This window comes from Passer montanus, unplaced genomic scaffold (genome assembly GCF_014805655.1).
Source record: "Passer montanus isolate IOZ18808 unplaced genomic scaffold, ASM1480565v1 scaffold117, whole genome shotgun sequence".
In the NCBI taxonomy this organism is placed as follows: Eukaryota; Metazoa; Chordata; class Aves; order Passeriformes; family Passeridae; genus Passer; species Passer montanus.
In genome coordinates, this window is record NW_024358389.1 from 627,329 (window position 1) to 850,367 (window position 223,039).

Genomic DNA, 223,039 nt, shown 5'->3' on the forward strand with positions numbered 1-223,039 from the left:
CGGGGACGGCGGCGGCGAGCGGGGGCACGGCCGGGGGAGCGGGGTCCAGCGACCCGGCACGGCCCGGGCTGAGCCAGCAGCAGCGGGCGAGCCAGCGCAAGGCGCAGGTGCGGGGGTTCCCCCGCGGGAAGAAGCTGGAGAAGCTGGGGGTGTTCTCGGCTTGCAAGGTGGGAACGGCGGCACCGGGAGGGCACGGGTGGGGGAGGCAAGGACGGGCATGGCTGGGGGTGCAGGGGATGCAGGAGTGGGGGTTCAGTGCTGTGCATGGGTGGGGATGCAGGGTGAGGATGGTGACCTGGGTGGGGATGAAGGATGGGGATACTCACATGAGAGGGGGATGCAGGATGAGGATGCTGACACGAGGGGGGATGAAGGGTGAGGATGCTGACCTGGGTAGAGGATGCAGGGTGAGGATACTCACATGAGGGGGGATGCAGGATGGGGATGCTGACATGAGGGGGGATGCAGGATGGGGATGCTGACATGAGGGGGGATGCAGGATGAGGATGCTGACCTGGGAAGAGGATGCAGGATGGGGATGCTGACCTGGGTAGAGGATGCAGGAGGGGGCTGCAAGGACGTTTATGGGTGTAGGAGGGGAATTTAGGGATGCAGGAGGGTGAGAGCAAGGAATCCACGGACAAAGGATGCGGGATTGGGATGTGCATGGGGTGCAGGATGGGGGTGCTGGGCTGTGTGCAGGCAGGGGGGCAGGAAGAGGGTGCTGAGTTGCCCAAGGGAGGTGCAGGGAGGTCACTGGGCAGGGGCTGCAGGGTCCTGGGGCTGCACGGGGCAGTGTTGGGGGGTGGGTGATGCTGAGAAAAGCTGGGCTGGGTGAAAAGGGGTGGGTGGGAGCCAGGAAAATCCTTTGGCCACAGAAGGTGGCAGCCACTGCAATGACCACCGCTGTCCCTCTTCCCAGGCCAACGATGCCTGCAAGTGCAATGGCTGGAAGAACCCCAACCCCCCCACAGCCCCTCGGATGGACCTGCAGCAGCCAGTGACCAACCTGAGCGAGCCGTGCCGGAGCTGTGGCCATGCTCTGGGTAACTCCTGTGGCACCCCTGGGCAGGGCGAGGGCTGCCGCTCCCTCGGTGCCACTGTGGTGCTGATCCCTCCCTCGGTGTCACTGTGGCTCTGACCCCTCAGTGTCACTGTGGTTCTGACCCCTCCCTCAGTGTCACTGCAGTGCTGCTCCCTCGGTGTCACTGTGGTTCTGACCCCTCAGTGTCACCGTGCTGCTCCTCCCTTCAGTGTCACTGTGGTGCTGACCCCTCAGTGTCACTGCAGTGCTGCTCCCTCGATGGCACTGTGGCTCTGACCCCTCAGTGTCACTGTGGTTCTGACCCCTCCCTCAGTGTCACTGCAGTGCTGCTCCCTCGGTGTCACTGTGGTTCTGACCCCTCAGTGTCACCGTGCTGCTGCTCCCCTGGTCTCACCGTGGATTTCTCTCTGGCACAGCTGACCACGTGTCCCACCTGGAGAACGTCTCAGAGGAGGAGATCAACCGTCTGCTGGGCATGGTGGTGGATGTGGAGAACCTCTTCATGTCCGTGCACAAGGAGGAGGACACGGACACCAAGCAGGTCTATTTCTACCTGTTCAAGGTATGTCTCACTGCCCCACTCATGGGGGACTTGTGCAGAGTTTCTGCTCATTGTGGGGTTGCTGTCCCACTGTTTGTGCTCTGTTGGAGCTGGGGCTGGAGCTGGGGCTGTGAGTCATCCCACAGCCCAGAGGCCTGGAATGCTGACCCTGTTCTGGAGTGACTTTCTGGCCCTGAATTCCCTAGGGGGCAGTTCTAGGGGATGAATGGCTGTGCTCCAAAGGCAGCACCAGTGCCTTCCTGGTTGTAGAAATTGGAGCAGCCCCATGGCAGCATTCAGCCACGTCCACCATTCCTGGAGCATCCAGTTCCTGGGACTCTCTTGACTGTGTCTGTTGGTGTCTTTGTAGCTGCTGCGGAAGTGCATCCTGCAGATGAGCCAGCCTGTGGTCGAGGGGTCCCTGGGGAGCCCTCCCTTTGAGAAACCAAACATTGAGCAGGTGAGGCTGCTGTCAGGCTGCTCTCAACACTGCCCTGATGGCTTGTCCTGTGTTCTGCTGCTCTTGCATGCTCCCCTCACTCTCTGGGAGGCAGCATGGAAGAGCCCAGAGCAGCCCCTGGCACCCTCCCATCCTCTCCCCAGGGAGTCCTGAATTTTGTGCAGTACAAGTTCAGCCACTTGCCGCCCAAGGAGCGCCAGACCATGTACGAGCTCTCCAAGATGTTCCTGCTGTGCCTCAACTACTGGAAGCTGGAGACGCCGTCCCAGTTCCGCCAGCGCTCCCAGAACGACGATGTGGCCACCTACAAGGTCAACTACACCAGGTGAGGAGGGCAGGGGGCCACTGAGCCAGCCACCCTGGGGTCTCCCACACTGTCAGTCACTAGGAGAGCAGGCACCCAGTGGGGCCAAAGCTTCTGAATGTCAGCTGTGCCTTCATCCAGCCTGCTCCCAGCAGCACTCTCCCAGGAGGGACATGGTTGCTCTGGGGTCTCTGCTTCCAGCCCTGTCTCCAGAGCCCGTTCTGTCCCACAGGTGGCTGTGCTACTGCCACGTGCCACAGAGCTGTGACAGCCTGCCCCGCTATGAGACCACGCACGTCTTTGGGCGCAGCCTCCTCAAGTCCATCTTCACGGTGACCCGCCGGCAGCTGCTGGAGAAGTTCCGGGTGGAGAAGGACAAGCTGGTGCCAGAGAAGAGGACACTGATCCTCACCCACTTCCCCAAGTAGGTGCCCAGTGTGGAGATGGCTGCTGGAGCACTGAGGGCACTCCTCCTTTGGGATGCTGGTGCTGATGGGCCACTCCCTTCCAGGTTCCTCTCCATGCTGGAGGAGGAGATCTACGGTGAGAACTCTCCGATCTGGGAGGCTGATTTCACAGTGCCAGCTGCAGAGGGTGCCCAGCTGGTGTCTCGCCCAGGTATTTCAGGAAGCAGCTCCCCCTGTTTGGGGGCTGAGGGATGAAAGGTGTGGCAGAGCAGTGGCAGTGGCTGGGCTGCTGTGGTGTGATGCATTTTCAGTCGCGGGCACCGTGGGTCTGTTGCAGCTGCAGTCAGCACCGTTGCTGTGCCCACCACTCCTCTCTTCAGCAAGAAGCTCAGCAGCAGCAGCTCGGCCACCAGCCTGGACACCAGCACCCCAGAACCCCTGCCAGGTAAGGTCCCATGAGCCCACCCCAAAAAGCTGGAACTGTCCGTGGTCCCTCCCAGCCCTGGATGTGCCACTCTGCTCCCGTGCCAGGAGAGAAGAGGAAGCTCCCCGAGAGCCTGACGCTGGAGGATGCCAAGCGGATCCGTGTCATGGGAGACATCCCCATGGAGCTGGTGAACGAGGTCATGCTGACCATCACGGACCCTGCAGCCATGCTGGGCCCCGAGGTATGCCCTGCAGCTGCTGGGGTGCCTGTAGCCCTCTCCACATCCCACAGAGCTGCTTCCCCAGCGTGCCAGGGTGGAGTGGGCTCCCCGAAGGAGGGCGTGCAGGGTCAGTGACCCCCCGTGCCCCCAGACCAGCCTGCTGTCGGCCAACGCGGCGCGGGACGAGACGGCGCGGCTGGAGGAGCGCCGCGGCATCATCGAGTTCCACGTCATCGGCAACTCGCTCTCCCAGAAATCCAACAAGAAGATCCTGATGTGGCTGGTGGGGCTGCAGAACGTCTTCTCTCACCAGCTGCCCCGCATGCCCAAGGAGTACATCACTCGCCTCGTCTTTGACCCGTGCGTGGCTGGGGGGTGCATGGGGGCCGGTGTGGGGGGCTCCCCTCACCCTCGGCCCTGCTGCCCGCAGGAAGCACAAGACCCTGGCACTGATCAAGGATGGACGAGTGATTGGGGGCATCTGCTTCCGCATGTTCCCTACCCAAGGCTTCACGGAGATTGTCTTCTGTGCTGTCACCTCCAATGAGCAAGTGAAGGTGAGAGCAGGCAGGTGGGCACACGCATCCTGGCGTGGGCAGGGTGGTCTCTCTGTAGCTGGTGTAGCCCCTTGGGCAGCCAAACCTGCTTGGCACTGGCCAGCCCCAAGCTGTGGTAGTTGCTCATCTTCCAGCTGCCCTTTGCATGGGTGGGAGGGGGTTGTTTATCCCAGATGGGGCTGCCTGGGGGGGTCTTTGTCTCATGGTACTTCCCCAAGGGCTATGGGACGCACCTGATGAACCACCTGAAGGAGTACCACATCAAGCACAACATCCTCTACTTCCTCACCTATGCAGACGAGTACGCCATCGGCTACTTCAAAAAGCAGGTGGGCTCCTTTCCCTGGGAGCTGCTCCCAGCTCTGCTGCACACCTGCCTCCTCCCACCTACCCCCTCCCACCTGCCCTGCTCTCCTAGGGCTTTTCCAAGGACATCAAAGTCCCCAAGAGCCGCTACCTGGGGTACATCAAGGACTACGAGGGGGCGACCCTGATGGAGTGTGAGCTGAACCCCCGCATCCCCTACACCGAGCTTTCACACATCATCAAGAAGCAGAAGGAGGTATGGCCCAGGGGTGGGCACAAGGGTAGGTGACTGCCAGCCACCCCCAAAAGCAGAGGAGAGGCGTGGGGCTGTGCTGGCCCTGAGAGCAGACTTGCAGGGCAGCGAGGGGGCACTGGTGGCGTTGACACAGGCTGGGGTTGTCTCTGGTCCTGCACGGTGGGTTTGTGGGGTCCCACATCACAGTGTGGCTCCCTGGAGCATCCTGCAGCCCCCACTCATCTGCTCTGCTCCCTTCCAACCCCCATTCCCTGCAGATCATCAAGAAGTTGATTGAGAGGAAACAGGCGCAGATCCGCAAAGTCTACCCGGGCCTGACCTGCTTCAAGGAGGGCGTGCGGCAGATCCCCATCGAGAGCGTGCCTGGCATCCGTGAGTCCTGGCAGGGCTCTGGCAGGAGGGCTCTGTCCTCCCTCCCCATGGCTGCAGCGCAGACATGGTGACACTGACACTTGTCTTCCAGGAGAAACAGGATGGAAACCGCTGGGGAAGGAGAAGGGGTGAGTGCTGCATGGGGGTGGGGGTAGATCTGCTGCAGCAGGGCTGGGGGCTCAGCTCGGGCTGTGCCTCAGTCTTGGTGTTTTCCTGGCCCTGGAGTGGAGAGAGGCTGATGGGCACTGGCTTTGTCCTGCAGGAAGGAGCTGAAGGACCCAGACCAGCTCTACAACATGCTGAAGAACCTCCTGGCCCAGATCAAGGTGTGGGCAGGAAAGGAGCCTCACTCTGGGGTGCCTGTCCACCTGACAGCCCTCAGAGCTGCCTCCCTTGGGGTGGGCTGTACAGGACTTTGCCCCTGGGGACTGCTGGGGTGACCCAGGTGTGGGGGGAGCAGCACCCCAGGGTGCTGGAGCAGACAATGGTTGTGTGTTCATTGCTCCAACTGCCCCCCACTTCTCCCCAGACCCACCCCAGTGCGTGGCCCTTCATGGAGCCAGTGAAGAAGTCAGAGGCACCAGACTACTACGAGATCATCCGCTTCCCCATTGGTAGGTTGCTGTGTCCAGCCCCCCAGGACAGGATTGCAGAAGAGGGGGCTGAGAACCCCACATTAATCGTGGGCTCTGTGCTGGGGATCATGTTTGGGGCAGTGGGAGCCCAGAGTGAGGGAGGGGTGAGCTGAGACACATGGCTGGTATCCACCTCAGTGGCTGGGGGCTGCAGAAACCTGGGGAGGGGTCCTGACCTGTGCCACGTGCAGACCTGAAGACCATGACGGAGCGGCTGAAGAACCGCTACTACGTCACCAAGAAGCTGTTCATCGCCGACCTGCAGCGCATCATCACCAACTGCCGCGAGTACAACCCGCCCGACAGCGACTACTGCAAGTGTGCCAACACCCTCGAGAAGTTCTTCTACTTCAAGCTCAAGGAGGGGGGGCTCATCGACAAGTAGAGGGGGCTGGCCTGGATCTGCTGTGGCCACCGGCCCTGCCGTGGGAGGGACAGGGCTCCTGTGGGATCCAGCCCCACTCTTTCTCTGCTGGAGGGATTGGTGCTGCTGAGCAGCCTGGGGAGCTGGGCTTTCCTTCTTGGGGAGCCACAGGGGCTGGGGGGGTGGTGCTTTTATCCTTGAGGTGCTCTGGCTGCCTCTCCTAGGGAATTGGAGCTGCCTCATCAGGATCTGCCCAGGGTAGGGACAGCACTGAGCTCCTGCCTCTGCCTGGGGAGGGGGAGCCCCCTGACCCCTGTGCACCCCCCTTACCTGGGATTGTGCCTTCTGCCCTGACTCCCTGTGGCAGGGCAGGGGCACACAAGTGCTTTGGTTTCTGCTCCGTCCACCTGCAGGCAGCCCCTGCCCCTCACACTGAATGTACGGCGGGGTCAGCCCCGCAGCGGTGCTGCTCCTGGGCCAGGGTCCTGCTGGGCAGGGGGCTCTGCCCTGCACGCCCAGCTCCTGCTGCCTCTGTCAGCCCTTCCCTCCCCCGGGGCAGGCCTGCCTTCCCTGCCTGTACATCCTCCCAGCCTGCCCCTGCTGCCAGCTGGGGCGTGGGGGGCTGCCAGCCCCAGTCCTGCCCCTCTGAGTGCCAGGGAGGGGGGCTGCCCGGTGCTGTGCTGGCCTCTGCTCCCTGCTCTGCTCTGGCTGGCAGCCACCTCTGCTTGTCCCCACCTTGCCACCCCCTCCTTGTGCCCCCCACTCCCCCATTCCACTTGACTGGTGTTTTCATTGGTTTGTTTGTTTGTTTGTTTTTTTAATAAATGTCCTCGTGCAGCCCCAGATCCATCCTTGGGGCTCACCCCGGCGTGGTAGGCGAGGTGGGGACAGCCTGGGATGTTCTGGATGGTGCTGGGGACGGGAACAGGAACAGCTCGGGGTGGGGAGAGTGCGAAGATCCCCGTGGACGGGCTGGGGTGCACTGGGCAGAGTTGGGGTGCAGGGCGTTGACAGGCGGGGGCGCAGCGGTGCGGGGAGGTTCTGTGGGAGCTCCACTCGCTTTTGGTTTCGGTTCCAGCTCGGAGCCGGGGCTCCCGGGGGATCCGCGGGCGGCTCGGCTCGGCTCGGCTCGGTTTGCCCCGGCTCGGCCGGCGTGGCCCCCCCTTGCCGGGCCTCCCCCGTGCCCCGCCCGCCTCTCTCGGCGCCGCCTCCAGTTTCGTTTCCCGGTGCGGCGGCTCCGGGGCGCGGAGCGGCGGGGAATGGAGCTCCGGGGGTACCAGAGGGAGGCGGCGGCCCCGGCCCTGCGCGGCCGCAACAGCATCGTGTGGCTGCCCACGGGAGCCGGCAAGACCCGCGTGGCCGTGCACGTCTGCCGGCGACACCTGGAGAGCCGGCGGGGCGCCAAGGTGGCCGTGCTTGTCAACAAGGTGCTGCCCTGCCCCGGCACCGCGGAGACACCGGTGGTGGTGCCAGGGGGTGCTGAGCGTGGTGCTGTGGGCGCAGGTGCACCTGGTGGACCAGCACACCGAGAAGGAGTTCCACGCGCTGCAGGACACCTTCAAGGTGACGTCCATCAGCGGGGACACCAGCCACAAAACCTTCTTCGCCGACCTGGTGAAGAAGAGCGACGTTGTCATCTGCACGGCGCAGATTCTGCAGAACGCCCTGGTCAGCACGGAGGAGGACATGCACGTGGAGCTGACAGGTGGGCACCAGGCTGCAGCCACTGCTGTAGCTGAGCCCCGAGCTGAGCAACCATCTCACCCCGCTCCCCTCCCTGGCCTGGAGCAGATTTCTCGCTGCTGGTGATAGACGAGTGCCACCACACGCACAAGGACGCCGTCTACAACAAGATCATGCTGAGATACCTCCAGCGCAAGCTCGGTGGGCAGCAGGACCTGCCACAGGTCCTGGGGCTGACGGCATCCCCTGGCACTGGGGGGGCAACATCCTTTGAGGGAGCTGTGGAGCACATCCTGCAGGTGCGTCCTGTGCCCCCTGCCCTGTTTCAGCACAGCTTCCCCTGGGGTTCAGCAGGCTGTTCCTCGGGATGGGGGTTGATGCCCAGGTGTGTGGGTGCTGGGCAGCTTGGAGGAGTCATCCCCAGACTGCACTGTCCTGGGCAGCTGGGCTCAGGGTGGAAGCAGGGTCTTTCCCTCTCAGATCTGTGCCAACCTGGACACTGAGAAGATCACATCGGTGCAGGACGAGTTGCAGCACCTGCAGAGCCACGTCCCCCAACCCAAGAAGCAGTATGACCTGTGCCAGGAGAGAGTGCAGGTGAGGGGTGGCTGCTCAGAGCCATGGGGTGCTCGCTGGGTGGAAGATGAGACCCCCAAGCCCTGCTGGTGAGGGGCCTTCATCTGCTTCACTCAGAGTGAATAACCAGTTGACCCAGAGCTTTGCTGCTGGGGGATCCTGCAACTGTCTTGGTCCCACCATGCAAGCAGCCACAATTCCCGGGTCCTGAGCCCCTCTCTGCTCCCAGGACCCCTTTGGTGATCAGCTGAAGAAGGTGATGGTGCAGATCCAGCAGTTCATGGAGAAGCCGGATTTCCCACGGGACTTTGGCACGCAGATTTACGAGCAGCGCATTGTGGAGCTGGAGAAGACAGGTGAGGGCGTGGCAGGCTGGGCGTGGCAGGGCCGAGCCGCGGGGCCAGGCTGTGACAGCCGTGTCCCCTGCCCTGCCAGCTGCAGAGATGTTTTGTCGCAAGACGCGCGTGTGCGCCCTGCACCTGCGCAAGTACAACGACGCTTTGCTGATCAACGACACCGTGAGGATGCTCGACGCCTTCCAGTGCCTGCAGCAGTTCTACAGCACTGAGAGGGATAAGAAGGATCCCACCGAGCAGTTCCTCACTGCCACCTTTGAGGGTAACAGAGGGGCGTGGAGGGGGGTGATGCTGGCTGCATTTGGGGTGCAGGGAGTGTCCCTGACACCCCAGTCACCTGCGCAGAGAACAGGGCGAGCCTGCAGGCCCTTGCTGGGGATCACCGCTATGAGAACCCCAGGCTGGCCAAGCTGGAGAGGATCCTGCGTGAGCACTTTCAGCCCCTGGGCACTTCTCGTGGCATCGTCTTCACCAAGACAAGGCAGAGTGCCCACAGCCTGCTCAGCTGGCTGCAGACCACGGCCACGCTCCGTGGGCAGCACATCAGGGCCGCCGTCCTCACCGGCGCCGGCTACAGCAACCAGACCAGGCACATGACCCAGGTGAGTGCAGGGTGGGCAGGAACTGCACCCACCCCACTGTGCACGTTTTGGGGGTCTCAGAGCCCTACACAGAGCTGCTGAAACACCACCCCCCTGTCTACCCAGAATGAGCAGCAGGATGTGATCAAGCAGTTCCGTCAGGGAGCCCTCAACCTGCTCTTCTCCACCAGTGTGGCCGAGGAGGGCCTGGACATCCCCGAGTGCAACATCGTGGTCCGCTACGGGCTGATGACCAACGAGATTGCCATGATGCAGGTGCTGCCCAGGCTCCTTCTGGCCCTGCCAGGATCCCCCAAAGCCACGGGGGTGGGACATGGGGGCTCTTGCATTCCCTGCAGGCAGCTCCTCGGGGATGAGCCCAGCCCCTGGCAGAACATCCCCTTGGCAAGGCTCAGGGGAGGGTGGAGGTGGTTTTGTCCTCACAGGGTGGCACAGAAGGGTTGGCTGTGTCCCTCATCTGTTGACTGCAACATCTGGACCTTGCCCTGCAGGCCCGGGGCCGTGCCCGTGCTGAGAACAGTGTCTACTCTGTCCTTGCCAAAGCCAACACCAGGGAGGTGACCCGAGAGCTGCTCAACGAGGACCTGGTGGAGCTCATGAAGAGCGCGATCCAGGCTGTGCAAGCCATGCCTGAGCAGGAGTACTTCCAAAAGGTGGGCACTGGGTGCTGCTGTGGGCACTGGCAGGGCCAGGCAGCTCTTGCTGTGTCTCAGGGAAACACCAGATCCTGGGATGGGGCCATGTGAGGGGCCTGGGCCAGCGTGTGCCCGTCCTGCCCTGCCTGTCCTGCTCTGTGCTTGATGCATCCCTCGGTAGCCATGGGTCTTGCTGTGTGTGCCATCTGTCCTGTGCTGATCCCTGTCCCCTGCTGTTTGGGTTAATTTGGGGGGCTCCCCAAGCTGTGTGTTGGCTGGTAGCAGCAGGCAGGCAAGGAGACTCCACCACGGGGGTGGGACATGGGGGCTCTTGCATTCCCTGCAGGCAGCTCCTCAGGGATGAGCCCAGCCCCTGGCAGAACCTTTCCTTGGCAAGGCTCAGGGGAGGGTGGAGGTGGTTTTGTCCTCACAGGGTGGCACAGAAGGGTTGGCTGTGTCCCTCATCTGTTGACTGCAACATCTGGACCTTGCCCTGCAGGCCCGGGGCCGTGCCCGTGCTGAGAACAGTGTCTACTCTGTCCTTGCCAAAGCCAACACCAGGGAGGTGACCCGAGAGCTGCTCAACGAGGACCTGGTGGAGCTCATGAAGAGCGCGATCCAGGCTGTGCAAGCCATGCCTGAGCAGGAGTACTTCCAAAAGGTGGGCACTGGGTGCTGCTGTGGGCACTGACAGGGCCAGGCAGCTCTTGCTGTGTCTCAGGGAAACACCAGATCCTGGGATGGGGCCATGTGAGGGGCCTGGGCCAGCGTGTGCCCGTCCTGCCCTGCCTGTCCTGCTCTGTGCTTGATGCGTCCCTCGGTAGCCATGGGTCTTGCTGTGTGTGCCATCTGTCCTGTGCTGATCCCTGTCCCCTGCTGTTTGGGTTAATTTGGGGGGCTCCCCAAGCTGTGTGTTGGCTGGTAGCAGCAGGCAGGCAAGGAGACTCCACGTGGCTTCTGAGGGTGTTGATTAGGTGAGGGTTTTTTGGGGGTCCCACCACCAGGAGCAGCATGGTTATTGAGGGAGAAGGGGGGAAGGGGGAGGGAGGGGGAGAGAAGGGCCAAGAGAGAGTCTGGTCCATCTCACACAGCTTAAGAGAGAAATTCAAATTGGGCACAGAACAAGACTTGGGCCAATGGGGTTACAGACACATGAGAGTTCAGGGCAGGAACACAGCTTGGACTAAACCGTACATTTTGGAGGGGTGAGACAGAGCCTAGCACGTAACTAAAATGCACCACCACACCCCCAGATCCAGGAGCTGCAGCGGGTGGCCGTGGCCAGCTGGCTGATGAGGGAGGCCAGGATCAGTGAGCGGCGGCAGCTGCACGACCCCGCTGCTGTTCAGCTGTACTGCATCAACTGCAACAGGGCCGTGTGCCGGGGCAGCGACATCCGCACCGTGGAGGGCATGCACCACGTCAACATCAACCCCAAATTCGGGTAGGAGGCTCATGGGCAGGCAGAGGGGTAAGGGTAGCACCAGCCTGCTGCCAGCTCTTTGTCAGGGATCTCGGCACAGGGAGATTGTGGATTTGTTTGACTGTGGGGCACCTGTTTGTGTCCCCTGCACCATCATCCTTACTGTCTGGTGGCCCCTTCCTTCCAGGTCGTATTACAGAGTTTCCTCTGGGAAAATACAGTTCCAGAGGACTTTCAAGGACTGGGAGCCTGGCTGCCGCATTTCCTGCAAAGACTGCAGCCAGGTGAGCACCACAATTCCCCTGTGCCTGCAGCCAGCCAGAGCTGGAGGGACAGCAAGGGCTGTGCCTTGTGTCCCAGCTCACAGCTGCACATGCCTGTGTCATGTGTGTGCTGTGGGACATGGGCACAGGCTGTCTCCAGAGGAGAGACATGCCTTGGGACATGCCTTGGGTCTCAAATCATCCCTTTCTCACTCTGAGCTGTCCCCTGCCTGTGGCCCTGCAGCCTGGGGACACTCTGTGTGCCTCAGGTAATGTCCCCTCCCTGTCACACAGGACTGGGGGATGGAGATGCTGTACCGGCAGGTGAAGCTGCCTATCCTCTGCATCAAGAACTTCGTGGTGGAGACACCAGCAGAGAAGAGGAGGTACAAGAAGTGGGGTGCTGTGACATTCCCCATCAAGGCGTTTGACTACCTGGAGTACTGCTCTGGCACCTACAGCCTGTCCTTCTAGCACGGCCTCTGTTCAGAAGAGTTTTCACAGGGTGTTTTCAGGGTGCTGCATGAAGAGGGGAAGCTTCCTTGACCCTTGGACAGAGAGCCATGGCTCACTCCTCTCTTCCTTGCCGATCTGAGCCCCAACAGCCCATCCCAAGCTGGAGCTGAAGGAGCTTTGCTGCATCCATGCAGGAAGGATGAGATGCTGGGATTGAAAACCACCCAAACCCTTCCTTGCTCCCCATGCTGCTGCCTTCTCCACAGCCTTCTGCCAGGAGAACCATCCCTTTCTGTGGGTCCAGGACACAGCCCAGTGCTTCTCCACTCTGCTTTATGAACTCCATGGGTCTCCATTAAAACACACAGGCTAGACTGAAGGGGCAGCATGGCTGCATCACTCATGGCAAGAGCTGGTTGGGTACAGGAGGCTTCGAGGGGGGACACGGCCCCAGGGCCAGAACCCAGGGGACAGTGAAGCCTGTGAGGCTGCCCGGCCCCACCCCACCCGCAGACAGTGCCCTGAGTGCCCCGTGTCAGCCACCCGAACCTTCCCGAGGCTCAGAAGGAGCCGAAACCCCTCTGGGGCAGCGCCAGGGGTCCCTGGGGGCTCTGGGTGTCCCCTCGGTCTCACCTGGGAGCGCCCTGGGGAGTTTTGCATCCGAGCTGCGGGGGTGCCGGGGGGCTTGCGGCAGGAGCGGGGACTGGGCTCGGGCCAGGACTGGGCCGGTTTTGGGGCGGGGGATTCGGTACCGGGGGATTCTGTAGTTTTGCATCCGAGCTGCGGGGGAGCCCGGGGGGCTTGCGGCAGGAGCGGGGACCGGGCTCGGGCCAGGACTGGGCCGGTTTTGGGGCGGGGGATTCGGTACCGGGGGATTCTGTTCCGCGGGATTCGGTACCGGGGGATTCTGTTCCGAGGGAGTCGGTACCCGGGATTGGGTACTGGGGGATTCGGTACGGAAGGATTCGGTGCCGAGGCATTGGGTACCGGGGGATTCAGTACCAAGGGATTGGGTACCGAGGGATTCGGTACCTCGGAATTCGGTACCGGGAGATTCGGTACCGGGGGATTCGGTACCGGGTGCGCAGCCCGGACTGCCCGTGCTGCCCCGCCGCCGGCCGCTGGAGGGAGCCCCGGACCGGGATGGGGGATGCCCGGGGAACCGGGAAACGATCCGGGGGGACCGAGGGATGCCTGGGGAACTGGGGAATGTTCGGGGAACCGGGAGATGATCCGGAGAACCGGGAAAGGATGCGAGGGGACCAGGGGATGCCCGTGGAATCGGGGGATGTTCGGGGAACCGGGAAAAGATCCCGGGGGACCGGGGGATGTTCTGGGAAGCGGGAGATGATCCGGCGAGTACCAGGGGATGCCCGTGGAATCGGGGGATGTTCGGGGAACCGGGAAAAGATCCCGGGGGACCGGGGGATGTTCTGGGAAGCGGGAGATGATCCGGCGAGTACCAGGGGATGCCCGTGGAATCGGGGGATGTTCTGAGAACCGGGGAGGTGATCCGAGGGGACCGGGGGATGCCCGTGGAACCGGGGAATGTTCAGAGAACTGGGGGATGGTCCGGGGGGTACTGGGGGATGCCCGTGTCACCGGGGGATGCCCGGGGAAGTGGGGGATGCTCCGGCGAGTCCAGGGGGCTGCAGCGCTCACACCTGCGGCTCCACGCGTGTCCCTTCCCCGCGGGACCCTGGCACACGTGTTGCTGCTGGCCCGGGGACGCCCCGGGGATGCTCGGCAGGTCCCGGGGATGCTGCAGGAGGACAAGGACATGTGCAGGGCACCAGAGGCTCCCGCAGTGTCAGGCACACAGAGCCCGCTCTCAGGTGGGCACGGCCCCGGGGAAACCACACTCCTGTGCATCAGAAACTGGGTAATGAGGCCGTTGGAGTTATTTGCAGCTCCTTGTGGGCTGGGATGGCCTCTCCTCCCGCTCCCCAGGCAGGATCCCTCCCGCAGGGACTCCAGAGCGTTTTGCTCAGCTCCAATTGCCCTGATTTGTGCTTGGAGAATTCAGGTTGTGAGTTAGCCCAGTGGGTGCCCACAGCACTGGGTGGTGCAACCTCTCACCAACCCCGGCAGATCTGTCTGTCCTTTTGGGACAGCCCCAAACCAGAATTTCTCTAAAACTTGCCCCTTTTTGAGGGGGTGCAAGCTGACTTTATGGGATACAGGGCCAGGACAGCACTGTGAGTCTCTGTGGGTTTTGCAAGTGGGTTTGTATCCATCCTCTGGTCATTCTCCCCTCTGCATCCCTGCTTTAACATCAGCTGCATCTGATTTCCCCTTCCCAGGGGCTCGGTCACCTTGGGCCTGGCAGCAGGGAGCAGCTGAGCTGCAGCAATCAGAGCTGTGACCTTGCTCGGTGTCCTTCAGGGCTGGCATCCTCCTGAGCCAGCATCCTTCAGGACTGGCATCCTTCAGAGCTAGGCCAAATCCCCAGGCTGGAAAAAAGTCTGTGGCTCGAAGCACCTTTGCTTATCTCAGCTCCACTTATGTTGCAGCCATCACGACTCGCTGCCTGCAAGCAGAGATGGGCACCATGAGCCCCGCAGCAAACAGCTGCTGCAGCAAGTTCTGCTGGCAGAAACACCCTGAAGGAGCTTGGGAGATGGGGATTGTCTGCCCACGGGCTGCCAGGATGGGCACAGCCCCAGGAGTGCCTGTGCCCTCCTGCCCCAGCACCCCCGGGTGTGCTCGCAGAGCCGGGGCAACGCAGCAATTTATTTTTCACAGCTCATTTCATTTGTCATCAGTGCGTCAGAAAGCTCTGATTCCCCTCTCAAGGCACCAGCTGGAAAACCTCTGGCTCCTCCACCTGGCAGCGCCTCAGGTCAGCCCTTTCCCCAGGGTGGAGTTTGGTGGGACTCAGCTCAGCCTGCTGAGATGTGACTTGATTACAGCCTGCGAGTCTTCCTGGGGAGAAAACTGCTGCGTATTGAAGGGCTCTTTAACTTGGCACAGAGAGGAATAATGAGAACCGGGGCTGAAAGATAAAGTCAGGCAAATGGAAATTTGAAATCCGGGGCAGGTCTGCGGCAAGGAGGGCACAGAGCAGCCGAAGCAGGACCCACCAGGCACCTTTATCAAAGAGATGCCTGGGGCTGGGGGTCCTGCCTGAGGCTGGCTCCGTCCTGCTTCGTGTTCCTGGCTCGGGCAGCAGCAGGAGGAGCAGCAGGAGTCCGGTGGCATCCTGGATGAGGGGGATGGGGACTGAATTTTTCTTCCCAGGCACATCCGAAAATCTGTCTCTTGCGCAATATCTCCTCCAGACCCCGAGATGGCCTTTGCTGGGACAGCTGGAGTTCCCCTCTCTGAACCAGGGGAAATTCCAGCCTTCAGAAAAGTCCTTGTGGAGGAGGAATTCGATCCCAAAAGGCAGAAGCCCTCTCCCCGTGTTGTTTCTCTGTGCGGGGCGTCCCCGTCCCGCGGCAGCCCCGCGCGTCCCCCGGGTCCCGGCGGAGTTAATCCTGCCTGTTCGCATGTCAGGATGCTGCCGGATTAAACAAGGGGATTAGCATCAAACAATCTCCCTCGCGCCCCGACCGGGAGGCAGGAAACATAATCAGTGTGGGTTTATTCTGCTGAGTTCAAACAGCTCCCTGGCGTGTGGTGTGTGATGCCAGCCGAGCCAGTGGCACAGCGGGCACGTCCCCAGGGCACCGGCGTGGCAAAACCAGGGGTTGCCCAGCCCAGGGGAATCAGGGAGGTGCCCCTGCTGCTTGGCACTCAGGTGCCCGCTGTGCCCGGTGCGGATGCCACCAGCCCGTGCAAAGGAGCCATCCCAGCTTGGGAAAGATTGCAGCCCTCCACTGGGTGTCCCCAGGAGGGTACAAAAGCCAGGACTGGGGAGACTCCAGCCCCCCACAGTCACCAAGCCCCTGGCACCATCCTTGTGGCTGCTCCTGCCAGCCTGGGCTCAGCTGTGGATGGCAGAGGATGGAGCAGCCTCGCAGATGTAAAGGAAAATCTGCTTCCCCAACAGCTCCTGGGCTCCCGAGCCAGGGAATGGTGATGCTGCTCTGCTCTGATAGCAGCAGTGCTGCAGGCTGCCAGCTTTCATCCCAACCCTAGTGCCCACCTGTGATCTCAGGGTGCCCTGTCAGCACTGGGGCACAACCCTGCGCTCTCAGCCACTTAGAAAAAGTGGGAAAAAAAAACCCTAATCCCGGGGTTTTGATGGAACAAGCTCGTGCAGCACTGGCTGGAGCACCACAGCCCCATGCCTGGCAAAGAGACTTGACTTCTCTTCAGACCAAAGCGCTGTGGGAGCAGCTGGACTCACATCCCTGTGTCCTCACTGGCCCAGATCCTTTAGTCCCTGGAGGTTTCTTGGCTGCTTTCCTCTGAGGAACATTCCCAGGGCAGCCAAGTCCCTGGTCAGCTGAGAACAAGACCATCACACATGCCCACCTTGTTTTTCTAGGAAAGGGCTAAAAATACCATCCCAGGGCTGTGTGGAAAGGCCTGGGCAGATCCTCAGCTCCTGGAGTCAAGTGATTTACAGCCCATAGCCCGTGTGTGACCCCTGCAGGGGCAGGGACAGTCCCTGGGCCAGGGCACGGCCCTGTGGGGCAGAGGAGCAGGGGGGCTGCACTCCTCCCTTCTCAGTGCTGCTTGGGGTGGCCACTCTCCTTCTTGCCATTTTCAGGTGACCATTTGGGCTGGGAATTGGCAGGACGTGGCAGGCAGGGGATGCAGCACAGTGGGGTAAAACCCAGGCACAGCTGGCAGGTGCTGGCACAGCCTGGGGCCTGCAGGGACCCCCTGGCACAAACCAAATTTCAGCAATAGCTGAAAACTCCCAAACAAAAATTTCATGCACTAAATCTTAGGGCTGCGATTCTGCTGAGACTTGGCTTTATAATTGGATCTGTCAGGAACCCGTCACACTTAATGTGCAGCTGCCAGCGTGCGTGCAGCTCCTCAGCGCCAGCGCTGCCTCTGCTGGGCCACGGGAAACCTGCTCCTGGGATTTTCCAGCTTGAGGAAAGCTCTAGTTTGTACCTAAACCTCTAACCCTGGCAGGAGGGCAGCCCTAGTTTGAACTCGAGGTGCCTCGATTTCCCTCTGTGCCAGGGAAGGCGGTGGGATGGGGATGAGGAGCGTGGTCGTGTGTTCTTCACCTGAGTAATCAAACCCGTTATGCAGCGTTTGATTAAAGGCCACAAAACATGTTATCTTTGATTCTTCCACTTTATTTTTGTTGCCTTCATTTGTCCCTTGGAGATGAGGGTTGCTCTGGTACTTATTAGTCACAAAGCCCCAACCTCGCGCTGCGTTCCTGCTATCTGAGAAATGAATTATTAATGGTGCATTAAACAGAGACTGGAAAGGGGCCCTGGGACACTGATAATCAGGAGCTAATTGAGGAAGAAATGAGATACTGCTCCCATTGCAGAGCAAGGACTGTGCAGTGCTGCGATACCAAAGGTGACCCTGCTGAAATTCCTGGGCCAACTGTGCCCAGCTCTGCCTGCTCAGCCCTCGCTGGTGGGTCATGAGTGCACTGGCAAGGATGTTCTCCTGGCTGGGATATTTTCCTTGGCAAATGGAACATCTCCCTTGGGATGTCCTCCTTGGCTGGGATGCTCTGCCCTGGCCAGGAGGTTCTCCCTTACAGGGATGTTCTTCCTGACAGGGGTGCTCTGTCTCAGGCATCAGAAAGAAATCAGACAAATGCATTCACAGCCCTGGAAAGCTGCTGCATCCCAGATCTTCATGGCATGGAGCAGATCCCAGGGCTGGCCAGGAGTGTGGGCACAGGCAGCTCTCTGTGTGCCCAGGGATGATATCCCACCTCAGGATGCAGGATCCTACCTGGGCCTCATCTGGACTCCTTCACAAGTGACTGGGGCTGAACAATTTCCATCAGTTTTGTTTGTCCTCACTTACTGTTCTTCCACACAGCTTTCAGCTGGGCCTCTCAGATTTCTCCTCCTCCACTCTGGCTGCATTAAAGGCTCACCCCAGCCCTGGCACCACGTGCCTCAGAGGTCCTGTGGGACACTGCCACAAGGTCTGGAGGGTGGAGAAAGATGAGAGCACGGAGGATTGTCACTGTCACCATCCTCCCTGGCCGTGGGCTGCTGCTCTGACAACTGACACGTGCCCAGAGTGCCCCATCACCTCCCCTCTCCAAACCCCAGTGGAGGGGCAGGTTTAGGGCTGTCCTGTTCCCCTCCTGGTGGGCTCAGTGCCACTTCCCAAGACCCAGGCAAGGCTCCCTGCTCCAGCTCTGCTGCCACGTCACGCTGAGGCAGCCGCACTTCGCCCAGACTCCTTGCATAAATATTTATGCACTGATGCAACACTCCTCTAAATATAAAGCTTTATCTGAAATTTCATTTAAACATTAAGTGTAGATAATTTATTTATAATTAATGTAGACATCAAGCCCCATCTCTGGAATGCCTGTGAGCTTTCATTTATAATTGGGAGGTAAGTCAGGAGCTAGAGGCTGGGCTCTTATCAGTTTCATTTTAATTTTCCTCCTACAGCAAATGAAGCTGGTGCAATTCATCTCTCATTAGGAGGAAGCACAAAACTCCCCTAAAATAACAGTTTTATGGGGAACAGGTAATAAACCCATCTTTGTTCCTCTTCTCGCCTTTGCTAATGTTACTGGGGCTCACAGATCCCTCCAAAGTGTTGCTCTTCCTTAAAAATAAGTCCATTAAAAATTAAAAACCACTTTCCTATATAATAAAATTTACTCCCTGCAATTATGCAGAGGGAGCAGTTATCGGCCTTCTGTAGATTTTAATTAAAAGTTACAATAGGAAGGAAATAACGACGGCCATAAAACAACAGCAGCCTCTCCCTAACAGTGAATGATTGCCCAGGTGCCTCTCCAAGCTCTGCTGGGGCAGCAGGCTCCAGGAGCAGGGCTGGGGGTCCCTCCTTCATACCCACAGCTGTGGGGGAGTTCCTGCACCCATGGGTGCCCAAATGGGGGCTCAGCTCAGCTCGGAGCTGTTTGTGCTCTCATTTCTGCACCCCAGTTAGAGAACGGGGGTGTCCTGCCTGCTGTGCCCATGGTGAGGGTGAGGGTGAGGATTAGGATGAGGATTAGGGTTAGGGTTGGGGTTGGGGTGAGTTTTAGAGTTAGATTTAGTGTTAGATTTAGATTTAGCATTAGGGTTAGGATTAGTGTTAGGGTGAGGATTAGGGTTAGGGTGAGGGTAAGCATTAGGGTGAGGTTTAGGGTTAGATTTAGAGTTAGGGTTACATTTAGAGTTAGGTTTAAGGTTTGAGTTAGGGTTAGTGTGAGGGTTAGGTTTAGGGTGTGGTTTAGGATTAGATTTAGTGTTAGATTTAGATTTAGGGTTAGGTTTAGGGTTAGCATTAGGGTTAGGGCTAAGGTTAGGGTGAGGTTTAGGGTTAGATTTAGAGTTAGGTTTAGGGTTAGATTTAGGGTTAGAGTTAGGGTTATGGTTAGGGTGAGGTTTAGAGTTAGATTTAGTGTTAGGGTTAGATTTAGAGTCAGGTTTAGGGTTAGGGTTGGCATTAGGGTGAGGGTTAGGTTTAGTATTAGGTTTAGGGTTAACATTGCCCTGCTGATTTAGCTGTGCACATCCTGGGGTGCAAACCTCAGTCCAGCTCTCTCAGGCTGTGGGCACTCATCTCCTCCCCATGAAATCCCTCAAGGCACGTGGGTCCCTGCTGGCTTCCTTCAGCATCCCCAATTCCTTCCTCGATAATCGTGTTGTGGCAGAGTGGTGCCGTGGAACCTGCATGTGCCTGGCCCAGATATTTTACAGAGCTCACAGAGACCTTCAAAGGCAGCTCACACTAAAAATAGCAGGTGCCCAGGCTGGTGCAGGGCTGCATTGGGAACGCGGCTCCTCCGTCACCTGCAAACACCTGCTCGTGTGGGAAGGGATGCAGCAGTGGAAAACCTTGTTCCATGTTTATAACAGCTTCTCCAGAGTGCAAAGCTTTCCTTTTGAGGCACCTCAGCTCATGTGAATTCAAACACAGGTGTTTGTGGGGTCAGTGCCCTCACCCACACTGCCTGTGGGGTTGGATGTCCCCTCTGGCCAGAGCTGGGTCACTGCTAATTGAGCTGATGAGAAGCAGATGAGAGCCAAGACGCTGGGGCTGGTGCAGCTGCACTCCCCCCACTCACCTTTTTGCTCTCCTGGAGTCTGGAGCTGCTGTGGTGTCACACCCCAGCACCCCACAAGCCATGTCAGCAGCATGTCATGGCAGTCAAGGTGAGCTGAAGCACCCTGAGCCCAGCTGGGCCCCTGCAGCCAGGCTGGGGGCTGGGGACAGCTCCTGCCCTGTGCAGGCTGCAGCAGGGGCAGCGCAGCCTCACTCAGCTCCCCGTGGGCTGCTCTGCCCAGTGCTGCTGTTCCTTTAACCAGTTACAGCTGTCAGGCGTTCCACTGCTGCTCTCCTCATTGCCTTCCCTGGATCCTGGCTGTGAAGGTGCTAAACCCCCCCCGATCTGGCTCTGAAACGTTTATGAAATCTTTATGGGCTTTTGAAAAGATTTTAATTCCCTGACAGTGCTGCTTTCACTGGGAAAAAAAAAATAAATTATGACTCAATGAGCAATTACAGCTCAACAGCTGCTGAACGGCCACGGCAGCTGCGGGAGCAGCTTGGCAGGGCTCAGGAGCCAGAGAGCCTTCCTGGAAAGTGCTGCTGGGCCTGATCACCCCATACCCACCTTCCTCGGCTGGCTTGGCCCCTGAGCACGGCCTTTCCTCTGCCCACCTGTCTCCCATGGCGTGCTGTAGGCAGAAAGCTGAGTTCTGCCAGTGCTGGCCCTGCCAGGGCATAGCTCTGCTCCTGAGAGCTGGGCACTGACCCAGCCATGCTGTGGGACCCCAGTGGGTGCTGCAGGAGGGGTCCCCCTTCCCTGGGCCCCTGTGGGTCCACGTTTGGGATTGGCAATGTCTCAGTAGCATCACGTCTGGGACAGCTTGTCACCCCTGCCCATCACCTGTCCCACTGGAGAGGTGGCACCAGTGTCCCTGGGCAGTGCCAGCACCTCCCTGCGTGTCACGTCAGAGCTGCCAAAGCATGGAGAACATTGTTCTGATTGTAAAACTCCCTGCTTACTGAAAGCAGAGCTGCTGAGCTCCAAAACATGAAGAAAGAGGAAGCGTTGCCCTGACAGTGCCCGTTCCTTCCTGGCAGTGCCCGTTCCCTCACAGCTCCCTCCCTCCTGGCAGCTCCCAATCCTGCTTCCTCAGGGGCTCATTTCTGCTTCTTCAAGTGCACAAAACTGCTGTGCAGGACTGAGAACGGGCTGGGGAGGAATTTTGTGAGCAGCTCCAGCGTGGTGGAGGGGCTGGATGTGCTGTGCCCTCTGCTGCTCTGTCCCAGGGCACTTTGGGGTGCTGCAGCTGGAGACGACCTTCTCTTTGCTCACAGTCTTGCCTTCAGCTTCGGAGATATCTGCAGCAATCCAAAGTGTCTGAGGGTGACCCTGGTCTGGGCACAAACAGTGTCTCAGGGATAAAGGGCTGCCCTTGGAAGAGGGAAGCCAGATTCACATGGAGGGGGAGAAATGCATCCATGCTCCCCAGTGCTGGAATGCTGGGAGCTGTGGGTCAGCCAAGAGGCCTCATCTCTGCATTTCCTGATCCCCCTGCCTGGAAGGGGAGTACAGTCCCTTCCCTGCCTTGTGCTGGAGGCAGGATTAAGATGTTTCTTCTCAAATTCTACATCTTGAATTTCTAATTTGTAGTTCAAATAAAAATGAGACAAAAGATAATTTAGTCACTCCATCAACAGGGGGCACATTCCCACATCAGGATGAGGCTGAAAGGGTTAAAGTAGATGAAAAAGGTGTGGAGAAGTCCCAGTGCTGCCTCAGCTCCTTGGAGAAGAAGGCTGTACCATCATCATCTGGCTCCTGACAGCCAAGGTACAGTAAAGCTTGAGATCCATTAGAGCGCCTGTAATTATTTATAGAGAGGGGGAAAAAAACATCCTACATTGTGAAAATCAGATGGCACAGCAAACAAATGCACTGAGCTTTGGCAAAAGGGCTCTGAAAACCCCAAGTGATTTATGGTGAGCCAGGACAAGGCTCAGTGGTGCCACTGCTGCTCCTGGGGACCTGACTCTGACAGCAGCAGGGAAAGGGACTCCTGGTGTGGACAGGAGGGATCTGCTGCTGCTGCTGGGCCACCTGCTTGTGTTCCAGGGTCTCCAGAGCCAGGAGGAGCTCAGACTCTCTGCTCCTGCCTCCCCCATCCCTGGCAGCTGGAGGCCCTGGAGCCTCCTGCAGGCCTGGGCACCGCTGGGCTTGGAGGGGTTTGGAGCAGCTCTGCCCCCACTTCTGCAGCCTCCAGCCTCTGCCAGGGGCAGCACGGGGCCAGTCCCAGCTCTGCCCCTTGGCACCAATTCCGTGTTTGAGTGAAGGCAGAGCAGGCAACTGCTCTGGGAGGCAGGAGCCGCTGGGTACCAGCTCCAGAGGGGTCTCGGGCAGAGCAGCTCCCTCCCAGCTGCGCTCCAGAGCTCAATTAGCACTTTTGGGAAGTGCTTTGAGAACCTCTGCAAAGCGTCCTGGCGGAGGGCAAAATGTGATTATATAACGTGTCTAGACAGCGAATTCCTCGGGGCGGGCAGCAGGACGCTTTTCTAGCTCCTCTCCTGTGTCAGCACTGTGTGGCCCCGCTGAAAGGCTCTGGGAGCTGCTAAAATATTAACGACGACGACAGCGACAGGCCAGCTCAGACTTTTGCACTTAAAATTGTTGATCTTAGCACAAGGCTCAGCACGGCAGCTCAGCTGAGCACCGAGGAGCGAGCAGCGTCTCCCTGCGGGTCCCCTCCCTCCATCCTTGGCTCCGCTTCCCCCTCCGGGAGCAGCCGGAGGGGGTTCTGTCCCTCCCTGCTGGGCCTGGCTCGTTCCAGGGGCTCTGCCACCGGCAAAGAACTGCAGCCCGGCGATGTCACCTCCCTGGGGAGCCGGGCTGTCTGCTGCCACTCGGGGCGCGGGGCCGGGACCTGCCCCGCCGTTCCCCGGGGCGCTGGTGGCATCTCAATACCCTGAGAAATTCAGGTGTCCTCCCCGCAGCCCCGCGGTGTCACCCTTCTTTGCGCTCCCACCCACACACCTTAGCGACCCCCAAACCCCCGGTAAGAGCCTGGCGAGCCCCTGCGTGCCCACCGCCCCAGCCCGGGGCAGCCGGGACCGAGGGGTGCGCGACGGGAGGATGGCCCCGAGCCTCTGGAGCCGCTGCGGGATGCAGCTGAGGGATGCAGCTGCGGGATGCAGTACTGGGTGCAGCTGCGGGATGCAGCTGCGGGATGCAGCAGCGGGATGCATCCCTTCCTCACGGTACTGAGTGCAGCAGGGGGATGCAGCTGCGGGATGCAGCACTGGGTGCAGCTGCGGGATGCAGCTGCGGGATGCAGCACTGGGTGCAGCTGCGGGATGCAGCTGCGGGATGCAGCACCGGGATGCGCCGCCGCCGTTCTCCCTCCCACTCCGCGCGGGAGCGCGCCGCCGAGGGGGGGGTTGGACCGCGGCGGCGCGCGCGCTGCCTTCATCCCCCCCCTCCCTTCCTCCTCCTCCTCTTCCTCCTCCTCCTCCGAGAGCGCGCTCGCACGGCCGGGAGCGAGGAGCCGGCGGGAGGATGCTGCAGACGGCGGCGGAGCCGGGCGGCTGGGCAGGTAGGGCGGCCGCGCTGCCGGTACCGGGGCCGCGGGGCCGGGCTGCGGGCACGGGGAGTTGCAGGCTCAGGAAAGTTGTGGGAGGTGGAGGAGATGCGCTGGAAAGGCCCCGGGATTCGGGATCGGGGCCGGGTGTGCGCCCGGGGCGCGCAGCGCTGTCCGCGCTCCATCCCGGGGCGGCGGAACCCCGGAGCACCGGAGGGGTCAGGCCAGGAGGGAAACTTCTTGAGCGGAACTTTACCGAGACCACCCTCTCCGGAGCGGGGCTCCCACACCGAGAGGGACCCGCTGGGTGCCGGAAACCCCCGGTACCCCCTGTACCCCCAGTACTCCGGTGTCCTCGGTAACCAAGGTAACCCCGGTAACTCTGGTATCCCGGTACCCCCGGTAACTCCGGCACCCCGGTGTCCTCGGTAACCCAGGTACCCCCGGTAACCTCGGTCCCCGGTAACTCCGGTAACCCCGGTAACTCCGGCACCCCGGTGTCCTCGGTAACCCAGGTACCCCCGGTAACCTCGGTAACCCCCGTAACTCCGGTAAACCCCGGTAACTCCGGTACCCCGGTACCCCGGGGGTGCACGGCGTGCGAACCCCAGGGCTGTGCGCTGGCCCGGGCTCTGCGGCAGCACCTGCCGTGGGCGGTGCTGGCCCCGGCGGTGTCGGGGTGTGCGGAGCAGGGGGCAGGGGTCGCTCCTTGCGCCCCTCCGGGTCGCCGTGCACTGCACGCCCTGCGCGACCCCCGGAGCTGCGGGCTCGGAGAGCTGCGCTGGGAATGGGGCCGAGGCTCCGGCTGCCTCCTGCCTCCAAGGGAAAGGACCTTCAGAGAGCTGCACAAAAGCTTTCTGTTGGTTGTGTCTCGGGGTGGGAGCAGCGGGGTCCCCGCTGCAGGAATGTGGAGGCAGAGGCAGATTTGACCGCTCTGCCCTGGCCATTTCCAGCAGGCTTTCTGTTAACTTAGCAGTGAGTTACGGTGGGAGTTTTAAAGAGTTTGCAGGGCTGGGGCTTGCTCTGCCCCGGAGCAAACCCCACGGATCGCGGCACAGGGACGTGCCCGTGCCTGCCCTTGGCGGCGAGCGCCGGTCCTGCTGGATGGGCGTGTGGGAAAACAACATTTTGGCACGGGAGGCTGCCGTTTGTTTTCGGAGCAACATTTGAAAGTGCTGCTTAAACGGAGGAGATGGTTCCGTGTGAAGGGTGAGGGGTCTGGAGCCCGGCATGGCACTCCTGGGGCTCCCAGGTTGATTCACCAGCCTGCACTGGCACCTTGCTGCTGGAGCTGATGTGTCTTGGGTCCCACGAGGATGGCAGCACCTCTGCCCCACAGGGACGAATTTTGGGTGAAAATGTGAGGCAGGAGCTGGCCCTGCCCTGCTCAGCACATTGGCTTCACCCCCTGGCTACCTGGGATGTCTGAGTGGAGATGTTTGTGAGCTGGTGTGTGTGCCTGCAAACAGCACCAGTGGGCAGCGTGTGTGACAGCCTGTGCATAAATGAGGCTCTGTCCCGGCTGCCAGCCTGGCTGGGACTTTCTTCAGCCACCACCATCCAAATCCACCACCACTGAGGTTTTTTTTTGAGTGACTGCAGGTGTTTTCCAGTGAAGCATCCAGCCCAGTGGCTTTGCTGAATGTTTGTCTCTTGTGTGGAAGGGCTCCGTGGGGATGCAGGAGCCGTGCTGGTCCCTTGGGAGCTGCCAGTGTGACTCTGCCCGACCAGAAACCCCTGCCATGTGCAGAGTTCAGGGCAGGGTGACGATACCCTGTGCTGTGGATTTTGTGCTTGTTCTGTAATCTGCCACGCGCGTTGGGAAGGAGGCTGGTGTGACCTGGCTGAGGCTGTCTGTGCATGCACAGAGCCAGGCTCTGCCTTAGCAGGGCTGTGACGTCACGGCAGGCTGTGACTTCCCTCTGTGAGCCTGGTACACGAGCATCCCTGAGCTGGCATCCCTGAGCTGGCATCCCCAGGATCCCATCCCTGAGCCCCGATCCCTGAGCTGGCATCCCTAAGCCCCCAGCCCTGAGCTGGCATCCCTGAGCTCCCATCCCTGACTTGGCATCCCCAGGATCCCATCTCTGAGCTGGCATCCCTGAGCTCCAATGCCTGAACTGGCATCCCCAAGATCCCATCCCTCAGCTGGCATCCCTGATCCCCCATCCCTGATCCCCCCATTCCCGATCCCCCATTCCCGATCCCCCATCCCTGATCCCCCATCCCTGAGCCCCCCTGGTGTTTGCCTGGGGCTCCAGAGCAGCTGCTCTCAGTGCCCGAGTGCTGCCCAACTCTGACAGAGCAGCAGCCTCTGCATGGAGAAGTTGGGAGGCTGCTTTAACAGTCCCAAAAGTAGGAAATATTTGTGGGAGCTGGTGGCTCACTGGCCTCAGGGCTAGACTGTGGAGGGCTGCATGGCCTGGCCATGCTGGGTGAGGGTTGGGATGCCATGCCATGCCATGCCATGCCATGCCATGCCATGCCATGCCATGCCATCCCTCCCCACCTGCCCGGCTGATGCTCTCTGCGCTGTTTTTTGGGGCTCCTGTTCTGCCTGGCATTCCCAGCTGTCCCAGCACAAGGCTCCTGTCAAAGTGCCACTGGGGACGCGGGGACAGGACAGAGCTGTCCCAGCTCATTCTGCCTGCAGCCACCTGCTGTCCATCCCCACGGGCTGGCAGGGATGTGCAGGGCCTGGAGTGACGCTGGGGCCCACCAGGAGCTCACCTGGCTGTGGCCATCTGCAGCAATTCCAACCCAAAAATACTCCCTGAGCATTGCCCCAGCACCATCAGCTCATAAAGGAACTCCAGTCTTTGGGCTCTTATTTGTTGTATTTCTGGGGATTTGTTGTGTTTCTGGAGATCTTCCTCTTGTTTGGCTTTTATCTAGTGTTTCTGGGGAGATCAGTGTATTTCTGCGAGTGCCCAACACAGGTTTGCTATTGACTGAACAAGGAGCTCTGCACAGATGTCCCCAGTCCAGCCCTGGATGTGTCACTCGCATTGCTTCACACTGGTGAATCTCCAGGGCTAAAAGCAAACCTGCTGTGGGAGCACTGGGCAGTCTCCAAAACGTGCCAGACTTACAATTAAAAGGGCAAAAATTGCCTTTCTGAGCCCTGCAGCCCTTCCAACTGCTTCTCCTCAGCTCAGCCTGGACTGGAGTCTGAGTGTTCCAAAGCCAGAGCCCTCCGTTCTGCAGCTCTTTAATCATTTCTAGGGATGATAAAAATGCAAAAATGTGCTCCCAGAGCAGAATAATGAAGCCCATGAGGGTCTATTTGTCAATTTAGCAACGATATTGTGATGTACAAAGGCTGTTTCTTAGGATGATGTTCTGAGATTGCCTCCAAAACAGCGCCATAATTTCTGTGTCAGAAAGCCCCTGTCAGGAATTCTGTCTGTGCTCTCAAGGAAACCCAGGGCTGCAGCTGCACCGTAACAACTGCTCCGTTTCTCTTAGAAATACAACGATTTACCTGCCAGTCAGCAAAGGGAACCTGCAGGTTCAGGAGCCACGAGCTGCTCTGCGAGCAGGGGATGCCCCAGCGCCCTGGGAGCTGCCCTGGTGCAGGCGTTGGTGTTTCAGAGGCATCAGGATGCCCGTGTGCCCAGCCTGGCTGCACCCTGGCCGTGGCATCAGGGCTGGCACAGGCACACCAGGCTGTGGGCTCAGGGCTGGGCACTTTGCTCTGCATGTCTCTGGGTGCTCCCCAAGCACTCCGGACTGCACAGGGGCTGAAGGCACAGAGGATCCCTCGCTGTCAGAGGGCTCTTTATGGGGTGGTTTTTTATAAACCCCACCACTTTTCCCCCTGCAATGTAAACAGCCTTTTCCCCAGGATGAATTCCCGGCAGGGGGCCAGGGAGAGGGGCTGGGGGTGGGCTGGGGGCTGTGGGGCCCCACAGGGGTGGGCTCAGGAGGAGTCCTGGTCACAGGGGAGGGTTCTGGGGGAACCCGGCTCTGCTGAGGGCTCTGAGCCCTCGATTCCAAACAGATCTGTGCTGCTTTGGAATGGGGACGTTCCTGAGTCGTGATTCTCCCTGGCCTAATTATGGAAATTTTTTAATTAGTTGATAAGGAAGATCACTGGGAAATTGCAAAGGAAACATTTTGAGGTGAAGCCCTTCTCTGTGCCGGGTCTGCCTGGAGTCAGGAGCTGCTGCAGCTGCTGCACCTGGGTCGGGCAGCAGTGCTGGGCTCAGGGTGCTGAGGGAGCTGGGCATCCCTGCTGCCTCCTTTGGTGAGGCTCTGGATTCCTCTGGCCCACAGGTTTGATCCTGGCAGCCCTGTGCCAGCCCTGCTCCCTCAGGGGATGAGCTTTGGGGATCAGGCTGGTGCCACTCTGTCTCCAGTTTGGGTGTTTCTGCTCCTGACATCTGGCCACGGGCTCTTCTCTGCACCAGGGGATGAAGGAGCTGCTGAATGTGGGGTGGGGTTTTGCCTGTGGAAGATCATAGGGGGATCTCATCCTCCCATCACCTCCCAGTTCTCTGAGAGCTCTGCTGCCTTGGAGTGGGAGAATTCTGCAGCCTGGGGACATCTTTGGTCACATCTCTGTAAAACCACGGAAGGGCAAAGGGCTAAGAGCTTTTTGGAGGATATTTTTATGCTTTGTTGGAGCAGGAGAGACGTGGAAACAACGAGCCAGCTGCCACTTGGCTCTTGCAGGTGGTGCTGCCCTGGATGTCCCTGGACCAACGTGGCAGAGATGCCAAAGGCCACCACTGGTGGTGACTGGAAAGCAGCAGAGCAGGACCCCAACCTCCTGGTTTTTGGGGATGTGGGTAACTTCTGGCACATTTTTTGGGGCTTGGGGTTTTTTTCTGAACTTTCTCTGTTGGTGTGTGTGGTTTGCTGCCCTCGGCCTCCTCCTCCAGGTGCCCTGGGGGCGTCACTGCTGTTTGTCTTGGTCGGAAGCGCTGCTGCTCTGCGCTCCTTTGAAGGGCTGAAGGCACAGAGCCGGTCTGTGCTCTTCTGAGGAGCCTGAAACGCTGGTAGGAAAAAAAAATCATCAAATCCCAAACAAGGGAAGCTTGTTAGGGTGCCAGCAGGAGACTGGGAGTGGCACGGAGCGGCTGCTGGCCGGGCTGGGGTGGGGCAGGGGCTCCCCCCGGGCAGGTTCCAGCTCAGAGCCCTCCCTCCCACCCTGAGCTGCCTGTGCTTCCTCTCATGCAAGGCCAGGGCCTATAAATATCCCAACTCCAAATTTTCAAGAAGTATTAGGAACTCTCCAGGCTTATTTTTGAGGGCTGTTACGAAAGGGCTTGAGAGGATTAAAGCTCTCCCAGATTAATCTGTGCTGGGGAAGGGCAGTGCTGGCACCCCAGGCGTGTGGTGCAGGGGGTTCACCGTGACTCCTGGGCTCCCCACTCCCCACCCAGCTGGGAGATGGGGCAGATGGGGAGATGGGGCTCCCACAGAGCCACGTTCACAGCCCTCCACATCTCCCAAGCCCCACTGAGCCCCCCCAGACCCGGCCAGCATCTGTAGGGCTGCAGGTTTGCACAGGTCCATGCCAAATTTGTGTGCCCTCTGGTTTGCAGAGGAGGTAATTAGCCAACGGGTGTAATAACAATTTAGTAAGTGTGTCAAATAAGTCAGCCAGTTGTGGTGTAGAGCTCACTGTGCCTTTGGAGGAGTCTTCCAAGGGCTGGGGATATGCCAGATGGGAAAATAGCAATTCCCTTGTCCAGGCTGGGGTCTGTCCACGCTGGGTCTGTGCAGGGGCTCACTCCTGGCCAGGAGCTGCTGCAGAGCTCGGGGAGGGAGCTGGGACTGGCACTGCAGGGCTCACACCTGGGAGAATCTCACCTGGCCAGATGTGCAGGGAGTGATGACTTGTGTGCCCCATTGCCGCTGGAAGGCACAAAGCAGAGCCAGGATCTCGGGGCAGGATCGGCTCTGACCAATGCAGGGGATGAGTCAAAGGGATTTAGAGACGCCTGGCAGCCACCTGCACCTCCAGCTGCAGTGCCAGTGCTGCTCCCATGGGCACGGCGCTCTGCACTCCCTCCCAGGGAAGTGCCAAGGTGGGTTCTGGTGGCAGAAATTCAGCTCCAGCACCTGCTGGCCCTTGCCATCTGCTGGGAAAGCTTTTCAGTGTGTCCTTGGGAGCATTTCTGCTCCTAAGGACTCGGGCAAACCCTCTGGCATGAGCACGGTGGTGTGTGGCAGAGATGCTGGCAGGTGGCAGGATGCCCTGGGAGCAGCCCCCCACTGCCCACCCGTCCCCAAGGAGCTTTTCCTTCTCCTGCAGTGGTGGGAAGCCAACCCCTGTGCAGCCCCAGCTGAGGGAGCCTGGCTGTGCAGTGACAGAAAATGCAGGATCCCTGGAGGGCCAGGCTGGTGTGGTGCCAGGCAGGTGACACTGGCTGTGTCACCCCGTGGGGAGGGTGATGGGCAGAGGCACTGGTTGGTGGTGAATTCCCTGCTGTAGCAGGGAATATAAAAATACATTTATTTTATAAATAAATAGCTGCCCCTTGGAACAGGCAGCCCTTTTTGGCTGTGGGTGGAACAAAGCGTGCCTGGGCCCGGGGGGCTCAGGCAGAAGGGGGTCATGGGTCTGTGGGAAGGTGGTCTCAGGTCTTGAGGGGCTGCAGAGACAGACACTCTGCCCCCAGCCCAGGGATCCTCACGTGGGCAGGACAGGCAGGGTCACAAAGAGCCTCTGTGGAGGATTTGGCCTCTCCCTGCCTGCCCTGGCTCCAGCAGGGCTTTGGTGGGTGTAAATCAGGAACAGAGAGCAGGGAACCCTGCAGAACCCAGACCAGCAGTGCAGGGGTCTCACCCTCTCACCGCCAAACCCCTCCTGCAGTGGGGTCTGCCCAGCACTGCCCACTGCCAAGCTGAGTGCCAAAAATCCTGCCTTCCTTCACCTGCTGACAAGGCGCTGGAAAAGGGAGAATTCTTTAAAACATAAAACAAATAAAATTAGGTCTTCTGGTAAGGGATTAAATGGGGGCCCTCAGCTGTATTTATAGAAGGTTCAAAAGTAAATCTGTTCCCAGACTGAATAAATATTTTGCTCAGGCAGGCACGATCTTCAGTTCATCTGTCTCGCAAAGACTTGAGTGAGAGGGGAATTGATTTTCTCCAGCCTGAACAAGGCAAGCGCCTCTCAGACCCAGATAGAGAGTGAAGTCCCATTATCGGCTGAAATGGGGAAGCAGCTGGGAAATCATTAAAGAGAAAGCAAAGGCAAAGCTGCTTTAAGGAGGTGACAATTCGCTGTCGATGTGTCTGCGGCTGCCACCCCTGAAACTGCTTTGGGGCGTGTCGCTCTGACCCCGTGAGGGATTTTGGTGGCACTTTGCAGTGACATATTGCAGGTGCGAAATTTTGCACCTGCAGTTGTGCCGCTGTTTTGGTGACATTTTGGAGGTGCCCGTGGGAGATGGGAGTGGCTGGCACTGGTGCTTGTGTGATTGCCCAGATCCCTGCACAAGGGATGGCACGGGGGTCTGTGAGTGGGCTCAGCTCACCCCCCTGGATGGAGAGGGACCCGTCCAGGTGTGGTGGCAGTGCCAAGGACATTGGCCTCATTCTCCACTCTTCCACGGGTCACCTGGAGGTGCAGACACACCCACACGGAGCCACCCAGGGCCGGACCTGCTCTCACAAGTTTCTGCACTCGTTCACCTGCTGTGCTGTGGCTGCTCTGTCTGTAAGGATGAGAGGAAGCTGCTGGCACATCCTTGTCGCTGTCCCCAGCCCGCGGGATGCAGCCCTTGGTCCTCAGGCTGATGCAGGTGGCGCGGGCAGAGCTTCCTCTGGCAGCGTTCAGCGCAGCAAAATTCCAGCTCACGGAGCTTCTTCATCCCAGCCGGCACCTGGTGCTTGCAGACATCAGGCACGGCCGAGACAAGAGCTCAGTGCTCTGCTCTTGGTCAAGGCAGCTTCCAGGCCGGTGCCAGGGCGGTGTGAGCTGCTCAGCGAGGGTTACCGGGGCTCCTGGGGTTACTGGGGCTCATGGGGTTACCAGAGCTGCTGGGGTTACCGAGGCTGCCAAGCCTCCTGGGGCTGCTGGGATTACCGGGGCTGCTGGGGTCTCCCGGGGCTGCCGGGGCTCACGGGGTTACCGGGGCTGCCAGGGCTCCTGGGGCCACCAGGGCCACCGGGGCTACCGGGCTTTCCAAGCTGCCAGTGCTGCCGGGGTTACCGGGGCTCCTGAGGCTAACGATGCTCCCGGGGCTGCCGGGGCCACCGGTGCTCCCGGTGCTCCCGGTGCTGCCGATACTCCCGGTGCTCCCGGTGCTCCCGGGGCTGCCGGTGCTCCCGGGGCTGCCGGGGCCACCGGGGCTCCCGGGGCTGCCCAGCTCCCCGCAGCTGCAGCGCTCCCCCTGCCTTCTCCCAGGTCAGAAAGGGAACAGTAAAAAGAATACAGACCAAGCCAAAGCCCTTGGCCGTGTTTCCCAGCTCTCCTCCCCGCTTTCCGTGGCAGACCCACATCAAACAGCCGCTTGCTGTGAGAAGGTGCCCAGCCCCAGGTGGGTGCCCGGAGCCGGGGCGCTGGGAGGGAGCGCTGGCGGTGCCTGGTGAGAGTTTGCTGTGTGAGCTCTGTCCGCCCCGCGCTAAAAAAAGGCACGAAATGAGCAAAAATTATGCGCTGAGTCACTAATCGTTCACCCGCTGCTTTAGTCACCAGTGCTCCCACACCGGGGGACGTTTGCTGAGGGGGCACAAACCGAGCTGTCACCGCGTCAAATGGATGTGGCCGAAAGCAGCGACCAGCTCCTGCTGCACTCACAGCTTGTGCCACCACCCAGACCATCGGGCTCCACGGCCAGGGGAGCTGCTCAATTAATGACAGCTCCCTGATGAACGTGCTGATGAATCGTGGCCGTGTGCGGCACGCGGGGGTGGTGGCAGCAGCTGCTGCCCTGTCCCGTGACACCACGGGTCACTGTCCTGCCGTCTGTCCTCCCACGGGCACACCGAGGGACACGGGATGCTGCTCCGGGGGTGGCACCCCCTGCTCAGGGGTGGTGGGGGGCTCTGTGCCTCAGTGTCCCCTCTGCCGCTGCTCCCCAGTGTCCCCCACCCACGCCGGGCTGTTTCAGCCGTGGAACCCGCCGTGCCGGAGCCAAGCGTGTGTGAAAGAGCCTGTCTGAGCGCGGGGAAGAGCCATAAAGGGCCTATTTATGGAGCTGGCTCCTCACAATGTTTTCAGACACAGCCCTCGCATGTTTTCATAGCAGCACCGCCTCCGCCTCTCGCCGGCTCCGGTGGCGCTGAGCCTCTCGCCGTGTCCCCCGCACGCCCCGGGGAGCTGGGAGCCCTGCGGGGTTCCCGTCGGGATCCCGGCCCCGCTGCAGCCCCGGGGCAGCCCGCAGGGCCGTGCCTTGGCCGCCTGTCCCGTCCCGCTGCGGGCTGGCACCGTGCCCACGCAGGGACACGCTCGGACCCTTGGCACGGATGGGCTTGTCAGCAGCCCCTCTGCCCGGGCTGCCACCGCCTTTCCCGTCCTCTGGAATTCGCTGGCGGGCAGCACGGAGCAGCATTCCTTCGGGAATGCCCCAGCCGTGGCTCTCTGGTCACCCCAGCCCAGCTCTGTCACCCTTTGGGGACAGCGTGGCAGCCGCTGCGGTGACAGCAGTGCCACTGTGGGAGGCAGGTGAGCACAGAGAGCTCTGGCAGGGAGCAGGAGTGGGGCTGTGTGTCCTGGCAGGGAGATAAAGTAACTTTTCATCAGTCCGTTTTGGAATTCCTCTCAAACAGGAACGCTGACCCACCCGAGCTCGTTAAATAACATTAGTGGTGCTGCACAAATAAATGCTCCAGCTGCCAGCTGCGCTGCCAGCCGGGGCTCGCTGCCCTCTGCCCTCCTGGGAGCAGAGGTTCCCCACTCTGACTGGGCACACGTGCTCCTCTCCTGCCAGGAGCACAGCCCAGGGTTCTCCCACTGCAGCAGCTGCGTTGCTGCAGCTTCATCCCAGGGCTGCAGGAGCAGGGCGGTGAGTGCTGGGGCTGGCAGGAGCCGGGAGAGGATGGAGGAACCAAACCGTGGCGAGAGGAGGGAACGAATCCAGGCCATGCTTGTCACTGAACTGATTAAACCCGAGCTCTGAAGCTCTTCTTCTGTCCTCTAGCCAGTGAGCAGTGTATAACTTCATTACTCCACATCCAGGAGACGCTGAGGGATGTGGGCAATTCATTATCATCTGTCCCATTTCATTTCCCTGCCTGCCAGCTCTGACGTCCTGCCGTTCACAGCCAGGTCGGGGTTTCAAGGTGTGAACTGAGGCTGAAGGCCAGTGCTCCTGCAGCACGGTCTGGACAGGCCCCTTGCACCCCTGTCACTCTTGGGGACTCCCCAGCACCACCTTAGGGGTCTCAGGGGTTTTGTGCCACCCTTGGGTGTGGCATCACCATCACCAACCTCAAGGCTTTAGCGTCCTGACTAAGGTGCAGCATCATTCTGGGGACCCCCAGCCCTCAGCTGAGGGGAATGCAGAAGTCAGGGATGGTTTTAACCTGGTTTCTGATGCTTCTCTTAATGATGGCTCTGGTGCCACTGTCCCCTGTCAGACAGGTCCTGCCTGCTGTCCCCCCTGAGCAGCCCCAGGGCAGCAGCTCTGGGTCCTGCTGGGCGCCTGCCTCAGATCCTGGTGACTAATTGCTCTGCAAAAAGCATTTCTCACAAGTTTCTTTCATAAGGAACGGTAACAAGGCTTTGATTTAGCTCTTCTTTTCCTTTCTTCCTGTCTTTTTCCCTCCCTTCCTACCCCAAATGCAGAAACCCCTTTGATCGTGTGGGTTCAGGCTCCGTAACAAGATCTCTGTTTGTGTCGGGGAGTTGTCAGTGTGGCAACATGACAGCACAGTCTCCTTGTCACCTCACACACAATGAATTATTCCTTTCATTCCTTGCACCATCTCTGGGATAAATTACTGCTCCCAGATGGGCTTGTCACCCAGTGAAGCATCCTTAACCTCTGAGATGATCCCTGCCCAGCGTGGAGTCCTGGCCACTGCAGCTCACCCAGGGCTGCAGCAGAACGTTGGAGTGGGGAACTGTCAGCCTAGCTTGAAAGCAAATTGCTTTGCCAATTTATTTTCTTTCTTGTGTATGAACATATTTTTCTTAAAGGGATGCTGTCACATTAAATATGGAGCTGCCAACTGCAGGCATTAAAAAATCATGGGTCGTCCCATTTTCCTTCCTCCCACTCTAAATTCTGAGAAAACAATAAATTCGGGGTTCTTTTTACTTGTCATCCGCCTTTCAGCTCGAGATGCTTCTGCAAACTTTTCCCAGCAGCTGGGAGGTTTGGGAGCTTCAGCCCCGTGACAAGAGCCGTGGAACTGGGGCAGATGGGGCTGGCACTGGGGTGTCCCCTCAGCCACATCGGGGTGTCCAGCTGTCCCTGGACCCCTGGGGGGTCCCCAAGAGCAGACCCAGAGCAGTCCTGGTGCTCAGGAGCCTCTCCTGCCACCACAGCTGATGGGTCTGAGCCATGTGCTGGTAAGGAAGTCTTCCCCAAACCTGCCTGTGAAGGGCGTTCACTGTCAGCACGTTGCCTGGACACTGTGTCACTTTGTCACATCTCCTGTGGCAGATGCAGAAAGTCCTTTTCAGCCTTTATGTTTCCTGAGAAGGAAACATAAACCTTCCCTAAAAAATAAAGGGAAGTAGAGTTGTTGCACTTGGACAAAGTGTGTTTCCACGCAGCCCTGCTGAGCTGGGGATGGGAATGAGGCATTTGTCACCCTGAACAACTTCATGGCAGTTTCTGGAACGTGTCTGATGGATCTGGGATGGGAGCGTGTCTGACCTGCCGTCAGGTATCAGAAATCTCTCATATATAAGAGATCTGATTGAAAACAGCTTCCAGATTTCCACATGGGGCTGGGTCAATGCTTTCCCTTTTTTCTGCTGCAGCAAATCTCCCTCCCACAGCTGCAGGTAGGGATAAGTCTCACTCCTCTAATTTTAAAGAAAAATCTCTTCCAAAGCTGTGCTGTAGTGCAGCCTCGCAGCTCAGCAGGGCTCAGCTGCCCCCCAGCCCCACCACGTGGGCTCCAGAGCCTCCCCCAGCAGGGTGTTTGATAACATTGATTTTAATAAAGCTCTGGGCTTGTTTTGATGGACACATCCAAAGCACTACATGGATTTAAACAGATCCCGTTGCAAATATCTCTATCTGATACCCCTGGCGTGACCAGACTGCAAATGTCACTTGCTTAGCACTATCAAATATTTAATTTGCGTTGTAATAGAGGAGCCTTTGAGAGCTCCAGCTTAAGCTGGAGGTCTCCTGTTAGCCAGCAGCTCTCCACAAATTCACTTAAAAGCCAGTTTCTGCCCTGAAAAGCTCCTGACCCAGATGTGGGAGTGAGGGGAGCTGGGAGGGAAGACTGCGCCCACCTCTGCTGTGGGACCTGCAGGAGCCCTGCTCATCGCTGTAAGTGCTCTGGTGGGTGTGCTCACCTTTGCCAGGGGAACACGTGGGTGGGGAAGGGGACTGGCACTGCCATCCCGTGGTGTTTGTGCCCATGTTTGTGTCGTTGTGTGTCCAGTGGCACCGCTGCTGACCCTGCTCTCCGAGCCTGCAGTGGGGGTGGAGGTGCCCAGGAGCTGGCCTGGATCCTGCACTTGTGGAAAATCATCTTTTTTGGGAATTGCCCTGTGGCAGCGAGGGGAGCACGAGGTGCTGCCAGGGCTCAGAGTCTCCCTGGGTGTGTTTTATTTCCCAAGAGAGCACAGTGGGGTCTGGATCTCATTCTGGATCCTGCACGTGTGGAAAATCATCTTTTCTGGGGATTTTCCTGTGGCAGTGAGGGGAGCACAAGGTGCTGGCAGGGCTCAGAGTCTCCCTGGGCATCACCTGCTTCTCTGTGTTCTATTTCCCAAGAGAAAATCTCTGTGAGACCTGGCTATGCCCTAACCTTTGTGCTGACCGCAAGAATCCCGAAGGATTCTGTGATCCTCTGGGGTTCTCCTCATCCTGGGGGTGCAGGGACAGTGAGGGGGTGAATCCTCAGTCCTTCCTCTCCCGCTGCTCCCTGCGCTGTGCTCGCTCCTCCAGCCGGGCCCTGGGATGGAATGTCTCACTCCCTGCCTCTGTTTGCTCTGCTGTTTTCCCTGCTGGATCGGGAGCAGGTGGCACTGCCCAGGTTTTGTTTCCCTGCCCCGATGCAGAGGAGCAGCGCTGCTCCCTCCATGGTGTCTCCTTCAGCTGGGTTTCAGCTGTCCTGGCTGCCCGGGAGCAGGATCTGCTGATTCAGGGGACAGGCAGCCCTGAATGCGGTGTTAATGATCCTGATGTGCAAAGGACAGGACAGGCAGCGGCACCGTGGGATGCTCCCTGCCCTCCCTGGAGGCTGCAGGATGTCCCACTGCCCTTCAGCCTGTGGGAACGGGGCCGAGGGGAGCCCCAAGAGCATCTGAGGGTAAGAACTGGGCATTTGGGGGTTCACAACGAGGGTTGTGGGTGGTGTGAGCCCCGTGCCAGGAGCCAGCCTGCACTCCAGAGCCCTGAGGAGAGGCAGCTCACACTAATCCTTGCTCTGACAACGGATGGTTTATGGGCTGATCCTAAAATGTGCCTCGCTCTGGCGTTAGCAGAGCATATGTCAGGGTTTGGGGGCAGCTGGTTTGATGCAGTGTTATGAAATGCTGGAAGTGCTGCAGCCATGGCCAGGCCCTCCAAAACCTGCAATCTGCCTGGCTCTGCTCAGCCCTCTGATGCTAAATCAGACCCCCTGGGCCACCTCCATGCCCAGGGCAGAGCCCCCCGTGCCCTTCCCATCCCTCCCCCAGCATCCAGATCCTCTTCATCAAATCACCCGGGGACTTCTCAGCGCTCAGCCTTGGAGTCAGCGCAGAAAGCTGCCCCGTTCCCCATCTCCCCTGTCACCGAGAGCTGCTCTTGGCCGGAGGTGGCTCCTGCGGTGCCACCCCTGCCAGCTGGCATGCCAGCGCTGCCCCGCGTGACGCCGGGGGCTCTTGGGGAGCCGCAGGCAGCGGCTGGGACGTGCCGGCCGCGTCCGGAGCCCGCTGATGAGCGCTGATTTAGTGGCGATCGACCCGCGATTGAAGCGCTCCGTGAAAGACGAGACGGGCGCCCGCGGCTCTGCAGGCAGGGCTGTGGCACAAGGGCAGGAGGTGCCACCGCCAGCGCCAGGTAGGAGCCGCCTGTGCCAGCCTGTGCCAGCCTGTGCCAGCCTGTGCCAGGCAGTGATGGGTGGGTGGGCTGGAGTTGCCTGTGCCGCTGCTGGGGGCTCTGTGAGGGTGGCAGGGCTCTGCTGCAGGGGGTCTGGGGGTGCCTGGAGGGGGGCACGGCCAGGGGTCCCGGTGCAAACACGCGTGGCAGGGTCACGGAGCCGCTGAGCGGTGCAAACCCTGAGGTGGTGGGTGCAGACTGGAGTTGGGATTGAGGTGTTGTGGCAGCTCTGGCTTTCCTGACGGGCCTTGCAGGTGTGGACCACGAAACTCGTCCTTACTCAGGGGGTTTGAGGGAATTTGGTGGCCACTTTCATGCCAACACTTTATTTTACTTCTGTTGCCTTTTTTTTTTTTTTTTTAATGTTGTGTGTACTCGATGGGAGGCAAGCAAGGTGGATTCAGTAGAATGTAACCAAGTGAACTCAATATTTTTATTCCATTCAGATTTCTTGCTCTCTTACCAAGTTCATGCACTTTCTGCTCGGGTGGTGTTTTCCCTGATCCCAATTGCTGAATGGAGAGATCTCCCAGTTAGCTCTTGTCAGGTCCCCTCAGCTCTGTGACAGTTTGACTTGGGGGGAGGTTCTGGCCATGTGTGCTGGCTCTCCTGAGCTCAGTCCAAATAAAAATCCCACGGGACACCAGCTGGTGCTGGTGGCAGCAGGGTCCCTGCCGGGGTGGGACACTGAGGGAACGTCCCTGCACAGATGTGCAGGCTGTGTGTGCATGGGAACCTCTGTCCAGGCTGGGCTAACAGCACGCCCTGTGCCCAGCCTGGCCTTTAGGGGCCTGCCCAGGTTATTCAGAATACAGGAGATTGTTTATAAATAATGGGAATAATGAGGGGAATAATGGGAAAGGACCTGACCTGCTCCAAACCTGCTCCCTCACCAGGATTGTGGAGCTGGGCCAGAGCCCCACTGCCCTGCTGATGTGTCTCATGGCCAGCCAGAGGCTTTTGTGGGATGCTGTGGGGTGCTTGGGATCATGTGGGATCCTGTGGGGTGCTTGGGATCCTGTGGGATGCTGTAGGATGCTGTGGGATGCTGTGGGATCCTATAGGGTTCTGTGGGATGCTGTGGGATCCTGTGGGATGCTGTGGGATCCTCAGGAATCCTCAGGGATCCTCAGGGGTGCTGTGGGATGCTGTGAGGTGCTGTAGGATGCTGTGGGATGCTGTGGGATCCTATGGGGTGCTGTGGGGTGCTGTGAGGTGCTGTAGGATGCTGTGGGATGCTGTCGGATCCTATGGGGTGCTGTGGGGTGCTGTGACGTGCTGTAGGATGCTGTGGGATGCTGTGGGATCCTATGGGGTGCTGTGGGGTGCTGTGACGTGCTGTAGGATGCTGTGGGATGCTGTGGGATCCTGTGGGGTGCTGTGGGGTGCTGCTTCAGCCCAGTGTGTGGGCATGGAGCCACTTGCAGTTGCTGCAGCCCGTGCAGCAAGCTGTGGATTCTGGAGTTTGCTTTGCATTCAGGAGCTGAGTAAAGGGTGGCCCAGCACCCTCCGGGAAATCGGCAGCCAGAGGAACATCCCTGAGAGGCCTTGGCTCCAGGGAAGGGCAGCAGGAGGGGCAGGGTGTGATCAGGTCCTGGGAGGTGCCCCTGGTGCTGCCCAGCAGGGCAGATCTGGGCAGGGCTGGGTGGTGGCAGCTGATCTGCCCCATCCAGGGCAAGGCACCCTTGGGAAGACTATCCAAAAATTTGCAGCTGCTTGTGATGCTCCTGCACGGAGGAGACAAAACCTCCTGGCTCCTGGGGTGGGGTGGTGGGGCTGGGGTGTGGGGAGCCCCTGTTCTGAGCTGGGTTTGGCTCAGAGCCACCCTGGGGGTGTCCTTTAACCCTCACCTTGCTGTGAAAGGTAACAGCTCCCCATCCCTTAACCAACAATTCCTCAAGGCTCTGCTGAAAAGGTGAAATCTGCCCCAAAGCTGGCATCAGCCAGGGCACTGCCAGCCTGCACACGTGCCACGAGCTGTCCCTGTGACCTGTCCCAGCCACTAGCCTGGCCCTGACACCTGAGAAGCAGAACGGGCACAGAAGAAATTAAGTGAATGAGACAACAAGTGTGTGTGCAATTAGGACAGAGCTTCAAACGCTGCCCCGGGAGCCGGGACAGGAGCTGCTGCCTAATCAGAGCACCAGCAGCGCCCGTTCTAAAGGCGAGGGAGACTTTGGGGATACTTTGTCCACATAATGTTCCAATTTTAGCTCTGCGTCCTGGGATGTAATTGCATTAAAAATACCCGGGGAGGGGGAGGATGCCAAGGGCACCCGGCGACCTGCCCCGGCTGGCGTGTCCCCACCGGCGTGCCGCGTGTCCCTGGGGCCCCGTCTCACATTCCTGCTGCTGATCTCCTCCCAGATCTGCTTTCCGGTTGCTCTGTTAATGGTTATCCTGGGAAAGGCAGCCAGCGGGACACCTCGGCTCCTGCGGGCTGGTGGGGACACTGCGGCCACCCCCGGGCTGCGGGATGGGGCAGAGGGGACGGGAGCTCGCCCGGTGGGTGGGTGAGTGGCAGTGGGACTGCCTTTAGTCCCCGCTGCCCCTGTCCCCGCTGTCCCTGCCATCCCCGGTCCCCGGTCCCCGGTTCCCGCTGTCCCCGGTCCCCGGTCCCCGCTGTCCCCGGTCCCCGGTCCCCGCTGTCCCTGCCATCCCCGGTCCCCGGTCCCCGCTGTCCCTGCCATCCCCGGTCCCCGGTCCCCGCTGTCCCCGGTCCCCCTCGCGGGACGGGCGCGGAGCGGCGGCGCCACCGCGGGGCCGCGGCCGGGGCTGCAGCGAACCGAGCTCCCGGTGGGCCCGGGGACCGAGCCCTCGTAGCCAGGAGGGTGCTGAGAGCGGGGGCGAGGGCACCCCAGCACCCCAGCGGGGTTCGCACATCCCGAGCCCGCGGTGCGGGAGACTGAGTGCTGGCGGTGCAGCCCTGCCGAGGGTGCCAGGGACGGCCCTGCAGGGCACCCTTGGGTGCTGCCCGGCGCCCCGGCCCCTGCCCTGGCCCCTTGCCGGGTGTTTGTACGCGCAGCTGCCCGCTCGGGGCCGTAACTGGATCGCGGGGCTCGGGTGACCTTCGCGCCTCCGGGGCTGCTCTGGATGTCCCAGCGACGCCCGGCTCGGGTCGGGCAGCAGGAACAGTGTCCCTGCAAGGCAAAGGCTGCTGCAGGGCTGTCCCCAGCCGACCCCAGGCCCTCCGTGGGCAGCTCTTCTCTGTGGTGTCGCTGGGTGGGTCTGGGGCTCCAGCTCCTGGTGCGAGCTGGTCCCACAGAGCCCCATGTTCACCCTGCTGGTGACAGTGCCAGCTGTTCTCATCCATGGTGGGGACAGGCTCTGGGACACCTCACGGCACACGAGTCCTGCCAGCTGAATCTCTTGCCTGCAGAGAGCTGGTTCCATCCTAACTCTGCCTTGGGCCGACCCACAGTGCTGCCCACCAATGAACAGAGACTTGACCTGGCACAGGGAGTGTCATCCAGAGCTGGAAACATGGAAGAAGTGGGTTATCCTCTGCTCCAGCACTCCTGGCAATGCTGCTGCTCGGGTCATCTTGCCCAAAGGCTGTTGCACGTGCTCAGGGATCCCCCCAGACTCACACAACCACAGGCGTGGGAGCTGTGTTGGCCTCTCCTGCCTCACCCGGCCCCCGTTCCTGCCCCTCTGTCCTCACAGCGGGTCTGTCCTTCCTCCCGCAGGCATGAAGCGACCCCTGAGCCCATCCCACAGCCCCGAGAGCGCAGTGCAGCTGGTGGAGGAGGCCAGCTGCCCCCCCAGCCAGCCCGAGCAGCGCCTGAAGCGGGAGAAGAAGCAGCAGTCGTTCACACTTTGCGAGGTCTGCAATATCCAGCTGAACTCCGCTGCCCAGGCGCAGATCCACTACAACGGCAAGTCCCACCAGAAGCGCCTCAAGCAGCTAAACAAGGGGAAGATGCCAGCAGCCCAAGGTAGGAGCCCACCCAGCAGGTCGAGGCTGCCCCAAGGCTGCCCTTGCTCTGGCACAGCTGCTCCCTTGGGCTCGTGGAAAGGTTGGAAGTGCTTGGTTTTGTCCTTGGCGTCCATCGCTGGCTGGAGGTGCAGGGATTTCAGCACTGAGGTGGTTTTGGGGCTCAGGAGGCCACGCTGCAGCAGCAGAGGGATGGACACTCGTGGGTCTGTCCACGTGCAAGCGTGGTGGTTGCTGCTCTGTCTTTGTGGGTGTCTCCTTGAGTCCTGTAGCTGGTTTGTGCAGCGTCCCCAAGGCTGTCACTTGCTGGGATACTGGATTGTCCTCTGCAGGTGCCAGCCTGAGCGTGTCCCCAAGCTCCTGCTGTGCATTTCTCCTGTATCTGCTGACTTTGATCCAAAATGCTGCTCAGGTGTTGGTGCTGAGGCCGCTCACCTGTTGGCTGTGGCAGGAATGCTGCCACGTGCAGGTGCCGTGCTGCTGGGCAGGAGCTTGTGCAAGGGCAAGGACTCACTTGCCCTCTGTGCCATCTGCCAGCATTCACCTGGCTGGGCCCAGCTGGCTGCTGCAGATTTTATGCACAAAAGCAGGGAAACGTGCCCAGAAATGTCACCCTGTCACCGTGGCTGACCTGCTCTGCCTGAGCCTTTGGCTGTGAGGGATTGTCATTAGCAGGAAACCAAGGGAATTGCACAGAACCACAGAATGCCTTGGGATGGAAGGGACCTGAAAGTTTGTATGGTTCCCTGCTCCTGCTCTTCCTAGAGACTGGGCAGGCTGGAGCCATAAATTCCTAGCATGGCAATAATCATCTGTGTGCCAAATCCTGCCCTGACTGGTGCTGGTTTTGTTTGGGTAAGGCCTGGGGTATGCAAAGGAGCAGGTCCCTTCATCAGCGTTCCTGACAGATGGAAATATCTCCTGCTATTTTAATGGGGATAGGCCTCATAAATTCCAGCCTGCAGCTCCCAGCTTCTCCCCTCAGTGTGGCCTGTGGGAGGCTGTCCAGGGATGCATTTCCTACTGAGCCAAAGAATCCTGGGGCATGCCAGTCTGCTCTTTGTGCTCTGCACCGTCCCTGACCTCTGCCAGTGTGGCACCGCTGGGGTCAGCCCCACACTCTGCACTCTGCCAGGCTCGGCGTGGTCACTCCCGAGTGTGCAGGGCTCTGCTCTGTTGTGTGGAGCAGCTGCTCCCTGTGCCTCCCTGTCCCTGCTGGTCCCGCTGGAGCTGACCTTTCCCTGCACTTCTGGTTAAAAATGTCACTTCCAGCGTTGTCACTGTGAGCCTTTCCCAGCCTCCTGAGCCTGCTGGGAACTGACTGATGTGACTCCTGTGTCGTGCTGTGTGGAGAAATCACAGGCAGCAGCTGCTCCCTGTGCCTCCCTGTCCCGCTGGAGCTGACCTTTCCCTGCACTTCTGGTTAAAAATGTCACTTCCAGCGTTGTCACTGTGAGCCTTTCCCAGCCTCCTGAGCCTGCTGGGAACTGACTGATGTGACTCCTGTGTCCCCTCTGCACTGCTCGTGCCACTTGATGCCAAATGGGACCCCCAAAATGACCCCCAGGGGACCAGCCCTGTGCTGAGGACAAGCGCAGGACAAGCTCCTGGCTGGGCAGTGGTGCATGGGCAGGGCTGCCAGGGCCATGGGGTGCTGGGGAAGTCCTGCCCTGCCTCATCCCACTCCTCGAGGAGCCCTTCACCAGATCTGCACCTTTGGCTGCTGAGAAAATGCATCTGCCCTCAGTCCTGGGACAGCCACCCCTCCTTGGGCAGCTGGGCACAGCCTGGCACAGCCCACAGACAGGAATGGCCACCACGGCTCTCCAGTGGCGTGTCAGCACTGGGGGAGCCTTGGGAGGGTAAAGACAGTGGATTAAATGAAGCAATTGAGTAATGAGTAATTGAGGGATGTTCCTCTGGGCTGGAATCTCTGTCTCATGCTGACATCTACAGCTACATCAAAGGCAGCTTCCCATTCAGCACTCAGTCTCCTGCTCCCCTCTGGCTCCTGGAATCTGTTCTTCCTGCACAGGCTGTGATCGTGCAGCAAAGCTGCAGAGCAGAGGAGATGGCAAACATGCTAATCAGTGTCATTACAATTCATTAGCTCTGGAGTAGAAAGCCCCCAACTTAAAAAAAACAAATGGTTGCTTATTAGACTTTTCATTTAGCAAGACAGATCCCAGACCCTCGTTGTCCTGTGTGGAATCACGGGGAAGGTGGTGATTAGATGCAGGGTGGTCACAGATGAGAGACGTTTTCGTGCCGCAGATGCCAGTCCTAATCCAACTGGGTCACGAGTGATTTAATTACTGCCTGTGATTTCCCAGGGAGCCCGAGCCATCTCAGTTTGCTCTCAGAGTCCTCGAGAACCAAACCACAGTCTGGTGTTGCTGCTGAGACACCCCAAAATGGGCTGCAGGAGCATGGGCAGGGGGCTGCTGCTTCCCCTCACCCTGGATCATCTCTGGGGCTCCCACCACAGGACAGGCTGAGCTGGAGCATTTCAAAACTTACACCCTGATTCATTGCCCTCCCTAAAAGTCCTTTCCACCAGTGTCTCAAAAAGCCATGGGGTGTAAGAACAGCTCGTGCCGCTGCTGTCAGAGCTCTGTCTCTGGGCTCTGCCAGCCCCACCTCCCTGCGAGGCAGTGGGGAGCGCTCTCCTTTGGAGCACCAGTTCCCTGGCAAATCTGAGCTGACAGCAGCTCATGCCCCTTTGGCCAGGGAAGGACACGCTGCTCAGGCATCTCCTGTGCCCAGGAGGCTTCACACGAGCCCCGAGCCCAACTCAAGCCACTTTTCTTGGCTTTGGAGGCTGCTGAGCTGCTCCCCCAGCCCAAATGCCAGCACCCGGAGGCAGCTGTGCCCTGGGGCTGATTTGTGTCCCAAACCCTTCCTCCTCTCCAGCATCCCGTGGCATTATGTACCCTGCCCCTGTCCCTGCCTGCCCAGAGCTGTCACCCCGCCTCACACTGGGGCTGCCTGGTGCTGTGCCCCCCCTCGGCAGCACAGCCCTGGAACAAGAGCTCCTTGCAAAGGGAAAGGTCCTGGATTCCCAATTATGCACTGAGATGTCTGTCCGTGCGTGTTTGGGAGCAGGGAGCTTTGAGATGAGCAGAGAAATCGCTGTGACAGCTTCAGCATCACTGGGCCTGCAGCAGAGAGCAGGGCCCCTGGCAGGGATGTGGGGACCCCAGGGGAGCCTCTGGGGGTCAGAGGGGGCTGGCAGCTGCTGGGATTATCTTGGGTTTCACAGGGGTCCCAGCTCCCTGATTTTGGCAGCTGGCAGGGAGCCCACTCCCCTGGAATGGATCCTGCAGAGCTGCAGGCAGTGCCTGAGGCACTGGGGCTGGGCTGTTGCACTGACCAAGGAGCCCATGGTTGTGCTCTTGGCTGGTCTGGGCGAGCCCTGATGGGAGACAGCTCCTGAAAACCACCCAGAGCAGCTCCTGAAAACCGCCCAGAGCAGCTCCTGGGGTGGACAGCAGCAGGGGAGGGGACCTGGTGGGTCTGACCATGGCACTGGTGGGTGTGTGATCCCACTCCTTGCTGCTGCTCCGTGATCCTGGGCCGTGTTCCTTCTCCATGGCCCTGCTCTGTGTGCTCTGGCACCCCGTTCTCAGCTGCATTCCCTCCTCCTTCCCCCTCTGCTGTGGCAGCCTTTCAGCTGTTCATGACCCAGCAGATGGGTGCCAGTCCCTTTCAGCCACGTTCAGCTGGGCTTTGTCTGCAATAATCCCAAGGTATTGATTTAAATAGTTTGCAAACATGTGGGATTAGGGTCTAATTGGGACTAATCGGGGTGCAGCAGCCATTTCACTGCCAGGTTGGGGCTGGGACATTCTCACATCTGCCCTTGATGGAGCTGCCAGCCGTGCCCAGCCTTGGTGCCTGCTCCAGCAATGCCAGAGGAAATGTTCTTTCTTGCTTCCTCCTGCAGGAATTTGCTGCTCTCCTGCTTTTGGGACTTTTGGGACAAATTTGGCAGGGACAGGCTGGCATGGGAGCCACTCACAGCATCCATCACCAGGTACACTGGCAGCACATCGGGCTCTCCCAAACGTCCCAATGGCAGATCCATAAAGAGGATTTAACATTTGGCTGGGACAAACCCTGCATCTGCCAGGTGCTGATCAATACCTTGTGCCCAAGAAGCACCAGGGCTCAAATTTTAAGCTTATGTGAATTTATGAAGGACAAACATACGGAGTCCTCCTGCTCCATTGGCCTCGGCTGCTCCCTTCAGCTGTGAGCAAAGATGAGCAAAAATAGCTTTTCAGATCAGATTTGAATAACCTGGAATCTCAGTGGGAGAAATAGAATGGGTGTTTTTTTCATGTCTTAAAGATGCTGGCTGGGATCAGGAATAATTTGAAGAAGCTGAATTGGGTAATTGTACATTTTCCTTCCCTCTGCTCACTCCCAGGCTTCTCCTTTCCCGTTGGGGCACAGGGATGGGGTGCAGGGATCTCCTGGGGCAGAGCTGGGAGGGCTCAGAAGGGGAGGGATTTACCCCTGCCACTGGGAACTGGCAGAAAACCCCTGTTTCACTAAACACTCTTAGGTTTTTTTACAAAAAAGCCCAGTTTCTGTGTGGGAAGGGACCTGTGGGTGCTGCATCTGAGCTCAGACCCTGCACATCAACTTTGTGCTGGCCCATGAATCCAGAGCAAACTGCTCCCTTTCTAAATCCTCAGAAAATACCCCATTAGCTTGCTGTCCCTCTGAAAAGCCCAGCCATTCAGCTTTCTGTGGATTAATAACTGTAGCATAATTAATCTCTGATTTTATTGAGTCGGTAACTTCAAATAGAAAATGAATTGATCAGTGGTCAGCTTTGCCTGGAAGGTTTTTGTGGTGTGGAGCCTTCCCCACCAGGACTCTGACCTCTGGCTCTGCACCCCAGTTCTGGTCAGAGCTTCAGGGATATTTTTCCTTGACTTAATCTGAAAAGATCCTTTAAATTTAAACTCTTAGAGAGAAGCTGCAGGGCTTTTCTTGTGCTGCTGGGGCATCAAGGAGGTGGGAACCTCCTATGGCAGGAGCTTGGTGGATGCTCCAGCTTAAGAAATATAGAGAAATATGGAGACCAAGCCAAAAAATATCAAAGTCGGATAATATAAATCAAATATCATCTTTCTATGGGCTGGTGGGGGCTGTCTGGGCCATGGGAGTGTCAGGCTGCCACTGGTGTGGTGCTGGCAGAGGCTGTGCTGCGCTGCTGGCAGTGAAGATTTTTCCCCCAAAAAAAAATCAGTAGGAAGTTGCCTCGTGTTATTTTTAAGCCCTGCAGTTGTGAGCCATTCCTCTTTAATCGAGGATTTTGCTGTCACTTTCTTCCAGTGGGTTTGCTGTCACGTTGCCTCAGTAAGCGTTTCACGGCCACTCAGCTCAGGGCTGCCACGCACGTGACATTAATTAGAAGTGGATTAAGAACAACGAGGAACATGGAATATTTTCACCATTTCCCACGTAGCATCAGCTCAGCAGATTTGGAAGAGGAAACCTGGCAGGTTTTTGTTTGAAGCAGGGAAAAAAATGGTCAAAGCAGCAGCTCAGCCGTGAGCGTGCCCCGACTTGTCGGCACCTGCTGGTCTGAGGAGCTGCTCTGGGCCTGAAGGAGCCTTTTCCAGAGCTCCATCAGCAGCTCTGAGCAGGGCTGAGGTCCCCAGGATGGGGTGATGTCCCTGAGGAAGGGTGCCCAGTGCTGGGGATGCTCTTGTGGCAAGCATGGGATCCAAACTCATCTGTTGGGAGGGCTTGGCTTTGCCCCCCAGCACCTGGGGGCTGCTGGAAATTTTCACACTGGCATCTTGGCTTTGTGATTAAATTCTTAATTAGCTGATCACAGCTGCAGGGGGGCTATATCCTAATCATCCCCAGGGGGACCTCGGCACCCCCGGGGGGCTCTGCTGTTCTCGGGAGGAGGCAGCCACCGTCCTGCTCTGACACGGGAGCATCCCGCTGCATCCCGCAGCTCATCCCGCTCCCTCCCGGCTGTCTCTGGGCATTGGAGGAGCTGGATGGAGCAGGTCGTGCCCGGCTGTGCGTGCCAGGGCTGTGCCCCGTGCCCAAAAGAGCACGGGACTGAACGGGGGGAGTGGGACTGGGGAGGGGTAAAGTGACTTATCCACGTCTGGAAACGCAGCTCATCCCCCTCCAGCCTTCAACCTCGGGCTCCTCTCTGTGCCTGCTGTGTGTGTGTGTGTGTGTGTGTGTGTGTCTGTGTGTGTGTGTGTGTGTGTGTCTGTGTGTGTGCACACGCGTGTGCTGCCCGCCCGGGGACACGGCAGGAGCTGAGCTTTGGAACCAGGGGAATGGGGAGGGGAGGGTTGTGGGTAGTGCAGAGCTGTCACTGTGATTTAGGGTCGGCTGCTTCAACTGTTTTATGTTGCCAGACAGTAAGTCGTAAGCAATATAAAATTTTCTCTGAAAAGATGATCTCCCCTCGTCATGCTTCTGCCTCTTTGCCAGAGTGAGCTCTCCTTTCCATAACCCCGTGGTGGTGTCAGTGAGGGTGTGCAGAGGGAGAAAACGAGATTCTGGCTTTTGGAGCCTTGTCCACGGCCTGGGATTGGGAATCCAGGGGGATCCAGGGCCCTGCTCTCTGGTGCTGGTGCTGCTGGGAGAGCTGGTGATGCTCTGGATGAGCTCTGCTCTTGGTAGCTGTGTCCTACAGCACAAAGACCACGGCCTTTCCCTGCAGCCTCCCTGGGCTGCCCCCAACTCTGCTTTTGGAGCCTGTGAGTTGGATCTGTTGGAGCTGTCGGAGCTGTCAGAGCTGTTGGGGTTGTCAGAGAGGTTGGAGCAGGGCTGCCTCTGCCTGCAGGCACTGCCTGCTCACCTCAGGTTCACTTCCCTTCCTTTTTCATGCCCCTGAGTTATCTCTGCTTTTGGACAGCTTGCCCACAACACTGCTCACCTTTGGTATTTTCTGCAGCCACAGATTCACAAGGAGCAGTTTCATTTATCTGGCTGTTGCTGTGCCAGCCGGAGTGTCTCGGTGTGGTCTGAGCTGTGGCACCAGAGTGTTTGCCCAGATGAGCTCCCCGGGCACCAGCAGCTCCTGAGGGGCCAAAGCTAAGCAGGAACCTGATGGGCAAGACCAGAGACAGCATCACCCCTGGCTAATGAAGCACCCAGAAGATTTTGGGTAGTTGGTTTCCTTGCCAAACTCCATATGGGCCCCGTGGCCCCCCAGGAAATCTGGGGGAACCAAAGTGTGGAACCCTCTGCCCTGTCCCTTCCAGGAGAGCCCTCCTCAATTAGATGGAAAATCTTACACTCTCTCTCTCTCTGGAACTATTTCCAGGTGTAATTTCCACCCCTTTTCTTGATAATTAAATATTTCTAGGTCATCCAGTTTCTCCACCCTATTCACAGACGTGTCCTGGATGCCTTTGTAATTAGCCATCTCCCTGGGAAAGATGATGAAGGTGGGAGGCACGGCCCACTGCTCCACTGCCAAAGCCCTGCTCACCTTGGCTCATCCTCGGGGGTCAGAGCTGGGGTTTGTGTCCCCCAGGGTCACCAGACACCTCCACTGACACAAAACTCCCAGGTTTGCTCTTCATACAAGCAGAAATCTGCATGAAGGAGTCATTAAAAAACTGGGGATTAATTAAATAATCATCCGGGTGGGCAGTGTGAACTCAGCAGTTTGGCAAGCCTCTGTTTATCAGGGGGGTCGTGGGGGACTGTCAGCCACAAACCCCATTCCCTTTGTGTGGGAAGGCCCTCGGGGAAGGAGGATTCAGCCCTTAAAAAATGTTACTTTAATCCTGAGCAAACTCAGGAGCAGCAAAGGTCAGCGCCCGCCTTCCTGGCCCGGCAGGGATGAACCCCCGGAGCCTCTGCTTCTGACGGGGCTCAGGTTACACAGCAGAGGAAAACTGATACACATCCTCCAGGTGTATCAGTCCTGATCCTATCTGCCGTCTTTCACCCCCAAATTATGCCCTAAATCCTCGGTGAACAAAGCCAGCCAGAAAGGCTCTGGGAGGCTCAGCAGACTGGGGCAGGGGAGCAGTTCTGGCTGGGCTTTTATCCCTGGCTCCCTCCTCCTTCAGTGAGGTGTTCATTGCCCAGTTCTGGTCACTGTTTGCCAGGCTGGAGTCTAAGGCTGGGAAGAGCCTGGACATCCCTCAGCCAGCAGAGAATTTAACTCTGCCCTCACAGGGTTCAGAGTAGTCCCTCTGTTGTGGTTCCTGGAGTCTGCTGTCACAAAGAACCCAGGGAATTGGTGACATTGGTGGCACAGCTGAGCCCGGGCACCCTCCCCTCCTCCCTGCCCTCCCTCTGCTTTAAGCCACAGGCAGGATTTGAGCAGACCTGCCCAAGCAAGCCCGGCTTAATGAGTGCTTGGGATTTGCCTGTCGCGGGGTGGGTGTGATGAGCTGCGGGCTGAGGGCTGGGGCCATTCACAGGGAACCCTCTGGTTCCATCCCCACACTTGTGGGACGCTCAGCCCTCAGTGTCCCACGTGTGGATATCAACCTGTGCTGGAAAGGGGCTGTGCCATCTGACCCCTCTTGGCTCTGGGGTTTTTTTAGGGCCTCCCACAGGACGGTGGAGCTTTTTGTTGTGACCTCTCAGCCACTCTGGAGATGCTTCAGCAGCTTCATCCCACAGAGGAGGCTGTGGGGAGCTGCAGCCACGGGGGCTTTGCTCCCTGGGATGGGGGGCAGCTCCACTGGGAGGGGGGGATCTGGGTCTGGACCTTGTGGGAGGGTTTGTGCTGCTGCCCTGCACCAGCTCTGGGGTACATGGACAAATATAGCAAGGTATGCACCGGAGGGACCCACAGTGCCGAGCTGGGAAATTCCAGCGATGGATGCGCTGGGCTGGGCTGGGAGTGCCGGAGGCGTTAATGGCAGGGGCTGTAATCAGCACCTGCAATTAGCCTCCGCTCCAGCTGGCCTCAAAGGCTCGGCCACAAAGTGCAGCATCCCACAGCCCGTTGCTCCCTCCCTCCCCTCCGTGTCCCTCCAGCCCTTTCAGCCGTGGCAATGCCGGCCAGGACCTGCAGGAACCGCAGCTGGGAGAGCATTTATTGAGGGAATTGCTGGGGAGAACTGAAGGAGCTGGTCAGGGATGGAGGATGGAGTGAGGATCGGGCTGTACATCGGTCCAGAGGGGCTGGAGGTCAGGAGATGCCAGACTTGCTCATGGTTATCCCCGGGGAAAGGAGATCAGCCATCGTTCTGGGATGGAGGAGCCCCCTGCTCCTCCCAGTCTTTGCATTTCCAGCTCCCTCTGCTCCTTGCAGTAACACCAAACTGCTGATGACATTAAACAAATTAATATCGGGTTTAAATAGCCTGCGGGAGGCCGGGCCAGGCTGCGGGGCCAGCTGTCAATCCCGGATTAGCGAGTGCCCCGGCTAAACTTACTGCTGCTGTTAACGACCCTGACAGCAACACCCTGCCCGGGGCTCTGCCAGTGCTGCCAGCCGAGGCAGGCTGAAGTCTGGAGAAAGACCCGTGGTGTGCCCTGGCCCTGCAGCAGCACCCAGAGGAGCCCTGGTGGCTTTAGTGCTTTTCAGTGCAACAAAATTCTGTATTTTACCCCAAAAGTGCCTAATCTAGCTGTGGTGCATGTGAAGGGACTCTGGCATCTCATGGTTTAAAAGGTTTCATTTTCATTCTGCTTCGTTTTCATTCATACGCCCCAGCGGTTTCTGCCCAACTCCTTGTAGTGTTTGACTTGAGAAAAAATATTTCATTCCTTCCTTGTTCTTGTCTCCCATTCAGGGAGGCAGGGGAGGTGATTGTTTCCCCTTTTCACAAGCAGGTTTTTAATTTCCCTGTTTAAAGGGCAGCAATGTAAGCAAGTCATGAGCCTCGCCTCCCGAGAAGAAGCCAAAAATCAGCACAGAGAAGGTGCTGCCATGAGGAGCCAAACTGCCAGAGCCTTTGCTGAGGAACTGATGGGGAGGGCAGCAGGCCCTGAGCTCATGAGAACCCCAGTTATGGGGGGCTGAGATGAAAACCCCAGTCAGGGGGGGCTGAGATGAAAACACCAGTTCTGGGGGGTTGAGATGAAAACCCCAATCACGGGGGACTGAGATGAGCATCTCAATCCTGGGGGGCTGAGAAGAAAACCCCAGTCATGGGGTGTTGAGATGAGCACCCCAATCTTGGGGGGCTAAGATGAAAACCCCAATCTCGGGGGGCTGAAATGAGTGTCCCAATCATGACGAGCTGAGATGAGCACCTCAGTCATGGGGGGCTAAGATGAAAACCCCAGTCACGGGGCACTGAGATGAGTGTCCCAATTGTGAGGGGCTGAGCTGAGCACCCCAGTTGTGGGGGGCTGAGATGAGCACCCCAATGACAGGGGGCTGAGATGAGTGTCCCAATCATGAGGAGCTGAGATGAGCACCTCAGTCATGGGGGGCTGAGATGAAAACCCCAATTGTGGGGTGCTGAGATGAGCACCTCAATCACAGGGGGATGAGATGAGCACCCCAATTGTGGGGGGCTGAGATGAGCACCTCAAGCATGAGAGGCTGAGATGAAAACCCCAATCACGGGGGGCTGCAATGAAAACCCCAATCGTGAGGGACTGAGATGAAAACCCCAATCTCGGGGGGCTGAGATCAGCACCCCAGCCAGGCCAGGCTGCCCGTGTCCCCTCGTGCCACCCCACAAGCTGCTGGCATGGCTGGGGCAGACGCTGTGTGCTTCCAGCGCTCAGGGCTGGGGCTGAACGAGCCCCCGGCCGCGCTCACCAGGCAGGGAGGGACACGGTCCCTGCTGCCGCCGAGCCTCCCCTCCCCGCCCCACAAGGACATTTCGGCAGTGCCACCTGAGAGGACTCGGGGCGAGCCCCGGGGGTGCCCGGAGCCCTTTGGGGTTCCCTCCCGTCTCCCCAAGTTGCGGGGTCCGGGCAGCCCCGGCGCGGGGGCGGCTGTGCGGGGAGGGGGAGCGCTGGGTCCCCCCGCCCATCGGCACGGCGATCCCGGCACCCCCGGCTGCTGCTGCTCCCCCCGCGGCGCTGCGGGGCCGAGGCGGGGCCGGACGCGGGGCGAGGGGCGGCGGGAGCGGGGCTGCGCCCGCCCGGCCCTGCCCGCAGCTCTGCCCGGCGAGCGGGAGGCACCAGCAGCGCGGAGGCGACGCAGCCGCATCCAAAATGCTTCTAGGTGGGTGAAACGCAACTTTCCCGCAGCCTCGTCCCTCCCCGCCGCCCTCCATCTCTCTCTCCTCCTCTCCATCGCTGCTTCATCCCCCGGCTCGGTGCTGGCGGAGCCGGGGCAGCCGCGGAGCTCGGGGCTCGGTGGGGTTGGCGGGGAGGGGGACCGGGGATCGCCGCTGTCCCGGGGCTACAGCTCCCCGCTCCCGTGTTCTGCCGGGTTCGTTCAGCGGGAGGAAAGGGCACTTTTCAGCGTCCGAGCTGCTCTTCATGGGCAGAAACACACGGAACTGGTTTTTATTTTGATGGTAGCTCTGCGCAGACTGTGTGGGTGTCGGGGGGTTTCTTCTCCACTTTGCGATTTTGGCCGCTAACTTAATTCTAATGGTGAAACATTGAGGTGGGTTATTTACTGCCGGGGATAAGCGGTACTCGAGGAGTCCGGGCTCAGAGTGAGGGGCTGGGAATGGGCTCGGCACCAAACTCAACTCCTGATTCACCTGTGGGGTCCCCATCCTGTTCCTAGCACGGCTTGGCACCCCAAATTATCCCCATGAGAATTTCTTGTTTCTAAGCAAATGATGCCGTTCCCATTCCTCATTGCCGTTCTGCCTGAAAACCCCGTTAAGGAGCTGCTCGTGTTATTTGCATCAGCTGAGGCTGTACCCTACACCCACAAAATGGTCCCTCCCCGCCCAGCACATAGGCAGCCTGTTCCCTCGGCTCCCAGCCTGCTAATCCTAATTACTTACGGGCTTCAAGCTGAGTTTGACTCACTGCATCTTATTGATTTTTCCCAGGACTGCAAAAAGAGGAGGGAAAAGGTTGTGTGCTGACGGGGCTGGATTTTGCCCTTGCTCTTTGTCTGGGTGTCAGCTCCAACTCGCGTTTCTGCTGCACCTGCGACACAAACGCTCGATGCTTTTTGTGTGATGTGAGGCTGGGGGACAGTGACCAGCAGTGTCCTTGTGAGGGTGGCCAGTGGTGGAGCTCCGTGGCCGGGCTTGGAGAAGCGGCAGCGAGCGGAACGTGACGCTGTTCTTGGTTCTGTGTGCGTTCAGGGCTGGGGATTTTAGTGGTTTTGTTATTATCAGCGTTAACTTTGCAGCAGGTGCTGGGGAGGCAGCGTGGCCGCTGGCAGTGATGGGGCTGCCACTTCTGTGTGTGTGTGTGTGTGCTGTGCACATCTGTGTAGGCACAGGCACGTCTGCAGGCTGCCACGCACTCTCTTTCCTCTGGTAACGAGTCCTTGTGGGTGCCCGTGGTTGCCCGAGGGCAACCGAGGCAGGAGCATGGATGTTGTTAGCCTGGCACATCAGTCAGTGCCCGTGTTGAGCTGCCTGTGTCCCATGGATCAAGCTGGCCCCAGCTGTCTCCCGTGGATCAATTTAATTTTTCTAATAGTTTGAAACACAATCTTTTCTCTGAAATGTCTTTCCCTGTCTCTCTGGAACGTGTAACACTACTCGGGATATTTATCTGGAGTACTCGTCAGGCTAAGCAGGCTTAAAAGACAAACTAAAGTCCAATCCCAGAGCTTGCTTTTCACTCTGTGGCCGCAGATATGGAGGAAATATTGAATAACCACTAAAGGTTCAATTTTGACCCTGCAGTGTCTTGGGCTTGCTGATGTTCCCCATGCCAGGACCATGTTGCTCCAGGGGGAAGAGCATGGTGCTTTCATGGTGATTCCACCCTCTTGGGACCTGTGGGGGTGACAGTGTGGGGAGCCTGGCCCCACTGAGCTGCTGGGTTCGGCTTTGGGGCTCCTTTGGCAGATGCTGGGACCGAGCTTTCCCTGTGCTTGTTTTGGGTGGATTCCTCTATAAATGCAGCAGTTGTTTTTATTACTGGGGCTTGCTCCAAGCAATGTCCTGGGGGGACACATCTGTCCCCTGGTTTCAACCCTGAGCAATGCTGGGAGGGGGGCACAGGGGGCTCTGACCTCCTCCAACAGCCTCAGCCTCCCCTTCAGAGTATTTTTAGACCAAGCTGTCATCTAATCTTGACCTCCAGGATGATGTGGGCTAAAAAATATCACTGCGTCTCCACCATCAAGCCGAGGATATAATTCACAAATCTCTTTAGTCCGTTTTTAATTATGCCTCACCTTGCTGCAGTAATGAACTGCTAACAAGTATTTTGAGCAAATGTGAACTTTTTTTTTGAAGTTTCTCAGTGCCGATGCTCCTGGCAGGTGCTGGCGGTGCTGAGGCTTTGATGGTTTGTTTCAGCACCCACCTGATGTCCCTGAGCTTGTAATGACTGCAGGGGCTGGGGATTTAGCAGATTGCTTTTTTTTGCCTTTCCTGAGCGGGATGTTGGAAGGAGTGGGCTGGCTGCTCCCACTCTCCTCCAGAGTGATTATATTAGCATGGCCTGGGTAGGAGTGGCGGAAATTACAATGAAATACTAGAGGTAGGAAATAAAAATCTAATTAAAAAATAAGGACAGGCGTGTGGCATCTCCCAAACCCTAGGCAGGACCATCCTGGCTGTGGGGTTGCAGGGGGTTTTGTGCTTCAGCTGCTGGGAGCAGAGGGGAGGCAATGGGCTTTGGTCTCTCTAAAGCTTGGGAGGGGAAATATCTGAATGGATTGGGGTTTGAAAGCCCTCTTGGTGCCCCAGGACTTGCTCTCCTGAAGTCTGAGTTGTGCCCTTGGGGCAATTCCCCTTTTCCCCCTACCCAAGCAAAGCTCACATGGTTTCACTGCTTAGGAGGTTTTGGGGACAGCTGTGACACTGTCACATGCGGTGGTTTGGGTGTCACCACGGTGGTCTGTGTGCTCTGGCACGTCTGGGATGGTCCTGCTGAGAGGGGACAGCCACAGGCTGGAGCCTGGCTCTGCCACTGACCCAGCTGGCCCTGACCATGTCACTCACCCTCTCTGAACCTGGCTGGCTTCTCGTGGGTCTTCTTGGCTCTCTTGGGGGCTCAGTGCCAGCCCAGCCCTGGCTGTGTGAGGGAGGCACCTGCCTTCAGGTGCTTCAATAATAGAAATCATTAATTTTCACTGCTAATGGAAGAAACGCTGCACTATGAAAAATGTGCGTTGGCTTGGAGGCAATTCAAAAGGCTGGTGGAGACGGGAGCCCCTAATTTGTTCCAAATTGGTTATTTCACTGGAATGGTGAGAAAGCATCAATCTGAGGAGCTTTTCTCCCTTTTCATTTCTGTCAGCCGTTCCTCGGCTGTAATGAATTGGACTTGGCTGCAATTTTTACAATTTAAGCAGTGTCCAGAATAAAGGCTGAACTGATGGGGGGCTCTGGTGCACTCCTGAGCTCTCCATCCCTCAGGAGGACCCTGACCTCTCCCCCACCACCCAGGGAGGGGTGGGCAGTGGAGCCCAGACCAGGGCTCAGTGCTTGCCACTTCTTTTCTGCTGCCTCTAGTCAGGATGAGCCCAAATCCTTCCCGAGCCCCTGTGGCAGAGGTTGGTGGGCTCTTGGCTGGGCTGCCATGGCTGGCTGTGACACAGGGGACACTGAGCTGATTGGGGTCTCTGCTGGGGGAGAGACCCTAAATGCTGGTTTTTCAATCATTACCTGTCAAATGGGAAGTAAAATCCAAAGGGAGTTGGGCTCAATGTTTGTGGACAAGGGACGAAAAGATGCTCAACAGAGCAAGGCTGATATCCAGTTTTGCTCCTCAGCAGCTGTTTTTGATATCAGTGCTGTGGGGTGAAGTTCCCTGTGGCTCCTGGGGAGAGAGATGCAGCCAAGCTGCCTCCCAAGGACCAGGTGCATGGACTGGAGGAAGCCCAGGGAGCGAGATCACCCTGTCCCTGCTTCTGCTCCTTGACAAAAGGGCTTTGCCCTTCTCAGCTGCTGCTCCGAGGAGCCTCAGCCCGGAGCTGGGGTCGCCGGCGGGGAGAGATGAGCATGCTGCCCCCCCTCCCCAGCCCAGCTCAGTAATCCTGTTGTGGCCATGTCCAGAGTTTGCAGGAATGTCATCTGAGTTTATTTCAAGGCTCGTTCCCTGCCAGCTGCAGTCACGCAGCTGAAGGTTGTGACAGAGCTGTGCAGGAGAACGAGGCACGAGGCTGCATCCTGCAGGCTGGCATGGCTGTGGGGTGTGTGGGGGACACCATGCCACCAAATTGGGGGGGTTCTTCTCCACTAGCACCCCATGGTTCCCTGCCTACGGCCCACTGCCCACCCAAGCCCCTCCACAAGGACCTGAGCGTGCTGGAGCCAGAGCCTTTGTGCCCACAGTGGTGCTGGAAGGGCAGCCCCACAGAGGAGGAACAGCCCCCTGAGTACCCTGAGCTGTGCAGGGGAGCTGGGACACAGCTGGGGAACACTGGGGACCCCCAGTTGTGTCCCATCCCCTTCTCTGCGTGGGAACACCTTCTCCTCCCCACGTCCCTTCCAGTGCCTGCACATCCTGCATGCCCCGTCCCTGCCAGATCCAGGCACCAGCCCGGGGGCTGCAGGAGTATTTTTAATTTGGCTGAGCTGACACGGTGCCGGGTGCTCTCTCCCACACGAGACAGGCTCCTCACAGCCTTCCCCCTCCGCCACACACGGCAGGGACTGAGCTGAGCTGTCACCACCTTCGGGTGCGAGGGATGCAGCCGGGCAGCTCCCGTGAGTGCTCCCTCCCCGTTCATTCTGGGGCTGGCACAGCTGGGCTTTGGGGTGCAGAGGGTGAGCAGGGAGCTGCAGGGTGCTGGGCCTTTCCTTGCCCATGCCCTGTGGTGGATGGGCAGGGGTGAGAGGGCTGGTGGGGCAGAACTGGGGGCTGAGCAGGGATGGGCTCCCTGGGGTCAGCAGCTCTGGGAACACCAGCACCTCCGCTTCCCTGAGGGAACAGTGTGCGTCATTTCCCAGAGCCTGACAGGCTTAGAGCAGGGATGGAAGCAAAATCTCATAAATATCTTTGGACTCGGGGATTTAAAATTTTTTTGGGTGATAATATGGCTGGGTTTGTTCTCTTCTGTTCAGCTTCTTATGGATGCAGTAAGAAACTCTCAGGGAACCCTCCCATGATGTGGGGCTGGAGTGCAGAAGGGGTGCTCCCAGTGGGGTGGGGGTCTGCTCTGGCTGCCCGAGGTGTGGGATGCCAGTGGAAACTGGGACTCGCATGGAAACTGTGGCTCATGGCTGCTGCCACCCTCGAGCTGGGGGGATGATGGATGTGCTGGTGCTCTGGGCACCTGCCCACCCAGCTCCTCATCCTCAGGCACGGCACAGTGGGGAAAAACAGCAACGCTGGCTCGAGCCAAGGTGGCTGCTGCTGCGGGGAGGCAAACAGGAGTATCTCCACTGCAGTTGCTTTAGGAAGGACACCTGACATCCGGCAGCTATGTGAGGGCAGAGTGCTCGGCAGGGTCAGGGACATCCTGCAAATGCTGCCCAAAATTCGTGTTAAATTGAGGCTTCCAGCAGGAATGGGAGAAGGGGTCGGTGGTTTGAGCCTTGCCCCTTGCATGGGGCAGGCAGAACAAGCGTGTTCTCCTCTGGAGTCCTCTGGTCCCGTGGATTCCACTGCAGGGGCTCCGTGGAGGGGTCCCCATGGGAAGTGGAGTTGGGGTCGCTGACCTTTGCTGTCCGGGGAACTGGGGAATGGGACGCGGGGATGCTGCAGCCTCCTGCCTAAAAACTCATTAAAAAGGCTCAATCCTCTTTTCTCGCGGCATTAGCACAAGAATAAATCGGGTGTGTTTTCACCCCAGGAGCCGGCTCTGGTTTCACCACCTCCTGCTCTCATTAACCCTGGGCTGACACTTTGGCAAGAATGTCCCCAGAGCAGGAAGAGCCTCTTGCCCCGGGATATGTGGAGGAGCCTCAAGAGAGGAATTAACCGGGGGGCCGCCAGACCCCCCTGGTGCAGAGCCAGCCGGAGCCAGGTACAATGCAGCTCCTAATCCAGGCAAATTCCAGTGTCCCTCCTCATGGCCCAATTCCACACCGGGAGAAGGGCGAGTCTGGGTGGGAGCATCCTTCAGCTCCCAGGCACAGGGTATGTGCTGGGAAACCAGGAGCCAGGTTCCATCAGGGGTCCCACGGGACACTGCTGCCCCTTGGGATTTCAGAGTTCTCAGGAGCCTTGTTTGGGGAGAGCAAAGGTGGCACAAAATACTCTTTCTGGAAGTAGTTGAGAGGCTCTAAATTTCACCTGCATTTATTGCTAAAAGAAAGCTTTTGGGATGTGAGTTAGGGAGCCCTGGGGCAGGGGGCTGTGTTTCTGCCCCAGCCCTGCAGCTATGGAGCAGGAGTGCAGGTAGGCAGGAACACCTTGTGGCATTCCCTAAGGGCTTGGACTTGGATCCTGCTGATCCAAGGTGTGCAAAGGTGGCACAAAATCCTCTTTCTGGAAGTAGTCAAGAGGCTCCATTTATTGCTAAAATGAATCTTTTTGGGATGTGAGGAGCCCCTCTGCTTGTTAAGGAGCCCTGGTACAAGGGGCTGTGTTTCAGCCCCAGCCCTGCAGCTACGGAGCAGGAGTGCAGGTAGGCAGGAACGCCTTGTGGCATTCCCTAAAGGGCTTGGACTTGGATCCTGCCAAACCGTGTCCACTGCTGGGGGGCTGCTCTGCCCACACATTCCGTAAAGGCTTGGACTTGGATCCTGCCAAACCTCCGTGTCCACTGCTGGGGGGCTGCTCTGCCCACAGCTGCTTGCAGAACACTTCCAAACCCCCAAACACCCATCCTGGCTGGCTGCAAACACCCCTGCAGCTCTCCCAGCTCTCAGCTGACAGACCCAGGCTAGATGCCCACCTGATGCCCGCTGCTCCCTGCACCTGGGGGGAAGCGCTCCAGCAGGTGAGCGTGGGCAGGCACAGGGCAAGGCTTGGGGCTCCACAACCCGGGGCTGCTGTGGCCACCATGTCCACTGTCCCTGTGGCCAGGCCACCACATGCACCATCCCCATAGCCTGGCCACCACGTCCACTATCCTCGTGGCCTGGCCACCATGTCCACCATCCCTGTAGCCCAGCCACCACGTCCTCTGCCCCCGTGGCCTGGCCACCACTTCCACTGTCCCCATGGCCTGGCCACCATGTCCTCTGTCCCCCTGGTGGGGCCACCATGTCCTCTGTCCCCATAGCCTGGCCACCAGGTCCACTATCCTCATGGCCCGGCCACCATGTCCATCATCCCTGTAGCCCAGCCACCACGTCCTCTGCCCCCATGGCCTGGCCACCATGTCCACTGTCCCCATGGCTGGACTGCCACATCTGCCATCCCCATGGCCCGGCCACCACGTCCTCTGCCCCCGTGGCCTGGCCACCACTTCCACTGTCCCCATGGCCTGGCCACCATGTCCTCTGTCCCCCTGGTGGGGCCACCATGTCCTCTGTCCCCATAGCCTGGCCACCATGTCCACCATCCCCATGGCCTAGCCACTACATCCTTTGTCCCCCTGGTGAGGCCACCATGTCCCCTGTCCCCCTGGCCGGCCACCATGTCAGCTGTCCCCTGGCCAGGCCACCATGTCCACTATCCCCATGGCCCCGCCACCACGTCTGCTGTCCCTGTAGCCTGGCCACCACATCCCCTGTCGCCCTGGCCGGGCCACCACATCCACCGTCCCTGTGGCCCGGCCACGGCCACTGTCCCCATGGCCTGGCCACCATGTCCTCTGTCCCCCTGGTGGGGCCACCATGTCCTCTGTCCCCATAGCCTGGCCACCATGTCCACCATCCCCATGGCCTAGCCACCACATCCTTTGTCCCCCTGGCCGGCCACCATGTCCCCTGTCCCCCTGGCCGGCCACCATGTCAGCTGTCCCCTGGCCAGGCCACCATGTCCACTATCCCCATGGCCCCGCCACCACGTCTGCTGTCCCTGTAGCCTGGCCACCACATCCCCTGTCGCCCTGGCCGGGCCACCACATCCACCGTCCCTGTGGCCCGGCCACGGCCGCGGGGCCTTCCCCATCCCGGCCACCGCTAGTGGCCACTGCCGCCGTGAGCTGCCGGGAGCATCCGTGAGGCAGACGGTCCCCGCTCGCCGCAAGATGGCTGCTCCCGTGCTCCGGTGAGCGCGGGCGGCCGCCGCAGCCTTTGTTCCCGCAGCCGCCGCGCTCGGGGCCGCGGGGGCTGCGGGGCCGCCTCACAAACGCCCCGCTATTTTTTTAAATTTTATTTTTGGCTTTTGCGTTGCTTGTCTGGGTTTTTTTTTTTTTTTTTTTTTTTTTTGTTTGTTGTTTTGTTTTTTGTTTTGATTTTTTTCCCCCAAATTAGATTATTTTAATTTTTTTTTTTTATATTTAAAATCTGGCAAGTTTGCAAGCCCCCCACCCCAAAGCTTATGGCAGCCTTTCCATGGTACGTATGTAGGGGCGGGCGAGCGGGGTGGGCACGCCGGGCTGGGCGCTGGGGCTGCCCCGCTCATCCTCCCGGGCACGGCGATGCTCCGGGCGCAGGGGCTCGTCCTCCCACAGCGAAATCCCCACCGTGCCCAAACTGAGGAGGGGGAGCGGAGCGCGACCCCCGTGCCGAGCCCCCCGGGCTGCGCAGGGCTGTGCCCCGCGGGCAGCGCGCCGAGGGGCGCTGGGCTGCAGCCGGAGCGCGGCGGGGGCTGCGGGAATGGTGCGGTGGGGAGAGGTGCCACGGAGCTCTGCTCCATCCCAGCCCCCGCCCCGGCCTCGCGCATCCCACACACTAATTGCTGCTCTTTTTTTCTTTTCTTCCCAAGGCAGCAGCTTCTGCTGGAGCAAGTGCTGGTGGGGGTGGGCTGTGGGGATGGTTTGGGAGAGAATGGGGTCAGTGACAGGCAAAGAGCACAGGAATGCTCCCCCTGGGGCCATTGCAGCCCGGCACAGGGATGGATGGGGTCGGAATGGATGGGGTCGCTGTGCCAGGCTGCGGTGCAGGTCACTCCAGGGCCACCTGCCAGCCTTGTCCAGGGCACCTCGTGGGAAGCACTGGCTCTGTGGGGATGGGTGTTTGCAGCACTGGGAGTCGTGGTGGTGTCCTAACTCCTGAAATGTGAGGTTTCCTTCCCCTGCTCCCACAGTGCTGTGGGAATGGCTCTGGTTTGGGGGCTTGTTCTTCAGAAAAACCCCAAATTCCTCATCATGTCTCAGCAAGTCATGTGGACTGATGGTATTCCCCAGTTTTCTTGCTGCTCAGTGTCCACGTTCTTTCTTTTTCCCTCTGCATTTTGGTTCTCCCCTTTCCCCATGCAGCGCTGGGTTCTTCCCCCTTCTTTCACCAACACTTTTATCAAGGCTCAGTTTGGATTTTCAGTCTGGTTCATGGAGAAATGTGAGTTCAGACTCAGCGGGCCTGAAGTGTAGGGAGGAGCTCAAGTGTATGCTTAAACCCTTCAGATCCTGGTTTGGTTTAAGTGCTTTGCAGCCTCTAGCTCAGTAGGCATTTGGGAGCTTGGCCTGGAGTGCATCCAGTGTGTCACCCCCAGGGAGGGACACTGGGATGCCACTGAGTGTGGAGAGCATGGCTCTGCTGCCATGGGACCTGCCACGGCTTTGGCAATTCCCTGGAAGAGGGACAAGCCAGAGAGCACACGTGTGCCCACAAGCACGTGTGTCTGAGCTAGCTCCCAGTCACTCTTGTTCTGCTCCAGGGCCCTGGCACTCACTGCCAGCCGCAGGTGCTGCTCCTCTGGGGCTGAACGCTCTGTTTTGGGTGTTTCAGCCAGCGCTGAGCCTTCCTCACCTTCCCGGTGCCAGCACAGTGGGGAAGGCCGCTCCGAGGGGAAGCGTGTGCGTGTTCCTGTGCTGATGGGACCATTTGTGTGTGTGCCAGTCCCACCAGTGACACCGAGAGCTTCTGGTGGTGCTGATGAGGTGCTTGATGGGATCCCCATGTGCGGTGCTGGGGCTGTTGCACAGCCTGACCTGCCCTCAGCACCGCTGTCACCACTGCTGTCACCGTGCCACTGTCGCTTGTGCCACCACAGCCGAGCCCCAGCTGAGCTTTGCAGGGCCCTAATCCCATTTCCCTTGTGTCTCTTTCATCTCCAGTCGGACCAGGAGAGTGGTAATAGACCTTCTTACTAAATTAAATGTGCACGCTGCTCCTCAAGGCACGGTGCGGCTCAACCTTAGTTGATCCCCCAGCCACAGCAGTATGGTGCCTCCGGGGAAAAAGCCAGCTGGGGAAACTTCCAATTCCAATAAAAAGTGCAAGCGCTATTTCAATGAGCACTGGAAGGAGGAATTTACCTGGCTGGAGTTTGACTATGAGAGGAAGCTCATGTTTTGCACAGAGTGCCGGCAGGCGCTGGTGAAGAACAAGCACGGTAAGGCGGAGAACGCCTTCACCGTGGGCACGGACAACTTCCAGCGCCACGCGCTGCTGCGGCACGTCACCTCCGGGGCGCACCGCCAGGCGCTGGCCGTCAACCGCGAGCAGCTGGCCTTCGACACGCGTGTCCACGGCCACCCCGAGCTGCGCCCGCTCATCAAGGTGGAGGTGAACCCCGCCAAGGTGGCCGTCCTCACCACGGTCTACTGGATGGCCAAGGAGGAGATCGCGGATGAGAAGTGCTCCTCCCTGCTCAGCTTCCAGAAGTTCAACCTGTGCCAGGCGCTGCTGGCCTCGGAGCACAGCGAGTTCTACCAGCCTGGCAGCGTCAGGGAGATGCAGGTGTGTACGGGGGGCTGGGGGGTTGCACTTAGGTGGGCACTGCGCCCGGCAGGGCAGGGACGGTGCCCGCGCCCACCCAGCTCCCCCAGCCTGCCCGGCTGCTTTGCAGGATGGAAGCTGATTGTCTCACGAGTTCAATTAGCACTGTGGGTTTTGCGTCTTTTGCCCTAAAGTAAGTGACCAGAAAGATCAAGTAGCCGGAGAGTTTGAGAGGGATTTCTGATTTTTACGAACGCTTCATGCCTGCTAAAATCAAATTAAATTTTTAGTGAGTCTTGGCCGTTTGCCAGGCTTTCCAGCTCTCTGCAGAGCCTTATTTTGCTACTGATAGACTAAACCCACTAATTAGGTTTCCCAGCCTGTGGTGATCCTTGCAGCACTCACACACACAGAGGAAGTTTTCCCTCCGAACTGGGGAGTTTGCCTGAAATGGGGTGAATGTGAGTAAATGAGTAGAGATGGAAAAAATGTTGCCATTTTGCTGCTGCTCTTGCCCCTGCTGGGCCAGTGAAGTGGAGCTGCTGGAGTTGAAAGGGGCAGGTGGGTTCCTGGTGTCCTGCCTCACTGCCAGCATAGGTGGGAGCTTGGGAATGGGATGTTGGGGGCTTGAGGGGTCAGTGCTGCTGGTGGTGCTGTGTCCTGCTGCATCTGTGGGGCTCTGTCCCCAAGCTCAGAACAGGAACCCCCAAGCTTTCAGCAGCTTCCCATGGTGCTTGAGCTGCCAAACAGGAGCAGGAGAAAGCTTATTACGGAAAAAGAAACTGATTTCCAGCCTCTTGTAAGGGCTTTTCCCTGGCTCGGGGCTCCTGCGCTGCAGGAGCCCGTGGGTGGGAGCCCACCCGCTCACTCTGTGCCAAGTGCTGCTCATCTCCCACTGCCTCTGAATCTCATTTGTGTTTCTCTCTCCCTCCCTGCACCCCTCCTTCAACTGGCCCAGGCAGCCATTGCCAAAGTCCTCCACAACGAGGACAGGCACAGGATCAAAGCCTCGCCGTTCATTGGGCTGGTGGTGGACGAGACAGTGGACGTCCTGGAGCACCGCAGCCTCGCCGTGTTCACCACCACTGTCTCCCCCTGCAACGGGCAGACCTCCACCACCTTCCTGGGCAGCTTCGAGCTGCCTGCCGGGGAGGCCTCCACTGTGGCAGGCAAGGTGGGCGAGGTGATGCGCTCCTTTGGCATCCCCACCATGAAGCTCACCTGGCTCAGCGCCGACAGCGCCTCGCTGGTGGCCGAGCGGCTGAGCGGGGTGGGGACGGCGCTGACCTCGCTCTGCCCGCTCCTCACTGAGGTGCACTGCCTGTCCCACGGCACCTCCCTGCTGCTGGCTGAGAGCATCAGCACCATTGAGTACCTCCAGAAGTATGAGACCACTGTGGATGCTGTGTATAGGCTCTACTCCAGCTCCCAGGGGGAAGGGAGTAGCCTGCAGGAGCTGCGGAGAGTCCTGGACCTCTGTGAGATAGACCTCGGGAGCCCCAAAGCCATCCACTGGACTTCAATCTTCCCAGCTGTAGAAGCCATTGACTCCTCATGGCCCACACTGGTGCTGCTGCTGGAGAGCCAGGCGGAGCGCTCACCCGTGGCCCGTGGCCTCTGTGAAGAGCTCAAGAAGTTCCAGTTTGTGGCCTTCACCAAGATCCTCCTGGATGTCCTCCCCATCTTCCAGAAGCTCAGTCGTTTCTTCCAGATCGAGGATTTTGACCTCTCCATCTTGAAGCCCATAGTCTCAGCCACAGCCACCACTCTGCAGGCCCAGCAGAGCACCAGTGGCCAGAACCTCCGGGAGTTCCTCAGTGAGATGAACAAGCACCCCCAGGACGCCCGGGAGGGCGAGAGCCGCCTCTACTACAAGGGTGTTGAGCTGGCCAACTGCTCCCAAGTGCACCTGAAACACTTTGAGCACCTGAAGGACAGCTACCTGGAGAGGGTGCGGGGCAACCTGCTGGACAGGTTCCCCAGCAGCGTCCTGGAGGCCATCAGCTCCTTCTCTGCCATCTTCAACCCCAAGTGCTACCCCCAGTCTCTGGAGGACATCGGCAGCTATGGGGTCAGCGAGCTGAACTTCCTGCTGCGGGTGTACTCACGGGTGGTGGTGAGCGAGAGGGCCCTGAGCGACTTCCCCCTCTTCAAGCGCATCGTCTTCAGCCTCAGCCAGCTCTCCTTCAAGGACCTCTGTGTCAAGCTGGTCTACAGCAGCTCCGAGATGCACGAGCTCTTCCCGGACTTCGCCGTGCTGGCAGCTATTGCGCTGGCCTTGCCGCTGGGCTCGGCCCTTGCCGAGAAGATCAGCCGGGGCCGGGAGCTGCTGAGGCGCGGCCGGTCGCGGCCTGCCAAGGCCGAGGCGCTCTCTGACCTCATGAAGATCGCCCTGGACGGGCCGGCCATCAGCGAGTTCAACTTCGCCTTGGCCATCGAGTACTATGAGAGCATGAGGGAGCCCGGGTTCATCGTGGCGCCGGTGAAGTGAGCGTGGCTGGTGTGGCTCCTGGGGCAGGAGCCGGGGCCTGCGGGCAGCCCCCAGGGCCACAGCGCTGCCTTTCCACATCACCGGTCACTGCTGGGCAGCTGCAGGGCATGGTGACCTCTCTGTGCTGGGAAGAGAAACAGGATCCTTTGCAAAGCCATGCTGGTCCCGTGACCATCCCTCCCTCATGCCCCAAACCTCTCTTTGAATAGCCCAGAATTCAGAGTCCTGGGGCCACCTGAGCTCCCAAATTGCCATGAGTTTTTTCCAAGGGTTTGTCATCATTTTGTTTTAGGGAGATGAAGGCAAAGCTCTTGAGCTCAAATGTCACGTTGCCTTTGCACAAAGATACCCAGCAGCTTTTGCTTAATGCTCTGCAAAAATATGGGATTTCTGCTACTCTGGAGCCTGGAGAGGGAATGCAGAAAAGGCAGCGCATCCTCCGAGCTCTGCGCCGACCCCAACATGCCTGGCGGTGTCGTGTTGGTGTTCCTTGCACACAGCACAGGGTATTTTTAGCAGTGGCATCAAGTCATGATCATTTCAAGAGCAAGAGATTTAGGGAATGATATTGTAATGGCTGAGGAAATGTAACTTTAAATGTATCATTGTGTACATATGTGTATGTGTGTATATATATAAATATACATATATAAATATCTATATTAAAAAGGTCTATCTTAATTTTCCTAAAGTTTAAAGATATCTAAAAGGACTTTTTTTTTTTTTTTTTGCAAGGACAGAATAAATTGTGAGCAGGGGTCCAATAACAATCAATAGCTAATTCTTATTCTTTCCAAAACATCCTCACGTCCCCAAGTTCCCTTTGCACCCTGAGCTCTTGGCAACCTGCAGTCTGGGAGAAAGTCCTTCAACACCAGCTTTTGGGGCCAGCTGGAGGTGTTCAGCTCATATTTCTGCTCTGAAGTGTTGCTCTCTGTCCCGAGGTGAGCAGAGCTGTTGGTGCCTGCAGCAGCCTGGAGCTCGGGCCCCTCTGCCCAGGGGTCTGGGGTGTTCCAGTGTGATGGGGCTTTGCTGGTTGTCACTTGGAGGGCTGTTTCCTTCACTTCAGACTGATTCTCATCAGCAATAAACCCCGTGCAGCAGCATGAAGCATTACCTCAGTTGAATCCTGAGTGCCAGGTCCTCTGCTGGGGCTGCCAAAAGCTGGAAATGGGAGGATGTAGCAGATCTGCTGCCCCACACTCCAGCTCTGGTTGCTCTGGGAGTCCAGTGCAGTGCAATCTGTTTGTTACTAATCCAGATCCCAGAGGTGCTGGGGCTGCACTGGTGCTGCCGTCGTGGTCCAGTGTTGTGACTGGGGGTTGCTGTTCTTCTCTGGCCACCAGCCTTTGGCACTGGGGAGCCTCCTGGAAACATGCTTGGCCAGAGACAAAACCTTTAAAGCCCTGGGTAAGGATTTGGAGACACCATCAAAATTTGCCGAGAACATCTCCCAAGCAGGAGGGAGCCTCTGTGTGAATAAACAGCTCCATCTCCATCTGGCCTGGGCAGACTCTGCACCAGATGCTCACTGAGGCGGCGGCGTCTGCAGGGATGGGTCCTTGGCAGGCTCGTGTTGGTATGAGAACCTGCAGCCTTCAGAAGCGGCTCTGGGAGGTTCACACAGGCAGGTGACAGAGCACAACAGTTGCTCTGCTCTGCCTCACAGGGAGCAGGAGAAAAACCTGCTGCAGGTGTGTGTTCAGTGGCTGTGTAGGGTGAAGGGGTGGGGACAGGCTGGGGGGGACGGCCAGGCACAGTCTGGGTGAGTTTGGTTAAATGTAGGGCTGAAAATTCCTTTAAATTCTGAGGGATCCCTACAAAAGTCACTTGTGTGTGGGACAGGACCTGGGCTGAGCTCCAGAGGGCTGGGAAGGGGCTGAGCCCCAAGCAGGGGACACGCAGCACCACATCAGGGACATGGTGGCTTTGACACCGCTTGGTCAGGCCTGGGCTGTACCTGTGGAACTGGGGGGGCACAGAGACAACCCCCCCAAACTGCAGCAGGTGCTCATGCCAGGAGCACGTGGCTCCTGTGCTCCTCTCCTTGCAGCAGCCCCTTGGAATGCTCTGCAGGAGCACATCCTGTCCCAGGAGGACCCACAGTGCCAGAGCAGCAGCGTTCTCTGTGGAGGTGGGGGATCCTCTGCCAAAACGGGGGGGGACAGAGCAGGGGCTGTGACAAAAAGCTGAACCACTGGGGGCCTGTTCACCCACCTGCTGCTGGCCATGCCTGTCACCTTGCCTAAGGTCGTGTCATTCTATACAGACCTGGGACCCTGCCACTCGCCCAAAAGCAAATCTCCTTAATTGAGTGTCTAATGAATACCTAAAAATACTGCCCTCAGCTGCTGCTGGAATCTGCCCTGCAGCAAAGGTAAGGCAGGACCCACAATGCCATAGCCCTGTAACCTTGGGAAGGTGCCTCAAGAGCATCCTGTGGGCGCCCCAGCAGGGTGTTGTGACATGCTGGGGTGGCCTCAGCCCTCTCCCTGCTCCTTAGGGTCCTGTCTGCTTCAGGAACAAAGCCAAGTGAGAAAAACCTGCCCATCTGCAGGGTCTCACAGGGTTTCTGAGCTCTCTCTAACTGCCTGGTTTATCCCAGTCCAGAAGGTGTTTAATCCACAAATTTGAGCTCAGGGGTGTGCCAAAGAGGCTGACATATCTTCTCACCCCCTTGGTGGGCAGCAGCTGCTGCAGGTAGTGGCTGATCCTGGGAGTCTGTGTCCCCTCAGCACTCGTCCTGTGCCTGCCCAGTGCAGGAGCTGCTCCCCAGGGACTGAATCCTTCAGCCCAAGCATTAGCTGAGCTGCAGCACCCCTTCTTGTAGTCACTGATTTTGGGGGTGAGGTGATCGCCCACCTCTTGTTCCTCCCATATGTGTATATATATATATAAAACCCATATATATATAAAAAATATATATAAAACGTAAATATATAACATACATATATTCCATACCTATATATGTATGTATGTATATGTATGTATATAGGGTGTGCCAAAGAGGCTGACGTATCTTCTCAGTACCCTTGGTGGGCAGCAGCTGCTGCAGGTAGTGGCTGATCCTGGGAGTCTGTGTCCCCTCAGCACTCGTCCTGTGCCTGCCCAGTGCAGGAGCTGCTCCCCAGGGACTGAATCCTTCAGCCCAAGCATTAGCTGAGCTGCAGCACCCCTTCTTGTAGTCACTGATTTTGGGGGTGAGGTGATCGCCCACCTCTTGTTCCTCCCATATGTGTATATATATATATAAAACCCATATATATATAAAAAATATATATAAAACGTAAATATATAACATACATATATTCCATACCTATATATGTATGTATGTATATGTATGTATATTATAGATGAGTATAGGTATATATAGGTACATGTATGTGTATGTGTATGTATATGTATATTATATATATGTATATTTTAAATATATATATGTATATCTATATATTAAAATATATTAAATATATAACTATATTAAATATATAAATACAAAAAAGTGTGTGTAGAGATAGATATATAGACATAGATATAGATATAAATATAGATATAGATATATGTGTGTCTATATATATATATTTTTTGTTTTTAAGGCCAGTGCAAAGCACCCTGGCTGTGATGAGTTGCACCCCTCATCATCCAGCCCCAAATGCCTTTGCTGCTCTCTGTGGGGCCCCGGCTGTGTGTGCTGGGGGGTCCCAGGGCAGCTCCTCTGGCGCCAGCCCGGCCGTCTCAAATGATTTGATGTAGAAACGCTGTTTCACGCCTCAGAAGGTTAATTATGCACCCCTCACCCAGTGCTGCTCGCTGCTGCTGCTGCTGCGATGTTATTTATTTATTTTTGAGCGGTTTCGCAGATTTCCCTTCTGGGCGACTCTGGAATTAACTCGATCAGTGCACGCCTGATGAAGCAAACTGTAATTCCTCCCCGGAGTCAGGCCTGGCTCGGGGATGCTCCGGTGCCGTGGCAGAGCCTCCACGTGCGCTCGCCCAGAAAGAGGTCGTTGGTGCCCGTGGGGCTGGCGACGAGCACTGGCTGCTCAAATCCAGGGAATCTCTCAAACTTTGAATTTCAGATGCGTGTCTCAGGTCCTGCAGCAGCTGGGATTGGCATGGGGTGGGTGCAGAGCAGAGTGAGGAGCAGCACCAGCCTGGTTCTGGGTGTGGGGCTGGAGGGGGGCTCAGGCTCGGTGCTGTCACAGGAGGTGCTGGTGGAGGGTGTTTCTGCTGTGGCAGTGGGTGCTGGCCAGTCAGCCTCCCACAAGGGTTTTCTCGGGTCCAGGGGGGTGGTGGGATGGGGTTGTGGTGTGCTGGGTCAAGGGATCCATGATGCCTTTGAGGGGGAAAAGAACCCAAGCCTCAAAAAAACCCCAAAGGAATGAGGAACGTTGACCTTGTCCTTGCTGCAGGAAACGGGACGGGGCTGTGGGTGGGTTGCAGGGGTGTGAGCCTGTGTGGGATGTGGATGGGCTCTTCTGGATCACAGCACTCTGAAACCATTTCTTATTTATTGTGTCTGATTAGTTCATTTATTTTATTTTATCTTTCTCCCCTCCTTGCTGCCAGAGCTGGGCAGGGACTCCCTCTGCCACTTGGGGGATGCTTCCCTGTGCTCATCATCTGTGATGAGCATGAGCTGGGATGGGGAGCAGGCTGGAGACAGATCTCTGCTTGGCCTCCCTTCCTTCCTTCCCTCTGTCCCACGGGTGTTTTCTGTTGAAACAGAACATTATTAATAACTCCAGGCTATTTTTAAATCTCACGCTGGAGCGCGTGGTTCATTTGCGGGGGACGGGGAGTGGTGGCTGTGCTGCAGGAGTGGGGGCAGCTCTGCCTCTGTCCCCAGCCCTTTGGCAGCCAAAACCTCACCAGCCGTGGTGAAGAGCTGGTGGTGCTGGTTTGGAGGAGCCCTGGGAAGGGGCTGCTTCCCTGGGGGAGGTTGGGACACCTTTTGAGGCTTTGGACTCCTGCGCGTGTCCACGCTGGGATGCGGCTGGAATTGGGGTGCTGGTTTGGAGCCTGGAAGGCAAAGGGGTGCCCACAACCACCCTGGGCTGGGGCCTCTCCCCGTGGGGGTTCTGTATCCATGGCAGATGTCCCTTGTGCGTGTCTGGTGTGCTCTGCCCTCCTGCTGCCAGCAGGGATCAGCAGTGCTGACGCTGCTCTCTCCCTCTGCCTGCCCAGGTCCCTCCGGACACAGCAGCCCCCTCTTAGCGTCGCTGCCCATCCCTGGCCGTCCTCTTCATCCTCCCTTGGACATCAAGCACTTTCTGACCTTCAGGCTCAACGGGACATCACCGCTCAACCTCTTCCCCAACTTCAACACGGTGAGTCCCCAGGAAGGATGGGCATGGGCTGCTGGATCCCTCCTCCCCTACAGCAGTCCTTTCTCTGCATGGCACCACCAGGTAGCTTCTGGTTTAATTCCTGGGGTCTGTGGCTGCTGGATGCCAGTGCAACATGCCCACTTTGCCCTTAGCTCGGAGAGGTTCCTGCCCAGCCAGTGCCTGTCAGTAGTAGAATTAAAAACATGGTTCATTTTAACCAAGATCAATTGGATTTTGCCCCTGGAATCAATAGTAATAAAGTAGCTCTGGAGAGCAGTTCATTAGTTGAAAATTAAATAAGGAAAAGAAAAGAAAGAGAATGTACTACAGATATGAGGGATGTGGCTGGTGCTGTGGATGTTGGGGTGGTCAGAGTGCTGGGGGGCTGCTCCCGCCCCCCACTTGGGCTCCAGGTCCCCAACCTTGGACCACCAACCCAGGTGTGTGGGGTGGGCAATGACACACATCTTTAGAGATGTTCCATTAGACAGTTAAACTGCCATGGATGTGACCAAGGACACAGAGAAGACCAAGGAAATGGTTTTCTCCCCACGCTGCCCTGCTCCCCCAGGCTGGTCCCAGCCCCATGGGGTCTCTGTAACCCCTGGGTGCTGCCTGGAATTGTTGTGGAGCAGGTTCTGCTCTGGGTAAGGCAGAATCTGGGGGCTTCTCCCCATCTCTGCCCCAGAGGCACTGTGTGCTCATGTTTTGGGGTTCATCAATGCCATTGTTTTCTCTTATGAGCCTGGAAATGGGACTGTCCTGAGCCCCCTTCCTGCTCACTGAACTTTTGTGAGAGGCTTTGAACTTAAACGTGCTTGGAAGGTGCAAATTGTCGCTGAGATCCTCAAAGACAGTTCAGAAATTAAGTGCAGGATTCCTGCTGCTGTTGAATGGGATTCAGGCTCTGAGTCCTTTAAGCTCTTTTGAAGCCCCAGCCCAGCCTCTCCCCGGGCTAATGAGCTGGAACACAGGACAGGAGGGGTTTTGATGCCATTAAAGTTCCTGCTTTTTGTCTGGACTCTTTTTTTAGTCGCTGGAGTCAGGAGTGAACTTGACCCAACGCCTGTTGTCCTCTCCTCTTGGCTCCCACCTGCCGCTGCCTCAGAGCCTGTTCACCCACGGCTGTTGCTTTAAAAAAATCAGTAATTTGGAAAATGAATCTGGTACTTGCTGGAGCCACGCAGTGTCACATGGCTGCTGTGCTCCATGTGGGCTCCTGCTGCAGAGGATGGGCCAGGCACAGAGAGAGATGCCAGGGGAGGCTGTCCCAGCCATCTGGGGACCTGGAGCCTGGTGTGTGCTGCTGGCTGATGGTCCAGGGGCAGGAGCTGCCCTTTGGGGTGTGCCTGTGCTGGAGATGTGGCCACAGGAGGCTGGGTGAGATGCAGGGTGTGCCAGGCTGGTGGCTCTGGAGGAGCCAGAGCAGAGCTTCCATCCCTCAGGATGAAGGGCTGGGACATCCCTGCAGCCTGAGCTGCTCTGGCAGCTCTGGAGGAGCCAGAGCAGAGCTTCCATCCCTCAGGATGAAGGGCTGGGACATCCCTGCATCCTGCTGGTCAGGCTCCACTTGAGCCTCAGTGTGGGGAGAGGGATGGAAGCAGCAGTCAGTCTGCCCCTTGCTGAGGTCGCTGCCACATTGGAGCTGCTCTGCAGCAGGATCTCAGGTTCTCCTTTCATGCCCTGCATGGCTGGTGATGCTGTGAGGGCTCAGCCATGCCCTGAAGAGCAGGAGCTGTTTGCACTGCCCAGCAGAACTCTGCACTCCGAGCAGGTCACAGGGCTCCCATGAACCCAGCAGATGTTTTACTCCAGAGCCAACAAAACCTTTCCAAGCTGCCTCCTGCCACTTAGAGCAACAACCAGGGGAAAAAAACCCTGACAGCACTGGAGGCACCTTGCTCCAAGGGCCCTTCCCTTAGCTTGGGATGTTGCAAATCCCCAGGACCCAGCAGCGCCTCGTAAAGCTCAGCAGACACGATCTGGAGGGATGCTGCATCCCTGTGAATTCCTGCCCTGACCTCAGTGGCCGCAGGGAGCTCGGCACAGGGATGGCTATTTATATCAGCAGGAACATCCAGGGATAAATAAAGTAGTGTGAGTCAATAGGAATTGACTATAAAGCCGGGATCTTTATTCCCCAAGACTGAGGTGCCCAAAGCCACCTCTGTTGCTGGCTCCATTCTTTTGGAAACCACCAGGAAGAGCCTCAATCCCTGGCTGCAGGCACTGGTAGGTAACCCCATGGGAGCTGGGGGGGCTTTTCCATGTCTGAGAGAGCTGCGAGGGCGTGCAGCAGGGAGGGATAGGGGGATGTTTGTGTTGGGATTTGGGGAGAAGCACGAGGGCTCTCAGGTGGCAGCAGCCTTCAGATATGCTTAGTGTGGGCTGGAGCTGGGCTGGGCTTCTGGCAAAGCACCTGGGACCATGTGTGCTCCCAGGGGGGTGGGCAGCTTGAGACAGTGCTTGGTTCCCTTTGGGACAGCAGGAGCAGCAGTGGCCAGCACGTGCCTTGGCTGGGCTGCTGGGGCTGGGGTGAGCAGCCAGGGCTGAGTGTGCTGGCCAGCCCAGCCCTGAGCCCTGAGTCCTGTGCCTGCCAGGGCAGTAGCAGGTGCTGTGGTGCACACAACTCTTGGTGTGCCACAGGGTGGAGCAGGGTGGACTTGGCTAAAGCACAGGGGGTGGAAAGGTCCAGGTTGGTGCCATCACCCTGGCATAACCCCAGGAGGATGAGGTGACCCTGTCCTGGGGCTGTTCAGCACCACCACCATGTAGTTGAGGCTCAGGCATGGCCTTGCTGCCACTGGCAGGGTTTGGATGAGACCAAGACAGTCCCTGGTCTCATTTGTGTCCTTGTGCCAGCATCTCCCTTTCCTCTGCATCCTCCTCTGATCCCCACCCTGCTCAGGGTGTGGATGAGCCCAAGGGAGCTGCTTGGTGGGTGCCAGTGTTGTTTGGTGGGAGCAACCAGCTGGAACCTGGTGGCTGACACTGCTGGGAAGGCTGGAGCCATTTTTCTTTTCTGAGTGGAAAGGTGGGTGTTTCTCTAGAAAACAAGTGCTGGCCCAGCAGCCCAGCACATGGCAATGTTTGTTGTCAGGCCTGGAGCAGCATCTTGGCCATCTGTAGCTTCCTCCAGGTCTCTGCCGAACCCCAAATGCCTCTTCATTTATATGCCAGATAAGTGAGTAAAATTTCATAGCAAACAGGCACTTCATTAATCACCTGCTTTTACCATTCTGCTCACTCCTGGAAAGGAATTTGGGGTCTTGATAATGGTGCTGTTGTCCAGGCATGTGCCTCGAAGACTGATGCACCTGTCTCGGCAGTGAAATAGCTCTGCAGAGAAATACGATCGCTGAAAACCCCGGGCTCTCCTGACAGCAGGGCTCAGATAAGATAATCTCCCTGTGCCACAGGCTAGGGAACAATACTTGCATTATAGATTGGAGCCACGCTCAGACAAAGAGGTTATTCTTATGTTTTCTTCCTTAATAAATGCATTTTGTTAAAAACAATTATGGCTTTTGGAAGCAGTTTGGTGCTTGGGCTGTGGAATGAGGCCGAGCCCTGAGGCGAGACAGAAGGGCCAGGGCCTGGCACTGGCCACATGCTTGGCCCCACCACAGCCCTGGGCAGGCTGGAGGACAGACGTGGCTCCTGGCAGGACACTGAGGTGGTTCTGTGTGTGCCCAGCCTGGTGACCGAGCTGTCATTGGTGGGTTTGGAGGGTGAAAGGCACATCTGGGCAGCAGAGGGGCTTTTGTGGGCACTGTATCTTGGGTGAGCTGTGTCTCTGGCAGCCAGCACTGGGGTCCCTCCTGCCCTGGCACCCATGTGGGCTGTCAGTGTCCTGGGGGCTGGCACACATGGCCCTGCCCGTGCCTTTGGCATTGCATGGGGACATCCCAACTCTCTGGTGAGGAGCACATGGAGAATGAATGGCCAGATGCTTGTTTTGGCCACCTCTGTCCCCCATTTTGGTGGTTTTTGCTCTTGCTGAGGTCAAGGGTAGCCAGTGAGGTTCACACAGAAACTGGTAAGTTGCCACCTGTGACACAAATGTCTTTGTGGGGGCAGAGGGGACTTGGGCACACGCTGGTCTCATCCCTTCTGCCAGACCACAGCTGACATTCACACCTGGTGGATTTGATGGATTCAGGCATGGTTTAAGCAGGACAGGAGCCAGTGCTGGCACAGCACGTTGCCCTGTGCAGGGGAGCCTCCATGGCCGCAGGGCTCCTCAGCAGATGCAGCCCCTCGCTCCTTGCAGAGCCCCTGGGAGCTCTGTGGCACTGGCAGTGGCTCCTTGGGAGTGTGACAGGCGTGGGGGTCACCAGATCCCGGTGCCACGCTGGGGCAGCCACCAGCACACGGCACCAGCCCTCCCTGCCCTTGCAGATGGACCCGGTGCAGAAGGCAGTGATCAGCCACACCTTCGGCGTGCCAGCCCCGCTCAAGAAGAAGCAGTTCATCTCCTGCAACATCTGCCACCTGCGCTTCAACTCTGCTGTAAGAGGGGCCACGCGTGGGGCTGGGAGTGAGGAGGGGGCACGGGGCCAGCCCCTGTCAGGGGTGTCCCCAACGATGGGTCAGTCTCATCCACGGGGGCTGTGGGCTGCTGGAGCTGCTCTTGCCTGCAGGGGAGCCATCCCAGCATGGCCATGCTGGATCTGCAGTGTCTGGGGCTGCTGCTGGCTCTGCCAGCAAAAAATCCCTGGTTCTGGGCTTCATGATTCCACTCCATGGCCAAGCAGCTCAGAAAAAGCATTGCTTCCTTCATTGCTCATTGCTTCCCTGTTTCAGGCTGCTTCCCAGCTAGAGGTGCTGTGCCAGGAGGGTCAGTCCCACAAGGTGCCCCTGTGAGCACCCCGTGCCCCCGTTCCTGCTCTGCCCATGTCCCTCCAGGTCCCCCCTGGCTGGCCCAGACCCTCACAGCCCGTGGGTGTTCCAGCGTGGAGGCTGTGACCTACTTTGGCTGCGCCCAGCCCCGTTCCAGCCCTGTTATCCAGGGGGAGTTTATTGTCTTTGCTAATGAGGCACCACGCTTGGACTCGCCCTTTGCTTTCCCACGTACCAGCCCCAGCTCCAGCCCCTGTTCCCAGCCCTTGGAAGGCCACAGGGGGAGGGAAGGGAAGGGATGGGGTAGGATGCTTCCCCCTGCTGAGCCCGGGAATCCTCAGCTGGCCCCCAGGAATGCTGTGCAAATTAATCTGTCCTACTCAGGGGTACAGTGTCTAATTCATGCTGGGGTTCCACTCCATAAATTGCCAAACTGGGGTTGTTTTGGGGGACAATGTAGCATTGTCCCTGCTGGGAGGGCACCAGTGTTCAGGGGAATTATTCTTGTGGCCATTTTTATCAGTTTGGTGCAGACACAAATCCATCAGAGTCACGCTTCATTATCCAGCGTTCACTGAGAGAGAGGAGCTGGGGACATGAACCATGTGTTGAACACCCCTCAGGATACAGTGGGTGACGTGTCATCCCCACCAAAAAACCTCTTTATTTCATTTTTACAGCAACAATTCATTGTACGTTTCTGGAGTCATAAATTTTGCCTGAAAGCTGCTTTTAGGAGTGACTCGATGCATTTAATCAGAGCAGGGTCCTTATCTCGCCAAGCAAGCAATGTGGGGATGTCTTAGAGAGTGATACCTTGGCCTCAATATGTTGGTGTCAGAGCAGGCAGGGGAGAGGAGGAAAATGCCTCTGTGAAACCCCTCTGTGCTACACCCCAGTGCCAAAACCCCTCTGTGCTACACCTCATTCCATCACATCCTCTGTGCTACACCCCACTTCCAAAATCCCTCTGTGCTACACCTCATTTCCAAAATCCCTCTGTGCTACACCCCACTGCCAAAAACCCCTCTGTGCTACACCCCAGTGCTAAAACCCCTCTGTGCTACTTTTGCCTGAAAGCTGCTTTTAGGAGTGACTCGATGCATTTAATCAGAGCAGGGTCCTTATCTCGCCAAGCAAGCAATGTGGGGATGTCTTAGAGAGTGATACCTTGGCCTCAATATGTTGGTGTCAGAGCAGGCAGGGGAGAGGAGGGAAATGCCTCTGTGAAACCCCTCTGTGCTACACCCCAATGCCAAAAACCCCTCAGTGCTGCATCTGCCCCTCTGTGATACACCCCAGTACCAACACCTCTCTGTGCTACACCTCACTGCCAACACCCCCTCTGTGCTACACCCCACTTCCAAAATCCCTCTGTGCTACACCTCATTTCCAAAATCCCTCTGTGCTACACCCCACTGCCAAAAACCCCTCTGTGCTACACCCCAGTGCTAAAACCCCTCTGTGCTACGCCTCATTCCATCACCTCCTCTGTGCTACACCCCACTCCCAACACCTCTCTGTGCTACACCTCACTGCCAAAAACCCCTCTGTGCTACACCCCAGTGCCAAAACCCCTTTGCAGTGGTCCTACCCTGGCGGTGGGTGCCACCAGGTAAGGTGGCTGCACTAGAAACCTGCCTGAGTGGCCACATCCTGGCTGTGAGCCCATCCCCTGCCCATGTCTGTCTGTCTGTCTGCCACAGCAGTGACCTGGTCGTCCCTCTCTCCCCCCAGAACCAGGCTGAAGCCCACTACAAGGGCCACAAGCACGCGCGGAGGCTGAAGGCCATCGAGGCCATGAAGAACAAGCAGAAGGTGGTGGGGGCTGCAGCGGGGACCCCTGGCCAGGACAGCACGGCCGACCTGGCCCCCAGCCCTGTGGGCAGTGGGGAGCTGGGCAGCACAGGTACGAGGAGGGCTGAGGAGGCTGTGGTTGGGGTGGAGAGGTGCCCCCTGAGCTCCTGTGGGGGAAGAGGAGGTGTTGTCCCTGTGATTTGGTGTCTCTGGGAGCGAGCTCTGTCCCACACATCCCCAGGGCTCTGCCACATGCAGGGATGGGGCTGGTGGGAGCTGAGGCAGCAGCAGGGTTTGGTGCTGAGCCCAGCTTCCCTGCACTACAGATAACAGCTGTAGAGAGACCTGGGGATGCATGCAGACACTGTCTGGGATGGTCTTGGGGAAGATGGGGATGCTCCCTGAAATCCAGAAAACCTGTTCAGGCACAGAGAACTTTCTCTTTCTGCCCACTTCTTTTCCTCTTTCCCCTTTTCCTTCTCCTCCCACCAGCTGATGCCAGTAGCCCACAGGAGTCGGAGGGTGAGGGCAGCAGCCTGGGGCTGGTGCCCAGCACTGAGGAGTCACCTGTGGAGCTGCCGGGCACTGTTGCCCCGCTGGGCTCCCCGCCGGCCTCCGAGCTGTCAGAGGGCACCTCAGATGCCAACAGCGTGGCCTCCTCGTCCGCCCAGGCAGCTGAGGCACAGGCAGCTGAGTCAGGCAGCAGCGTCAGCTCGGCCCCTGAGAGTGAGAAAGAGGGGAAAAAGAGCAAACAGCACCTGTACTGTCCCACCTGCAAAGTGACCGTCAACTCCCTGTCCCAGCTGGAGGCTCACAACACCGGTAAGGGCATTACTGAGGTGGGTGGGGGGAAGAGGGATGGGCCCCCTGCCTCTTCATCAGGGCTCTGAGCAAAGCCCAGCCATGCCCCATAACCACGCAGCCTTGCAATGAAGTAGCGAGCATTAATGAGTGTTGCTGTAATTAAAAGACGTTCACTAAAATGACCTGCACAGATAAGTCATGGGGCTTTACCTGGGCTGCAGCTTCTAGGGTGAATTTTCACAAGGTCAAACACTCTTATTGTTCATGTCTCAATTAAGGATATTTAATCAAGTGATTGAGGCTACTTTATTTTCTGTTTAGCTTGAAGCTGATAGCCAGGGCTTCTTCCAAACCTGGAATAATGCTTCCCAAGGCAGCTCAGTGGTTTGGGCTTGTGGCTCTGTGGAGAAAACCCTTGGGAATGCAATGAGCTGTGGAGCCCCATAGCCCAAAATGACTCCTGGGCTGTGTGGGGCAGCTGTGGGAGCTGCTGAGGGTCCCAGGGTGGTAGCAGGGTGGCAGCCATGGTATAGGGGTCCCCAGTAGGGTCTGCAGGCTCTGCAGTTCCAGCTCCTGGCTCGCCCCTTTCTCTAGGGGATGCTGAAGCTGGGCACCCCAACTTTAAATGGAAGGTCCTTTCAAATACTGGGAAGCAGTTCCTCCCACCCCACTGGCTGCTGGGGCAGCAGCAGCTGCCGTGTGCAGGGTTGGCTCAGGACGCTGCTGCGGCTTAGCTGCAGACGTGTCCTTTTGCTTTTGTCAGCTCCAGTTACAAATTCAGGAGCTGATTTGGGGAAAAAGAACAAACAAACAAACAAACAAACAAACGTTTGCAGGCTGGCGCTGCTCTGTGGCTGTCACACAGCTCCTTGCTTCACGCCTTAAAAAATAGAATGAATTAGCAGGGGCTTAAATTACTTGCTCCCCGTGCACCCTCGCCATCCCGGCGCTGGCAGGGACAGGACGGAGCGCCCTGTCCCCAGGTGTGTGGGATCTTGGGTTCCTCCTTCCCCACCTGCTGCGACCCAGCTGAGCTATTCCTGGCTCTGCTGTGACCTTGGGCACGGCTCAGATGCTGCAGCACGGCGGGCGGCGCGCGCCCGACTCCGCAGACTGTGCTAACGCCCGGGGACAGGCGACAGGCTCCAGCTCACGCTGGAAATAGCAGCTTCTCCAAAGCTGCCACATGGAGGGGGGGTCTCTGGGAAGATGAGCAGCTCTGCTCTGCCTGCGACGTGCAGTTTGGCAGGGTTTGGGAATGGCAAAAGTTCGGGCTGCCAGGCAGCTCCCTGGCCTCTCTGCCTGCACGTGCTGCTGGGCACAGGTTGGTGCTGTTGGAGGGCACTGTTCCTGCTGCTGTGGCACTGGCACAGGGCTGGGTTTGCTGAGTGTCCCCTCTCCTCTCGCCAGGAGCCAAGCACAAGTCAATGCTGGAAGGTCACGGCACCCAACTGCGGCGAGGCCGGGGCAAGCTGCTCTCCCGGGCAGGGCACAAGTCCAAGCGGATCGGGAACAAGGGCAGCATCAACATCCAGAACAAGGCGTTTCACTGCCAAGTGTGCGAGATCTACGTCAACTCTGAGACCCAGCTCAAGCAGGTGACAATGCCCTGGGAGTGCCTGGGCACTGGGTGTGGGCGAGCAGGGACTCAGGGTGTGGGTACCTTCAGGGTGATGGGTGTCCCCACAGACCTGAGCCACACAGTACCCGGCTGTCCTGGCTCCCAGTGATCCAGCTGTTTTCCTCCCCAGCACATGAGCAGCCGGAGGCACAAAGACAGGCTGGCAGGGAAGCCACCCAAGCCCAAGTACAGCCCCTACAACAAGCTGCAGAAGAACGCTGCCCTCGCAGTGAGTATTCTCAAGGTACCTGTCTCCCTGCACAGCACTCTCAGTTTGCTCACAGAGCCTCGCTCACCATCAGCCATTCTTTCAGTGAGTTACGGGAGCTGCTTCTCTTAAACCTTGGTTTCCATCACCACAGCTCAGCTTCTCCCCTCAAGGAGGATGAGCTGTGGTGGTGGGTTTTGAGTCAGGGGGATAACTTGGGAGTGCTTTGGCAGCAGCATCCACAATGGCAGCACTTGCGATTCCTCCACCTCTTCGGCAATCTCACGGTGTCTCCTCCTCCCTCCCTGCAGTCCAAGCTGGCTTTGCAGAAGCACCTCACCAAAACCCTGGCCACCCGTTTCCTGCCGAGCCCGCTCACCGCCGCTGCTGTCTGCGCCATGCCTGGACCCCTTGCCTTGCGGCCGGCAGCTGCCACCACCCTGTTCCAAGCCCCGATCCTCGGACCAGCCCTCTTCCGAACGCCGCCGGCCCACGTCCGCCCCACGCCGGGTCCCATCGTCTTCGCCCCCTACTAGAGCTGCCGGCCCAGCGAGGGTCTGTGCACTGCAGCCGGGCTGGGCTGCGGGGGCTGCGCGCTGGGGGCAGCGCTCCCGGCACCTGCTCTCCTGGCTGGTGGGAAAATGTAGTCGTAGACATCAACCCCGGCTTCTCCTTTGCTTGGAGAGGGCTCCCACTGGAGAGAGGTGCCCTGACAGAGCCTGGCCAGCCCCGCCGCGCATCCCCAGCGCTCCCCCAGCCTGTGCTGGCCCCCTGCTCAGCAGATGAGCCCAGGCAGTGCACGCAAGAGGACAGTGTCCAAATCAGCAGGACCATCTCATGGCCACAGCCTGCCTGTCTTCGGCCTGCTGGCTGTTTCTTCATCGCCCTCCCAGTTACCAGACTGGAAGGAGAGGAGCTGGCTGGTCCCTGGGAGAAGGAGCATCCCTGTGGTCCCTGCCAGTGCAGTGGGAAGGGAACTGCGAGGGGAATCTCAGCCCACCTCTTACTGGGAGAAACAACCCCAGCACAAGTGGGAAGCTGGCAGTTTCTCTCTCAGCCTGGGCTGGCTGTGCCCTTGCCAGCCCTGCACCTACCTGTGCTGGCAGGGGGTTTCTGTGCCACCCACCAGCCCCCTGTCCCCACAATTCCCTATATCCCACCAGCCAAAGAGCCCCCGTGGTGGCAGGCACCAGCCACACTGACCGTATCCTCACTCTGAGAGCAATAGCTGACCCCAGGGCTGGTGCCTCCTCCCTCCAAAGCACACGGGCCCTGCCCTGGCCCCAGAAGCACACACGATGGGCACATGGCTAAGCTGGGCCCCACTCATGCCCAGTGAGGCTGGGAGTGCCAGGCTTGTCTGGTGCTGGCTCCCCAAGGAGGTGACCCTGTGCTTGGCACCTGTCCTGTCTCTGTCCCACTGTAGGGACAGCCCTGCCCCTACCTCCCGGGAGATGCTGTGAGGCTGAGTGAATGTCCCTAAAGCACTTTCAGTTCTCCAGTGAAAGGCAACGCTGCTGCTCGCCTGCCGTGCACAGCCCTCCAATCCCATCCCAGTCAGGAGCTTCCAGGAGGTTACTGATGATTCCCGAAATCAAAGGTGTCCTCAGCAGCCTGGACAATCAGCTGGCAGGTGCACCCGTAGCCTGCAGAGTGCCAGGCTCTGGAGGGACCCCAAGGCCATAGCTCTGCATTTCACTGTGCTCAGACAGCCCAACCATGACCTGCCTGGGACTGTCACCGCAGCGCTCTGGGTGCCCAGCACGCTGCTGTACATAGAGAGAGTTGCATCCCAAATGGACCTTTCTCTGGAGGAACACCCCACCCTGATCTATGCAATCCAGGGGGCAGCTCACCCACCCGCCGCATTGGCCGCCTGCGATTCCCTTTGGTGCTGATGCATCCCTGCAGCCGGAGCCGTGGTGGCAGCAGAAGAACCAACGTGACACTGAGCTCTGCCCTGTCCCTGGCCCAGGGTGCTGGTTCAGACCTCTGCTGTGACTCCCATTCCCTCCCAGCCCTTGGGAAGAGGCAGGTTGGTGTGTGCACCTGGGAATCCACACGCACAAGCACACATATCTGACGTCTTGGCCATAAGCAGCGCCTGGATTTCAGAAGGATTTTGCCCAGCGTGCTCCCACCGATGCTCAGCATGGGGCCTGGCATGGGAAGGTGAACAGGAAGCGGCCAATGGGTGACTCAGATGGCTGAAACATATCTGCTTCCCATGGCTGGAGCCTGAAACATATCTGCTTCCCCTGGCTGGAGCCTTGGCAAGGGCAGGAAAGCTGCAGGAAGGAGCACACACCTGCAGGGTCTGTGGGCAGCACCAACTGTGGAGCCACCACTGCACTCCTGTCACGGAGACAGGAGAGTGAGGGAGCCCCTGGGTGGGAGTTCACCTGCTCAGGGCATCCCTTCCCCAGGGAAGGAGGAGAGTGGGGAGAGGGCACCAGGAGAAGAGTGAGCAGGTGTGTGTGGAGACAGTGGAAAGGTCTTGCAGCAGTGGTGGGACATGTGGCATGGAGTGCAGCTGAGGGAAGCAAGGCTCCCAGCAGAAACGGTTTTACCAGGGATAGGGAGATGGTCCCACAGCCCAGGGGACACGCAGGGACCCCACATCCCAGGGGACAGGAGCCTGTGCTGGTGGGGTCCCAGGGGACAGGAGGGACACTGTCCCTGTCCCCCAGTGCCAAGCAGCCCATGGCTGGTGCGTCCCCAGCCACCCCTGCCCGTCTCACTGTGCCCTTCCCAGGCCCTTGGGGTCACCCCCAGTCCAGCCACCGCAGCAGGACAGTGGGTCCCCTCCTGTGCCATGAGCCCCTGGTGCCATGCCCAGCCCCTCAGAAGCTTGGGGAGCCAGGAGCAGCTGGGCTCCAGCCTGCAGAGCCACATGGCACCAGCGGGCCTGTTCCCCTCCATTGTTCCAAAAAGCCTGTGCTGGAGCCATGGCTGCTCCTTGTCCCTCACCAGTGGAGTCCTGACGCACTCCTGTTCTTGGCACTTTAACCCTGTGAAAGCCATTCCTTCTAGACAATAATACTGCAACGAGCTGCGTAAGAAACCCCCGTTATGGCATCCCCCAAATCCCCTCCTGCTCTCCAAAGCATTTACTGCCTTTGACTTAGCACATGCTGTACTAGGAGTAGGGATAGTCCATAGCGCTCGGTAACGTGTGCCCCTCTGTAAATAACCTTGGAGTGATGTGAAATTTGATTCAAAACACCAGAAAAAAGAAACAAACCAAACCCAAAATGGAATATCCAGACTCTAGGGACTTGGCCAGTACCCTCCTGTAATGTTCATTGTATATTTTTTTGATGTACTATAACTGTTGGGAAAAAAAAAAAAAAAGGAAAATATTTTGATAACCGAATCTCATCGCTTTATTGTGTTACTCGGTAAATAAAAGGAACAAGTATAAACACACTGGGGCTTTTCATCAATTCTTTTCCTACATCCAGACTACCTGAAGGGAACAAGTGTTGCTGGGTAAGGCTGGGACACCTGTGCCTTGTGTTAAGGTAGTTCAGAGAAGAGGCAGCATTGTGACAGGTGGGCAGTGAGAGCTGCCATAGCCCAAAGCTCTGAGGTGTGCAGGGCAAGTGCAGTCCCAGCTCCTGCAAGGATCTAGGTATGCAGCTGAAGCACAACCCCATCTCCTCCAAGCTCATGGCTGAGTCTGCACTCAGGAAGAGGAGGGCTGCAGGGGTGGATTTGGGCACTCTGCCCTCAGGAACAGCACCTACCCTGCTCTGGGCATTCCCTGGTGCAGCAGGTCTGGATATTCCAGTGCATAAAGCAGCAGTGGACACTGCCAGGGTAAGGGACAAGCTGCCAGGGAGCAGCACAGAGCAAGCTGGGGCAGGGCAAGGAGAGCTGCTTGGCTTGGAGGCAGGGCCAGCAAACAGGCCCTGCCCAGATGTTATCAGGAAATACAAAAAGAGGGAGTTGTTCTCTCCAGATGTGGAGCTGATGCCCACGCTCCAGCCAGCCTGTGCTGTGCCTCTGTTCCACTCTCCCAGCCTGCACCTAAGAGCAGAGGGGGTCACTGAGTGAATCCTGACCTTCCTGTAGCACCTCTGACAGCTGCAGGGGCTGGGCAGGGAGAGGAGTGGTCCTGTCCCACTGCCTCTCTCGTCCACCAGGACCATCCCTGGCATGATTGTTCCTCCTGGTCACCTGCTTCCCACAGGCTCCGTGACACCAGACAGGACTCAGCAGGAGGTGTGTGCGAGGGAAGCAGGAAGGTGAGGAAGAGGCGGTGGCAATGGAAGGGAAGGGGGAGCAGGCTCATCCATCCATGGATCCACTGCCCTTGTTCTTGCGGCTCAGGGGGAAGGCGGATTTGCTCTGTGGCTGTGTCATCTTGCTGGCCAGGTAGATGAAGGGCTCGATCAGCGTGCGCCGGTCAGCCACGGACACCTCCCACAGCTTCACCTTCTCACCCTTGGCCCAGTGCTGGGCTGCATCATGGTCCACCCGGCGCTGCTCCTGCAGGTCACACTTGTTGCCCAAAACCACAATGGTGACCTGTTCCAAAAGGGTGAGAAGGGCCCCTGACGACCAGCTACAGAGCTGCAGGGCTGGCTGGCTCTGCCATGAGCCCCTCAGTGGTGGGCCTGGCCCTGACAGTGCATGTCAAGGCCTTTTGAGACCCAGTGATCTCAGTGCTCCCTTCCCCTCCTGCTGGGGTCTGTGTGTCCCAAAGCAGCAAGGAGATTTTGAGCACCTGTATGCTCAGAGAGCATGCCAGGAGACGGCCTTTTACTGCTGGGAGTCTCCCAGATCAGGAACCCATCAGTATCCTGTGACAGGCTGCAGAAACCAAAGGTGAGAACCCACCCCAGGGGAGCAGATCCCACTCCACAGCCCCTTCTCCAGGAGGACTCACCTCCTTCTTGTCCTTGGACTTGTCGATCTCCTTCTTGAGCAGCTCGACCCGCTTGAAGGACTCCTTGCTGTCGGTGCTGTAGACCAGCACGTAGCCGTCGGTGCAGGAGAAGCAGTGCTTGGGCAGCTCCAGCCCGTCGCGCAGCCCCCGCGTGTCGTAGAAGCGCACCTGCTCCCTCACGCCGCGGTCGGTCTCGATGGAGCCCACGTAAATGTCCTCCTGGGTCTCGATCATCTCCGAGCCTGCCGGGGGTGGCCAGGGGACGCGTGGGAACGCTGGCCGGTGTGTGTGGGGGTGACCGGGGGGATCCCCCAGAGCCAGCCCTGCCCAAGGCCCGACCTGCCCGCTGCCCCCGGGGGAGCCGCGGAGCGGCCTCTGCCCTGCGCCGCACTCACCGACCACATGGTTCCCGTAGAGCAGCTGCTCCAGGATGGAGGTTTTCCCCACCGAGGCCTGCCCGCACACCACCACCTTGCAGCTCTTGCCCATGCCGCCTCACCGCGGCGGGCGCGGCCGAGCCTCACCGGCGGCGGCGAGAAGGGCACGGCGGCAGCGCAGCGCCCCCCTGCGGGCGGGAGGACCGCGAGAGCGGGCGATGCTCCTCTGCGGGAGGGGGCGTGGTCTGGATAAGCCCCGCCCACCGCCCGGTCGAGTTCCGCCCTCCTCCCGGTACCGGCCCCTCCCGATGCCGCCGCCGGGCTCCTCCGCGGGCGCCCCCTGCCGGCCGGGCCCCGCCCCGCCCCGCCGGCGGAGGGCCCGCCCGTTCCGGCCCTCGCCCCGCCCCGCCCCGCCCCGGTCCGGCCCAGCCCCGCGCGGTAAGATGGCGGCGGCGGCGGCGGCTGAGGCCGAGTGCGATGTGGTCATGGCGGCGCCCGACGGGCCCGGCGAGACCGACAGCGACGAGGAGGCGCGCAGGTAGAGCGGCGGCCCGGGCGGGGAGAGGGCGGCCCCTGTCCCTCGCGGGGGGCGGGCCGCGGCCCGGCGAGGCCGCAGTGCCGCAGGGCCCGCGGTGCGGGCCGGCCGCCGGTGCCCGGCAGGGCCGGCAGCGCTCCGGGGCTGCGGTCGGTGCTTGCCCGGGCGGGCACAGTGCTGTGGGCGGGCGGTGACAGCCGCGGGGCCGGCAGCCGCTGGGTTTGCGGTGCCGGTGTGTCCCGGCGAGCTCCGCGATTGGAACACGCACCCGTTACCGGGGTGGCCCACAAATGCAGTGTCCCGGGGCCGCACTCCCTCACCGGTGTCCTCCCCCTCGCTGGGGAGGATTAAACTCGTGGGAAGGGGAAGCTCCAAACTCCTGAACCCTTTGCTGCTCCGTCCCCGCGTTCTCCCGGTTCTGCTCCCTTTGAATCCTGCCCCGAGTGGGTTCCACTCCGTCCTGCCTTGCCGTGGATAACGGGAAGGATGCAGAGCGCTGCCCCGGGGATGCTCCATCATCCCGGAGCTCCCGGTTTGTCCGTGCCGTGCCCGGGGGAGCTGCAAGTGTCACCTGAGGCAGGGCGAGGTGGGATGCCCACCTTTCCCACACGCTTTCCCCCCAGGAACTGTGGGGAGGTCCCTGGAAACTCCACTGGTTTTCCATGGTGGCAGGTGCTGGGTTCATACCCCAGGAGCTGTGGGGAGGTCTCTGTCCTGGAAACTCCACTGGTTTTCCATGGTGGCAGGTGCTGGATGACCCCAGGAGCTGTGGGGAGGTCTCTGTCCTGGAAACTCCAGTGGTTTTCCATGCTGGGTTCATACCCCAGGAGCTGTGGGGAGGTCTCTGTCCTGGAAACTCCACTGGTTTTCCATGCCGAGTTCGTATCCCTGGAAGGAAGGAGCTGTTCCTGGAGGAGCCGAGGTGTTTGCTCTGGGAGATGATTCAGTGGAATGAAGAAGAGGAAACAAACCCAGAAGTGGCCTCTGAGGAATGGTGGTTTCAGGCTCCCGTTGGAGGGGTTCTGTGGAATTGAGGCCCGAGGAGCAGCTCCCTGGGGAGATCCTGCTGAGCAGGAAAGGAGGAGCTGCTGAAGAGGCACTCGGGGCTGGCAGAGGGCATCGCCCAGCCTGCGGGGCTGGGACGGGCTGTGTGGGCACGTCACTCCTGCCCTCTGGGCAGGCGGAATGTGGCGTTTGAAACGGTGGAAATTCAGAGGTAAAACCCTGGCTGAAGGCACAGGTGTCTGCAGGTAGGGACCTCCAGCTCCTGTCTTCCTTCCTCTTTCATTAGGTGCTTTCACAGTGTTTCCTTTTTGTGTTCTCTTGGGAATGTTGCACCTTTCCCTGGCTAAAAGGGATCCATATGGGCAGGAGCTGATTCCTTGGTGTTGCTCTGGAGGAGCCAGACCTTCACACCCTGATTTCTTTACAGTTCTGTGCATTAACCTCTTCCTTGCCCCAGCCCTTCCTGTTTCGCTGTGGTTGCTCAGTTGCTCTCGTGGAAATCAGAGCAATAATGCTGTATTGGGGAGTGGAGTTGGAGCTCAGAAGGTGTCAGGTGTTTGTGAAACATCCCAGGTAAGAGCTGGGTGAGCTCCTCATGGTACACACTGATTTGGTGCAGCCTTTGGGGGTGTATCTGCGCTCACTTCCATAAAAATCAGCAAAAGTAAGGGAAAACCTTTTCAGAATCCTTATGAAAACTCAACAACAAGGGTTCCATGTCCAGTTTAGGGATTACACTACAGCAGGATATGGATATTTTGCTCAAGGACTCACCTTTGTCCAAGTGCACAGTTGTGTTTTGGTAGCTTAATACAACTGGAAAGTTAGAAAATGAGCAAAAGGGGAGATCTGCCTTTCAGAGTGGCTGTAACTAACGCCCTGAAGCAGCTGCAGACATGCCAGAGGGCTCCCAGGGTGTCCAGGGCACAGGAATGGAGTGTGGTCACAGGATAATTATTGTCTGCTGCTGCCTCATGGATTGTTGGGGTCCTGGCAGAAAGTGTTGATGTAATTGTGTTAATTTTATCCCTTGGTGCACCAGTGCAGAGCAGCTGATGAGCAGGACTGGGCCACCCTTAAAAACTCACTTGTTTCTTTATTAATTTTAAAGGTATCTCACCCATGGGAACAGTTTTTCCCTGCTCCCAGCTGCTTTGTGACTTTGGGCCCCTGGAGTTTTGCCAGGGAGAATTTCCTTGTCATCTTCCTGGCACCTCTGAGTTCTGGCTCCCGTGCATGCTCCAGGCTGGATCTTTCTCCTCCTTCTTCAGCACTGGAACATATGGAAGCTTTGTTTTGTTAAAAAACCTCCAGCTGTCTGGAAAATACTGCTAGGAGATTGCAGAGCCCCTGCTGCAGGCTTGGGACGTGTGGGGGCATCAACATTTCCCACAGCAGAGTGATGAGCACGGAGTGGCCCACGCAGAGTCCTGGAGGTTCTGGGCTGGCCAGGCTGAGGGTCACTGGCCAGGTCTGCAGGTGTTCCCTGGAGCTTGCCAGGTGCTGGTGAGCACCAAGAGGCTTTTCCAGTGTGTGGAGTGAGGTGTATTTCAGTGAGGCTCCTCCAGAATAAATGTAATTTCTGGCCAGTTTTGTGGCAGCACTGGCAGGAGGGGGTGAATCACCTGAGGGGCACCAGGTCGTTCTGGGATAACCTGGAAATGGCTCTCCTGTTCTGCCTGTAAATGGGCACTTGGGTTTCCCAGGGGATAAACCCATTTTACTCATCTGGAATTATTTTATGATCTCATGGTCATACCAGAAGCAGCAGAAGGTACTCATGTAGTTGTTTGCTTCCCTGTGCATCTGCAGAGTATTTGAATATCTAACTTAGGCAGCTGATTTATCCAGTAGGAAAAGGTGATCCATACCTACAGTTTCAACCTATTTCCTTAACACAAAATGTGCTATTTTGGGGTGAATTGTAACGTAGATGCAGTTGTTTTCCTGTGGAATTCTTAAGCTGGTTGGCTTCCTGCACTCAAAAGGAATTGTTTCCTTCAAAAAAAGCAGTCTCAGGCTGATTCTAGACCCTTCCATGGATTTTCACAAAAGTTGTGCTGTGGCCCTGCCAGGCAGGATGGGGCCATTGCTGGGAATTAGGTTAATTCTGAGCTCCGGGAATTACATAACGGCACAATTAAAGCTGGGGCTCGGCTGCTCTTCTCACTCGTGGCTGCAGGGAAGGTTTGGGTCCATTCTTGGATTTCTTGTGGCGTATTTTGGTTCTCGTGGCTCTTTTGGCCTTCTGAGTTTGCCCTCAGTTATGAGGAACGTTCTGAGGGTTTGAGCACCTTGTGGGTTCAGGTTCAGCTCTGCTCCTGGGGAGGCTCCAGGCAGCCCTTTGTTACGTTTCCATGGGTGAGTCCTTGCCCATCCATGTCGATATTTGTGTGTCCACACTCGGATTTCCCAGGCTGGGGGCTGTGTTGAGTCTCTGCCATGGTGTCTGTGCGTTGGGGGGAGCTGATGTGCCAGGAATCAGCTCTGCTCTGCCCAGCAGGGCACAGCAGCCTGTCACACGCCACTGTGTGTGACCACTGCCTCAGTGAGGCTGCCCCAGTGCCCACACACCCCCTGGGGGAAGCATCTTTTCCTAAAATCCAACCTAACCCTCCCTCACCCAGCTCCAGCCACTCCCAGGGGTCACCAGAGAGAATAGCTCAGTGCTTGCCCCTCTGCAGCCCCTCACGAGGAAGCTGTAAATATATATTCCTTTATGCCTAAATCCTCACTCGGTGTCAAACCTCACCTGAGGACAGGTCTCTGAAGTGCACCCTGTGTGTCTTTCTGGAGTGTTTTGTTTCTCTTCCAAGTCCTGAAAGAAGGGAGGGGAGGGTATTGTGTGTCCAGGGGCAAAATGGCTAATTTTAAGCTCTAGACATCTGCCTGCTGTAAACTGAATTGAGATCACACAACTTATTTTACCCCAGCGGCTGAGTCACATCTGACAGCTGAGAATCTGGGTGGGATTTCACCCCCAAAAATGCCTGATAAAGGCACCAGATCCTATTGATGGAAAAGCCTCTGCAAGAACTGCACAAAATTGCCAGAGCATAACAGGAAAGATTACTTGGTCAGGATGGGATTTTGGAGCCTTCTTTAAATCCTGGCTATTTTAGGGTATTGCCACCGTTTCATAATGGAGGCAGGCAGTGAAGTGGGAGTGAGGGTCAGGAGAGCTGGGAGATAGTGACTCTGCCACCTGCTTAGGTGTTGGATTTCTGTCCCTGGTGGTATTGCCTTGGCACATCCCTGCCCAGGGGCTGTGCCAAGCACATCTGGATCAAGAGCTGCTGGGTTACAGATCCCTGAAGGTTCCCATGACAGAAAATCAGGTGTCTGCAGGAGTCTCATTGGGAGCTGGAGTGGGAGGTGGAAGCCACGATCGGCACTCGAGCGGGGGCAGCGTGTGGAAGCTCTGAGGAGGAGGCAGGAGTTGTTAGGCAAGCGTGGGATTGTGTCACTGTGCACAGGATGGCTTCTCCCAGAGCTGCTGTGCTGGGAACGAGCAGGGACTGAGCTTTCACAGGGCATGGGGAGGAGAAGGAGCCTTGTGCTGGTTCCTCTCTCCCCAGGCAGGCAGCGAGCTCCATCCTCAGAGCTCGAGTGTGAAGGGAGCATCAGCTCATGCAGCTGCTGCTGGTCTTCCTTGGTCTCCAGCTGTGCCAGAAGAGGTTCAGCTTGGACATTGGGTGGAATTTCTTCTCAGAAAGGGTTGTCCAGGGAGCAGTTGTTGATCCCATCCCTGGAGATGTTCAAGGAGTGACTGGACATGACACTCTGTGCTCTCTGGCCTGCTTGACAAGGTGGTGATCGGTGTCTAAGATCTGGAAGGTTTTTTCCAACCCAAATGACTCCATGGTGACAGGTTCTCTGCAGTGACTGGGACCAAAGTGCTTCAAGTATTAGAGATGCTGAGAAATACCACAAAAGAGAAAAAAATAATTGCCTAGTTTGCAAGAAGAGTCACTCCCACCAGCCCCTCCTGTGCCTGTGGTGCATGTGAGTGATGAAAGACAAGCTTCTTACCCAGCTCCTTGGTGCAGCTCTTCTCTGTTTCTGTGTCCAGCATGGAGCAGCCCAGTGAAGACACCAGCCCCGTCACAAAGACACCCATTCAGCTGGGGGTGTATTTTAGCAAAGCACGATTCTTCTTCAGTGTCAAAAGTAGCAAGTGGGGAGTGCAGGCCCCAGCAGCGCAGGAGGCAGAATGAGCTCATTCAGGCCACAGCATCTGTTGGGCTGAAACAATCCCCAGTGAGATCAGGGGCTGCAGTTCTCCTTGTTGGAGCCAGAGCCATGGTAAACAAGGGCTGTGTGCTCTGTGTGTCACCAGGGCACAACAGGGCAGAGCTGCTTCTGTCCTGGTGCTGGAGCTCCAGCCCAGCCTGGCAGCTCCAGCAGGTCCTTTGCCTTCGTGCTGCAGAGGTGATTTGCTTTCACAATCTTCATTGCTAAGCCTTAGGCCATGTGAGCAGCAGAAATACCTGTGCTCTCCTTTCTGCCAGTGTCACCCGAGGCTCTGTGACTTGTTGATACATTGATCTGTATTAAAATGCTTAAAGGGAAAACAGACCAATAAAAAAGAGTAGAAAACAGTAATCTTTGTGTGGGAGTGTTTCTCTGGCATCTCACAGTGCCGGTGCTTTCTGAAAATTGGTTTTGCCAGGGTTATGTTTTCTTTCTCCCATTTTCCCTGCTCTTTCCAGCAGTTTGTGGCAGATGGGGTGCTCTGGCAGGCAGCCTTTAGCTGCGTCTATTAGATGGTAATTGCTCATGACAGGACAGGTAAAATGGCTGAAAGATTTGTGATTCAGCCCACTGTGCTGGACAGGTTGTGGTGGTGACTCAGGTGAGTTCTGCCATTAAGACTTCACCCATTTCTTTAAACCGTACAACAAAGACCTGAGGGAAGGAGCTTTCACAAGATCTGTGATTTTCTTTTCTATCTGCAATTACAAAAACAAGAGAACAGTGAAACTCTTTACTGCCCGGGTTCCAAAAGTGCAGAAGTGCTGAGTAGTTTTTCCACCGTATTTAGAGATCTGATCTGTAATATTCAAAAAAGGTGGTTGTGTTTGGAAACATTTTAATCACACAGAGTTTGCATCCTCATGCTTGTGATATGGATCCACCCCACAGGCATATCCTTGTTGCACATCAGTGTAGCTGGGAGAGTGCAGAGCTGCTGGGACTCTGCTGGGTACTGGAGGAAAAGCCAGGCTGCAGCACCTGCCTCAGGTGTGATGCTGGGAGGGCTCTGGCAGAGGAGGGATGGCAGTTTCCCATCTCCAGTGGGCCACTTCATCATTTTCTGGAGCAGGGGTGGGAGGAGCTGAGCCAGGAGCCAGGACAAGGCCCTTGGGGGGCAGTGGCTGTGTGCTACCCCTTGTTCTGCCACATTTCTTACCCATCTCATCTCCTCCCAGGGTTTAACTCCTACCAGGCTGTGGCTGGACTCGGCTGGGGTGTAGCACACAGCAAAACTTAAAACTGAAAGTGAAGAGCACACTTCCCATCTCCCAATGTCCATTGTTCTGCCAGCTGGGAAATCTGTGATGGCTCAGTGAAAACAACCCCTGCATGAGGTGGTTGTGTGGGAATGGCCAATGGCAGCCTGAGCAAGGCTGAAAACATGGGAACTTGTTCCAACACAATTCCCTTTGTTCTCTCCCAGGTCAGCCTGCTGAGCACTGCTCACATTTGCTGTTCCATCACTGTGATGTGCTCTTCCTCTTGCCCTGTGCAGGTGAAAGGCTGAAGGGAGATGAGGGAAGAGAAGGGCCTTGGTTTCCCTCAGGGGAAGCTTTGCTTTCGAGAGTTTAAGGGAAGCTGCTTTAAACCATATGTTGTGTGTTTTTAAATGTCCCAAACTGTCTCTGCAAATGCTTGCTCTTGAGTGTGAGGACTATTTCTAGACCTGTTGCCAAGGCAGTGCCAGGCTTCTGTTGCAGGCTTGTACCCATATTTCTCTTTGATTTAGCTGTCTTTTGAATGTGGAAATTGTTCTTGGCTCTGGTTTGTAAGTATGTGGGACTCCTGGAAGAGCCAGCACTATCTCTTTTGTTCTGAGGTGCAGCTCTATGGATGACCTCCATAGCAGGTGTTCTGCTGGACTCTGAGTGGACTCAAAGGTGGCTTTAGGCTTCTCTTGCATCCCTGTAAAATTTGGCCAGGAAATATTGCTGAGTATCCCAGGTGAAGTGCTGGAGTAGCTGGGAGCCAGCAGGAAATGGGGTGTACTGGGCAGTGTGTGCTGAGGAGCTCTCACAAGAGCCAGCTTAAATTTGGAACATTAAACAGTTACACTGCTTGGGGATCAAATGCTCATCATAGTCACAATCTGTCTGGTGCTCAGTTCTTCTGAAAATGTGGTGTTTTTTTTTCTTTCAGAGAAGCAGAGGCATTCAAGGAGCAGGGAAATGCATACTATGCCAAGAAAGATTACAACGAAGCATTCAACTACTACACAAAAGCCATAGGTGAGAACAGCTGATAATATCAATCTTTACTGAACACCATGTCTAAAAGTGGAGCTGGTTGCTGATTTCAAACACACCAGTGTGGTTTCTGACAGCACATGCTGAATGAAAACCTCTTGCCTGCTTTAATTACCTTGGGAAATGTCACCAGATCGATAATGCCAGTCAGGGCCAATGTTCTTAAGTGCCACGAGTGGTGCAGCTGCTGCATTACTGATAATGAGTCTTGCATTGTCTCCAGATACGTGTCCCAATAATGCCAGTTATTATGGGAACAGAGCTGCCACGCTCATGATGCTGGGCAGGTTCCGAGAAGCACTGGAGGATGCTCAGCAGTCAGTCAGGCTGGACGACAGCTTTGTACGGGTACGTGGAGAGCTTCAAGCACCTCATTCAGTCCCTTCTCTTCACCTGTTCCAGGTCTTTAAAATCCCTTTTCCCTGTGTTCCCAGGGCCATCTCCGGGAAGGGAAGTGCCACCTTTCCCTAGGGAATGCCATGGCTGCCAGCCGCTGCTTTCAACGAGTTTTAGAACTGGATCATAAGAATACCCAGGCACAGCAGGAGGTAAGAGGATCTTCAGACTGATGCTCAGGAGGCTGAGATGGCCAAAGGAGGAATGGAGAGTGGTGTAAGGCAGCTGCCACTGTTGCATCTCTTTCACAGGGTACATTTTCCTGGACTCTCAGTTCAGTCACTTCATTTCAAACTGATTCTAATGCTGGCAAAAGCATTCATGTCATCTGCATTATTGGTCCGTGGTCTGCAGTAGTTTTGGCTCTGACATTCAGGGATTGGCTGTTCAAATGCTGCTTGGTGGCATTTCAGAGCAGAGTCTGTCCTGCAGCACTCGTGTGTTCTGTCTTTCAGCTGAAGAATGCTACGACTGTGCTTGAGTATGAAAAAATAGCTGAAGTGGATTTTGAGAAACGGGATTTCAGGAAGGTGAGATTAACTTGTTTGGTGTGGTCTTATATAAAAACTGGTGTGTTTGGCATGGCCCAGGCAGGTGTGTGGGTGGTTTCCTGGCTGGGTATTTAGGAGGTGCTGTGCCACATCTGTTGGAGCAGGGCTGGCTGGTGAATTGGGTCAGCTCTGAAAGTGGCAGAGCTCGTGCTCCCTGAGCACTGGCCAAATGACAAGTGAGGAGGTGACTGGCTCAGGCCAACCCTCTGTCACTGTTTGCTTTGCAGGGTGAGTGGAGTAATGATTGAGCTGTTTGAGACAGATTTTGTTAGCAGCTTTGCTCCTGAAATGCATATCCAGGATTCTTCTTTCTCAACTCTTTGAAAGAAAAAAAAAAAATTTAAAAAGTCATGCTGTGTGCCAGGTCATACAAGGAGGAATGCAGATCTGTGTGGGGCATTCTCTTTACAGTTTCCAAATCTTTCTTCCCAAGGATTGTAACAGGATGCAGCTGGTACTGACTTGATAGAACAAGAAATGACAACATGAAATCTGAAAGGCACCAAGCACTTCTCATGCAACTGTTTCTGTGCTGTGGATGCATGTAAGGCTCAGATTTATCCCAGAAAGAGAATGTCTGGTACATTGAGCTCATTGTTCAGGTCACTCTTAGGCTAAGCTCAAGATTTTGGAAGGGTAAATCCCAGCTTTGCATACCTGTTTCTGAGGAGCAAATGGGATGTGTGATCAATGTGAATTTCCTGTGTAGGAATTGCCCTGCCTGTGTGGCACGTCCTGGGTATCTGCATCTGTCCCTCACTTCCCCAGTCCCACTTCACTGGGGAGGCTAACATGAAACGTGATCTTTGTTTCTGGAGAGCTGCTCCTGCCTCACCAGGAGCCCTTGGCTCTGGAGCACAGTGCTTCCCACAGCAGGACCCCGTGATGTCACGGGCTGAGGAGCAGATGAACCTTGGGGAACAATGCCCCGTTCTTGCACAGATGTCCCCACCAGAGTGCAGGGATGGAAAAGACCCATTAGCTCACCCTGCCCATGGCTGTCAGGCCATGGAAGATCAGTCCTTGCACTGTACTTTTTTGTGTTTTGTCCAGTCCAAACTGTCTCAATCTATTGAATTTCTGTCCCTCCCACATGGCTTTATACTGCAGGAAACAGGGGCAGGATTGTCCTTCTTGGGCCTTTCTTTAGGGTTTGCAGTTTAGAAGAGTTCAAGGGATGGACCTCCTACAGGTGTCCCTTGAGTCTTGTGTAGTGTTCTGTCACAGTAACACAGCAGATATCTCAGACCTTGGCCCACAAAGCACAACTTTAAAAAAGATATGTACTTTGAAAAGCCTAGCAGGAAAATAGCACAACCTTTCAAAAAGGCATATACTTTGAAAAGCACATCAGGAAAATAGCACAACCTTTGAAAAATGTGTGCACTTTAAAAAGCATAGCAGGAAATTTTTCCAATGCAATGTGTCCGTCTCCAGCAGCAGTGCAGGTGGGTGTCTGCACGCTCACCTTCCTGGTCAAACCCAAACCTCAGGTGTTCAGAGCAGGCCCTTGGCTCTGTGCTGTGCTCAGGGCTGTGGTTTCTCCCACCCCAGGTTGTGTTTTGCATGGATCGTGCTCTGGAGTTCGCTCCCGCCTGTCACCGGTTCAAAATCCTCAAGGCTGAGTGTTTGGCACTGCTGGGCCGGTACCCCGAGGCACAGTCTGTGGCCAGGTGAGTGTCTGAGGGCTGGGGCTGAGGAGAACCTGCTGGGCTGTCCTGGCTTTATGTGCTCCATGCATGGAATAAGTGAGGGAATAGAAAATACAAATATTCCTTAGTGCATCTTTGTGGGAAATGGATTTGTGGAGAGCTTTTAGGGCTTGACAGAAGGCACACAGAGTGTGCATCCACATGGAAACTTTGAGACAAGAAGTGCTGAGAAACTGTCAAAACTTTGAGACAGATATTGGTGAGAGAGAAATGGAGCTAGAAGAAAGTTTCAAAAGATGGCCTTGCAAATAAGACTAGATATTTTGGAGAAATAGAACTATGAAAGGTGCCTTATAGTGGGACCCACGAGGGGTAATTTTAGATGATTGCCTTTAAGGCATTTACAGCATGGGGTGGCAAAAAGCTGATAGGCCAAAAGATGCTTATAATGTAATGTAATTAGGAAATAGTTGGCTTCTGATTGTGATGGCGTAAATTGTAAATCTGTATTGTCTCACCCGTCACATGAGACTAAAAATAAAATAATTTTTTTTAAATGCCTCCCAGTTGCCCCATCTCTGGGTCAGGAAAAGGGTATTTATTATCCAACAAACATTGTGATGAGGAGGGATTGTGTGAATTTATCCCCATTAATCTTCATGGGAAGCTGCATCCAAACCCCATTCACCAACCATCCTGCTCGAGGAGTCTTCTGTCCTTTTGCCTTTTCTGTACCACAGACTTGTTAAAATACTTGGGTACTGTAGCTATGATATTTTATGAAAAATCTTTTGCTAGGATTTTTTCTCTTGAGAAGTTGAAAAGCCCCAAGAAAGAAATGTAAACAATAACTACCTGCTGCTGTGGAATGCAACAGGTACAGCTGTGATTGGTACATGTTGGTTGTTTCTAATTAACAGCCAGTCACAGTCAGCTGGCTCAGACTCTGGGAGTCAGGAGCTGTTGTTATTGCATTCCATTCTGTTCTTCCTAGCCTTCTGATAAATCCTTTTCTCTCTATTCCTTTAGTATAGTTTGAATATATCATTTTAATATAACATATATCATAATAAATCGGCCTTCTGAAACATAACGTCAAGACTCGCATCTCTTCCCTCATCCTGGGAGCCTCCTCACACAAAGCTTCCCCAAAGAGTACCTCGGTGGACAGAGGTGCTTGTGGATGAGGGGGAGGCAGGAGCAGGGAGGATGTGCTTGTTGCTGTGTTGCAGTGATATCCTGCGCATGGACTCGACCAACGCCGACGCGCTCTACGTGCGCGGGCTGTGCCTCTACTACGAGGACTGCATCGAGAAGGCCGTGCAGTTCTTCGTGCAGGCCCTCAGGATGGCCCCTGACCACGAGAAGGCCTGTCTTGCCTGCCGGGTAAGTGGTGGAGATGGGGCTGGAAAATCACCAGATTTGGGGTTTTTTTAAACTCAACACGCAGTTTGGTTCTGTTGGATCAATCCCTTCTCCCGCCCTCATCGCTGGCTGTCGCTGTCATATTTTCTGGAAAAATCTTTTTAGCAGGATTTCTTCTCCTGGGAAGCTGAGAAGCCTCAGAGAAAAGTGAAAACAGTAATTATCTGATTGCTTCTCCTGTGTTTTGCTGTTTTGGAGATTGTTTATCAACAGGTGGTTGTTTGATCGGTTTCGAGTGAATTGTTTTGACTTAATGACCAATCACCATCCAGCTGTGTTGGGACTCCAGAAACAGTCATGAGATTTTTATTAATATCTTGTTAAGCCTTCTGTCTGTATCCTTTCTCTATTCTTTAGTATAGTTTAGTATAGCATTCTTGAATATAATACAATAAAATAATAAATTAGCCTTTTAAGAACATGGAATCAGATTCTCAATTCCTCCTTCATCCTGGGCACCCAGCAAATACCACAATTGGCTTTCCCAGATCTCCAGGAGCAGGCAGTGTGTCCAACCTTTCCCAAAGACAACCAGCTGCTGCCTCAGATAAAACCATGCTCCTAGAAACTATTTCTCAGCAGATACTTTGCAGCATCCTCCCCTTCACTCTTCTTTGTTCCCTGGTCAGACAGAGCAGCAGTAAAACCAGATACATTGGTTTTAAAGGACCTTCTGACTTTCATGTCCAATATCCAGGCAAATACCCTGACTTCCATTTAACACTGTTCCTTCAAGTTGCTCCTTCCCTGGTATGGTTCTTCAACTGACTTTAAATCTGTTCATGTGCTCTCAAAAAGTGAACTCCTGGTCCTTTTATTTTAACCCATAAATTTACTGCATTGTCATGTTCCCTTCTTAAAAATTAGGCAGCCTTTTTCCTATGGAGAATGCCTGGAACTGGCACTGGCTGTTCCTTAGTGCTTCTCTTGGGGGAAAGGCAAAGTGAGATCATTTCAGCTGCTGGAGCAAGGCTGTGATTTGTGTCCTGCACAGTGTGTGAAAGCAGAGCAGAACTGTTGTGTCTCAGGACCCTTGTCTGGCAGAACAAGGTGCTTGGCCCCCTGAGCTCGTGTCCTCACCCAGGTGTGTTTCCTTTCAGAATGCCAAAGCACTTAAAGCGAAGAAGGAAGACGGGAATAAAGCATTCAAGAAAGGCAACTACAAACTAGCATATGAACTGTACACAGAGGCACTAGGAATAGACCCAAATAATATCAAAACAAATGCCAAACTCTACTGCAACAGGGGGACGGTTAATTCAAAGGTAAGGGATGTTCACCTGGCAGGTAGCTGTTGCCATATCCCTCACCATGGCAGTGATAAACCACAGATCAGTTATTTTGGAAAGCACAGCCTCCCCTGGCTGCTGGGCAGCTGCATCTCTGAGGCCATGGGCAGTGTTTCAGGGTTTTGTGCTTGCACAATACTTGGATCAGTTCCCAACAGCCAGCAGTTGACTCCTGCAGAAACAAAACTGAAATACTTGGGCTGCACAGAGTGGGAGGGAGAGGAGGGACATGCTTCAGCCTTATCTTAGTCAGCAAAAAGCACCCTGTCTCTGTTTGTTTCCTTCCCAGGAATGAACAGATTTATTTTCCTATTATTTTTATAAATCATGTCTTGCTTTGTGTTTTTATGTTAAAAACAAGACCTAATTTAAAGCCCCATGACACTTCTTGAGTTTGCTGTTGAAGTTTAGTCCTGCACTATCCAGAGAAACAGCCAGTCATGTGACAGTGCTCCCAATTCCCACCCTGTGTCCTCTGGGCATTTTCCTTCCTCAGCTGCCCCAGTGTTGATGCTGCTTCCCCAGACACCCACACTTGGTCAAGAGACACAGGCTGTTCCCAAAACCTGGGAAGTGGGATAAGCTGGAGGCCACATAATGCATGTCTCTACATGTTTGTGTCTGAAAACAAGCAACACTTCTTCTAAAAAAGATTTCTTTTAAATATTTTTGGGTTTATCTTCCTGCCCAGGAATTAGTTTGGACACAGAATTGGGATTGTTATCAGGAAGGCCCTTGGTGTTGAGTGCATTTCTTGCACAGAAGCACCTCACAGCTCTGTCATGTCACTGCCCAAGCCTCTGTTGGTTTTTTTTCCCAGTGAACAAAAGCTCTGTATTTGTGGGAAACAGGAAAAAAAATCCTAGCCAGAGGCACAGAAAACAATGAGACTTTCCCAGGTTCTTCACACCTTTCATTAGCCTGAAGCCGTGGTGCAGAGCTTGTTCCCTGTGTGGGCTCACTCTCTTGTGTGTGGTGTTGCAGCTTAGGAAACTTGAAGAAGCGATCGACGACTGCACGAACGCGGTGAAGCTGGACGACACCTACGTCAAAGCCTACCTGAGGAGGGCACAGTGGTGAGTGCACCTTGCCACGGGCACCTGTGGGGACAGCAGTGTCCCCCTGGCAGCTCTGAGGGACAGCGTCACACATCTGGAGCTTGACTGAATGGAAGGAGCTCTGAATTTATTCCTTGTGCTTCTGAGGAGATGGGGGTGGCTCTCTGTGGCCTCTCCGGCCTGCCTGGGTCTGGCACTGCCTCTTGATGGTGTATTTATGGCATCATTTGGGTGGGAAAAGACCTCCAAAATCATTGGCACCAACCTTTGGCCAATTACAGTCTTGTCAAGTAGACCAGAGCACTGAGTACCACATCCAGTTGTTCCGTGAGCATCTCCTGGAATGGTGACTCCACCACCCCCCTGGGCAACCAGTTTCAATCCTGACCACCCTTTCAGTGAGGAAATCCTTCCTCATATATGATCTGAACAGGATTTAGGGAGGATTTGTTCTAAAACTTGATTCAACTGACTGTGTTTATAGACACTGACTGTGTTTATAGATGTTCTGTCCCAGAGAGCCCCTCTCCATGTCTGCAATTGCAAATTTACAGTAGCTGGAAAGAGATTGAAAAAGACCTCCAATATCAATCTTTTCCATCTCTAATTGCTAAGTTACAGTGAGTAGGCAATGTGTGAGTAAGGCTGAGGTGTGACAGACAGACATGTGTCCCTTGGAGGTGCCAGGATTGTCAATCCTGACCAGCACTGTCACTGTGAAGCTCTGTGCCAGCTCTGACCCTGCCCCAGCTTCCTGGAGCTCAGGCTGGCTGGGATCAGTTCCTGCAGCTGCATATTGGAATTACCAGGTCGTTAAAGCAGAACTTGTGCTGCCAAAGGAGTTTACAGTGTCCCCTTGGAGCCCAGAGTGCAGGTTCCTGTGACAGGCTTTCCCACAAGTGTCAGGGCTCCTCTGAGGTCTGATCTGCTGCAGTCCAGAGCACTTCTCTTAATCCACATCCACTGAGACAGCCTGCCCTGAACCCCTTCTGATGTTCCTGTGAAGGACACCTTGGCCACCTGTGTTTCTTTCCACAGTTACATGGACACAGAGCAATATGAAGATGCTGTAAGAGACTATGAGAAGGTTTATCAGACAGAGAAAACAAAAGGTGAGCACAAGAGCACTCTGTTCATAAATTTCCCCGAACTGGCAATTTTTTGTTGTTCCTTTTTCCCCCCATATTATGCTGTGATTTGCAGCCTAATATCCCAGCAGGACAATTTGGAAAAGCTCTTAGAAGCACTGGAGATCCCTGTCTCTGGTCTGGTTTCTCTCCCAGCTCTGAATGCTGAGGTGATAATTCAGCTTGTGTGTGAGGCAGTGCACTGGGTTCAGAATGTCTGGTTTTGGTTCCTGTCTCGACTGTCCCCTTGCTTTTTGAGTGGCCTGAAGTGGAAAGGATGGAGTAACTCCTCCCCTGGTGTTGTGATCCTTTGCAGAACACAAGCAGCTGCTAAAGAATGCACAGGTGGAACTGAAAAAGAGCAAAAGGAAAGACTACTACAAAATCCTGGGGGTGAACAAAAATGCCTCTGAAGATGAGATCAAGAAGGCTTACAGGAAACGAGCACTAATGCACCATCCAGGTACCCCCAGCTGTCCTTGTGTGCCCTGTGCAGCCACCACTGAGGCACAAATGTGTGTGGGAGAGGGAATTTCTGGCAAATAGCAGCTCTGAGATGTTCTGGGAAGGAGCTTGGGAGTGTTTAACATTATCCATTTGTACTAGAAATTAAAAGCTTTTTCCTGCTTGTTTGTGTATCCCCAGACCGACACAGTGGAGCAAGTGCAGAAGTACAGAAGGAAGAGGAGAAGAAATTTAAGGAGGTTGGTGAAGCCTTCACCATCCTGTCAGATCCCAAGAAGAAGGCTCGCTATGACAGTGGGCAGGACTTGGAAGAGGATGGATTAAACATGGGAGGTCAGTGTTCTTTACAATACCCTGCCATGGCAGCCTGCAACAAGATCAGACCCTTTAGAATCTGCCTAAAGCAAGCCTGCTGCTGGGAATGGTTCCATGAATTCACTTGGTTTAGTCCCTGTAACACTGGGATGAGCTGAGTGGTTCCAGCTGGGAGCAGGCTGGGACACTGCTGGGTGTTGGCTCAGCTGGTGGGCAGTAGCTGCCATGGGGCAGAAATCTGCCACAGGATGTGGTAAATAGTCATTGTGAGTCCCTAAATGCTGCTTATCCAGATCCTTGGGCTGCCCTGTGGCAGGTTCTCTCTGGGACAGCTGCTTTACCTGTTTGTGGTCACTGCATGGCCCCAGGTGCTGGGAGCCAGCCCTGTGTCCCCTTCTGGGACACTCTGGAGCCTCAGTGAGCTGACAGCTCCTGAACTGTGGGAATGTGATGCCTGTTTCACTGCAGCTCATGAATTCCTTCTCTCCCCTGTAGAATTTGATCCAAATAACATCTTCAAGGCCTTCTTCAGCGGGCCAGGGGGCTTCAGCTTTGAAGGTAGGTGAGATGTTCTCCTCCCAGCCGTGGAATCGTGAGTACACAGATCCCTGGCAGGGCAGCTGGGGCTCCCAGTGGATGTGCTGCTGCTTCAGGAGAGCATTTGGCTGTTGCACAAACCTAAAAGCTCTTTCCAAGTTCTGCCTGCACAGTGTGAGCTGGTTCTGGTTCTTCTGGGTTCCAAAGCCACAAACCTGGGGACTCCTCATTCTGGAGCTGTGTGTGGGCTTGGCCATCCACGTGCTGCTTAGGATTACACTAAACCTATGTGGATTTGAAAAGTCCTGATTATCTTCCATTTTCTTTTTCAGCTTCTGGGCCTGGAAATTTCTTTTTCCAGTTTGGCTAAGAAGCAAACAAACACAAATCAAACCACACATACCTGATCTGCTTCTTTTAACCTCGAATACGGACAGCCCCAGACTCCTCCTCCATCACGTCTCGTTGTCCTTAGAGCAGTTTCATTTCTGGGTTGGAGCCTCTGTTTGTGTGTTGTGTGTGTGAAGAGGAAACCAGCTCGGGAGGGGAAGGCTTGTGAATTTTGTTTTACTGTTAACTTTATTAAAAAAAAAAAAAAATAAAGCTTTGAATCTTTTGGTCCCTCCATGCTGGCCCGTGCTTTCAGCTGCTTCTGCCCCTCAACACGGAGGATTTCCTGGAATCTTCCCAGAATCTCCACATGTGTGAGGGAGAAAGAATTCCTGGTTTGTTCTGGTTGCTTCCAAAGCAGCATGTCCAGGGTTTGGAGTAACTTGTAAGTTATGTTAATCTTTTGGAAATACTGCCAAGGCTCAATCCAGTTTTGTACAATCCCATTTCACCTGCAAGCCTGGCTTCTTTGCTCTTTTTATTTCTTTTTTTTTTTTTTCATGGTTCTCCCAGCAAGGCCCACTTGGGCATTAAACTTCTATGATAACATGTGAGCTTACAATTCTGTATCAGAGAAATGCTGCTTAGAGTTCAAAGAGCAGCTTATGTGAGAATTCCCTGTGATGCAGCTGGAATTAAGGGCTTTGTGTTCCCAAGATTGTCCTGTTTAAGGGAATATTGAATTTGCTCTGGGCTGAATTCCTTCACTGTACTTTTTTAAATTAATCCACTTGAATATTTTATATTTGTGCTGAACTTGATTTTGTTGAGCTTGATGTGTGATTTCCTGTTACTGATCCATGACATGGGTGAGTCTTTCAATGCCAAGTGAGTTCCAGGCAGGGGTCCTGGGTGGTTTGGGATGTGCAGCAGCTGTGTGTTTAGTTAACCTGGCTGAGTGGTTTTCCTCTGGCAGTGATTTACTCCTCCAAAGCAGCAAGAAAATGCAAAGTCCAGCTCTGAACTGGCAGTCTGACTTTCTCTTGTGCAGTGTCAGGACAGGAGCTGGAGGGATGGATGAGCTCTGGCCTGGAGCTGTGTCCTGGTGGGTTTGATGTGGGGCACTGCCTGTCAGCAGTTTGATTTTCACCCAAAAGGTGGTGTTACAGCAGGGTCCCCCCTTTTCTCTACAGCATGGGCAGCACCTTCTTGTCCAGGTGCCCTGTGTGAGCTCCTGTCTGGTGGTTCTGGAGCCTGCTGCTGTCAGGCCCAGTCCCAGGGGGTTGTGAGGGGAGCAGAGGGGCTGTGGCTGGGGGTCCTGGGCTGGTGCTCAGTGAGGGGCTGTGGCTGGGGGTCCTGGGCTGACCCTGGCAGCGTAGGGCTGCTGGAAGCTGGAGTTAGCTCAGAGAATGGCTGTTTGTGAGAGAGAAGCTCACAGGGACTCTGTAACAGCTGCTTTGCCTTCCCACAGCAGAGCAAACACTGCAGGGAGCTCCTTGCTCCAGGTGATCACTGGAATGCCAGGTCTTTGTCTTCCTCCCTCCCGAGGGCTGGGTGTGCCCTCCAGCAGGACAGGGACTGGTGCAGGACCTCGAGGTGGTCCTGCTGTGGTGTTTGGTCAGGATTCTTGACAATCTGCTTTCACAGAGGGAAAATTTAAGGGCTTCAATTTTAGCACTGCAGAATAGAGTATTTTACAACTCATTTGAAACTCAGCTTTCTAAGTGAGCCAGTGCTGAGTTGTGCTTTCAAAACCCAACTCTCCCACGTTTGTTCTGCCATCCTTCACAGCAGTGTGAGGGATGGAGCCACCCAGGTGCACCCAGAGCAGCTGGGGCCTGGCACTTTTCAGGCTCTGAAATGGTGAATACGTGGGGAACTGAAATACTGGTCTATGCACACTGATGCTTCCCCAGCTTTCCTGGCACTGTAATCTGAGTTTACAAGAGTTTAGTGGCATTTTGGTTCCATGACACCTCGTCCTGTGTGTGTGTGTTGATGTCACTGTACAGTTTGGGCTGTTCTCAGTCTCTCATTGCTGAGCAGAGCCGTGTTCTGTGTCTGTCAGTGGGTTTATTCTCATTTCCCCCTGCCCCAGGGAAGTGTGACCAGCTTCCTTCCTCCCTTCCTTCTCTCCAAGCTGACTGAGCCCATTCCTTGGAGCACAGGAGTGGAATGGCTCTGCTTCTGGGAGAGAAAATGTATACAGCAGCTATTTATAACCTGTACATGAATGCATGATTTAATGTAGTTAAATATTCATATGGTGAGTGCCAAGACTTTCTACAGCACGTTGTTACGTGAATCAAGGTGAAGGCAAATGCATGGAACCATGGAATGGATTGGGCTTGGAGGCCTTTAAAGGCTGTCAAGTCCAACCCCCTGCCATGGGCAGGGACACTTTCCACTAGCCCAGAGTGCCCTGGGACCTGTGCAGTCCCTGTTCCCCTGGCACAGAGCAGGGCTGAGCAGGGCTTGGTGGCACCTGGCACCTCAGGGCAGCAGCAGTGTCCAGTGGCACTGTGACCTCCACCGTGTCCCAGCACGGCCTGGGGACACAAAACTCTGCTTCTTTCAAAAAAAAATGGACTCAGCTGTGCATTGCTTGGAGTGTTGCCTCCACACATGGTGGTTCCAGGACATTGTCCATGGGTTGTGCTTGGGTGTAGCTGCAGGGAAGCTGAGTGCCAGTGCTCCAGCTGCTCACAGCCCCCATGTGTGCCCTGCAGCCCCAGGGGGGTCACTGGCTGCAGGGATTTGCCACAGAGACCACAAATGAGCATCTTCAAGAGCTGCAGTGCCTGTGCTGTTCCCAGAAGGACAGAGAGCACACAGAGGTGCAGGAGGTGGTGCTGTGGTGGCATGGACACACTTTGGTGTGACTCTCAGCCTGGCAACTCCTGCCAGGGCTCTCCAAGGGGGAATGGCTGGTGCTGTGAGAGCTGCTGCCAGCAAGAAGGGCCTGGAAAGAGCAGAGGTGCTGTGGCTGAGAGCCAGACCAGGCTGGTGTGGCAGGGGGTGTCTTCCACCAGCCAAGTTGGGAGAAGATGCTCTAGAGCTGGCAAGTGGCTGTCAGCTTCCCTGGGAAAGTTGTGAAGAGAAATGTGTGAGGAGTGTGGCTGTGGGCAGAGCTGGCATGGGAGGGCTCTGCTGTAGGACTGCAGTTTTGGCAGGGAGATCAGGAATTGTGTGGCTGCTGGGCTTTGCCTTGGATGTGGTTTTGTCTGGTCATGCTCATAGAATCGTGGAATAGTTTGGGGTGGAAAGCTGTGAAGTCCATTCAGGAGGTTGTGGCCACCCTCTTAAGGTTCCTCCTTGCTTTAGCTGCACTGAAACGTACCTGATTTGGTTTTGACCCTGGGAGTGTTCAGTGAGCAGCATCCCCAGTGCTGCTGGCTGTTGTAAATGCAGAAATGCAGGTTGGAAAATGACAGAAAGACAAATTGTTCAGGTAGAAGAGTATTGTCCATGGAATAGCAGGCCCCTCCACCCTCTGTGTCTGCTGAGACAGAGTGGATGCTGCTCTGCTGCTGTGTCTGACATGGGAGCTGGTGCCAGTCCCTGTGCAGCCACGCTGGCCCTGGACCTGCAGCCAGCAGAGAGCCACAGGGCTGGGCCACGTGCTGCTTTGCATTTCCAAATGACCTCCTCAGTTTCAGTAATAACTCCAGCTATTCTCTTATTTCTAATGGATGGTTTTCATCCTGTTCAAATTCGTGCCTTGTCCTTTCCCCTCCTCTTCCCTAGGGAACAGGACAACTGTGTGCTGCACCCCCCTGGAGCAGTGCTAGTCCCTGGGCAGCTGTGGCAGGGCTGTGCCAGGGGTAGGTGGCAGTGGCTGGTGGCTGTCCCTGCCCTTGGCTCTGTGGGGCCATTCTGGGTCCCTGCATGACTGTGGGAGCTGATGTGAAACGCTCTGGCCTTCCTGGCCAGGCCCAGCTCTCCCCACTCCCACCATCATGGATGGGGTTATCCCTTCTTGGAGCAGTGCTGGGCGTTTTCCCTCACCCAGATCCGAGCTTGGAGGGACAGCTCTGCTCTGTTGCTGGGAGCTGGGACACTGCACCCGAGTGGAGCTCAGGGGTGGCCGGGCAGGGCAGGATCCGTGGGGAGCCCAGCAGGATCAACAGCCCTGCTGCCATCCCCGCCTGTCTGACTGCCCACCCTGTCCCCAGTGACCCCTGATGGCTCCTGTGAACAGAGTGTGGTGAGGCAGCACCCGAGGGGCCACAGGGAGCACCCAGAGCCCCACAGTGCACGTGGGTCACAACTCTGTGGATTAGTCAGGACAAACCCAGGCACCGATGCGAAGCCACTTGGAGAGGAGCTTGTCCCTGTGCTGCCGTATTTATCTGAATTGGAATTCGGAATGTTTACCTCAGTGTACATAGCTCAACCTTTCCCTGGGAGGAAAGGAGAATTGCATGGAGCAATTGCTGTCCCATTGCTTTGCCAAACTCCTCATCCTCTCCCAGCCGGGCTCCGCATCGGTACCAGCCGTCCCTCTTGGACCTTTCTAGGATGTGAATGGTAAAAATGTGAATATTTGTTGTTTACTTCCTTAGCAGAACTCCTGATGCCGTGTTTGTATGGGAAATCAGCCTGAGCAGACCCATATGCAATCGGTTTTACTTTATTATAAACTGTATATGATGTACAAACTAATAAAAACTCAAACGACGACAATGTCACTGTTGTTCTTGAACAGGCAGATGAAGGAGATATTCCAGCTGTGTATTCCAATGCTGGAGTGATCTGGGCACTGGGGGTGTGGGCTCAGCCAGCCCCTGGGCAGGTGCTGGCAAATCCCTTGTAGAGCTTTGGTGGAACAAACCCTTGAGGTTCTGTCAGGAGAGGCCCTGGCTGAGCGTTGGGCACTCAGCTGCTGCCACTGTGGAAGGTTGGAGGGATTTCTCCATGAAGGTGCTCTGGGTGGGTTTATAGCTCACTATTTTATGATATAATTTGAATTTATTCTTATTCTTTGCTCCTGATCAGCAGGAAGTATTTTGCTTTCACGGCAGAGTGTTTGGTACCACAAAAGCTCCAAAGCTCTCCCTGCTTTTGGCCTCAACAGTCGGAGAGAAATGCTCCTTGCCCCAGCAACATTGGACTCGGGGTGAGCCCCAGCCCAGCCCACGCCTCAAACACCGTCAGTATTTACAGTGTTAGTTGGGTTAATGTCACTCTGCTGCTCCCCAGACCCTGGGCCAGGGCAGGAGGTCGAGCTGGGACCTTACCTGGGGCTGTTAGTGGGGCTTTGTGTTAAACAATGCCCAGGAGCTGGGCCAGGGCCTGGCACAGCACAAAGCCAGGTTGCAATAAAACACATTTAATGACACAAGTGCTGGGTCAGTAACTTCCAGCTGGGGTTTAGGTTCGAGCAGACATGAGTTACAAGGTTACAGTGCCTCCACTTCCTACACTACAGGGTTACTCCAGCCTAACTCTTAACATTCAAGTGCATTAGAGGAAGGGAGTAAAATCTTGCATGAAGTCCAGTTGTGTACTTCAGACATGATTTTAGTTTCTATCGAATAAGATGGAAAAGATGTTAGTTCATCTCTTCCACTCCCTGCCAAGGCAGGATTGTTCCCTACAGGACACGGGATGGTGCTTGGTCCAGCCCAGGTGGAGGGAATTGGCTCCCTGTCCTGGTGTTTCACTTGATTTCCCCAAAGTTGGTGTCTTTAAGGCATCACCTGGCACAGTGCCCTCCTCCTGGCTGTCCCCAGAGCATCTCTGCTGTGAGGGACAGGACTGGGATGGAGCCCACTGGGCAGCTGCGATTTGGGCTGCCAGGACCTGCTGCCCTTAACAGGGTCTGTCCTCAGGGCCAAACCCTTGGTAAGGGCAGGACTCCTGACAGGAGTGACCCATGCCTGGGTCTCACTAGTTCTGGCCCTGTAATCAGCTGCCAGAATGGCCAATGTCAGTCCCTGGGGGTGGGAGGGGAGGGACATCCTGCAGTTCCCTTGGCTTCAGAACAGCAACTGACAGGCTTCGGTCAGTGCCAGCAGGTACAGATCGAACGATTGTGGTTCAGAGGGAAGCAATAAAAGCCCCAGAGTTGATCTTTCTCCAAGGAAGAAAACAAGCAGGACAGCCCAGCAGGTTCCCTCCAAAACTCACATTAAAATCCGTGACAGTTTCAGTCAGGAGTTGCTTGTTTTCTTCCTTTGCTGAGGCCGATAACTCCCCAGAGGCTTCACGCTGGGGTGGGCAGGAGGGTTGACTTTAGTAAAGGTAGAATTATTTCTCTTTACACTTTTAAGGTTACAGGAGTTACTTGCCTTTTAAAAACAAACCGAGGAGCTGCCCTGCCTGTGCTCTAGATGATGGTGCAGGAGCTAAAGGCAGCGCCCCGTTTGTTGGTGCTCTGTGTGGGCACGAGTTTTCCCTTCCCGTAGTACCCCGAGAATATCGCCCTCACATCAATCTTTTTAGACAGGACAAGCATCCACATACCATTATCAAAATACAGCAGCTTCCCCCCTCCAATTTCCCCCACTTGCTCCCCTTTGTTCCCTGCCTTCTCCAGCTTCACAAACTCCAGCAGGTCGAGCCCCGTCTGCACGGCTTCGACGCCGTTGGCGCAGCCCAGGGTGATGTGGGCCCGGCTGCCCCGGGGCAGGTTGTCTGTGGGCAGGATCTTGTCAGCATCCCCGGGCCACAGCAGCAGCTGCTGCTCGCTCAGCTCGATGCGAGCCCCGACAGTCTTTGTGGTGATGAACAGCGCCGAGATGGAGAGGGTGAAGCCTTTGCCGTAGGAAGACTTCACTGCCTGCAGGAGAGGGACACACCAGGACAGTGTTAGTGCTGTTGGTGGGGATTCACTGTCCCCAGGCTCGGGGACAGCATGGCTGCTCATGGCAGCTCTTGCTGTGACATGGTCAAAATGCCCAGAGCAAGGAGAAGGTGGGCCCGATGTCCCAGCTCTGGAGCTGGTAATGTCTTTGTCCTTCACAAATTCCAGTATTTAACCTGGGTTTACGTGCCCTGAAATAAACAATCTTGGGATCTAAATACCTCAATTCATCATCATTCAGTCAAGCTGTCAGCGATGATGCTGGAAGTCATGTCTGATTGGGGAAAGTGGGAGTATTTTGTTTGGCAACAGGAAACAAAAAATCACCATGTCTACAGTTTGGAGTTTTCTCTGCACAGGCCATATGGATGTAGTTCCTGTCCCTACATTTGGCCTCTTGGGTCACAGCAAAGCCATCCCTAACCCTCTCCCAGGCTCATGGACACCCCAAAGGGCAGGGAGGGGACATGGGGAGGAGGTGGGACCCCAACACTCACTTCCTGCTGCGCATATTCCTCGGCTCCAGCTGCTTTTCCAAACTCGGTGTACTTCGTGGTGCAGTGCAGGACCCCAGGTGGCCTCTTCACAAAGTAGCTGGTGAGATCTATTTTTATTTTGGGATCTTCGATAGCAGAAGGAACTGCAGATATAGGTGAACAGTGTCACAAAGTGATCCCCCTGAGGTCAACCCATGAGCCCTGGTCCCATCTCAGTTCCCTTCCCTACCTCAGCCTTCACATCTCATCTCTCTGACTGCTGGGTGGGAAACCAAACCCCTCCCTCCCCCCAGGCTCACTGCAGATGGAGACAAAAACCAGAAGCTCCTGTGCATCATCGTGGCTCATCTTAAACCTGGTGGCTTGTTCAGCCTTTCCCATTTCTCTGCCTTTGCCTTTTTACCACCCAACCCCTTGGAACCAGGGGACACCCAGGATCCCATGTCCTGCTGCTGCCACCTGAGCTCAGTGCCCTGTGGGGCCAGACCTGAACAGACTTGAGAAAAGCTCTTTATTTTTATTTATAAAAGCAACTTTGTCAACTATGAAGGCCAGGTTAGTAGCTTTAAAAAGCTTTTCTCATTGGCAGTGTTAGAAATTGATTTTAGAAGCTAATCAGACTCGTTAACATCATCAGGTAAGAATGTGGTAAGAGAACATCAATACATACAGTATTTACTCTCCTTCTTGAAGGCTTTGAGACTCCCAAGCTCATCCAAGAATGCCTGGCCAGCCTTCCTCAGGATCTCCGAACTTCTTTTGCTCAAAAACCACCCAAAATACATGGGGAGGAATTCCTTCTCTAAGCTCGGCTTCATCTTCTTCAGCTCTTCCACAGACAGTTTCCACTGATTCTTGTCCTTTAGCTGGGGACAATCCAAGCGCCAGGGGGTTTTGGGCTCGGCGAAGATGACTTTGTAGCGGTACTTGTCAGCAATGTCAAAGAGCTGGTCCAGCCGCTCCCGCTCGTGGTGGGTGTCATCCAAAACAATGACGCTGACCTCCCGTTTGCAATAGTCAACTAGATCCTCATCCACCTTGGAGTACTCTTCGGGAATGGAGCTTCTTATTAGTGGTGTAATTTTATAGTGATCAACAGAGATGACCTTGCAGGCGTCTTTGTAGCGGTCGTGGATGGCCTGGGCGAGGGTGGACTTCCCACTGCCAGGCAGGCCCCGCAGGATGAAAAAGGTTTTGGATTCTTTCAGTGTGGAGATGGTGTCTTCGTCGTCCAGGAACGGGAAATGCAAACTCTCGGGTCTCTCTTTCGCTGATTGAGTAGACATCTTTCTAAATATTTTAGGCAGGAAAGGGTGACTCTTCTTGGAGAAGCCTCTGTTCTGAAATGGAAGGAGAAAACACTTTGCAGGGCAGGAACCCCAGGGACAATGTGGCCCTGCTGGGACCTTTTGTGGAAAGGATGGGCACAGGGAGCATCTCCCCCACACTGCCTCGCTTGGGTGCTCAGCTGACACCTTCTCCCACAGCTGCTCTGGCTGGTTGCACAGCAGGGATCCACTGCATCCCACCCAAGGGCTGAAGGTTCAGCCCTGCTCCCCCTCTGGCCTCGGCAGCTGCAGTCCTGCCCTGCTAGGAGGGGATTTTTCAGGCTGCCACAAAGCCCCAGCCCAGGCAGAGCTCCTTGTATGGCACATTTTGAGCACTTGAACAAACACCTGTGGCTGCCGGATGCGAGGGCGGTGACCCGCGGAGGAGCCCAAGGGGAACTGAAAGTCCCAGCAGGCTGAGAGCTGCCACACTCCTGTCCCTTCACCTGAATCACAAACTGTTCCCAGGCTGTTTCCTAGAGCAGCACAAGGATGGTGCTGTCTCTCCCTCACAGGAGGGAATTTGGGCTCCTCTTGGGAAGAGCAACTGAGACGGCTTCCAGGAAAGCCAAACCCCTCCCAGCAGCTGCAAGGCAGAACTCGAAAGTGAAACCTCGAGTGCTGGAGGAAATCAGACACTCGTGGTTGGCAGCAGTGAGCGGGAGATGCCGCTGGGAGCTGGCATGGCTGTGCCTCCCCTCCTGCCAGCAGCTGCAGTTAGCAGAATCCCACATTAATTCCCAGTAGGACCTGGGAAAACACGGGACTGAAAGGAAACGTGGGATTTCTTCAGCTGTGCGAGTCCTCAATAGCATCGAGGCAGACATTTTTTGTTGGGTCAATACATGAACTTTCCATCCCCCAGCTGCCTGAAGGCCAGCCCAGCCTGGGATCCACTGGACCGTGGGAGTGATGCCCAAGAAGTGAGTTTTGCCTTTGATGCAAAAATTGAGAAGTTTTACATAAAACATAACTGCTCTGCCTGGCCCAGAAAAATGTTTCCAGTCTGCATTTTTTAAAAAATACTTTTCAGATGTTGATTCCTCATCTCTTTATTCCAGAAGATGCAGGTGGGTTTTGGTTCCAAATGCCCTGGGAGCAGAAGCAGGACCCCACGGCACTGCCTGCCCTGGGCTCAGCTGCATCCTTACACCCAGCCGGGGACAAACTGAGAGCAGCAGGGACCTGTGTGCTCCCCGGCGACCCCCGTGCTGCTTTCCCCGCACACTCGGGGCTCAAAGCGCTCACAGAGGAGGAAGCCAGTGAGTTTGCTGGAGCGCTGCTCCTTCTCTCAGCACAGGTGCCCCGCTTGCCAGGGGCTCGCAGGGCCGGACAGCCCCGAGCTGTCTGTCCCCTCACCGGGCTGTCCCCGCACCGGGCTGTCCCGGGCCGGGCTGTCCCGGGCCGGGCTGTCCCGCGGGCGGGCACCGGGGCCGCTGTTCTGCCGCGGCAGCTGCCGAGGGGACTGAGGCGCTTTTCAGCCCCGTGAACAAAGGAACAATCGCGGCCCCCCCCGGGCCATTGTTCGCCGCCGGCTCGGGGACAACGGGCGCCTTCACGGGCCGGGCCGGGCGGACAAAGGCTCCGCAGAGCCCGGCGGAGCGGGGTCCGGCCGGACAATCTCCCATTGAGCCGCCCCCACAAAGCTCCCGCTTGTCTCCTGCTCCCCGCGGAACGGGGGCTGGCGTGGGGGGAGCCATCGCTCCCGCTCCCGGGCTGCCCGTGCCCCGGCAGCCCCCAGAGTGTCCCGGGACCCCCAGACGGAGCCACGGCTCCCCGGGGCCGTTCTCGGGGCTCGGTTGCCTCCGCGTCCCCCCCAGACCCAGCGCCCACATGTCCGCAACGCCGCCGGCGCTCCGGGACACCGGAACCTTTGCCGGGCGGAGTTCAGTCCGATCCCGATCCCGGTCCCGATGCTAGCCCCGCTGCCAGCCCCGATCCTCGCCCCCATCCCCTTACCATGGTGAGGGCAGCGGCTCCGGGGCGGCCGCCGGTGCGGAGCGGCGCGGCGGGGAAGCGGCTCTGGGGCGGGCGCGGCCGCCGCTCCTTTCATAGCCCCGGGACTCGCCCGCCCCCGAGGGCCGGGCCGAGCCCTCCCCGGGCCGGCGGGGGGGCCCCGGGGCTCAGCCCCGCCCGGCCGCGGAGCAGCCGGTCCCGGGGATGCTGCCGGGACAGTCCCGGGGCGGGGGGAGGCTCGGACCAGCTCCTCCCTGCTACGGACACACCGCTCCTGGGTACGACGTTTGCTCAATATTTATTTAAACTTCCCGCCTAGGCTCTACTTTTCCCCACTGCTGTCCTTTATTTCATTGTCCGTTTCTCCCCTTTAACGTTTCCGTCTGCTTACGCGGGGTTTCTGGCTTCCTCTTGTGCCTTTTTATCTCAATTCCCTTTCTCCTCCTCTTCCACGTTCTCAGTGGTGGTTTTTATGCTTTCACTGCTGAAAAGGCGATCTGGGAAGGGAAAAGGAAACTTAAGCCAAGTCCTAGAAGTCAGGAGTTGGACACAAGAAAGGCCCCCGGGCTCCCTTACCCTCACCAGGAATCTCTCACTGCCCTCCAGGTCCTGGGCTGCACTGAGGGGAGCAGCCCCGGGCCCTGCCAGGACCTTCCCCGAAGCCCAGGAGGTGACACCGGGCCAGCCTGCAGGGGACACTCTGGGAGCGCTGCTGTCCCTAAGCTGGGCACGCAGCTGAAGCAATCCTGCACCTCCACCAAGATTTTAATTCAATACTTGCAAGGAAATGGGTGCTGTGGGAATTCTAAGGTGCTGCTGATGTACAGAAGAGAGTGGGGGGGTTTTCCCATTTTTGGGTGCAGAGGAGTGAACAACAAGTACCTTCACGTGAGGGATTCATCCCATCTTCGTGGCCTTTGTTCAGTTCTGCAATGAAGCTTTTGCTCACACTATCCAAGGCCTGAAAGGAATGAAGTTCTTAACAAAAGCCCCAGGAACGCAGCTACATACCCAACATTTTCCTGTTTTCTTTTGCTGTCTGCTATCATTACCAGAATCCTTTCCTACTGTAAAATTACATTTTTCTGGCATTACTGGCTGGGGAATCCCAGCTGGGATAACAGCTACTGACAGAGGCTGCCCAGAGCTCCTCCTCCCCTCGGCGGCCCCCTTACCGCAATGATGCCATTTTGAGCAGATTCACTGGGCACAAGCCTTGCCTTCTCCAGAGCCCTTTCAAAATTCAGGATTGCAGCCCGGTAATCTTTCAGTTTCACTGGAACAGAGGAGGATATCAGCTGGTTTAGCCCAGGATCAGGAGAACAGCAAGAAGTAATCAAGCCACTCTTGATCTGAGCAGTTACTTTGGCTGTTAAATCCTAGAGATGTTTTCAGACCAGCTTCTCCACCCTGAGAGCAAAACCTGTGCCCACATCTTTACCTTGTGCCTGTGCCACCAGCACGGTGGCGTGGAGCTGCCACTCCACATCTCCCTCTTCTTCTGCTGACTGCAGGGACTTCTGGCCATAATCTTGGGCTACTTCAGCTTTATCCAGCTCGAGGTAGCACCGCCCAATTTCATGGAACAGCCAGGCCTTCTCCAGGCTGGATTGGGCCAGTGGAATCTTCTCCTCCCAGCTTCAAGCAGAGTAAGACAGACAAACCTTTACCAACCCTCACTGGGTGCAGTTACAACTCAACCACTGATTTGATAGCAAAGGGTTCAGGTGTGAAAATTCCCCCAGGCCTGGCTGCAGTGAGAACACACAGCTGAAGAACCACGGCCTGGGTCACTGCAAGGCCTGATGCCTGTGCTGCTGGGTGTACATACGTGTTGATGGCCTGCTGGAACTTGCCACTTCGGGCGTACACGTGGCCGATGTTGTCCAGGGCCCGGGACACGGCGTCTGTCAGAGTGCTGGGACAGGGAGACAAAGGAATAGTGGCACTGACATCCTCCTGTTCCTCACTCTACGTTTCTTCATGGTCCCCTTGGTGCTCCCCATGCCCTCAGAGAATTGTTAGGAAGTAAAGGGCACAGGTCAGGCCGAAAGTCATGAAATCAAGGTTGATTTTTGATTTTATCTACAGCTCTGGTTGCTGACCCCATGAGACACAGGGGAATTGGTTTCACTTTGCCTTCGATTATTATTAATTTTTGTGCAAATCTGGCAGCCCTTGGGAAAGTCTTTCCCCTTTTCTTTGCCTCTGTTTCCCTTTGTGGGAACAACTCATGGATGATTTCTGTTTTTCAAAGCAAAGACCCAAAAAGGGGTCTGCAGGCTCCTGACACCAGCCCTGATCCTGTGCTTGGACCGAGCTTTGCTCCATGCTACAGGCAGCTCCTTCTGTAATAAAACCCTGTGGGCTTTAATTTTTTCTTAATTATCCTCGTTTTCATCTTCAGAAGCAGCTTTGCCTACCCTTAGTTTAGAGATGGAAAAGCCTGTGCGAGGAGCAGATAAATGCCACGGGAGTCATGGAATCACAGAGCGGTTTGGGTGAGAAGGGACCGTAAGGATCATCCAGCTCAAATCCCCATCACGGGGTCATTAATGTGAGTAATTAACGAGTAATTAGTGGCGTCTCCATCTGCAGCCGCCAGAGAGCGCAGCCCGCCCGTCACCGCCGCTCCTTCACCGCACCTCGGCTTTAGCGAGGTCCCAAACCCGGCATCTCCTCCCTCTCTCCTGCTAATTCCTGCCTTTACCTGCCCTGCTCGGGGAGTGCGACCACCAGGAGAGAGGCAGCCTTTCCCTAAACCAACATTCATTTCCAAAAGGATTTTTGAAAATGAGAAACAACCACTCAGTGACATTTGCACTACTGCCAAAAAAGTCCCACATCACTTCAAGGCACTGTTCCATGAGTTCTGCTATGCTTTGCAAACTCTTGCTACATCTAAAACTAAGTTTTGCTCCATTTTGTTCAGCTGGAAGAGCCGTGGGATGGGTCTGGTGCAGACAGGTAAGTGCACCTGGAAGAGACCTTTATTTCAAGCCATGCTTAATGGTCTCTATGAAAAGAAGTTTAAGACAAAATGAAGCAGAAAACTGGAGCAATTTCAACCCTGATCTTCCTGAGAAGAAAGTACTTGCTCAAGATTAAAGTGCTGAGACTGGGACTTGTTTTCTTTTGCTTTGCTACAGAAGAGGTTTTGATGTGCCCTGTGCTGTGGGTCCTTAAAAATCTGCTTCAGGTTCCTTATTTTGAAATAGTGAAGATAAAAAGTCACCACAGACCCTAATACTTGTGCACAGCTGAATGTGTAACCCTGTTAAACTTCCCAGGTGAGAATTACTTTACCTAATGCTAAAACACTCCCACAGAGGCATTTTCCCCTTTCTCCACCCACCTGAACTTCCCAGAACTTACTTCTGCCTGGCACAATCCAGATCCATTTTATGGCTGTGCAAAGCTGCCTCCATCTGCCCCATTGCCAGCTGTGCATCCCCAATGCAGCTGTGGAGGTTCCCAATCAGTTCGTTCTTGTTGGGAACTTCATCCTCTGACCACGCTTGTATCTTTTTCAGCAGACGCTCAGCTTTCCTGCAGCTTTCCTCAGCAGAACCTCTGGCCAGCACTGGGGACAGGGAGCAGAGTTGGACACTGGGGTGTGACACAGACATGGAGAAGCTGTGAATCCCCCATCCCTGGAGGTGTTCCAGACCAGGCTGGATGGGGCTTGGAGCAACATGGGATAGTGGAAGGTGTCCCTGCCCATGGTGGGGAGGATGGAACGGGATGAACTTCAAGATCCCTTCCAACCCAAACCACCTTGGGATTCTGTTACTCAGGAATTGAGACCTGGCGAAGCGGCTAACCCCGAGCCAAACCTCAGGAACAGAGCTCCCCACACCAGCGGCAGGCCCTCGTCTTCCAGCCAGGCACCTACTGAGCTGGATGTCCTCCACGTCCTTTGCGATGGCCCTGGCGATGTCGGATGGTTTCTGCTTGCTGTCGCGCGCGCGGCGCTGCCGCAGGGCCCGGCGCTCGTGCAGCCGCGCGTACATCGGCCGCTGCTGCTGCCAGAAGTCCCGCCGCTGCTGCAGGTACGAGATGCCGCCCAAAACCAGGTCCATCACTTTGACCCCCTGCCTTGTGCTGCTCTGCATCAAGTCTGGGGATAAGATAAGGTAGAAGCCAGGTGAGAATCAGCAGACCTGAGCTGCAGCTCAGTGGGGAATTGATTTTTCTGTTCTGACACACAGTCCTGGACATGGAAGTGTCCCGTGCTCCTCAGAGCTGAGGTGATGGGGGAGCTAACAATAAACTCTGTGGCATTCACATTTTCTGAAAAATCCCTTCACCCAGGATTTTTCTCCTGGGAAGCTGAGAAGCCCCCAGAGAAAAAGGGAAAGTATTATTATCTCATTTAATTCTCCTGTGTTTTGCTTGTCTGGAATGTGTTTGGAGATTGTTTACCCACAGGTGATTGTTTCATTAGTCTCTGGTGTGAGTTGTTTTCACTCTTTGGCCAATCAGTGCCAAGCTGTGTCAGGACTCTGGAGAGAGTCACGAGTGTTCATTATTATCTTTATAGCACTCTATAAGTATCCTTTCTGTATTCTTTAGTATAGTATAGTATTCTTTAATGTAATACAATAAAGTAATAAATTAGCCTTCTGGGAACATAGAGTCAGATTCATCATTCCTTCCTTCATCAGGGCACCCCACAACTACAATAAACCCTGCTACCCATGTGGTTCAGTGAGCTGGGCTGCTGTTCCAGCCTTGTATCTGCTGCCTTCTCTGCTGATCAGAGCCAAAAAGGGGCCCAGTAAGTGGGGCCAGCTGTGCTGAGCACCTGTGCTCTGGGACAGAACATCTGTATGGCACATCTGTATGGACAGGGCACTTGGAACAGTGCTGTGGATCAGGCAGATGGAAACTGAGAGGGCTTTCACCTGCCTGCAAACCAGACTGCCCACGTGTGTAATTAGTGCTGGCAACACTGTAAAACCTGTGAGCAAACCAAACCTTAATCACTTCTCTATTTCTGGTTGAAAAGTTCCCTAGAAATATGACTAAAGGAGCATCATCATTGTGCCTTTTTCTAAAATAAGATACTTCTCCAATTCCTGCATCTTGACCTTAACAGCATTTATAACAAACCCACAGAGGAGTCACAGCTCCAAGAGCAGACACCTGCCTGTCTCCCCACCACTGTGAGCTCTGGTATAACTAACTAAGTCACAGGGATTTAAAAGAAGAAAAGAAATAAAGAAGAATAAAAAAAAAAGGGATGACAGAAAAATAGAATCTGCTGAGAAGGAGAAACACCTTCATCCTTGAGCAACTTCTCCAGATATGCCTTGTCAGCATAAAGCTGTCCCAGAAGCTCTTGCTCTGTTTTTGGACTCTGCTTCTTCGTCTGTTTTTGATCCTTTTGGTCCTTTGGTTTGTTTTGCTGTTTCTGCTTGTTATTTTTGCTCTGCAGCTAGAAAAAAAACAAAAGGAGGCGAGGGACATCAGTGGGGAACACTGGAATGAGCAGAATTCTGTTTATACTCCATATAACACAAGTTATTTTTTAAATAAAAGCAAAAAGTGTCTCACCAGCTGCTTTGACCATGAGCAACTGAAATTCTGCAGCCAACTGTGCTCCCTGGGGACCACAAGGGTGTTACAGAAAGGGTAAGAACTAGCTCTGGCCTCTCAGAGGAGCAACACTACTGCAATGGAGCACCCAAAAGTGAAGCAATAAAGAAAGTGTCCATCATCAAAACTGTGACCCTTAAACATCAGGTAAACCCAAAGTCAATATTGGAGCTCGCTGTGCCCTCTTTGACCCCTGGGCTGTTACTCATTAGATGGGTGGCTGGCAACACCCCCAGACATGGGCTGGAGGAGAAATTCCAGGTTTTGCTCCTGCATGGTGGCTCTTCCTGCCCTTCTGCCTTCCCCTTTAAATTCTGGGTGGCTTGAGCCAGACCTGCATTAGAAGCAGGTGACAAACACCCTCATGGCAGGCCAGTGTGTTTTAATGCCCCAGAGGCCCTCCAGCAGCCCCACTGCTCCCACAGCCACATCCCTGAGGGGACTGTCACTCCTCTGGTGCCCATTTCAGCATTAAAACAACTCCAGAAGCTTCTCCAGCCAGAGCCCTGTGCTGTACCTCTGCCTGCCTGCTCACAAAGCACAGCTCCTCCTTGCTCTCCAGCTTCACCGAGGATGGATCTGCAGACAGAGGAGCTGTGTTAGTGCTGCACAGGGGGCTGTCACTGAATTGCCCATAAAGGTGCCAAGCCCAAAATGTTCAGTTTCAACCACTTTTCTCATCCCTTCCCATGGAATAGGGGGTGTTGGTGTGTTCTGGGAGCAGGGAATGCCACCAGCTCCTCTTGGGATTTCAATTCACACGGCACCAGGGGTGAATATTGCATTCACTGTTGCAATATTCCTACAGACAGGGCACATCCTGCATGGAAACTGAAGGAGAAGGATGCAGGTTCCTCTGGGGGATCACAGCTGGAGCACAAAATGGAAGGAAAGGTATTTTAAAGGTTTGTGCACTGATTAGGGCAAAAGGCCCATTGTGTTTTACACCATCTGTCTGCACCCTGGGAAGGAAGAGTGAGGAACAGCTCTTTGGTCTGAGGGAAGGACAGAGCTGCCAAGGCTGCTGCAGAATTCCCTTCAGCAGCCCCAGGGCCCAGACCAGCAGCACAAACACGGGGGGTCACAGGGGCAGGTGTTCCCATCCATCCAGGGGAAGCACAGCCAGGGAAGCAGCGTGGGATGTGCCCTGCTCATGTGTGAGCATTTCCCAACTGTTCAAACATCCACGTGTTTCCATGCTTCCCTGCAGCTCACAGCTATTGACTGATTGAGAATATTTTTAGTTGTATATCAGTTAAGTAGTAGTTATACTAGTTTAGTTATGTTTAGGTAAATATCAGTTTTTTATTTTTTAAATTAGTTTTTCAGCCTGCAGCCCAGGGGGTCCAAAGGTGATTCTTGGCTCAGGATATTGAGCTGGGAAGATTTCACCTGGAGCTGTGATGACATCTGAGCACTGTGCTAAGCTCAGGAAGCAGCAGGAATGGAGCAGAGCAAGCCAGATCTGGAAACCTTCCCTGTTTTTTTCAACACCTATCCCATCTGAAAGCGCTGCAGGCTCTGGTGCCACTGGCACCTGTCAGACCCTGGCACTGGGGGAGGGCTGAAGTTATGAAATTTTGGCAGAGGGAGGCCCTGGCCTAGCTGGGAATGTGTGTGGGGTGTGAGTGGGGCGTGCCAGGAGCTGGGCAGGCTCCAACCCACCCCACAGGTTTGGCAGCCCCAGAGGAGCCCTGCACACGTGTTGCACTCACATGGCACAGGAGGCAGCCCCAGGTGAGGCGTGTCTGTGCCCCACACTGGGACACGTCCTGTCCACGCCTGCTGGCAGGGCTGAGAGAAAAACTAAGTGAAAAGGGATGAGTTCTCTGTTTGTTTTAAACCCCACGAGGTCCTTGGCCTTTCCTGTCTCTGCAGGACCTGCTCAGTGATCTGAGCCAGGCATGGTGAAAGCAGAGCTCGTCACAAGAGTCAACAGTTTCACTGCTCTTTTGCAATGAAATTTGGAGGAGAGTCAGGATTTCAGGAGGCCAGTCTGAGGTGGCATGGCACATTGCACTCCAAGCTTTGAATACAGGGATAAAGGTCTCAGAATGGGTTCTGTCATTAGTGCTGGAGGTAGATCATAGAATCATGGAATCCCACAATGGTTTGGATTGGAAGGGACTTCAGAGCTCATTCCATCCCCTGGAATTGCACCTCCCATGGGCAGGGACACCTTCCACTACCCCAGGCTGCTCCAAGCCTCATCCACCCTGGCCTTGGACACCTCCAGGGGTGGGGCAGCCAAAGCTTCTCTGGGCAACCTGTGCCAGGGCCTCTCCACCCTCACAGGGAAGAATTTCTCCCCAATATCCCATCCAACCCTGCCCTCTGGCAGTGGGAAGCCATTCCCTTGTCCTGGCACTCCAGGCCTTTGTAAAAAGTGTTTCCAACTTCCTTGTCAGCTCCCCTCATGTGGGAGGCCACAAGCAGCTCATGGATTAGATGAGCTGCTCTGGTCTGTATCCTCTGGAAAGTTTCCATGATGATGATTTTGGAAAATGGAGCATCAGGATTCACCTACAGAACTAAAGGATCAGGCACTGTGTATGAACAGCATTCAGGGGAGAAAGAAAGGACAAAAAGAAGAAAAGAGCAGGGTTGGCTCTCTGTGCTGCTTCTGGATTTATCTGCCACAAAGAACAAGAACCCAGAAGCAGAGAGGCTCTGCTGTGGGGCTCTTGGGTCACCTGCAGAGCTGATTTGCCACCAGCTGTGCCCTGAGAAGCCTTGTCCAGGCTCATGGGGGCCCAGGGACACTTCTTACTCCCAATGCAGTTGATAATGGCCTCCTCAGCCTTGTTGATGCCCAGCTGGAACTTGTGCAGGTCAGGGCGGAGCCTTCGGCCTCGGTGGTAAAACACCAGTGCAAACTCAAAGTCCCCCATGGCGTACAGGGCCGCTGCTTTCTGGTAAAGCCCCTAAAATGACATTTGGGGGAAGAAATTGATAAAATGAGGGAAAACTTTAATGGATCTCAAGTAAATCCTGTCACCAGTGCAAATTCAATGTCACCCATGGCGTACAGGGCCTCTGCTTTCTGGTAAAGCCCCTAAAATGACATTTGGGGTAAGAAATTGATAAAATGAGGGAAAACTTTAATGGATCTCAAGTAAATCCTGTCACCAGTGCAAATTCAATGTCACCCATGGCGTACAGGGCCTCTGCTTTCTGGTAAAGGCCCTAAAAACAACATTTGGGGGAAGAAATTCATAAAATGAGGGAAATTTGTATGGATCTTAAGGAATTCCTGTCATCAGTGCAAACTCAAAGTCCCCCATGGCATACAGGGCCTCTGCTTTCTGGTAAAGCCCCTAAAAACAACATTTGGGGGAAGAAATTCATAAAATTAGGGAAAACTTTAATGGATCTCAAGTAACTCCTGTCAGAGCCCAGGGCTGTAACAACTTGCACACATAAAACCCCAGAGCTGGAGGTGCCTGAGCAGCCCAACGGCTCTGAGGGCAGCAGAGATCTCAGCAGGGTTTGGAGTCTCCTCACAGCTGTGCCCAGCCCCTGCAGGGTGTCACAGCTCCCTCGTGCCCCCTCAGCTGCTCACCTCATAGAACGTACTGTCAATTTGGAGCGAGGCTTCAGCGTCCTTCAGGGAGTTCTCTGTGTCTCCAAGCCTCAGGAAACACCTGGAGCGGGTGATGAGGCAGTGCTTGTCTCCTGCCCGCAGCTTCAGAGCCTGCAACCAGACACAAACACACACGTGTAGCCACCATATTTTAGGAAAAATCCTCTGCTGGGATTTTTCTCCTATTTTTCCTGAGAAGTCTCAAGAAAGAAATGTAAACAATTAACTATCTGCTGCTGTGGAATGCAACAGGTGCAGCTGGGATTGGTGCATTTGGTTGTTTTTAATTAATGGCCAATTAATGGTCAGCTGGCTCGGACTCTGAGAGTCACAACCCTTTGTTAATCATTCCATTCCTGTTCCTCCTAGACTTCTGATAAATCATTTTCTATTATTTTAGTACAGTTTTAATATACTAATATAATATAATATAATATATATTACATAGTTATAATATAATATAATATAATATCCGGGAGCCCCCGTCGGACCAACAACACGCGCGGGTATTTGATGCCACAGCTCCCACGCGGATTTTGATGACGGTACAAGGATTTCACCGAAGACTCTCGAGGACACGTCCCTCCGTGTCCCCCCTCCTGCCGCGGGCCCCCGCCCGACCCGAGCCGGGTCCCGCCGCCGCGGCCGCCCCAGGCCCCTCCCGCCGCGCGCATCCCGGTGCCCTCACGTCATTGAAGCAGCCCAGGGCCTTGTCGTGCTGGCCGCGCCGGCTCAGGCTCGTCCCCTCGGTCATGAGGCTCCCGAAGGAGACCACGGGCAGCTCATCGTCCGCCATGGCTGCGCCGCGCCGCCGTTGCCAAGCAACGCTCACCGGGCAACGCCCGCTTCCGGCGGGCCGCCCCGCCCCGGAAGTGACGCGACGCCCCGCCGGTGCCCACGTGCGGTGCCGGTGGCGCGGGGAGCCCCGGTCCCGCTCCGGTGCTCGCTGTGCCCTGACCCGGCCCGGTGCTGGCCGTGCCTCAGCGCCCGGCTCCGTGCCCGCGGGGTTCTGTTCCGCGGCCGGTGCACGGCGGCTACCGAACAGCGGGCAGAGCCGGTTCCTCCGACCCGGCCGTGCGCTCCGCAGGGGCAGCACGAGGGCAGCGCTCGGTTACACCTCCCTGCAGCCGGTTATTCGGTACTTGGGAGTACTGTAGGGCAGGGAGGCTCGGTGCCCGCCGCCGGCCCCGGTACCGCGATCCGCGCCGGGCGAACGGCGAGCGCTGCTGGCTCACTGCCGTCAGCACCGAGCCCTGCCTTTATTTGGCCGGTCCCGCCTCTCCGCCGAGCTCGGAGCACTTCGTTCGTTCCTGCCAATGCCTGCGGGCCGGGCGCGTGTCCCGCCCGGCACCGGCGGCATCCAGCGTCACCGCGGGCGCTGCCCGGGCTTGGCCGCGGCCCCGCGGGGCGGGAGGCGGGCCGGGGGTCACGCCAGCGTGGGGAGACGCTCGGGAGTGGGCGGCGGGGCCGGCACGCCCCGTCCCCGGGGAACCGGGCGGCCGACTGCGGGGGGACTGAGCGCTCGGGAGCCGTTTTACCGGGATATCCACCCCACCCCACTGGCAGCGCCGTGCCCGTGAGGGCTGTGTCCGCTCCGTGCCCAGCCCGGTGCCCGTGAGGGCTCTGGCAGCTCCGTGCCCGGCCCGGTGCCCGTGAGGGCTCTGGCAGCTCCGTGCCCAGCCCGGTGCCCGTGAGGGCTGTGTCCGCTCCGTGCCCAGCCCGGTGCCCGTGAGGGCTGTGTCCGCTCCGTGCCCAGCCCGGTGCCCGTGAGGGCTCTGGCAGCTCTGTGCCCAGCCCGGTGACCGGGGCTCCGGCAATGCCGCCGCCCCGTGGGTACCGCGCGCCCGTGGGAGGTTTCTCGGCGGGGAGGGAGCCCCGTTCCCGGCACCGCTGCCCGGTGGGCCTGTTGACGTCATCGCGGCCCGTGACGTCAGCGGCGGGGGGTTCACGGCCGCGGTCCCCGCCGCGGGCGGGGCGATGGCGCCGGAACTACGACTCCCACAAGGCCGCGCGGCCGCACCCCACCGGCGGCGGCCAATGGCAGCGCGGCGGGCGCTCAGGCAACGCGCACGTGGCGGCGGCGCGGGCCAATGGGCGGCGGCGGCGGCCGTAGCCCGATGGGCCGGGGAGGCCGCGCTCCGCGAACAAAAGGCGGCGGCGGCGGCGCCAGCGGGGCCGGAGCGGCAGCGGAGCGGGGCGGCAGCGGGGCCCAGGTGAGCCGAGCCGGGTCCCGCCGCCGCGGCCGCCCCAGGCCCCTCCCGCCGCGCGCATCCCGGTGCCCTCACGTCATTGAAGCAGCCCAGGGCCTTGTCGTGCTGGCCGCGCCGGCTCAGGCTCGTCCCCTCGGTCATGAGGCTCCCGAAGGAGACCACGGGCAGCTCATCGTCCGCCATGGCTGCGCCGCGCCGCCGTTGCCAAGCAACGCTCACCGGGCAACGCCCGCTTCCGGCGGGCCGCCCCGCCCCGGAAGTGACGCGCGCCCCGCCGGTGCCCACGTGCGGTGCCGGTGGCGCGGGGAGCCCCGGTCCCGCTCCGGTGCTCGCTGTGCCCTGACCCGGCCCGGTGCTGGCCGTGCCTCAGCGCCCGGCTCCGTGCCCGCGGGGTTCTGTTCCGCGGCCGGTGCACGGCGGCTACCGAACAGCGGGCAGAGCCGGTTCCTCCGACCCGGCCGTGCGCTCCGCAGGGGCAGCACGAGGGCAGCGCTCGGTTACACCTCCCTGCAGCCGGTTATTCGGTACTTGGGAGTACTGTAGGGCAGGGAGGCTCGGTGCCCGCCGCCGGTACCGCGATCCGCGCCGGGCGAACGGCGAGCGCTGCTGGCTCACTGCCGTCAGCACCGAGCCCTGCCTTTATTTGGCCGGTCCCGCCTCTCCGCCGAGCTCGGAGCACTTCGTTCGTTCCTGCCAATGCCTGCGGGCCGGGCGCGTGTCCCGCCCGGCACCGGCGGCATCCAGCGTCACCGCTGGCGCTGCCCGGGCTTGGCCGCGGCCCCGCGGGGCGGGAGGCGGGCCGGGGGTCACGCCAGCGTGGGGAGACGCTCGGCAGTGGGCGGCGGGGCCGGCACGCCCCGTCCCCGGGGAACCGGGCGGCCGACTGCGGGGGGACTGAGCGCTCGGGAGCCGTTTTACCGGGATATCCACCCCACCCCACTGGCAGCGCCGTGCCCGTGAGGGCTGTGTCCGCTCCGTGCCCAGCCCGGTGCCCGTGAGGGCTCTGGCAGCTCTGTGCCCAGCCCGGTGACCGGGGCTCCGGCAATGCCGCCGCCCCGTGGGTACCGCGCGCCCGTGGGAGGTTTCTCGGCGGGAAGGGTGCCCCGTTCCAGCCCCGTTCCCGGTACCGCTGCCCGGTGGGCCTGTTGACGTCATCGCGGCCCGTGACGTCAGCGGCGGGGGGTTCACGGCCGCGGTCCCCGCCGCGGGCGGGGCGATGGCGCCGGAACTACGACTCCCACAAGGCCGCGCGGCCGCACCCCACCGGCGGCGGCCAATGGCAGCGCGGCGGGCGCTCAGGCAACGCGCACGTGGCGGCGGCGCGGGCCAAGGGCGGCGGGCGGGGCGGTGCGGGGCGGACGGAGCCGCTCGCTGCCGGCCTTGCGGGGGCTGATGCCCCGCGGCGGCTCCGGGGTGCGGTGGTCACGGCATGGAGATGGGAAAGGGTCCGGCTTTATGCATTTTTTTTTATCCTCTGGGGGTTTTGGCCAAAGCGCTTTCCTCTCTGCCGTGAGGAAAATCCTTTCGTGGCCGTGCTGGAGGAGCAGCCCCGTGTGGGGATCGCGCCGTTCCTGTGCGAGCATGCACAGCCCGTGTGTCCCTCCCTGCCAGGACAGCCGGCCGTGTTCCAGCTGTCCTGTTTGCCGCTTGCAAACACCTCCTGTTTGCCTTGCTGCTTTCGAAATCCTCATCCTGCTCGGCAGACTCTCCCTTCTCTGTGTTGAGCAGTTTGTTGTCTGCAGGCTGAAGACTGAGCTGCACCCTGACTGTCCTGTTTGTGGGTGTCTGTTCTTTCTGATCCCTAGGCGGGTTTGGAGCTCAGTGTCAGGTCTGCACTCCAGTGCTGCTACCCAGACCCTCCTGGGTGTCCTGTGAGACTCTGCTGCTCTCCCCAGGTATCGGGGCTCTCCCCACGCTTCCAGCACTGCCTGAAGTGGTTCCCAAACAAGGACAGCCACAGCTGGAAGTCCTGCCCAGCTGTGGTGGCCAGAGAGCTCTTTACTGCTGTTCACTGGTTTGGAACTCAGAGTATCAGCTCTGTGCTACCCAAACCCTCCTGGGTGTCCTCTGCAGCTCTCTCCAGGTATCAGGGCTCTCCCCACACTTCCAGCACTGCCTGAAGTGGTTCCCAAGCAAGGACAGCCACAGCTGGAAGTCCTGCCCAGCTGTGGTGGCCAGAGAGCTCTTTACTGCTGTTCACTGTGCAAGTGATTTAAGGAATAAGCTTGTTAAGGAGCCCTAAGGCTGCAGAAGAAGGTGATCTTTAATGACAGGATTCCCAAATCCCCCCCTTGTGGCGCTGGGTGCCCACCAGGTCTCTGTTAGCCACATGTAGCCATCCACGCTCCCTGCTCCTCCCTGGCTGCCGTGTTTCTCTCAGAGATCGTGTGTGCAGGAGCCTCCCCCAGAGCTGGCCATGCAGCACCTGTTTGCATCACCCCACAGAGCCTTTCCCAACCACAGCTGGGGGAGCATGACCTCATGCTGGCTGCAGCCCTGAGCCCTCACCGGCCTCTGATGAAACACACGGCTCTGCCAGGTGGGAGCTGATGTAACTTTTCATGCTGCCATGGGCTGAAAATACTGGCTTGGCTTGAACTGTGTTAATAAATTACCCAGAATGGAGGGGAGGGGCTGCTTTATGGTGTGGGTTTGTTGACACAGTTCTGGGGAGAGTGGGTGTCAAGCCTTCACTGGAGAGGGAGTCCTGTCCTCCTGGTCTGAAGGGTTCAGTACAATGCAGCACAATAATAATCTGGATCTCAGAGAATTCCATGTCTGAGCACACATTCTGTGTAAACCCAGGCTGAGTTACACCTCTTCTTCGGGTTAGAAGGAAAACAAACTAAATCAATGTCTGTAATACTTTTTCTCTCCTCTCAGAGCAGACTGTGTCACACTGAGCAGTGCCACATCCCTGATCTCCTGGGAGTCAGGGAGGCTCCACCTGAGTTCTGTGTCAGGAATGCCTCCCTGTTTCTCCATCTGTGTTTCCTTTGGATTTTTTTGGGTGCACCCTTCAGCTGGTTGCTGATATATTGGGGCAGATATGTCAGTTGTGTCACAGCAAACACAACATCCAGCTCGAGGGCTCTTGCCTGCCTCTGATTTTCTTTGTCAATGCATTCAGGAAACTTTCCCCAAGCATCAACTCACTTGCACATATTTGGCAGGTGATGTTTTGAGGGAATAAGTGCTGCTGAGCTCCTGAAAATATGATCTAATCCGTGTCTCTTGCTTGCTAGCAAAGGCTGGAATTCAGCTCTTTTTGAAATAGAGGGTATGGATGATGAGAGAAGGGTATCTGAGGTGTTGCAGGGAAGCTGTTGGTGTTGGAGCCTCATTGAATGAACACAAATCATTCATGGAAATCTGTGGCACTTGTCCTGCTGACATGAATCTGCCCCTGTGTGTGGTGGGTGCAAGGGCTGGGGCTTGAAATGCTGAGAAAATTGCAGATCAGTCTTGGCTAAAGAGTGCTGAACAGAGCAGCAGAGAATGTTGTTATCCCTCCCACAGCTTGTGCTTTGGGCAGAGAAAAGGACATTTTCCCTGAGTTTACCTCCAGAGGTGCAGCCTCTGCTCTCCCCAGCACTGCAGGTGCTAAACATGACTGAAAATAAAATTAATTCTGACAGATGAGAGTTTGAAGCTGTCTCATTCCTGGGAAACTGAGGAGATTCAGCTCCTGTGCCTCTGTAGTGACCCTGCCTGGTGTTAGCAGAGCAGAACAGTGAGTTAATGGAGCTGCAGAGCACACACAGCCAGGAATTGCTGATGCCCTATGGATTGTTTTCCTGCTGATCTCTTAGCTTAACAGTTCAGCAGACTGAAGCAATTGCTTTGTACTCCCTGTCCCAGGAGAAAGGCAGGGTTAGAGCAGTGGAAAAACTGAGTGAGGGGTGTGATTAAAGACTTGCTAATGTTTAGGAGATGTGAAACTCTGGCAGATAAGGTCAGAACAGCCTCATTCGTGCTGTTCTGTTGCCATGACACAAGGATGTTATTTTTCATCTACTGCTATTGTAAGAATTCTGGAGTTTCCTTTTTTTACCCCAGTAGTGTTACTGCAAAAAATGAGGCGATGAAGTTGTGAGGGAAACCAAAGGAGCAGCTGAATGGAGCAACATAAAAAAGACCAGAAATGGTTCTGGGAAGGGAACAGCTCTGCTTTGTGACCCTCGGGTTTAAGGAATCCCATGCATTTCACTTGTTCCCACTGAGGTTTTTTACAGGACTAGTCTTAATAAGACCTGAGGGACAGCCTAGCTCCAGTGTCCTGCAATTGCAGGATCTTCATCAGCCTGAGTGGTTTAATTTGTAATTGTGGTCTGAAGTTCTGCAGTGCTGCTCAGAGGCTCTGTGACACCCTGGATAGATGACAAATACTTAGGTTTCTTAAAGAAATATGTTTGCCATTTTCTTTTACCCATCTGCTTCTGCTGCAGTGAGATGTGACACTGTTTCTGTGGAATTGATGGATTTTTGAAGGGGTTTGAAGCAGGAATATTGCAACTCCCTCTCAGGCAGAACAAATGGTGCCTGCAGGTATTGTGGGAGCAGGTTTGCCCTCAGAAATAGCTCTGCTTAAAGTACAAATTCCAGTGGAAAGTTTGGGGCTCTGCAGTACAGATGAGGTGTGTGTGAGGCTGGGCAGTGCTTGGTGCCTGTGGGACCGTGTCTGTGTGTGCCTGCAGGATTGGTTTGGGGTTTGGTGTCCTCTGGCTGCTCACAAGAGCTCCTCTCTTCTCAGGCCACCTTGGGGCTAATAAACTACCAGAGCTGTTCCAGTAGGCAGCTGGGGCAGGTGTTTCTAGTGGCAGGAGTGGGGGCTGAGTCTGATGAAAGATGGGGTGCTGCAGAAACATTGCCTGATGCTGTTTTGAAATGGGATTAAATTGGAAGCTGTGCTGCAATCCTGTTCAGGTTTTACATCAGAACTCTTTGAAAGTGGGACTGCACTTTTGTCTTTTGCCTTTACTGTAGTTTTGTGATTTTTAACCCTGGGGTTGCATTTGAAAAGATGGAAGTGGCAAAGTTGACTGCTGGTCCTTAAGCACAGTTATGAGCTTCCAGTAATAGCACTCAGTCTGACCTGGTTGGTTTTGGGAGCTCAGGGAATGCAGCCTGCCTCCTCCTATGGAGTAGGAGTTGGGATGGACCCACCTCCTCCTTTCTGCTCTAGGGAGAAAAGTTCTTTATTTCTAATTGTGGCTAGTTAATTGCTGCCTGTTCTGTGTTTGCTTGTGGGATGAATAGCCCAACTGATTACTAATGGTTGTTACCCAGAGGGCAGCACAAGAAATAACTGGAATTTGTTAACTGTTTCCCTCTGCAGTGGGGTATGTGTTTTGTGAGGACAGGTAGTCTCACTGAGCAGTTCTGGTACTTGGCTGTCCAGGTGCTCAGATGGAATCTGAATTCCTCTTTTCTTCCTCTGCTTTGCAGCTCTCCCAGAATCCATCCCAAGGGTGTTTTTGCTTCCTGCCACACTGGCAGTGCTTGGGGAACAGTGACATGACCCCAGTCACTCAAAATGCAGGAGGAGCTGCTGCTTGAGCCTCCCTGTCAGCAGTCTGAGCCCCAGACACACCAAACCTGCTGGCTCGTCCCAGCACTCAGTTCTGATGTGTGACACATGCAGACAGGGTCACTGGGGTGAAGTATTCTTTTAAATAAGTGTTTATGGCAGCTAAAAATAAATGGAACTTTGACATCTTATAAAAAAATTACACTCTTGAGGCTAGAAATCATTTTCTTACATCAGTTTGGAATATACTCAAAAAGAGAAGAAAACCATACATAGGAAAGGGACTGAATTTGGAATTTTTCTTAAAAAGAACAACCCCAAAACCAAAACAAACTGTCTAAACTTCATCTTTGTTGTTGTCTTGAGCATCTTATTCTGTCAGATGTAAAGCTTCTTCCAAGAAATCTGGTTCTGAAGCAGGAAAAAACAGTGATGTAAACCTATTCTAGTTTTGGTAATCCTGGCAGTGTTTTGTTTTCCCTTTAGAAAAGGGATGGGGATTGCTGACATGCCCACAGTCAGGCTTGCCTGGGAATGTGGCATACCTTAGAGAAGTGAGTAGGAGGGAGAGGATCCCTCCCTGGAAATGCACCAGAAAAAGGAGATGGGTTACACCAGGAGCAATCCTGGGGTGCTGCCCTGGATGTGAGGGGATGCTCCAAGCTGTGGGTTTGGGAAAGGCTTGGTGGTGGCTGGGACAAGCTGCAGCCCTGGCAGGGAAAGGCAGAATCCCAGATTCTGCCTTTCCCTGCAGACAGGGCTGGATGAAAATAGTGTGCATGGCAGGGGAAAGGGTAGAAGGTTTAATCAAAGTGAGTAGTTCTTGCTTATTGGGGAGTTTTATGATCTTACATGAAATTGGTTTGCCTTGGGTTTGTGTTGAGCTGAGTAATGCAGAGTTCTTTGCCAGAACAGGGCTCTGTTCCTGATGGATTTTTGGTTTTTTTCCCCATCCAGACTAGGTAGCCATGTCAGCCAAAGCCATCTCTGAGCAGACAGGGAAGGAGTTCTTGTACAAGTACATCTGCACGTCCTCTGCCATCCAGAACCGCTTCAAGTATGCCCGGGTCACGCCAGCCACGGACTGGGCACGGCTCACCCAGGACCACCCCTGGCTCCTGAGCGAGGTAAGGACAGCAGGGTCTGCCTCCTGAGCCCCTGAGCACTGCTCCTCACCCTTCCTGAGGGAGCAGTCCCTGCTGCTGCTCTGCTGCAGGCACTCCCAAGCCTGATGAAGAAACAAATCTTTCTTCAAGGCTCGGTGTCGCCTCATGGGGGGCTGATTATTCCTTTGAGAGTGTGAAATACAGGAGCAGAGAGAGCTGTGAAGCAGTTGCTCATAACTGCACAGAAGGTGAAGGAGGTTGATTCAGACAGAGATGTCAAAGCCTTGCTCTCTGAAATCAGAGTGCTCTCCCCATGTCAAGTTAGGACACTTAGATTTTTTTGAATCCAAGCAAAATGTCAGGGAAAACTTCCTTTTTAAAGTTTTTCAGTGCAAAATAATTTATCTCTCTGTTTCATATCCTCACACTTTCTGGAGAGAAAACATACCCAGAGCTCTTTTTTCTTAGCTGTCCAAGCTGGCTCTTTTCCAGTGGTTAATTATATTAAGTCATTGGCTGGAGAATGTGAATGTCTCATAGTCCTTGACTGACTGACTGATTGAAGCCCTGCACTAATTAGATGTTCTGTGCTCAAGTGCCTGAATGAACTGCAGGAGGAGATCAGCAGTGCTTCTGAAAGCCTTGCAGGAAGCCAGAAGGGAGCAAGGTTGCTCTTGGGCCTTTAGGGCAGGTTCTGTAAGGCTGAAAAGGGCTTCAGGTCCAACAGCAAGACCACGCTCAGAGTCCTTTCCTGCAGCACAGTGTGTTCTGACTCTGGAGTTACTGAAGTTCCAGGACATAACAGTGGTGCAGGAGAATGACACCCACTTCTAGTTTGGTTCTTTAAAAGGATATTTGCAAGCTAGAGATGTCTGTAACCCAGGAGCAGCTATCCATGGGTATCTTATCAAGAGCCACAGTCAGCTGGCTGAAATGTGCATGACCCTGGCTCTAGCCACTCTCTCTCATAAGCAAAATGTAGTGACAGCTGGAGCTTTTTTTTTTTATTTTTGTAACTGTCTGTGTCTGTCATGACTTTTATTGGGTTTTTCATCAAAAAAAGAACAAGCTGTCACCTCAGCCTCTGATGTCTGCTTACAGCTGAGTAGAAACAAGGCAGCTTTTCTCAAAGTACAGCATAAGAAAACCCAAACTTGCAGGCATATTGTAGCAGGAGCTGGATTTGCCAAGATTAAAGGAATTTTACAAGGATGGGTGCTGTGCAGAACTGATTTAACTTTTTACTTCACCATTTGCAGAGAACCACTCAACCAAAATCACTTCCTAATGCTTTTTCCTTTAAATCTCTTGCCCATCCTCTGCAGCGTTTAGTGGTGAAGCCAGACCAGCTCATTAAGAGACGTGGGAAGCTTGGACTGGTTGGGATTAACCTCACTCTGGATCAGGTGAAGGCTTGGCTCAAGCAACGCCTGGGCCAGGAAACCACGGTGAGTTCTTCACTTGTGTTCCCAGGACAGGAAAAAAGCTGTAAAATCCCTGGTCCTCTGTTACAGCCAGCCCCTGAGTTTTGGCTGATGACTGAGTGTTACTTCAGGCCCTTATTTTAACTCAGTGCTCAAATACGGGTCTCTCAAGTCAGGTCTCATAAGCTCTTGGGGATGTATTTCACACCCAAGATAGCTCAACTACATCAGAAGACATAAAATCAGCAAGATGGCTTCTGTGGTGGTGTTGGAAACAAAAAGGTTTTAATAAAAGGCAAAATAACAAACTCTTTACAGAGAAAAACTGAGCCTGGTGCCAGAGGTTCTTGCTCCTGGTAAAACGCCTCACAAAAGCAATTAGTTTTTGTTCTTTTCTTTTTCTAGTAAATTGCTCAGGCTGGACTTTTTGGCTTCTGTCCAAATAGCTATCCTTAAGTTTGAGGTGAAGTCCCCAGATCCTATGAGATGTCTTTTCACCTAATTGAGGAGAGAAACTTCTGGATTTATTTCCTTTTTAAGGGGAAAAAGGATAGTTTTGTCACTCTGTCAACAGGAGGCACATTCCTATACAGTGCTGCCACGTAATATTTATTTTCCTGGGAATGACAGTGCAGAGCTAATGATAATGAAGTGCCTGCCATCCCTGCTGCTGTGTGTTGGGAGCTGATGGAGTTGTGCTGCCTTAAGGAATTTATGGTTTTGGCCCTGCTGGGATTGATTTGGCTCTGAGCCTGTGCAGCAGGAATTGGGAAAGAGCAGGAGCAGCTCTGTGAGTGCTCCCTGTTGGGAAAACCATGGGTGTGGAAATTACTCCTTTAGCACAACACAACAACCATATCAAAAGCAAGGTCTGGGCCACAGGCTCAGGACCACTGGTGTCCTCAGAAGCAGGGAGTGTCCCCCAGTGTCTCTTGGGTTTGGATAACAGGAAAGTGCCTACACAGAACAGTTCCTGCACCCATAAGAAGAGGCTAAAGGATTCTCTTGCTCTTCTGTGCTCCCTGATATCATTTCAGGGTGAGCACTACTCTGAGGCCTCTGCTCCTGCCATTAGCTCAGGAGTTCCTCACTTCTGAATTTTCCACTACTCAAAGTCCTCTCAAGGCCTTGTGCTGAGCAGGGCCCAGTGGCAGAGCTGTCCTGGTGTAATTCTGATACCCCTCTGTCCTGTTAGGAATGGGAAGGGTGACTGACTCCTGTAAGCAGATATCCTGGGCTGCCAGTGCCGAGTGCTGTGCTGGACAGGGAGCACAGTGCAGAGGGAGCCATTTTAGAGCAGTGCTGATTAACTCTCAAAGCTTCCCATGTGCTGGACAAGTGTTTATGGGTGTTTATCTTGTTTTCTGTCCCCAGATTGCTAATGCCAAGGGAATCCTAAAGAACTTTCTGATTGAGCCCTTCGTCCCTCACAAGCAGGTTAGTACACCATTCAAGCAGCCTTTCAATCTCTTTGGGCTTGCATGCTTAGCTGGATGGGTACAGTGGAGAAAGCAGAAGTTTGGGAGTGTGCTTTTGAGCTGACAGTGCTGCTGCACACTCCAGGCAAAAACATCTTCTGTATTTCCCTACTGAAATTTTAAGTAGAAAATAAATTAATACACCTTCATATTCCTCATGATTTTTTAATCAGTTTGCCAGTGCAATGAAGACTCCTAAGAGAGTACATCACAGCAAGGGCACTACAAAATAAATAAAACTTCAATTAGAAGAAGGGCCTGCCAGACATTTCTGGACACAGATCTTTTTGTTAATTATAGTCATTGCTGAGATAATATCACTGTTTCCTTTTCCTGATTCAAATAAAAATGACTGGCAAGTCTTTCTCAGTGTCAGGGCTACTCTAGCACTGCTGCTCCTTGGGAAGCTTGACTTGGGCTCAGCTTCTCCAATCCCAGCACTGTCACAAGAGTTTTTATGCTCACTTGTCCCTAAAATGCTTGTCCCTGCACAGGAGGAAGAGTTCTATGTGTGCATCTACGCTGCCCGTGAGGGAGACTATGTGCTCTTCCACCACGAGGGGGGTGTGGATGTGGGAGATGTGGATGCCAAAGCTCAGAAGCTGCTCGTGGCAGTGGATGAGAAGCTCAGTGAATCAGATGTGAAGAAGCATCTCCTGCAGCATGCACCAGCTGACAAGAAGGAGTAAGTAGAGATGCAGTTGTGGGTGGGAGCAGCCATGCAGCAGCTGCTCTCTTTTATCTCAGTGCCACATCCCTCTGTTTTCTTAACCCTGAAGCTCACTCTCCTGCCCTTCTTGCTGGTCTCCAGAATATGCCATGCATCCTGAATCCAAGCTCTCTGACCTTATCTCAGCTGCCTGTAAAACCCAAAAATAAGGTTTCCTAGTGCTGAGCCTTTACTTGGCAACTTGTCAGCCTGCTTAGGTCTCAACCTGAGACTGGAGGCATGTGCTGAATTCTGATCCTTTGTGCCAGCACACAAGTTTCTTTTGTTTATTGAACTGGTGATGAGATGTGGCTCTGACTGCTAATTCCGAACTTCCCTGTCCCTTGCTCTGGCCTGATCTCCAAAGTTATTCTCCTGTTCTTCCTTCTGCAGCCTTATCTGTGGATCTCAAGGCTTCTGCATCTCCCTCAATTAGATGCCCATATCTAGTTAGCCTAATATGAGTCATGGTTTTTCCAAACATAGCTTAATCCTTGCTGACATTGTGCAGTTCTGAAGGGTGAAGGAGCCTGTCACTCCACCAGTTCACTGCAGCCTCCTGCCCATCACAGCTGAGGCAGCTCAGATCTGACAAAGATGGCTATCAGCAGGGAGGCAAAGATGTGTTTCTGTCTTGTAGGGAGATAAATCAGACTGCACAGTTCTGACAGTTGTGAGCAACTGTGTCCTCAGTAGAGTTTGGTGGAGGGTAATTAAGATGAGTCATCAAGGTCTTCCTTCCCTTGAGTCATCCATCGCCCAGGCTTCATCCAGAGAAGATGAATGAGAATGAAAGAAATTGATGCCAAGTAGATTTGCAGATTGCCACTAATACCAATGAACAGAGAATGCTGTACTTAGATTTGGCTGCTTTCATTAATTTGTGTTAATTTTTTTTACAGCGTCTTGGCCAGCTTCATCTGTGGCCTGTTCAACCTTTATGAAGATCTGTATTTTACGTACCTTGAGATCAATCCATTAGGTAATGAATATTTTGGGAAGCAGAACTTTCTGTTCTGAATTACTGAAATGTGTTCTTGATCCTTCCTTTGCTTCTGTAATTCACAACAGCAGCAGGTGCCATGTGCAGGAGTATGGATATGGCAGTGATCTGTCTTTGAGCTGTTCATTCAGTGAATTAAAAATGAGGAAATGAAAAATTCCCTTGAATGGAATGTTAGGGCAGAGCTGAAGAATATAAAAATTGCACTGTAGAACAAAATATCCCCTGAGACAGAGCCTGGACCATGGCCACAGTTACTGGTTAATTCCTCAGGGGACTTGCTGGGGCTGGTTGATACTGCCCAGTGCCAGGGAAGCAGCAGTCACCCAGCTTTTGCAATGACGCCTGTGTGGTACCAGCTGTTGGAGTAAATCTGTGATGTGTCTCTGTCCAACCCAGAGCTAATTGTGATGTTTTTCCCTGCAGTGGTGACTAAGGATGGTGTTTACATCCTTGATCTGGCTGCGAAGATTGACGCCACAGCTGACTACATCTGCAAAGTGAAGTGGGGGGATGTGGAGTTCCCCCCTCCTTTTGGCAGGGAAGCTTATCCTGAGGCAAGTGACAGCTGGAATTCCTTCACTGGCTCCTGAATTTTTCATTGCTTGTATGCCATGTATCACTGAAGGGGTATCAGGGACCGACAAAGGTGATACAGAGACTCCATCATCAGGAGGCATAGAAAGGCACTTTGTTATTAGAAATCCACAGTTCTTGTAGAAACAATGGTGGATCTAAGACCTGACTGCCCTTTAGGAGTCTTCTCTCACTTATTGGTCAAGAAGGGACAACGCCTTGTAAACATCTTTGACAAATAGAGATTGCCTGCCAGGTGCAGAGGTTGAGATAATAATTGTTTTAATTCTTTCTCTGAGCTTTCTCACAGCTTCCCAGGAAAACCTGGGAAAGAGCTATGTCTCTCTCTGTTCAGAGGATGTGTGATTACCATATCCATGCTGTTGCTGTTTCCAGTGGTTTTGTTGCTGTGTCTCAAGTCCCTTGGCAGTGCTGTCCATGGGTAGCTGTAGTCCTAGGACTGCTCACAATCACACTCTGAACTGCAGTTGCTTCCCAGCTCTGTTTGGTCAGTTCTTTAATTCAGAATTGACCTTTTTTTTTAATGGAGGCTGATATTTAACTTTTGTCAGCTGCGTGCCAGAGCTCTGTGCCTGTGCAGAGCCTCCTCTTGTGCTTCCTGCCCACGCTGCTCCCCTCAGCATCACTATTTTTCTCTTGGAGCAGTGGTTACTGTGGGAGCTGACATTCCCTCAGTGTTTCAGTGATGGTTCTGAGAACAGAGCAGCAGCTGTGTGCTCATGCTGCATCCAAGGGTGAATCCAGAAAAGATAGTCACCATTTCTGAAACTTAGAAGTAAGAAGATGTTAATACACCTGTTTTTCCAAAAAGTGAGGACAGTTTACAATGAGCATTTACCATAAAGCTGGCAGTGCCTGTTCCCTCTCCAAATTCCCTGGCTCTGTACTGCTGGATGCACAAGGACTGCTGCAGACAGGTCCCAGCAGCTTCAGAGGCTGTTGGAAGTAGAGCTCTCTCCTTAATTATTCTGTTACTTATTTCAGGGGTCTGTTCTTTTCTCTCCAAAAAGATTTCTGTCCTGACTTTTTCATTTTAATGATTATAATTATGCTTCAGTTGGAAGGTTTTTGTACTGTGGCCAGAAAATCCATTTAGCTGTTCCTTTCCATGTAGCTTGCTGGATGCCAACACTCAACTCAGTTTGCTCTTAAAAGGATTAGTTCAGTTTTTGTCTCTGAATCATCCCTCTCTGAGTCCCTGGGAAGGTTGTTATGGCAGAGTCTTTGCTGGGAATGTTAATGAACTCTGATGAAGTGCTGCTCAGCAGCCTGGCACACTGGGCTGCAGGGGCACCACGTTGAGCCAAATTAAAGCTCTCAGTGATTATGTTCCTGGCTCCAGCACAGCCAGAGTGGTCACCATGGGTGAGATGATTTTTAGATTTCCTTAGGTCTCAGTCTCGGACAAGGCCAGAACAGAGTTGACAGTTCTGTTCAGATTTTGTGCCTGTTGTGTGATGGAGGAATGGATGGAGCTGTCCCTGACAAATGCTGGGTTTGTAGCTCTGCTGTCCCTGAGGTGTGATTACTCTGTGTGTCCACACGCACCCAGCACTGTGAACCTTTGGGATGGAAAAGGGTACAGGGGGAAGCTGAGGTTGTGCTGCTCTCTCTGCAGGAAGCCTACATTGCTGACCTGGATGCCAAGAGTGGGGCCAGCCTGAAGCTCACAATCCTGAACCCCAAAGGCAGGATCTGGACCATGGTGGCTGGTGGTGGTGCTTCAGTGGTGTACAGGTAATAGAAGTGAGGATTTCAAGTGCTGGGAGAACATAATTGCTGCAGCCTCTGGAAAGTAGAGTCTCCTAAAGCCATTTTTCCTGCACTGTGACTGTTTGGGATCTCTTCAGAGTGAAGATGCTGTGCAGATATTTCACCAGGCTATGGAAAATAGTGTCAGCTATGGAATTTAATATGGAAGGGTTAGGGCTAGATACAATTTCTTGCAGAGAGACAGTTCCTTTCTGACTTACAAAGAAACAAGCTGGTTGGAGGGTGTTGAGGGTAATATGATTTTTGTAGTGGCCCCTGAGTTTGCTTCTGGGGGGCATGACAAGGTTAATCGTGGCTGGCACCAAGATGAGAGCAGTTGTTTTTAGCAGACAACACTGTCCCTCTGTTAAGAATCCCACTTGCCCAGGGATTTGAAATACTTTAGGAACTTTATAGTGACTCAAATGATACCTAATCTCATCAATAACTGCTTTTTGTGTTGTTAGTGACACCATCTGTGACCTGGGGGGTGTGAATGAACTGGCCAACTACGGGGAGTACTCAGGAGCCCCGAGTGAGCAGCAGACCTATGACTATGCTAAAACTATCCTGTCCCTCATGACCCGAGAGAAACACCCAGAAGGTAAGGGAGATGCTCAATTCCAAAGCTGTGAACCTGTCTGGCAGAAAAACCTGGATAAATCTGGGCTGTTACTATGCTTAGCCTTCCCTGGCAGAGCTTCCAATGTACTTCTGCCTTCTGAACTAATCAGGGCTGGATTTCTGTCAGCTCTTGCTTCAAAGAGAAGACTTGTGGTTTTTCATGGGGCCTGAGAGATCCTTATCAAACATTCTTGCTTGGTACAAAGCTCTTATCTTGCAGGCTCTACTAAACTTAGCTGCTTTAGGGTTTTTTTTTCTGCTAAATACAGCTGGTTACTCTGCAGCTTTGTTTCACTTTATGTCCTTAACTGCTTCCTGATCTAGGAGTACTCTGCTCTTGAAATGGCTTTACTTACCTGTGTTTCTTCCCTCAGGGAAGATCCTGATTATCGGAGGCAGCATTGCAAACTTCACCAATGTAGCAGCCACCTTTAAAGTAAGTGACCAGCCTCAAACACCAGCAAACACACAGCTGTCAGCCCCCAGCCCTTCTTCCCAGTTCCATCTTCGGCTGAGGCTCATAGTCCATCTCTTCCAGGAGTTTGAGATGATGGGACAGGGCAAATGTCTGGCTGCCTGGCTCATCTGTCCTGTGTGTTTCTTTTAGGGCATTGTGAGAGCAATTAAGGATTACCAAGGCCCTCTGAAGGAGCACGAGGTGAGGATCTTTGTACGAAGAGGAGGCCCGAACTACCAGGAAGGGTTACGTGTCATGGGAGAAGTTGGTAAGGACCAAGCTCATCCTTAAGTTTTGTTCTTGCATCTTGTTTCTTCCACTGCCTTTCTGTGGGGGTTTCAGTCGTTGGTTTCTCTGGGTCTGGATTAAAGGCACTTGAGATAGTAATTCATGTTCAGACTCAAGTGTTTATTATTTCTTATCAGTAAAACAGTCTCCCTACTGTGAGTTCAGCTTTTCATTAGAAGGCACAAAATGGCCAACATCTCTTGTTACAAGGTCTTTTAAGACTAAACTATCCAATTAAGAACTGACACTTAGATTGTTTTCTCTTTTAACCCAATAACTGATCCCACAGAGCCCATAATGCAGACTTCTGTGCCCAGTTACAAAATGCCACCCAAACCCATGAAGAAGGAAGAAGCAGCATGAAGAAGAAACCCAGGATGACACTCTGTGTCCTCCATCTTGCTTTCATCCACATCATACCAAAAATCCCAAAACCTCAATTTCTCACCAAGTGATACACCTACACTACTTTCCATAATCTATTTCACATTTTTGTGGATTCTAGTTTATCTTGAAGTCTAGGAAACTTTCTAAATGCATGAGAGTCAAAGTCAGGACACCCCAGAGCAGACAGAGAAATATTCCCTGGGTGCCCTGGCCTTCCACAGCTTTCTGCTGAGCTTCCCCCGAGTGAGTCTACTGCTCTTGTGTACTTGCACAGGGAAGACCACGGGGATCCCCATCCACGTGTTTGGCACGGAGACCCACATGACAGCCATCGTGGGCATGGCGCTGGGGCACCGGCCCATCCCCAACCAGCCGCCCGCCGCAGCCCACACCGCCAACTTCCTCCTCAACGCCAGCGGCAGCCCCTCGGTGAGTGAGCCCCCCTGAAAGGGGACAGGGTGGGGAGCCCTGGGGGCAGCTGCCTGGAAAGGCATTTTGGCCACTGGTGTATTTGTAGGAAGCTTTAGGGAAACAAACGTGGCTGTGCTGGTGCTGTTTATCCAGAGAGGACACCCGTCTCACTCGTGCACAAAATGTGGCCTCTCAAAGCTGCCAGGGTGACTGTTGAACCTGCTGGGGTCATTCAGTTTTTCAGTTGCTTGACTGAAAACTCGTTTTCTTTGGTTTTATTTGTGGTAGACCAGTATTGTATTTGCAGGGTGCTCCGTGGCAGGAAGGAACAATGAATCTGACTCCATGTTCTCAGAAGGCTAATTTATTATTTTATGATACTATAATTTATTAAAGAACACTAAACTATACTATACTAAAAAATACAGAAAGGATACTTACAGAAGGCTAAAAAGATAATAATGAAAACTTGACTCCTTCCAGAGTCCTGACACACTTGGCACTAATTGGCCAATGAGTGAAAACAACTCACAGCAGAAACCAATGAAACAATCACCTGTGGGTAAACCAGCTCCAAACACATTCCAAAGGAGCAAAACACAGGAGAAGCAAATCAGATAATTATGGTTTTCCTTTTTCTTTGAGGCTTTGCAGCTTCCCAGGAGAAAAGTCCTGGGTGAAGGGATTTTTCAGAAAATATGAATGCCACAGACTAGTGTAGCCAAAGTGAGGCCACCTCCTCCTCTGTGCTCCAGGCCGTACCTGGAGCACTGTCTCTCACTGACTTGGCTTCTGAATCTTTCAGACTCCTGCTACGAGCAGAACTGCCTCCTTCTCCGAGTCCAAACCAGATGGCATTGCTCCAGCTAAGAAGGCAAAACCAACAGCACCTCTTGGTAAGTGCAGCCCTGGGAGTGCTGCTGGCAATGCTCTGCTGTTCCCAAAGGCAGGATGGGCAGGAGACAAATGCTTTTTTTTTCCCCTGGCTATAAAAGGAAGCAGTTTTGTGGTACCTGGCTATCTTTCTCTTGAGTGTAGTTAAGTGGTTTAGCAACTTCACTTGTGCCATGAGCTCATACACACAGCAAGTCAGAGTTGCCCTGATCTGGGATGTTCAGGAACAGCACAACGAGAGGAAGTACAGTGAGAGGAATCCAGTCTGCTTTTTTTTAACAAGAGCAAACCCAAAAGCCCTGAGTGCTGTGGAGAGGAGAGCAGGGCTGCTGCAGCACCTGCCTGGGTGCCTGGCCAGCAGGCTGGCAGCAGGCAGCTCTGTCATGCCACTGCATGAGTGATTCTCTCTTCAACAGATTCAGTCCCAGCCTCGAGATCTGGTTCAGGTAGGACCTGTGTGACCTGCTGAATGTGCCTGGCCTCACTGGCAGCTGACTTTTTTTAGTTCTTTGTTTTGTTGCTGTTTTATCTCTCCAAAAGTTTGCTGTGTTGTCTAGTCCTTCCCTCCTGCCCAGCATTTTTAGCTGTCACCATCTTCTCATCTGTTTTTTCAAGTGCAGATCACACATGCCTCTGCACAAATATTTCCTATTTCTGGGGGAGAGAGGGCCAGGTCTCAAACTTCGTTTTTTCTTCCCTCCCCCCACACAACCACCACAGAGAACAGCCTGAGGCACGGAGTGAAAAGCTCTGTTGTCTTTGCTTTCCAAAAGGAGGAGTGACCAATAACTGGTATCTTATTTCAAAGGGAAATAAAGTGGTGCAGGGGCACTGGTTATCAGGTTTGGAAAGTACAGAAAAGTCACAAATTAACTAAATGTTGCCTTAACAGTCCAGCAAACCATTAAAGCTTGTGCTCAGTGAAGTTATTTTATAGGGACTTTAAAACTCTGTTGGGCTCTGTGCTGTGTGAGAATAAACTGCTGAACTGGAGGCAAAGCAGAGCTCAAGTTACCTCCCTTATCATGAGGAGGGACAGTAGAAGGGGAATTCTTGGATTGTTGCTCTCAGACAAACATCATTGCCTCTCTGCATCTGCATTTTGGTGTTCCTGGGAACACTCCTGGTACCCCCTTGCAGGAATCTGCCAGATAAACAGAATTTTCAGTTTCCTAATAGCAAGTCATGTTGCAGTGAATCCGAGCTGTGAGTGTGTAGGGCTGGAGAGCAAGGACTGATTTTTTGTTGAAGCCAGAGGAACAGTGTCCTGTTTAATCTCTAATGCTGTTTACCTTTGATCCAAATCCAGGAAGAACTCAGCAGTAGCCCAAGCTGGCATCAGCAGGTGGATCAGCTCTGATTTTTTACAAGTTTTAAAATTAATTCTGCCTGCAGTCAGAAGGCGAGACTCATTGTGGTGCTGTGACAAGTGGTTTAAATAGACTTTAAGCCAACAGTCCATCCTCACTGGCTGAGCTGTTGCTTTTCCTGTGACTCTGGCCCCTGAAGCCAGGTTTTGGGCCATATATAAATTCTTGGAGCCATGAAGTTTGTATTGGATTCTGATCATTAAAAAAAAAAAAAAGAAAAGAAAACCCAAGTATGTTGAGCTCCTTTTATTTTCTTTGTGCCCCCATTTCCTGCCCTTTATGTTTTTAAAGTTTTCCATCATTCTGCTGTGGTGCCCTGACCAGCCTCTCATGGTTCACCCAGACTGTGAGCTATCTGCAAATAAATACATGAAATTCAAAGTTCTCTTCGGCTTTGCCTAAGAAAACTGGGAGAAATATGAAAGGCTCATGAGAGGAGAGGCAGTTTTTAATTCTCTCTCAGACCAGCTGTCTCCTGTGGTTCACTTGCCCATTTAGTGAACCCCAAAACCTGGCTGTTGTGTTCAGAATCCAAGGAAGGGATTGCTAATTCATCTACAGTTTCTTAATTTGCACAGTGTGGCTCCTCCATCCTGCAAACTGCAGTTCAGTTTGGAGGAGGGGGAATACACCCACCCAGGAGCCTTTCAGCAGCCATTTGGCGAAGGTGCAGTTTGTGTTTGCTCAGGTTTGAAGCTGGATTGTTGTTTTTTTCCCCTTCTTTCTGAGCAGGTAAAGCCACAACCCTGTTCAGCCGCCACACCAAGGCCATCGTGTGGGGGATGCAGACCCGGGCTGTCCAAGGAATGCTGGACTTTGATTATATTTGCTCCCGGGACGAGCCCTCAGTGGCTGCCATGGTTTATCCCTTCACGTGAGTAGCCTGTGACTGTGTCACTTTTCCATTTCCTTCCAGCTCTTCTGTGACCTTCCTCTTCTCTCAGTGTCTGTGGTTCTTTAGTGGGGCTCTGCCCTGGTCTCTGTCCCTGCTGGAACACCTTCTCCTCTGCTCCCTTCCACCCCTGGGTTGGCTTTGTAGGCTGCTTTCTTCAACCATTGATTTTGGGCTGTGCTGTTGAAACAGCTTAGTGTTCACCACAGAATTGAAGTTCCACTTTTTATAAGATATCCAAATTCTGTTCTTCACTTAGTGTGTAAGGCAGGTTTGGCTACCTGGGCTTTCTTTCCAGCCCCCTGGCTCAGCAAAGGCAGGCAGGCTGTGTAAGGCTTGTCTAAGACACCTTGATTTGTGCCTGTGCTTGTCTAAGACACCTTGATTTGTGCTAGCAAAGGCAGGCAGGCTGTGTAAGGCTTCTTCCACTCACCTGCTCTTGGCTGTGTGCTTGTCTAAGACACCTTGATTTGTGCCTGCAGCAGCAGGAATTACCCCTCCAAATATTTTCTGGAATCATAGCAGCTCTGCTGACAAACCAAAGCAGGTATGCAACCAAACAAAATTTTTAAAAAAATAAAATCTTGTTCATATTCTTTCCAATAGCAGCAGGGATTTCTTAGCAGGCAGGAAGCCTGTGGATCCTTTGGTGGAATAGAGAGTTCCCCTGTGGTGTTTACCCTCTTTTACCCATCCCTACAGGGATGAGAAGGGCTGTTGGGTGTGCATGAGCTGTTTTATTGTACCTCCTCAGTGTGGGGGTCTCCCTTCAAGCAGGGAGAAGGAAAACAGCAGCTGTTGCTTCCAGTACAGTGAGGTGGGAGCCCAGGGCCAGGCAGGAGCTCTGGTTCATTCCTGTGGCATTTACAGACATCCTGGAGAGCTGATGTCTAATCAGCCTCTGTCCTGCAGAGAATTTCTCCTCTTGACAATTAAGACCTTGTACTGTTATTCTGCAGCTCTGATGGTAATTGCAGCTCTGTAATGACTTCTCAGCAAGTGCAAACCTCAGGGTACTGAGTGCAGGCACACCCATGTCCATAGGTGAGTGGCAGCCTCTGGCAGTGCTGCACTTGATTAAGGAGGAAAAAGCAATAGGGATTGAAGTTAAAGGCTACCTGTAATTATCTGATTCTGCTTGACCTTTTGGAGGGAGCCAGGCTGGCAAAACCTGGAATGTTCTGTCAGGAATGTACTGGTATGGGAGCACAGCCAGTATCCACACACTCAAATGCCTGCCCAGAGTTCACTGCAGTTCCACTCAGAGCATCTACTGTGTATAAATACCAACAGTGAAACCTTCCCAGGTGCTTCCCCTCCAGTGCCTGTGGGATGGACAGAACCCCCCTGTAGCAGGATTGGGAAGTTGAGGCCCTCCCACTGCAGTCCTGGCTGTTCACTACAGCTACTGGTTTGCTGTTCCCTCAGTCCAGTGTTAGCACCAGCCCAGTGACACAGCTTTGCCTCTCATTCATTACTCTTTCTGTGCCTCATTCTGTCTTCCAGCTTGGAGTAGAGTTAAGGCTCTGGTAACTTCACTGTGGGAGAGCTTATTCATCTTGCTGGATGCCTCTGTCCCCATTAGCCCGTCTCCTTCCATATGCTGCTCTGTCCTATTCTCTGAAGAACCTTCTGCTGTCATATGGTCCCTCCCCAGACATGCTCACGTGCTCGTGAGTGTCTCAGTCAGCTCAGGGACTGAGAATGGGGTTTGTAAACTCCTCTGTCTGCATGCACTGTGTCCCTTTGCCTTTCCAGCAGCCTTCAGGTCAGGGCTTTCTCTTCTTCTCTCCCACAGCGGTGACCACAGGCAGAAGTTCTACTGGGGCCACAAAGAAATCCTGATCCCAGTCTACAAGAACATGTCAGATGCCATGAGGAAGCACCCAGAGGTGGATGTTCTCATCAACTTTGCATCCCTGCGCTCTGCCTACGACAGCACTGTTGAAACCATGAATTACCCTCAGGTGAGTGCAGGATCCAGAAGAAGCCCAAATGAAGAAGGAAGACCCTGTCAGCATGGTACTGGAGTTTCTTAAACCATAATGGCATTAGCAAATTGTCTAGGTTTTCTGACTTAGCAGATAACCCCCAGTTCTAACCCTTTACAGAATGTAAGGAGGATACTGAGGGTCCCTGGCAAATCCTAATGCTGGACTTGCAATTTAAGAGGATCTTGGTGCCTTTTGGGTTAGCAGTAACTACTTCAGGCTGACTATAATAGAGTGCACAGAGTGACCTCCCAAGCATGATCTCTCGGGGGCCTGATAAGAGGCAGCTCTGTGGGGTACCAGTGGTTTTCTTTCTCTTTTTTTGGCAGATCCGCACCATTGCCATTATTGCCGAGGGCATTCCGGAGGCCCTGACACGCAAACTCATCAAGACAGCTGATAAAAAGGGAGTCACCATCATTGGGCCTGCAACTGTAAGTACTGATGGCCACCTGCTCTTGTCTTTTTAACCTTCAGATCAGCTTTCTGCAATGGATGAAGTGCATCCTACAATCCCCTTCGTCTTTGCTCACAGGAAGTGCATGCCAGTATCTCACCTTAAAGTATTTGCCATCCTCCCTTCTCTATGGAAACGCTGCCTTACACAAATGTTCCTCGGTTTCATGATTTTAAAGGGCTTTACACCTTTTTCTTATAGGTTGGTGGGATCAAGCCAGGTTGCTTTAAGATAGGCAACACAGGAGGTATGCTGGATAACATCTTGGCATCGAAGCTGTACCGCCCTGGCAGCGTGGCCTACGTGTCCCGCTCCGGAGGGATGTCCAACGAGCTCAACAACATCATCTCCAGGACCACTGATGGGGTCTACGAGGGGGTGGCCATTGGAGGAGACAGGTATGAGTTGGCACCTTCAGCAGACAATGGTTTTTAAGTTGGTCAGCAGAGGAATTGTTGGTAATTTGGAGAAGGAAGAGCAGGTTGGGTGTTAGTTTTTCTTTCAGAAAAGTATATTAAATAAATTTCTACTATTTCTCCTGATTGCACACAGATATCCTGGTTCAACTTTTATGGATCATGTCTTGCGTTATCAGGATACTCCAGGAGTGAAGATGATTGTAGTACTGGGGGAGGTGAGTGAGACCACTTAACTCTCTGAGAAATAACTGTGTGTGGCTTTTGTTTTGGGAGCATCTGACCTGGTTTCAAGGATGCTAAATAGCAGCTTCTACTGTTCTTGTATATTCCTAATTTTATTTCTTGCTGCTTTCGTCAAAAGAAATTGAATGTATTCCACAGGCAAGCATAGTTTTCCCTATTAAAAAAAAAAGAAAAAGATAAATCAGGAGGTTTGTTCTGACACCTCAGCCATTATTCTGTGGAAAAAAAGAGAAAATACTCCCAGCAATGCTTCTTTGTATGTCTTGGAACTGCTTTTGTCAAAAGTGCAGCTGTAACCATCTCTCTCTCCCTGCAGATTGGGGGCACAGAAGAGTACAAGATCTGCAAGGGTGTTAAAGAGGGCCGGATCACCAAGCCAGTGGTGTGCTGGTGCATTGGCACCTGTGCCACCATGTTCTCCTCAGAGGTATGTGTAAAAATGGGGCAAATGCATAAAATAGGAGTATATCCACAACAGGAAGGAAAACACAACTTCACTGATTGTACCTAAACCTCCCAGAACGGGCAGTAGTAACTTCAATGTGTAAAAGTTCATAAATACAAATGATAAAGATATCTTGTGCTTCTACAGTTCTGTCACAGGAAATTTCCAGGGGATTCTGCTTACTTGTGAAGGGAGCCCAAAGATGCCAGGGAAATTGCAATAGCTGCCTGTTTCTGCAGTGGGGATGGCAGAGATCTCTGTTAAGCATCAACATTTCTGAAGCGGGGCAGTTTTAGGAGGCAGAAAGTGAATGAGCCTGGAGGGATTCCAGATCAGAACATCCCCGTGATTGCCCTGTTGGCTCTGGCTGCAGCCAGGAGTTTTGGTAGCCCACAGGAGACAGATGTGCAGCCACTGGTGTTCCCAGCCAGGGCTCTGTTCTGCTGCACTCTCTGCAAGTAACAATCTGTATTTCTTAGTGCTCTCTTTTCCTGTTTGTAGGTGCAGTTTGGCCATGCTGGAGCTTGTGCCAACCAGGCCTCTGAAACTGCTGTAGCAAAGAACAAAGCCTTAAAGGAAGCTGGAGTGTTTGTTCCCCGGAGTTTCGATGAGCTGGGAGAGCTCATCCAGTAAGTCACACTCACAGGGCACCTTCAGCAGTGAACAGAAGCTGTCAGGACACTGATCCTGGCCTGATAGAGAATATATTTCTGCTTAAGGAAAGCAGATTCTGTTTATTGTGGGGTTTTAAAGTCTAGGTTAGATCACCTCTCTTGGATCTCTTAGAAGGACCAAAGTTACTGAATGGATTCTCTCCCTAGGTCTGTGTACCAGGATCTTGTGGCCAAAAGAGTGATTGAACCAGCTGAGGAAGTGCCTCCTCCAACTGTGCCAATGGATTACTCCTGGGCAAGGGTGAGCTGTGCTGGTTCAGCTGCTTTTGGGTTTCTTGCAGTCAGACAGGGCATTGGCTGTGGTTCTGGATGCCACGTTGGGGCTGCACCTTGTGCTTTGTAGCGTTACTTGTGCTGGTTCTGGGCTGTGGAAGCTGCTCTGAGGGCAAACCTGAAGCATGGCTGTTTGCCTGCTCTGCCTTGTGCTGCCCCTCTCTGCTGGTGTGGGGTGTTTAACATCCTGTTTTTACTCTGCAATTCCAGGAGCTGGGGCTGATTCGCAAACCGGCTTCCTTCATGACCAGCATCTGTGACGAGCGAGGACAGGAGCTGATCTATGCTGGGATGCCCATCACTGAGGTCTTCAAAGAGGAGATGGGAATTGGAGGGGTTCTAGGCCTGCTCTGGTTTCAGAGGAGGTGAGGCAGTTCTTGTGAAAGCTTGCAGATTCTTTGGGGTTTTTCTTGTTTCTTAATAGACTTTTAAGCAAAAAAAACAAGTAACTCCAGGATTCCTTTGTGAGGGCAGATTGACTGGAATGCCATCTCTGTGTTTCCTCCATGACACTATATCAGCATTTTGAGTTGCATACAGTGTGTTTTAATCTCAGGATGAAGTTTTCCATGAGTCTTGTGGTGCATTGAGGAAACTTCTGTATTCTAGCCCTGATTCACACTCTGTGACTACTTGTGTCACCTCAGCTCTGATGAGGCTGGGGACTTTACAAACATTTGCATTTGTGTTCTGTCCCTGACTGCTGTGGTGTCTGTGCCCAGGTTACCCAGGTATGCCTGCCAGTTCATTGAGATGTGCCTGATGGTGACAGCAGACCACGGGCCAGCTGTGTCTGGAGCCCACAACACTATTGTCTGTGCCAGGGCTGGCAAAGATCTGGTTTCAAGCCTCACTTCAGGCCTTCTTACTATTGTGAGTACCTGATATTCAGGAGGTTTAGCTTTGTTGCTCATTACTCTTCTAGGTTTTATTACTGCTAATTTTTGGATTGGCTGCAGAGTCACAGACTGGTGGTGTCTGTCCACTCGCACTTTGAATTTCAACTCTAATAGTTTGGTTTTGGTTTCAAATCTCATCCATTTTTTCAGTCAGCCAGACTAGTTTGTTTCCTTTGAGTCTAGAAATATTTCATAGTAGCCAGATTTCTGTCAGTGTTGACTGTGGTTGCCTGAACTCTGACAAGAGTTACTAAAACAGACACTGGATTGCATTTTCCCCCACATTGTCTCTAGCAGAGATGCACTGGCTCCAAATTGGCATTCATGTGAGAGATAAGCAAATGCTTTCTCTCAGGTGCTTGCCCAACTCTAATGTCATGAATGCCAGAGACCAGGAGGGTGGATGGGGGAGATAATCTTGGGTTTGTATCTAAATTGTCGAGTCCTTTGATGTAATTGCCTTTGTTCTGCACCCAGGGTGACCGGTTTGGGGGAGCACTTGATGCTGCAGCCAAAATGTTCAGCAAAGCTTTTGACAGTGGGATTATCCCCATGGAATTTGTGAATAAGATGAAGAAAGAAGGGAAGCTGATCATGGGCATTGGACACCGAGTGAAATCAGTAAGAAAACTGCTTTAGGACAGACTGGAGGGATTTTTAGGGATGGGTGGGGGAAGAGCAAAAACAAAGGGAAGAAAATCAGCAAGTTTCAGAATTGACCAAATTCTCCCAAATCTACAAAGAGTATCAGTAGGAGGCAACATCACTGACTGTAATGTGCTCTGAACTTGCAGATAAACAACCCTGACATGAGAGTTCAGATTCTCAAGGACTACGTGAAGCAGCACTTCCCAGCCACTCCGCTGCTGGACTACGCGCTTGAAGTAGAAAAAATCACAACTTCCAAGGTGAGGGGTGCCAGCTCTGAACTGCTCTGGGCACTGCTTCTCATGGCAGGGAAAGTGACTGGGCCTTAGCTGTATTTTCAGCTCAGTGCTTTAAAATTGTTGCTGGGGATTGTGTCTGGGGTGGAGTTGAAGCCAAGTACAGCTGCAGTTTGGGAAGGCTGAAGGCATTTGGCTACCAGGAAATGCTGAACAAGCCAAACCATCCTCTGTGTGGCCACTGTCCACACTGGCACTGCTGGGTGTAAATCCCAGGCTGTTGGCACATGTGCTGGCCCTTGGCAGGGAACCTCTGGGGGCTGAGCCATGGGACCCCTTGTTTTGGGTTGATTTTCCAGCATTCCCATTGAGTGTAGCCCTTGCTCAGGCTGCTGGGCTGGTGTGTCCCCAGCTACAGGCAGCCTCAAATCAGCAGTGGAAGGTGCCATGTGAACACCATTTGCACTGTTGACATATTTGTTGGGGTGTTTTTATTTCCTGCAGAAACCAAACCTTATCCTGAACGTAGATGGCTTCATTGGAGTGGCCTTTGTTGACGTGCTCAGGAATTGTGGCTCCTTCACACGGTGAGTGAGGGGAAGCTGTTCCTGGATCATGGTCCTGTGAAGCTGCACTGCCAGCTCCTGAGGGGCAGAATTCCATGACATGGGAAGGAAACAGCCTGGCTTGGCTTTTGGGGGCAGAAAGCTGCCAGAGGAATTTGTGTGGCTTCTGACACTAGAGCAGGTGGCAGCCCATCTGAGATTGATTACCAGGAGCCATTTATTTTCCTCTGTTTTGCAGGGAAGAAGCAGATGAATATATTGATATAGGAGCTCTCAATGGCATCTTTGTACTGGGCAGGAGTATGGGATTCATTGGTGAGTTTGCCTTGTCCTCCCTGCCCCTTCGCTCCTCCTGGGGCTGCCCTGCCTCAGGAGCACCAGACAAACCTGAAACCCAGCGGGATTCAGAAATCCAGCTCAAGGCAGAGACTAAAAGGGATGGGAATTTGTAACACACACCACTGTCCTTTCAGGACACTACCTGGACCAGAAGAGATTGAAGCAGGGTCTGTACCGTCACCCCTGGGATGACATCTCCTACGTCCTGCCCGAGCACATGACCATGTGAGGAGCTGCTGTTGCCTTGGAGTGCTCCAGGACAGAAGCCTGGCCAGGGGACAGCCACAGTGGGACTGTCATGTATAAAGATGATTATTGGGACAGAGGTGTCGAGCTGCCTGGTCAAACTGTGCAAAGCGACTGTTTTATAAGGATAGAAACTTACTCTAATAAAACCAAAACTTGTGCTATTCCCTCTGTTACCTGCTGTATTTAATACCGTCTCTCACACTTTTATTTTTTTTTTTCTATTCTCATTTCATTTTTGTTTCCAGAAGTGATTTAGGGTTTGGGGGGTAGAGTTTGGCTCATAGGTATGCCTTACTGAATTCTGGTAACAAGCTGTACCTTTCCCATGAGGGGAACGTGCCTGTCATTCCCATAAGCCATCACTTTGGATTTTTTTTTTGTCGTCTCTTGTTTTTCAATTTGTTTACCATGGTCTTATCCTTGATCTGACTGTACCTGAATCCTGGGACCAGTGCTAAAGTATAACCAATGTTACTCAAGCTGGTGTAGTAATTTAAAGTGTAAAGTTGTAACATACTGCTGTGAAAACTGTGAAATCCCTGTACTCCAGTGTCTGTATTTATGCAAACCTCTCCTTTCCTCTGACTGCTGCTCTGTGCACTGTCACTCATGTAATCTGCAGCTGCAAAAATATCTCAGTAATAATTTCAGTGTCCTCCTTGTCTGTGTACTGTAACCAAACGCAAATAAATACACATTACTAATTTATTCTTTTTCCATTTGTGACTTCTGTGAGTTGTCCCTGAACAGTGTCTAAGGGATGTGTGACAAGTTGTCATTTAACAAAATAACCTTCAAAGCAATTACTCCTCAGGGTCTGTTTCAGGTGATTAAAAACTACATATAGGTTTCAGCTTGCCTGTTTCAGAGTAGGTCAAAAAGATAAAAAAGGAGTTGAGAATAAACAAGGACACAAGCTAGATATGATAGCATTATACAAGAGTTAGAGAACTGCACTGTGTGTATAGCAAACATGAAATAACCACCTATACACCTCATTGTGTTGTAATTAAAAACCCAATGTACCATGGAGTGCGAGAATTACTAATTGCCCAGGTGCAGGGAGGGCGTGGGGAAGAAGAAAATGATGAGGATTGCCTGAGACTCTGAGTGGAAAGGGCCTGGCTCTGGTCGGTGTCATCGAGACCACCGGGGCCCCCCACAATGGAGAGCCGGGGGGACCCGAGGGGTCCGGGGTGAGGGCATGGAGAGCCGGGGGATCCCGGCCTGAGGGAACCAGGGATACGGGGAAGTCCCGAGGGGTCCGGGGTGAGGGGACGCGGTGTCACGGGGGCTTTAAGCTGTGGGGATGGGGGTCCGGGGGCGTCCCGGTGGCTCCGGGCTGAGGGAACAGGGTATCCGGGGGGTCCCGGTCTCAGGGGACGGGGGATACAGGGAAGCCCTGAGGGGTCTGGGGTGAGGGGACGTGGTGTCCCGGGGGCTGCAGGCTGTGGGAATGGGGATCCGGGGGGGTCCCAGGGGCTCTGGACTGAGGGTATGGAGATCCGAAGGGGTCCCGGCCTGAGGGAACCGGGGATACGGGAAAGTCCGGAGGGGTCCGGTGTGAGGGGACGCGGGATCCCGGGGCTCCGGGCTGAGGGGATGGAGATCCGGGGGCGTCCTGGTGGCTCCGGGCTGAAGGCATGGAGATCCAGGAGGTCCCGATGTGAGGGGACGGGGGATACGGGGAGGTCCCGAGGGGTCCGGAGTGAGGGGATGCGGTGTCCCCGGGGCTCCAGGCTGAGGTGATGCATGGGTGTCCCGGCCTGAGGGGACGGGGGATACGGGAAAGTCCCGAAGGGTCCGGGCGGCCCCAGCGGCTCCCGGGCTGAGTGGATGGGTATGCATGGGGGTCCCGAGTCAAGGGGAGGCGGGCTCTCGTGGGGTGCCGCGCCGAGGGGAGCCGCGGTGCCTCGGCGGCTCCCGGGCGCTGCGCTGGCCGCGGCTCCCCTCACGGCGCCGCCGCCATTGCCCTGCAGCGGCGCGCTCTCTCCGCCAGGCGGCAGCGCCGCGCCTCCTGGCCCGCCGGCGGCCGAGGCGGAGCGCGGGGCCCCGCGCGGCAGCGCGGCGGACGGTGAGGCTGAGGCGGAGGAGTTCGGGTGCCCGGCGCACTGCTCCGACCTGGCCTGGCGGCAGAACGAGCAGCGCCGCCACGGCCTGTACTGCGACATCACGCTGGCTTTCGGCGGCGCGGGCATGGCCCGCGAGTACCGGGCGCACCGGTCCGTCCTGGCCGCCGCCACCGAATACTTCACGCCGCTGCTCTCGGGAGGGTTCGCGGAGTCGCGCTCGGGTCGCGTGGAGCTGCAGAAGTGGAGCTCGGAGGGCGGCCCCGACCCCGACACGGTGGAGGCCGTTATCGGTTTCATGTACACCGGCACCATCCGCGTGAGCCCCGGCAACGTCCATGAGGTGCTGGAGATGGCGGACAGGTAAGTGCGGCCCTGGCGGGGGCTGGCGGGGACCGGGCCACAGCGTAAGAGGATCACAGACTGGTTTGGGTTGGAAGGGACCGTAGAATTCATCGCGTTCCACTGTCCCAGGTTGCTCCAAGCCCCGTCCATCCTAGCCTGGAACACCTCCAGGGATGTAAAACTCCCTTGTTTGTCCTGCAGGTTTCTGCTGACCCGGTTAAAGGACTTCTGTGGAGAGTTTCTGAAGAAGAAGCTGAACCTCTCCAACTGTGTGGCGGTTCACAGCTTGGCCCACATGTATTCCCTGAATCAGCTGGCCCTCAAAGCGCAGGATATGATCAGGAGAAACTTCCACAAAGTCATCCAAGATGAGGAGTTCTACACTTTGCCGTTTCACCTTGTCCGGGACTGGCTCTCAGACTCGGAGATCACGGTGGACTCTGAAGAAATCCTCTTTGAAACTGTTTTGAAGTGGGTTCAGAAAAATCCTGAGGAAAGAGAGAGGTACTTTGAAGACCTCTTTAAGCTGCTACGATTGTCTCAGATGAAACCCACGTACCTGACTCGCCACGTCAAGTCCGAGCGGCTGGTGTCGAGCAGCGAGGCCTGCGTGAAGCTGGTGTCCGAGGCCGTGGAGAGCCATGCCCTGCGCTCTGAGAACCTGCAGGCCGGGAACCTGCAGCACCCGGCCTGCCCCGCCGCGCTGCTGCCGCGCTTCGGCCAGAACATGGACGTCATCATGGTCATCGGCGGCGTGTCCGAGGGCGGCGACTACCTGAGCGAGTGCGTGGGCTACTTCATCGACGAGGACAGGTGGGTCAACCTGCCTCACATCCACAACCACCTGGACGGGCACGCCGTGGCCGTGACGGAGTCCTACGTGTACGTGGCTGGCTCCATGGAACCGGGCTTTGCCAAGACTGTGGAGAGGTACAACCCAAACAGAAACATCTGGGAGCAGGTTTCAAACCTCATCACCAGGAAGCATTCCTTTGGCCTTACTGAAGTGAAAGGCAACTTGTACAGTATTGGTGGGCACGGCAATTTCAGTCCAGGCTTTAAAGATGTGGCCATTTATAACCCTGAGCAGGACAAATGGCTGAACCTGGAGTCGGCGCCGAAGATCCTGCGGGATGTCAAAGCTGTCTCCGTGGAGGACCGCTACGTGTACGTGGCCGCCCGCACCCCGGTGGACAGCGACAGCGAGGACGGGCTCAGGGCTGTTATTATCAGATATGATGCTGAAACCAGGCAGTGGCAGGACGTGGAGTCCCTGCCCCTCATCGACAACTACTGCTCTTTCCAGATGTCTGTTGCCAGCACCAACTTCTACCACACAGCATCCTGCTGCCCCAAGAGTTACCCCATAGACAACGAGGAGGCCAAGGGGAAGATCTGCAGCAGGGCCTCGGATGAAATCCTGGAATCCTTGCCCCCCGAGGTCCTGAGCATTGAAGGAGCAGCTATTTGTTACTACAAGGATGACGTGTTCATCATTGGGGGGTGGAAGAACAGCGATGACATTGACAAGCAGTACAGGAAGGAGGCCTATCGCTACTGCGCCGAGCGGAAGCGCTGGATGCTCCTGCCCCCAATGCCACAGCCCCGCTGCAGAGCCACTGCCTGCCACGTGAGAATCCCCTTCAGGTGCCTGCAGGGAACACAGAGGTACCCCATGCCACAAAATCTCATGTGGCAAAAAGATAGAATAAGGCAGATGCAGGAAAGGCAGATGCAGGAGATCCACCGATACTCCCTGAGCTTACGGAGGATGCCGCGCTCCCAGATCGAGTGCTAGTGTCTGCACATCACTCCTGATGAGCCTAGGAAATAAACCCATTTGTTAGGCTTGATGTGTCTTTATAAGACATGAGGGTGTGGATTTGATTTGATGCATCAAACCAGCATCTGTTGTGTACTGAAAATTCAGAAGCTCAGAAGTTGAGGGTGGGTGGGAATTGAGACACTCCATGAATCCAGCAGTATTCCTTAATGATACCCAGGGAGAAGCTGTAGCCTGTATCGGGCTGTGAAATGTCTCTGGGAGCATTAAGCCTGTTATTTCTTTCCTCAGATCTTTGGTTCCAAGGATTTCTGTAGAGTTAGTCTCTAACAGTTCTGCTTGGAAAATCAAAGATCTCTCTCTTAATAATTTAGTGGTTACATTTGTGTGTGCTTGAAAGCACCTGTTTCATTTGCACTTATCTCTTGACATTCCTTTGATTCTCTCCTCAGTGACTAAACTTCACAGGATTGGTGTTGGTGTACTTGGCTTTCCCAAGCTGGAGGCAAGTGCAATAGTTCTGCATGAAACAAAAGCACAATCTTTCTTTATGAAATTACTTCAGGATGTTTCTATGTGTATTAAATATTTTGTATTTGTGTTGTAGAGAGGCTGCAGAGTTTGTTTATAAATGGATGATTGGTTGGACACAAGACACTTGCTAAAAGAGAGCTTGAGGCAGTGGATTTATTTTTTTTTTTCAGGTATATTTGCAGGTTTGAGTCTGTCTGTGACTCAAGAATTTGGGTCAGCAGTCTGAGCAAAGGAGTGACACCTGGCCATGAGCCACCCACCCACACTGGCTGTTCAGTTCTGTCAGAGTGGATCAGTGAGGGTGGGATTATTTCATGGGAATGTAGTGAAACCTGAGCTACTCGTAGGTCTTTTCTCAAATGTTGCACGTTTTAGTTCTAGTGAAAAGTGATGAAAGAGCCCCTGCTGTTCCAGCCTCTCTCTGACAATCAGAAGCCTTTGCCCTCCTGTGCTGTCCCAGGGGACTCCCAGCAGCTGTGCTGCAGCTCTGTTCCAAGCTGGCAGTGTGCTCTGCAGGGGGAGAGCTGGCCTTTCAGAGTCTCCAGGTAGCTGAATTTCCCCACTTGCTGTGAGGCTGAGATTGAAGCTCCTTTAAACACCTTTTGGCATTTTGAGGTGGCTGTACATGCAAGTGCCCTGGTTGGCTCTGGATGCTTCCTGCTGCACTCCCAGGAAACAAAATGTGGGATAGTCCCTTTGGAGCATCCCTGCCTCTCTGTCCCACTGAACACTCCTTCTCCCCAGTCCAAGAAGCTCCAGGACCCTTTCATTTACCAACAGTTTCAGTGCATACTTCCTACCTCCTTTTCTCCCCATCCTTCCCTTCTTTTGAATGTTCCAGGTTTTTCCATGCAGTCTTAACTCAGGATCTTAGGGAAGGGAATGGGAGGAGTAACCTGGGTATTACAAAATTTGTGTAGACAAACCTTTCTGGAAAATCTGTTACTGTTCTTGGTTCGTTGATGATTTGCTGGTGGTTTTGCTGTGGGTGAGTTCTTTGCAAAGAACTTCTAACCAATTTGGGATTTGTTTTGGTCTTAATTGTTCTGCTTCCTGAGCTGCTCCTTCTCCTTTTCCAGTTCAACAGGCAGCCCAGATCATATCTGAAACTTGGGGTAAGTCTTTCCACCACTCAGTGTGTAAAGGTTTCTCTGATGTGTACATCCCTTAATGCTCCACTCTGTGGTTCGTGGGCCACTTTGATATCAGCAATTTGTCTGTTTGTGAGAGAGTCTCCAGCCTTAGTTAAAAAAAAAAACTACCAAAATTGAAATTCTGAACAGTTTTTCTTGGTTTACTCCTCTGTGGTAACCATGTTTTATTTTCTTTGCCTGTTTGGTTGTTGGGGCAGGTGAAGTCTATGCTACTGGCTTCATGCAAGAGGAAATAGGTGAGTTGAAGGTGATGTTTGCAGGTTTGACTGTTCCCAGAGAGCTGCTGCAGGCTTGTAAGCTGGGGGTTGATCCATGGAGTCTTGCTCCTGGACTCTTGCAGGTCTGGCTGGAGTAGGTGCATAATTGCTGCTCCTGCAGCAGTTTTTGATAAAGTGCAAATGCCTCTGGTGCTGAATCCATCAATGTAACAGCAGTTTGTGGGAGCTGATTTTAAGATGCTTTCCCAGACTTTGCACCAAAGCAATGGAGAGGAGTTCACGTCCTCCACCCTGCAGAACCAGCTGGCAGGATTTAACAGGCAGTTGGACAGTGGCTGGTCACCACCACAGCTCTCTCCAAGCTCTCTTGTAGTCTGTCATCAAATACAGACAATTTGTAGGGAGAAACACCAAGATGGTTCTTTCAGTTGGAACGGGAGCTGAATATTTAATGCATGGCACTGTGCAACAAAGAGGCAAGAACAAACCTTGCAGTCTTGCTTTTTGCTTTTTCTAAGCAAAAATTGATATTGCAATTCCCAGGAGGACTTTGGGCTGATGGACAAGCTGTGGCATTTACTCAAAGCACTCCCCTCAGAGCCAGATTGAGCCCATCCCTGCACAGGTAACCCGTGTGTGCCAGCCGCATGCTGTGTGTGCCTGCTGTCCCTCCATGTGCTTGGGGTGGGGCCTGGCAGCAGCTCAGGCTGTTCTCAGTGTTTGCTCTGCCACTCCAGGGATAGTTTAAAGCAGTTGGGGTTTTTTAGCCTTGAATCCCAGAGGAGCAGTGGCACAGATGTGGTTTGTGACTTAGGTCAAATAATCCATTGCATCACATGAGGTGTTGGGAGAATTGCATTCGTGGCTCTGGCTGCAGTTTAGCCCACAAGCCTGTGAATCCATAACAGTTTCCTTGTGCCCTTGACCACCATATCTTGCTGGGTGTTTATCAAATGATCCCATAAACAAAAGCCTGGGAATGCCTCCCGTGTGTTTCTGGAGGCTGGTCAGCTGCCAGCAGGATCCCAGTGTGTGTTCAGTAAGGGTGAGAAGGCTGGCTGGTGCCTCACTGAGGGAAAAGAACCTTGGGGGCAGTTTTCCTCCTCCTCAGGACAATCACACCTCTACACCTGTCCTGATTCCTGCCACCAAACACGTGTCACGTCCTGGCTTTCTGCTCACAGTACCAGTGGCACCTGCCAGGTGCTGGTGATCAGTAACTCCCAGGGGCCATGTGTGTACATAATATTTTATAACTACCTGGATACTCCATTAGTAGCCAGGGGTTGTGTTTTTAATGACTCCCCTGCACATAGTGGGAGTCCATTCCAGAGATGAAGCAAACAGCCTGATGTTACATGTGCTGTGAACAGCTGTACCCAGCATTCTGCCTGACTATTGCAATGACATTTTTCTCCATTACAGTAAATGTTAAAATCCAAACTCTTGGATCATCTTGTGTGTTGTGAAATACTCTGGTGGCTGAAAACAAACCCAGTCCCAAGGAATTAGAACTTTTTATGTTCTTAATACAGCCTTGTAACAGGATGTTGTAACATCCAGTGGGCTTTGAAAAGCAAGTGTAAAGAAGGTGGTCTGTGGCTTGGATTTATTTTCAGCTCTTTTATTTGTCCACCTTAGGTTGGGCTACAAATCCAATCTCCCATTTCATAGTCCTGGATGAAATCTGATAAAAAAGGTGCTCTTGAGGATCTAACCCTGTTACTAATATGAATGTAGAGTGTGGAACTAATGAGCTGTTTGATGACCATTAATAGTCAGATTCTCCTCGTGGGTCCATGTCACTGTGGGTTGCAGCAGCTCTGCTCTCCTGTCATTAACAGAGGGACAGCAGTTTCCTGGGGAGCAGCACTCCTGTCCTTACCTGTGAGGTAAAGTAGTGTGTGTCATAGGCCCTTTGAAACAGACCCTGCTGTCCTGTTCTTGACCTTAAATACACTGTACTAAAGTTTATTGTAAGAGGTGAATTAATGAAAATAAACCTTTTATTTCTCTAGCATTCTGTTGTGCTTTTGATTTTTTTTAAGTTGATGTATAGGGTGTGGCTGATACATTGGGTAGTGCTGTTGAGTGAAAATCTGAAATCCCAATGATCCTTTTGGCCTGTTACAATTATTTCTATTTTAGAACAAGAGAACATTCTCCCTTGCTGCCACGGGGACTTTATTACCCAAAGAGGACGATTTACCCAGGCATCCAGTGATGGGATGCTCAGAAGACTTTATTAGATACGCAGAACTATTTACACAAGCATCCAGTGATGGCTGATCACAACACTCCTAGCTAAGGGGAACTATTTACAACGGCGAGCTCCGAGTTGAGCTGGTGAACAAGATGTCCATGGAGGAGCTGTGCTGGTAGTAGTGTTGCCTGGCGATGTATTCCATGACGTTGGAGAGTCCTGGCACCACGCAGCAGCTGACGGCGCTGCGGGTGATGCCCATGCTGTGGGCATCATACCACTCGTTGGTGTCCTCCTCGTAGCACTCGGTGGCAACGGTGGTGCTGAACCCATTGAAGCCCCCCACCACGAACAAGAGGCCGTCCATCACCTCGATGCCAAAGTTGCTGCGTGGGTTTAGCATGGAGGGCACGGCGTGCCAGGCGTTGGCGATGGGGTTGTAGGCTTCCACGCTCTGCAGCCGGCTGTTCCCATCAAACCCTCCGACCTGTGAATGCCAAAGGGACAGAGCTTGGAAAGGTGTTCCTCAGGCAGGTGCTGGCAGGCAGAGTGAGGTGGGAGCTGCTCCTGCCTCCCTGGCTGCAGTCTGAGCGTGGCAGCACAAGATCTCCCAACATGGCTCTTGCTTATTGCTCCCTGCTCTCTGAGGAGCTTTCCAAAGCACTTTATGCAACTGTCAATTTGACATTTCTCCAGAGGCTGGATGCAGTTCATGGAGAGGATAAACTGGATGAGCAGGCCCAAGTCCCTGCTCCGTGCTGCTGGTGCTGTTGGCACCAGCAGAAATTACGTTCTTTGCTGCAGCTGCTTAAACACTGCCAAACACCCTTTTTGTACCCAAAAATGTGTGATGGGTGATAACGCCCTCAGGAAGTGCATCAACCATTCTGGCTCTGGCTTCCCTAAACCTCACACAACCACATGGCCACCCTGGAGGTCTGGGAGCTGCAGGCACCCCCAGGAGTGCAGTGCTGGGTGGTGTTGGCCCTTACCGCGTACACCTGGTTCCCGTAGGCCATCACCCCCACTCCGCTCCTCCTGCTGCTCATTGGGGCGATCAGGGACCACTGGTTTGTGGTGGGGTTGAACACTTCAGCTGAGCTGAGGCACTGATCACCATCAAACCCACCACAGATGTACACCTGGGGACAGGAGAGGTGTGAATGGTGTGGTTAGACCCTTGGTGGTGTCGAAGAGGAAATGAATGGTGAAGCAGGATTTTTGGGGTGTTGTGTTTTAGAGTGGGAATGGTCATCTTGGATTCAAAGTAGCAGCAGTGCAAAGAGTTGATGCCAGAAAAAATTCTACTCTTGATTTTCCAAGCTGCATGAAGCAGACAGGCCTGGTATTGCACCTATGGCCAGGAAAAGGGCTGTTGGGCACCAGGTTGGCAGCAGCTCTGCAAGAGTTTTTGTACCCCTGGTCACTGCCACACCAGGTAGGCTGCTTTATATCTGTAGCTCCAGGATTTAGTGAACTGTTATGAATTTAAGTATTACAAATTTAGTGAAGGTTTATGTGAACTTTCTTCATGCTACGACCCCACCTTCTCTTAGCTGGGGTTAGTTTACCTTTCCATTCAGCGTGGTTGCACTGGCGTCGCTCCTCTGCTCGTGCATGGGGGTGATCAGGGTCCACTGGTTGGTGTCTGGGTCATACCGCTCTGCTGTGTTGAGCCTCATGTACCCATCAAACCCTCCCATGGCATAGATGAAGTTGTCCACAACGGTGACGCTGACGTAGCAGCGCCGTGAGTGCATGGGCGCTACCTGCTGCCATGTCTTCTGGAGGGGATCAAACCTTTTGACGATGTTGAAATAATCTGTGCCATCGAATCCACCGATAACGTAGACGTGGCCTTTCAAATAAGCCGAGCCATGGTAGGCAACGGGGCTCTCCTGCTCCCAGGGGATGTTCAGCCACTTGTCAGTGCGGCCGTCGTAGGTCTCGATGGCGCTGGTGGCGCCGCCCCCGCTCCAGCCCCCGATGGCAAAGAGGATGGCATAGGGCAGGCGTGGCCGGGTGAGCGGGTTGGCGTTGACTGAGGAACTCTGGCCGTAGGAGTTCAGGTCGTAGATTTCGCTCAGGGCACTGATGATGAGATCTTTGCAGTTGGCATTGTCTTTCACGTACTCGTGAGCTTTGACGTTGTTCATGAAGTAGTCGGATTGTAGGAGTGCCAGTCGAACCTGAAACACGCAAGGAGGAGGTTGGAGCACTGACAGTGATGGTTTCCCCCTCGGTAGCCTTTGGGGACAGCTCCAAAGCTGCGCTGCACCCACCTTGCTGAGCAAGCAGGCGATGTGCTGCCTCCTGTTCTGCGGGTCATGAGCGATCCACCTCAGCACAGCCTCAAACACGGCTTCTTCTCGCCGCACGTTGAGCTCATCCTTCTCAATGATGTGTGCCAGCTCCTCGGCAGAGAGGTCTAGGAACTCCTCGGACACCTGGGACACCTCCTCGAAGTGGTGCAGGATGTACACGCAGGCAGCAGCGCGCAGGTCGGGGCAGTGGTAATAGTCAGTGAGTCTGCAAATGCCAATGCAATTCTCAAAGCACAGCCTGGAACTGAGGAACTCACAGCACAGGCTGACGATGCCCATGACATTGAACTGATCTGCTGCAGCTAGCAAACTCTCAACATTGTCCTCTGTGATCGGTACTGTCCCAGTGTAGGCGTAGTTGATGATGAGACCCATCATTTCAGCTGAAATGCCAGGGATTTGATAGACCATCTTGTCTGCGCTGTCCCAGTTGGTAAACAGAGTCCTGAAAACATGGTGTTGCTGTGTTAAACCCTGCTCCTGCATCCCCTGTGCTCCCCCTGCCTCCAGGGCACCAATTTTGGCCCTGGTAGGAGCCAGTCTGGAAGGGCCCCATGGTTTATTGATTAAAGATTTACTTGCTGGTTGTTTGAAAAAGGAGACACAGCCTCTGGAGCATACCAGAGCTGGAGGCAGCAGGGCAGGGGCTTTCACCTGAGAGGAGCAGAGGGGCAGAATCCCCCCACTGCCTGCTGCCCACGCTGTGGGGATGAGCCCAGGACAATGGGGGGTTTCAGTGCACACAGCCAGGGCATGTTCAGCCTCTCACCCACCAGCACCCCAAGTCCTTTTCCCCAGGCCTGCTCTCAATCCATTCATCCCCCATCCCAAATTGACACTGGGACAGGGTTTCCCCAACCCAGGTGCAGCACCAGCACTTGGTCTTGGACCCCAGAGAGTCACAGGGTGTGAGGGAGGCAAAGCTGGGCCAGGCTGGCCAGGCTCCAGCCCTGCACTGGGTCTGGGGCGCCTCCGACACCACTGCCAAGAGCCACTGATATGTGGATTGATCCTGGTGTTCAGGGAGGTGTGAGGACTGTGAGAAATCACTTGGAGAGGGGTTCAGGGCAGGTGGAAGTCCTGGAGAAGTGCTGAGGTGGGGTGACCTCAGTCAGGGCATAGTGTTTGTCCCCATCCCCTTGTGCTTCCAGGACTGACCTGAAGTAGATACTGCAGCAAGAGAGGATGAGCTTGTGAGCCTTGAATTCCACCCCATCCACACTGATGATCACATCACAGAATCTCCCTTCCAGGCGGAGTTCATTGGAGATGCTGCAACTCCTATCGCTCATCTTCCTCTCCATGGTGGAGGATGAATATTTGGTAGGTGCCAAGCTATCCCGCAGGTTGGAGCCAGAGGCAGTGGACCTTGCTGAGGTGTGTGGAGCACTCTGGTGTTGTCCCCAAACATCCAGCACTGAACCCCCTTGCTGGTTCTGGACTGTGCCCCATAATGACATCACAGAAGCAGGGGTGACCCAGGCCCAGCGTTCTGTGGTTGCCCCCAGGCCTTGCTTCCCCACAGCCCGGGTTATGCTGGGCACTGTCTTGATGGAGCAGAACCAGCCACGTGCTCGATGCCCTGGCAGCCCTTCAGGAATATTTCACTGCCCCCAAACGTGGGCACGAACCTCTGCTGAAGTGTCTTGTCTCGCCCAGGAGGAAGCTGAGGTACAGTCCAGCTCATGTTGGTGCTGTCACACACACTGTCCCTGCTGCTTTGTCACTGACATTGTGCCAGGGGAGGTTTAGGTCGTATATGGGAAATGTTGGGAATTTTTTTTCCTGAATGGCCTGTTTAGCCCTGGCATTAAAACCCAAACTCTTGGCTCATCTTGTGTGTTGTGGAATACTCCGGTGGCTGAAAACAAACCCAGTCCCAAGGAATTAGAACTTTTTATGTTCTTAACACCGCCTTGTAGCAGGATGTTGTAACATCCAATGTCCCAGGCTGCCGAGGGCAGTAGATCCTCATCCCTGGAGGGTTTTAAAAACCTTGTGCATGTGGGACATCGCTTAGCGGTGGCCTTGACAATGCCGGGGGATGATTCTTTGAGGGCATTTCCCCCGCCAGCGTTCCCCAGCGTTCCGTGACTCAGCGCTCAGTGTTCAAGGGCTGCGGAGCGGTTCGGTGCCGGGAGCCCTGCGGGCACGAACGACTTTTATTTTTTTTAATTGAAAAAAACCCCAAAGATAGATAGATAGATAGATAGATAGATAGATAGATAGATAGATAGATTGATTTTTGGTTGGTTGGTTGGTTGGTTGGTTGGGGATTTTTGTTTTGTTTTGGGGTTTTTTTTGGTTTTGTGTTTTTTTTGTTTGTTTGTTTGTTTGTTTGGGTTTTTTTGTTTTTTGGTGTTTTTTTTTGTTTGTTTTGGTTGTGTTTTGTTTTGGGTTTTTTTTGTGATTTTTTTTTTAGTTTTTTTTTATTATATCTCGCCTTCCCGGCTCGTGGCGAGGCGAGCGCAGCCGCCGCCCGGGGCCGCGGCGGGCGCGGGGCGGAGCACGGAGCGTTCTCCGCTTCCCCGCCCGCAGCAACCGCGGAACGCGGAACGGAACGGAGCGGAGCGGAGCAGGATGGTGAGAGCGGGGCTGCGGCTCACAGGGCCCGGAGGGTCTCGGTGCCCCCGGAGCTGGGCGGCTCCGGGCGGCACCGAGCGGGGTCTGTGCCTGCAGGTGCCCGAGCTGGAGAAAGGCACGGTGCGGATCCGGCAGCCCGAGCGGGTGCGCGGCATCATCCGGTCCCTGCGGGAGCAGGGGGTGGCCAAACTGCAGGTACCGGTGCTCTGTCCCTCCCCGTCCCCCGGTCCCGGCTTCTCCCGGCCCTGCAGGGAGAAGGAGAGGGAGAATCCCCCGAGCAGAGGGGTACGGGGCTGTGGCTCCCCCCGGACCCACCTTTGGTTCCCGGTTATGAGCATGAGCTGTGCCGGTCCCCTGCTCCGCCCAGGCGGGATGGAGGCGCTCTCCGGTGCCGATGAGAGCTGCGGGGTGGGAGGGGGAGGACATCATCCCTCTGCCTCGTGGCTGCCAGGAGTGGCCGCGGGAGATTAGCGGTGCTGGGTGCGCGTTCCCGCAGGTGGCAGCACCTTGGGCTCACTCTGCGCTGGGTCACGCAGGGCTGTGCTTTCCTCCCCTCTTCCAGGTCATTTCTGACTTCGACATGACGCTGAGCAGGTTTGGTTGCAATGGCAGGCGCTGCCCCACGTCTCACAGTGAGTGCAAGCCGTTGTTTTTACTGTTGCTAGTTCTGTTTGGTTTCTGTGTTTGTGTTTGATGTGGCTCCTGTCATCCCCTGTGCCCGCCTCTGCCAAGCCTGGCCGCTCTGTCCTGTCCTCCCCTCGCAGGTCTGGGCCTCACTGCCTGGTGCCAGCTGCCCTCTGCAGGAGCCAGGAGCCAGCTGCTGGCTGGCTGCCTTCACCCCACTGCCCACGGGCACCCAGGCTGCTGCCTGGCCAGGCCAGGGGCTCAGAGTGGGAGCCACTGCACTGGGACCCCTCAGTGAGCCTGTGCTCAGGTCACAGTGTCCCCACGGCTTGTACTGGGAGCAGCCAGCACTGAGACACAGGGGAGGTGCTGCAGAAAGCCTCTTTGTGATTCTGTGCTACATCATTTTATCCTCTTTGCAGATATCCTTGATACCAGCCGTGTGATCAGCGAGGATGGCAAGAAGAAGGTGGGTGCTGTGTGTGAGGCTTGGCGGCTGTTGTACCTGTCACCTGTCACTGGGAGGTCACACTGGCTGCTTTGGCAGCTCTCCCAGCTGTGGTGGCTGCCAGGATGGAGTGAGAAAGTGTCCAGACTGCATTTCAGCCAGCAGTGGCAGAGGAGAAGTTAAAAAGGGAACTGGAATTTGCATGTGCAGCTGTGGGTGTTTCAGTTTGATAAGAGGAAGAAGTGAGGGTTGTTTGTACCTGCAGCACTTGGAGTGAGGTGAGGGCCAGCCAGGCTGCTGAGAGTTCCAGGTGTGCTCTGAGGGAAGCTGCTCAGTGACAACATTTTGGTTGTGTTTGGGAAGAGCAATGCTTTGGAGAACTTCAGAAATGCTAGTTTTGTTTAGTCTCTTTAGACGTGATGTTCACTTTGTTCTTTTCCCTCTGTGTGACACTCCAGCTGAAGGATCTGCTCCACTATTACTATCCCATCGAAATAGATCCCAACCGGACCCTGGAAGAGAAACGTCCCCTCATGGTGGAGTGGTGAGTGCTGTTGGTGGTGAGACCTTGTCCTGACAACCTCTTGTCCCTGAGGGTACAGGACATAGGGCTTGAATCATCCCTGGCCTTGGCAGCAATCCCACAAGGTTTAGTTGTGACTCTGCCTGCAGCTCTGTCACTGCTGCCTTTCCCTCACCAAACACAGGTGGACCAAGGCCCATGAGCTGCTGGTGCAGCAGAAGATCCACAAAAGTGACATAGCCCAGATCGTCAGAGAGTCAGAGGCGATGCTCAGGTACCAGCTGGGGGCTGTGCTGCTGAGCTTTGGGCTGGGGATGTGATGTGAGGTACAGCTTGGGGATGTGATGCTGAGCTTTGGGCTGGGGCTGTGCTGCTGAGCTTTGGGCACAGGATGTGCTGCTGAGGTTTGGGCTGGGGGTGTGATGCTGAGGTTTGGGCTGGGGCTGTGCTGCTGAGCCTTGGGCTGGGGATGTGATGTGAGGTACAGCTTGGGGCTGTGATGCTGAGCTTTGGGCTGGGGATGTGATGCTGAGGTTTGGGCTGGGGCCGTGCTGCTGAGCTTTGGGCTGGGGCTGTGATGCTGAGCTTTGGGCACAGGATGTGATGCTGAGGTTTGGGATGGGGATGTAATGCTGAGCTTTGGGCACAGGATGTGATGCTGAGGTTTGGGATGGGGATGTAATGCTGAGCTTTGGGCACAGGATGTGCTGCTGAGGTTTGGGATGGGGGTATGACGCTCAGGTGCAGCTTGGCTGCCCACAGCCCCTCTCTCCTGCCCATATAGCCAGTGCTTTGCTCACTGGTCTCCAGCCATGTGACCAGTGCCAGCCTCCCTTGCTCACTCCCTGGGGCTGAGTTAGACTAAATCAGAACATGAGCCTGAGCTCAGTCTTTGGCTGCAGGCTGCTCCTCCCTGCTCTGAAATCACTGCTCTTCTCTTGGGCCTTGGCAAGGAGCAGCTGAGGGGCTGGTGCTGGGCACAGCTCCCCGTTTGCAGGGCAGGGTGCAGCTCCCTGCTTCCAGCAGAGCTGTGTTCTTTGCTCTGCAACTGCCAAGCCTTATGCAGGCCCTTGGCTCAGCAGCAGGTCTCACCCACAGCACAGAAATGTTGTGCTAGAAGTTGCTGCTAAAGCTGACCTGGCAGCTGTGGCCCTAAGGCTGGCTCAGGGAGCTGGGCTCTGCCAGGTTGCTGCCAGGCTCAGGGAGGAGATGGCTTTTCATGAGCCCAAATTCCACTTCTGCATGGAATTGTGTCCTGGCAGGCTGGGGCAGCCAGAGGTTGTTCTGATCATCCTCCCAAGCAGTCTGAGCTGTTGCACATCTCCCACTCGTGTGGGCAGGCTGGAATTGTGCATGGAATTGTGTCCTGGCAGGCTGGGGCAGCCAGAGGTTGTTCTGATCATCCTCCCAAGCAGTCTGAGCTGTTGCACATCTCCCACTCGTGTGGGTGTGTGTGGGCAGGCTGTGCTCTGTGCCCCTGCTGATGTGCTCAGGAGATGCCAGGCAAAACCTGGAGTGCTCCATGCTCCCACAAGTGCCCAGCCAGACCCCTGGGGCTCTGCCCAGGGTGTGCTGGTGCCACAGAGAGCTCCTGCTGTTTGCAGAGCTTCCCTGGGTGTTTGTTTGGGAAGTGGTGGGCAGGAGCAGGAGCTGGGCTGAGCCTGCTGCCAGCACAGGGCACCAGGCACCACGCTGGCAGCTGCAAACACAGCCCTGTGCAATGCACACTGCTGCCCTAGGGATGGCTTCCAGGAGTTCTTTGGTCAGCTGCATAAGAACAACGTCCCCCTGTTCATCTTCTCTGCTGGAGTTGGTGATGTCCTGGAGGAGATCATCCGTCAGGCCAACGTCTTCTACTCCAATGTCAACGTGGTGTCCAACTACATGGGCTTCAGTGATGATGTGAGTCCTGGCCCTGCACCTGTGTGCTCAGGGTGTGAGGAGAGCAGTGGGGTGTGGCATTTTCTGGGTCCCCTGTCGGAGGAGGAAATGATGAATCTGACTCCATATTTTTAGAAGGCATATTATATTATATTATATTATATATATATTATAATAAATTATATTATATTTATAATATCATATCATATTTATTATATCAATTATATTATATTATATCAATTATATTATAGAAGGCTATACTAAACTATACTAAAGAATAGAGAAAGGATACAGACAGAAGGCTAAAAGATACTAATGAACAGTCTGTGACTGCTTCCAGAGTCCTGACACAGCCTGCCTGTGATTGGTCATGAAGTTAAAACAATTCACATGTTGGATAAACAGTCTCCAACCACATTCCAAAGCAGCAAAACACAGGAGAAGCAAATGAGATAATATTGTTTTCCTTTTTTCTCTGAGGCTTCTCAGTTTTTCCTTTTTCTCTGAGGCTTCTCAGCTTCCCAGGAGAAGAAATCCTGGGATTTTTCAGACAATATGACAGTGACAGTGTGGGGCTGGGGCTGAGGACTGGGACATGATTAGCAGTGACACCATCGGGTTAAGAGCTGTCTGTCTGTCTGTCCCATGTGCTCAGGGAGTCCTCACACACTTCAAGGGGCCCCTCATCCACACCTACAACAAGAACAACACCGTGCTGCAGGGCACAGGCTACTTCCAGCAGCTGAGCACCAGGACCAGCATCATCCTGCTGGGGGACTCCATGGGCGACCTGACCATGGCTGACGGCGTTCCCAGCGTGGAGAACATCCTCAAGATTGGCTTTCTCAATGACAAGGTGGGTGACAGTTCAGTGCTTCCCTAGCAGCCTTCCCCAGGGCCAGCAGGGAGGGGCAGGAGGCTGCCCCAGTGATTTGGGTGTGGAAGAGATTTGTACGAGCTCCCATGGGGTGTGTGGGGGTTTTGGGTTTCCTGCAGTCAGGATGACCCCAGAGTTCTTTTTTCCCAGCCCAATGGTCGAAGGAAGAGTTGGAATTCTTCTGCTCTGCTTCACAAGGTTGTTTATTGTCTCTTATCTAAAACATTCTGACCTGCAGAGGCCTGTCTGTCAGGTGTGTCAAGGGCACACTGCCTGCCCCTGGGGTGGTGTCTACATTTTATACTATGAGTTACATGTACTTTATTTATCATTATTTTCCAATGCCTATCACCTATGTTAGACTGTCTACTTCTATTCTAAACCAATCCAAATGTGCCAACATCACCAAGAAGATGGAGGCTAGGAAGAAGAAGGAAGAAGAATAGGACAACACCCAGATCCCTCCATCTTGCCCCCTAGACCCCCTGTAGTAAAATCCTCAAAACTCAACTTTTCACCCCGTGATTAATTCATTATTACTCTACTTCTGTGACTTGTGATTCTTCATACAAGGTTTGTAATTTGTTCCATGGTTAAGATGGAAATCCCAGCCCCCTGCCAGGGGTACGTGTCACCCAGGGCACCCAGAGGACCTGGGGGTGTCTGCTGAGCTCCTGCTGTGGCTGGGAAATGGTCAGGGTAGTCACTGACCCCCTTTTTGATGATGCTGACCCTCGGTTGGTTGTTCACTGCCCTGGCAGGTGGAGGAGAGGAGGAGGAAGTACCTGGATTCCTACGACATCGTGCTGGAGAGCGACGAGACGCTGGAGGTGGTGAACGGGATTCTGCGGTACATCCTGGCAGAGACATGAGCTGGGGACACTGCCCCGGCTCCAGCCACGCTGCAGGCACTGGGCAGGGAGTGTCCTTCCCAGCACAGAGCTGGAGGGGACTGCTGCTGCTGGCTGGGCTCCATCCCGACCTCACCACTGCCCTCGGCCAGCCCTGCAGCAGCAGAGGTGAGGTGGGGGAAGCTTCTCCTTCCCCTTTCCCCCAGCTCTGCCTGGCTCTGCAGTTTCCCACCCAGACTGGCTCTATCCTGCTCAGACTTCATCCCACTGGGAATTCACCCCTGAAGCCACAACAAACCATTCCATGTCTCAGACAGAGATGTTCTGCACTGGCTTCAGCAGAGGGTGGAATGGAGACAGTTTACTGAGGACAGACCCAGTTTAGATGTTCCTGCCTAAGAAAATCAGTCTCTCTCTTGTCCTGTTTTTTGTGGGCTTCAAAGCTCTGGGGCTGACTCTGGTGCCAGTGCAGCCACTGGGCTGGTGTGGCCCTGCTGGCCATCACCTCACCCAGCCCCACATTCCCCATGGAAACCAGCAGCTCTCTGGCCTCGTGTCTCAGCTCACCCATCCCTCTTGCACCAGTACAGCTCTCACTGTGAAAAAAAGGCCCCAGAGCTCAGCTGCTGCTGCTGCCCAAAGCCAGAAGTAAGTTTGTCTGCCAGGGCTCAGAGGAGGAGGGGTGGGAATGGGGGGGAGAGGCCAATGGCAGAATTTTAAACAATGTTTTACCTGACCATGTTGTTGTAATAAATTTCTGGGCTGATCCTGGGCTCTCAGAGCAGCAGCAGGAAAAGACCATTTTATTACTGTATAAACCTCTGGTTCTGTGGGACTTCGGGAAGAGCAGATTTGTTCTGTTTTGGAATAAAACCACAATTGGCTGAAGCTGGGTCACAGCTGGTTTGTACCCAGCATGGAGGGGCTGGAGCTGCTCTGTTCCCCTGGCTGGCACTGGCAGCTGCCTCTGCTCCCCATCCCAGCAGAGCCCCCAGCCCTCACTGCGTGCTGGAACTAAAGCCCTGTTGGCTTTGGTGGAGGATCCCAAGTTGGAATTTTGGTCTCTCCTGCCAGAGCCAGTGGATGTTGGAGCCTGGAATCCCCCTGGTCCCTGTGCCCCTACCCCAGCACATGGCAATGTTTCATGGCAAAGCAACCAAACACAAAGTCCTTGGAAACCTGGAGGAATTATTTATTTGGTGCGAGGCAGAGTCCCTGTTTGAGGGGTTCACTCTGCACTGCTGTGCTCCTGCATTCCTTCTGTCCCTTCCAGGACAGACTGCAGGGGTTTTGGGAGCTGGCAGGTGCCAGAGCTGTGCTGGTCCCAGCAGGACCTGAGCACTGTGAGCTGCATTTGGGCATTGAAATGAAACAGGTCTGATTTGTCTCAATCACTGGGGCTGGGAGGGCGTGAAGGGGGACAGTGCTGCTCCCTGAGGGCTGGAATGAGGGTCTGTTTCCCTTCTCCCAGCTGATGGGGGGTTTGCCAGGTCCCACAGTTCCAGGGGGCCAGATTTTTGGAACAGCAGGTGCCTGCAGAGTTTGGGGTTTCACCCTGGGAACCTGAGCCCTCTCCAGCCTCTTGTCCCGGGGAGGATGGCAGCAGGGGCAGAGCAGGGACTGGGACAAAAGCCTTCTCTTTCTTCTCTCTAAAGAATTTTAAGTGTATATATAAAAAAACCCAATCCCCAACCCTAAACTACAAAAAATGGTGGAGGTGAGGGGGATGCCCCCTACATCCTGCCTGCAGCACAGATGGGTGAGGGGGCTGAGCTGGACCTGCAGGCACTGGTGGAGGATAAAGGGGCTTAGGGAGGGGACATCATCTTGTCTGGATTTATTAGCTGGGGGCTGAGTTTTCCTGCTCAGGAGAGCACATCAAAATACCCTCAGTTAATAAGAGGTGAAAATCACAACCCAGCCCCCTGCAGGACTGGGGAGGGGCAGGGGCAGACCCCCGGGGTGGGAGAGAGGCCATGACATGGCAAGGATGAGTCCTGTCTCCAGAACAGCAGGGACTGCTCCTCAGAGCTCCTCGTGAATCTTCTCCTGGTCCTCGTCTGACTTGAGCTTGAGCTCCTCGGGTGTGATCCGCCCGTCCTGGTTGCGGTCCTGGTTCTGGAACATGTCAGCAATGACCTTCTCTGGGTCAGAGCTGGGCATGAGGCGGCCCTTCCCCTCCGCCACCTGCGTCTTGATGAAGGTGGAGAACTGCAGAGGGAACAGAAGCTGCTTGGCTCTGCACAGGCAGGGCAAGGAGACCACAGCCCCTGCCAAGGACAGGGACCGGGGCAGGGGCTGTCCTTGGGGACACTGCCCACACCCTGCTGAAAAATCCCTTCTCCAGGATTTCTTCTCCTGGAAGAAATATTTTCTGAAAAATCCCTTCTCCAGGATTTCTTCTCGTGGAAGAAGCTGAGAAGCCTCAGAGAAAAATGAAAGCAATAATTATCTGATTGCTTCTCCTGTGTTTTGGTGCTTTGGGGTGTGGTATGGAGATTGTAATTTTTTGATTGGTTTCATGTGAATTATTTTACCTTAATGACCAATCCTGGCCCAGCTGTGTTGGGACTCTGGAAGTAGTCATGAGTTTCCATGACCATTTTTGTTAAGCCTTCTGTCTGTATCCTTTAGTACAGTTTTAGTATACCATTTAGTATAGTTTTAGTATACCATAATATAATATAATATAATATAATATAATATAATATAATATAATAATAAATTAGCCTTCTAATAACATGGAGTCATGCCAGATTCTCAATTCCTCCCCTGTCTGGGGCACTCACAAACACCACACCCAGCAGCAATGCTTTGGCTGGGGTGTTCTTCCTGCACAGCTCTGCAGCCTCCCAAGTTCCCAGGGCCAGCAGTGCCCTTCGAGTGCTGCTGCCCAGGGTGGGGTCCCCTGTGCCCCCATTTCCTCCTGCCCCCCACCATTCGGGACCCACTCACCTCTTCAGCGGGGATCCCCCCGTCCTTGTTGAGGTCCATCTGCTCGTACAGGTTGGCTGGTGGCTCCCCGTGCCAGATGAAGAGGTAACCCTCAGGAACGCCCTCCTCCATGGAGATCAGCTCCACCTCGAAGCGGAGCACGGCGCTGCCAGGCACGCCCCGGGCTGGAAACACAGCACAGGGGAGCTGCAGCAGCACGGGCAGCAGGGCAGCACCCTGGGCCCCACAGCCCGGGCAGGGTTTGGGAGCCCAGCCCAGTTTGCTTGCACACCTCAGCTGCTGCCCCCCTACCTCCGCTCTCCCCGTGGCCCAGGTGTGGGGGCACGATGAGCACGCGCCTCTCCCCTGCACACATGTCCAGGAGGCCGCTGTTCAACCCCTCGATCACCTTGTTGGCCCCCAGAGTCACCTCCTGGGGCTTCTCGTAGTCATGGCTGCAGGAGGCACAGGGGAAACAGGTGAGAAGAGTCCGTGGACAGGGCGTTCAGCCCTGAAATCCCAACCCTTCCCTCCCACCGTGGCCCTGAATCCCACACCCTCCACCCTGGCATGCCATGAACTTCCTCCCTCCTATGCCAGGAACTTCCAGACCCTCCCCCCTGCCACGCCATGAACTTCCAGACCCTCCCCCCTGCCACGCCATGAACTTCCAGACCCTCCCCCCTGCCACGCCATGAACTTCCAGACCCTCCCCCCTGCCACGCCATGAACTTCCAGACCCTCCATCCTGGCAGGCCATGAACTTCCACCCTCCTATGCCATGAACTTCCAGACCCTCCACCCTGCCACGCCATGAACTTCCAGACCCTCCATCCTGGCATGCCATGAACTTCCACCCTCCTATGCCAGGAACTTCCAAACCCTCCACCCTGGCATGCCATGAACTTCCAGACCCTGCATGCCACAGCCAGGTCCACCCCACTGTGCCCCCTGAGCCCTCCCGCCGCAGGTGCCGGCGCTGCCCGGTGCCAGGCGGGGTCTGAGGGGCACGGGGGGACGAGGGGCACGCACGAGGAGAAGAGGCGGGTGCCATCCAGCAGGGAGCAGTTGTAGTGGTAGCGCACGAAGTCGCGCTGGCGCGTGGTGACATTGCAGCCCTCGGGCCGGAACACGGTCTCGATCTCCACCGGGTCCGCGGGGTTGTGGAAGTCGATGATGTGCACATCAAAGATGAGCACGGCTGAGCCCGGAATTTTGTCTCCTGGAAGAGGAGGATGAGGAGAGCTGCTGGAGCGCTGCAGGGATGGTGAAGCCTTTCCCTGTTTTTCCCCACGCCCATTGATGCATCCCTCAGAGCTCTCTGCACATTTGCCTGTGTCACTGGGATATCTTCTGAAAAATCCCAAGGATTTCTTCTCCTGGGAAGTTGAGATGCCTCAGAGGAAAATGCAAATAATGATTATCTGATCTGCTTCTCCTGTTTTGCTGCTTTGGAATATGGTAGGTGAGTGTTTGATTGGTTCCGTGTGAATTGTTTTAACTTAATGACCAATCAAAGCCAGCTGTGTTGGACTCTGAGGGGTCATGGGGTTTTATTATTCATTCTTTTCTAGCCTTCTGATGTATCCATTTTCTATGGTTTAGTATAGTTTTATTATATTATATTTATAATATAATATATAGTATATATATAATAGATCACAATATAATAAATCAGCCTTCTAAGACTATGGAGGCAGATCCATCTCTTCCCTCATCCTGGGACCCTACACCACCACATACCTGCACCATTCTCCCCATAGGCCAGGTGTGGGGGGATGACCACTCTCCGGTGCTCTCCCACGCAGACCCCCTGCAGCCCCTGATCCATGCCAGGGATGATGTAGCCCTTCCCAATGTAGGTGTTGTAGGTCTGATTGCGGGAGTAACTGCAGCAAAACAACCCCCAGCACCATCAATCCCTGACCCCTACACCCCAAACCCAGCCTCTCCTGCTCCCCCAGGAACCAAACCCTGCTCCGAGAGATGCAACAAACAGATATTGGGGTTTTTTTACCCTATTTCACGCCCGTTGTCCCCTCTCCAGCCTTTCCTTGCAACAAACAGATATTGGGGTTATTTTACCCTATTTCATACTGGATTTTTTTTACCCTATTTCATGCCCGTTCTCCAGACTTTCCTTGCAACAAACAGATATTGGGGTTTTTTACCCCATTTCACGCCCGTTGTCCCCTCTCCAGCCTGTCCCTGCAGGAGAGGACACCGGGGCTCTGCTACCCCCTCCTGCCCCACCTGGAGTCGAAGAGGGTCCCATCCATGAGTGTCCCGTTGTAGTGGTAGCGGACAAAGTCCCCGGTGACAGCCCGGCGCCGGCAGGACTCCGGCACCTGCAGGTGCTCCAGGGACACGCCGTCCTTGGGGTTGTGGAAATCCACCAGCAGCACGCTGAACACCAGCGACGCCTGCGGCGGGATCACCGTCCCTGGGAGGGGACACGGGTCAGCCCCAGGAGGATCCCTCAAGGGGGCTCAGCCGGGGCAGGGAGGGAAGGGGATGGATGGCACCATGGGGTGCTGCCATGCTCACCGTAGCCCTTCTCCCCATAGGCCAGGAACGGGGGGATGATGATGCTCCTCTTCTCCCCAGCGCACATCCCCAGCAGCCCCTGGTCCATGCCCTTGATCAGCCACCCGGTGCCCACGTAGGTGTCATAGGTGCTGCCCTTGCTGTAGCTGGTGGTGGAGAATGAGGGTGGGGATGGCTCTGGGGCCACAGCAGCAGCCCCAGGGCTGGTTTGGGGGTCACGGAGCTGCACCAGCCCTGCCAGGGAGCAGGGCTGTGCCAGAGGTTGGTTTGGGGGTCACAGAGCTGCACCAGCCCTGCGGGGGAGCAGGAGGGAGCAGGGCTGTGCCAGAGGCTGGTTTGTCGGGTCATGGAGCTGCACCAGCCCTGCCAGGGAGCAGGGCTGTGCCTGAGGGTGGTTTGGGGCTCAGGGAGCTGCACCAGCTCTGCCAGGGAGCAGGGCTGTGCCAGAGGCTGGTTTGGGGGGTGATGGAGCTGCACCAGCCCTGCTGGGGAGCAGGGATGGAGTACAGGGTGAGGCTGCTCCGACTGTGTGCCCAGGCTGGTGTCCCTGGGTCCCAGCCACCCCTAATGGCCCAGCGTGGAGGCAGAGGGTGCATCCCAGCCCCACAGGTGCCAGGGTGCCTCCCGGGGGTCCGTACCTGGAGTCGAAGGGGGTCCCATCCAGCAGGGTGCCGTTGTAGTGGTAGCGCACGAAGTCCGAGTTCTCCACCGTGCGGTTGCAGCGCTCAGGTCTGGACAGGGTGGTGATCTGCAGCTTGTCGTTCTTGTTCCAGATGTCCAGCATGACGACATCGAAGTAGAGGGTGGCATCTGGGGGGATCAGCCCCGCTAAAGGGGCAGCAGCAAGGACAGAGCTCCTTAAGTGGGACCAGCACTGGGCCCAGGCCAGCCGTGGGTTCTGCCCCCTGAAACCTCTCCTGAACCTGCTGCTGGAGACCCACGGGAAACCAGCACAGTCCAGCTGGGGGCTGGACCCCTCAATCCCAGGGAAGCCCCACTTCGGCACCACTCACCCTTAGGCTACATCTTCCAGGGGGGCACTGGAGCAGGGGCCACTGTTTGTGGCCACTCCCCTTGGCTGACCGTGGCCTGCCAAGCTAGAAATTAGCAAATTTTGCTGGATTTCTCCAAAACTAAAGCTGCCAGAAACTAGGCCCCTGCAAGTCCCCAGAGCCCCAAATGCCACGTTTAATCTGATACCCAGACCCTGGGGAAATTACTTCTTTTTCCCCAGAAAAATGGCCTCTGTTTGCGGTCGCTCCCCCGTGACCGATCCTGGCCACCCAAGCTGGACACTTGCACATTTTGCTGGATTTCTCCAAAACTAAAGCTGCCAGAAACTGGGCCCCTGCAAGTCCTCAGGGACAGGGGCCTAGTCCCTCGTGTGCCTGCTAAGGGCAGCCCTGGGGCCCTTACCCACGCCGATGCTGCCGTAGCCCAGGTGGGGTGGCACGATGAGGTGACGCCGCTCGTTGACGCACATGCCCTGCAGCCCCCGGTCCATGCCCGTGATCAGCCGCCCAACGCCCACCACTCCGGCCACCGTGGCCCCTCGGTCGTAGCTGGGGCAAAGGGACAGAGCCATCAGAGCTGAGGGAAAGCATGCAGCTCCCAAAGCTGCCCGTGCTGGTGGGGCAGTGTGCGGGTCTCCCATCACAGCCCTGCGCTGCAGGCAGAGCCCATTGAAAATGTGGAGCCCAGTGGGCTCAATGCCATGCTGCTGGGGCACTGGTCAGGGCTTCAGTCTGACCATGCACCCCCAGAAGCCATCCACACCCTGCCCAGATCTCACCCGCTGGGCTGGGCTGGAGGATGGCAGCTCTGGGCTTTCCTGCTGCTTCCAAATCATTTTGTACACGGCACGTTGGAGCTTTGCACAGTGATGGGGAAAGATGACATCCCGGCCTCGTTTTTAAACTGAAAATTTGTTTTTATTTTTAAACCTTAAAATACTCCAAGGAACTGCTGGGGCAGCAGATGTCCTCCTGACAGAGAATTCTTTTAGCAGTGTCCCCAGGCTCCCACTGCAGTTACTTTCTCCCCCATTGATGCTCACAAGAAAGACAAGACACATCAAACTGTGAACCTCTTTGCTTTCCAGAGCTACAAACAACACCTGCCTGGGAAATTTTGATTGCTACGTGGCTCCAGTTATTCCTGTGTCCCCAGTGCTCCTTCCTGCACATGGTGCTGCAAACCAGGGGCTGCCCCAGCCCTGATTCCCAGGCACCACCAGCAGAGCAGGGACGATGCAGGGGCCAAGGAACTCTGAGGCCAGCAGAGCAGAGCCTCTGGTATAATGAAGGGTTTCGCTGCTGCCACGTCTCAAAGTGCTCCGAGCATTTTCCTGCCTGTGCAGCACATGCACATACGTGTTCCTGCGTGCAGAGCGTGCCAGTGAGGGCCAAATCCTGCTTTGTGCCCTGGACAGGCCACCCCCAGCCCTGTGCAGCTGCAGGGGTGCAGCCCCCCGAAGGGCTGGGAGCTTCTGTGGGGCAGCCCAGGCTGGGGGGCTGCAGCCTGGGCTGGGGGTTCGCTTCAGCCTGACACATGTACGGGCTCCTGCGTTACCCCAGCACCCACCAAAGCCCCTCTCGGTTCACAGCCGGGGGCTCTGGGCGTTGTCTCCGGCTGGGGGAGGCGTGCGGGGTCCCCTGCCCCGGCATGCGGGCGGGGGGCTGGGGGAGGCATGCAGGGTCCCGCCGCAGCTGCCCCCCGCATGCAGCCGCCACGGAGCCGCGGGCGATACCTGGAGTCAAACTTTTTGCCATCTTTAAAGGTCCCATTGTAGTGGTAGCGAATGAAATCCCCCATCTGCGCCTCCCGCAGGCAGATTTTGGGAATATAGTATCTGTCTATCACCACGTCTTCCAAAGGGCCGGGGTCGCCCAGCGCCGGGGCCCCCAAGACGCCCAGGAGGAGGAGGAGGAGGAGGAGGAGGCAGCAACGGCTGCCCGGGGCCATGGCCATGGCGCTGAGGCGGCGGAAGGGCCCGGCCGGGGAAGGAGGAGGGCGGGGGGTTCAGGACGCCCCTTTCCTGCCCCTTGTCTTCTCTGTCCCGTGCCTTCCCCTCCGCCCGCCCAGCCCGGCCCTCTCGGAATTTCTGCAGACGTGTCCGGGCCCCCCGCGCTCCCCCCGCGGCGCGGAGCTGGCAGAGAGCGCTCCGGGCGGGGGAGTTATTCCTTTTATTCTTTTCCTCTCTTTCTCTCTTTTGTTTCTCCTCTTAGTTTGTTTCCCTCCTTTATTTATTTATTTTCTTCCCCCTTTCCCTCTCCTCTTTTTTCTCTTTTTCTTTTCTCATTATTTACACTTTTTTTTTTTTTTTTTTTAAATTGGGCAATTCCTCCTCCGAAGGAAAAACTGACGGCTGCAAGCCCAGCCCGCCCGGCCCTGCCCGGCCCTGCCCGGCCCCAGGTCCTAGCGCTGCTGTGCCTCCTCCTCCTCCTCTTCTTCCTCTTCTGCCCCTGCCAGCTCATTGCTGCTGCTCAGTCCCAGCAGCTGGGGAGAGTAAATAAAAGGAATTGAGTGTTTTAATAACGAGTCTGCTGCTGGCAGAGCCTGTACTGATGTAAAATGTGACATTCTCCCAGCAGTCCTTCCCAGACAAACACGGCCTCAAACACTCAGGAGGTGTTGCCCACACATCCCTGCTCCCCCAAATCCATCGGCATGAAACAGGTCCCGTGGCAAGAGCCTTTGGTGAGCTCCAGGTGGGAAATAAAATGGGCTGTGAACCCAAATCCCAGCCCAGCTCCTCTGAGGCCCAGTGTTACCAGTGACAGCATCAGCTCCAGCAAAGCCCCGCCAGCATCCCCAGCTGAGCCCCCAAACCCGGGTGAGCACCTTCAGTGTCCCCCTCACTGACGGGCTGGTGGCACCACAGCCAGCAGCCTCTGGAAACCTCAGCAGCGCCCTGGCTCTTGCCCCGCGCTGTGACACCCCTCGGTGCCACCGTCCGGCCAGCGACAAAGCCCTGGGTTTGGGCCGGGGCCACTGCGGCCGTGCCGAGGCCTGGCACGGGACAGCCTGGGGCCGGGATCTGGCACGGCACAGAGCGTGTGGCCTCGGGCTGGGCCCCGGCCAGCGCCGGGGACGCCTCCGGCGCTGCTGCGGCATCTCGCTCCGCGGCGCGCATCCCCCGCGGGGCCGGCGGAGCCGCACTAAGACCCCGCGGGCCCGCCCCGCACCGCCCACCCGGCGGCGCGGTGCCGGTGCCGGTAGCGCTGCCGGCGGTGCTGCTGGCCGTGCTGGCGGCGGGGCGCTGCGCGGCGCAGTACGAGCAGTACAGCGTGCGCGGGTTCCCCGCGGCCGCGCTGGAGCCGCTGCAGAGCGCCTACGAGCGGGCGCTGGAGCAGTACGCGGACGCGCAATGGGCGGAGAGCGCCCAGGGGCTGGAGGCCAGCCTGCGGCTGCACAGGCTGCTGCGGGACAGCGAGGCGCACTGCCACCGCCGCTGCGCCGGGGAGCCCCCCGGGGAGCCCCCCGCGGGGCAGCGGGACCCCGCGGGGGAGTGGGAGCGGGAGATGCGGCTCTTCGGGCGGCTGCTGCTCCGCGCCGGCTGCCTGCGCGCCTGCAAGCGGGAGCTGCCCGTGTTCCAGCTGCGCTACCCGCCGGCGCAGACCCTGCGCGACTTCCAGCGCCGCCAGCCCTACCAGTACCTGCACTACGCGCTCTTCAAGGTGAGGAGGGGGCAAATGGCAGGGGGCAGGGGTTGGGGGGGTCCTGATCCTCTGTCTGCACCACTGATCTTTCCCCTCCATGCTGGCTGGGCACACCCCTTCCCGGGTCTCTTCCTGTGTCACTCATCCTGTGAGTTTACCATCCTGTAGCTCCTCTTTGACACCCCCGTTCTGCATCCCCATCCTGTGCCCCCCTCCTACATTGCACCCTCTGATCTGCCCACCCTGAACCCCACTCCCGTCTCTCTCTGCACCCCCTGAACCCTGCCCCACTCCATCCTGCACCCTGCTGCCAGGTGCTTCCCCTTTCCTTCCCTCCCCATCTGGCAGCCCCCTCCAGCTCCTCCATGCTGCCCCCGAGCCGAGGCACGTCAGCATCATCTGGGACACATCAGGCAGGACAACCAGGGGGCCCCTGTGGTCGCATCCCTCTACCCCACCTTGTGTTGCCCTGGTGCCCCAAAGTCTCCCTGGGCAAGCAGAGAGCACACAGGGGCTGCCCCAGCTTGAGGGGCCTGAGCTGGAGGGGCCAGTGCCCCTGTGGTTGTGGTGGGACACGTGTCTGGATGCTCCATAAGAAAGAGGGAGTTGCTCAGCTTCACAGTGCAGACGTGGAGGGAGGTTTTGTGGAGGGAGGTTTCATAAGGGGGATGCCGTGTGTTGGCCAGAGTGCCTCTGGCAGGGGACAGTGCTCTGGTCAGGGTCTGGTCCCTGGCCACCTGCCACTGTGGGTGCTGTTTTAGCACTCAGCACTGCAGCCCCACTCACCTGGCAGTGGCAAGGGACTGCCTGGCTTCATCCTTAATGCCTTTTCCTCTTGCTGCTTTGGCCCAAACCCATTTCATGGATGGGTCAAACCACCCTCCCTCCCTCCCTGCTCACTCCCCTGAAGCTGCAACCCGAGAGCCCATAAAGCAGCAGGGGCAGCAGCCAGGTCTGATGGCAGTGCTGGAGAAGGGCAGATGTGTGGGTCAAACCCACACCACGTGGATCCACCTCACACCATGTGGATCCACCTCACACCACACGGATCCACCTCACACCACATGGATCCACCTCACACCACATGGATCCACCTCACACCACATGGATCCCCTCACACCACGTGGATCACTCCTGGCTGGATGTGGGGCCCATGAGAAGCTGAGCTGTCCCTGTGCCCATCATGGTTGGAGTTACCTGCAGTGTCCACATTCCTAGATCCTGTCTGTTCATCACTGCCAGTGGATGATTGTGCAGTGTGGGTTCAGGGCTGTTCCCCACAAAGATCACCCCTCTCTCCTGCAGCCCAGGGGTCTGGCTGGGTGCTGAGCCCCCCTTGGCTGCAGTGTGGGTTCAGGCTGCCCTGCAGCAGGTCTCTGCACCGGCTCCTCCTCCCTCCACAGTCGAACAAGATCGAGAAAGCCGTGTCTGCTGCCCACACCTTCCTGCAGAAAAACCCCAAGCACGAGATGACCTTGAGGTACCTCAACTACTACAGGACGATGCTGGACGTGGATGAATACCTGGTCGACCTGGAAGCTCAGCCCTTTGAGGTAAGGAGGGGACGGGGCTGGGGCAGGAGAGGGGCTCCCGAGGGCTGGAAGCCCACCTGGGCTCCCAAAGGCCGAGGGAAGCAGCTGTCCCTCACGAGCAGTGCTCCTCGCAGCCGATATTTGTGCGGTCAGTGAAGCTGTACAACAGCGGCGATTTCCGGAGCAGCGCAGCCGACATGGAGCAGGCTCTGGCCGAGTACTACAAGGCCTACGAGGATTGTCTGGCCGGCTGCGAGGGCGCCTACGAGCTCCAGGAGTTCAAGGACTTCTACCCTGCCATCGCAGGTACCGCAGGGCTGGGGGACGGCAGGTTTGGGGCGGTGACGGGGGCTGCAACACCCGACGTCTCCCCCCAGACCACTTTGTGAGCGTGCTGCAGTGCAAGGTGGACTGCGAGACCGAGCTCACCCCCAACGTGGGCGGCTACTTCGTGGAGAAATTCGTGGCCACCATGTACCACTACCTGCAGTTCGCTTACTACAAGCGTGAGTGCCGCTGCGAGCGGGGGGCTCTGTGTGCCCCGGGGTGCTGTGGGTGCTGCGAGGGGTGTCCCCCCTGGGTCAGCTGGCGCTGCTCCCCGCAGTGAACGAGGTGCAGGACGCGGTGCGCAGCGTCTCCAGCTACATGCTCTTCGACCCGGGCGACTCCGTGATGCAGCAGAACCTGGTCTATTACCGCTTCCACCGCGAGCGCTGGCGCCTGCGCGAGGAGGACTTCGAGCCACGGCCGGTGAGGACCCCCCAGCCCCCCCATCCCGGGCCCCGCGCTGCCCAGGGAGGGGCTGACCCCAGCCCCTGTCCCCCGCCGTGCCCAGGAAGCCGTGAGGTACCACAACCAGACGGCCGCCCAGAAGAAGATGCTGGAGTTCGCCCGGCAGTACCTGCAGGATGATGATGATGAGGTAGCTGATGCGGGGCGCACCTGGTGCTTTTGGGGGTGCTGGGGGTGATTCCTCAGGTGGGGGGTCAGCCCCCCTGGAGCAGAGAGTGCAGGTGAGGCTGCCGAGCCCCCTCCTGCCCTCGTGTGCTGCAGATGGAGGTGGATGGTGCTGAGGGGCTGCAGGAGCAGGACCTGCCCTCCGATGGCGAGTTCGAGGGTGAGGGTGACTACGAGGAAGGCTTCTTCTCAGAGTGGTGGCAGGAACCCAAGACCAAAGGAGACAAAGACGACCAAGGTTCCTGATACCAGGGCTGGGGGCTGTGCTGTAGGGTGGGGGGGGTCTGCTGCCAGCACCCCTGGTGCCACCAAACTCTCCTTGTTTGCAGAGATCCTATGATGAGCCAGGTGAAGGGGGAGCCAGCACCAGCTGAGCCCGATGGTGGTGGCTCTGTGATGCCATCTTGGGGACATTGGGCTTCGGGCTCCTCCCAGCCACCGGCAGAAACTCAGACTCATGGGGAGGGGCCAGTCCTGCCTGGCATCCTGCAGCAGGGCTGCCTTTGCCACCTGGATGTCTGCTGGCACAGCCCAGTTCCCATCCGTGGAACACCAGCAGCCCTGAACATCCCTGCTTGCCCAGGAGCCTGGGCCACCCCTGTCCCCAGTGCCCCCAGCAGTGATGCCCCACAGCACTGGGGATTTCTGTGTCCTCAGCTGCTCCCCAGGATCTGTGGATGATGCACCAGCATCGACCCTATCTTGTCTTGAGGGGCTTAGGGCAATGTAGGGAGCAATGCACAATGCTGCTGGAGCTGGTCCTGCCCCTTCCTGGGGCTCCCTGAGCTCCTGCTCCTGTTCTGCCAGCTCCCATAGCCCAGTTCCCCTTGGGCTGCCCATCCTGGTGCTACAGGGGCCCTGGTGTGCCATGTCCCCGTGCCACCACAGGGCTGCAGCCTGGTGAGGCTGTGGCACCTGTGCCCTGCCCGTGCCTTGAAATTTCAGCCCTCTCTAGCCTTAAGCTCCATTAATTTAAGATTTCCCCTCTTGCACAGTTGCTCTTTTTATATATTTAGTGGTGCTGAACTTTTAATAAAATCCAGACTGGTCTTTTCGTGGCTGCCTCCACCTTCCATGTGCTGCCACCATGGGATCCAGGAGCTCAGGGCAGGAGAGGCCCTGCTGTGGGAGGGGAAGGGGTGAGTTCAGGCCTGGATGTCCCCACAGATGACCTGGGGGAACTCGTGGGGCTGGGGACCCATGAGAACAGCCAGGCTCCTGTGAGGCTCTGGGTTCCTGAGGGGGATCCCAAATGGGATCCCTGACCCCCCACTGACTGGCAGGTGAGGCTGGGGGGAGCTGCAGGGGGCTGGAGGGCAGCATGTCCTACCCCATAAGGGTCTTTGGGGTGTGATGTCCATGAGCTGATGGCTGTTTTGGGGTACAGTGCTGTGACACTGCTCCCTGGGGATGCATCACCCTGCTCCTGGACTGGAGGGTGCAGCTGCACCAAGATGGGGGTGGCAGGGTGGGGTGACCTCCTGCCTGCATCGGGGCGTTTTGGGGGTCTCTGGTGGTGCTGACAAACCTGTGCCAGTCCCGGGCAGTGTGTGCCCGACCACTCCTCCCTGCCCTGCTCGCCTGGAAATTGGCTGCGAGGACTGAAACTGAGAGGCTGAATCACAGCGTTGGCCCCGGGGGAGGGAAGGGATGGGAATGGAAGGAAGAGGGTGGCAAGAGGCTGCCAGCACCCCACCCTGCCCTGCCTGGAGCCCCTGTTCACGGGGCTTTTCCAGCGCTGCAGGGCGGGGGGCTGAGCCCCCAGAGCCGTGGGCAAAGCTCAGGGCTTGGGGAGGGGGCACCCACTGCACCCCTGCGCGGGGACAGGGCTGTCCTGTCACCTGGGAGGAGCTGGCTTTGTCACGGACGGGTCACAGCCACCTGCGGAGGGGAGTGCCAGCCCGCTGGGGTGTGGCCGGGGGATGAGCGGCGCTGGCACCGCAGCGCGGGGGACAAAGGGCTGCGGATCGTCCCAACAGCTGGGCGAGGGTGGCACTGGGCCCGGGGGGCCCCCGCCCTGCTCTGACACACCTGGGCACCGTGTCCCCTCCCCAGGAGGAGAAGGCAGCTCCTCTCTCCCCCCATCTGCGGGCACCAGGCAAAGCCCCTTGCAGCCGAGAGCGGGGGTCCCTTCCCCAATCCCACCTGCAGCCCCTGGGCGTGCAGGCGCTGCCTGCTCCATCCCGGGCAGTGCCAGGCGGGAGCAGAGCTCTGGGAGCGGCGGTGTCACCCCCTGAGCATGGCCACCGTGCTGTCCCCCAGGACGGGGAGAGTCGAGCTGCGGGGCAGTGCCGGGGTGCAGAGTGACTGCCTGGGGACACGGGGGTGGGATGCGGGGCATGCAGGGGGTGCAGGGGATGCGGGGGGATGCAGGAGATGCAGTGTTACACCGTCGCCCTTCCCTGACACCCCCGACCTTGACCAGGAGAGGAGCCCCAATGAGATTTCTGGCCGACGCCTCAGCTGCGCCGTGCCGTGCCGTGCCGTGCCGTGCGCCGCATGCAGGGGATGCAGGAGATGCAGGGTTACACCGTCGCCCTTCCCTGACACCCCCGACCTTGACCAGGAGAGGAGCCCCAATGAGATTTCTGGCCGACGCCTCAGCTGCGCCGTGCCGTGCCGTGCCGTGCGCCCATTTCCTCGTGCCGAGAGCTCTCTGGCTGCGCTCTGGATCTCCCGCTCAGCGCACAGCCATGAATTAATTCTCTTTCTCTTGCAGGGGCGGTGGAAGCGCTGTCTCTCACCTCCCCTGGGAGCTGAGAATCCCCGCCTGGCAGCGCTCGCTGCCAGACAGACACACCAGGGAGCCGTACAGGCAGCGGGGGCGCAGGATGCTCCCTCCTCATCCTCACCGGGGCAGAATCCTCCCGCTCCCCACACCTGGGGGTCCTGAGGTGGGCTGGGACACATCCGATGGATGACTCGGGCACTGGCTGGCGGCGGCTTCGCCCGGGACGCGGCGGCAGCACCCGGCTGGACCGGTCCGGCGGGGACCGGGCTGACGCAGCGCCAGCAGCCCCGAGCCCTTCCCGCACGCCGCTTCCAGCCGCCCCCGCTCCTGCCTCGGGGGTCCCGCACGGCCCGGGGGTCCCGCATGGTCTGGAGGTCCCCGCACGGCCCGGGAGTCCCTGCACGGCTCCGGGATTCCCGCACTGCTCGGGGGTCCCGCACTGCTCGGGGGTCCCCGCATGGTCTGGGGGTCCCCGCATAGCCCGGGGGTCCCGCATGCTCCGGAATTCCCGCATTGCTCGGGGGTCCCGCATGGTCCGGGGGTCCCCGCAGGGCTCGGGGGTCCCGCATGGTCCGGGGGTCCCGCACTGCTCGGGGGTCCCCGCGCCCCCGGCCCTGCCCAGGGGCGGCTCCCGGCCCCACCTGGCCACGCCCACTGACGTCACCCAGGTGGTCCCCTCGTGGTCGCGCCCTTGCTCCGCCGCCGCCTCGCCCCGCCCATCCCGCTCCGCTGTCCAATCACCTGCGGGTAGGGGGCGGGGCGGCCGCGCCCCCGCCAATGGGGAGCGGATAAACACGTCCGGCGGGGGCGGGGCCCGGCGCGCCCAGGGGTTGATGGGCGTGCGGGGCAGCCTGGGACACCGGGAGCGGGCAGGGAGCGCGGCCGGGACACCAGGAGCGGGGCCGGGACACCGGGAACGGGTGGCGGCGGTGAGCGGGACTGGCGTACCGGGCACGGGGAGCGACGGTGAGCCGGGACACCGGGAACGGGGCCGGGACACCGGGAACGGGTGGCGGCGGTGAGCGGGACTGGCGTACCGGGCACGGGGAGCGACGGTGAGCGGGGCGGGGCACCGGGAGCGGCGGTGAGTGGAGCCGAGTCAGCGAGCACCGGGCGTGGGGGACCGGCGGTGAGCGGCAGCAGGCCGGCGGAACCGGGCAGGGGTCGCTCCGGTGAGCGGGGAGGGTCCGGAGGAGCGGGCTGGCTGCCGGGAGTGGTCCGGTGAGCGGAGTTGGAGCGGCCGTGCCCGGGCCAGGGCCGTGCCCGTCGGTGGTTCCGGGCTGGGCGGCACCGGAGCCGCGCGGACTCCGCCGTGCGGCGCTGGGGAGCGGCCGCGCTCGGGGCGGGGAGGCCCCGGCGGTCCGGGCCGGGCAGCACCGGCCGTCCCGGTTCGGTCCCGGTGCCCGGGCTCTCCGTGTGCTGCCCGTGAGCTCGGCCGGTCCTGCGCGGCACCGGCCGGGCGGGTCCCCGGGGCTGCCCCGGTGCCGGTTCCAGTGTGGGAGTCGCGGCTCCGGTGCCGGGCGGTGACTCTGTCCCTGTCCCCGGCCCCGCCCGGAGCTGCTGCTGCGCGGGCGAGGCCCTGGCACGGCGCTCGCCCGGTGCTCTTACGCAAACGGGGCCGCTCCGTGCCCACGGCCACACCTGGGGACACCGCGTGCTGCTCTCGGGGCACCCCGACATCGGAGGGGTCTTGGTTACCCCTCGCCCGCCGCCTGCCATCTGCGGTCTGGGGGCTGAGGGGGTGCGGGTGACCTGGCACCACCGGACAGCCCCCCGGGGGTGCGGGGTGCCGGGCACGGGGGGTCCCGTGAGCCCCGGACAGCGGGCATCGCACCGGGACACGGCGGGGGGAGCGAAACTTGGCTGTTTGTCTGATGTTTGGAGAGGAGAGAGCGCTCTAATTGCGTTAGCTGAGTGATTAGCTTAATTAATCAGGTTTACAGCGCAGATGAAAGGGTAATGCTGAAATGTTGCTGGGAGTTGCCCGGAGAAGGCAAACGTGGGCTGTCATCCGAGCAGCGCGGGGCGATGTGTGCTGGGAGAGGAGCGTGAGCGCTCACAGGGGACGGGACAGGGGTCACCTGCGCCACCCTTGTGCCTGCCCGGCTGCGAGGCCATCAGCCTGCACCCTCCCCGGCCAGGCTGGACATCCCTGCACCCTCCCCGGCCAGGCTGGACATCCCTGCACCCCCGTGGCGCTGTCGGGGTGCTGGGTGAGTCCCGTGCCTGGTTTCGTGTTCCCTTGTCCGCTTCCCCATAGCAGAAGGGTGGTGGGGGCTGGGGACACGGCCCCGTGACACAGCCCCCCGCAGTCGCTTCACCTCCTGCTCCAGCCCACGTCGGGCTGGTTTTGGCGCTGCTGCCAGCCCCGAGCGGCTCGCTCTGGTGTCCGTCTGCCGTGGGCTGGAGGGGAGCCGGGGGCGCAGCGTCTGCCCGGCAGCTGCCGCGGGGATGGGGCTGGGGCTGGGGCTGGAGCGGGGCCGGGGGCGTTTGCTCCGGGCTGGCAGGTGCAGTGTCCGCGGGGGCTGCTCCGGGCTCCGCTCTCGGAGTGTCCGGTCCAGCCGGAAACAGGGCTGAGAAAATTACAGGGGTTCGTTTCTGTGTCCTTGTCGGTGTCGGAGCTGGCTGGAAGGGTGCAGGGCACCCCTGGGGCTGCGTTTGCACATCTGAAGCCTGATATCGCTCATTGTTTTGGAGGATTTCCATGAAGTGTCGTGAAAAACCCATTTTTACTGCTAATTTGGCTTAGACAAGTTGGCCATCGGGACGGGGACGCTGCAGAGCTGTGGCTGAGGATTGTGCTCCCTCCTTGCACCGTGGCTCCTTTGCAGGAGCGGGGACGGACGCGGCTCCCCCGGGCTCAGGGCGCTGGGGAAAGGTGGGGCGGCCGTGCGGGGCCCTCTGTCAGACAATGGCGTTACAGCCTATTGTCTGGGCGATGTGCCGTGTCCTTGCCGGCTCCAGGAAGCGCCTTCATCCCCGGGAGGGGGTGGGGGGACGAGCCGGGCTGCTGGGAGGGGTCTCCTGGGGCTGGGTGTGCGAGTAGTTTGCGCTCCGTGCCTGGAGCCCCCGGGGCAGCGCGGGTGAATCGCGGCCGGGCTGCAGCCGGGGGGCTCGGGGGGTGTCCCCTCTGGTCCTGGTGCCGCATTTCAGCGCATCATTCGGCGCTGCCCTCATCCCATTAAGCCACCCCTTTGTTTCCCCCACCTGAAAGCCTTCCTCAGCAGCCGGGCAGGCACTGCGGTACAGCTGCACGGCTCCTGCGGCTCAGCCCAGCCCGTTCCTGCGAGGACGGCTTCCCTTCAAGGCTGTGGTTTGGTGTGGGAGCGCTTGATGGGGTTTGGCTTTTTTATCGCACTTCCAGATCTCCGGGGTTGCAGACGGCGCTTTTGGCGGGCGCGCTGCCGCTCGCAGATGGCAGAGCTGCCCTTGGCCCCGCTCTGCAGGCTGGGGGAGCAGAGCCTCTGCGCCGAGAACTCGCAGAACTTTAATTGCAGCATCTCTACCGACGCTTGTGCTGGTTTTGAAGGTTTAAATTAGGCTGGCTTCTAATTAACAGAAGTTAAAAAGAAATGTCGTGGCTGTTGCAGCAGTAGGAGCCTACCTCGGGTTCAGCTGGTGCTTCCCCACCTAGACAGGGCGTGTGGGCACCCAGCACCAGCCAGGGCTGGGGGCAGCTGGTCCGTGTCAGCCCCGTGGGGTGGCCCAGGCGGGTCTGTGTCAATGGGCACGGCTGGGGATGACAGCTTGGGAGGACACCAGGGCTGCATCAGTGCCTTGAATCACATTCTCTGCTCTGGGAGGGTTGATTTTACCCCTCTTTGCACTTGACAAAGTGGCGGACAAGGGCGTGGGAAGGTGCAGGTACTCCTGCTCCAGAAAAGCTTAAAAGTTGACCTCAGCACCACGTCTGTGCTTAAGCAGGGCTGGCTTTGCAGCCACACCCGGTTTGTCGATGGCTGCGCGGGGCGCAGGGGGGGGAGGTGAAGATGTTTCTATTTAAGCAGAGGTTTGAAATACCCTTCTAAATCCGCCATCCCCATGGGTTGTGCGGCGCTGCTGGCGGGCCTGGAGGCATCCTGGCACGCCTCGGACTCAGCTCCGGAATCGCTCTGGGAGCGGGGCGGGAGCCTCGCACCGCGGCTGCCGGGGCTTGTCGGGCACATCTGTTCCCAGCCAGTCCTCGGCCTCCTTCCCAGCTTCTGCCGGGCTGGAGGCGGAAGGCTCGGTGCTCTCCCGGTATCCCACGCCCGGCTGAGCAGAGCTGGGAGGGGGTGACAGTGGCAGTGCCCCCCGCGGGGGCTGCCCCACTGCTGGGGCACAGACCCCGCGGGGCGGGTGCACTGGGGTGCCACGGGGCTTTTGGGGGTAAGGGGCTGGGTGAAAAGCGTTCCTCTGAGTGGGGGGAGAGACCTTTGGCTGCTGGCAGAGCCTGCCGTAATCGCGGTGACGCGCGGGCAGAGCCCTGGTGACAAATCATTAACTTGCTCCGACAGGCCGGGTGCTGACGGCTCTGGGTGATATTTCTTGTGAAGCGTCTGAACTTTGCAGCTGTAATGCAACTGGATGGGGAAATTAAGCCGGGGCTCAGCACCTCTGTGCCCCTCCTAGCTGCCCCAGCTCTGGGTGGCAAAGCCTGTGTGCGGGGCACCGTGGCTGGAGCTGGGAACAGCCAGCAAGGTGCAGAGCCTGCAATTATAGAGTGCTTGAAGAACAACTTGTTCTTTGTGCTCATTGAACAAAAGAATGGTTTTTGATTTTTTTTATCCAGATGGAGTAATTGTGATTAATCTCACCATGCCAGTTCTCTTTTCCGTGGACAAGTGGCAAATTCCCATCTTTCCTGGACATGATTCTAATGAGATCAGCAAACTGTGAGGAGGAGATGAGCCCATGTGGGTCCTCCTGATCCTGCAGATCCATCACAACTAGTGATGTGGGGAGGGGGATGAGCTGCCCGAGACCCCACAGTGGGATTTTGGCAGGTGGATGTCCCCGGGAGAGCTTTCCCTGGGCTGAGGGTCCTGCTGTGAGCTGTGCCCCTGCACAGGAGCAGGGCGTGGGTGTCATGCTCAGTGCTCTGTGTGCTTGCAGCCGGAGAGCACTTGATGGATAATGCTGTGTTGGTTTGTGATGTGAAGTGCCAAAACATCACGGCCTGGGCCTGGCATGTGCTGGAGCTGTCAGGAGCTGTTAATTCAGGTGCAGGCGAGGCATTTCGGGGACACGGTCTGGCTGGATGGAGAGCATCAGCTGAGCGCAGCAGGTCGTGGCACAGTTGCCACGTTCTGGGGCTGCTCTGCTGCCAGAGCCTGCTCTGGTGCTCAGGGGGATGCAGCACCCCCAGCAAGAGGAGCTGGAGCTTTGCATGAGGCATTTAGCAGCTCAAATGTAACGACATCACAATAGCTGAAATATAAAAAAGGTTTGGAGCCCCCTGCAGTGAAGGAGCCTGGATCTGAAGCTCCTGGCCCCTGCTGCCTTTCCTGAGTGCCCAGAGCTGGTGGGGCAGCCGGGAGCCCTTCTGGACCAGGCTACATCCACACACAAAGGCCATGGGCTCCTTTGTGTGCAAGGCCAGGCCAGTGGCTCTGCCTGCTCTAACGAGAGGCTGATCCCCCGCCGCTGTCTCCTCCTCATTAAACTTCAAGCTGCTCTCGCTCCCCTTTGAATCCTTCCACTCATCTTCCCTGTAAAGCCCCATTGAAAGGGCTCCTGGTGCTGAGATCTGACTCGAGCGCTTCCCATTGAAGCTGGTGAGGTCTTGACAAGCTCCTTTCTCTGCCTGCCCCCGCTGTGCGTTCCTGAGGATCCTCTTCAAAACCGTTGAAGCTTTTGTACCACGGCTGCAGGGCCTTCGTTAGTGGCTGTCCCAGCTCCAGCAGACCTTGGTGTCGCTTCAGAGCACCTTGGGGCAGGGGCTCTGGGTGCTGGGGGGCTGTGGGGTGCACAGGGTGCCCTTGTCTGTGGCTGCTGTGGCTGCCCAGGCTGGCGCTGTCTGAGCAGGCAGTTGCTAATCCCCACTGCTCCAGGAAGGGGGGGACCGGAGATGGCTTGTGTGTAGTGTAAGTGCTTCTAAAATAGAGCCTTTTCTTGTGCTGCATTTATTGAATTGCCTTAACTGCCTCTTCCCTTTCCTTAAAAGCCTTGGCGAGTCTAATTGCAGCCACTCGCACCGAGCTCAGCCCCTCACGCGCTGTGGCTGCATGAGGGGACCCCCACCACTGTTGTCCTTTGAGCAAGGGTGGGGTTCCGGGGGGCTCTGGCAGCCCCCTGCTACCACCCACACTGCTCCACGCTGGGCTGAGCTCAGCCTGGACCTGCCTGAGTGAGCTCAGGCTGCCCCTCACACCCACTGACCCCGAGTCCCAGTGCCTGGTCCAGTGCAGCCCCTGCCTGGGGCTTGTGAGGGTGCCCTGAGCCCCCCCACCTGCTCCCCTTGGGGTGACGCCACGCTGGGGATCACGGCTGCTCACCCCAGGCACCTCGAGAAGCCCCTGGGCAGTGGATATTTCTGCACGGAGCAGCACTCACTGCTTTCCTGCTGCTCTCGTGGGCAGCTCAGCCCTGTCTGCCGGCTGTGTCCTGCCTGGTGAGGCTGAAGGCTTCACAGCAGCTGGTGAGAAGGGCTGCTCAGGCCTGGGGCTGCCTGCTTGCCAGAGACTTCCTCCCAGACGGTGTCCCGGGGGGCTGTGCTGCTTGGACGCTGATCAAATGGCTCCGGGGGCGGATGAGCTGCTGGCCGGTGCCCGACAGCCTGCGGGAGCTTCCTCTGCCTTCCTGGCTGAGGGAAGTGGTGGGAGAGGGATTAACCTTTTCCTGGCACTGCCCTGCTTGAGTGACACAAGACCCTGCCTGTGCTGCATCCCACGGCTGAGCCCCTCAGGTGTTTTGTTCCCTTCCCTGTTGTGGTGCAGGAGCAGGCTGGGGGTTCTCCCCAAACCTGCTGGCCCCTCTGAACAGTCCCCCACAGCTGCCTCACTGTTTCCTGGGGGATTTCTCACTGTTCCCAGGGGCAAATCCTGTTTCCCTGGGGTCTAGGTTTGTGTGGAGTGGGGCTCAGGTGAGGCCTGGTGGGTTCATTCTGCCCTCACTGTTCTCCCCTTCCCACTCTGCCAGCTTGGTGAGGGAGGTGAGGGCTGCCCACAGGCCTGATGTGGGAGGGCTGGAGCCCACCCAGACATGCCCCTTGCTCATGGCTTACCCTTCAGTGTGGTATTTTCACTTGTGCCCCAGATAACACCCTGCTTCTCCCTCCAGCATGAGGGTCCTTCCCTCCCCAGAAACACTGCCAGGAAATGGCCCCTGGTGAGGTGAACCCAGGGACAACCAGCACCCCTCTCCTGCTGAGGAGGAGAGGGGACATCTGAGGACAGAGCCAGGGAGAGCCTTGTGTCAGTGTCTGCCCCTCACGGAGTGATGAGCAGGGCACGCTTGACACAGGGTTCAGAAAATGTCACTGCTCACCGTAGGGACGTCTGGCATTTGCTGCACTGGCTCTGTCACCTCCGGTGCTGTTGGCCTCACAAATGCTGTTAGGGGATGCTCAGGGGAAGGACAGGTGCCTGTGTCCCTTCTGTGGGGCTCCTGGTCCTGCTCTCCTGCTCGGAGCTCGTCTGGGGCTGATCACCAGAGCTCGTGTCTGAGCTCGAGGAGCTCTGCTGGCTTTTGATGTCCCTGGGTGCTGTGGTGCAGACAGAAGGGGTGGCTCATGCATAATGCAGGGCTCTGTACGATGTCTGAGCCCAGCTCCTGAAGGTTTGGAAAATTAGGTGCCTGTCTGATGCCTCTAAATTGTGGCGTGGATGTCAGTGTTTGACAGTGGTGCAGCAGCATCAGCCCCTGCCAGGTCTGTCAGCTGCTGCCTGGGGTCCCTGCCCTGCCTGTACTGCCCTCAGCTCTGCTCTCCCCCTGCCCACCTTGTCCAGGGCAGCTTTCCAGTGTTGGTTTGGGGTCTTGGGGCTCTGCAGGTGTGAGGGGTGCCAGCTCACCCAGCACCACGGTGCTGAGCCCTGCCAGTGCCACAGAGCCCTCTCCTGCCTACCCCTTCTACCACTTCATAAGGCGACTCTTGCTTCTCTTGAGTTTCCCAACACAGTTTAGACTCTGCCACCGTGGCCAGGATGACCCAGCTGAAGGAGCTGCCCTCCCAAATCCCAAGGCAGCTCCGCGGCACTCCCAGCTCCGCTCCGGGGCTCTCCCGGCCCATCCCTGCTGCCACGCGGGGCGTGGAGCAGCGCTGCCTCTCCTCTCGCCCCTGGCACTGTGTGTCACACGCTGTCCTGCCCCTCTGACCCGGCACCCCAGCCTCCCACCCGGCTCTGCCTCCACTGCCTGCCCACCGTGCATTGTGCACAGCCCATCAGAGCTGCTCTGAGTCTGCCAGTGCTGTTTGACAGCTCAAAAATACCGGATTGGCAGCGGCATCGCCCCGCCGGGCTGCGGGATGCCCCTACCCGGGGGCACAAGCGTGGCAGGCTCCTGTTTCCCATCTGCCCGCTGCTCCCGCGAATGAAACCTTGGGATTCCTCCCCGTGCAGCTGCCGGGGCTCGGCCGCTCCTTGGGAACAGCCGGCGGCGCTGGGCCGAGCCGTGCCGAGCCGTGCCAAGCCCGTGCGGGCCGTGCCCCGCCGAGCCGCGTCCTCGGCCGCCACCCGACGCCCTGACTCAGCCGCCGGCCTGGCGGGGGGCTCAGCTCCGTGTCCGAGCTGCCCCGGGAGGGTTTTGGGGTCCGAGGTGCCCGGCCGGTCCCTGCGGGGCCCGCGCTGCGCTGGCGGCTGGAGCGGAGCCAGCGGTGCAGGAATGGGTGCAGGAATGGGTGCAGGAAGGGGTGCAGGTGGTAATTAGGCTGTTTGGAATGGGTGCTGCTGCGCCCAGCTATGCCGGGCGGCAGCTGCTCCCTTTGCTGCTTATCGCCTCTGAAACTCTGACTCATTGCACTCCTGCGCGGCCGGGAAGGGATGGGAATCCTGGGTGATGGGTCAGCGGAGGGCTGGGCGGGTGCTGTCTCCATCCCCTCCCTCCCTGCCTGCCTCCAGCCCTCCCTCCCCGCCTGCCTCCATCCCTCCTGGCCGTGCCGGGGGCCTGGATGCAGGGCTGGTGACTCACAGCCCTGAGCGAGCTCAGGCATTCATCCATGAGCCATCCTCCCTGCCCCTGTATCTCCAAATTAAAGACAAGGAAATCCCAGCCCTGCTCGCAGCAACCTTGGCTGGTTTGTCCTGAGTGTTGGGATGTGCCGGGCTGCCCTGTCCTGGCACTGAGTGGGGAGTGCCCAGCCCTGGACCACGCCGTGGGCGCCTGTGGTGCTGAGCACCCACGGGAGAGCTGAGCCAGGGGCTTTGCCTGCTTATTTTTAGGTGCTTTAGGAGTGTCCCAGGAAGCTTCTAAAAAGGTTCATTTTATGCTTGGAGCTCCAGCTGGGAGCTCCTGGCATGTCCCCAGCTCTATGCAGGTTGTGTCTCTGGAAAGGGTCTTAAAAAAGCTCCTGGGTAGGCAGGGACCCCAGAGCTTGTTGTGCCCCACTGTGCAGGTTGTGTCTCTGGAAAGGGTCCTAAAAAAGCTCCTGGGCAGCCAGAGACCCCGGAGCTTGTGGTGTCCCAGTGTGCTGGGCAGAGCCTGCCCACACCTTGGCCGTGGCAGCAGTGAGACACGGCGCTGTGAGACGCAGCCGCCGTTCATGTCTGAACACGAGCAACAAAGTGCTGAGCTTCGGGTTCGTCATCGCGGTGCCGCCTTTCATCTCCAGCGGGGGAGGAGGGCAGATAGGGATCGGGATCGGCTCCATCTGCTCGTGGGGGCCGGCTGCTGAGCGGGGCCTGCCGTGCCATTCGGGGCCGGGAGAGGGGCAGGAGGGTCCTGCGGACGCCTGGGCTCTCCTGGAGGTGTAACACCTGCCCTGCCCACCCCGCAGAGCAGCCATGGAGGTGATGAACATGATGGAGCAGCCGATCAAGGTGACGGAGTGGCAGCAGACCTACACCTACGACTCCGGAATCCACTCCGGGGTCAACACGCAGGTGCCCTCCGTCAGCAGCAAGTGCCTCGCGGATGATGATGAGGTGTATGGCAAGCAGTACACCATCAAGAAGACAACCACCACGAGTTACTGCCAGGGAGGGAGCCAGAGCCAGAGCCAAGCGCAAGGTGAGGGGGCTGTGAGGCCCGGCACTTCCGCAGGCTCAGCTGCTCAGCTCCTGCCTTCCTCTTCCTCCCCCGCAGCCATGCTGCTTCTGGGTACTCCTCCATGCTGGCTTCCACACCCTGGGAGTTGTTGCTGCCTAAAATATGCTTCCTCCTGTCCTCCTCCCCGGCGCTGAGGCGGGGGTGGCGCGGTCAGCCCGCGCTGGAGCTGAGCTGCGCGCACATCCGAGCGCGCCAGCGGGCTGGCTTGAGATGGGAGCAGCTGATCCCATCCCACGGATCTGCCACCTGCTCTACTGCCTGTCTGCCTGCTGGGAAAGCTGTCCCAGCGTGGCTGCCAGAGCTGCCAGTGTGTGCCATAACACCGTGGCACTGCCACGGCTTCTCCCGCTGAGGCGAGGACGATGCGGAGCCGCAGCCTGCAGTGAGGAAGATGCTTCCCCCAGCTTCATCCCCTCAGAGGGGGCTGGTTTGCTCTGCTTGCTCTGCAGTTCCCTGTCAGCAGTAGGCTCTGGAAGGTTTATTGGCAGCCCCCATGGGGTTCAGAGCCCCCCACAGGACCCTGTGGTGCAGAGGTGGGGACTATGAGTGGCTCCTGCAATATCACACCTCAGCATCCTCGATGGGGAAGGCCTCAGTGTTCTCCTTTATTCCAGTGCCAGCTATTCCCAAGTTGCAAATATCCTTAATTTTTTAATTAATGGGCCTTGTGTGACAACTGCCCCATCATGCTGCCTAATTGAGTGTTGTCTTATCTCTGTGCTGCCGGATCTGTTTACGCTTTGAAGCTCCAGCTCTGCGCAGAGCGTGCGGGGACTGCTGACGTGGCCGGTGCCTCTGTGCTGAGCTCTTGCTCATCTCCTTGGCTTTGGCAAGCAGGGCTGGGAGCGCTCCTTGGAGAGAGCCTCACGCTGCCTCCCTGTCCCCCCCTGCAGCGGACATGGAGGCTCAGCTGGCCATGACCCGTGCCCAGCGTGTGCGGGCCGCCATGTACCCCGAGATGGTGGAGGACCGCTCGCTGCTCATCACCACCCAGCTGGAGGGGCAGCAGACCAACGTGCAGCGCCTGGCAGAGCCCTCCCAGATGCTGAAGTCAGCCATCGTGCACCTTATCAACTACCAGGATGACGCCGAGCTGGCCACACGTGCCATCCCAGAGCTCACCAAGCTGCTCAACGATGAGGACCCGGTAAGGAGCCGTGTTTGCTGTGTTTGTCTCTTCAGCTGTGGGGCTTTGTGGCCATGTCTGTCTCCTTCCTCTTGGCCAAACTCCTGCTTGCCTCCGCCCTGCACCAGACTGAGGTGCAGGACTGAGCTCAGCCCTGCCCAGCCACGTCACCTCACATCCTGTCCTTGCCGTGGGACCCCTTCCCAGACGCCGGCTCCTCTCCCTGCAGGTGGTTGTCAGCAAGGCAGCCATGATTGTCAACCAGCTGTCCAAGAAGGAGGCGTCGCGCCGCGCGCTGATGCAGTCGCCGCAGATCGTGGCGGCCGTGGTGCGCACCATGCAGAGCACCAGCGACCTGGACACCGCCCGCTGCACCACCAGCATCCTGCACAACCTCTCGCACCACCGCGAGGGCCTGCTCTCCATCTTCAAGTCCGGGGGCATCCCAGCCCTCGTCAGGATGCTGAGGTGCGCGGTGGTGGGGACGCCACGGGGGTGGCAGAGTGTGGCTGCCCCTCCTGGGATGGAGGCAGAGGAGGGGAGGGCTCGTGCTGCCCTCAGTGTGGGTCCTCCTGCTCGCCAAAGCAATGGGAGGGTGTGAACCTCTGAAAACCTCTGGGGTTTGGTGTATGGAGCCTGCATGGGGGCAGGAGGGGAGCAGCCACCTCACCCACCCTGCCCTGGGCACAGAGATGGCACTCAGGCTCTGAGGTGTCCATTCCCTGGGGCCATGCTGGTGGGTGCTGGGCTCGGGGCAGCCCTGGGGGCTCTGTTGCAGCCTGGTGTAGGTGTTGGGTAGTTCCTGCCCTGACGTGGCGTGTGCTGCCCACCCACAGCTCACCCGTGGAGTCCGTTCTCTTCTACGCCATCACCACCCTGCACAACCTGCTGCTGTACCAGGAGGGGGCCAAGATGGCCGTGCGCCTGGCTGATGGGCTGCAGAAGATGGTTCCCCTGCTGAACAAGAACAACCCCAAGTTCCTGGCCATCACCACTGACTGCCTCCAGCTTCTGGCCTATGGGAACCAGGAGAGCAAGGTGGGCTGGGGATCCCAGACAGGCAGGACGGGGGGTGGTTGCTCGTGCATCCCTGGTGATGTCTCCAGAGCATTCCTGCATACCAAGGGGCTGGAGCTCCTGCCTGGCTTGTGTCCTGGCTGGGGAATCCAGAAAGGGGGTCCCAGCAGCCCAGGGCTGCCACACCCCAACCCTCCATTCTTGATGCCCCACCCCTGGAAGTGTTCATGACCAGGGCTTGGAGCCACCTCATCTAGCAAAATGTGCTGCTGCCCATGGGGAGGGTGGGACTGGATGGTCTTTAAGGTGCCTTCCAACCCAAACCTTTCTGGGATTCTGCCTTGCAGCTGATTATTTTGGCCAACGGAGGACCCCAGGCCCTGGTGCAGATCATGCGCAGCTACAACTACGAGAAGCTGCTCTGGACCACCAGCCGTGTGCTCAAGGTGCTGTCGGTGTGTCCCAGCAACAAACCTGCCATCGTTGAGGCTGGTAAGAGCACAGGAGGAGGCTTTTTGAAGACCCTTTCCCGAGACACAACCTGCACAGAGCTGGGGACATGCCAGGAGCTCCAAGCTCCATATGGCTGGAGCTCCAAGCATAAAAAGAACCTTTTTAGAAGCTTCCTGGGACGCTCCTAAAGCACCTAAAAACAGGAGGAGGGTGAATGGAGGTGTCAGGGGGATGTGGCTGAGGACATATCCGTGGGTTGGGCAGAGGTCTGCACAGCCAAGTGAAGCCTGGATTCCTGCTCTGGAGGCTACTTAGGCATGTTCCTGGCACTGTGTGTGGGCAGGATCCATCCTGGCTGTCCAAGAGCTCTTCACACACCACATTTGGCCTCCACTGAGCCATGAGGCTGCTCTGTGTGCAGCAGCATTGGCCCATGCCCAGCCCACCCAGCCCTGCTGCTGCTCTCTCCTCCTCCTGCTGGGGTGGCCAGGGCTGCTCACAGGACTGTCCCCTCCCCTGCAGGTGGCATGCAGGCACTGGGCAAGCACCTGACCAGCTCCAGCCCCAGGCTGGTCCAGAACTGCCTGTGGACCCTGAGGAACCTTTCTGACGTGGCAACCAAGCAGGTGAGTGTGCAGGAGCCCTGGCTGTGCCTCAGTGCCACGTTTGAGAGCCATGTCCATGCCAGGTGCTGGGTGGCTCATGCCAGGCTGGGTCCAAAGCCTTGTGTTCCCTGTTCCCTGTGCCTGGCAGGGGGAGGGGATGCCCTGCTGTGCCCAAGTCACCCAGCAGCAGGGCTTGCCCTGCATCCCGGGGTGCTGCTCACTGCCTGTGGCCCTGCCCATGCCAGCTGGCTGCCAGCACTCTGCGTGTCCCCAGAGCTGGGCCGAGGCCACCGCGGTCACTCAGCGGTGCCACCAGAGTTTGCTCTGGCTCGGGAGCCCTGTCAGCCTGTCCTGGGCTGGCTGCATGCCCAGCTCCTTGGGGAGCTGCTGGCAGAGCTGCTGCCAAGGCTGTTGTGCCCTGCAGCTGGTGCAGAGGTGACCCCAGCCTGCTCTGGGTCTGCTCTCCCAGCCCTCTGCTGCCTCCTGAGGAGTTTTCCCATCTGCTGGGGCCGCTCCATGTGGATTAGCTCTGATGCAGCCTGGAAACTATTTTGGCTGTCATGGAACCATCGCTGGCTCTGATGACTGAAGGGTTGAAGGAGGATGTGGTCATGGTGCTTTAACTCCTTCCTGACCTGCTGCTGGCTGCTGGCCAGCACGGCCAGGACTGGGGCCACTCCATCACCATGTGGGGAATGCTGGCAGGGGCATTGGAGGTGTGATTCCAGCAGGAGACATTAAACCCTGAGTGAAACTGCACTTGTTAGAGTGGCACTGATGGAGCAGCTCTGGCTGTGGGGGATTGAAAAGGAGCCATGGAGGGGTGGAAAAGGAGCTGTGTGGGAGTCAGGGGCACTGTGGTCCCCCCATCGCTGCCTGCTGGGGGCATCTGGGGCTGTATGTGGTACTGGAATTTGGGTCTGGCTGTGTGTGCTGCTCCCACCTCCCATCCCCACTCCTGCAGGAGGGCCTGGACGGCGTCCTCAAGATCCTGGTGAACCAGCTGAGCTCTGATGACGTGAACGTGCTGACCTGTGCCACCGGCACCCTCTCCAACCTGACCTGCAACAACAGCAAGAACAAGACCCTGGTGACGCAGTCAAACGGGGTGGAGGCGCTGATCCACACCATTCTGCGGGCGGGTGACAAGGAGGACATCACCGAGCCGGCCGTGTGCGCCCTGCGGCACCTCACCAGCCGGCACCCCGAGGCAGAGATGGCCCAGAACTCGGTGCGCCTCAACTACGGCATCCCCGCCATTGTCAAGCTCCTCAACCAGCCCAACCAGTGGCCACTGGTGAAGGTAAAGAGCCTAGAGGGGTGTTGGGGACAGGAGGAGGCTCCTGGCTGCTGTTCTCTGGTGGGATGGGCTGCTGAGGGGGCAGCAGCTGGTGCAGTGCACAGAGGGGTGGTGGCTGCTGCTGCCACAGCCCTGCTGCTGGTGGGTCATGTCCTTGACAGCAGCTGGTGAAGGAAGTGGCTCGTTGCTGATTGGGATTGAAGCTCAGCTTGGGGAGAGGATGGATCCAGGGCGGGGCGGAGCTGAGTCAGCCCGCAGAGGGGATGGGGTGGGACAGATGGGGAGGATGGGGAGGGGTGCAGCCAGTGGGTCTCTCGGGGAACACGTGCTGTTCTGATCCACAGCTGAGACAAACTGCTCCTTCCTCCTCCTCCTCCTCCTCTCCTCCAGGCTACCATAGGCCTGATCCGTAACCTGGCCCTGTGTCCAGCCAACCACGCCCCGCTGCAGGAGGCTGCTGTCATCCCCCGCCTGGTCCAGCTGCTGGTCAAGGCTCACCAGGACGCCCAGCGACACGCAGCTGCTGGCACACAACAGCCCTACACAGTGAGCCCACCCCTTTGCCCCGCTCCCAGCACAGCCTGGCACCCCAAAACCCAGCCCGTCCCTGGGGGTACCTGTGCCCACACTTCAGGCGGCCGTGCCCCGTGTGTGAGGGCTCTGTCTGAGCTCTTGTTCCCTGGCAGGATGGAGTGAAGATGGAAGAGATTGTGGAGGGTTGCACGGGGGCACTGCACATCCTGGCCCGGGACCCCATGAACCGCATGGAGATCTTCCGCCTCAACACCATCCCTCTCTTCGTGCAGGTCAGGGCTGCGGGGACACAGGGGCTGCGTGGGCCACCTCCTGCCAGCCTGCAGCCCTGGCCATCAGGACGTGCACGGGGGCTCCTTGCTGGCTGCTTCACACAGCTGCTGATCTCTCCTGGCAGCTGCTGTACTCGCCGGTGGAGAACATCCAGCGCGTGGCCGCCGGCGTGCTCTGCGAGCTGGCCCAGGACAAGGAGGCAGCAGACGCCATCGATGCCGAGGGGGCCTCGGCTCCCCTCATGGAGCTGCTGCACTCCCGGAATGAGGGGACAGGTGAGTGCTGGCACGCCGGGGGCTGTGCTGGGCACGCTGTCCCAGCTGGGTTTTGGGCTCTGGTGCTGCGTGGCAGCAGAGCTGAGGCTGCTGGCTGTCCCTGCAGCCACCTACGCGGCTGCTGTGCTCTTCCGCATCTCGGAGGACAAGAATCCTGACTACAGGAAACGTGTCTCCGTGGAGCTCACCAACTCCCTCTTCAAGCACGACCCGGCAGCCTGGGAAGCGGTGAGAACCAGATCTTTTCCCTGGGGAAGCCAGGGCTTCAGGGGATGGCCCTGTGCTGCTTCCAAAAGCTGTCACCAGCATCTCCAACCAGGGCTCAGACTGTCAGAGTGACTGTCAGACAGTGGGAGGTGGGAGGCAGATGGGCTGTGGCCTCAACTCCTGGGTGATGGCACCACCTGGGACAGGGCTTGCCACCACATGGCCCCTGGGCATCGTGAACATCAATCCCTTCAACTGTGCCATCTTCTTTTGCAGGCTCAGAGCATGATCCCCATCAACGAGCCCTACTCAGATGGTGAGTGTGGCACCAGCCCTCCGTGCAGGGTCCCCATGGGCTGGGTTCTGGGGGGCAGTTGCCTCGTGTCACTAAGCCAGGCTGGTTTTTAAAACCTTTTTCAGGTGGCTGTCAGGCAAGTGCCAGCCCAGTCTGCTGGGAATTGGGATGCTCAGCTCCCAGGGAGCACACACAGCTCATACCCTTGGGCTCGGGGATGGTGGGGCCCTTTTACAGCACCACATGCTGCCCTGAGTGAGGGGACAAGGATCTGATGGGGAGCTGAGGTTTGCCACATGCTTTCCCTGCAGAGCTGGACCCTGGTTACCGCCCCATGTACTCGGGTGACATCCCCCTGGACCCCATGGACATGCACATGGACATGGACGGGGACTACCCCATGGACGCCTACAGCGACGGCGTCCGAGCGCCCTTCGCTGACCACATGCTCGCCTAACCCGCCCGCAGCCCCACGCCAGGTACGTGCCAGCCCTCCTGGCACGTGGGCTGATGGCACTGCCGTGCTGGGGGGGTCTCTGGTGCCACCACGGGGTCCCTGGCGCTGCCGTGGGTCAATGTCCCTGTGGGCGCAGGCTCTGCTCTCCTCCCAAATCCCCCCTCGGTGGGTGACAGGAGTTCTCTGCCACTGCAGGTGTTCTCTCCATGCAGAAGAGGGTGGCCCCAGAGCTGAGCATTCGCGAGAAGGACTTGGGAGACAGAAGTGCCTGAGAAGACAAAACTTTTCCATTCCCACGAGAGGTTTTATTTTCCGATTTGTTTTCTTCGCTGTGGGTCTGTGGAGAAGGTCCTTCCTCCTGGGACTGCTTCGAGCACCTACTGCCACATCCAGCATCCAAGATACTGTTTCTGAAGCTTTAAAACACAAACCTTGCACCGTTAGTGATCTTTCATTGGCAAAATAGTCTTTTCTATGAATATATATTTCTTTTTTATTTTTAATATGGTGCCAACGGCTTTTGCCGTCTTTAAGTTTGTGCTTTCTAACTTCCCCACGGTTTGTTCTGCGTGTTAGTGTTCTAGGAGAGGAATCTGACATGGAAAAACCCTTTGCTTCCTGCAAACTCCAACTGAATCAGGCCAATCCAGTTTGCTGAAAGCAAAGGGTCCGTGTCCCAGGACCTTCGGGGTGTCTGAGGTTTAATTCTTTCCCATCAGCCGCTGGGAGCTGACTTCGTGTCCCTGTCCTGCCAGTCCCCATAGAGGAGTGACTCCAGCATTAGGAACTGTGTCCTTGTACCGATCTTTGTTGCACATTTTAACCCGTTTCCCTTCTCCTTGGTGAGTGGTGTGTTTCCGTCCCCTCCTCCCTTATCTAACGCATTTTTTAAAAGAGGCTTTAGATCTGATGGTGGTTTAACACTCCGGCTGGAAAGGGATGGACAGCTACTGGAGTGTGGGTCAGGAATGGAAGATTTTATTATTTCTGTAAGTTGTTTTTGTATAGACCAAAGCAAAGAATAAAATAACCCCTGCAGCCCCGTGCTGCCCTGAGCCTGTTCTTCTGTCGGCTGGGGACGGTCCCTTGGGGCAGCCAGGGGCAGGCACAGCCCTCACCCTCTGTGAGCCCATGGTGAGCCCCCAACGGGCCAGAGTGATCCTGGGGAACTCATTCCCATGCTTGGCACCTGCTTTGCCTGGAAGTGGGCCCAGGCTGCCCCAGAGCACGGCAGGATACCGGGGTTCATGTGCCGTGCTCGGGACAGGAGCAAGCGGGGACAAAGCAGCAGGAGCTGGCCTGGGAAGTGGGACTGGGGGGAACATCCTGCCTGAGCTCGGTGCTGTGGCTGCAGCCAAGCCCAGTGCTCAGGGAAATGGAGCTGCTTCCTGCCACAGCCTGTGCCAGGACAGCCATGAGCAAAACAACAGCTGCTTTCCGGGCAGTCCCAGCAAAACCCAGTGAACTTCCCGAGGGCAATGGGGCTGGGGTGGCTCATGGGATGAGGCTGGGGGCCAGCCAGCCCAGCCCTGGCCTGCTGCAGCTGCTGCCAGAGCAGGAGACAATCACTGACAGGCCTTGGCTGCAGCCCTGTGTGTCTGGATGGGGGTTTGGCTGTGCTGACCCCACCTCGTGGCTGCCAGTCTGCCCTGCCGCGGGTCGCAGGAATGTTCCTGCTGTCACACCTGGCTGTCCCCAAAGTGCCAGCGGGTCTGGAGATGCCCCAGAACATCTGCCCTGGGAGGGGTCCTGCAGCCATCCTGGAGCCGTGGGCAGGGATGTGCCCCCCGCACATGTTGGGGCAGGGATGCTCACCCCGAGATCCCCAGTCCCCCTGCGCAGAGCTGCCAGGGGCAGTACGGGATTTTGGGGGAAAACAGAGTGAGAGCACAGCTGGACCAGAGCAACCGGAGGTGCTTGCGGGGTCCCCAGCGAGCGGCGGGACGGACTGCGGGATCCGCGGCTGCTCTCTGCAGCTGCCGGGAGCGGCTCTCGTTGTCGGCGGCTCCGGGAGCGATGTCCGATGGCTCCGCAGCCACTGCCGCGCCGGGAGCAGCGCCCAGCGTGTGTGCGGATCCCCCTCCCCAAACCTGCATCTCCCTGCAGCCCAAGCCCGGCATCTCCCGCACTCCCGGTGCCCCGAGCCCTGGGCTCCGCTGTGCCCGCTGTCACCGGGCGTGCCCTGCCTCCGGTCCTCACGGTGTCCCGCGTCCTTCGGGCACCCCAAATCCCCGGGCAGCTCCCGCCGGCGACCCCCGGGCCGTGCCCAGCTGCTCCCCTCCTTTCCCCGGAGAATTTGAGGGCGGCTGCCGCATCCCCGGGAGAGTTTTCCTCCGTCTCTCCCTCTCTCGGCCGCTCCTCGGGAGGTGCCCGGGCAGGAGGTGCGGGACGGCACCGGGCAGGGCAGGGAGCAGCAGGGGCGAGTCTGCACAGGTACCAGGGGCGGCCTGAGCCAGGACCTCGCTCCTCCTGGCCCGTGTCCCACTGATGCCCGGGACCACCGTCCTGCCCTCGGCCAGCTCCCGGGACAGGTCCCCGAGGATGGGGGGACAGCGGGGTCCGGGCTGAGCGGGGGGCGGTGGGAGCAGCGGGCGATGGGAGCTCGGCACGTGTCTGAACAAGGCTCCCCCGGGGAGAGTGAACGTACGTGCAGGAGCCGGGCCAAGAGCAGGCTCCGCAGGGCTCTGGCAGCCCCGGCCGAGCTGACTCACCGGCCGCGCTCCCTCCCGAGCCAGCGGCAGCGCGGCACCTCCGCACGGTGGGTCCCCGTCCTTCCCGGGGGACAAGAGGGGCTGAGGGCTCGGGGAGCTGCTTTCCGGGCGGCACGGTGCCCTGAGGTTTGGTGGTCCCAGTGCCAGGGGGCACGGGACTGGGGAAGGCTGTGGGTGTGCTTTGGGGTCTGTGTGCTGCCTTGTGCTGTCTCTGTGTGCCAGGGGGGAGCAGGGTGGCCTGGTCTGGGTGCTGTGCATGTGGCAGCGACCCTGAGAATGTGCCAGGAGAGGGGGCAGCCATGCCCTGGCGTGGGCCAGGAACGAGGGGCTGCTTGTTCCACAGCCCCACGATGGTGGAGGTGGGAGCAGGGCTGGAGATGGGGCACGGGGCTCGTGGAAAGGCTCCTGCCCTGCAGGGCAGAGGGGCAGCAGTGCCAGCAGTGCCAGCAGCGCTGCAGCCCGAGCCACAGCCACTGGAGGTGAGAGAGCAGCGATATGCCGGATTTATGGCCCGTCTCATGATGTGTTTATGGTTGGGATGAGGCAGCTGCGGATGCTGCCCAGCCCTGCCCTGCACGGCACGGCACGGCACGGCAGCTCCCTGCTCTGCATCCTGGTGCCGACAGGGTGGAGGTTCACAGCTGGACTTTGCTCTCCGAGGTGGAGCTCCCCGGGGCTGTCCCTGGCACCGCTGCCGTGTCTGCCCACTGCCGGGCAACTCGGCAGCTCCTCCCTGCTCGCTCCACAGGCAGCGACCCCGCAGGGACCCTGCGGGGGACAGGGTCCTGTCCTGTCCTGTGCTGTCCTGCCCGGCCCTGGCGCTGCTTTGGTGCTGACCCCCGCGTCACGTAGCAGCCACCGCAGAGCAGGTACGCTGACCCCTTGCCTCTGCCAAACCTGCCCCACATTCCGGGGTGGAGCTGAGCTGGGTTCTGTCCCCACAGCCCTCCTGTGCCATCGGCAGGGAGCAGGGATACCCGAGCCCTGGCTATGCCGCCCGGCCCCCGGGCTCTGTGTTGTCTCCAGGAAGGTGTTTGTCCTGCGGGGGTTCAGGATGTGTCCCTGGTCCCTCCAGCATCACCTGAACAGCTCCTTCCCCCCAGGCAGGGGCCGGAGAAGGGGCTCTGCTGCCCGCCAGCGCCGCTCCAGGGAGCCCGGGCGGACGGTGCCTCTCCCCATGGCAGCCAGGCCCCCACGCAACACCAGCCAAACTGGACACCCCGGTCCCACGAGAGACCCTCCCCAGCCAGAGCCCGCCCGCCTGCCACGTCCAGCCCAGCCCGGACTCGGCTGTCACTGCCTGTCCCCAGGCCAGCCCGGCGTCCCAGCGCTCAGACACGGGCACACGCCGCGACGCCGCGACCATCACTGGTGGGTAGAGCTGAGGGTGCCCGCGGACCCCAGGGGGAACTGGGGTGAGAGGGGTGAGGAGCTGGGCCTCCTCTGGGCTGTTCCTGCATGCTGTCCCCGTTCTGTGGCCGGAGATGAACCATGGTCCCGGCATCCTTCACCGCGCTGCATCCCACGGTGCTGTCCCCAGCGCCGCTCGGGCGGCCAGGAGATGGCAGCAGGACCCTGCCCGCAGGCAGCGGGGCCATGGGGGGAGCAGGACAGAGCAGGAAGGGTCCCTGAGTGCCACCCTGCGGTGGCACCCCCGATCCCTACACTAGGGGCTCTGGGGACAGACACAGCTGGTGGATCCAGCTTCAAACCCCCAGGGGACAGAGTGGGCTGAGGGGTGCAGCTGTACCCCCCTGCACAGCCCACTCCCCGCATACGCCCCCCACCCTGGGCTGACACCGTGTCCCTGCGTCCCCAGAGCTGTGCAGCGAGGATGTCCCCGAGGTGGAGATCGTCAGCCTGCTGGGCGAGCAGCTGCCCCGCTACACGCTGCGGGCTGACACCGTGTTCGGCTACGACCACGGCGACTGGCTGCGAGCCCCCAGCGCCCCCCCACAGCCCGTAGCCCCCCTGACCCCCCGGCAGATAGAGGAGACCCTGCAGTATTTCCGTGAGTGCCCGTGGGCAGCGGGGCTGGCGAGGGCGGTGGGCACAGCCTGGGTGGGGCCAGCCTGGGCGCTAATCACTGCTAATGGGATTGGCGGGCTGGATTTCCTCACCCAGAACATCCCGGGCTAATTCTGGGAGCAGCTTCTGCTGAGCCGAGCCGGGTGCTGGGAGAGAGCCCCCAGCATTTCCCGGGACCCCCTGCACGTCCCTGTGCTGTGCTGTGCCATGGTTCACAGAGCTGGGGCACCGGTGGGCTTGGCAAGGTGTGCCAGCGAATCCCAGAGCTGCTGCTCTCCCAGACAGGCCAGCCTGGAGCAGGGCACAGGGCCCCTGCTGCCAGCAGGGCCCCCAGAGCTGTGGGGGTCCCAGGGGGAGATCCCTGCAGCCCCCACGGCCAGGCAGGGGCAGTGCCCATGGCACTGTGACATGGCCCATCCCTGGGTGAGGTCGGGGTTCAGCGGGGGGCACAGAGGGATTATCTCTGCTTTGTTTGTGCCTCTGGCCCGCGTGTGGCGGGGACAGGATTAGAGCAAGGGCTGGGGGGTGGATGTGGGGCAGTGGGAGACAGATGGGGCCGAGGCCTCCATCCTGCTCACGCCAGGCTGAGCATCACCCTCACCACGCCCTGCCTGTGCTTGCAGCCTTCCCCTTGTGGCTGCCCCCATCTCTTCAGCAGGTGGTGACCACCAGCACTGCCCCCTGCAGTGGCAGAATGGGGGATTGAGCCCCAAACCCTGTCTCTGTGCCATGGGGTGGGGCATGCAGCACCACAGGACCCCAGCAGCCCAGCCCTGCTCCGCGGGGCTGGTGGCTCTCTGTCCCAAGCTCCTGCAGGTCACAGAGAGCCAGGCCTCCAGTGCTGCTGGCACGTGCTGGAGGGGCCCATGGCGTCATTCCTGCACCAAACCTTTAAGCTGCCATCAGAAATAGCCCCCTGTAATCTGCTTCTGCAGGCACGGGGAACCTGCCCAGGGGAGCAAATCCTGGGGCAGGGGATTAGGAAGGAGCAGCTCCTCCCTGTCCATGCTGAGACGTGTGCTGGAGTCCTTGGGGTCCCTGGAGGGTGGGTGTCCAGGGTGTCCAGTTGGTGGTGCTGGCTGTGTCATCCCAGACCTTACCAAGGGAAAATCCAGCTCCAGGAGGAGGGAGAGGCTGGGACTGAGGGCGTCTGCTCCAGTCCTCACTCCAGAGGGGACTGGGGGTTATGGCAGGAGCAGCTGGGGTCAGGATCCCAACAGGAAGGAGTCAAGCAGGCAGAGGTGTGCCATGGTGAGGGGCAGCTGCCTCCCTTCACTGATTGTCTGGGTGCTAGCAAGGACAGGCACTGGGGCAGGTGACGAGGACAGAGCACGTTGGCATTTCCAGCATCACACCCACGTGGCCTGTGCTACGTGCCTGCCAGCTCCTCCATAATTCAGCACACCATGATTTATTCACTTTTCCTGCTTCTGTGCTGCTTCTGCACCATTGTGGCCGTGGGGACGAGAGAGTGCCAGCCAGGGAGTGTGGGGTGTCCTGGGTGGGGCATGGAGGGGGCCAGGCTCATGCCAGCCCATGCTTGGAGCCAGGGGTGGTGAATGGGGAGGTTGGAGTGGGATGGAAAAGCCCTTCCCTGATCAGGGGCCTGGCAGGTCCCAGCACTGCAGGTGCAGGGTTTGTGATGTGGGTGCTGATGGGGGGTCCAGCCCTGGGGTGGCAGAGCAGGGCTGGCCAGAAAAGTGTACCCTGACCCTCATGGGGACCCCACGGCTTTGTGTGAAGGGCCCAAAATCTCTCCCTGTCCTTCCCAAGGGGCAGAAGCTGCCCTTTGTTTATGACCCACAGTCAACACTGCCGAGCTGCTGCTCAGGGACCCCCAGTGTCCCCCAGCAGTCATCACCATCCGCGGGTGTGTGATGTGCCCGGGCTCCCCGGGCTGTGAGCTGGGACAAGAGGTGGGACACCTGCACCAGCCCCCGGGGCTGAGCAGGACTGTCCTGGTGGGCTCCCCACAAGGAGCCCAGTCCTAGGGTGCCTGATGGGGACCGTGTCCCTGGAAAACGGGGGGGAATGGGCTCCCCCGACCCCCGCATCGCCCCCGCTCTGCTCCCGAGCGGCTCCGCCCCCGTCCCGGCCCCGCCGCCGGGGGATGCGCCGGGCAGGTGCGGGGGCCGGGGCGATCCTATAAATAGGGGCGGGAGCGGCCGCAGCGGCTCCGCTCAGCGCGGCGGAGCTGGGCTGGGCACGGCTGGGTGGGCACGGCCGGGTGGGCTCGGCGCGATGGAGATCTGGAGCAGCCCCGCCGCCTACGATGAGCTGAACGGGAACGCGGAGCGCGGCGGCGGCGCGGACCCCATCGCCCGGGAGCTGGAGGAAGGTGAGGGCGGCGAGGGTGGTCCCAACCCTCGGATGAAGATGGAAATGGGGATGCGGCAGCGCTGGGCTCCCCCCGGGGCTGGTCCGGAGCGGTCAGGGCCGGGATCTCCCCGGGGCCGGGGCTGGTCCGGCGCGGTCGGGGCCGGGGTCTTCGCTCGGGAGCTGCCGTGAGCTCCCCACCTGTGCGTCCCTCACTCCCGGGCTCCCTCGCCGCCCTCTGCCTCGGGGCTGCCGCCCCCCCATCCCCTGGGGACCCACAGAGTCACCCCGACCCCAAGGAGACCTGTCCCCACGCCGGGAGGGACGGGGAGAGGGGCCCTGCGTGTGTCCGTGGGGAAGGGTCCCTCCTGCCGTGGGAACGGGGGGCTGCCCTCCCGCTCCCCGCCGCACCGGGCCCGTGGGTGGATGTTTACGTGCTGCTGCTGCAGCCCCCTCTCCCCGGGCCAGCCGCTCGCTCCAACCGTAACGATGCTCATGCTCTAATTATTTCTAATTAATGGCTCAGGGGCCTGACGAAGTGCGGTTGGGGACCCCCGCGGAGAGCGGGTCGGGGTGCGGAGAGGGGGGTGAGGCTGCGGCTGGGGCTGGCCCTTCTGCCCACGGCCGTGTTTGGGGTACGTGCCCTCCGGGGCGTGGGGCAGCTCCCGGGGCAGCGAGGAGCGGACGGGACCGGGGTGGCGAGTGGGGGCATCGCCATGACAACGCGCTCACCATTACACAACCCCAGCTGGGGACGCCTAATGGGATTTGTGTGGCTGAGCTTCCCCGTTAACCCACTTCGTCTGCGCGACTTGGGGGGGTGGCTGTGCCTGGGGACGCGGGTGGGGGCCCTGAGCGCAGCCGGCGCTGCTCTGCCAGGGGAAACTGAGGCACACGCCCTCGGGGCAGCAGAGCAGCAGAAAGGGCATCGGGAGTGCTGCGTGCGGTGGGCAGGGTGTGGGTACAGGCAGGTCCCGGGCTGGAAGCAGGGTCTGGGCTGCGGGCAGGGCTCGGGGCTCCGCGGCTGCCCCCGGCTCCCTCCGGCCGCACGGCTCCAGCGCCGCCGCCTGGGTGCGTGGATCCGCACCGGGGGGACCCACGGCCCCGTGTTTGCGCCTCCTCTCCCTGCCAGAGACCCAGGGAGCAGCGGGGGAGGCAGAGCTGTCGCTGGGGCCCGGATTGACGCCCTGGGCAGCTGCCCTAGCCCGCAGCGTCCTGGCCGCAGCTGCCTCGGGGTCTGCGAGCGCTGTGCAGCTGCAGGGGCACCGGGGGGTGCGGGCAGCATCCCCTCCCCCTGAGAGAAACTAGGGCAGAGGGGGCTGGGGACAGATTGGAGGGGACGCCGCCCGTGAGCCCGGCTCGGCTCGGTGCCACCCACGGCTATTTATACCGGAGCTCCAGCTTGCTTTCTGCTGGGGATGTCGCCTCCGATCCCGTCTCTGCTGCTGCCCCTCCCTGTCCCCCCTTTCTGTCCGTGTGTCCTGCAGTGGGGCTGGCACTGTGCCCGTGCTGAGGTCGTGGGGTCAGCAAGGGGACACCCAGCATTCTTCTTGCCACCCCAAGGTGCGGGCAGGGTTGGGGGTGAGGTGTGAGCCCCCCGTTTCCCATGATGCTGTCCCAGCTGTGGGGATCCCTGCCTGGCACTGCATGAGGTGCCACCCAGCAGCCAAAAGATCATTTTTGGAGACCAGCCTGGGGCAGCCTTGGGGGGGACAGTGCTGAACCCCTGGGTCAGTGCTCCCACAGTGTGGGGGTTCACCTTCTGGCCCTCTCCCCAGTCCTGTGTGCTGAGCGGGTGGCCAGGATCACGAAGACCTACCACGATATTGATGCTGTCACCAACCTGCTGGATGAGGTACGTTGGAGATCCCACCCGTGTGAGGGCTGCTGGGACCCTGGGGACACAGGGGTAGGTGAGCACTGGGGAAGGGACGAGTCCCAGCTGAGGCAGAGCTGCCCCTTGCAGAAAGAGCGGGACCTGGAGTTAGCAGCGCGCATCGGGCAGTCCCTGCTGAAGCAGAACCGGAGCCTGACCGAGCGCAATGAGCTCCTGGAGGAGCAGCTGGAATTGGCCAAAGAGGAGGTAACAGCTCCAGGGCACAGCCTTGGCCCCCTGTGTGCCCCCCTGGGCGCAGCTGTGGTCCCCTTGGCCGTGTCCTGAAGCACTTTGTTCTCTCCAGATCGCGCAGCTGCGCCACGAGGTGTCCATGCGGGATGACCTCCTCCACTTCTACACCACCACCACGGAGGAGAGCGAACCCGCCACCACCACCTCCACACCGTGAGTGGGAGTCCCGGTCCTGCCACTCACCATCCCTAGGGCAGCACTGGCCACATCCCTTCCCTCCCGTGGTGGCCGTGGGTCCAACCCCACGGAGCTTGGGAAGCGGGCAGGGGTCAGAGTGGGCAGCCCCACCCTGCCTGTGCTGCTCAGGCCGTCCCTGCTGTCCCCAGGCTGCGCAGGCACGAGTCCTCGCTGTCCTTGCAGCAGTACTTCCAGTACGACACCCTGCAGCAGAAACTGCGGTGCCTGGAGGAGGAGAACCAGAAGCTCCGCATGGAGGTGAGCAGAGCCAGCTGCTGGGTGCCCCTCAGTGCCCACCCGTGCCCTGCTCTCTCTGGGGAACACCCCTCAGGGAGACAGGAGGTCCTGCCTGTCACGCTCAGCCCCCAACCCTCTCCCCCAGGCCACCAACATCGCCACCGAGACCTGCCAGTACGAGGACCAGGAGCAGCAGCTGATGATCGACTGCGTGGAGCAGTTCTGTACGTAGGGCTCGGGGCTCGGCGGGCACTGCCCTGCTGAGAGGGCTGGGGGTCGTGCCCGGTGGTGACCCTGTCCTCCCGCAGCCGAAGCGAGCCAGCAGGTCGTTCAGCTGTCGGAGGAGCTGGCGCACAGGGCGGAGGACGCGGCGCGGCAGCAGGAGGAGATCACGCAGCTGCTGGCGCAGGTGGCGGACCTGCAGCACAAGTGTCGCACGGTGAGGGTCCCCTGCCCGTGCCGGGGGGACGGGGGTGCGGGCACAGCGCCCTGACCCGCCGCTCCTGCCCGCAGTACGGCTCCGAGGTGGAGGAGCTCCAGCAGCACCTGAGCGCGGCCAGGGAGGTGCAGCAGCAGCTGCGGCTGGAGGTGAGCCCGGGGCGGGCCGCGGGTGTCCCCCCGGGGCGGGGTCCTGCCCCGGGGCCGCGCTCCAGCTGCCTCGGTGTCCTCGCAGCTGCGGGATCTGCAGGAGAAGTACGCGGAGTGCGGCGGGATGCTGCAGGAGGCCCGGGAGGAGGTGAAGAGCCTGCGGAGCCGCAGCCTGCCCAACAGCACCGTGAGCCGCTACAGCGCTGCCAGCCTCCTGCCCGTGGTGAGCGGGGGGCCGGGCGGCACGGGGTGACCCCGCTGTCCCCCCGGCACTGACACTGCCCACCCCTGTCCCCAGGACTCGCTGGCGGCCGAGATCAAGGGGATGATGAGGAAGAGGACGGACAGCTCCTCCTCGGACTACAAGTGGGTGCTGCCATGGGGGGCTGGTGCCGTGCCCTGGGGCGGGGTCCGGCTCACCCCGAGCTGCTTCCTGCCCGCAGGAGCTACCAGCGCGTCTTCGAGACCGTGAAGGCCGTGAAGCAGGCAGGCAAAGCCAAGTCCTGCTCTGAGTCTCCCCACCACGTCCCGGGCTCCAAGCAGTCGTCCACTGCCCACTCTGGGGGGGCCAGCACCCCCCACACCAACTGCTCTGGCTCGGAGGATGCCCAGTGAGTGCTGGGGTGGGGGGGAATGGGGCAGGTGGGGGGGAAATGGGGCAGGTGAGAGGGAACAGGGTAGGTGGGAAGCAGAACGGGGCAGGTGGAGGGGGAACGGGGCAGGTGAGGGGGAACGAGACAGGTGGGGGGAAATGGAGCAGGTGGGACAGCTCCTGCACGGAGCTGGGCTGCTGTGAGATGCTGGAAGCAGCCTGGGGCAGGGAAAGCAGGGTCTGGCTGGGGCCCAGCACAGCCTGGGGTGCACGGTAGGGCTGCAGCCCCAACGCTGTGCCCCTCAGCAGGGCCGGGGGGCTCGGCGAGGAGCCCCGGGCAGCCCCGGGCCGGCAGGACCTGGAGGCGGCGGTGCAGCGGCTCTCGGCGCGGCAGCAGAGCCACGGCTCTCAGGAGCGCTCCTTCTTCGAGGCCGAGAGGGAACGCAAGCTCTGGCGGCTGAGAGATGGGGACAGCTCCAGCGGCTTCCTCACCCCCGAGGGCAGCGTTGTTTCCACCGGGACCAACTGCTCGGGGGGCTCGGAGCTCACCGCCGGCTCCGGCTTCTCGCTGGGCTCCCTCACCTACTTACCCGACAAACTGCAGATTGTGAAGCCTCTGGAAGGTGAGGGGCAGAGGGGATGCAGAGCTGCGGGTGCTCTGAGGGTCCAACACCCCCACCTGAGCTCCCCTCGGCTGTGTCCTCCCCCCCAGGCTCTGTGACACTCCACCACTGGCAGCAGCTGGCACAGCCCAACCTGGGTGGGATCCTGGTGCCCCGTCCCGGGGTGCTCACCAAAGACTTCAGGCAGCTGGACATCGACCTGGAGGAGGTCTACAGCCTCAATGACCTGGAGGAGGATGATGTGGACGCCAGCTCCTTCCAGCTGCTCCCTACCTCAACACCCGCCAAAGCCAAGGAGCATCCCAGGGGTGAGCGGGGGGTGAGGGGACAGAGGGGACACAGCCCCCGGGGTGCCCCTGCCCTCCTGTCTCGGCCGGCTCTCGCCTCCCCCCGTGCTCTCCCCTCTCGCAGCAGCCTGTCCCTGCCACCCCGCTGTCCCCAGGGGGATGCTCGGCCTGCAGCTGCACAGGGACTGCTCTGCCCCGGCGGGATGAGCCCGAGCCATCCCCCTGCCGAGCCCCTGCTGTCCCCCCGCTGCCTGGAAGGGGCTGGTCTGGGACAGACGGCATCTCCTGGCCCCACCTGTGCTGGTGCTCCTTCTGAGCAGGCCCCAGACGCAGTTGCTGCTGAATCTGTGCCCTGCACCAGGAGCCTCCAGCCCAGCTTTGGCCGTCCCGCCTGCCCTCCGTGTGTGTCCTGACCCCTTGTCTCCTGTCCCTTCCAGTGTTCCTCTCTGTTAACAACCTCCCCCAGACCCCGTCTACCTTCACCATCACCACCTGCCACATCCTCCACCCCACCACTGCCATCACCACGGTGACTCCCAGGTAAGGCGCGTGGCCCCCGCCGCCTGCGCTGCCTGCCGCGAGCCTCCTCCTCCTCCTCCTCCTCCTCCTCCTCCTCCTCACCCCCGCCTGGCTCCCTGCAGCTCGAGGACGTGGCAAGCCACGTCCTGCAGCCCCTGATGCTCTGAGAGGTGCCAGCACTGGAAATCTCCCCAAATCTGGCTGCTGGGGGTGTCTGTGTGCCCGGGGCTGGGGGCAGCCCCCTCCTCGGCATGCAGCACATGGATGGATGGATGGATGGATGGATGGATGGATGGATGGATGGATGGATGGAGAGCCTTCCTCGGGCAGGGGAGCAGCGAGTGCTCCTGGCACTCTGGGGAACCGACACAGCTTTCCTCCCTCCACACTTGGGCAGCAGCCAGGAACTTTTCGCAGCCGGCTGCCGGGCTGTCCCTTCATTAACGAGCACCGGTGATTAGCCCTAATGAGGCCCCCTAAGGGGCTAGACAAAACCCTGGTGTCTGGAAATTGCTGGTGGAGCAGTGGCTGTGTCCCAGTCTCTCCTGGCTGCTGAGGAGCAGCCCCCAGCACTCTCCTGTGAATTTGGGGGGGTCTCCTACAGCCCAAGGCTCTTTAGGTGAAGAAGGGGGGTCCTGCTCTGCCTGCAGCCCTGCCTGGCCCCCTCAGCAGCATCCCCCTCTGCTCTCTCTTCCCCTCCAGTCTGTATCATGCCGTCGTGCCTTCTTGTGGGCCCTTTGAGGGGCTGAGCCCCAGCAGCCCCCCACCAGAACTGACTCCCCCCACGCTGGCTCTTGGCCCTGGACCCCCGAGCACCCCCCCGGGACTCTTCAGGCTCCTGCTGGGGCGAGATCCCCACTTGGCACCAAGGACTGCATCACGGTGGGCCCCCTCACTGCACTCCCAGCACCCTCAGCACCCCGAGCCCCCTGTGCCCCCTGTGCCCGGGGGGCAGCGGGGACCCCCAGGCAGGAGCAGCACCTTCAGCTGGAACCTGGTGGAGAAGCTGCAGCGCCTGGGGCTGGACAAGGTGGTGGCCAGAGGAGGGACACCCTGTGCCCAGCCAGGGCTCAGAGGGGCCTGGGGCACCCAGAAGTGACACTGCTGCAGAGCCCCCAGGCTCTGGGTGAGACACATCCTCTTCCTCACCCATCCATGGGGAAATGGAGACAGGACAAGCTCCAGCCTCAGCTCCTGCTGCTGCCCCAGGTCCTGGCACCAGCATGGGGGGCTTTGCCCCATCTGCAAGGACAGAACTTGGCACTGCTCCCCAGGTATGGGGGGTACAGGGGCTGCTGGCTGACCCTGTCCCTGCTGGGGGAGTGTGGACCCTTCACAGGAGCCAGTTTCTGGCAATAAAAACTGTTCCTGCTTCTGCTGAGCCTGTCTGCAGAGCGAGGGGCAGCTCGGCCCGTCTGGGGCTGTCCAGATGCTGCAGGGAGGGTGAATCCCAGTCTGGGCTCAGGTGTGGCCTGGGGCAACCTGCTGGGGCCAGGGGGAGAGCCCTGCACCCCGGGCTGGGCCCCTGGCCAGCACCTGGGCTGGGCTGGCTTTACAAGGGAATGGTGGTTTAGCTCTTTCCTGCTCACTCAGTAGCAATAGTAGCAGCACCCACAGCTTGGGGTGTTTCTGGGGGTGCATCTGCTGCTCCCCCCAGCTGTGTCCCTCCCTCCAAGCTGTGCCCCATGCACTGGAAATAAATGTGAATTCACAGAGCAGCTGCTGTGTGCTGTGTCTGCTGCCACATTCTGTGTGTGCTGCTGTGCCCTGTTCAGTCTCTGTCCTGTGCATCCCTCTGGGGCTGGGGGCAAATCCCCTCTGTTGTCTCAGGCTGGGGGCAAATTCCCTCTGTTGTCTCAGGCTGGGGGCAAATCCCCTGTGCCCTCTGAGGTTAGGGGCAAATCCCTTCTGCCCTTTGGGGCTAATCCCTCTGGGGCTGGGGGTAAATCCCTTCTGTCCTCTGGGGCTGGGGACAAATCCCTTCTGCCCTTTGGGGCTGGGGGCTAATCCTCTCTGGGGCTAAGGGCAAATCCCTTCTGCTTTCTGGGACTGGGGGCAAAACCCTTCTGCCCTCTGAGGCTGGGGGCTAATCCCTCTGGGGCTGGGGGCAAATCCCTCTGCCCGCCTCCTTCTGCCCTTTACAGCTGGGGGCAAATCCCTTCTGCCCTCTGAGGCTAATCCCTCTGGGGCTGGGGGCAAATCCCTCTGCCCGCCCTCCCAGGCTCTCCCCAGCACAGGCAGGAGTGCAGAGGCCGTGGTGCCAGATTTTTATTGAGGAAAGGGCAGGCAGGGAGCGTGGCAGTGCCCTGCCCAGCCAGTGCAGCCCAGAGCTACGCAGCCCCAGCCTCATCCTCAGCACTGCGGCGCCCAAAGTCCATCCAGTCGGGGTAGAAGTGGTCGTGCAAAGCCTCCATCCCCTCATCCTCATGCACAAAGGCCTTGTGCTTGTTCAGCTCTGCCAGGGCAAAGGCAGCAGTTAGAGCTGGAAATTGCTGGAATTTGATCCCCTCACGGGGGCCAGGCTGCCCACCCTGAGCTGCCGGTACCTGTGAGGACGTGGGGCAGGAACTGGGACAGGAGGTGCTGCTGCTCCTGGGACAGGTACTGGGGCCAGTCCCGGCGGGCCAGGCTGGGGAGGGGCTGCTGGGGGTCCCCCGGGGCAGCTGCTGGCTCTGCTGGTGGCCGGCACAGGCAGGAGGCCACGGCGAGGGCGAGGACGAGCCCGAGGCACAGCGTCACCTTCATGGCTGTGGGGACACTGAACGGGGGGAATGGGGCAGCTGCAGCTCACAGCTCCCAAACTGCTCAGCCTGTGGTGAGCACTCAGCCCCAGCTCATGGACAGTTCACATCTCCTCTGTCCCTCCCTTTGGGTCCCCAAGTCCCCGCCATCCCTTTCACCTTCTCCCCAAGTCTTTTCCATCCCATCCCTCTCTCCTGGTTGGTCCCCAATTCCCCCAGAAACAGAGTCAAGGCAGGATCCATAAGGATCAAGTCCCACTCCTGGCTCCTTGCAAGGATGCTGAAAACTAAAGCATCACCCAGCTCCTCCCTGAACTCCAGCAGCTGGGGAGCTTCTCCTCCAGGAAGAGGTCCCCAGGTCCCCTCTGCTCCTCTCAGTGGCTCTCTGAGCTGCTCTGTCCCTCCCATCTGCTGCTCGGGTTTTCTCCATCCCTCTCTCCCCAGGTCACCTGCAGGCAGTGCCAGAGCCCTGTGAGACTCACCTGTGGGTTCTGAGGCTCTGAGGGTGTCCTGGGTGTCCTGAGGGTGTCCTGGTGGGGGTCCCGGGGGGTCTCAGTGGGTTTCTCTCTCCCAGATCAGCCCAGCTCAGCCCTGCTTTTAAAGGCGCTGCCGGGGCTGCCACGCCCCAGGGCGGCTCCACACACACCCAGCCAGGCCGGGGGGGCCTTGGGCATCGGTGCGTGCTCACAGACACACGGACAGGGACAGACACACAGACACACACCCAGCCAGGCCGGGGGGGCCTCGGGCATCGCTGCGTGCTCGCAGACACACGGACAGGGACAGACACACAGGGACAGATCCATACAGCCACACAGACAGAGACAGACACACAGGGACACAGATAGAGACAGACACACGGACACAGACAGAAACAGACACACAGGGACAGACACACAGACACACAGCCAGACCCACAGAGACAGACCCACAGAGACAGACACACAGGGACAGACACACAGACAGACACACAGACAGAGACAGACACACAGGGACAGACACACAGACAGACACACAGACAGAGACAGACACACAGCCACACGGAGACAGGCCCATACAGCCACAAAGACACACAGACAGATCCAGACCCACAGCCACACAGAGACAGACACACAGCCACACAGGCAGACCCAGACACACAGCCAGATCCGCACAGCCACACATAAATAATACAGTGTAATATATAGGATTTATACAGTATAAAAGACAGATATATATGCATACATCTCTAATAGACAACATAGCTGATGAATCCATGTAAATACATCCAGGTATCCATGTGTGCACATGGGCACACGTGTGCACACGTGTGTGTTTATATGGATGACGACTGCATGAGGTAATGGTACATCATGGAGTGATGGAGGGTGGGGATGCATGCATAGAGAACAGCATGACATATATATAGGATGGATATATGTATCCGCACATCATGCACATATATATCTCTCTATAGTTCTATATTTCTACATTTCTATTTATATATTTATTATATAGTTAATATATATATGTGTATATATATGTGTGTGTATATATATATGCATGTATGTATGTATGGAAACAGATATATGTATATATATGAATGCTTACATAAATACACATATAGACACACAGATAGAGACAGACACACAGGGACAGATCCATACAGCCACACAGACACATGGACAGGGACAGACACACAGGGACAGACCCCTACAGCCACACAGACACACAGACAGATCCAGACCCACAGACAGCCAGATCCGCACAGCCACACATAAATAATACAGTGTAATATATAGGATTTATACAGTATAAAAGACAGATATATATGCATACATCTCTAATAGACAACATAGCTGATGAATCCATGTAAATACACCCAGGTATCCATATGTGCACATGGACACAGAGCCACAGCTACAGGCATGGACACACGTGTGCACATGGGTGTGTTTATGTGGATGACTGCATGAGGTAGCTGTACATCAGGGAGTGATGGAGGGTGGGGATGGATGCATAAGGAACAGCATGACATATATGACATGCATAAGGAATAGCATGACATATATATAGCATGGATGTATGTATCCACACATACATGCACATATATATCTCTATATATTTCTATATTTCTATTTATATATTTAGATATATAGTTAATACATATATGTGTGTATATATATATATGCGTGTATGTATGGAAACACAGATATATGTATATATATGAATGCTTACATAAATACACATATACATATATGCACATGTTTATATGTACATGTCTATATACATGTGTATATACAAGTATTCACAAATATATATACACACACATACATGCATAGACATACACACATATTTACACTTACAAATAGCAATATATGTGCATATATCTGTATAAACACACATGAACACGTACATATGTGCATACAGAAGCCTGTGTGTGTACATATGTGCATTCTCCCGTGTGTGTCTGTGTCTGTACCCACACCCAGGCGTGTGCACATGTTTATAACATGCTGTGCCAGGGCTGCCCAGGGCTCTGTGCCCGGGGCTGGGGGCTGTGTCTGTGAGGCCCCTCACCAGTCACAGAGCCCAGGGCAGATCCAGCAGCTCTGGCTCTGTCCCTGCACCCCAGAAGCTTTGGGGTGTGTGGCAGAGGGGGCCCCACGCTGTCAGAGCCCCTGAAGGTCCCGTTTCCACCCACCCCCAGTGGGTATTGACGGTTCCTGCTGCCTCTATTGACCCCCCACCCCTGTATTTGCAGAGACCATTTGTCTCCCTCCCTCAACAAACCTGAGAGTGACATCCTGGGCTGGGGCACGTCACTGTCCCCCGTCCCCAAGGAGCTGAGCCAGTGCTCCTCAAACAAACACCCCAAACAAATGTGCTTTGGATGGCCGGGAGCCGTCCAGCGCCCGCGGCCATCGATCGCTCGCTCCGCCGAGCACCGAGCGAGGAACAAACAAATTGTTTTCCAATTTCTGCCTTTTAATGGCTCAATCTGGACCAAATGAGCCGTCAGGGCGATGGGGACGTGGCGGCCGCGCCCTCCAGGGCCACCAGCCTGACGCAGGTTTGTTACCAGCCTGTGGGCACTGGGGCTGGACCCTTCTCCAAGGCTGGGCTGGAGGATGGACAGAGCTCCCCTCACCCCTGCCTGGCTGGGGCCAGCTGTCCTGGCAGTGCCAAATCTCTCAGCAGCCTGGCAAGTCCACCAGGGAGAAGTCAGGGGCACGGGAATTCTTGGCACAGCAGCAGAGCAGAGGTTGGGCCGTGCCAGCACCAACACCTGCTCACGAGGCATGGCAGGGCTGGGGGTCACTCTGAGCCATGGGCAGGGCTGGGGGTCACTCCAAGGGATGGGCAGGGCTGGAGGTCACTGAGGTACAGACAGGGCTGGGGGGTCACTCCGTCACTCCAAGGCAGGGCTGGAGGTCACCAAGGGATGGGCAGGGCTGGGGGTCACTCTGAGCCATGGGCAGGGCTGGAGGTCACTCCAAGGCAGGGCTGGGGGTCACTCTGAGCCATGGGCAGGGCTGGAGGTCACTCTGAGCCATGGGCAGGGCTGGGGGTCACTCCAAGGCAGGGCTGGGGGTCACTCTGAGCCATGGGCAGGGCTGGAGGTCACTCTGAGCCATGGGCAGGGCTGGAGGTCACCCTTGGTGCACTCACTGCTGTTTTGCATAATTGCAGCAATTCCGTTTCCAAGAGCAAAGTCTCGCAGGGAAGTGAACTCGGTGCTCTGAGCAGCACACGGGAGATGGGGGCACTGTGGCAGTGATGAAGGGCCACGAGCTGCTCTGGGGGCTGCCAGGAGCACCAGCAGGTGGCCAGGGTGGGAGCAGCACCCCAGGGGGAATGCTGCAGGACACAGGGGCTGGGGACAATGGGAGATAAACTCAGGGATTCCCTGGGCACTCTTTAGCATCTCCGTGCACTTCACACTGCTCCTGTGCCAGAAGGAGCAGGGAACCATCACGGAACCATCACAGAACCATCACAGAACCATCACAGGACCATCACAGGACCATCACGGGACCATCACAGGACCATCACAGAACCATCACAGGACCATCACAGAACCATCACGGAACCATCACGGGACCATCACAGAACCATCACAGAACCATCACAGGACCATCACGGGACCATCACAGGACCATCACAGAACCATCACAGGACCATCACGGAACCACCACGGAACCATCACGGAACCATCACGGGACCATCACAGGACCATCACAGGACCATCACGGAACCATCACAGGACCATCACAGGACCATCACTGCCCTCAGCCAGAGCTTTTCAGAGATTTCATTCCTGCTTGTTGAGCCTGAGCTCAGAAAAGAGTGAGCACCCAGCCCCTGGCCTGTGGCAGCCTGACCCTGAGCACCCCCTGCTCCTCCCCAGAGCAGGCTCTGGGAAGCAGAAGAGCTGACCCTGCCACGGGACTGACAGAACACCAGAGCTCAGGGCAGGGGATGACTCAGCACCAAGGGAACTTCCTCCTCCTGCAGTGGGGGGCACCCCCAGGGCAGGGAGCCCCCCCAGGCCCCGAGCACTGAGGCTGCACCACTGCTGGAAGGAGCAGAAGCTGCTTTGGCCCCTGGGAGTGATGGAACCCACCACGCACAGGCTTTTGAAAACCACTTTTATTTAAATAACTTTAAATACATTACAATAAAACATTAGGAATGAAACCAAAGCCATGTCACTGCACAGGGTGTGAGGCAGCAGCCACAAGGCTCTGCAGCTCCAGGGATGCTCATGTCAGTCCTTTAACCCATGGGACAGCTCCTCCACGTGCCTGGCACCTCGGGGCTCGCAGGTGCCAGCACCTGAGCTGCAGCCATCGTGCCTCCAGGTCACTCTTCTGTCACTGCTCGCCCAAATCCCTCTGCCTGCAGGAGCCAGCACTGCCCAGAGGTGGCACCAGGCAGGACAGAGTCCCCTCTGGCAGGACGGAGGCACGGCTGGGCTGAGCAGCCATCAGCACAGTCCCTGGGCTCAGGCTGGATGGTGCCAGCACCCGTGTGAGCTCTGGGAAATGAGGCACAGCCAGACGAGATAGCATGGGCTCGTGTCAGTTTATTACATCACCAATTACAACAGTCCAGACCCACGAGTGGACCCAAGATCGTTACATTACACAAACCGGCTGGTTTTAAACTTATCACAAGGGACAGGTGGCAAGTTCATGGTAAGGATATCTTCTTGCACAAAGCTCCAGGGGCCCACAGGCACTTAAAACCCGTGGACCTTCAGCTGGTCGTCTTTAGCCAGTCCAATCTGCAAGACAGAAAACGCAGTCACAGCACGGGGTGATGCCTCTGTGCACCCAAACTGCCCCCACCCGGGGCTCTGTGTGCATTTAACACATCTGTGCCGATTCCAGCGAGGCTCAAGGCGTCCTACCTCCACAAGGAACTGGCAGATGTTCTTGCGCTGGTCACCCTGCAACTGAATCACTTCTCCATACTCGGGGTGCTCAATTACAGTACCATTGCAGGCAAATTTCTGCAGCAAACACACAAAAAACCTCCTTAGCACCGCCAACACCCCTGCTGGGCGTGGCCGCCCCCCCAACCAAGCCCCAAAACCCCACCTTCTTGAAGGCCTTCACCAGTTTCTTTTTATCGTAGTCATCCGCGATGCCCTGGACTGTGGTGAGGGTCTTCCTGCCGTTGCGCTGCTGGATCCTTATATGGATGTAGTCCTCAGTGCCGGCCGGGAGCAGGTCATCACCCTTACTTGCATCCGCAAAGGGGTCTGCGGGGAGCGCCGTCAGGCCCCGCCCCGCCGCCGCCCCATTGGCCGCCGCCCCCGCCCATCACGCGCAGGGCACGCCCCATTGGCCGCCCACCCTGTCAGTCACACCTCATCCCCGCCCCCGCGCGCCTGCCAGTCATGTGTAAATCCCTCCCCTGCTCGCACCCCATTGGGCGCCTCGCCCGCCAGTCAGGTTCGGGCCCCGCCCCGCCCCCCCCGCGGCTGACGCAACAGGGCCCGGAATAGCAACTGCGCCACGGGGCGGGGCCGGGGCGGGGCCCGCGCGCTCCCCCGGCCCCGCCGCACAAAGGGCCTCACCGAAGGGCTGGAGGTTCTGGATAGCGGACATACGATACGCTTCCCTTCCCTCGGCGGAGGCGGCGGCGGCGGCGGCGGGGGCGGCTGTGGCGGCGGGAGCGGCTCTGGGCGGAGGATGCTCTCGCGGCGGCGGCTCGAGGCAGTGTCAGGGGGGCGGGACTGCCGCCGCCGGCTTATAAAGCGGCCCTCCGTGACGCCATCACGCACGGCGAGCGAGGGCGGTGATTGGCCGCCGCGCGGGGGCGTCAGGACGCGCCGGGCGGACGCGGCCGCGCCCAGGCCGGCGCGGGGGGAGCGGGGCGCAT

General features: G+C 56.8%; 18 protein-coding genes across 32 annotated transcripts in view; 11 read left to right on the forward strand and 7 right to left on the reverse strand.

The window, feature by feature from the left end:
• Positions 1-6,731, forward strand: part of KAT2A (lysine acetyltransferase 2A) — an 8,188-nt gene extending 1,457 nt beyond the window's left edge. Inside the window, exons 2-19 of the mRNA XM_039697200.1 lie at positions 5-167; positions 923-1,046; positions 1,462-1,607; positions 1,957-2,046; positions 2,190-2,371; positions 2,583-2,774; positions 2,862-2,968; positions 3,095-3,202; positions 3,289-3,425; positions 3,556-3,764; positions 3,835-3,961; positions 4,180-4,290; positions 4,380-4,523; positions 4,781-4,895; positions 4,987-5,023; positions 5,158-5,221; positions 5,425-5,509; positions 5,722-6,731. Coding sequence (XP_039553134.1) covers positions 5-167; positions 923-1,046; positions 1,462-1,607; positions 1,957-2,046; positions 2,190-2,371; positions 2,583-2,774; positions 2,862-2,968; positions 3,095-3,202; positions 3,289-3,425; positions 3,556-3,764; positions 3,835-3,961; positions 4,180-4,290; positions 4,380-4,523; positions 4,781-4,895; positions 4,987-5,023; positions 5,158-5,221; positions 5,425-5,509; positions 5,722-5,915 — 2,335 coding nt within the window. The 3' untranslated portion in view covers positions 5,916-6,731. The remainder of the gene's footprint in view (positions 1-4; positions 168-922; positions 1,047-1,461; positions 1,608-1,956; positions 2,047-2,189; positions 2,372-2,582; positions 2,775-2,861; positions 2,969-3,094; positions 3,203-3,288; positions 3,426-3,555; positions 3,765-3,834; positions 3,962-4,179; positions 4,291-4,379; positions 4,524-4,780; positions 4,896-4,986; positions 5,024-5,157; positions 5,222-5,424; positions 5,510-5,721) is intronic.
• Positions 6,707-12,273, forward strand: DHX58 (DExH-box helicase 58). Of its 2 annotated transcripts, XM_039697325.1 has the most exons (12): positions 6,707-7,321; positions 7,398-7,599; positions 7,686-7,876; positions 8,058-8,174; positions 8,383-8,509; positions 8,589-8,771; positions 8,855-9,111; positions 9,217-9,366; positions 9,603-9,764; positions 11,000-11,190; positions 11,357-11,453; positions 11,727-12,273. In XM_039697325.1, exons 1-12 carry the CDS (start codon positions 6,719-6,721, stop codon positions 11,904-11,906), a joined length of 2,460 nt encoding a protein of 819 aa, XP_039553259.1. In that variant the 5' UTR covers positions 6,707-6,718; the 3' UTR covers positions 11,907-12,273. The 2 variants fall into 2 exon arrangements, with proteins under 2 accessions (XP_039553259.1, XP_039553258.1); XM_039697324.1 differs by lacking the exons at positions 11,000-11,190; positions 11,357-11,453; positions 11,727-12,273 and having other exon boundaries at positions 6,707-7,300; positions 9,603-9,891.
• Positions 12,274-37,531: 25,258 nt separating this feature from the next.
• Positions 37,532-83,836, forward strand: ZNF385C (zinc finger protein 385C). Of its 2 annotated transcripts, none has more exons than XM_039697175.1 (9): positions 37,532-37,662; positions 41,391-41,639; positions 70,997-71,139; positions 75,541-75,651; positions 77,719-77,890; positions 78,271-78,600; positions 79,993-80,180; positions 80,334-80,447; positions 80,723-83,836. In XM_039697175.1, the coding sequence occupies exons 1-9, from the start codon at positions 37,539-37,541 to the stop codon at positions 80,945-80,947; spliced, it is 1,656 nt and encodes a 551-aa protein (XP_039553109.1). In that variant the 5' UTR covers positions 37,532-37,538; the 3' UTR covers positions 80,948-83,836. The 2 variants fall into 2 exon arrangements, with proteins under 2 accessions (XP_039553109.1, XP_039553110.1); XM_039697176.1 differs by having other exon boundaries at positions 80,334-80,432.
• Positions 60,597-66,504, forward strand: CUNH17orf113 (chromosome unknown C17orf113 homolog). Of its 2 annotated transcripts, XM_039697174.1 has the most exons (3): positions 60,597-61,056; positions 62,718-63,342; positions 64,280-66,504. In XM_039697174.1, the coding sequence occupies exons 2-3, from the start codon at positions 62,824-62,826 to the stop codon at positions 65,810-65,812; spliced, it is 2,052 nt and encodes a 683-aa protein (XP_039553108.1). In that variant the 5' UTR covers positions 60,597-61,056; positions 62,718-62,823; the 3' UTR covers positions 65,813-66,504. The 2 variants fall into 2 exon arrangements, with proteins under 2 accessions (XP_039553108.1, XP_039553107.1); XM_039697173.1 differs by lacking the exon at positions 60,597-61,056 and having other exon boundaries at positions 61,381-63,342.
• NKIRAS2 (NFKB inhibitor interacting Ras like 2) lies at positions 83,774-85,890 on the reverse strand. 2 transcript variants are annotated; one of them, XM_039697186.1, is made up of 4 exons: positions 85,701-85,890; positions 85,470-85,547; positions 85,306-85,372; positions 83,774-84,944 (listed from the first exon to the last, which is right to left on the reverse strand). In XM_039697186.1, the coding sequence occupies exons 1-4, from the start codon at positions 85,792-85,794 to the stop codon at positions 84,848-84,850; spliced, it is 336 nt and encodes a 111-aa protein (XP_039553120.1). In that variant the 5' UTR covers positions 85,795-85,890; the 3' UTR covers positions 83,774-84,847. The 2 variants fall into 2 exon arrangements, with proteins under 2 accessions (XP_039553120.1, XP_039553119.1); XM_039697185.1 differs by having other exon boundaries at positions 85,306-85,547; positions 85,701-85,866.
• A 186-nt stretch (positions 85,891-86,076) lies between these two features.
• DNAJC7 (DnaJ heat shock protein family (Hsp40) member C7) lies at positions 86,077-103,167 on the forward strand. Its single transcript, XM_039697183.1, has 14 exons — positions 86,077-86,220; positions 93,619-93,707; positions 93,949-94,073; positions 94,160-94,273; positions 94,577-94,651; positions 96,227-96,345; positions 97,557-97,710; positions 98,850-99,014; positions 100,023-100,114; positions 101,135-101,208; positions 101,540-101,686; positions 101,869-102,021; positions 102,499-102,561; positions 102,873-103,167. The coding sequence occupies exons 1-14, from the start codon at positions 86,126-86,128 to the stop codon at positions 102,908-102,910; spliced, it is 1,503 nt and encodes a 500-aa protein (XP_039553117.1). The 5' UTR covers positions 86,077-86,125; the 3' UTR covers positions 102,911-103,167.
• Positions 103,168-103,415: 248 nt separating this feature from the next.
• Positions 103,416-113,606, reverse strand: LOC120496579 (2',3'-cyclic nucleotide 3' phosphodiesterase). The gene is made up of 4 exons (XM_039697184.1): positions 113,463-113,606; positions 110,846-111,515; positions 110,176-110,318; positions 103,416-109,654 (listed from the first exon to the last, which is right to left on the reverse strand). The coding sequence occupies exons 1-4, from the start codon at positions 113,463-113,465 to the stop codon at positions 109,202-109,204; spliced, it is 1,269 nt and encodes a 422-aa protein (XP_039553118.1). The 5' UTR covers positions 113,466-113,606; the 3' UTR covers positions 103,416-109,201.
• Positions 113,607-113,738: 132 nt separating this feature from the next.
• On the reverse strand, positions 113,739-125,549 carry ODAD4 (outer dynein arm docking complex subunit 4). Of its 5 annotated transcripts, XM_039697180.1 has the most exons (12): positions 123,332-124,267; positions 122,623-122,754; positions 121,831-121,984; positions 119,578-119,639; positions 118,743-118,899; positions 117,355-117,579; positions 116,835-117,042; positions 115,291-115,377; positions 114,901-115,097; positions 114,635-114,735; positions 114,342-114,420; positions 113,739-113,956 (listed from the first exon to the last, which is right to left on the reverse strand). In XM_039697180.1, exons 1-12 carry the CDS (start codon positions 123,437-123,439, stop codon positions 113,886-113,888), a joined length of 1,581 nt encoding a protein of 526 aa, XP_039553114.1. In that variant the 5' UTR covers positions 123,440-124,267; the 3' UTR covers positions 113,739-113,885. The 5 variants fall into 5 exon arrangements, with proteins under 5 accessions (XP_039553114.1, XP_039553112.1, XP_039553111.1 ...); XM_039697178.1 differs by lacking the exons at positions 119,578-119,639; positions 123,332-124,267 and adding an exon at positions 124,929-125,549 and having other exon boundaries at positions 121,754-121,984; XM_039697177.1 differs by lacking the exon at positions 119,578-119,639 and having other exon boundaries at positions 121,754-121,984; positions 123,332-124,268.
• ACLY (ATP citrate lyase) lies at positions 124,710-151,922 on the forward strand. 3 transcript variants are annotated; one of them, XM_039697171.1, is made up of 29 exons: positions 124,710-124,856; positions 131,341-131,510; positions 132,815-132,937; positions 134,288-134,350; positions 134,886-135,076; positions 136,003-136,082; positions 136,530-136,660; positions 138,319-138,437; positions 138,920-139,056; positions 139,451-139,512; positions 139,684-139,801; positions 140,483-140,637; positions 141,425-141,515; positions 141,930-141,959; positions 143,616-143,757; positions 145,574-145,742; positions 146,096-146,200; positions 146,425-146,621; positions 146,776-146,857; positions 147,202-147,312; positions 147,832-147,959; positions 148,152-148,245; positions 148,488-148,642; positions 149,000-149,150; positions 149,654-149,797; positions 149,971-150,084; positions 150,565-150,647; positions 150,865-150,941; positions 151,100-151,194. In XM_039697171.1, exons 2-29 carry the CDS (start codon positions 131,352-131,354, stop codon positions 151,192-151,194), a joined length of 3,306 nt encoding a protein of 1,101 aa, XP_039553105.1. In that variant the 5' UTR covers positions 124,710-124,856; positions 131,341-131,351. The 3 variants fall into 3 exon arrangements, with proteins under 3 accessions (XP_039553105.1, XP_039553104.1, XP_039553106.1); XM_039697170.1 differs by lacking the exon at positions 124,710-124,856 and having other exon boundaries at positions 131,352-131,510; positions 151,100-151,922; XM_039697172.1 differs by lacking the exons at positions 124,710-124,856; positions 141,930-141,959 and having other exon boundaries at positions 131,352-131,510; positions 151,100-151,392.
• Positions 151,923-153,056: 1,134 nt separating this feature from the next.
• KLHL11 (kelch like family member 11) lies at positions 153,057-159,337 on the forward strand. Its single transcript, XM_039697201.1, has 2 exons — positions 153,057-153,646; positions 153,830-159,337. The coding sequence occupies exons 1-2, from the start codon at positions 153,057-153,059 to the stop codon at positions 155,424-155,426; spliced, it is 2,187 nt and encodes a 728-aa protein (XP_039553135.1). The 3' UTR covers positions 155,427-159,337.
• A 242-nt stretch (positions 159,338-159,579) lies between these two features.
• KLHL10 (kelch like family member 10) lies at positions 159,580-162,284 on the reverse strand. Its single transcript, XM_039697128.1, has 4 exons — positions 161,803-162,284; positions 161,092-161,709; positions 160,513-160,662; positions 159,580-160,007 (listed from the first exon to the last, which is right to left on the reverse strand). The coding sequence occupies exons 1-4, from the start codon at positions 162,253-162,255 to the stop codon at positions 159,636-159,638; spliced, it is 1,593 nt and encodes a 530-aa protein (XP_039553062.1). The 5' UTR covers positions 162,256-162,284; the 3' UTR covers positions 159,580-159,635.
• Positions 162,285-163,113: 829 nt separating this feature from the next.
• On the forward strand, positions 163,114-170,515 carry NT5C3B (5'-nucleotidase, cytosolic IIIB). 2 transcript variants are annotated; one of them, XM_039697127.1, is made up of 9 exons: positions 163,114-163,167; positions 164,524-164,622; positions 164,990-165,059; positions 165,474-165,520; positions 165,958-166,043; positions 166,207-166,296; positions 167,762-167,924; positions 168,559-168,759; positions 169,542-170,515. In XM_039697127.1, exons 1-9 carry the CDS (start codon positions 163,114-163,116, stop codon positions 169,650-169,652), a joined length of 921 nt encoding a protein of 306 aa, XP_039553061.1. In that variant the 3' UTR covers positions 169,653-170,515. The 2 variants fall into 2 exon arrangements, with proteins under 2 accessions (XP_039553061.1, XP_039553060.1); XM_039697126.1 differs by lacking the exon at positions 163,114-163,167 and adding an exon at positions 164,389-164,427 and having other exon boundaries at positions 169,542-170,512.
• A 187-nt stretch (positions 170,516-170,702) lies between these two features.
• FKBP10 (FKBP prolyl isomerase 10) lies at positions 170,703-178,392 on the reverse strand. Its single transcript, XM_039697125.1, has 10 exons — positions 177,862-178,392; positions 176,529-176,674; positions 175,751-175,940; positions 175,113-175,258; positions 174,819-175,008; positions 174,309-174,454; positions 173,598-173,787; positions 172,878-173,020; positions 172,587-172,750; positions 170,703-171,842 (listed from the first exon to the last, which is right to left on the reverse strand). Exons 1-10 carry the CDS (start codon positions 178,080-178,082, stop codon positions 171,657-171,659), a joined length of 1,722 nt encoding a protein of 573 aa, XP_039553059.1. The 5' UTR covers positions 178,083-178,392; the 3' UTR covers positions 170,703-171,656.
• Positions 178,393-178,781: 389 nt separating this feature from the next.
• On the forward strand, positions 178,782-183,316 carry P3H4 (prolyl 3-hydroxylase family member 4 (inactive)). The gene is made up of 9 exons (XM_039697202.1): positions 178,782-178,822; positions 178,996-179,791; positions 181,177-181,326; positions 181,440-181,611; positions 181,683-181,811; positions 181,910-182,055; positions 182,141-182,227; positions 182,359-182,500; positions 182,592-183,316. Exons 1-9 carry the CDS (start codon positions 178,782-178,784, stop codon positions 182,600-182,602), a joined length of 1,674 nt encoding a protein of 557 aa, XP_039553136.1. The 3' UTR covers positions 182,603-183,316.
• Positions 183,317-185,952: 2,636 nt separating this feature from the next.
• Positions 185,953-202,775, forward strand: LOC120496670 (junction plakoglobin). The gene is made up of 15 exons (XM_039697330.1): positions 185,953-185,959; positions 194,907-195,139; positions 196,072-196,325; positions 196,534-196,772; positions 197,141-197,342; positions 197,669-197,813; positions 198,297-198,400; positions 199,344-199,682; positions 200,070-200,225; positions 200,366-200,485; positions 200,611-200,761; positions 200,868-200,989; positions 201,245-201,284; positions 201,575-201,742; positions 201,916-202,775. The coding sequence occupies exons 2-14, from the start codon at positions 194,914-194,916 to the stop codon at positions 201,718-201,720; spliced, it is 2,244 nt and encodes a 747-aa protein (XP_039553264.1). The 5' UTR covers positions 185,953-185,959; positions 194,907-194,913; the 3' UTR covers positions 201,721-201,742; positions 201,916-202,775.
• Positions 202,776-208,176: 5,401 nt separating this feature from the next.
• Positions 208,177-215,642, forward strand: HAP1 (huntingtin associated protein 1). 4 transcript variants are annotated; one of them, XM_039697375.1, is made up of 15 exons: positions 208,177-208,797; positions 210,554-210,630; positions 210,742-210,858; positions 210,956-211,056; positions 211,230-211,338; positions 211,463-211,541; positions 211,626-211,756; positions 211,831-211,905; positions 211,991-212,125; positions 212,204-212,271; positions 212,349-212,516; positions 212,804-213,120; positions 213,210-213,428; positions 213,845-213,947; positions 214,629-215,642. In XM_039697375.1, exons 1-15 carry the CDS (start codon positions 208,491-208,493, stop codon positions 215,023-215,025), a joined length of 2,403 nt encoding a protein of 800 aa, XP_039553309.1. In that variant the 5' UTR covers positions 208,177-208,490; the 3' UTR covers positions 215,026-215,642. The 4 variants fall into 4 exon arrangements, with proteins under 4 accessions (XP_039553309.1, XP_039553306.1, XP_039553308.1 ...); XM_039697372.1 differs by having other exon boundaries at positions 208,179-208,797; positions 211,991-212,128; XM_039697374.1 differs by having other exon boundaries at positions 208,179-208,797; positions 211,991-212,128; positions 212,807-213,120.
• Positions 215,643-216,197: 555 nt separating this feature from the next.
• On the reverse strand, positions 216,198-217,395 carry LOC120496679 (gastrin/cholecystokinin-like peptide). Its single transcript, XM_039697341.1, has 3 exons — positions 217,150-217,395; positions 216,473-216,684; positions 216,198-216,381 (listed from the first exon to the last, which is right to left on the reverse strand). Exons 2-3 carry the CDS (start codon positions 216,669-216,671, stop codon positions 216,257-216,259), a joined length of 324 nt encoding a protein of 107 aa, XP_039553275.1. The 5' UTR covers positions 216,672-216,684; positions 217,150-217,395; the 3' UTR covers positions 216,198-216,256.
• Positions 217,396-221,715: 4,320 nt separating this feature from the next.
• On the reverse strand, positions 221,716-222,896 carry EIF1 (eukaryotic translation initiation factor 1). The gene is made up of 4 exons (XM_039697352.1): positions 222,735-222,896; positions 222,253-222,416; positions 222,063-222,164; positions 221,716-221,936 (listed from the first exon to the last, which is right to left on the reverse strand). The coding sequence occupies exons 1-4, from the start codon at positions 222,763-222,765 to the stop codon at positions 221,892-221,894; spliced, it is 342 nt and encodes a 113-aa protein (XP_039553286.1). The 5' UTR covers positions 222,766-222,896; the 3' UTR covers positions 221,716-221,891.
• Between the last annotated feature and the right edge of the window lie 143 nt (positions 222,897-223,039).

Excerpts from the sequence above, each read along its gene's own strand:
- DHX58 (XM_039697325.1), top strand. The coding sequence starts at position 6,719 with ATGTCCTCGTGCAGCCCCAGATCCATCCTTGGGGCTCACCCCGGCGTG. Across the intron at positions 8,175-8,382 it reads TGTGCCAGGAGAGAGTGCAG|GACCCCTTTGGTGATCAGCT; the intron begins GTGAGGGGTGGC and ends CTCTGCTCCCAG. Across the intron at positions 9,367-9,602 it reads ACGAGATTGCCATGATGCAG|GCCCGGGGCCGTGCCCGTGC; the intron begins GTGCTGCCCAGG and ends CTTGCCCTGCAG.
- ZNF385C (XM_039697175.1), top strand. The coding sequence starts at position 37,539 with ATGAGCGCTGATTTAGTGGCGATCGACCCGCGATTGAAGCGCTCCGTG. Across the intron at positions 37,663-41,390 it reads GGTGCCACCGCCAGCGCCAG|GCATGAAGCGACCCCTGAGC; the intron begins GTAGGAGCCGCC and ends TTCCTCCCGCAG. Across the intron at positions 78,601-79,992 it reads GCTGGAGGCTCACAACACCG|GAGCCAAGCACAAGTCAATG; the intron begins GTAAGGGCATTA and ends TCCTCTCGCCAG.
- CUNH17orf113 (XM_039697174.1), top strand. The coding sequence starts at position 62,824 with ATGGTGCCTCCGGGGAAAAAGCCAGCTGGGGAAACTTCCAATTCCAAT. Across the intron at positions 63,343-64,279 it reads GCAGCGTCAGGGAGATGCAG|GCAGCCATTGCCAAAGTCCT; the intron begins GTGTGTACGGGG and ends CAACTGGCCCAG.
- NKIRAS2 (XM_039697185.1), bottom strand. The coding sequence starts at position 85,794 with ATGGGCAAGAGCTGCAAGGTGGTGGTGTGCGGGCAGGCCTCGGTGGGG. Across the intron at positions 85,548-85,700 it reads CTACGGGAACCATGTGGTCG|GCTCGGAGATGATCGAGACC; the intron begins GTGAGTGCGGCG and ends CACCCCCGGCAG. Across the intron at positions 84,945-85,305 it reads AGTCCAAGGACAAGAAGGAG|GTCACCATTGTGGTTTTGGG; the intron begins GTGAGTCCTCCT and ends CTTTTGGAACAG.
- DNAJC7 (XM_039697183.1), top strand. The coding sequence starts at position 86,126 with ATGGCGGCGGCGGCGGCGGCTGAGGCCGAGTGCGATGTGGTCATGGCG. Across the intron at positions 93,708-93,948 it reads CTACTACACAAAAGCCATAG|ATACGTGTCCCAATAATGCC; the intron begins GTGAGAACAGCT and ends CATTGTCTCCAG. Across the intron at positions 101,687-101,868 it reads AGCACTAATGCACCATCCAG|ACCGACACAGTGGAGCAAGT; the intron begins GTACCCCCAGCT and ends GTGTATCCCCAG.
- LOC120496579 (XM_039697184.1), bottom strand. Across the intron at positions 110,319-110,845 it reads CAAGAAGGAGAGTAAATACT|TTCCTTCTGCTATCGAAGAT; the intron begins GTATGTATTGAT and ends CTATATCTGCAG. Across the intron at positions 109,655-110,175 it reads AGGAATATGCGCAGCAGGAA|GCAGTGAAGTCTTCCTACGG; the intron begins GTGAGTGTTGGG and ends CCTCTCCTGCAG.
- ODAD4 (XM_039697178.1), bottom strand. The coding sequence starts at position 125,036 with ATGGCGGACGATGAGCTGCCCGTGGTCTCCTTCGGGAGCCTCATGACC. Across the intron at positions 122,755-124,928 it reads CCCTGGGCTGCTTCAATGAC|GCTCTGAAGCTGCGGGCAGG; the intron begins GTGAGGGCACCG and ends GTCTGGTTGCAG. Across the intron at positions 121,985-122,622 it reads TTGACAGTACGTTCTATGAG|GGGCTTTACCAGAAAGCAGC; the intron begins GTGAGCAGCTGA and ends ATGTCATTTTAG.
- ACLY (XM_039697171.1), top strand. The coding sequence starts at position 131,352 with ATGTCAGCCAAAGCCATCTCTGAGCAGACAGGGAAGGAGTTCTTGTAC. Across the intron at positions 139,057-139,450 it reads CCGAGAGAAACACCCAGAAG|GGAAGATCCTGATTATCGGA; the intron begins GTAAGGGAGATG and ends TTCTTCCCTCAG. Across the intron at positions 150,085-150,564 it reads AAAAAATCACAACTTCCAAG|AAACCAAACCTTATCCTGAA; the intron begins GTGAGGGGTGCC and ends TATTTCCTGCAG.
- KLHL11 (XM_039697201.1), top strand. The coding sequence starts at position 153,057 with ATGCATGGGGGTCCCGAGTCAAGGGGAGGCGGGCTCTCGTGGGGTGCC. Across the intron at positions 153,647-153,829 it reads GTGCTGGAGATGGCGGACAG|GTTTCTGCTGACCCGGTTAA; the intron begins GTAAGTGCGGCC and ends TTTGTCCTGCAG.
- KLHL10 (XM_039697128.1), bottom strand. The coding sequence starts at position 162,255 with ATGGTCTATCAAATCCCTGGCATTTCAGCTGAAATGATGGGTCTCATC. Across the intron at positions 161,710-161,802 it reads TCGCCTGCTTGCTCAGCAAG|GTTCGACTGGCACTCCTACA; the intron begins GTGGGTGCAGCG and ends TGCGTGTTTCAG. Across the intron at positions 160,663-161,091 it reads CAACCACGCTGAATGGAAAG|GTGTACATCTGTGGTGGGTT; the intron begins GTAAACTAACCC and ends TCCTGTCCCCAG.
- NT5C3B (XM_039697127.1), top strand. The coding sequence starts at position 163,114 with ATGCTGCAACTCCTATCGCTCATCTTCCTCTCCATGGTGGAGGATGAA. Across the intron at positions 163,168-164,523 it reads TGGTGGAGGATGAATATTTG|GTGCCCGAGCTGGAGAAAGG; the intron begins GTAGGTGCCAAG and ends CTGTGCCTGCAG. Across the intron at positions 164,623-164,989 it reads AGGGGGTGGCCAAACTGCAG|GTCATTTCTGACTTCGACAT; the intron begins GTACCGGTGCTC and ends CCCCTCTTCCAG.
- FKBP10 (XM_039697125.1), bottom strand. The coding sequence starts at position 178,082 with ATGGCCATGGCCCCGGGCAGCCGTTGCTGCCTCCTCCTCCTCCTCCTC. Across the intron at positions 174,455-174,818 it reads GGGACCCTCTTCGACTCCAG|TTACTCCCGCAATCAGACCT; the intron begins GTGGGGCAGGAG and ends GTTTTGCTGCAG. Across the intron at positions 173,021-173,597 it reads GGCACCCGCCTCTTCTCCTC|CCATGACTACGAGAAGCCCC; the intron begins GTGCGTGCCCCT and ends TGCCTCCTGCAG.
- P3H4 (XM_039697202.1), top strand. The coding sequence starts at position 178,782 with ATGAAACAGGTCCCGTGGCAAGAGCCTTTGGTGAGCTCCAG. Across the intron at positions 181,812-181,909 it reads GCAGTTCGCTTACTACAAGC|TGAACGAGGTGCAGGACGCG; the intron begins GTGAGTGCCGCT and ends TGCTCCCCGCAG. Across the intron at positions 182,228-182,358 it reads TGCAGGATGATGATGATGAG|ATGGAGGTGGATGGTGCTGA; the intron begins GTAGCTGATGCG and ends CGTGTGCTGCAG.
- LOC120496670 (XM_039697330.1), top strand. The coding sequence starts at position 194,914 with ATGGAGGTGATGAACATGATGGAGCAGCCGATCAAGGTGACGGAGTGG. Across the intron at positions 195,140-196,071 it reads GAGCCAGAGCCAAGCGCAAG|CGGACATGGAGGCTCAGCTG; the intron begins GTGAGGGGGCTG and ends CCCCCCCTGCAG. Across the intron at positions 196,326-196,533 it reads TGCTCAACGATGAGGACCCG|GTGGTTGTCAGCAAGGCAGC; the intron begins GTAAGGAGCCGT and ends CTCTCCCTGCAG.
- HAP1 (XM_039697372.1), top strand. The coding sequence starts at position 208,491 with ATGGGCTCCCCCGACCCCCGCATCGCCCCCGCTCTGCTCCCGAGCGGC. Across the intron at positions 210,859-210,955 it reads TGGAATTGGCCAAAGAGGAG|ATCGCGCAGCTGCGCCACGA; the intron begins GTAACAGCTCCA and ends TGTTCTCTCCAG. Across the intron at positions 211,906-211,990 it reads AGCAGCAGCTGCGGCTGGAG|CTGCGGGATCTGCAGGAGAA; the intron begins GTGAGCCCGGGG and ends GTGTCCTCGCAG.
- LOC120496679 (XM_039697341.1), bottom strand. The coding sequence starts at position 216,671 with ATGAAGGTGACGCTGTGCCTCGGGCTCGTCCTCGCCCTCGCCGTGGCC. Across the intron at positions 216,382-216,472 it reads CCTGCCCCACGTCCTCACAG|AGCTGAACAAGCACAAGGCC; the intron begins GTACCGGCAGCT and ends TTGCCCTGGCAG.
- EIF1 (XM_039697352.1), bottom strand. The coding sequence starts at position 222,765 with ATGTCCGCTATCCAGAACCTCCAGCCCTTCG. Across the intron at positions 222,417-222,734 it reads CCAGAACCTCCAGCCCTTCG|ACCCCTTTGCGGATGCAAGT; the intron begins GTGAGGCCCTTT and ends CGCTCCCCGCAG. Across the intron at positions 221,937-222,062 it reads TCTGCCAGTTCCTTGTGGAG|ATTGGACTGGCTAAAGACGA; the intron begins GTAGGACGCCTT and ends TCTGTCTTGCAG.